At 54.5% G+C, this 262,648-nt stretch overlaps 75 protein-coding genes across 75 annotated transcripts; 39 read left to right on the top strand and 36 right to left on the bottom strand.

Moving 5' to 3' along the window:
• Nucleotides 1–8,893: 8,893 nt before the first annotated feature.
• TRIREDRAFT_69437 (uncharacterized protein) lies at nucleotides 8,894–11,008 on the top strand (the record flags this gene model as incomplete). The annotated part of the gene is made up of 4 exons (XM_006969007.1): nucleotides 8,894–9,274; nucleotides 9,368–10,045; nucleotides 10,118–10,657; nucleotides 10,727–11,008. Coding segments are annotated over 4 exons (1,881 nt in total), but the record flags the coding sequence as incomplete, so codon positions are not given.
• Nucleotides 11,009–13,808: 2,800 nt separating this feature from the next.
• Nucleotides 13,809–16,208, top strand: TRIREDRAFT_23295 (mitochondrial carrier protein; the record flags this gene model as incomplete). The annotated part of the gene is made up of 3 exons (XM_006968989.1): nucleotides 13,809–13,997; nucleotides 14,183–15,373; nucleotides 15,477–16,208. 3 exons carry the CDS (start codon nucleotides 13,809–13,811, stop codon nucleotides 16,206–16,208), a joined length of 2,112 nt encoding a protein of 703 aa, XP_006969051.1.
• An 821-nt stretch (nucleotides 16,209–17,029) lies between these two features.
• Nucleotides 17,030–17,731, bottom strand: TRIREDRAFT_81819 (uncharacterized protein; the record flags this gene model as incomplete). The annotated part of the gene is made up of 1 exon (XM_006969064.1): nucleotides 17,030–17,731. One exon carries the CDS (start codon nucleotides 17,729–17,731, stop codon nucleotides 17,030–17,032), a length of 702 nt encoding a protein of 233 aa, XP_006969126.1.
• A 3,522-nt stretch (nucleotides 17,732–21,253) lies between these two features.
• Nucleotides 21,254–22,230, top strand: TRIREDRAFT_111600 (uncharacterized protein; the record flags this gene model as incomplete). Its single annotated transcript, XM_006969008.1, has 2 exons — nucleotides 21,254–21,404; nucleotides 21,542–22,230. The coding sequence occupies 2 exons, from the start codon at nucleotides 21,254–21,256 to the stop codon at nucleotides 22,228–22,230; spliced, it is 840 nt and encodes a 279-aa protein (XP_006969070.1).
• A 249-nt stretch (nucleotides 22,231–22,479) lies between these two features.
• Nucleotides 22,480–25,439, bottom strand: TRIREDRAFT_81822 (uncharacterized protein; the record flags this gene model as incomplete). The annotated part of the gene is made up of 2 exons (XM_006969065.1): nucleotides 22,480–24,837; nucleotides 24,906–25,439. The coding sequence occupies 2 exons, from the start codon at nucleotides 25,437–25,439 to the stop codon at nucleotides 22,480–22,482; spliced, it is 2,892 nt and encodes a 963-aa protein (XP_006969127.1).
• A 921-nt stretch (nucleotides 25,440–26,360) lies between these two features.
• Nucleotides 26,361–28,757, top strand: TRIREDRAFT_81824 (methylenetetrahydrofolate reductase; the record flags this gene model as incomplete). The annotated part of the gene is made up of 1 exon (XM_006969009.1): nucleotides 26,361–28,757. One exon carries the CDS (start codon nucleotides 26,361–26,363, stop codon nucleotides 28,383–28,385), a length of 2,025 nt encoding a protein of 674 aa, XP_006969071.1. The 3' UTR covers nucleotides 28,386–28,757.
• A 697-nt stretch (nucleotides 28,758–29,454) lies between these two features.
• On the bottom strand, nucleotides 29,455–30,806 carry TRIREDRAFT_111604 (uncharacterized protein; the record flags this gene model as incomplete). The annotated part of the gene is made up of 3 exons (XM_006969066.1): nucleotides 29,455–30,170; nucleotides 30,326–30,499; nucleotides 30,701–30,806. The coding sequence occupies 3 exons, from the start codon at nucleotides 30,804–30,806 to the stop codon at nucleotides 29,455–29,457; spliced, it is 996 nt and encodes a 331-aa protein (XP_006969128.1).
• A 1,969-nt stretch (nucleotides 30,807–32,775) lies between these two features.
• TRIREDRAFT_23297 (uncharacterized protein) lies at nucleotides 32,776–34,027 on the bottom strand (the record flags this gene model as incomplete). The annotated part of the gene is made up of 3 exons (XM_006968990.1): nucleotides 33,623–34,027; nucleotides 33,313–33,525; nucleotides 32,776–33,250 (listed from the first exon to the last, which is right to left on the bottom strand). The coding sequence occupies exons 1-3, from the start codon at nucleotides 33,784–33,786 to the stop codon at nucleotides 32,776–32,778; spliced, it is 852 nt and encodes a 283-aa protein (XP_006969052.1). The 5' UTR covers nucleotides 33,787–34,027.
• A 3,634-nt stretch (nucleotides 34,028–37,661) lies between these two features.
• TRIREDRAFT_23298 (chorismate synthase) lies at nucleotides 37,662–39,286 on the bottom strand. The gene is made up of 3 exons (XM_006968991.1): nucleotides 39,158–39,286; nucleotides 38,894–39,079; nucleotides 37,662–38,804 (listed from the first exon to the last, which is right to left on the bottom strand). The coding sequence occupies exons 1-3, from the start codon at nucleotides 39,190–39,192 to the stop codon at nucleotides 37,802–37,804; spliced, it is 1,224 nt and encodes a 407-aa protein (XP_006969053.1). The 5' UTR covers nucleotides 39,193–39,286; the 3' UTR covers nucleotides 37,662–37,801.
• A 17,946-nt stretch (nucleotides 39,287–57,232) lies between these two features.
• TRIREDRAFT_123881 (N-terminal binuclear Zn cluster-containing/DNA binding domain-containing protein) lies at nucleotides 57,233–59,998 on the top strand (the record flags this gene model as incomplete). The annotated part of the gene is made up of 2 exons (XM_006969010.1): nucleotides 57,233–58,158; nucleotides 58,339–59,998. 2 exons carry the CDS (start codon nucleotides 57,233–57,235, stop codon nucleotides 59,996–59,998), a joined length of 2,586 nt encoding a protein of 861 aa, XP_006969072.1.
• A 985-nt stretch (nucleotides 59,999–60,983) lies between these two features.
• TRIREDRAFT_111610 (uncharacterized protein) lies at nucleotides 60,984–62,166 on the top strand (the record flags this gene model as incomplete). The annotated part of the gene is made up of 2 exons (XM_006969011.1): nucleotides 60,984–61,029; nucleotides 61,115–62,166. 2 exons carry the CDS (start codon nucleotides 60,984–60,986, stop codon nucleotides 62,164–62,166), a joined length of 1,098 nt encoding a protein of 365 aa, XP_006969073.1.
• A 374-nt stretch (nucleotides 62,167–62,540) lies between these two features.
• TRIREDRAFT_69211 (glycosyltransferase family 15) lies at nucleotides 62,541–63,936 on the bottom strand (the record flags this gene model as incomplete). Its single annotated transcript, XM_006969067.1, has 4 exons — nucleotides 62,541–62,697; nucleotides 62,765–63,383; nucleotides 63,455–63,715; nucleotides 63,789–63,936. 4 exons carry the CDS (start codon nucleotides 63,934–63,936, stop codon nucleotides 62,541–62,543), a joined length of 1,185 nt encoding a protein of 394 aa, XP_006969129.1.
• A 498-nt stretch (nucleotides 63,937–64,434) lies between these two features.
• Nucleotides 64,435–67,228, top strand: TRIREDRAFT_123882 (uncharacterized protein; the record flags this gene model as incomplete). Its single annotated transcript, XM_006969012.1, has 2 exons — nucleotides 64,435–64,566; nucleotides 64,661–67,228. The coding sequence occupies exons 1-2, from the start codon at nucleotides 64,495–64,497 to the stop codon at nucleotides 67,226–67,228; spliced, it is 2,640 nt and encodes an 879-aa protein (XP_006969074.1). The 5' UTR covers nucleotides 64,435–64,494.
• A 134-nt stretch (nucleotides 67,229–67,362) lies between these two features.
• Nucleotides 67,363–68,208, bottom strand: TRIREDRAFT_69416 (uncharacterized protein; the record flags this gene model as incomplete). The annotated part of the gene is made up of 1 exon (XM_006969068.1): nucleotides 67,363–68,208. The coding sequence occupies one exon, from the start codon at nucleotides 68,206–68,208 to the stop codon at nucleotides 67,363–67,365; it is 846 nt and encodes a 281-aa protein (XP_006969130.1).
• Nucleotides 68,209–68,788: 580 nt separating this feature from the next.
• TRIREDRAFT_69222 (uncharacterized protein) lies at nucleotides 68,789–70,822 on the bottom strand (the record flags this gene model as incomplete). The annotated part of the gene is made up of 1 exon (XM_006969069.1): nucleotides 68,789–70,822. The coding sequence occupies one exon, from the start codon at nucleotides 70,820–70,822 to the stop codon at nucleotides 68,789–68,791; it is 2,034 nt and encodes a 677-aa protein (XP_006969131.1).
• A 1,294-nt stretch (nucleotides 70,823–72,116) lies between these two features.
• Nucleotides 72,117–73,805, top strand: TRIREDRAFT_123884 (uncharacterized protein; the record flags this gene model as incomplete). The annotated part of the gene is made up of 2 exons (XM_006969013.1): nucleotides 72,117–72,557; nucleotides 72,619–73,805. The coding sequence occupies exons 1-2, from the start codon at nucleotides 72,314–72,316 to the stop codon at nucleotides 73,803–73,805; spliced, it is 1,431 nt and encodes a 476-aa protein (XP_006969075.1). The 5' UTR covers nucleotides 72,117–72,313.
• A 2,270-nt stretch (nucleotides 73,806–76,075) lies between these two features.
• TRIREDRAFT_81843 (uncharacterized protein) lies at nucleotides 76,076–78,316 on the top strand (the record flags this gene model as incomplete). Its single annotated transcript, XM_006969014.1, has 5 exons — nucleotides 76,076–76,621; nucleotides 76,689–76,873; nucleotides 76,948–77,026; nucleotides 77,085–77,758; nucleotides 77,836–78,316. 5 exons carry the CDS (start codon nucleotides 76,076–76,078, stop codon nucleotides 78,314–78,316), a joined length of 1,965 nt encoding a protein of 654 aa, XP_006969076.1.
• Nucleotides 78,317–78,998: 682 nt separating this feature from the next.
• TRIREDRAFT_41719 (uncharacterized protein) lies at nucleotides 78,999–79,874 on the bottom strand (the record flags this gene model as incomplete). Its single annotated transcript, XM_006969002.1, has 2 exons — nucleotides 78,999–79,568; nucleotides 79,722–79,874. Coding segments are annotated over 2 exons (723 nt in total), but the record flags the coding sequence as incomplete, so codon positions are not given.
• Nucleotides 79,875–81,809: 1,935 nt separating this feature from the next.
• On the top strand, nucleotides 81,810–82,583 carry TRIREDRAFT_31075 (uncharacterized protein; the record flags this gene model as incomplete). Its single annotated transcript, XM_006968995.1, has 1 exon — nucleotides 81,810–82,583. A coding segment is annotated over one exon (774 nt), but the record flags the coding sequence as incomplete, so codon positions are not given.
• A 1,189-nt stretch (nucleotides 82,584–83,772) lies between these two features.
• Nucleotides 83,773–85,766, top strand: TRIREDRAFT_123888 (uncharacterized protein). The gene is made up of 5 exons (XM_006969015.1): nucleotides 83,773–84,004; nucleotides 84,063–84,104; nucleotides 84,230–84,530; nucleotides 84,620–85,070; nucleotides 85,235–85,766. The coding sequence occupies exons 1-5, from the start codon at nucleotides 83,891–83,893 to the stop codon at nucleotides 85,692–85,694; spliced, it is 1,368 nt and encodes a 455-aa protein (XP_006969077.1). The 5' UTR covers nucleotides 83,773–83,890; the 3' UTR covers nucleotides 85,695–85,766.
• Nucleotides 85,767–85,863: 97 nt separating this feature from the next.
• TRIREDRAFT_5710 (uncharacterized protein) lies at nucleotides 85,864–88,824 on the bottom strand (the record flags this gene model as incomplete). The annotated part of the gene is made up of 3 exons (XM_006968985.1): nucleotides 85,864–88,468; nucleotides 88,532–88,644; nucleotides 88,807–88,824. 3 exons carry the CDS (start codon nucleotides 88,822–88,824, stop codon nucleotides 85,864–85,866), a joined length of 2,736 nt encoding a protein of 911 aa, XP_006969047.1.
• Nucleotides 88,825–89,473: 649 nt separating this feature from the next.
• Nucleotides 89,474–91,159, top strand: TRIREDRAFT_123890 (cell division control protein). Its single transcript, XM_006969016.1, has 4 exons — nucleotides 89,474–89,776; nucleotides 89,880–90,042; nucleotides 90,135–90,445; nucleotides 90,510–91,159. Exons 1-4 carry the CDS (start codon nucleotides 89,672–89,674, stop codon nucleotides 91,086–91,088), a joined length of 1,158 nt encoding a protein of 385 aa, XP_006969078.1. The 5' UTR covers nucleotides 89,474–89,671; the 3' UTR covers nucleotides 91,089–91,159.
• Nucleotides 91,160–91,976: 817 nt separating this feature from the next.
• On the bottom strand, nucleotides 91,977–93,797 carry TRIREDRAFT_81855 (uncharacterized protein; the record flags this gene model as incomplete). Its single annotated transcript, XM_006969070.1, has 4 exons — nucleotides 93,453–93,797; nucleotides 93,224–93,343; nucleotides 92,871–93,153; nucleotides 91,977–92,777 (listed from the first exon to the last, which is right to left on the bottom strand). The coding sequence occupies exons 1-4, from the start codon at nucleotides 93,644–93,646 to the stop codon at nucleotides 91,977–91,979; spliced, it is 1,398 nt and encodes a 465-aa protein (XP_006969132.1). The 5' UTR covers nucleotides 93,647–93,797.
• Nucleotides 93,798–96,032: 2,235 nt separating this feature from the next.
• Nucleotides 96,033–100,859, top strand: TRIREDRAFT_81859 (uncharacterized protein; the record flags this gene model as incomplete). The annotated part of the gene is made up of 11 exons (XM_006969017.1): nucleotides 96,033–96,069; nucleotides 96,749–96,908; nucleotides 96,995–97,142; nucleotides 97,214–97,673; nucleotides 97,739–98,681; nucleotides 98,747–99,396; nucleotides 99,504–99,610; nucleotides 99,679–100,108; nucleotides 100,177–100,491; nucleotides 100,555–100,684; nucleotides 100,750–100,859. The coding sequence occupies exons 1-11, from the start codon at nucleotides 96,067–96,069 to the stop codon at nucleotides 100,857–100,859; spliced, it is 3,456 nt and encodes a 1,151-aa protein (XP_006969079.1). The 5' UTR covers nucleotides 96,033–96,066.
• Nucleotides 100,860–101,461: 602 nt separating this feature from the next.
• On the bottom strand, nucleotides 101,462–103,188 carry TRIREDRAFT_69290 (asparaginase; the record flags this gene model as incomplete). The annotated part of the gene is made up of 2 exons (XM_006969071.1): nucleotides 101,462–102,843; nucleotides 103,005–103,188. 2 exons carry the CDS (start codon nucleotides 103,186–103,188, stop codon nucleotides 101,462–101,464), a joined length of 1,566 nt encoding a protein of 521 aa, XP_006969133.1.
• Nucleotides 103,189–104,957: 1,769 nt separating this feature from the next.
• On the top strand, nucleotides 104,958–107,268 carry TRIREDRAFT_81861 (kinase; the record flags this gene model as incomplete). Its single annotated transcript, XM_006969018.1, has 7 exons — nucleotides 104,958–105,417; nucleotides 105,495–105,576; nucleotides 105,634–105,736; nucleotides 105,842–106,238; nucleotides 106,327–106,518; nucleotides 106,593–106,955; nucleotides 107,109–107,268. The coding sequence occupies exons 1-7, from the start codon at nucleotides 105,272–105,274 to the stop codon at nucleotides 107,266–107,268; spliced, it is 1,443 nt and encodes a 480-aa protein (XP_006969080.1). The 5' UTR covers nucleotides 104,958–105,271.
• A 460-nt stretch (nucleotides 107,269–107,728) lies between these two features.
• Nucleotides 107,729–108,615, bottom strand: TRIREDRAFT_111632 (uncharacterized protein; the record flags this gene model as incomplete). Its single annotated transcript, XM_006969072.1, has 3 exons — nucleotides 107,729–108,070; nucleotides 108,119–108,271; nucleotides 108,400–108,615. The coding sequence occupies 3 exons, from the start codon at nucleotides 108,613–108,615 to the stop codon at nucleotides 107,729–107,731; spliced, it is 711 nt and encodes a 236-aa protein (XP_006969134.1).
• Nucleotides 108,616–110,832: 2,217 nt separating this feature from the next.
• TRIREDRAFT_52126 (uncharacterized protein) lies at nucleotides 110,833–112,840 on the top strand. Its single transcript, XM_006969019.1, has 3 exons — nucleotides 110,833–111,681; nucleotides 111,877–112,447; nucleotides 112,515–112,840. Exons 1-3 carry the CDS (start codon nucleotides 110,867–110,869, stop codon nucleotides 112,560–112,562), a joined length of 1,434 nt encoding a protein of 477 aa, XP_006969081.1. The 5' UTR covers nucleotides 110,833–110,866; the 3' UTR covers nucleotides 112,563–112,840.
• A 195-nt stretch (nucleotides 112,841–113,035) lies between these two features.
• Nucleotides 113,036–114,088, bottom strand: TRIREDRAFT_69257 (uncharacterized protein; the record flags this gene model as incomplete). The annotated part of the gene is made up of 1 exon (XM_006969073.1): nucleotides 113,036–114,088. One exon carries the CDS (start codon nucleotides 114,086–114,088, stop codon nucleotides 113,036–113,038), a length of 1,053 nt encoding a protein of 350 aa, XP_006969135.1.
• A 2,332-nt stretch (nucleotides 114,089–116,420) lies between these two features.
• TRIREDRAFT_81865 (uncharacterized protein) lies at nucleotides 116,421–118,588 on the bottom strand (the record flags this gene model as incomplete). The annotated part of the gene is made up of 3 exons (XM_006969074.1): nucleotides 116,421–117,209; nucleotides 117,288–118,058; nucleotides 118,442–118,588. The coding sequence occupies 3 exons, from the start codon at nucleotides 118,586–118,588 to the stop codon at nucleotides 116,421–116,423; spliced, it is 1,707 nt and encodes a 568-aa protein (XP_006969136.1).
• A 1,247-nt stretch (nucleotides 118,589–119,835) lies between these two features.
• calb (calcineurin, beta subunit) lies at nucleotides 119,836–121,100 on the top strand. The gene is made up of 5 exons (XM_006969020.1): nucleotides 119,836–119,995; nucleotides 120,072–120,124; nucleotides 120,296–120,369; nucleotides 120,517–120,851; nucleotides 120,959–121,100. Exons 1-5 carry the CDS (start codon nucleotides 119,944–119,946, stop codon nucleotides 120,967–120,969), a joined length of 525 nt encoding a protein of 174 aa, XP_006969082.1. The 5' UTR covers nucleotides 119,836–119,943; the 3' UTR covers nucleotides 120,970–121,100.
• A 2,898-nt stretch (nucleotides 121,101–123,998) lies between these two features.
• Nucleotides 123,999–125,284, bottom strand: TRIREDRAFT_111638 (uncharacterized protein; the record flags this gene model as incomplete). Its single annotated transcript, XM_006969075.1, has 5 exons — nucleotides 123,999–124,009; nucleotides 124,105–124,152; nucleotides 124,230–124,487; nucleotides 124,544–125,176; nucleotides 125,251–125,284. 5 exons carry the CDS (start codon nucleotides 125,282–125,284, stop codon nucleotides 123,999–124,001), a joined length of 984 nt encoding a protein of 327 aa, XP_006969137.1.
• A 6,850-nt stretch (nucleotides 125,285–132,134) lies between these two features.
• Nucleotides 132,135–133,307, bottom strand: TRIREDRAFT_123900 (uncharacterized protein; the record flags this gene model as incomplete). Its single annotated transcript, XM_006969076.1, has 2 exons — nucleotides 132,135–132,350; nucleotides 132,470–133,307. The coding sequence occupies 2 exons, from the start codon at nucleotides 133,305–133,307 to the stop codon at nucleotides 132,259–132,261; spliced, it is 930 nt and encodes a 309-aa protein (XP_006969138.1). The 3' UTR covers nucleotides 132,135–132,258.
• A 361-nt stretch (nucleotides 133,308–133,668) lies between these two features.
• TRIREDRAFT_123902 (uncharacterized protein) lies at nucleotides 133,669–135,296 on the top strand (the record flags this gene model as incomplete). Its single annotated transcript, XM_006969021.1, has 4 exons — nucleotides 133,669–133,707; nucleotides 133,782–133,968; nucleotides 134,217–134,265; nucleotides 134,330–135,296. The coding sequence occupies exons 1-4, from the start codon at nucleotides 133,678–133,680 to the stop codon at nucleotides 135,294–135,296; spliced, it is 1,233 nt and encodes a 410-aa protein (XP_006969083.1). The 5' UTR covers nucleotides 133,669–133,677.
• Nucleotides 135,297–135,694: 398 nt separating this feature from the next.
• TRIREDRAFT_41001 (uncharacterized protein) lies at nucleotides 135,695–136,357 on the bottom strand (the record flags this gene model as incomplete). The annotated part of the gene is made up of 1 exon (XM_006969001.1): nucleotides 135,695–136,357. A coding segment is annotated over one exon (663 nt), but the record flags the coding sequence as incomplete, so codon positions are not given.
• A 1,217-nt stretch (nucleotides 136,358–137,574) lies between these two features.
• On the top strand, nucleotides 137,575–138,594 carry TRIREDRAFT_111644 (uncharacterized protein; the record flags this gene model as incomplete). Its single annotated transcript, XM_006969022.1, has 2 exons — nucleotides 137,575–137,754; nucleotides 137,836–138,594. The coding sequence occupies 2 exons, from the start codon at nucleotides 137,575–137,577 to the stop codon at nucleotides 138,592–138,594; spliced, it is 939 nt and encodes a 312-aa protein (XP_006969084.1).
• Nucleotides 138,595–140,592: 1,998 nt separating this feature from the next.
• Nucleotides 140,593–141,202, top strand: TRIREDRAFT_111645 (uncharacterized protein; the record flags this gene model as incomplete). Its single annotated transcript, XM_006969023.1, has 2 exons — nucleotides 140,593–140,623; nucleotides 140,706–141,202. 2 exons carry the CDS (start codon nucleotides 140,593–140,595, stop codon nucleotides 141,200–141,202), a joined length of 528 nt encoding a protein of 175 aa, XP_006969085.1.
• Nucleotides 141,203–144,327: 3,125 nt separating this feature from the next.
• TRIREDRAFT_123903 (helix-turn-helix FIS-type domain-containing protein) lies at nucleotides 144,328–145,457 on the bottom strand. Its single transcript, XM_006969077.1, has 2 exons — nucleotides 144,607–145,457; nucleotides 144,328–144,537 (listed from the first exon to the last, which is right to left on the bottom strand). The coding sequence occupies exons 1-2, from the start codon at nucleotides 145,326–145,328 to the stop codon at nucleotides 144,432–144,434; spliced, it is 828 nt and encodes a 275-aa protein (XP_006969139.1). The 5' UTR covers nucleotides 145,329–145,457; the 3' UTR covers nucleotides 144,328–144,431.
• A 331-nt stretch (nucleotides 145,458–145,788) lies between these two features.
• On the top strand, nucleotides 145,789–146,805 carry TRIREDRAFT_69423 (uncharacterized protein; the record flags this gene model as incomplete). The annotated part of the gene is made up of 1 exon (XM_006969024.1): nucleotides 145,789–146,805. The coding sequence occupies one exon, from the start codon at nucleotides 145,789–145,791 to the stop codon at nucleotides 146,803–146,805; it is 1,017 nt and encodes a 338-aa protein (XP_006969086.1).
• A 271-nt stretch (nucleotides 146,806–147,076) lies between these two features.
• Nucleotides 147,077–147,618, bottom strand: spt4 (transcription-elongation factor; the record flags this gene model as incomplete). Its single annotated transcript, XM_006969078.2, has 3 exons — nucleotides 147,077–147,110; nucleotides 147,187–147,440; nucleotides 147,541–147,618. The coding sequence occupies 3 exons, from the start codon at nucleotides 147,616–147,618 to the stop codon at nucleotides 147,077–147,079; spliced, it is 366 nt and encodes a 121-aa protein (XP_006969140.1).
• A 529-nt stretch (nucleotides 147,619–148,147) lies between these two features.
• TRIREDRAFT_69288 (uncharacterized protein) lies at nucleotides 148,148–148,588 on the top strand (the record flags this gene model as incomplete). Its single annotated transcript, XM_006969025.1, has 1 exon — nucleotides 148,148–148,588. One exon carries the CDS (start codon nucleotides 148,148–148,150, stop codon nucleotides 148,586–148,588), a length of 441 nt encoding a protein of 146 aa, XP_006969087.1.
• Nucleotides 148,589–148,614: 26 nt separating this feature from the next.
• On the bottom strand, nucleotides 148,615–150,655 carry TRIREDRAFT_52144 (uncharacterized protein). The gene is made up of 7 exons (XM_006969079.1): nucleotides 150,521–150,655; nucleotides 150,365–150,445; nucleotides 149,853–150,288; nucleotides 149,532–149,775; nucleotides 149,107–149,468; nucleotides 148,899–149,023; nucleotides 148,615–148,794 (listed from the first exon to the last, which is right to left on the bottom strand). The coding sequence occupies exons 3-7, from the start codon at nucleotides 150,073–150,075 to the stop codon at nucleotides 148,789–148,791; spliced, it is 960 nt and encodes a 319-aa protein (XP_006969141.1). The 5' UTR covers nucleotides 150,076–150,288; nucleotides 150,365–150,445; nucleotides 150,521–150,655; the 3' UTR covers nucleotides 148,615–148,788.
• Nucleotides 150,656–151,594: 939 nt separating this feature from the next.
• On the top strand, nucleotides 151,595–152,932 carry TRIREDRAFT_69381 (uncharacterized protein; the record flags this gene model as incomplete). The annotated part of the gene is made up of 1 exon (XM_006969026.1): nucleotides 151,595–152,932. One exon carries the CDS (start codon nucleotides 151,595–151,597, stop codon nucleotides 152,930–152,932), a length of 1,338 nt encoding a protein of 445 aa, XP_006969088.1.
• Nucleotides 152,933–153,529: 597 nt separating this feature from the next.
• TRIREDRAFT_69179 (uncharacterized protein) lies at nucleotides 153,530–155,914 on the top strand (the record flags this gene model as incomplete). The annotated part of the gene is made up of 3 exons (XM_006969027.1): nucleotides 153,530–154,087; nucleotides 154,256–154,444; nucleotides 154,538–155,914. 3 exons carry the CDS (start codon nucleotides 153,530–153,532, stop codon nucleotides 155,912–155,914), a joined length of 2,124 nt encoding a protein of 707 aa, XP_006969089.1.
• A 6,571-nt stretch (nucleotides 155,915–162,485) lies between these two features.
• TRIREDRAFT_34221 (uncharacterized protein) lies at nucleotides 162,486–162,785 on the bottom strand (the record flags this gene model as incomplete). The annotated part of the gene is made up of 1 exon (XM_006968997.1): nucleotides 162,486–162,785. A coding segment is annotated over one exon (300 nt), but the record flags the coding sequence as incomplete, so codon positions are not given.
• A 4,232-nt stretch (nucleotides 162,786–167,017) lies between these two features.
• On the top strand, nucleotides 167,018–168,178 carry TRIREDRAFT_69425 (uncharacterized protein; the record flags this gene model as incomplete). Its single annotated transcript, XM_006969028.1, has 1 exon — nucleotides 167,018–168,178. The coding sequence occupies one exon, from the start codon at nucleotides 167,018–167,020 to the stop codon at nucleotides 168,176–168,178; it is 1,161 nt and encodes a 386-aa protein (XP_006969090.1).
• A 1,279-nt stretch (nucleotides 168,179–169,457) lies between these two features.
• Nucleotides 169,458–173,338, top strand: TRIREDRAFT_81882 (uncharacterized protein; the record flags this gene model as incomplete). The annotated part of the gene is made up of 6 exons (XM_006969029.1): nucleotides 169,458–170,310; nucleotides 170,392–170,645; nucleotides 170,707–170,769; nucleotides 170,864–171,376; nucleotides 171,453–171,990; nucleotides 172,054–173,338. 6 exons carry the CDS (start codon nucleotides 169,458–169,460, stop codon nucleotides 173,127–173,129), a joined length of 3,297 nt encoding a protein of 1,098 aa, XP_006969091.1. The 3' UTR covers nucleotides 173,130–173,338.
• Nucleotides 173,339–173,608: 270 nt separating this feature from the next.
• Nucleotides 173,609–174,693, top strand: TRIREDRAFT_81884 (translocon-associated protein, alpha subunit; the record flags this gene model as incomplete). Its single annotated transcript, XM_006969030.1, has 3 exons — nucleotides 173,609–173,795; nucleotides 173,901–174,358; nucleotides 174,423–174,693. Exons 1-3 carry the CDS (start codon nucleotides 173,733–173,735, stop codon nucleotides 174,691–174,693), a joined length of 792 nt encoding a protein of 263 aa, XP_006969092.1. The 5' UTR covers nucleotides 173,609–173,732.
• A 655-nt stretch (nucleotides 174,694–175,348) lies between these two features.
• TRIREDRAFT_81889 (uncharacterized protein) lies at nucleotides 175,349–179,717 on the bottom strand (the record flags this gene model as incomplete). The annotated part of the gene is made up of 2 exons (XM_006969080.1): nucleotides 176,468–179,717; nucleotides 175,349–176,388 (listed from the first exon to the last, which is right to left on the bottom strand). Exons 1-2 carry the CDS (start codon nucleotides 179,709–179,711, stop codon nucleotides 175,349–175,351), a joined length of 4,284 nt encoding a protein of 1,427 aa, XP_006969142.1. The 5' UTR covers nucleotides 179,712–179,717.
• A 506-nt stretch (nucleotides 179,718–180,223) lies between these two features.
• TRIREDRAFT_52156 (uncharacterized protein) lies at nucleotides 180,224–181,031 on the top strand (the record flags this gene model as incomplete). The annotated part of the gene is made up of 2 exons (XM_006969031.1): nucleotides 180,224–180,259; nucleotides 180,343–181,031. A coding segment is annotated over exon 2 (666 nt), but the record flags the coding sequence as incomplete, so codon positions are not given.
• A 2,983-nt stretch (nucleotides 181,032–184,014) lies between these two features.
• TRIREDRAFT_123911 (uncharacterized protein) lies at nucleotides 184,015–185,505 on the top strand (the record flags this gene model as incomplete). The annotated part of the gene is made up of 3 exons (XM_006969032.2): nucleotides 184,015–184,297; nucleotides 184,409–184,538; nucleotides 184,632–185,505. The coding sequence occupies 3 exons, from the start codon at nucleotides 184,015–184,017 to the stop codon at nucleotides 185,503–185,505; spliced, it is 1,287 nt and encodes a 428-aa protein (XP_006969094.1).
• A 5,163-nt stretch (nucleotides 185,506–190,668) lies between these two features.
• On the top strand, nucleotides 190,669–191,295 carry TRIREDRAFT_72524 (basic leucine zipper transcription factor domain-containing protein; the record flags this gene model as incomplete). Its single annotated transcript, XM_006969033.2, has 2 exons — nucleotides 190,669–190,852; nucleotides 190,922–191,295. 2 exons carry the CDS (start codon nucleotides 190,669–190,671, stop codon nucleotides 191,293–191,295), a joined length of 558 nt encoding a protein of 185 aa, XP_006969095.1.
• A 1,437-nt stretch (nucleotides 191,296–192,732) lies between these two features.
• On the top strand, nucleotides 192,733–193,757 carry TRIREDRAFT_111663 (uncharacterized protein; the record flags this gene model as incomplete). The annotated part of the gene is made up of 3 exons (XM_006969034.1): nucleotides 192,733–192,778; nucleotides 192,907–193,181; nucleotides 193,245–193,757. The coding sequence occupies 3 exons, from the start codon at nucleotides 192,733–192,735 to the stop codon at nucleotides 193,755–193,757; spliced, it is 834 nt and encodes a 277-aa protein (XP_006969096.1).
• Nucleotides 193,758–194,303: 546 nt separating this feature from the next.
• TRIREDRAFT_69287 (uncharacterized protein) lies at nucleotides 194,304–194,690 on the bottom strand (the record flags this gene model as incomplete). The annotated part of the gene is made up of 2 exons (XM_006969081.1): nucleotides 194,304–194,371; nucleotides 194,462–194,690. 2 exons carry the CDS (start codon nucleotides 194,688–194,690, stop codon nucleotides 194,304–194,306), a joined length of 297 nt encoding a protein of 98 aa, XP_006969143.1.
• A 2,455-nt stretch (nucleotides 194,691–197,145) lies between these two features.
• TRIREDRAFT_37060 (calcium permeable channel) lies at nucleotides 197,146–198,937 on the bottom strand (the record flags this gene model as incomplete). Its single annotated transcript, XM_006968999.1, has 2 exons — nucleotides 197,146–197,810; nucleotides 197,890–198,937. Coding segments are annotated over 2 exons (1,713 nt in total), but the record flags the coding sequence as incomplete, so codon positions are not given.
• Nucleotides 198,938–199,987: 1,050 nt separating this feature from the next.
• On the bottom strand, nucleotides 199,988–201,120 carry TRIREDRAFT_23316 (Ca2+ permeable channel). The gene is made up of 4 exons (XM_006968992.1): nucleotides 200,878–201,120; nucleotides 200,585–200,800; nucleotides 200,392–200,513; nucleotides 199,988–200,325 (listed from the first exon to the last, which is right to left on the bottom strand). Exons 1-4 carry the CDS (start codon nucleotides 200,929–200,931, stop codon nucleotides 200,208–200,210), a joined length of 510 nt encoding a protein of 169 aa, XP_006969054.1. The 5' UTR covers nucleotides 200,932–201,120; the 3' UTR covers nucleotides 199,988–200,207.
• A 2,010-nt stretch (nucleotides 201,121–203,130) lies between these two features.
• Nucleotides 203,131–205,611, top strand: TRIREDRAFT_69349 (uncharacterized protein; the record flags this gene model as incomplete). The annotated part of the gene is made up of 3 exons (XM_006969035.1): nucleotides 203,131–203,726; nucleotides 203,794–204,087; nucleotides 204,144–205,611. Coding segments are annotated over 3 exons (2,358 nt in total), but the record flags the coding sequence as incomplete, so codon positions are not given.
• A 1,847-nt stretch (nucleotides 205,612–207,458) lies between these two features.
• Nucleotides 207,459–209,591, top strand: TRIREDRAFT_81896 (aspartate kinase; the record flags this gene model as incomplete). Its single annotated transcript, XM_006969036.1, has 6 exons — nucleotides 207,459–207,548; nucleotides 207,648–207,667; nucleotides 207,781–207,861; nucleotides 207,935–208,259; nucleotides 208,377–209,304; nucleotides 209,396–209,591. The coding sequence occupies 6 exons, from the start codon at nucleotides 207,459–207,461 to the stop codon at nucleotides 209,491–209,493; spliced, it is 1,542 nt and encodes a 513-aa protein (XP_006969098.1). The 3' UTR covers nucleotides 209,494–209,591.
• Nucleotides 209,592–210,338: 747 nt separating this feature from the next.
• Nucleotides 210,339–213,194, top strand: TRIREDRAFT_69224 (F-box protein; the record flags this gene model as incomplete). Its single annotated transcript, XM_006969037.1, has 2 exons — nucleotides 210,339–210,438; nucleotides 210,532–213,194. The coding sequence occupies 2 exons, from the start codon at nucleotides 210,339–210,341 to the stop codon at nucleotides 213,192–213,194; spliced, it is 2,763 nt and encodes a 920-aa protein (XP_006969099.1).
• A 586-nt stretch (nucleotides 213,195–213,780) lies between these two features.
• Nucleotides 213,781–214,857, bottom strand: TRIREDRAFT_69217 (protease-like protein; the record flags this gene model as incomplete). Its single annotated transcript, XM_006969082.1, has 1 exon — nucleotides 213,781–214,857. A coding segment is annotated over one exon (1,077 nt), but the record flags the coding sequence as incomplete, so codon positions are not given.
• Nucleotides 214,858–215,606: 749 nt separating this feature from the next.
• On the bottom strand, nucleotides 215,607–217,694 carry TRIREDRAFT_111672 (uncharacterized protein; the record flags this gene model as incomplete). The annotated part of the gene is made up of 3 exons (XM_006969083.1): nucleotides 215,607–216,683; nucleotides 216,737–217,428; nucleotides 217,538–217,694. The coding sequence occupies 3 exons, from the start codon at nucleotides 217,692–217,694 to the stop codon at nucleotides 215,607–215,609; spliced, it is 1,926 nt and encodes a 641-aa protein (XP_006969145.1).
• A 2,069-nt stretch (nucleotides 217,695–219,763) lies between these two features.
• Nucleotides 219,764–221,215, bottom strand: TRIREDRAFT_123914 (uncharacterized protein). The gene is made up of 4 exons (XM_006969084.1): nucleotides 220,764–221,215; nucleotides 220,583–220,702; nucleotides 220,243–220,527; nucleotides 219,764–220,175 (listed from the first exon to the last, which is right to left on the bottom strand). Exons 1-4 carry the CDS (start codon nucleotides 221,122–221,124, stop codon nucleotides 219,850–219,852), a joined length of 1,092 nt encoding a protein of 363 aa, XP_006969146.1. The 5' UTR covers nucleotides 221,125–221,215; the 3' UTR covers nucleotides 219,764–219,849.
• A 717-nt stretch (nucleotides 221,216–221,932) lies between these two features.
• TRIREDRAFT_111674 (uncharacterized protein) lies at nucleotides 221,933–222,476 on the bottom strand (the record flags this gene model as incomplete). The annotated part of the gene is made up of 2 exons (XM_006969085.1): nucleotides 221,933–222,344; nucleotides 222,469–222,476. The coding sequence occupies 2 exons, from the start codon at nucleotides 222,474–222,476 to the stop codon at nucleotides 221,933–221,935; spliced, it is 420 nt and encodes a 139-aa protein (XP_006969147.1).
• A 1,915-nt stretch (nucleotides 222,477–224,391) lies between these two features.
• TRIREDRAFT_72526 (glycoside hydrolase family 67) lies at nucleotides 224,392–227,033 on the top strand. Its single transcript, XM_006969038.1, has one exon. It carries the CDS (start codon nucleotides 224,418–224,420, stop codon nucleotides 226,959–226,961), a length of 2,544 nt encoding a protein of 847 aa, XP_006969100.1. The 5' UTR covers nucleotides 224,392–224,417; the 3' UTR covers nucleotides 226,962–227,033.
• On the bottom strand, nucleotides 227,024–228,590 carry TRIREDRAFT_69426 (uncharacterized protein; the record flags this gene model as incomplete). The annotated part of the gene is made up of 5 exons (XM_006969086.1): nucleotides 227,024–227,347; nucleotides 227,415–227,484; nucleotides 227,606–228,126; nucleotides 228,217–228,401; nucleotides 228,461–228,590. 5 exons carry the CDS (start codon nucleotides 228,588–228,590, stop codon nucleotides 227,024–227,026), a joined length of 1,230 nt encoding a protein of 409 aa, XP_006969148.1.
• Nucleotides 228,591–229,439: 849 nt separating this feature from the next.
• TRIREDRAFT_69228 (adenosylmethionine-8-amino-7-oxononanoate aminotransferase-like protein) lies at nucleotides 229,440–231,125 on the top strand (the record flags this gene model as incomplete). The annotated part of the gene is made up of 5 exons (XM_006969039.1): nucleotides 229,440–229,770; nucleotides 229,840–230,186; nucleotides 230,259–230,512; nucleotides 230,566–230,764; nucleotides 230,847–231,125. 5 exons carry the CDS (start codon nucleotides 229,440–229,442, stop codon nucleotides 231,123–231,125), a joined length of 1,410 nt encoding a protein of 469 aa, XP_006969101.1.
• A 63-nt stretch (nucleotides 231,126–231,188) lies between these two features.
• Nucleotides 231,189–233,579, bottom strand: TRIREDRAFT_69187 (uncharacterized protein; the record flags this gene model as incomplete). Its single annotated transcript, XM_006969087.1, has 3 exons — nucleotides 231,189–231,305; nucleotides 231,372–231,713; nucleotides 231,906–233,579. 3 exons carry the CDS (start codon nucleotides 233,577–233,579, stop codon nucleotides 231,189–231,191), a joined length of 2,133 nt encoding a protein of 710 aa, XP_006969149.1.
• A 614-nt stretch (nucleotides 233,580–234,193) lies between these two features.
• Nucleotides 234,194–235,799, bottom strand: TRIREDRAFT_37921 (uncharacterized protein; the record flags this gene model as incomplete). Its single annotated transcript, XM_006969000.1, has 4 exons — nucleotides 234,194–234,633; nucleotides 234,714–235,061; nucleotides 235,133–235,475; nucleotides 235,548–235,799. Coding segments are annotated over 4 exons (1,383 nt in total), but the record flags the coding sequence as incomplete, so codon positions are not given.
• A 3,365-nt stretch (nucleotides 235,800–239,164) lies between these two features.
• TRIREDRAFT_111680 (uncharacterized protein) lies at nucleotides 239,165–240,375 on the top strand (the record flags this gene model as incomplete). The annotated part of the gene is made up of 2 exons (XM_006969040.1): nucleotides 239,165–240,155; nucleotides 240,344–240,375. The coding sequence occupies 2 exons, from the start codon at nucleotides 239,165–239,167 to the stop codon at nucleotides 240,373–240,375; spliced, it is 1,023 nt and encodes a 340-aa protein (XP_006969102.1).
• A 3,234-nt stretch (nucleotides 240,376–243,609) lies between these two features.
• TRIREDRAFT_111681 (uncharacterized protein) lies at nucleotides 243,610–247,817 on the bottom strand (the record flags this gene model as incomplete). Its single annotated transcript, XM_006969088.1, has 5 exons — nucleotides 243,610–243,644; nucleotides 243,956–243,996; nucleotides 244,351–244,938; nucleotides 244,994–245,756; nucleotides 246,638–247,817. The coding sequence occupies 5 exons, from the start codon at nucleotides 247,815–247,817 to the stop codon at nucleotides 243,610–243,612; spliced, it is 2,607 nt and encodes an 868-aa protein (XP_006969150.1).
• A 628-nt stretch (nucleotides 247,818–248,445) lies between these two features.
• TRIREDRAFT_111682 (uncharacterized protein) lies at nucleotides 248,446–249,705 on the bottom strand (the record flags this gene model as incomplete). Its single annotated transcript, XM_006969089.1, has 2 exons — nucleotides 248,446–249,242; nucleotides 249,300–249,705. 2 exons carry the CDS (start codon nucleotides 249,703–249,705, stop codon nucleotides 248,446–248,448), a joined length of 1,203 nt encoding a protein of 400 aa, XP_006969151.1.
• Nucleotides 249,706–251,973: 2,268 nt separating this feature from the next.
• On the top strand, nucleotides 251,974–253,017 carry TRIREDRAFT_69316 (uncharacterized protein; the record flags this gene model as incomplete). Its single annotated transcript, XM_006969041.1, has 1 exon — nucleotides 251,974–253,017. A coding segment is annotated over one exon (1,044 nt), but the record flags the coding sequence as incomplete, so codon positions are not given.
• A 147-nt stretch (nucleotides 253,018–253,164) lies between these two features.
• Nucleotides 253,165–254,349, top strand: TRIREDRAFT_69375 (uncharacterized protein; the record flags this gene model as incomplete). Its single annotated transcript, XM_006969042.1, has 1 exon — nucleotides 253,165–254,349. One exon carries the CDS (start codon nucleotides 253,165–253,167, stop codon nucleotides 254,347–254,349), a length of 1,185 nt encoding a protein of 394 aa, XP_006969104.1.
• Nucleotides 254,350–255,252: 903 nt separating this feature from the next.
• TRIREDRAFT_52165 (uncharacterized protein) lies at nucleotides 255,253–256,679 on the top strand. The gene is made up of 3 exons (XM_006969043.1): nucleotides 255,253–255,422; nucleotides 255,521–255,968; nucleotides 256,094–256,679. The coding sequence occupies exons 1-3, from the start codon at nucleotides 255,393–255,395 to the stop codon at nucleotides 256,414–256,416; spliced, it is 801 nt and encodes a 266-aa protein (XP_006969105.1). The 5' UTR covers nucleotides 255,253–255,392; the 3' UTR covers nucleotides 256,417–256,679.
• A 311-nt stretch (nucleotides 256,680–256,990) lies between these two features.
• On the bottom strand, nucleotides 256,991–259,333 carry TRIREDRAFT_69384 (uncharacterized protein; the record flags this gene model as incomplete). Its single annotated transcript, XM_006969090.1, has 2 exons — nucleotides 256,991–257,663; nucleotides 257,778–259,333. Coding segments are annotated over 2 exons (2,229 nt in total), but the record flags the coding sequence as incomplete, so codon positions are not given.
• Between the last annotated feature and the right edge of the window lie 3,315 nt (nucleotides 259,334–262,648).

Genomic DNA, 262,648 nt, shown 5'->3' on the forward strand with positions numbered 1-262,648 from the left:
AGAAGAGTTGGGCTGGGGACGTGGGTCGGACAGAAGCAGGCAGCTTCAGACAAGAGTATCGCTCGGCGTGAGGACGGGCAATTTCATCACCGGCCGATAGCCAGGACTCGAGAAAGGGCTCTTCCGCTTCTAGAGGATGATGACTGATGAGGCAATGTCCAAACTTGATCAACCATCCAGGTGATGCGGTAAGCGCCTGCTTCTTGGTCAGCTCCTGGCTGGCGCGGCGGCGGATTCGGCGGCGACGAAGAACTGGCGAGAGCGGCGGCGCTCAGGACAGGATCTGGGGAGGCGACGCAGCAAAGTTAGCCATGGGAGACTTCGCGAGAGATGGAACCAAGGCTTGCACACAAGAGCTGGGCGAGGATCGCGAAGCCGTCGGACGGGGGAAGACGGGTTGGAGGAAAGGGAAAAAAATGAGCTTCTGTGAACCCAGAGGCGCTGGCCACCGCAAAGGGACGGGTTGGGTGGGATGAGGTTGCGAATCCAAGGGACAGGGGCGTGCTGGAGGCCCGAATTCAGGGCAGAGGCGTGATCGCGCACGACGACAGAGTCGATGGGACTCACCAGATGGGATTCAGGAGTGGTTTGCAAAGCTGTTGCTGTGAGGCCAAGTTGGTAGAATGTGTGCATGGGGAAAAGAGGAGCTGCTAGGCGAGGTCGAACGATTTTGTCGCTGGCCGGCCTCTGGGCTCACTAACACGGCGAGTCGCTGGTCGCCCGGCTGCTGGCAGCGCCTTGCAGCGCCTCCAGCTGCGGTGCGGCGGCCTTTGGGGTGGGCGCTGAGGGCGCTGGAGGGCCGGGCGACGCAGGCCTGGAACAGCGCTGGAGCCGCTGGAGCACGTTGTGGTTAGCGGGCTGGTCATGGTGCGTCGACGCCCCCCCCCCCCCCCCCCCCCCCCCCGAAAGCGCCATGCATCATCGAGTCGCATCCATCGATCCAGCTTCCCGTCTGTCTCGTCGCCTTTGCGCCTGATCGGATCAAGAGCCTCGTCCATCTCGAGCATCTACGCTGATACGACTATCCGCCGTCGGACGACCCTCTCCAGATGGCCATCCCTTGAAACTGGGAAAAAGGCTGCTTTCCAGGCTACGGTGGCCGCTCTTTGCCGTGATCTACAGACTGGCGCAAACAAGCCGCGCCGGATGATGCAGAGCCAGCCCGCCCGCCCTCCATCCTGCGACTCGATCTTGCCCTCGCGTCGCGCACATTTCCATGCATATTGATACGTTTCTACTTGCTTGACTTACTTATCCGTGCGGCAGGTACCTAACCTTACCTAGGTAGATAGAGAGAGGGAGAGAGAGCTGAAGCGACAGGCCAATGTGTCCGTCGAAAAGAGGCAACCTCCTCCGCGGGTGCCTCAGGTATTGCCCAGTCTTCGTCGCTGTTGCATGCGCATACGTATGTACATCCATGGCCCTGCCCTACACATGTCTGCATGGCTAGGCCTAAAGGTACATACATGTACCTTGGTAGTCTTTAAGTACAATCGGCAATGGAATTGCTGCCACCTGCTTCGATGCGCCTCAGATGGAATTGGCTTTATAGATATCCATGAATCCATGGAATCGTCGATTTGGTACTACCTGTCAACTGTCAACTGTCTCCTGGCGATTGTATCGACGGCTGACGAAACAGCCAACATGAAGCGCCGGATCTCTCTCTCTCTCTCTCTCGACAACAAAGGCACACACAGAAAAGCTCCATCCACGGACGCAGCCACACAAACCCGCCAGCCAAGCCAACCGGCCTATAACACGACCGCATCTCCAAACCCTCGCATCCATCCTTCGTCAGGCACCACAGCAGATGCTTAGGGCAGCATACATTCACACACATACATACGCATGCCTGCACGTACATGTCGACCGTCACATCTCTGGTGGTCTGAGTCTGGCCAATTGCCTCCCTGGCTGCACAGTACGGCACAGCGCGAGCGCGCAGGCGGCAGGCTCGCCGAACTACTGTGCCGACCCTCGAATTCGCACACGGCCCAAGATTCGGGGACGCCAAAGGGACTCTTGCCTTGCCATGCCAATGCCAATGCCAATGCCAATGCCGTGAGAGGCAAAGAAAGAGAGAGAGAGACAGAGAGAGAGACAGAGAGGGTCGGAGTCAAAGGGGAGAACTGGGCGCTGAGGCGATGGCGACGCAGGGCCGGAAAGGGCATAGGGTGCCAGAGAGACCGCTCGTTTGGCCCGTTTGACCCGTCACCAACTCATCAACGTCCCTAGTCTGGTGACCCCGTCGGCCATTTTCGCGTAGTAGCATCATCTATTATTATGGAGTTGTTCGTTGTCAAGCTCAGCCAGACGGGGCCCACACGGACAGCGAAGGCGACGCCACCAGCCCCTCATGGCTGCTGCGATCCCACGATGTGGCCGGCAACTGACATGCAGAGTGTGTCGAGCTACAGTGCTGGTTGGCCCCCTCGGGAGAAGAAGAAGATGATGATGATGGTGCCGAGTATCAGTAGTGAAGACGGTACATGTTGGTGCTGCCCGTGTCAAGGAGGATCGTACATGCCGTGCTTTGGTGCTGTCTGTCCTGTCTCTTCAATGCTCTGCTCTGCTCAGCTCAGCTCAGCTCAGCTCTGTCGAGTTGTCACAAGTACCTACAGTACCGGATGATGGTTGACAGGCAATGTAAGGTAGGAGGCATATCAAGGTAGGTACTCGTACATACATACATGGGCATCACACGTCCCAGGTCGTTTCGCCATCACTGTCATGTCTCCTCTCCCTCCCCAATGGCTGAGATGTGACATGATGGCATGCGCAGTCCAAGTTCGAAGACCTGCAGGACGCTGGGCGTGCGTGTGCAGACGTGCGTCCATGCGGCCTGGCGTTGATTGATTGATTGACTGCGATTGATTGATCCGCCACCCTCTCCGCACCACTCGCTGGCACTGGCACTGGGCAGACAAGACAAACATCCATCCTCGTGCTTGTCCTGTACAGCAGAAATGGCCAGGGGGTCCCAGGCCAGGCTCCGCGAAAGCGCATTCCGACGACGCCCATGGGCTGGGGCATGGCCTGGGGACTTGATAGCAAGGGCGGCATCGTCCAGGATGCTCGCAGACAAAGAGCGACGAGATCGTCTCTTCTGCTGTTTCTTCGATAATACTCGGGGTGGGAAAAAGAGGAGCTAATGGCAATAAAGGAGTGTGAGAAACGAGCTGGGCTGGACCGTCACCTCCGGCCATGGGTGAGCGAGGCTGCTACTAGTCTCCAAGCATCCAAGTTCACCTACCTTGAGGTCCTCGAATCTACCGCCACCTGGGACATTATTCAGGTACTAATAAGGTAGGCTGGTGCGTAGGTAGTAGCAGCAACTTTGTCAACCAAGTCAACGAGCGAGCGAGCGCTGGGTGCTAAATTTACACTCCCAATACGATAGTACCTAGTATTCCCCGAGGGCTGCTGATGGCCAATGGCGCCGCCGCACCAGATGCCGGCCCAGAGGCGCCCGCTTTCCCTTGCTGCAGGGATCCTGAACAACAGGAAAAGCAAAAGTGTGGGCTCAGCAGGAGAAAGAAGAGGTGGGGATGCCAGTCTTTCTGTGAGGCGGTAGCGGCAAGGGCCGGGCAGAGCAGAAGAGAGGCCTGGTCGTGATAGGGCGATGGGGGTCCCGGGTTGGATGTAGGAAGTACAACTAGATGCTACTAAGGTATCATGCAGTAGGTAGGCCGGTTGACTCGAGCGAGCATGAGCAGAGGCCATTGAGACGACGGCTGTCGATTCAGACCTGCACCGCTACGGCATGACTGCCTGCGTGATGCATTGAATCTGTCCTGTACATGTACTCATGCCTCGAACTTACTCGTGCGACTACTTCATCTCCCTAGGCAAGAATAGGTTCGAGCCGTGCTGTTAGTGTGCTGCCGGGGTTCGGCACCGCTTGGATCCTTGAAAAGACAAAAGAGAACGAGCTTGAGATGAGGATGAATTCGAGAACAGGTGGTTCAGCCTGCGAGCTTGAGCCGTCGAGGCCATTGACCAGAGATTCAATCCATCCATCACCCCCGCGCGAGCTTGCTTGCTTCGTCTGATGCTCGTTGCAGAGAGGCATCTGTCGAGCCCAAGCAAGCGTGTCATCTGGAGGATTTCGCAAGTCGCTTCTCCTTTGCCATCATCTTCGTGATCCACCGCGAAACTCGATCAAGGCGAAGAGAAAGGTGTGCCTGACAGCCCCTCGTCACCAAGCCCAAGTCCTCTTTCCCTGTCGTCGCAAAGATCGACCTGAACTCTTCTCCCAAATTGGGGGAGAGGAGAGAGGGGAGGGGAAAAGGGCAACCCAGCGAGCAGCCGTCCAATGTTTGCTCCAGCTCCGTGGCCCGTCAATTGTCAGCCTCTGGTTGGATCGCTGGCTGCGCTGGGAGGGGAGAAAGGCGAAAGTCGCGGCCAGCGTTATGCGTGGCTTGGCTAACACCAGGCTACCTATGTATGTAGGTACTAATTGACCTTTTGTCCCCTTTCACATCTTTGACCTGCTCATTCTCCCTTTCATTTCTTTGCTTCTCTTGCGCGCTTTCCCCCCATTTCCCCTCTTCTTTCCGCCTTGGGTCCTTGGAGGTCATTTTATTTGGGGGTCATCTTATTTGGTGAGGGTGGTTCACCAAGGAAAGAGGGAGAGGAAAGGAAAATAATCCCAAAGATAGGACAAGAGGACGGCAAAGGGCAGGACCAGCTGCTTCGTGCAGATACAGACGTCCAATCCAATCGTCTCCCGTGGCACAGGCTGCTTGCCGCTAGGTCGCAGACCATGTCTTCGCCCATGGGTCCCCGGGTTTCAGTGTCCAGTCGGGGAGGATTCTGCAGGCTTCTCTGGCTTGCGAGGCGTCCACATACGTATCATCTTCCAAGGCTGCTTCGTGCTTGTGCGCGGAAACTCGTTGGGTTGGCATCGAGGGTCGGGCAGCACGCAGGCAGGCAGGCAGGCAGGCGGATGTCCGTGCTGGGACTGGCAGTCTTCTGCAACCGGCGTGCGTTCTCTTGTCCGACTCCTGGGTTGCTCCTTGGCCTTTGCTGCTTTTCCACAACAGCGCAACCAGGGGGAAGGCAGTGGTGAGATTGCTGAGTGTCTGACTGGTTGCCTATCTGTCACGCTGGCTGGTTCTGGTGATCGAGCGTCGTCTCGTCCCAAGATCCCTCATGAAGACTTTGATGCGAAGGCACTCACCAGGCGTTCCAAGGGTGCCAATCCGTACTGTGGACTCGACCACTGCTCCTCGGATAGGTCTAGGGTGAGCGTCGTCGCATCACGGCCGCACAGTACGAGCAGAGCCGCCGTTCCCCTCGCCGTCTTCCTCCTCTCGTCACCGCTTTGTCTCCTCCTCTCCCCGCGCAAGCGTGGATGCATGCGCTGAGAGGCTGGTGGATACACAGTTGGGCGGACAAGATGCGTGCCGAATCAGCGCCGCGACGGCTGGCTTCCCCCTCCCCAGGCATCGGACCAGCAATCGACGGGACAGCAAGCGGCTTGCTGGATCCCATTCTCCTCCTCCTCCTGTGTGTGTGCCTTGCGGCAGTGGCCAAAGTCTGTGATCGCCTGCATTTGTGCCCCAGACCGGATAATGCGTGCAGAGAAGCCTACCAATGAAAGCTCGCCCTGCGACTCAACGGCTGCGGTGTGTGGGCTCGTGTGTGCGTTGTTAGTATTCTGGCGGCCATGCGAGTGATGATGGGATGGCCCTTTTCTGCTTCGGCCCAACGAATGGCGCACTTCGTCGCCGCCATGCACTCACTCTCTCTTCGCAGCCAGCCTGTACGAGGACCCCTTCTCCTCCCTCGTCTTCCTTGAGTCTATCACTTGCACGTACATACCTACATGCCGATACGGAGACTGGTACGGATTCGGGTACGAAGGACACATGCGGTGTCGCACGAATGTTCCTGGGCTGGAGGCGTACCGACAGCTTCTGAGAGGCGCGCATCGCAGAGCCGTTGCGGTATCTACTACTATACCTTCTGTACAAGTGCACCATCGTTGAACTCAGCATTGTGGCGCCGGTGACACTAGCATAGCTTCGAAACAAGAAGGAAAAAGCAAACCATGCGCGGTCGGATCGGCGCGCGCATAGTAAAAGGCTGCGATCGCTGCTATGTACAGTACAGGGCTGGTCTGTTGAAGCGCTGGCTTTCCTGACCGAGCCCTGTCCGTCGCTGATGATGGATCGTCGAGTGGCTAATTTCAACGTACAAGTAGATTTGAAACTCGAGGTGACATGATGCCGTTGGTGGCCGTCAGGGCATGCGGGAATGGGAGATTGTTGGTCCCAGCAGTGTCCAAGGTACGGAGCACAGAGCAGCAGGCCTAGTTCACGGTGGCGAGATGGAACGGGTCAGATGTGATATCATGTCGTCAAGGTTCGCATGAGAAATGAACCCAACGCCGATTCGCATCGCAAGGGAGAACCAAAACTTGGAATGCAGCATCAATGACGAGAAGCACATGTCAACTTGTCGAAATGGGCGAGATCGAGGTTGTGGGTTGTGCGAGACCCTCTCTCAGGTCTTTGCGACTGACTGCCGAACAAAACATCTGAACATCGAAGCTGATGAATGCGCAGCGACAATGTCCAGACAAGTAAGTACTTGCGCCGGGCGCACCAGTTCAACAAAAGGCGACTCGACACCGCGCAGCAACAGGCCGCTCACACAGCAGTTGCGGCACATTAAGTTCAACGCGCGCAGAAGTCCGGAACGGAGGGAATCGTGGCTGAAGCGGGATGGCCAACGCAAAAAGCTGGGTCAGCTAGTGCAACCTTGCGCGAGAGAGGCTGGACGAAGAAGATAATAAATCGCATTCCGTCGTCTGCGATGAGGCCCGATATCCATCAGTTCCACGGCCCCTGCGATGCGATTGCTGCGGCAAAGGATCACCGTCGCCTCTCCCTTCGCTGCTGCGCTCCATCGCGTTCCGCCCGGATTCCCATGATTTCCCAGCCCCTCAGGCGCAGATTGCTCGCATGGGGAATTGCGACAGATTATCCATTATGGACGACGCGGCCTGGCCGGAAGGTCTATCGCCTGTTCCCAGTAGCTCAGTTAGCTTGCAACTTTAACAGCCGAGCTGACCATAAGAAGCACAGGGACACGGGGGCGTCGCAACGGAGACCGGCCAGCAGGAGGCGGCCGCTGTGCTTCGAGACATGTCTTTGATCGCGAGCCCAGCGCTGACGCGAGCGAGCGTCCCTCTCGTTCCTCATCGCCAGCATGCGCCTCCCTTGCCTGCGGCATGTTCAGGTCCTGTCTCAATTCCGTCTGGAGTGGAGAAGGTTGGAAGCTGGGAGCCGGAGCAAGGCAGCCGGTAAAGTGGCCGCGCCTCGTCACGTGAGGACGTGTTGGCCTGGCGCAATTTCCCCCGACAGCGCCAACGCGTCTAAGGCGCCTGGTTGCGCCGGCTGCAATCTCGCCGTTGGACCAAGATTTCGGTGAGCGAAAGCCCCGGCGACCATTGCTGTGCATTCTGCCTGCTCTCAACATGAAACAGACGCCCTCGCAGCCCATCGGCGCCGCAGCAGGTGCGCAAAAGTGAAACTCTGCGACTCTTTGCCATGTCAAGTGAGACGCGACAAGATCGCCCGGCATCCGCAAGCAGACTAGCGGCCCGGCGGAACGTTCCCCCAGCCTCGTTCGTGCTACGGGCAACGGCTCCCGCCAGCCAACGGCAACGAAGCCCCCCCGGAATATCGTCATCTCCGGGACGACAGGCCAGCTTGACGCGACCTGTTCGCAGGATGGCCCGTGCGCACATGCCGGCGCCCCTCCAAACCCGCGGCACCTTCGAGTCGAAGCTCTGCCACAGCTCCGGTACGTACCTTACCGACCGACTCAACTGCGCTAGGTACTAAAGTACCTAAAGCGTCTGCAGCGCTTGGAGATAAACAAATAAACATTGAAAATTACACACCACGAGCGCTGCCCGTCGATTAAAATTACGGCCGCCAGATCCAGATTCCAGGGCCTCCCCCCAACCTCCAAGCCGCGCCATTCCCACTGACGATCGCCTCTGTCTCCTCCCAAGCGGCGCATCGCCTGTTCGCTGCCTGCAGCCGCTCCCCGGACCTGGTACTTGTACTGGCGCATCGTCTCCGTCCTTGTCGCTACTACTATCGCCAATTTCCACCTTGCACCTTCTCTGCAGCTGAGGGGAATTTGACGGACCAGGGCCACACGACGGACGAGAGCAGCATCTTTTCCCAGCTCGGGCCTCTTTTCTCCTTCTCTTGCCAGAACGTCCGCATCGTCTTGTTTTCTTTTCTTTTTTCTTTCTTTTTTTTTCTTGTCGCCATCTGTACGAAATAACCATCAGCCTCGCCCCCTTTCTTTCTTCTTCTTTCTTCTCTTCTTTCTCAAACTCTGCACGCTGTATGATCGAAAGCCAAGGCTGCGTTCGGGGGTCCCTCGCTTTGGCGTGATTCAACGTCACCGTCTAATTTTGTCCTGGTAATCCCTGGACTCCGTCCTCTCCGAAGTGCGCCTCTCTGGGATCTCGGGCTCTTGAGGACACGCCGCCTCGCAGAACTCTGCTGTATGATATCTTGACGCGGATCCGTCACGACAAGGCTGCGGTGCCTCTCTGCGCCTGGACTCGCATAACGTTATTCGCGCATCCTACCAGATCAGTGTATATCATCTTTAAGGCCTAGGAAGCAAAGCTTAGACGGCCCATCTCCAACATGGACGCACGGGTATGTTGAAACAGAGCGAGATGGGCAAATAACCCCCCCCTTGTCTTCACACGCTTCTGCGCTCTCTTGATGCTGTGCTGTTGTTTGACGATGACACTGCCCCTCCCCTTTCTACCCTGACTACCTTGCCGCCGAGATATCTCATGACTTTGCTCTGCATGACCAGATAGACTGACTGCGTCTTCATCCTCTAGCCTTTTCGACCGCGCGGCAGCGAGAACATGCAGCCCCTTTCTCACCAGCGGCACAAGATGATGATGGCAACCGGCGGCGGCGCCCTGGCTGCTCCTACGGCTGGGCTCAAGGGCCCTGCCAAACGGGCTGCCTTTGGCGACGTGACGAACGTGTCCAAGGTGCTGGGAGCACGTGGCGACGAGGCCAGGGGCACCAAAAAGGCGGCCATCGTGTCTACGAATCTCGCCCCCGTATCCATCCTGAACAAGGAAAACGCAATGAAGCCCGGCAAAGTCGACCTGTCTCGGCCTGCACAGCGACCCACAGGCCTGACAGCAAACAAGCCCAAGGCGTCGACGACCGAAGCCCGTGCAGAGCCTCTGCAGAAGAAGCCCGCAAACGTTCCCGCGCAAGAGTCCGCTTATAAGCTCGACATTGATATCCTCCAGCTGCAAAACAGCGTCGCCACGAGCAATGCGCTGCCACAGCAGAAGAACAACTCGACGTCTCGCGCTGCCCCCGAGGCGCACTCCCTGCAACCTCGTCACCACAAAAGCCAGCCGCAGCTCAAGCAGCAACAGCCAACACTACGACGAACGCAGAGCAAGATGGAAAAGTTCGACGGCGCCTCCAATAAGCCGACGCTCGTTACGGCCGATGTCGAGCCTCTGGCGTTGCCGCCTCTTGTGGAGGATTTTTTAACCGGCGACGAATCGTATCTGGACTCGCTGGAGTCGCTCACCTTCCCGTCCGAGGAGCCCTCGTGTGCGGACGACGTGAATCACGGTGATGGCTATGCCGAGATTGTGCCCAGGCTTTCAAACGCCTCCGAGGAGCCCGCCGTCGCCGTCAACGTTGAGCCTTACAAGGAAAACGCCACACTCGCACTCTCCGAGGTCGAAGAATACTGGGAAGAAGAGGACGACGAGTATGACGACCAAGACCAGGGGTACACAACCGCCCACTCGACTCGTTCCCGCGACATGACACTGGCCAACGCCACGGCGATCATCGCCCCACGAGTGTCCAGCCGTGTGCAGCGTGAACTGGACGAGGCTAGAATCGAAGTGGAGCAGACCATCACCCCCGAGGAAATCGACGAGGAGATGTGGGATGTCAGCATGGTTGCCGAGTACGGCGAGGAGATTTTTGAGTATATGAGAGAATTGGAGGTGAGCAATCCTTGCAGTCCGCTGTGCTCCGAACTGCCCAGTAGTTGCTAACTTTTGTTCTCTCGCTCGCAGATTAAGATGCTACCTAACCCTTATTATATGGAGATGCAGTCCGAGATCCAGTGGTCCATGCGGACCGTCCTGATGGATTGGCTGGTGCAGGTGCACCACCGCTTCAACCTCTTGCCCGAGACCCTTTTCCTGACCGTCAACTACATTGATCGGTTCCTCTCTTGCAAGATTGTTTCCATTGGAAAGCTGCAGCTGGTGGGGGCTACGGCCATCTTGGTCGCGTCCAAGTATGAGGAAATCAACTGCCCCTCGCTGGACGAGATTGTCTACATGGTGGACGGCGGCTACACAACAGAGGATATCCTCAAGGCGGAGCGCTTCATGCTCAGCATGCTGGGGTTCGAGCTGGGATGGCCCGGCCCCATGAGTTTCTTGCGACGAGTCAGCAAGGCCGACGACTACGACCTCGACACTCGAACTTTGGCTAAATACTTTTTGGAACTCACCATTATGGATGAGCGCTTTGTGGCCTCGCCTCCGAGCTTCCTCGCGGCCGGCGCGCATTGCCTCTCCAGACTCATTCTGAACAAGGGCGAATGGGTGAGTCCTTAACATGTTCCCTTGACCTGATGTTGACCCATGTATGGATCGCTGACCAACATCTCATAGACCAAGCGGCACGTTCACTACTCGGGATACACATGGAGCCAGCTCAGATCGCTGGTGACCATGATGATTGAATGTTGCGAAAACCCGCACAAGCATCACGCCGCCGTTTTTGAAAAGTACCGAGAGAAGAGGTTCAAGGAGGTCTCAACTCAGGTCCAGCGTGCGCTCGACGCCGGCTTCACGCTCCCGCACCACACGATGCCCGTTCGTCGCCTACAGCCTCGCCTCCCGAGTGCCACCGAACTGCAATATGGCAGTCTTCTCATTCCCATAGAATCGTGAGAGTCGGCCATTCCAACAATTCGTTTACTATGATACCCGTTGTGGTACTGCCTTCTCGTGGCCCTTGCCTTGAGAGCTCTACGAGTGGCAATTACACGACACCAACACCCCCCCCCCCCCCCCCCCCCACGGAGAGACGCGAATGCTTAATGCTCCCTGTTCTCTTTCTTGGACCGGATCGTCTCTGCACTCGGTCCTGACGAATGCACTTTTCTTGTTCCCCTTCGGGGATTGCAGGCAATCTACGAAGCCCATGACGCCTAATTACATTCTCGACGAGGATCGTCTTTTCCCTTTTTTCCCCTTGTGGTTTTTTTGTTGTCTTTCCTCTTCTTGATTTGTATCGTGTTTTTACTGTCTGGCGTTGGCGGCTTTGCTCTGGAAATGGCGGTAATGGAACTGGACTCTGATATACCACGCAGGCGCTGGAGGGGGGAAGGGGAGCCGGGATCTGGGCTTGAGGCAACCAAAAGGGAGAGCAAACCGGGCGAAAGGGAAGGTCGGCATGGCGCACCAGGAAGGGCAATGTGCTTTTGCCATGGCAAGGGAAATGGTTCTGGACTTGATAATACCACACTGAAGAAAGCTGTATGGACTAATATCGCCCCGTTATTTATTTGGGCATTACCTTATGGATCCCCCCCTTTTTTTCCCTTTACTTGCTCTTCTCTATTTTGACTGCTTGACGAGTCGACGGAAGATGGCGGGCTGGTCATGCAGGCTGCGTCTGTAGCGCAAGCAGCGTGCTTCGTCTTCATCTTTCGTGCTTGAGGATGTCGTGTTGCTGACCGCCCATTTCACCGTTTATGCGAGCAGGGACTCTGGGGCTTCGGGACATGCCGGAGCCATTGACCAGGCTACGCTTCTCCATGGGCAAGTACTGACTCTTGTGATGATTGATGTTGAATGGCGAGTCGGAGGCTCAATAGCAGCAAGAATGCGGGCAAGTATAGAGACTACCTTAGGTACCTACATTAGCAAGGTACCTGAGATTTCCATCGGAAGAGTCTGAGGAAGCAGGTTGACTAATAGTAAGGCATTGCCTTCAACGTTGGGGTTTTCGTCTGAGGCGAGGTACGAGTACGAGTACCTTCCTAGACCCTGAGCTACCACGGCCCGAGTGGCGGCGGAGAAGCAAAAATTGCTCTTCTAGAAGACGGAGCTGCTGTTCCAGGCAAGGCAAGGCTGTCATTTTCGCCTCTTCCAACGGAGAGGTACCTGTACTTGCACTGTGCACAAGTTTGGATCTCTACACAGTGCACGGTTTGTCTGATGGTCCGTACTAAACCTTGCTGTATTACCTGATTCACCACGCTGGAAGCTGGACAGCAACTGAAGTCGACTGTCATTGAGTGGATTGAGGTCGCCTACCTACAATCCTAGGTGCTGTACGTAGGGGACAGGTAGGTAAGTAGGTAGTAGGTACTACTAATAGTAAGTTGGGACCTTGCTGGTGGGCTGGCCGAATCATCTCCGACTGGCTCCGACCCCAGATTTGCAGGCTGCTAGTGCGAATGGACCTGGGAGATTTGATGCAATATGGGACGCCGTTTAGGCGCTGCAATTGGACAATTACGGAGCATGTCCGGAGTAAAACACGTATGAAGGGACTGTAGATATCAGCTATTTCCCATATGATTTTGATGGTTCTTCCTCCTCGAATAGGAGAGCTATTCTGGGAGGCGGGATATGTTTTGGGTAGAGACACGACAGAGTCTTGGATGGAAAGGGCCGCGGGATCTGATGTCAGCCGTCCCGATATGCATGGACGGAGGCACGGAGGAGGAGATTTGCGATCGCGGCGTGATACATACCATGCAGAGCGCGGCTCGTCCGGCTTGCGAATAGTATGCGTTCTGTTGGTCTCGCTTGTTCTCGCAGCACTCGTGATAGCAATTGTTGAATGCTTTAATGCCTCAGAGCCATCACATGTGGGTGGTTTTCAAGGCTTCCATCCTTCTTGTGATAGGTACCAATCAGCTGCAAGATCCGAATACCTGGCAACGATCGGAGGTGCTGAGTCAAAAAGTACAGATACTCCGACCCTCCCACCGAGAGGTACACAATACCTGGCTGCCGCTTCTCTGATGCTCACGTGGCGTACAAACAAACCCGGCAACCCGTCGCCTCAGGGTCTTCTGACCGCTGTAAGATTGAGCAGCCTTCCAATCCCATGTACCGCTACAGGAGACAGTTTCGCGACGGTGCGCCAGGGGCACGACAGGATGGCGCACACAGTACCGGGAACTTGCACCAGCAAACGGGTGGCATTTCCGCCAAAAACCTTGCAGCCGCCCATCCAATTGATTCGACAAGGAGTGACTGTCAATATATTTTTTTTTTTTTTTAGCAGCAGCCAACTTTTTTTCTTCTCTCTCTCTTCCCTCTCCTTCTCCCAGTCTGGACAAGAATCCCTTCTCTTTCTCCTCTCCTTGTGACGTGCTAACGTCCTTTTTCCTTTTCGTTTTCCTTCTTCATTCATTTCCTACCTTATAGACCTAGACTTACAGATACTAGAGGGGATTCCGTGCTACTAGAGGGGCGTCTCCGGCATATTTTCTTGTCTTGCGTTTCCTCTTTTCTTTGGCGCCTTTTTCCTTTCTCCCCCCCCCTGCGAGGCCCCGATTTTCCCACGCAGCTCCACAGCCTCGCCGTTTCTTCCTCCACAGTCACAAAGAAGCCAACAACTTTTTGCTGCTCCTCTCTGTGTCTTTCCCCGCTGGCACTTCCTCCTCCTGCTGCTCTCCCCGAGATCAGAGAAGCGTCGGGCTTGTCCTCTTTGTTGTCTTCCCCCCTCAAGATGTCGGGCGTTTCAACCGTCAAGGAAGCTGTCAAGGAGAGCCTGGTGGGCGTCGAGGAGCCTGCGCAGCTCTCGGCGCAAACCAAGGCTCGCTTCAACAGCCATGCGATCAAGGACCCTCAGACGGGCGAGTTGTACCTGGGGCCTGACCAGTTCATCGACGCCATTGCGCCCAAGGACGAGGACTATGTGAGTCTGCCATTGAGTCTGAGACTCTTGTCTTTCATACCATTCTGCTCCTCTCCCCCCCTTTTTCCCCTCTTACTTTTTCAGAGACTCTACCTTCGGTCTTTCTTTTTCTGTCTCTTCTGAGATCGGAGTCATATCGGTGCAGTTGCGGGCCCAGTGACTAACCAGGTATCGCACATGAACAGCACAAGATCAAGCGGGAACAGTACTCCATCCTCTTTGGCGTCGCGGACAGCAAAGGCACCGGCCGAGTCTCGTTGACGGATTGGAGCGTTTTCGAGAACCTCCTCAACAAGCCCGATGCCGAGTACGAGATCGCCTTTCGCTTGTTCGACGTCGACCGCGACGGAATCGTCAAGTACGAAGACTTCAAGCGCCTCTACGAGCTCAACAAGGGCCCCGACAACATCCCCTTTGACTGGGACTGCGAATGGGCCAAGCTGTACACTGGCGGCAAGAAGAACCGACACCACCTCAACTATGCGCAGTTTTCGCAGATGCTGCGCGGCCTCCAGGGCGAGCGCATTCGACAAGCCTTCCAGCGCTTCGACAAGGATGGCGACGGTTACATCAACCCCGAGGACTTTGAGCGAATCATTCGCGAGACGTCGAGGCACAAGCTGTCTGACCATCTGCTCAACAACCTGCACACCTTGTGCAACATCTCGGCTAGCAGCAAGGTCTCGTACGCCAACGTGCGGGCCTTCCAGAACATGATTATGGAAATGGATCTGGTCGAGTTGATCTTGCGCCGCGCCGTTTCCAAGACCAAGGACGGCAAGATTACGAGGTCCGAGTTCATGAACGAGGCCGCCGGCATCACGCGCTTCTCGCTCTTCACCCCCATGGAGGCCGACATCCTCTTCCACTTTGCCAGCCTGGACGAGCCGTCCGGCCGCCTGGGTCTCCGCGACTTTGCCAAGGTCCTGGATCCTTCATGGCGCAACCCCATGTACGACGTCCTGGACACGGCCAGCCAGACGGTCGGAAAGGCCGCCTCCACGGGTGGCGCCGTCTTGCGACAAGCCGCCGAGTCGGCGTACAACTTTGGCCTGGGCAGTTTGGCCGGCGCCTTTGGTGCCTTTATGGTGTACCCCATTGACCTTGTCAAGACGCGCCTGCAGAACCAGCGCGGAGCGCAGCCCGGACAGCGCCTCTACAAGAACTCTATCGACTGCTTCCAGAAAGTAGTGCGCAACGAGGGCGTCCGCGGTCTGTACTCTGGCGTTCTGCCCCAGCTGGTGGGAGTCGCGCCGGAAAAGGCCATCAAGCTGACCGTCAACGATCTGGTGCGCGGCCGCTTGACTGACAAGCAAGGAAAGATTCCCCTGTGGGCCGAGATTGTCGCTGGTGGCACGGCCGGTGGTTGTCAAGTGGTAAGTTGTTACGCTTCTGTCCCCGATCCCTCTTCACTACCATCATATCATGATGCTCTGGGTAAAACATGTGCCTAACCAGAAGCTTTTTCGTTTCATATAGGTGTTCACCAACCCTCTTGAGATTGTCAAGATTCGTCTCCAGATCCAGGGCGAAGTCGCCAAGACTGTCGAGGGCACACCGAAGAGGTCCGCCATGTGGATCGTCCGCAACCTTGGTCTCGTGGGCCTGTACAAGGGCGCATCGGCCTGTCTGCTGCGAGACGTGCCCTTTTCGGCCATCTATTTCCCCACGTACAGCCATCTCAAGAAGGACTTCTTTGGCGAGTCGGCGACCAAGAAGCTCGGCGTCTTGCAGCTCCTGACTGCCGGTGCCATTGCCGGTATGCCTGCTGCCTACCTGACGACGCCGTGCGACGTCATCAAGACCCGTCTCCAGGTCGAAGCTCGTAAGGGTGAGGCGACCTACAACGGACTGCGACACTGCGCCAAGACCATCTGGAAGGAGGAGGGCTTCACGGCCTTCTTCAAGGGCGGCCCGGCTCGTATCTTCCGATCATCGCCCCAGTTCGGTTTCACTCTTGCCGCGTACGAGGTCCTTCAGACCCTGCTGCCCATGCCCGGATCGGGACACAAGGAGAAGGTGCACGTCGGCATGCCGGATGCTCTGACTTCCCTGACGCACAAGAAAGACTCGAGCCACTTTGCCCGCAGCCGCAACGCGCTCAAGATCATCCTCGACCTCGACGAGGACTTTGGCAAGATCAAGATGCCCAACGAGAAGGGATGGAAGTCGCTGCCTAGGATGATGGGCGGTGGTGGCCAAGCAGCATGATCAAAGAAGAGAAGGGTAAGAAAAAAGAGGACGCGACGGTGGAACGTCCGAATGGGGACAATGAAAGAGATCAGAAAAAAAGAAAACGAGAGACGTGCATCGTCGAATCCTACCGTGCGAGGGAAGCAATGTCAGGTTTCTCTCCGTTGATACGATGCATCAGAATAGGCGTTTTGGGTTGCTAGGTATCTTGCGAACACACAAAAAAGGGGGCGAGCTGTTTGTATACTTGCTTTCTATTGTGTTAATCCTTCTACCATTATCACTTTTTGTTTCTTTCTTCCTTCTATTAGCCCGAACCCAGACCCGTATACCTCAAACCGTTTGTTCCCCCAAAGGAAAAGAGAAGAATGACGAAAGATGAGGATATAGAAGAGAGAACTATGGAAAAGAAAAGAAAAGGATACACCTTGCGAAGAAGGCGGGCATGACGCTTGTTGTGTGACTTGTTTGGTTTCTGTCTTTGATATATCATTTCCTTTATTGTGTTCCCTTGTCGAATGTATGAGATGACCTTTAGATCTAGACGGACTAGACGGGTTGGCATAGTCAAGATTAAAGAAAAGGGGGGGAGAGGGCGTTTGAAGGGAAATGGTCCCCGCAATGCCTCGATTTCAATGTGGTGTGTTTTGACATTAGAATGGTGTAGAGATATATAGTCGTTGGCGCAACAACAACAACAACAAGAACGGTCTTTTGCTTGCCTCTGCTCCTGATTCTCAGCCCATGTCAGCCGCTTTTGAAGCCAGTGAAGTGATGGAACGGAACCGTGTAAAGATAAAAGTCGACATACCTTGGGCAAGCAGGCACATACGCTCTTCTCACTCCTGTTTCTCAACCTGAACCGCCGCCGACCTGACGAGATTCGTATGTCCCCTCCAGAGATGTGCCCACGGCGATTCGCACACGGGCTCAAAAGGCACAACCTCCGTCCCGACAGGACTCGTCATGGCGCCCACCAGCCAAGCAAGATAGTCCTCGAAGCCGGTGGTGCTGCCCCCGAACCTGACCCTCTTGACGCCGCGCACGGCCTCGAAGACGGCCAAATTGGCACAGTCGACGCCGAGGAACATGGCCTGGACGACATCGACCGAGAGCTCGTCCAGGCCCGAGAAGGCGTCCCTTGCCCTTTCGCGATCGAACGGCAGAGGCAAGTCGAGGCGGACCTGGATGTGGAACCTCCGGATGAGGGGCACGAGGGTTTTCGCCTCGCGGAGGGGAGGGTACCAGTTGCGTAGCCGGGGGAAGGCCGTCAGCAGGGACGGGTGGGCGACGAAGATGTTGGAGGAGTAGAGGAAGGGGGTGGCTTCCCAGTTGATTTGGCGGTTGGCGAGGAGGATTGCTGGGTGGACGTGGGAGGGCTCGCGGGGGGACGGCTGGGTGGCGGAGAGGGCGGCGGCGTGGGAAGAAGAGGGTGGTGGTGATGATTTTGAAGAGGTGGAGGAGGAGGAGGAGGAGGAGGTGGGAGGGATGGTGAGGAGGTGGGCGTAGATTTGGAAGCGGAGTTCCAGGGGGAGGGACATGAAGCCGACTTTTGGTGTTGTTGTTGATGTTGTTGTTGATGTCGGTGATGATGATGGTATTGGCTGTGTCGATGGCATTGTTGAGACGGCTTCGGGCGGATTGTGGTGGAGGGCTTCAAAGTAGGCGAGGTGGCTCATCGTGTAAGTCGGTGTAAGTGGACTTTGTTGGTGGTGATGCCGAGACTCTGTTGTGGTGACGAACGGGGTGTAGTCGAGATTTGTTTGGCACAAGATGTTGCTATCCACGTATGAGAGACAAAAAATGGATATATAACAACTGAATTGCTTCTGATATGGTCTGAAGATTTCAAGAATATACTACGAGGGAGAGAGAGGCGTAAGGGGGGGAGGAGGAGGGCAGACACAGCTTATATTTAAAGCAAAACCACTTCACCTAGGTCCTCTCACTTCTTAACTACCTCTCACCTCACCTCCCAGCAGATGATACCGAGCAAGCAGCGATAGAGTTTAGCCTTGCCGCACATCGGACTCCACTAGGAGAATAACATAATAATAAATCGAGTTTTAAATCCATGAGAGAATACGCTCAACCCTGTGGAGGCAAAATCCGGTAATAATTATGGAAAGAAAGCAGCAGAGCAACCAAAAGGGGATGCACACCCTCTTTTCCGGCTAAGTTGATGACGGCACTAGAGGAAGAGAGAGAGAGAGAGAGAGAGAGAAAGAGGGCTGGTCAGCCAATGGAAAAAGTTCCGAGGTAAATGCAAAAAAAAAGATACGACTGCTACCTTACGATTGAAAGAGGGAATAAATCCAAGGGTGTCTGTTACAATGATACACAATAAGGGGGGATGATTCAGGCCCAATGCATTCGGATTGGACAACAAGGGGCACGTCATTCGGTATTAGTACAAGAGGGCAAAGATAGTATCAAAAGCGCTGAATGGATTCATGGGTTCGGACCGGCCGTTTGTGGGCGGATTGCATGTTTTTTTTTTTTTTTTATGGGCATAGACGGAAGTGGCGTTGTTTTTTTTTGGTTTTTTGTTGGTGTTTTACGAGGCTGGCTGTCGGATGTTGTTTACATGTGCGTTAGCGGCATATGCGGGTGACTGACATGCTGCTGCTTGAGCCTGGCCCGATTCTGACGCTGGAGAAGTGGCTGATGGACGCTGTTTGATAGGTTCTGGAAGCGAAGACGGCAAGTTTGACGCTGTGATGATGGTGTTGATGGCCCGTCTGCTGCCGTTGGGGGGGTTTATCGAATGTGTTGAAGCTGATACTGCCTTAGAGTTTAGGACTTGCTGACTTGAGACGCAATCTAAGATCTGAGTCGAGCCCGTTAGTGGTGTTTTACTGCTGACTTGATACGGCGTCACTTGCTCACAAGCCGTATCAAGAGTCTGGTTTGTTTCACTTCTCTCGCTCTCATGTAAGCTCACGCTCTTTGATCCTTAGTGCCGTCACCCGGCACCAGACACCCGGGAGTGATAGAGAGAGAGCATCAGCAACGACATGAAGCAGCGAGTCCTGCCGTACTGGACGGCTTTATTTCGGTCGCATCTGCATTCTATATGTTGGCAGCTGCAAGACTGCGGTCAAATTGAATTGTGAGTTGCCCTGATGGAGAATTGCTGCGTCGTCATTCAAGTCTCAGGCAGCCACCAAAGCCACAGCAGATTCCCGAGGCATTGGATCCAAGACTTGCCAGAAGCAACAAGCAGTGCTAATACAACCAATACATAAGGTACTGCATGCAGCAGGCCTACCACCGGAATTGACAGCCGAGAAGCGAATGCCTGCCCATAGGTACTAGGTAGGTGAGGCGAGAGGCAGCTTCACGAACCCTCATTCGTTGGACATGTCCGAGGAAGCCCCATTGCCGCGTCCCTGGTACGGATAGAGCCTTGTTCGTTGGCTGATAGGGACGAATAATGGTCATGGCACAGAATACGTGTACCAGCATCGACGAAGCTGCCGGGATCGTTGACTCAGCTGTTCATTAGCGGTCCATCAAGCCACATCAAAAGTGGTGCAATCTGCTGCATCTGCCAGACTGTCCGTCGTCCGATCACGCCAAGCCTCACACCATTTATTCCCTTCCCCCCCCCCTGGTCGATGCTTGATAGCGAATATCTCGGGAGTGGTCAGTACATAACGACATAGTAGAACCGACCAGGGACGGTGGCAAGCGTGGATCGTCGGAATGGCAAACGCGCAATGTGCCATGCATGCATGACGTTTGAAGCTGCCGAGGATATTGAAAAAAGGGGTTTCGATATCTTTCTTCCCCAATCTGTTTTTTTTTTTTTTTTTTTTTTTTTTCTTTTCATCTCTGCCATGGCAACGCTGGTCCTGGTCGCATGGAGCGTGTGTCATACCAGGGCACAACGAAATCTCCTCGATCCGATTCCGAAAGACGGTGTCCGGCATTGTCGGGCGGACGATGGGAGCCGGCTTCGCATTGTATGAATGACTCGAAGGGGGTCTTGACACGGCGGCGATGGCAATTGCCGATGGCATGGCGATGATGGCAGCCGTTGCCGGCTTTGTCTGATGAGCCACGGCACGTCAGCTGGAGCTGAAGCTGTCGACACGGACTGCCGTGTAGGTACTGTAGACCCCCTGGCTTGCCTGGATCGTCTCTCAGGCGAGAATCTGGCGGCCGGGATTATGACGGTAATGTCTGCTCGTCTTCGGGAATATTGGGACAAGCCACGTCGGATCTCGTGTTGAAGCTGACAGTACATAGGTTACCTTATCTAGCCCTGTAGCCTCGAAACGCATGGCTTCGTCAAGATGACAGGACATCATGGACGGCGTCAGCAATACCTTGAAAGTGGGCAATAGTTGCTGATATCCGGCATCTTGGCCTCTTTCCTTACGTATTCACTGACTGAGGCATCGTAGAAGTGGCATCATTTGAATACTATCCTGAGTTGGTCCTCGAACCTCTTCAGATTCAGGAAGTGTAGGTTAGGCCATTCAGCTGCTGACGGTGACAGACTCCCTATCGATAGGTACCTCCTCCCCACTTGTTGGAGACTTTCCATCGCCCTAGCTTCATCTGCAAACAACAGGTACCCACTGCTATGAAACGGGTACCAGAACCTCGGGCACGCTCTTGGTCATTGAACCAGCAAATGATGCAATCGCGCCTGCCGGTCGCAACCGCATCGCATCGCAGCACACAAAGTACCTCCCCATACTGCGCAACCGCCATCGGTACCTGCTCCTGCGAAGGGACCCCCAAGTCCCTTGTCAATTCTTCCGCCCTCCCTTCACCTAAATCTCACGACAACCGACTTCAACTTCATCCCCCTTCAGCTCACCTTCTCTCTCCCCCACCAAGCCTCATCCGCGCTCGGCGACCCCGAGCTCCTCCCTCCGTTCCCGAGAAACCTTCGAGCGCCCAGGAGTTCGCCGCTCCCGGACCGTTCCGGACGTTTGTGCTGTGGCTTGCGCCCTTGGGACTCCGGGCCGCCCTTCCAAAGTCCCAACACCATCCAGCTTGACGAACCAAAACCCAAGCCCCGGGGGGGAGAGGGCCAGAGTAATACCATGGTCGCCTTCCTGCCTGTGCTGTCCGCCCTCTTCGGCTGGGTCTACACACTCGCCTGGAGCCTCTCCTTTTACCCCCAGCCGCTGCTCAACTGGCAGCGCCGGTCCACGTCCGGCACCACGGCCGACTTTCCCACCATCAACGTCGTCGGTACGCTTTTCCCCCCCATCTCCTCTGCGCCGCCTCATCGATCGCCATCTATCTATCGCCCAACATGTGAAAAGACATTGCAAATCAACAGTTTACGGACGTGTCGCGCTTACAATGTTGCTCTCCCGTTGAACCAGGGTTCGCCGCCTACTTCGTCTCCAACCTCGCCTTCTACTACTCCCCCGTCGTCCGCAGCCAGTACGCCGCCCGCCACAACGGCTTGACCCCGACCGTCGCCTTCAACGACATCACCTTTGCGCTGCACGCCCTCGTCCTCAGCCTCATCACCACGTCGCAGTACCTCCTCCGCCCCCTCTGGGGCTTCGAGCCCAGCCCCGGCACCCGCCCCAGCCGCTTCGTCACCGGCATCATCGCCGGCTCCGCCCTCGGCGTCCTCATCACGTGCCTCATCGTCGCGACGACAACGACGACGCCCTCTTCCTCCGTGGACCCGGCCACCGACTGGTGCGAGCTCGACATCGTCTACGCCGTCGGCTACGTCAAGCTCCTCGTCACGCTCGTCAAGTACTCGCCCCAGATCCTCGCAAACTTCCGCAACAAGAGCACCCGCGGCTGGAGCATCTGGCAGATCCTGCTCGACTTGATCGGCGGCCTCTTGAGCTTGGCGCAGCTCGGCATCGACAGCTACCTGCAGCACGACTGGAGCGGCGTGACGGGCAACCCTGTCAAGCTGGCGCTGGGCAACTGCAGCTTGGTCTTTGACACCATCTTCATTGTCCAGCACTACCTTCTCTACCGCGGCAAGGAGGACAGCGACGAGGAACAGAGGCTTCTGCCCGAAGAGGATAGAAGGCATCGCGATTAGATGTAGAGATTTTTGTTTTTTTTTTTTCGTAGCATTTTCCCCCATCTTTGATTACAAGCTAGACTGTGTCCTACCCAGCTTCTACGAGTTCTCACAAGCTGAGCGGCAGCTGAAGATTTACTCCACACCATCTCTGCAGTAGAAATCTACTAAGCCATGTCATGAACAACATTTGTTGTCTCTATTATCAGCAGCTACGGAAACTTGGGGGGGTATCCGTTCTATCATACACTTCTCAAAAGCGCTATTCTATATTACAAAGTTGATCACCTTTCCCCCGTCCACGGGGATCGTCCTCCTAGCCAGCCGCACATTGTACTTACCCTCGCCAAACCGGCTCTTCCCCTCCTCCGTCGCCAGGATCGCATCCACCATCCAGTCGCGCAGCGCGTCGCCCTGCAAGTCGCTCGGCGGGCGCGGGATCGTCACCGTAGCCCGCAGCTTGCCGTTGATCTGCACGGCGCACTTGATGTTTTCCGCCTGGAGCATCGGCAGGCTGCCGTCCTGCACGGGGAAGCTGGCCGACGTGAAGAGGGAGCCGCCGCGGGACGGGTGGAGGAGGCTCCAGCATTCCTCTGCGAACGCGGGCGTGATGGGCGCCATGAGGCGGATGATGACGTCGGCCGTCTGCCTCCTGATGCCCTGGTCTGCCTGCTTCTGCTGGACGAGCTCGTTGGTGAGCGTCATGAGGTCCGACACGACGACGTTGAGCGGGTAGATCTTTTCGTAGCCCCGCGTGACGGACTCGATCTTGTTCTGCGTCTCGCGCCAGAGCGCCATCTCGGATTCCCACTTGGCCAGCTTCGCCTTGTCGTCCGGCGACGGCTTTTGCGTTGCAAAGTATTCCTTGGCCGGCACCGACTCCTCTGGCGACTTGGCCAGCGCGGCCACTTGGTCGTGGAGCTTCTGCAGCCAGCGCGTCACGCCGGCAATCTTGTGCTCGTCCCAGTTGAGGACATCTGCCACGGGTGCCTGGAAGAGCATGTGCGCCCGTGTGGGATCGACGCCGTACTTGGACGTGAACTCGGTCGGGTCGACGCCGTTGTGTTTCGACTTTGACATTTTCTCAAACGCCACCGTCGCAGGGGCTCCTGTGGCCACGACTACGGGCTTCAAGGGGTCTGACAGGTCCACCTCGTGCGGCTTGAGGAACTTGCCCGTCTCGGGATCGATGTAAGTCTTGCCATGGACCATGCCTTGGGTGATTAGGCGCTTGAATGGCTCCGCAGATAGAGCGTCCTCCTCCGAGTACTGGGGAAGGAGAGGCGTGGTGGCCAGGAACTTGTAGATGAAGCGGGCGTACAGCAGGTGAAGGATGGCATGCTCCACGCCCCCAATGTAAATGTCCACGGGCAGAGACTTGGCCGCTTCGGCAGACAAGAGCTGATCCGGGTTGTGAGGGTCGGCGAACCGGGCGTAGTACCAGCTCGAGTCGACAAAGGTGTCCATGGTATCGGTGTCTCTGCGAGCGGGGCCATGGCACTTGGGACACTCGGTCTCGACAAACTCGGGGGACGACTCCAGCGCATTGCCCGCCTTGCCCTGAGCCCAGTGGTTGTCCACCTTGGGCAGCACAACGGGCAGTTGCTCGTCTGGCACAGGGACAGCACCGCAGGAATCGCAGTGTATGATGGGTATGGGGGTGCCCCAGTACCGCTGGCGGCTGATGAGCCAGTCTCTTAGCCGCCACTTGGTAACAGGCTTGGCGAGATTCGCCTCTTCAAGCATGCGGACCATCATATGACCCGCTTCCTTGGAGTGCTTGCCCTTGTAGATGCCGCTGTGCTCCGTCATGATGCCGTGCTCTACGTATGGCTCGTTCTCTAACACCGTAGTCGACTCGTCCTCGGACGCGCTCAGCACCATCCGAACAGGCGCATCAACATTGTGCTCTCGCCAAAAGGCATGATCTCGCGTGTCGTGGCCGGGCACACCCATGACGGCTCCTTCGCCGTAGTCGCCCAACACATACGGTGCCACATAGATGGGCAGCGATGCTTTGGTAGCATCCGGAGTGTGCTCGTGGAAAGCCAGAGGGTTTATGCCGCGGATGTAGGGCAGCATGTATCCAACCTTGGAGTCTTGAGGGAGGCCAGGGAGGGTGTCGAGGAATGCCTGCAGCTCCGAATCGCGTTGTGCCAGCTGAGCCACCACGGGATGGTCGGCAGCGAGGGCGAGATACTGTACGCCGAACAAGGTGTCGGGCCGTGTCGTAAACACTTCGAGGGCAGCTTCAACTTCGTGGCCAAAAGTGATGAGCGGGAACTTGATCAGAGCGCCCGTCGACTTTCCCAGCCAGTTTTTCTGCTGTGAGATGACATGCTCGGGCCAAGCGCCATCCTTGGCCAGGTCATCTAGCCCCTTGAGGAGATCCTCGCTGTACTCTGAAATGCGAAAGAACCATTGCTTCAATTTTCGTTTCTCAACCTTGGCGCCCGATCGCCATGAGAATCCGTGGGCATCCACCTGTTCGTTAGCCAGCACTGTCTTGTCCACCGGATCGTAGTTGACCTCGGCCTCTGCTTGATATGCAAGGCCGCGTTCGTGGAGCATCAAAAACAGCTTCTGTGTGTGCTTGTAGAACTCTGGGTCGCACGTCGTCAATTCCTAAGGATGGTCATCTCTTTTTAGCCCGGTTCGAGCTTCAACAGCTATATGAACAAAATTGAGCTTACCCGCGACCAGTCCCAGCTGCCATTCATCAAGCCAAGTTGACTCTTCATCTTGGTGATGTTGCTCTTTGTCCAGCCCTCGGGTGGCACGCCTCTCTCAAGGGCGGCATTCTCCGCCGGCAGGCCAAAGGCATCCCAGCCCATTGGCAGCATCACCTTGTTGCCCTTGAGAGTGTGGTACCGAGCAACGACATCGGCAATGGTGTAGACTCGCAGGTGGCCAAGGTGGAGGGTGCCGCTCGGGTAGGGAAACATGGGCAAGATGTAGCTGTGCTTCTGGCCATCTGCTGCTGTGGCAAGACGCTCGCCACTCGCAGGGTTCTGCTGCTTCTGGCTCTGGTTCTGTTCCCAGACCTGACGCCATTTCTTGTCCAGACCAACGAGGTCCACCGCGTACCATCTGCGGGCCAGATATCGCGGGTCGTGTCTCGTGAGGGCGGACGGCCGGTTTGTCGCCCCATTTGCGCCAGCTGCTATAGATCGGCGGCACGCGGCCACGCCGGCTCTTGCGAGGCCCGTACGGCTTCCTCGAAGCATGTGCATCATGGTGCAGTCATATTGCGGTGCTGAACAGCTCTGTGAACGGACTGTGTAATTGAGCAGAGGCAATGGTACGAGAGACAAGAGAGAGAGAGAGAGAGAGAGAGAGTGTGTGTGTGTGTCAATGGATGGTTCGATACTGATGGAGAGATCGCCGGACTTTTTTATTTTTCCCCACCGCTGCCGTTTGCTATCGGAGCTTCCCCCCCCCCAGTGCTGTACCAGTGCTGTGGGAAAGCCGGTTACAGCGGTCTCCGGTGCTGAGACACAGCAGCCGGACCCCTGCAGGCCAGCGGGTGTCGACCCGTGCGTCATAGTTGAGCGTTGCCCAGCGCGATAGCGATAACGAACCCTGAGGCGCCAGCGACAACGGACTTGACCAGACGTGACTGGGCAACCCCGCCATCGAGCCGCCTCTCAGTGCCGACAGCTGCCCCGCCAGCTTGCGACAGCGGCATCGCAAAACTTTCTGCTCCTGTTCATACTGTATTATTGTCACGCCGAATCGTCTCGCCAGCGAGTCAACCGACGCCAATCTCTGGGCTTCTGATACCTTTGCTTGCCATCATCTCAGAGCCTTGCAGGGCATCGAATTGCATTTCAATTGGCTGAATCAGCGACACTTCGCAGCTCTATCGGGGACTGCAAACGGGAATCGGCTGCTGCGATCCGACCGGCAAACAGACGTTAAGAAGAAGACTCTCACCAGGACCTCCCCATCGAGCCGTCATCGAACGTAGCATCGGTTAGAAATTCGGTCACGCGCTCGACAAGGACGACGACCATCGATCCAACTCCTCAATTCTCGAATCCCGAAGCTTTGTTGTTGTATAACCGTGTTCATATTCGCTCTCGAACCGACCTCAGGAGTTCCTCAGCAAAACGACATCGATCCAGGCCGACCACAACATCGCAAAGATGGACAGAATCACCGACAAGATTGCGGCGCTGCCGGCGGACGCAGAGTACTTTTCTCTAGAGTTCTTCCCTCCCAAGACGCAGATGGGCTTCTCCAACCTGCGTGTCCGTCTGCAGCGAATGGAGAGGGCTCTGCGGCCTCTGTTCGTCAACGTCACCTGGGGAGCCGGCGGCTCAACAGCGCAAAAGTCACTCGAGCTTGCCGAGCTGTGCCAGCGCGAGCTTGGCCTCACGACCTGCCTGCACCTGACATGCACCAACATGAGCCAGGCACTGATTGACCAGGCGCTGGACGACGCGAGAGCGCTGGGCATCCGCAACATTCTGGCCCTGAGGGGAGACCCGCCTCGCGCCGAGTACCGAGACGCCGACGAGCCGACTGAAGCCTCGGAGGAGTTTACATGGGCCATCGACCTCGTCAAGTATATCCGCAAGAAGTACGGCAGCTACTTTTGCATTGGAGTCGCCGCGTATCCCGAGGGCCACGGCGACGGCAGCCACCCCGAGGGCCAGAGCTTCGAACACGACCTGCCGTACCTTGTCGACAAAGTTCAGGCTGGAGCGGACTTTATCATGACGCAGCTCTTCTTCGATATCGAGGCCTACGAAAAGTTCGAAACGACACTGAGGAACCACCCTAGCGGCGCCTTCAAGACGATACCCATCCTGCCCGGCCTGATGCCGATCCAGAGCTATGCGATGATCAAGAGGACGACGAAGCTGAGCCATGCAAAGATGCCGGACGCCATCATGGACCGCCTCAACGCCGTCAAGGGGGACGATGAGAAGGTCAAGATGGTCGGAGTGGATATCCTCAGCGAGTTGGTGGAGCAGATTCGAGAGATCAAGAGCAGGACTCCCGGCCCCAAGGGCTTTCATTTCTACACGCTCAATCTGGAGAAATCCGTCTCCTTTATCCTCGAGAGGACCAAGCTGATCCCTGACATTCCCGACGAGGAGGAAGCCATCGCCGATGAATCCCCGGCGGTGGCGGCAGTGCAAAGGATGATACCAAAGATCAGCGTCAATGGCAACGTCCCCCCTCGCGCGCCTAGCCACACGCGTACGGCCAGGAGACAGTCTTCTGTCGGCTCCGACCCCCACAACCGAGTCATTGTCGGCAGAGCGGCCACGCACCCCGAATGGGAAGCCTCAAGCACAGAGGCGGGCATTCCCGCCGGAAGCGTCAACACTCGTGCCAACACACTGGCCATTTCCGAGGGCGAGGGCGCTCTTGGACGTGAGGCAACATGGGACGACTTCCCCAACGGCCGCTTTGGCGATGCCCGCTCGCCTGCGTACGGAGAGATTGACGGCTACGGCGTCAGTCTCCACATGTCCGTCACACAGGCCGTCCGTCTTTGGGGCTATCCCAAGGTGGCCAGCGACATCAACGACATCTTTGTGCGACACATTCGAGGCGAGATATCCGCCATCCCGTGGAGCGAAGAGGACCTGCTGCCCGAGTCCTCCATCATCAAGGACAAGCTTGAGGCTTTGAACAGAAAGGGCTGGTGGACCGTTGCCTCTCAGCCCGCCGTCAACGGCTTGCCCTCGTCAGACCCCACGTTCGGCTGGGGACCGGCTTCAGGATTCGTCTTCCAAAAGTCCTTTGTCGAGTTCTTCCTCCCGTCGGCGGACTGGAAGATTCTCTACGACAAGCTCACCTCTGCCGAGGTCGAGGAGGTGGTGTGCTTCTACGCCACCAACGCAAAGGGCGACTTCGTCTCCTCGGACTACACCGGCGGCTCGGCTCGAGCCGGTGGCAGCGAGAGCACAAACGCCGTGACGTGGGGAGTCTTCCCGGGCAAGGAGATTGTCACGCCGACCATTATCGAGGAGGTCAGTTTCCGCGCCTGGAGCGAGGAGGCGTTTGGCATCTGGGCCGAGTGGGCCAAGGTGTACGGACGGGGCTCGGACAGCCAGAAGCTGTTGGATGGAATCCGGGAGGACTACTGGCTCGTGAACATTATCCACCATGACTATGTGGATACGGATGCTCTGTGGAGGTTGTTGATCGAGTAAGGTGCAGATGAAGTTTGTTGGGGATGCTTTGAAGGAAGGTAAGGAGTAAGGCGTTGGCGGTTGCAAGAAGGGACGAATACCACGAAAAGCATTATACGGTGTTAAATCAGAGATGAGGTTGATAGGGGGTTGTAGATCCACTTGTTCATTGGAGGATATAAGGGACGAGATCTACAAAAGCATCATATCATACTCGTTTTGGACACACGGAACAAGAACAGACTAGGAGGAGATAGCCAAGACACGCGTGATTCAACATTACCGGGCATGTCTGCTCTTCAAGCTGGTGATTCTGGGATGGGTTTACAGACACACACAATACGGTTCACTGGGGCCCCTATTCATCCGATTTCATGATATATATTTCCGAACAGTTGGGCCTAGATTACTGCGCGTGAAGATCTGAAATAACCCCGATCCCCTTTCCTACCATTCCTCTCGTCACCCTTTCTTGAGACGTTCCCTCTCAGTAAAGTAAGCGAGCACTGCATGAGGAGAGAAAACTTGTTGTCTCTCAACTCCAAGCCATCTCACTAATTGCTCCTTCAGATACCGAGAGAAGTAAATGAAATGACGAAGCCCTGACCCTGCAATGAAAGCAAATGTAGGTACTTATAAAAGGGGCCAGATGTGTTGTTGAGAAAAGAGATACCAGTCATGAAGAAAGAAATAGGCAAAGGCGCAAGGGGGAATATAGGCCATGTGAATAAAGTCAATAAGGGGCAAGTCTTGGGTGGAATAGATAAACTTGAAATGAGAGATAAGGGAAAAAGAAAAGAAAAATAAAGAGTCAACAAGAGCAATGTTTCCATTTTCCTCCTCCAACGCCGTGCATGCGTGATAGATGGCCGATACCTGCCTGTCCTTGAATATCCACCAGATCCATGGTGAACATGGTTCACCTTATCAGTACTTTCATTTTTTTTTTTTTTTTTTCGTTTTCAACATGTCTTCTGTAGACGTCGTCGGACCATAAGGGGAATGCTCCCGACAAGTGAATCCGAGCAGTGCTCTTGGTAAGAGCAGAGCGTGGACGTAGGGAAATCTTCTTCCAAGACCACCCCCCCCCCTAAATCTCACCATCACCCAGATCGTCATAGACCGACCCGGAAAAGGGCTGCGAGCCAGAACCATAGTGAGAAATGGAATGGTAGCTAGCCACCGCCGGGGGTCCGGTATTCACGCCAATGATGGGCCTGGTGCCAAAGCGGTCGTAGGATGGCGGCTCGGGCGACGCGTCTCGCGGGGCGAAGGAGGCGCTGGTCGTGGTAGTAGTAGGCTGGCTGGCGGCGGCGGAAGAGGAAGAAGCCTCCATCTCGGGCTGAGAGTCGCTATTGTCGAGCAGCGCGGAGACTTCAGCGATCGTAGCGTTGGCCCTGGCGGCGGCTCGGCGAGAGGGAGTCCCGGTCCTCTGGCCCGGGAAGGCTCCAGCTCCCGTCCTGGGCTTCTTGGTCGGCGTGTCCTCGTGCTCGCTCCAGTTGTGGCCGTCGAGGACGTCGTCGTCGTCCTCCTCGTCCGACTCGGAGCGCTTGATCATGTCCGTCTTGCGGGCGCGCTTGCGGCCGGTGCCGGTGCCGCTGCGGCTGCCAGTGGAGCGGAAGGCGGTTGGCTTGGACGGGGTGGACATGACGCTGCTGCTGCCGCGGGCTGTGCCGAGGCTGAGGCAGTTGGCGACGTCGCCGCCCTCGCTCTCGACCTTGCGGAGCGTCTCGGCGTCTTTCTTGATGCCACGGAACTGGAATCCTATGCCGTCCGGCGTGGACTCTCCAAAGTATTTGGCAATATCTGTTGAGACATGGGTTAGCTCCATTCTCGGACGACCGCATGGTTTACGAGGTCTAAGGGGAACGGCAGCTGCTTGATGGGCATAGCGATGAGGAAGGGGAGGATGGGAGTTGAGGAAAGATCAAGGGGTAAAAGGCCCAATGTTCAAGGCATACTGTTCTTTTCCACAGCTTCTTGGGTGACTGGGAGGTCTCCATCCGGAATCATGTCCTTCATATCGAAGCCCTCTTTGCGACCCTCGCGAACGATGACGGCCTGCGCCCTCAGGCGACGGAATCGGTGGTTCAGAGCGTGCTCACTCATGTCGGATCCATAGCAGGCGGCAATTTCTGGGACGAAGAGTCAACCTTCGCCCCAATAAAATGACATGAGATGAGAAGGGCTTGAAGAGAGAGAGAGAGAGAGACCACGCGAGGAGGCTTCCCAGCAGATGGCAGAAATGCAACCATGAGATGGAGGCGGGTGAGTGAACATAAGGAGATGATCAAGAATGCCACGATAAAGAAACTAAAGTGAGAAACATTGCGTACCTTTGTAGTTCCATTTGACCTCGGGATGAGCAGCAACGATGGCGCGAACCATACGGGCTTGAGCCTCGTAGGTCTTGTAGTTTGCCTTGGTGCTTGCTGCAGGCATGGTGGTGGTGTTTCTTTGTTCTGACGAGGCCAAAGGTCAGTATCAGCAGCCAGGAGAGGCGATGTGTAATCAAGTCGACGGACTGCAAGTTGATGGAAAAGGATCGAGGTGATATTCGTTGACTGAATATCTCGTGAAGCGGACGAGGCTGCCCAAAGGAAATAATTCCAATGTTGAGAATGGACAGAAGCAGAGAAGGTAAAGGCAAAGGTCGAGTGCGCGGATATCTGCAAAGCTGAGAAACCTTTGCGCGGGCGGGTGTGTGAAAAGAAAAAGAAGAGTTTTGAGAAGAGGCAAGGCGGAAGAGCTGTTTAATCATGCAGAGCAGTCACCTGACTTGCGCCGGACTCTGAAAAGAGGGTGACGAGAGGGCAATGGGCGAGGTGACTTGCAGGTGAACCTGGTCGGGGGGGAGGGGATGTAGGAAGAGTGCTGCCAGCTGGCATGGACTGTCAAGCCAGAGGTGAGCTGATGAGGGCGCCGGCAGTGTGTGGGAAACTCAGCAGGACTGATGAGGCGCCAAGGGGAGTACGGCGAAGATGACGAAGAAGAAGAATGACGGGGTATAAGAGATCAACAGGTTAAGAGCTTGGCGAGGAGATGGAGGCGTAGATAACCTGAGACGTGATATCGAAGAGAGGCAGCGTATATGAGACGTTGCTCGAAAAGACGTACTGCTGTAGGTTTCTCAACACCCTCCAGTTGCTACAGCCTCTGACAATGATGGTCCGGTCTGTCCGGATGGGCCTCGGGCTATATGGTAGTATCGTGATAAGGACTGAATGGTTCCTGTATATGGCAGTCAGCGTCTGTACGCTCATGTAAAGGTAGCTGAGGAGGCGCCAGAGTAGGTAGAGGCACTACAATATAGACTCAACAAGTCAACTCGTGACCTTACACTTACTGGTACGCAAATAAGCAGAGGATCTCGTAAATGATTCTCTGAAAGCTCTCAGTAGATTGATGATGGCTTGTGCTGAAGAGGCCACTCGTGATGTATCTGTATGTAAGAGAGCAATCGACCTCTGGTGATCCTGACAGGCATCAGTCAGCATTATCCGCGTCAATGTGAGAGATACACAGCCCAAAGTAATGCTATACGAGAGGGATTATACCTAAGGTATGCAGCACCTACTTCTCCTTATACGATAGAGAAATGCCAGTGAAGCAGCGGGAAACAAGTGAATGGCGGCCGTTTGGGGTGTATCTTGACGATTCCCGCCCTTGTCTCTCTCACCGCGTTTGATTGAGCCCGTCCTCAGCAGCCCCAATTGCGAATCAGAAGAAACCAGACAAAACGTGTATAATTATGATCCTTGTACAATCATAAAGCCATCAACTCTTGCAGCTTCATAAAGCCAAGGTACCTCAATGGGCGCGCTTCGTATGTAAGGTATGTATACTGAATGTACCCTGGCCGTTGAATGAATGCGCCAGGTTTTCCCTTGCCAGAGGCGATGAGAAAGTCGGGGGGCTGGGAGTCTTCTCTTACATGTGGTGCAGAGCGCATAAGGCGCGACTTTGGGGCCGCCATCGCATTGACGGCTCTCAATCGTAGAGTCGCGATTGGGCGGCAAAAACAAGGCCGATTCAAATGATCTACTACCCTTGCCTTGATTCCCGTGATAGTCGGCATCAATGTGCCCATTGTGCGCATTGTGGCTCTCAACTCGAGTCCCTCCATCATGGTACCGCCTTATCATTTCTTAACGCAAATCAAGTAGCAATACCTACACCGCAGCGCTCACATACCTTACCAACGACCAGCGACTCTACATACAATACACCCAAACCCCCAAATCTCCAGTTGTTCAAAGCCAAGTCTATGCAGGAACAGGGCAAAGCAAGCAAAGTCATCAAACGACCCGTCTATCAGCGTGTATCAACCATGAAAGTCATTAACATTAGTCTAGTGTACCCAAGTTCGACTGCATCCAAAGCATCCCATCATCCATGCCAACCGGGGCCTTTATTTCCTCTCGTAGTCGCTAAACGGAGCTGACCGGCGCGTAGGCGTCATGCTCCGGCTCTGCGGCTGCGCTCCGGTTTCGTGGGCTGAAACGTCTTGCAGCGGATGTTCCTTGACGGTGTTTTCGCCCGAGCCAAACATCAGGTACTGAATCCCGAGGAAGCAGTCGCACACAGCCTGGAAGATGCCGCAGATCTTGAATGCCAGCGGGATCTCGCTCGTGGCCGTGAAGAACCAAAACAGCTTCATGGCGTCGCCTCCAAGCCAGCTTGCGAGGACGGACACCCGGAAGCCCTTGCAGGACCGGGACTGCAGATTGGCGAGAATCTGCGGGATCGGGAGCGTGGCTTCGACGCCTAGGCCAATGTATCCGACCAGCACGGAATATGTGGGATAGAAGCCAGGCGTTATGCTGGACATGACAATCTCGCCAGCGAGCAGGCCCAGGAAGAGGTAGAGGATGAATTGCCAGTACCTGATCGCGGCATTAGTTTTCCAACAACTGTTAGAGCTAGACCTTCCCATGGCGAGACTCACGGCTTGGGAGACCTCCACTGCCAGAAGTTGTACGGCCTTTGGGCGAAGAGACCTTCTGGAGCGGCAAACGGCAGTCCGGCCTCTCCCCCCTTGTTCGACGGAGACGGTCGGTGATCGAGAGCAATCTTGAGAAGGGCGATTTGCATCCCCACCATGATGAGGGATTGTAACAACAAGCTCGGATCGAATCGTGCGCCGGGCCAGTAGAAGATCCTAATTGTCCACTTCTGCGTCAGCCGTGTCCCGGATCTGCCGGCCAGCAGAGTCCATGGCCATCTGAAGCAAAAGCAAGCAAGAAGGCAAAAAATACCTGAAGAGAGATGCGATGAGCATGATCAAGGGTATGTCGAGAGAGAAGCCCGCGCTCGTCTTCTTGCGGTGCATCGAGACCGCCTGGTCGCCATAGGAGAGGATGGGCGAGAGTATGATGAAGATTGGCGTGAGGTAGCCCACGCAAGTCGCAAGGAAGCTCATTGCAGCGGATTCAGAGTCGTCGACTGCGATTGAACAGGATTTCGATAGGTTTTGTTTACGTCGTTGTGATCTCGGAGTAGAGCGGACTGGATATCCAAGAAGTAGGAGACGAGACGGCAAAAGCAGCAGCACAGGAGCAAGACGGATATAAAGGAATGATAGCCTGCGCTTCCTTTTGCGGCGGCGGAAGAGGAGAGGAAAGAGAATTAAAAATTGCCAAACATTAAAGATGCAGACATGCAGTTATTCATGTGCAAAGACGAAGCCGAGAGAGAGGCGGCTGAGGAGAATGAAAGCGGAAGCGGTAAAAGAACGAGAGCCAAAGTTTAAAATTGGTTGGAGATGGACTCGATGGATTCGGGGCGTCGTTCCAGGGGAACAGGGCCACAGATGACTGCATCGGATCGGCGCTAAGGAGGTACTTTGGATGTATGCTCGATATGGGTAGAGTGACCAGGTACTGCTTTATCGGCTTTGATTACCTAGCAGAGCCCTTGGGACTGATGTTCTGGGCTTCGACGCTGATTCGCCAGCCTTTTGCACAAGCTTTCTCTAGTAGATGTACTATCCCCGTAGCAGCAACACCGCTTCGATACATCCAGCCTTACAAGCACATATAGTAGTACCTCAAACCCTCTTATCCGCCGTTGTAGATACCTCCTTACCTCACTTACCTTAGTGACATCGCGGGTCAATGTAGGTACGCAAGGTACAACTCGGGACTTCTAATCTTCCCCTTCCGCTCCCCTCGATGCAATGTCTCAAGTCACGAGACACCGCCTTCCGTACTTGACTCTTGTCTTCATGTCTACGTCTACTGCACTTCGAGATGCCTCTCTCTTCCATTCACCTGCTTGCTCCCTTTCCCACAGAGCCAGAATCGCCCGACCAACTGCCAACGACCTGTGAATGATGTTCTTAACAAACCAGCCTCGTTCGATGTCGGTTCCGCGAGACGGATGACTCTCGAGCATGAATCCATCTTGCTACGTCTTGAGAGCAGACGATTGAGGGTTGAGCGAGCCATATCTGCCTTTCGCAGCACGACGTGCTGTCCTGGCTTTTGATGACTCGAAGTAGTATACTCACCCGCCCAGAACCAGCGCATCTCCATCCAACCAGCTCACTAATTCGCTATGTAGATATTCCCTAGCTGGAGACGCCAGAAGCGCCGGCGGTCAGTCATCACATGGCAAGCCTCCGGATCCTTGCTACCGTTCTCAATTGCGTTCAGCCGACCGTCTTCCACTACTCGAGACAAGGCAACAAGTCTGATGTAGCTGCCGAAGGAGAGTCATCCCGTCTCGTTATGTTATTGAACTTCCTCCCAATAGCCTGACAGCATGTCTGGAAATCGGCGATAAGTCATTCGTTTTCTGGCTTCTTCCGTCGAAGCTGGTACAGTTGGACAGTCACAGGATCGGTATCCGCAGCTGGGTATTGCTGCCCTCGAGCCCTCGAACGTCAACCTTCTCTTCTACGACCCCTGGGAGCCCAATAGTCACCCAGCATCTCGGTTTACAAATGCAACCCGGGCTTCATTGGATGAGCGGCTGTTATCCTGGCATCATGCTGCAAGTGGCCTCATCAACACTCATCCATATACCGCCAGCCATCGCCTCCCAAATAAACCTCTCAAATATCGAATGCCACTTGAGGCAGCCTGTATGACGTGGCTCGGTCCATCTCTCTACACCACGGCAGTACGGCCCCCATGTTGATTTTCGAAGGCCATTGAAGGGAGCATGCCACAAGAGGGTTGACGCGTCAGGCATGAGGATTATCACACGAATGCCCCTGAGTTTCTTGGCCTTCAGGTGGTGGTGGTCTGGTCTATGGAAAGAGGCGGCACTGAAAGGCCAGCGCAGAAGCATTAACCTTGCAACAATCAGATTGGAATGGCAGCGGCAGGATGATTCATCAGCCTTGAGAGACTGGTCGACACTGTTGTTCCCTTTACGTCAAAGGGGCGGAAGACTATCGGCTGAGAATGGCATAAGACTGAAGGCACCACAAGGCAAACGGGCATTTGGAAGCCAGTGCACACTCCTTAACTCTGGCGCTTGCCTTTCCTGCTAACTCAGCCTCGTCGCTATCAATTCGCAGGCAAAAGGAGACGATGGCAGCCCTGGTGAGACAGACCGCGAGGGCGAACGAGCTGAACATTGACCAGTCTGTTGAGACTGCCATTCCTTGACTCATCCTACTAATTTCAAGGCCAGAGGCGAGATTCAATGATCGTTTCCCAGGCTGTGGGCGTGATGATGAAATCAAAATGCCCATAAGAGCGTCGAAATTCGCCATACGTTTCCGGCTGATAACAAGCAGAGGCAGAGTTTCCCTCAGCGGAGTACGGGCGTCTCTACAGCAAGTCCCTGGACATCTCACTCAGACTCGGCTTTTCTCATTGCTCTCAGCGCACTCCAGTGTATTTGGCGCATATCCGACTTCGACGGATTGGGTCTCAACTGCGAAGCCCGGGCGTCATATGATGATACTTTGGCGGATTTCTGCATCCTGGTGGCGTGCTGAACAGAGGATATCCAGACCCCGGAGTACATTTACAAAGCCGCATCCTCGTCGTCATTGTCACAATACCACTCAGCTCTCTGCAAGAGGCTTCGCTAAGGAGCCGCTGATCAAATGGCGGACGATCTGTCGGTATGCATAAAATGCTCATGCCGGCTTCTGGTGTGAGCCGGCACTCGCTCAATGCACGAAATCTCTCCATATTGGTGCGACAACATCAGCTGGTCACAACACCCATCGAGTAGACGTCCTTCACGCTAGGATGAACGTTTTCCTCCCCCCCATCGAGGCCAGACACTAAGCAATCCTAGTTTTGAGCCCAGCAAATGAGCATACTGGGGCTCATTATGATCTGTCACCGGTTGAAGGCCATCCGACGCAGACTTTAGCAACTTGCAAGACATGAATTGGGAAAAGCCTCGACTTTCAAGGAATCGAAGAACTGTCGGATTTTCCGCCATTCAGAAGCCCAGGGCGCCTTGACAGGGATTCGAATCGCCACCACTCTAAACTTGGGTCTCGCCAGATCATGGGGCGGCTGGGACGTTCCGCGTTTTGTTCAGTAGTGCCACACCACGGCCTACCAACAATGAAGCATACCCCCGTTGTTGTTCACAAGGTGCCACACCTGGGGTCGAGTGGCTCAACCAATGGAGCCTGAAGGATTGCGCCGACATATGCGAGGAGCAACCCAGCCTGAACAAAAGATCCAGGCAGTTGAAGAAGCCCAATCACGAGGTGGTGGCAACGATACTTCAAGGAAGGGCTGAAGTCGAGCTGCGTCAATGACGTTGCACTGGTGTGTGCCGCAGCATGATATGCCCATGTTTTCACGCGACCAGCAGCCCTTCAATATCGGCACTGGGCTGTTTGTCTGTGGACCTGGACTTCAGCTACCTATCTGCCTTGGATGCTGTTTTGCCGAGGTCCGTCGCATAGAGCTGTGGAGGCTGTCGTCTACGTACAGCTACAGCACTTCGGATGCGGCCAACAGGCTTGATTCCAACACCGGACATGCGCGCCGACGCTTGATCTTTCACCATCTAGCACTGTCTGTTATGTCTTCCTCGCACGGCTGGACTCTCTCATCGTCGCTGACGGGGACGTCCGAAGGCCTCAAACATCTCCCGGCTCCCTGCCACCGGCGCAATGGTGTGCCACTCGCCGTCGAATGACTGCTCCTGGTCGTGCGCAGGGACTTGGTAGGTAGGGAGAGGAAGAACAGAACAGTACTATGGCAATCACCATCGCTATACCAAGTGTAGGCCCGTCCCTTCGGCTCGGGCCTGAAGGCATTTCTTTCGATTTCACATCAGGCAAGGACAGAACGTGGACAGACCCAAAGTCTAATGAATGATGTATTCTCCTAACGCTCTGGATATTTGCAAGCATTTTGATCCTGGCCGTTTCTATATACTGCTGGTGTTTTCCCCCTTCATGCCCACGCTCACTCGTAGTAGATTGAGCCCTCGGACTCCGAACTGTACTACCGTCGAGCTGCGGCGATCTTGATGCCCATCTGCCTCGCGTGCTGCGCCATAAGGGCGTCGGCAATAGTCAGAGCGGCCATGGCCTCGACGATGGGAACCGCGCGAGGTACAACATTAGGGTCGTGACGGCCCTTGGCGGCCAGGACGCCCTCGCCCGAAGCGTCGTAGCGAGCAGTCGTCTGGTCCTGGGAGATTGTGGCGGGGGGCTTGAACGCAATGCGGAAGAAGATGGGCATGCCGTTGGAGATGCCGCCCTGGATGCCGCCGGAGTGGTTCGTCTTGGTCTGCAGGCGGGAGGGAGGAATGCCAGCGCCAGCGCTCGGCGTCGCCTCGTCGGCGGCGGCGGCAGACACAAAGGGGTCGTTGTGGCGGGATCCGCGCATCTCAGCGCCGCGGAAGCCAGAGCCAATCTCAAAGCCCTTGGTAGCAGGGATAGACATCATGGCGTGGGCGAGGAGAGCCTCAAGCTTATCAAAGCAGGGCTCGCCGAGGCCGGAGGGGCAGCCGCGAATAATACAGGTCACGGTACCACCAATGGAGTCGTGTTGATCGCGGAGCTCGGCAATCTTGTCCTCCATACGCTTCGCAACGGCAGCATCAGGGCAGCGCACGGGAAGGAATTCGTCTACCTTTTCCCGAGTCAAAGAGTCAACAAGCTCGAGGAACTTGGGGTGGCTACTGAGGGAATCGACATCGTCGCCATCAGTTACAGGCCGGTCCTCAAAGAGCTTGATGTTGCCAACCGAGGAGACAAAGGCAACAATCTCGATGCCATAGGCCTCGCGCAGCCACTTTTCGGCAACAGCGCCGGCGGCGACGCGGGCAATGGTCTCGCGGGCGCTGCTCCGGCCGCCGCCGGAGGAGGCCTTGATGCCATACTTTTCAAGGTAAGTCCAGTCGGCGTGGGAGGGGCGCGGGTAGAGGTCGATGGTCTTGGAGCCGTAGTCGTGAGGACGCTGGTCCTCGTTGGGCACGGTCAGGAGTATGGGTGTGCCCAATCTGTGCAAGATCCCCTAAGGTATTAGCAGCCTGTGCAAACATCATGACTTTCCTGGCAAAGAGGGGGGGGGGGGGGGGGGTTGTCACACGTGCGCCCAAACTCGCATCCAGATCCTATCGTCACGCGGTCCTTCTCGTCGCGCGGGGTGGTGATGGCCGACTGGCCCGGGCGCCGGCGGTTGAGCTGCGGCTGGATGTCGGACTCGTCGAGGGCCAGGCCCGGCGGGCAGTTCTCGATGATGCAGGAGACGGTCCTGCCGTGAGACTCGCCGGCGCTGTGTGTGCGAGAGAGAGACGATGGAGGTCAGTTCTTTGCGTTCCTCGCAGTTTTGGTGGAGGGGGAGCACACTCACGTCGTCACGCGAAAGTAGTGGCCAAACGTCGACATGGTGTTTCTCTCACTCTCTCTCTGTAACTCTCTATCACACTCTGTCTTTTCTGTATGCCCACTGGGTGAATTGAATTGGTTTGAGGTAAGAGAAGAGGTCGGAATGGGTCAGAGTCAGAGCGAGACGTCGGAGTCGGAGGACTGTAGCGATGTCGCAAAGATACTTTTCTTTAGTGGTGACTAATCTCCAGTCTTGAACGCCGATAAGGCACATGCAAGTAATACAAGGTGGGGTGAGACTGCAGCCAATCAAGTCAGCAGTACACTCATCATAGTACATAGAAAATCGGCATGCGATCATAGTACTAGGTAGTACCGATCTTCTAGCAGGGTACGGAGTATAACAACGGGCGAAACTCACATTCTAACCCACACACTTCAGCATAAACGCATCACTACAGGGGCTTCGACTTGACAGTTCGCGCAAGAGGTGAGAATTGCCCATCTTCTTCGTTGGTCCATTCTTTGTTCTATCCAGATTCATTCATTGAGAGCATTCGTCTTCATCACCGTACCAGCAGGAGCACAGATGAGCTGGAATAATGCTTCTCGAAGAACGTCAAGAAAATACCTATCAGGCACGCGCTGTAGGTATAGACCAACCCGGCACTTGATGCCTTTTCACCATCTCGCTCAAATCCAAGGGCTATTTGGTGGAAAACTTCTTCTTCTCCATTGGGAGGAGCCACTTGAGGCTGCAGCATCCTTGTTCATAGCAGCCACTCACTCGTTCAATTCATTACCCCTTGAGCGCGTCGTTGCCGGCAGATTCGCCTGGCCTTCATGGTGATGCCATATAGATGACATGTTTCGCCCCAAACTCGCTCCCGTCAATACACATCGATCAGATGCTCACATCCCTCCAGCAGCGTTTGGCGCCACGGCGATCCTGGCAAGAACGAATCGAATCGTCCTGTTCTGTCCTCCCAAGCCGGTGGTGGCTGCGCAGGACATCAGGGATTGCCGTGCTCGCTTCACCTACACAACTTCTTTCTTCCTTTCTTTTTCTCCGGTGTGACACAGCTTTGAACAACTGGTAGATGACGAGGCTTTGCCTTGATGTGCGGAGTATCTTCCCGTCATATGCCTTGTTCCTCGGAGCCATTTAATGTAACGCCCCCCCCCCCCCTCATTTTGAAGTCCATACTCTTAACACCACCACATCACAGGTCCGAGACCTTCGACAGGGCAAAGCTCAGCTTTTTCTTTCAGCCAGGAGGGTGCAGCAGCTGGCACCCCGGTTTGCCCGAGTCCAATCTGTGCATCGTCAAGCAGAAAAACGCAAGGCTTCAAACAAAAGACAAAGATTGTCCCCGCCTTGATCTTCCGTAACCCCCCAGACCAGAGTTGTTGTAGTACACCCTCCCCAGCGCGTACCTACTACTAAGAAGCATGCACCGATCAGATCCTTCGCTCCACCAAGAAAGTGAGGGGGACATGAATCCTTTGAAAGAGGCCTCCTCTCTGTCTCGTCTTGGATTCATCAGGAGGGTAGCCACGTGCACGTAGTATGCCGGCTAGAAGGTTCCCCTGGAGGAATGGAAGGGCTTCTTCCTTGACGGCCACGCATGGAAGCCATGTGTGCCACCCCTGGCCGTTATGGTACTATAGTATTGTGACCGAGGGCTAGGCAGGATTCATGGCAGGATTCCCTAATGCCTCGGCCTTTGCTCGCAACAAGCCAACATCCTGCTTGTGCATAGCGGTTGAATGCAATGCCAGGTCAGCGAGCTGGTCCAGTTCCATGGAAACGTCTCGAGATGGATGAAACAAGTCCGAGGCCGGCTGTCAAACAGCATCGAAACGGATCAACATTCTCCTCGTCCTGAGTGATATTCCACGGGGCAGTTGTGTATTGAAGCCGTCGAGTGGTGCATCTTGTCTCCCCAGGAGCCTTTCGTTGAACGATTTGCACGACCATTTCTTCTCTCTGTCTCCGAGACGGCTGTCGTCGCGAAATAGTCCCCAACTCGGACCTCGTCTTGACCGCAAGCTTCATCTGCAGATATTCGTCAGACCACTTTCCTAAAATCCTCCGAAATACTTGATACAATCCATCTCGAACCAAAGAGCGGATGTCCGTGTATAGGGTAACCGCGCGGGAGAAGAACCCAAGCAAGCACACCAAAAACCAACAACAAAAATTACCGTCGGCTGATATAATAGTTGATCCATCGTTCGACAGTCGACGGATTGAACCTGAATCCAGCCTCCACCCTCCTCTACAGAAGCAAGCAGGGAACATGCTCCCATCAAGGTTCAGTAGGCTAGGTTAGGTCATTCGCCCTTTGCACTTTCAGGAAGAAGCGTTGACATCTCACTCCTGGTTCTTATACAGAAACCACACAAACACGATGTGCTTGCCCCAAGCAACCATGAAATGGCCAGGCAGTTCAACAATAATATGAGAAATGTCGGACCAAATGGCCCGCTCCGAATACCTAGAAAGCCCGACATACGTGATCCAAAAGGCCTGCATACAACAAGGAAGGGTCAAAGAGACTGGCAACGCGACCCAGGGGGGGACAGGCAAAGGAGCATGCCACGGTCAAACTGTTCCAAAGCACACAGCAGTGCTCAGCTACCTACTCACCTGAAACACCACCACGAATCACCAAGGCGAAGAGGCAAAGGCAAAGATACAGAACCACTCGTTGCTGCTCTCGACAGCAGTCAGATGTGGTTTTGGCACCCTCCTTCACGGACATACTCTCGGCTCCAAGTCCTGTCGTAGGAATCAGCCGACTGGAGCTGTCAGATCCTTCCGGCATCTGTACGAGTACAATTCTGTTGCCAACTTACAATCCTTCCCCCGTGGGCGCGGCGCACGTATTTACCGGGCCTGTCATTATTCTTGAGTGGCGGTAGCGAACGAATAGCCAGCCAAGCCAGGCCATAGGCAAAAAGAGTTCCTCTCCAGCAGCGATCCGCCCCAATCACGCAGAGTCACACCTACAGGCCAGGAGGCGGAGAAGGGTTAACAGCAGCAGCAGCAGCAGCAGCTTCGGCGAGCTTTCATCACCGCCTTGGGACATGCCCGACCAACCGGGTCCAATGACGATGTAAACACTGAGAGAGAATAGAAGAAAAAAAGCACCCGAGATGGGGAGAGACCCTTGGAACCGGGACAAGGGATGAGGGCAGCAGGGGAAAGAGACTAGTAGACGCATAGTATCGCGTTGAAGAAGGACGCAACAGGGCAGACGGCACGCAGGAGTGCAGAGTAAGCCCAAGACCCCGGAAGCTTTTCTGAGTCTTACATACATCGCCGTAGCATTTGTATGCGCAAGTTCCTCAATCCAGCAATGCGGCACTGGACGAGAACCCCACAGGCCCTGTCAACCTCTCATGCATCCTCGTTGCAACGCGAGTCTGAGTGAGATCTTGACCTTTTTGGCGCATGCCGGACGGGGTCAACAGAGGCTTGGCTTCAACTGCTCCCCTTGCTTGGGAGTCAGACCACCCTAGAGCCACGATTCCCCTGCTCAAGAATCCCGCTTTCAACTTTGTGTTGGATGAAGAGAAGGGAGGGCGAGCTGGCCTATTCTCATCATTCTCATCGTACATGTACTATGAGTAACATGTACGGAAACGTACTGTACAGCCTCTCCCTGCAGTGTTGTTCTGCAAGAAGCACTCAGAAGTCCAGAGCGCTGCATATGACCAGTTACATTGCCGGCAGACGAATCACAATGAAGATGCTTGACGATGCCCACACCTCTTCATGGCCATGCCGGTGCTGGCGGGATTCGGACCCCCAAAATCAAACAAAGATGAAAATAATCAAAGTGGAAAGGGGTGTGCCCGGAATCTCATTGCCACACCCTTCGAGAACGGTATCATCTGGAGCGCCGAGATTCGAGTGTGATGAGTAGGGGGAATCTCGAGTACGTACTTGTAACGAATTGATGAGTGTGCGTGTGATAAAAGGACTCGGGTATGTGATGAGATTGATTTGTGACGGGGCGAATGAGGAAAAAAAGGGGGGGGGAGGGAGGGCAGGAAGACCGCAGCTGATAGAGGACCAAGGAGGTCGTCGACTAAAGCCCCTCACGATATTTCTCACGCCCGAGCTTGGCAACAGAATAAGCAAAGCAAACTGCCCAACACCGATCAGCAGTGCCGTGGTTCGTACGAGATTTGCGAGGCGATGAGAACGGCAAAAGCAAGGTAGCAAGAACCGAGGACAAAAAAATGGACCATCAGCCCAGATTCACGGACCATCAGAGATGAGATTGGCTTCTGCCAGCGATCCCTGCTCTGCCATGTCATGAGGTTGCATCGGCGCACTCTTCTCAAACCGATGCGACGCCACAATTCTTCGGCTTTTCTCTCACTCTCCGGCTCGCCCTCCCCCCAGGAGCAAAAGCGAACGCGCGCTATCAGGGGGGGTAAGCCTGTCAGGATCTGACTACCACCCCATTCAGCCGCGGCGGGCCGTGGGCCACGATCACAGGCCACCACTGCCCGTCATTCGAGAAGCCCTTCCATTTCTTCGGGGGCACTCCCCAACTAGTGGACAAAAAAAAAAAAAGGAAAAAACCGAGAGTGAGAGACGTGCCGCACTGTCCCCGCGTCTCCGCATCCTGTGTGCTTTGTTGCTGTTGGATGCCCAGAGTTGGAATTGCTCCGTCTCGTCTTGCCCGCACGAGGACGAGCCCGGGTCCAGGTCAGCAAGCAGCTGGACCTTCGTATCGGATGAACCGAACAGAATCAAATCACACCTGACGGAATCTCAGACGAGCCAGCTTTCTTTTGCCCTCATCTCGCCCCAGGGCCCCTCTTGTTCCCCCCCGTACGAATATCTGTGGCGCGCACGCACAAGTACGAGGCCTGTTCTCGTTCGCTCGGCTCGGCGTCAGCCCCCCTCCAAGCCTAGTTCCGCGCATTGCTCTTAAATGGCTCTTCTTCTTCCCCCTCAAACCCCTTCCTTTCCCCCAAAGACCGTTTTCCGGGGCAGTTCTCAGGTGGGCCCCTTAAAAAAGGGCCTGTTTCGTTCTGGACACCGAAGGGGGAAATAGAAGGCTTCCGCTCACTAAACTGGAAAACAACACGCCCCCAGGCCAAAGAAGCGCCGTCAGGACGCCGAACCTCCATCTTGTCTTCTCGCCTTTTTCGATAGCAGCCCCCGAGGACATGACACTGGACAGAAGTGGTTGGCGGATTTGGGGGGGAGAGGACCCTTCGATCGCGCGCGGCTGAAGCGTTCGTGCCATCCAGCGGAACCGTTCGCTGCCGTTAGAGAAGCAGCCGGACAATGAAAGGCACGCGGCATTTTCCCCTCATCATTCGTTTCGTGTTGGTCTTGGGCGCACTAAACATGTCACGACCGTGTCCTCTTGGTGCCAATCTCGCCGCTGCCCCAGTTCCTAACGGCCAGCTGGTTGATGAAAGGCCAAGTCAGGAGAGGAGCAGGAGAACATCAACAACTTCCCTGCCTCCTTGCTTCTTGCTTTTCTCTGTCCCCCAGTCCCGCCTCGCTCTCTGTGCGCAAGCTTTGCCGTCTGCCGCAGGGTGCTCGGCAGATGAACTGCGTACCGGAGGCAGAGAGGCATCAGGCCGTGTAGGGCAAGTCGTAGTACGTGTACTGTTGGTTCTGCAGCGGCACTAGCCAGTGATGCTACCAGTAGCGGTACGGGTTGATACATAGCAGCAACCCTTGAGAAGGAAATAGGGAATTGGGCCGGCGACGATGTGACTCTGGAGGCCACACGATGCGCCGCCAATCTGCTGTAGCTCTTTGTCGAGGTGCCAAAAGGGTTGCCGCGGGCCGCCGCTTCGCTGCTGCTAGAACCCCTCTCCCCCCCCCTTTTGACTTCTTCCCGAAGACGAGGGGCTGAGCCACCAGGACCAAGTGCAGCAGGCGCTCTCTGCAGCGTGCCGGGATGCCACGAGGGATCCTCCTCGTTGCGCCAGGGCCAGCCCGCCATTCATACCAAATTCCGGCTGTTTACGTGATCCTGGTGACATGCACGTGGAAACGCCAGGGATGGTGGTATCAAAAACGGGCTTGGGGGGGGGCGCGCATTTTTTTCCTTTTTCTGGCCAAGTTTCCCGGCGCCATGTGTGGTGGGCGGAGAGGGGGGGAGGGGGGTTGGACTGTCGAAACAAGCAACGATTTGTTTCTGTATTTCGTACACAAGACGAAGTACAAAGGAAATTGGCGTTGCTGCAGCTGCGAATACTTTGTCCCGTCCGTCGGAAGGGGGTGGGAGCGACGAGCTGTACTGCACTTGTAGTACGAGTATTGCAGAATGTGTCCGGAGCATCACGCCGCCAAGGTCAAGGACGCACAGGACAGGCGGGAGGCTTGACGCGCGGGCTGTATTCCGTCTTGACCTGTCTTGGTGAGGGGCCGGGGCGTATTGTGCGTCGTGCCAACTCTCTCTCTCCCTACCCAGGCCTTGTCGTAATAGTCTTCCAACTGAGTTACTCCCTTCGTACTGAAAGTCGAACGCGGTGTTCTCACCAAGACACACTCAGGTCCGTCGTGTTGTCTTTCTGTTGATATACCGCAGAGCATGGCTCTCACGGCAGACGGCAGAGAAACAGAAGGCCCTGCGTCGTGCTGGGAAGGCTGTCGTGTGTCGCCGGCCCCGTCACGGCCTCAGCTGTTCCAAGGCAACGGCACTTGTGCTGCGAAGTGCCGAAGAAAATGCTTAATTCTAGACTGGGAGTTAGCGGCAGATGGTGTTAGCCGTATACTACTATTACTACTCGTACCTCGTTCTCGGAGCAGCAGTTTTCTCCTGAACCTGCTCCTCCGCCAAGGACACAAGCTTGACCCCGTAATGACTCAATAGCCCGGCCTTGTCCTCTGCGTGGTGTTGGTATTTGCCGCTCGTTCGTATAGACGCTTCTTTGTTTCAATCCGCAGGAGCTCCTGTAGTATCAGCTCCAAGCTGCCGGCTAGTGCGGCAAACTCGATGTTCCGTGACATTCTCGCATGATGACGGCAAGCTGTTTGCGAATTGACAACGCTCGCCCACATGATTAGCACCAGCTTGTGGTTTTCCCAATCTCCAGAGGCTGGCGGTCGTAGACAGACAAACAACGGCCAGATACGACGACACGAGCAGTCGAGCCACTCACGCTGCAGCCGCATGTGCTCAGCTGTCCGTCTGTCTCGGCTGTCGATTCATCGCTCCGGCCCCCCTCCCTCAAAACGACTGCAGGGTTGATTCCAGGCCGGCCTTGTGCCCACCGGTCACACAGTGAGACGGCACCAGCAGGGCGGTTCGGTCGGTCCAAGTATTACGTGACGACTTGGCTATCCGCAATCCTTTGGAGGCTGGGCGCGCACCCAGGCGCGGCCATGCATGTCGAGACCAAAGAGGAAATCCGTCAAGTGCAGTCTACACGCCCAATTCCGCGGGCTGCAAGGGCAGAATAGCCTTGCTTGTAGGGGCAGGCGCTACAAGTGCTCGTAGTCGTGCATGTCCACGCACGAGTCGGGAAGCGGGAAGCATTCAGCTGTCTAAACTGGAGCAGTGAGTGGTTGACGCTGGCATGAGGAGCCCGATCTTTCCTCGTTCTGCATACTACTAGAAGCAGCATCTAAAGCGCGATTTCGTCTGATACTAGTACTCAAATGTTAGGCCAGCATCGATAGCGCACAGAGCAACGGCCCGGAGTCTGCAAGGCCAATCTCTCTGAGACAAAAGCCTCTCGAGGCGCACCCTGGCGCGCTTGGCGTCTTGACTCTCCGGACGAGATCGGGTCGATAATAGCTTGGACAGCTGTCTTTTACTTACTGCCTGGTATTCAGCCAAACGCCCAGTCGCTCGCTAGGCTACCAAAGTCCGGGGCCCGTTGAGCATCTTCTGATAACTCACGCACGGTCCTGACATTGGCAATCAAGTTCAAGAGCCTGTGCGAGTAGAGGCTCAGGATCTGACAATCTCCCAGGCCGCTGAGGGACACCTCACAAGTAGACCAGTTAGTGACAGTCTCTGCCCCCCTTGGCTAAAGTGTGCGGAAGCAGAACTGGACTCCGCCCCGACTTCTGTTCACTTGCTGCAGGAATGGTGATCGATGTCTGCTTCGCCCCGGCTTTTGGCACTCTCGCACAGTTTCCATTTTCAGCGCGAATGTCCGGCAGTTAGCTATAGACTGGACCAGATATGCATCGTTTGACAAGCGACCTGTCTGCTGGTTACCGGGTCACAGGGTTCCCACTGATCCGGCATCCGAGCCGTGCAATATTGCATTGACCGCGGACCTCGACCACTAGAGAACGTCATGTTTCTCGATAATTTTCGAACGTTGGAATTGTAGTGTGTAGCATTGCACCTGCAGCGGCACTCAATCCGGCCGTTCAATGTTCAAAGCATGGTCCTGGTCCTGATGTATGCGACGTAGCCATAGCTTGGTCCTTGCTATTTATCCTGGGTTCGTTGGTACTATGGGTAATATGTAGGATCCAGTGAACGCGGTATAGCCCTTGTCACCGTGCAGATGGGACGAGCATTCCGAGAGCGCCAGACACATGGTTGACTTGAACCGAAGCTGTGAATCCGGCTCTTGCCCAGAAGCAATAATCATTCGAAAAGAAAGGGGGGCGCGGCCGCCGTCTCCTTGTATTCCGTACAGGCGGAGATGCAAGTCTGTCCGGCCATTTCCACTGCGCATACTTGTACTTGACAACAAGAAGTGCTCCGTACAGTGGTGCCCGGCAGCAGTTGGGTCCGGGGCATCGATTTTGCGCCGGGATACTGCCGGCAACAAAGCCGGCGAACTGCACCTGTTGTTCCGCTGTCTGTGGTGAGCTCTGGGAAACAGGGAACCAAAATTGTAGCACCGATAATCCCTCCTTGGGTGGGTTGCAGTGCTCCTATCAAGCAGAAGGCGGCGGATGACGCTCCTCCTAGCTAGGTAATGCCTCGCAATGGGAATAGTACTTTGTAGACGATTCCACGGTCCCGCATTGTGATGCGTGGGAAGTAGGTACGAAGTGCTGATACGAAGCACTGCTGTAGAAGTTGGCTGCGTGGAGGCTGCTATGAGTCGTAGTAGTAAGAAGTAAAGCATACTGCCGCACTGCTTGCCGTATGAGTGTTGACATTTTCGTCCCTTAAAGGCTGCTCTCAACTGGACCCTGCATATTTGTTTTGGTGATGGCTGAAGCTGAAGATGTTTCCAGAACACACCAAACCGTGTAGGTCCTATAGTAGCGGCATATTGGCCGTAGTCGAACCCGACCGTGTGCTCAATGACTCAATATCCTGCCGAATGCTGTTTTTGCATTACTCGATGATCAATCCGCCAGTCATAACCCCTCGTGTCATCATATCTCACCTGTGCCGGCATGTAGGTTGTTAGGGCCAAAGCACGGATGGGGGGTGGATGTCGGCAGATGATCTCTACGAATGGTGATTCGTGGTTGAAGCTCCCATTGTGTGCGCACGCAACCCCCGGACCCTGGCGTGGACACAGCCAGCGTTCTGCAGATAGTACTGCGTAATACCGTTCCAAGTTATTTGTCACCGGCTGTCCGTGATAAGCCCGGCTTAGCCAACATCTCATTGGGGTTCCTGATGGTGGATCAGTGCCGAGCTTTTCTGGACTTCGCTTGTCCGTCGGGACCGAAGGACGGCGTGGAGGATCGCCCAAAGGAGTATTATTGCCACACGACGGAGGGTAGCTTGCGAGAGCCGTTCCCACCCATGTCTTCGCCCAGTCGTGTGAAGTACTAGCACCCTTGGGACTGTACACTGTCCTGCATGGAAGGAACACACACCCGGGCGACTAGCGGCGGGAACAAGTATGGAAGATCGAAATGGAAGCCGAAGACACGTTACACCCAGAAGCCCTATGCACGGCGAAAAGGGATGTCCACGTACAGAGCACGGTCTGATCCGAAAGGTATGCAGCAGGCCAAATAACGGGTAGTAGGCCATGTTGCTTGCCAACAGCATTGGGTATGGTACTGTCGGATGGGTTTTCGCTTGCCTCGCCTTCTCCAACCCTTCTTATTCTTGCTTCAAGTTCAGATTTGGCGATTCAACAGAGAAGACGCTAGACAGCACCGGTGCGCAACGGTCGAGGGACACACTAAGAAGAAATAGATCGTTCCTCGCGCTTAAAGGGGCTCGTCAGCACTGAGACCAAATCGATAATACCTCGTAAGAACAAGAAGCAGGTAGACAAAGGATGGTGCTCCGTACTGTGCGGAATGAGGCTGTCATTGCAGTGTCAGATCTCTGCGTCGAGGCCCCATGCCGGCTTAGTCTTCACCGGCCTTAATCTGACAAACTGCACATCCGGCACAGGGCAAATCTGTTGGCCACACCGCAAACAATTTGACACAGCTCTCCGTCTGTTGTAGATCCGAATAGCGGTATTTCGAAGAGAGCCAGCACCCGTACAACCCTCGTACGTACGTGGTCCAGGTTCGCATGCCTTTGGGCGTGACGCACTGAGAGGAACTGAGTGTGTGCCGGGAGACTCTCGAGGCTTGAGAAGAGATAGATGATGCATTCGGTCGTTCGTACTCCTGGCAGCAAGGCAGTGCACAAAGTTGCAATCTCTCGCGCCATGGGTAGTGTTCGTGCTGCAGTACTACTACTACTAGGTATGTACCAATGTTAGCCTGGTACCGTGAATATGTACTGCATATGTATGTACTGACGCATCGAGGATTTGTAGATGTGACGACGCTGATCAAAGACTCGGCCGAGCTGGTTGGTTCTCACTAGACTTACCGGTGATTAGCGTTGCATGGCTGATCCGGAGATGGTGCTTGTTCAGGCAATGGGGAGCCGGGATTCCCATGCTAGAGCCGCGGACTTCGCGGGCAAACCGACCGGCGGAGTGGGCTCCGGGGTACAGAGGCTTGTTGAGTCAGGTTTATCAAAGCAGCTCCAGGTGCAGGTGTTCGTAACTGTGTGAGCATGCAAGGGCCTCTGGGGCCTGTACATACTCGTACTCCGCGCGTCCGGCGAGGTCCCCTTTCGGAGGCCCTGTGATGGCTAAAGGTGAATGACTGGATCACCCAACCAACGACTATTACCACTTGACCTGTATTCAGAGCCGGGAGGATTGCTTCCCACGTACAATAGACAACCATCTTGGACTCCTTTTGTCTTCGGCTGCTATCGCAATGTCGGGATCATTGCTCATGCATGATTCCGTTCTTTCAGAAGGAGATAAAGGCAGAAAAAGCACCAAGCTTACTTCGTACAGTATACTGTAAGCACCGAGCCATTTCCTACTAAAGCCTCGTGCCCCTTTGATAGTAGTAGAAGGAATCCATCGCTTCCATGCTGGGGTCGAAGTCCGTGCTTGTCGATGGCGTGGAGATCTAGCCCCAGACCTGAGGGGGCGATGTCCCTATCCACAGGGCTTGCTGTGGAGTCCAGTTGTCTGAGCTGGTCTTCGCCAATGCTCCTGATAATCCGCCTTGCGCTATTTTCCAAGGTTCTTTTTGCAACGTTTGGTGGTGTTTCCGGCGGCGATCTAACGATGACGAGCATAACGCGGCATCATCACCGCCGGTAGTTGGAAACGCCATGCGAGGACCTAGAAGTAAGTAATCCTTGTGAAATTGCCACCAGCAGCACCTGCTCTCACTATCACTGGGACACAGGGCAAGCGAACAAGGACCTGAAAGAGCGAATGCCGAGGCGAGTCTTCTATTAGCAGCCACAACTGCAGTGACTCGACTCAATGTGGTTGGTGTAGATGTCGTCGAACCTTCATGCCGGATACATCGTGCTCGGCGCCGATGGTCTGAATGATGCGATGTCTGATATTGGTCTCCTTGCCTCTGGACCATCGCGTGAAGCTGCGAAAGCCCTTGACTGTCCGGACCTCATACGTGGTACTTTAGCAACGTTCTAGGATAGCTTGGTTGGCAGCTCATGGGGAGTAACTGGTGGGGGAGAGTACGACCTTTGTGTAACCACTCCCACTCTGCGACAAAATAGCCAATAGAGTCGCCAACTCCCTGCTCCATACGCCGTGGTCGACCGCAGGATAGTCGACAAGAAAATCCGACGGTGGATCGGTCGCTGGTCGCCCCGACTCCGGTATTAGTGCTCGTTCGTTCTAGGGAATGCAAGGTGCCTGTTTACGGTCGTCCAGCTGCGACTCGCCAGCCATCGACAGCGCTCAGGGGAGGTAGTACTCTTGAGACTTTCTGCTTCAATGCCAGAGGAGATTGAGTATGTGCGTGTATGAAGAGTAGCGCCCTGCTCATGAAGGCATGTGCTCGGGGGCCAAGATTCTGTCAATGGAAGCCAGACATTGAAGCTACCAGAAACCTGGTATCGCACGTAATTTTCCCACCTCGTATCCCACACATGCGGCTGAGAGATGATAGTCGTACAACATGCGTATACATCCTACTCCGTACGTCCGTGTTGCGTTGGCAGTCCGGGTGTGGTACCTCATCTTGGCATACTACCTGCTTGGTAGCGGCACTCGTGCGAGGTAAAAGCAATCTCACATGCCACTTGCGTGACTGTAGCCTGTTAGAGGCGTGTTGTGGCCCAAAGCAAATGATATACAGGATGGATCATATCATGGAGGGTACTCCATGCGGCGGCGTGGAGGGGATAATTGAGCGCCTTCCAACTTATCAAATAAATTGCTGTCATTCAGGGGCTTTGCAGGCAACATAGGACTCTTGGTTGCCCGGGCGGATCAGGTGGTACCGATCGTTTCTGGTTGAAGCAATGATGTCCGGACAAAAGGTTGTTTGCTGTGTGCGTGCCAGATGAAGAGAACACTTTTTGTTCCATTGGCGCTGATGTACTAGGAATGGCGGCGAAGACGACAAGAGGAGACATAGAGCACTCCGCCAAGGCCGATTCTGTACAATGCCTGCAGATAGTAGATCGCCGACGATGCGTCAGAGGGTGACCGAGACACCAGCTCCATTGTTGAAACATGCCTCTTCGCAGGATGGTCAACCATTGTGCGGGTGCGATGCAAGGAAGCGCTATTAGCACATGTGCGTTATGCCGCCGTGCTCTCAGACAGTTCCCCTCCCCTTTTGTTCTGTCATCATATGATACACACATCATACGCAACACGTGCCGAACGAGCAAACCAACAGCACAACGGGCCGGGACAACTTCGATGCTGTACCTTGTATGCCAGGCTAGACTTGCAAAACCTGCTCCTGTATGTCAACAAGGACATTGCTTGTACTGCTCCGGATGAGTAGCATGGACCGAGGACAGTGGACGGAACTCCCTACATGGCCCGATGCAAGGGGCCAAATCTGGTATGGAGTGTTCCTAGAAAGGACTGTGGCAGCGAATTTGTCGCTCTCTGGCCAAACGACTTCTGGAAACATGGCCATACGAGTAAGTAATAATGCTGCATAGGCGTATGCCCTTGATGCCGTCGGACTGTCGTGATTTCTCAGGGAAAACGTTTTTTTTTTTTCCCCTTGTGTCGGGAGCGGCAAGCTGTGCACAGGCCATAGCGAATCTTTCGACTGCCGAACCAAGAAACCCGGCTTGCCACGCAGCCTAACCACACCTCTCTACCAGGTTGTTGCCAGGCAATCTCCTCCTCCTCATCATGCCCGTAGTGGCACCAAGTGCTTGTACTCGTCCTCGATACGTAATAGCAGTGGTGTCCCCATTGCTTCTATGGGTCCCCACCCACATGCCAAGGAAAGTAACAGCAACGAGGCAACCCTGGACGCCGTGTGCTCGGGAAAATTGTTGATTAATTAACCTTCTGTGGGATGAAGCAGGTGGGATTGTCAGCCGATCCCCTGCAACTATCGCGAAGCGCGGCCACATCTTGGAGTTGCTCTTGGTGTGCAAGTCGGAGGAAGTGGACAGATACAGGTAGAGCGGGCGTCGAGCTGGACGAGCCTGGACGAAGGCGAATGCAGGCAGAGCCAACTCACGCCATCAAGGGACATGAACGCACCGCTGGATGCCCAAGCGGTTGTATCGAGGGCCTTTGCACGTTTCTGGTGTGATTGCGCCGGCTGCTGATCAGCGAACGGCCAAAGCCTGCGCGAGCTTGGATCAATCATCCGCGGCCACCGATCGGGAAATCAGTTCAATATCTCACTTGAAATGTTTCGGATGCGCTGATCCATGACGCGCCGCTGTATGTGAGAATCTGCAGTCCACTCCCACCCACATGGTTACACCACTGCGACCACCGGTTCCAATAATAACCAACCCCAGAAGGTCGGAATGCTTGCCGAGCTCATCCTTTTTAGTGCGCCGAAGACCCTGTCGAGAGATCCCTGAACGCTTCCATCTGGCGACCCTTGTAATGTGACATCAGGTTGCCGGAGCGAGCAGCAGGGAGGGCTGGTACATGTACGGGCACGAGGCCCGCAAATCATGGTACTTTTGGTTGTCTCAGCCCGGCTCCTGCAAAATACTCCAGGCAGGAGAGAGCAGCAGCCAACAGTGTGGCCACCCGGTTCTGGCTTCGCCAACGACCAACATGCCTGGTTTTCGACCAACATGCCTATGGCAAATATGTTTAGGCAGATATCATGGACGAGCCAACAGTCAATCGCGCAGCACCAGATACTCTGTTTGCAACTGCGGCCGAAGGGAGGTGACAAGGAGTGGTGCCGCCCAGCAAGCAACAGCGTCGGGTCCTGCGATACAACAGAGGGTGGCGGTACATTTGGCGTAGGTGTGTGATGTGAATTTTCGTACATGTAATGAGCATGGCGCTGGCTGAGCACGTTAGCATGAGGAGAGTGCGGCAAGTAAATGAGCCATGGCATCACCTTACAGGTGCTGGCCGGCCTCTGAGGTGTCAGATTGGCTCCTCCTCTATGGGTGCTCTGTGCGGCCCTTGATGTCTGTACTCCCACTTCCGTGGCATGCGCGGAATTATTGCGTGCCGTGGCTCGGGCAGGACGACCTTCTGATGCCGCTGCACATGCCGGCGGCAACCCAACTCGCCGCCCGGTCCATTGTGTGGTGGACTGAGCCTCCTGGCCCATCGAATGCCTCGATCTGCCGGGCTGTAGCGAGGCATTGGCATTGGCATTGGCAGTGAAAGCCGGTCCAAGAGGGGCGTGGGCGTGGGCGTGGGCGTGGGCGTAGCTGCAGCACAGACCGGCAAAGCGTCTCAACGGCTGGCGATTTGTAATACGGTGGATTGATTGTACTGAGAAAAGGAGCCTGCCAGTGCCGCTGCGTCTGCGACGACTCGAGGTGACAGAATGGAACCAATTCCAGGATTGCTGGCCATGGTGAGCGGTTCAAGTACGAGATGTATCAGGGATGACAATACGCAAGTTGCAGCTGTGCCTTGGTGCTGATATGCAGCGATTTCAAATTATGGTAAGATCGGCTGTCAACCACGTTGATTTCCTTGTTTTTTTTTTGTTTTTTTTTTTGTTCCTCTCTTTTCGGCACTTGCCAGTTAATGCCTTCCACCATTCTGAACCTACTACTACTGCGGTACCGGTAAGGTACGGTAGGTAGCCCGAGGTAGGCAGGCGCCTTCCTTGTACTTGCTGAGTACTGTAGTGAGGTACCTACGTAGGCAGGTACGACGCAGCTGTATTGAAGTGCAGGCAGGTGCAATGCACGATATTCCGCTTCCAGCGTCAGGAAAGTCTCCGGCTGTAGTTGCTTGTGATACTCTTTTGCACTTTCCAGGAACCTGCAAGTGCCTTTCATGCTGTAGACCAGTGCCGTCGGTACTCCGAACGGCTTCGCTCCTTCCACTTGGACGGCGTGCCCCGCGACCCGATCATCTCCTGCCATTCGTGTTCTCTTGATCTCGGCCAGGAAAAAAAAAAAAAAAAAGAAAGAAAGCACGCACTGCATTGGACATACCTACCTATTCAGGCACCTACAGATAAGGTACCTACCAGTATAATCTCCAAACTTCAGATCCTCCCCTCAACCACCTGGCAATATGCTGTGGCATACCCAGACGCCCTTTTGCATCCCCCAGACGACGTCCATCTCCGCAATCCTCCGTCCATCTCCCGTCGCTGCTGGCGCTTCGCTGCCTCCCTGGTGCTCCGTCCCCTGCCGGAGTGACAGACACAGACAGGCAGACAGACAGACAGACAGACAGACGGTCAGTGAGAGGGTGTGGGCGGTGCGGCTGACTTGCGTCGCTTCATCCAGCTTGCTGTGCGCACGCCCTCCCGACTAGGGCAAAATGTGGTGTGGCCGCAATCTGTTTCCGTGCGTGTGCGTGTGTTCTGCTGCTTCTCTTCTGCGCAAACCACGCCGCGTCGTCATGGCCCCGGTCAGCCATCAGTCCCTCTAGCGCGCGACCAGGATACCCCATTGAGTATCAAGACCGCATCTTCCCTGACCCAAGCTGGTCTTGGCCCTCGTACGGACGCCAGCCACAATCGCCAAATCTCCTGGATGCGCAGAGGCAGAGGCGGTTTGGGGGAAATACCGACGCCAGACCGGCCAGACCCCTTGGCTACGCCGCATACGCTACAGCCGCGGAATCCTTCTTCCGGCAGTGCATCGCAGCTGTGGCAGCTATTGGACAGCATCGGCGAACAAGCAGCCTACCTATGCTGCGAGACGTCTCTGCTGGCATACTACTACTATGCCCATCAGTCAGGCCAGCCAGGCTTTTGGCAGCTGCACGAGGCTTATGGCCCGCTCGGACGATGCGAGGCAGCCAGGACCTTCGGCATTCCATGCTTCCGTCATGGGCCACCAGCACCTGAGCATATCACCATGGGCTCTGACCCCCAGCAGGACCCCCCCATGATAACATGACGACGACGGGTCCGTTAACTGCTAGCAGAGCCAACGGGGCGCCATAATCTCAGATTATACTACCTGTATCCTCGTACAGCATGCACCAAGCTCACCGGCGAGTATGGTATCGTACCAGCAGCACTCCCTCCTCCCTCCTGGACAAATCTGCATCCAAGGTCCCGGTCTATAGGGCCGCGGCAACAACACCAGAGTGGACCACCAAGCACGTGTGGCAAGGTGGGCTGGGACGCTCCATATCCACAAGTTCAGGTCCGGAGCGACGCTATCGAATGGTCCTTTTGGGGACTTCCTGGATCATGGACCACCCCCCCCTCCGGCCACTTTTGACTCGAGACTGATACCGACCAACGGCCTAGCTAGATGGTAGTTATTTGCCTTGTATCCACACAGCAGCACCCATAGGCGAGTGCTTGCCCAGGCTTTCTGTACAAGCACGAATTCCGTCCGTTACAGGGCCTCAGCCGCGTCCGGTTCATTGGGAACTGCCCTTGTTGGTCTCGTTTGCCTTTTGGGGTTGCTTCGGTGTATCTACTCTATTTCTGCCGTTCACTTGGCTGGACCCTGCTAGCTCCTCTCTGCAACCCTGTCCGCTTCTCGAGACTCTTTTCGTTTTGTGGGCAGTGGTGGCCTAGATCTCAAAAGCCACTGATACCCTCCTCGTAACCTCGTCGCCCGCATCTTCCCCATCTCCTCCCCCAGATTCTCAACACGTCGCCACTTGCCGCTGGGCCGTTGACTCGAGATCTTTCCTCAAGGTCTAGCAACCTGTCTACTCTTGTCTTATTCCTTCATGGTCCATTCGATATCGAGACTCTGGCTGGAAGAAGTGTCATAGAACACGCACTCACCTGATCACTTACAAGCGTCGCGCCCGGTTTCAACCTTGGATCACTGCACTCACTTGACCAGCAAATACTATTCTGGGCGATTCATACGTTGTTGCGCGTGTGGAAACTTTGCCCTCCATACCTGGCCTGTGGAGCAACCCGGTTGGACACCTGAAGGACGAGAGTATCTGTTTAGCCGCTCCTTTTTGTCGCTGGGCGCTTCTTCTTCCTGAAGGATCATCTCGTGCTTCCTTGGAGATGCAACTCTAACAGCTGCCGTTGCTCCAACAAATAGTGTCTATCTTCCTCTCAATGGGTGGACTACCAACTCTAGAATCTCTGCATCGCGCTCCCCCGCCAGACACTCCACCTGAGCTGATAAGCCCAAGTGCAACATCATTCTCTTCTAGGTCGTCGCCTCTAGAAGAGCAAGCTGCCTGGGGCCCTCGTGGTTCGGTTCTTCTTGCTGCTGCTTCCATGTCACGTTATGGCAAGGGCTCCGTCGACATGGCTGCAGAGGGTAATACGAATGATGGACGGAGTCGGCAGGAATCTGTTGGCACCTCGTCCACTGGACAACAGCTTCCATCGTTGAGTAGCCTCTTTGGCCCGCCATCAGCTATGAGACCTCTGAGCTCTCCACACACGGAGCGCAATGGAATATATCCTTCGCCCTCTCCCCTAGACAGGCCACGGCTATCGTCGAATGGAAACCTGTCGAACTCCTACTTCCCACAGACTATTTCACCTTCTCCGCTGCAACCGAGAAGTCTCTATGACACAGTCTACAACTACCACGATAGACAGTCCGCCCACGCCCCGACATCTTCCTTCACTGGGCCGCAGTCGCCCGAATACTCGAACCACGATCACAGGGGCTCAGATGCGCGTTACGAACCCGAAATGCCGCGCAAATGGTCCGCCTACCGCGAGGACAGCAGGCAAGATTATCAGGCGGCGGGATCTCGCGACTCATCTTATCCGCAAGGTCAAGATCAACTCAGGACTCATCTCTCTGGGCACAAAGATGCAACCCACGATTACTCCGAACGGCGACCCAGTCAAGTTCCCAGTTCGGACGGCAACCCGCCAGCAACTACAGCTACCACCATACCCTCTGATATCGCCGTTTCCAAAGATGGCCTGGGCCCAAAAATCTGGACAGGCACGCACTTCCTACCGAGATTTGTGCGAGCAGCAGAGGTACCGGGCGAAGGCATGTGCTATTTCTACGACGATGGAAGCCATTGCAAGACCGTCATTGACGGTGAGGCGGTAAACGCTCACTGGGGCGTGACGAAGGCGGGCAAGCCTCGCAAGCGGTTGGCTATTGCATGCGTGACTTGCAGGGAGAAGAAGATCAAGTGTGACCCGGACTACCCACGATGTGTCCAGTGCGAAAAGTTTGGTCGCATTTGCAAATTCAAGAATGCGTGAGTGCATGAACCATGCTTTTCTACATCAAGATGCCCTCGGAATCGTGCTCACAGTGATTCTAGGCCCAGAGGGGGCAATAACACTTCGCCCTCGACGTCGCCAGTCGAGCTCGACGATGGCCGACAACTCGAAGCAGCTGATCTACGGCATTCGATCAGTGATGTGAGCTCTCCCAGATCGCCGCGAGCAATGCAACCCTCATCTCCAGATCGCGGATACAGCAAGAGGCTCAAGCTGGGATCTGAGGCGTACGTTTCCAACGGCGAACCGCCTGCCTCGTTCAATCGCCGATTGGACTATCTCAAACCTCGAATGGCCGAACAGCCACCGCTACCACTTCTCCCCGAGCCATCTAGGATCCCGGACGATGTTCTTGGTCGTGCTTGGCGGACCGATCCCTTTGCCTCGAACCCTGACCTGATCACCAGTGCCCTGACCAGGTTTTTCGCCAATGTGGACAGCACTATGATTCTACAATTTCTCCCGGAGGAGGCCTTTCAGCGCTGGGTCGTGGCTTCTGTTGGACAAAAATCCCCTGAAGACTTGATGCTCCTCTATAGCACCCTTGCCGTTGGCTCTGCGCTCTGCGGCGATCCTAAGCATATTGCTTTCGAATATGCTCAGGTGGCTCACTACGCGCAAAGGATGACGGGAGTGCAGTGCTTACAGCTGGTGCAAAGCAGGATCCTCCTTGCCGTGTATTACATCTCGACCTGCCGTACACGAGAAGCCGATGAGCTGATATCTTCAGCAGCGGCTAGCGCTGCATGCCTGCAGCTGAGCTTAGAACTCGACCACTCCCGGGAATCGGCCATGACCATTTATCCTCTGGGACTCAATAGGATGGGCTATGCTGAAGCTCGCAGGAGGACTCTTTGGTCACTGTTCATGCTGGAAAGACTTGGCGGGCTTTTCCCGGAACGCCCAGTAATGACTCATGCAGAGGACATTTACATTCGACTTCCTGCCGACCTCAATAGCTTCGAGAAGCAAGCCGAGTCCCGCGCGCGAAGCTTTGACCCATATTGTGGCCGCGTCGTGTCGGATGAGCCATCGTCGGACGCCACTGTCACGGGCTACTATCTTGAAATGGTGCACATCTGGTCGGACTGCCAGGCCTCCATCTATAGAATGGCCCTCAGACGGACGCCCACCGAAGCCGAGACCACGAAGCTGCAGGATCTCATCAAGAGAGCCAAGAACTGGGCTGCTTCTCTACCCCCTCGCATGACGTTTAGTGGCACAAACATCGAAACGGCTGCTTTCTCGAGAAGCACGGGGTCTTTCCTCAGCATGCATTTTCTTTACCATCATACCATGATCGAGTTGAACCGACACCGCTACGGAGCCGGCCAGCTACCCCGGGATGTCCAGTTGGGGCATTCGGCCGAGTGCCGGGAGCACGCAAGCCGGGTTCTCGAGATGCTGAACAGTCTTGAGCGTATCTTGAGGGTCAGGTCTGCATTGCTGAGCATCCCTCCTCCAGCCATGGCTGTCGCCGTCACAGAAGCTGTCGATGTTCTGACTGCCAGTGGTCCGATGGCCGTTTTAGGCGAGATCATTGACCGAGTTCGAATCGCCCAGTCGGCAATTGACAAGATGAAGGACGTCTGGGAGGCATCCTCAAAGGACGGTCTTGCCATCCACCGGCGTTTACAAAAGTTGAACCGCATTCGTGAGCTAGGATCGCGGCCGCCCAGCCCTATTCAGGGCTATCGCTTGCTTCCCCTGTCAGACAACACAAAGGACAAGGAGCTCAGCCACTGGCAGATCTTTGATCCCCTTGAACAAACATTTCCCAGAGACATGGACGTGGTCTATGTCGGATGCGACTAGACGCTTGGAGCTTCGGCGTCTGTGTGCTGCCTCTACTGGATGACTTGTTCCTATTGTCGTGTATACATGTGTATACATGCACGTCTACTTTCTATATCTATCCGCTTTTTTCTGTATTCCTCTTCTCTTGTATTTCTTCTCTTTACTGTCTATGTTTTATTGGCCTGTTTGTTTTTACCCAAAATGAGCTTGCTTTTTTTTGGAAACGACTTTAACGTGTTATGCATGGTTTAGCGTTTAGATCGCTGCCCACTTGGGCCTGCTTGGAGGCATCGAGATCAAGGCGACTTGAATCGGATGACATGGGATGAGGAGTTTGGGCATTCGATGTGACAAGGAGGCCTTGGTCGCGAATCTGTATGTTGAATGGGAGGCTACTTACTCTGAATGGCATTTTACGTTTGATGCCGCATATCTGTATATCGCCTTTACCTCTTGCTGTTTATCAATTCTACGTGAGCGCCGACACCTGGTATGGACCTGCACAAAGAAGATCATGGGTTGCACCAAAGGTACCGTTGCATTCGAGGTACAACTGTTGTTTGAGTCTTGACCCCTAACCGAAGGAGTCGAGGCTTATCGCGCGATCGATCACGTGATATCTATCATCGCGATACATACTCATATCCTCGCAACGAAAGTCCTTGTAAACCAGTTGTTTAAGGGCTCGGACTGGAGAATTCCGTCGAGATTACGATTACAAGGAGTCTTTGCTCTGTTGAACACGTCTCTTTTGGCGTAATTATAGCCACAGCATCAGCGGCAAAATCAGACATCACAATTGTGAGGAGGGACCAGTGAAGAGAAGCCTCAAAAGGAGCCATGACAATGTCGTTCTAAGACAGCGCCGTCTTTACACATTTCACTATCAATCAACACACTGTCCATTCTGCGGCTCTGAATTTTCCAAGCAATTAGACTGTGGAGATTTCAAGAAGAAGACAAAGGGGAAAATATGATGCGATGAGCCGCGGTGCCTGAAACAATGGTTTTCCCAGATAAGCCCGTGGCGCATCTTCTCGGCTCAAATGGTTTGTCTTGACATTTCAGTCTCATCCTTTTGCGCCGCGCCCTCTTTCCGTGAACATTCAAGCTGACGAAGACAACTCTCATCAGGCCCCGTCCATGCTGTGACTTATTCAGCCTCCCCTGGAAACTACATCCTCACCGGGTCCGCAGACCGCTCCATCCGCCTGTACAACCCGTTCCCCAGCACGTCCGTGCCCGAGATCAGGCCCAGCAGCAGCGCGAAGCCGGCGATTCCCCAAGGCCGCCTGATCCAGACGTACGCCGCGCACGGCTACGAGGTGACGTGCCTGGCCGTGGCGTCGGACAACGAGAGCTTCGTGTCGGGCGGCGGCGACAGGGCCGTGTTCCTGTGGGACGTGAGCCGGGCGGTGACGACGCGGCGGTTCGGCGGCAGCGCGGCGCAGGGAGGCCACTCGGCGCGCGTCAACTGCGTGAGCTTCGCGGGCGACGGGGACTCGCTCGTGGCGAGCGGCGGGTTCGACACGACGGTGCGGCTGTGGGACGTGCGCAACGCGAGCGGCTTCCGGCCGGTGCAGGTGCTCGACGAGGCCAGGGACTCGGTGACGAGCCTCGTGGTCAGGGGCGCCGAGGTCGTCGCGGGGAGCGTCGACGGCCGGGTGCGCAGCTACGACGTCCGCATGGGCAGGTGCACGACGGACGTCATGGGCGCGAGCGTCGTCAGCCTGGACGTGACGAGGGACGGCAAGGCCATGCTCGTGGGCTCGCTCGATAGCAAGCTGCGGCTGATGGACCGCGACAACGGCACGTGCCTGAGGGCGTACTCGGATCCGCTGTGGAAGAGCGAGGAGCTGCGCGTGCAGTCGCTGCTGGGCGGCAGGGAAAAGTACGTCGTTGCGGGCGATGAGATGACGGGCGATCCGGCGGCGATGGCGGCGGACGGCAGCGGCTCGGGGAGGATCTGGGCGTGGGATCTGCTCTCGGGCAAGGTGGTCGCCAAGGTGACGGTGCCGTGGGGGCCGCCGGGCTACGAGGCGAGGAAGAAGACGGTGGGCAAGGACGGGAAGCCCAAGGTGCGGAACAATGTCATCAGCTGCATGGCGTGGCGGGAGGGAGGTTGGGGAGACCAGTTTTGCGTTGGGGGGACGTCCGGCGTGGTTACGGTGTTTGGGGCATTATGATCATGATGTTTAGAACGAATGACTACGGGGGGGTTATTGGGTTTCTGTCCATTTCAGAGGTTTTTGTTTTCTTTTGTTTGCCTTGAGCCGGTCTGCTATTCTGTGTATCATGATGGATCTATATCGTACAATATGGTATAGTGATGTAATAGTCATTCAGCCCTTATCAACCGGGGCGGATGGTTAATGTCCAAGTCTCGCACTACAGCAGCTCTCGCGGTGACGAGCAGTCTCAGAAACCTTACATTGTGATGTAATTCCTGACACAGCATGATGTAGACTGCGTCTCCCGAGAGCGTGTGGAGATGGATGACGGTACGTAAAAGGTAAGTGTTGAAGCCAGATTTTTCATTGTCTCAAGTCCAAACATTTGCTCAGCCCATGCCGGCATATTTAAACCAGTTGGGCCTGCAGTCTTCGCGGTGGAGGAACGGCTCGCCGTCCGTTAGTCGGCCAGTAACGCAGCCCTTGCACTTGGGCGAGTTGGGGCAGTTGAAGAAGGGAATGTGCTGGTAGCCAATATCACGAAACCTATTATTAAAGTCAGTAAGACGGGCCAAAGAGAGAGAGAGTGTGTGTGTGTGTGCGGCAAACGGACCAGTGGATTTTGCTCGAGTCCTCAAATAGACCCAGGGCAATGCTGTGGACGGGCGCGTCGCCCCAACGCTCATAGAAGAAGCCTCCCGCACGGTCGAGATGCTCGAAATAGTCCTCATACACCTTGCTCCTCCAAAACTCCATGTCGGCAACCTCAAAGTTGCTCCAGAAGTGGCACGTGGAGAAGCCCTGGGCCTCCCTGTTGTGCTGCGGCCGCCGAGCGTCGTCGATAACCCACTTGATGGCGCTGTGCTCGTGCAGGTAGTTGGGGTGGTCGGCGAGAAACTTGGCCGTCTGGGGCCACAGCGTGGGCAGCGTGTGCGGGTCGTCGTAGAGGTTGATGGTGAAGCCGTACGTCTTGTTGTTGTCCTGCATGTAGCGGAAGACGTCGTAGTCGACGTCGCAGAAGAAATGGACCTTGGGCTCGACGCGCCAGTAGTAGCGGACGTCCTTGAGGGCGGGATGCTTGTAGAACATGCCGCTGTTCCAGCGGCACATTTGGTGGTACGACATCATGTTGGCATACTGGACCCCGTTCTTCTTCAGCACGGCGGCCGACTCTTCGAAGATGGCCGGGTCGATCCATGACGGCGCGTCCCAGTGTTCCTTGGGGATGAGCTCTGCGGGTTGCTGCTGGTTAGCCTCCGGTCTTTGGCAATCACCTCGTGCTGTGGAGGAACAGACAACATACCGTAGTTGCAGGTCGCATTGGTCACGGCGCTGGTCTTCTTCTTGAACTCCTCCGAGAACGGCTTGTCGTTGAAAAAGGTCCACGGGTAGTTGAACTTGCTGTTCCACGTCCGCTCCAGATCTACCATGGACGCCACCATGTCGTCCACCTCTTCATTGCGGACGAGGGCCAGCAGGGTGGCGCTGGCTCGGTCGGTGTCTTTGGCGTCGGGCGCATATCGATCAGAGGTTCGTACGAGGATTCCCTCGGGCTCGCCCGTGGCTATCAAGAAGAAGACAAGATGGGTCAGCATGGGAGCAGGTAGAGGCAATCGCATCAGGCAGCCGGTACTTACGGTCCAGGTTGGGATCGCGCTCAAAGTTAATGTAGCGATCGCCCGGGCTGTTGTACGAAGACGACGGCCTGAGCAGCTGGTAGAGGAAGAAGCACCACAGGATGGCGGCCAGGCCTCCCAGGGCTCGAACCGGCCGGGCAATGGCCATGATGCCGGGCCGAGTGGCGTGAGCGGGGATGAAGGAGTGACGGAAGCCCAATAACGAGGCTGCGGGATCAACTGTCCATGAGCAGACGAGGCATCCAAATCGTCGGTGCTGGATGTCGCTATTCGTGCATCTCTGGCGGTTGGAGCAGAGTTGTGAAAGGGGCACTTTAGCCTTAGTGCCTTAGGTAGTGATGCTAAGGTACTTATTAGTAGGAGGTTGAGTCGCTCCCATTTATGCCGCCACATCACGCACTAGAGAGAAAAATGGCCTCCAGCTGCCGATAAGAGACCCGACCCAATTCCCGTCCAGGCGCTGGCTTCCCCCACAGACGCGCTACAGACGCGCTACAGGGGGGACTGGTTTAAGTGCCGTCAGTGTCTCGCTTCGGCACCTGCAGCAGTCAGTACAGCACCAGACCAGCCCGACATCAGCAGGCTTCGACCGAGTCAACATCAAACCTCGCGCCTCGTCAATTGTTGCTTCATGGCTCACGGCTGCGCACCACCTCACTCAGCTCCTGTTGGCTGCCATTGCCGCTAAAGATGCCAGCCGCTGGCCATGGCCTACGCCGCACAGCTTGGAGCCCTCACTGAGGAGCTCATCGAAGCCGTCACGGGCCTTTCTCGCAAGGTGGGGGAGAATGAAGAGGAAGAAGAAGAAGAAGAAGATGATGATACCCATGGCATGATCTCCAGGGCTGACCGCTTGAACCGCATTCTCGTAGACAAAATCGAGGCGTTACAGAGCCATCTACGACGCCACACTGCACAAGATCAAGTCGCAGGCCTATCTCCGCGTCAACCAGTTCGAGATCCAGCACACGCTCGACGGGCTTGAGGAGCGGTTCCGCGTCAACAACCGCGATGACCTCGCCGACGCTTTCCGCGACAGCCTAGACCGGCTGGAAGAGCACGAGTCCAAGTGGCACCCAGAGATACTGGCGCTGCTCCTGGGACTGTCCGACCAACCGACTTTCAAGACGAAGCTCAGCGACCTGGATGCTGTGCGACAGCGCGAAGAGCGGCAGGCCCAGGCCTTCAACTGGGATGACGTCGCACGAGAAGATGGTTGGGATGAGGACGAGCTCCTCTGGCAGACGATTGATTACAGCCGCGATTCAGACGACGACGACGATGACGACGACGACGATGGCGAAGCTGCCCAAGACGAGCTGGACGACGAAACGCTCCTTGACGTGCCGCTCATTTACGCTTACGACATTGATCATAGCCTGCACAAAGAGGGCAGGACTGCTACTGACTGCATCATCCAGCCCGAGGATACGGAACTGCTCAAGGAGCTTCAGTCGACGCAGCAATGGAGAACCGACGTACCCCAAAAGGATGACATAGGGACTGTCCAGAAAATTGCCATTTCGGAGACGCACATTGTCAGGGAAATCCTCTTCATGCTCCAGGGACTCAAAACGTCTCTTTTCAACGATACCACTGGCTTGCCGGAGCCAAACTACTACATGCAACACGTCAGTTGGGAGACGTACAAGGCTGTGATACACGGCATTGCAGAGTCTGGCTGGCGCATACTGCTGCTTCGGAGATTTGTGAGCCATCCGCAGGCCATTCCGCATCTCCAGGCCTTTCAAGACTGCATCGCAAAACGACTTCGGGACTTTGACATCAAGCTGTCGGAGATCGAAGCTCGCTTTGCTGCTCCTTCGGACGAGGTCATGTTCACGTTGCTGTCTGTTCAGGGGGAGATTGCCCCCTGGCTGCAGCCCCTGCTTGTGCTTTCCAACATCATTGCGCAGATCCAGGAGACGTCGAGCTCGGACACGTTCCGGTACCTTGAGCTCCTGTACGACGAGACGACGCTGGCGCAGCTCAGAGGCGAAATGTCCACGTATGAGTTTCTCGCCCGCATTTTTCTCGACTGCTTCCAGGTCTACATCCGGCCGATCCGTCACTGGATGGACGAAGGGCGCATCTCGTCGGAAAATGAAATCTTCTTCGTCCTCGAGAGCCCCAACAAAGTGCCCATGAGCAATATCTGGCAAGATCGGTTCAAGCTCCGCCAAACCGCAGAGGGGAGTCTGCATGCTCCCAAATTCCTCAAGCCCTCTGCGCAAAGGATATACAATGCCGGCAAAAACATTGTTGTGCTGCGACTCCTGGGCAAGTATGAGCTGGGCAGCTCGTCTCTCGTCGAGGAGCCATCCCTTGCTTTTGAGCACGTCTGCCCGCAAGGACTCGGCCTCGCCACGTTTCCAGACCTCTTCGGTGCGGCCTTTAATCGGTGGATCCAGAGCAAGTACCGCAAAACATCCACCACGCTGAAGGACGCTCTATTTGAATTGTGCGAGCTCTCGTCGTCATTGGATGCGCTGCAGGCGCTCTTTCTCATGTCGGACGGACACGCCGCCGCCTCATTCACGGATCAGCTGTTCGATAAGCTGGAAAATCTGAATCCGGTGTGGTATGATCGCTTTGCCCTTGTCGGGACTGCGCAGGATGCGTTTATGCAGCTGGTGGACGTGAGCCGTCTCTCTGTGAGTGTCCACGTCCAGGGCACGCGCATGACGGTGACGGACGCCCGAGGGTCGATACGGGCTGCTCTGCCGCATCTAAGGGTCGACTATCGACTTTCATGGCCGGTTCAAATTGTGGTCTCGGAAGAGAGCATGGAAAAGTATCGAGCCATATTCACTCTGCTTCTGCAGCTCCGACGAGCGATTCACGTCCTCCACAAGCCCAAGATCCTCGACAACTACATGACTGATACGGAAGTTTGGGACGAGCGGGCCCTGTTCTACACCGCTCGCGGAAAGCTGCTCTGGTTTTGCACCACGGTCCAGTCATACCTGGCGACGCTCGTCCTGGAGCCCAACGAACGGGCAATGCGGCGCGAGCTGATGATGGCTGAAGATGTCGACTCCATGATATCGGTGCACGCCGCCTATCTGGAGCAGATGATTGAGCAGGCTTGTCTGGGGAGCAAGATGGCGCCCATTCACGAGCGCATGCTCGACATGTTGGACCTGGCCATCCACCTCGAGCTGGCAAGAGAGGGGAAAGCCGCGTGGGACGGGACCGAGCCCTCTCACATGTTCAGGAAAGAGGATGAGAGCGACGAGGGAGAGGGGAGGGAGGAGGGGCTGACCAGTGAGGATTACATGGAGTGGCTGGAGGAGATTAACGCTGATTTCGAGGAGCATCTTGGCTTTGTGTGTTTGGAGCTGAAGAGCGCCGCGAGGGCGTCGAGTGATGCGCAGTCTGCCAAGTGGGATATTCTGGCAGACATGTTGCAAGCGGGCGATGTTAGAAATAGGGGCTGACAAGGTCTGATTGACGCGGGAGAAGATGATAATTGAGCAGAGATACCCTATTCCAAGACTATTTTCAGTGGCTCGCAATTAGAGAGAGGGGCTTTTCTTGGATCACGTAGGGTCTTTCATATACTACTTACCTTCTATGTAAAGCCCTTATTCAGCTGGTCCGCAATGAACTTCATGATGGGGAACATCTCCTCCCTGTCCCTCGGCATAGCCACCTCCCTCCTCCTCCACCTGACGACCCTCACATCTGCAAACTCGCGCTTTACGGCATCCGCCTCGTCGTCGTCCAACTGACACACGAGCACAGGCGTCTTGCTCTTGTCGCGGCTGCTCAGCGAGGGCACCATGGACTGCGGGAGGGGCCCGCCGATGGAGACGACGCCCTTGAACGACTTTCCGAGCTCCTTTTCCTTTTCCTTTTCCCTATTCTTTTGCCCATCAGTCCCGTCGGAGGAGGAGGAGGAGGAGGAGGATGAAATGTCAATGATGCGCTCTATGGTGCGGAGGCGAGAGGCAAGGCCCAGCGCAAGCGATCCTCCCTGTCCGAATCCAAACAGCAGAATGTCATTCATCTCCCAACCGCACTTGTCGAGCAGGACCTCCTTGACGAGCTTATTCATGATGAGGCCCGCTGCCTTGTCAAAGCCCGGATCGGGATGCAAGTCGCCCGTGTCTGAGTCGACGCTCAAGTCATCCCCCCAGTGAAAAGAAGAAGGAGAAGAAGAAGAAGAAGAAGAATGTCCTCCGGAATCAAGGATGCCGGCGGGAAGGCGCGCGGTGCCGCGGACGGAGATGGCGAGGACGCCCGGGAGGGACATGTTGCGCGCAAAGGCGGCAAAGGGGGCTTCGTTGTCGCCGAGGCCGTGGAGGAGGATGAGGATGGAGGTTGTTGCCTCGCGGGGGGAGGGGAAGTGCAGGGCGTGGGGGAGGAGGGTGGTTAGGGGGTGGAAGTCTGCTTCGGAGGGGATGCGGGGAGGCATTATGAGGCTTTTCTTTTCTCTCTTTCTTATATTTCCTCTTTGGAGAGATGGGGGAATGTTTGATTGGGGGTTTCGTGGTGTTGATGATGGTTGAGATGAGGATGGTTGAGGTGGGATGAGGAGCGGGAAGGGTGTGGCTGGGATCGTTTTGGCGTCGAGGTATCGTGGACGGTGAGATACTGTGGCTTATGCGAGTTGTCAATATCGGTAAATTATTTTTTTTTTGTGAGAAGTGGTTGTCTTCGATTGATGTCAAGTGAAGATGGTCGACTTGTTGATGCAATTCCGGAGCGGAGAGGACCTGGATAGCTCGGAACGGAGCAATAGTCCCGGCGCCGGAGGGATCCACTATATGAGAAACGAGGCTTCAAGCGCCGACCATTTCACATGTCAAGCGACAGGAGTTGAGCAAGCAAATTGATGCATGAGTCCTGAAAAGAACGAGGAGTTTCTATTGAGACCATTTATCCAGATTGATTCTACATGTACAACATCCAGTGCACGTAGCTACGTATGTATTTATATAATTGCAGACAAGTTTCAAGAGACGCATCAAAACGACCAAAAATAATCAGAAACATCATCGCCGAACCACTACATAATCTTCCACATCCCTCCTCCCCTTGACTCTCGACGGCCCGGGCTTCATCTTGGTCCACTCGCCGTCCGCCGACCAGATGCCCGCCTTGGTGTAGTCCCCGCTCGAGCTTCCCAGCATGTAGGCAAATCGAAAGTACTCGGGCAGCCCCAGGGTGGCGTTCCTGGACCAGACGAAGCTGTCCTGCCGGTCGATGATGTCGTCAAAGTACCCCCGGAAGCGCTCCACGTCGTTGACGAGGATGCTGATGCCGTCGTAGACGTTGCTCGACGGCTGGTTCCACGTAAAGGTAATGTTGGAGGAGCTGTGCGGGCCCTCCCCGAGGTGGATGACGGGCGGCGGGATGGTCGGGAGGAGCGTGCCCTTTTGCGCGTCGCCCTGGAGCGCGGCGGGCGTCTCCAGCACGGGGTCGAAGCCCCAGCGGGCGATGCCGTTGATGAACAGGCCGACCAGGAGGCCCTGGTAGAGCAGCGACGGTCGGGTCTGCAGGCTCGTGCCCGGCAGCAGCAGGAGCGCCAGGACGTAGTGGTGGATGCGCAGCTGGAGCCCCGGCAGCGTCAGGGAGATGACGATGCAGAAGATGAAGAGCGCGTACAGCTTGATGTACTTGATGAAGCGCCCCTCCTGCCTGAAGAAGAAGACCTGCGACAGGCAGATGAAGAACAAGATGATGACAATGGTGGCCAGGGCGGCCCTGGCGCCGGGCTGCTGATCGAGATCGTGCTTGTTGAGGCGCTGGATGGGGATAAAGTCCAGCGTGTAGTTGGTGAGGGCGCCGACCCAGCAGGCGCCCAGCCAGAGCACCGTCTTCTCGATCTGGGCCGTCAGGTGGTTGAGCGTGCGGCGGACGCCCATCTTGTCATACATGACCCAGGCGCAGAACATGGCCGGCACGAACTTGCCCAGGATGTTGGAGAAGAGGTCCGTGACGGTCGAGTGGCCCGGCTGGTCGAGCGACATGCCGACGGCCCAGAACATGCCGACAAAGGTCGGGAAGAAGAAGAGGGCGGGCGAGGCGGTGCAGAGCGACAGCACGCCGGTGAAGACGGTGGACAGGGCCAGGATGGACCACCGCTCGTCCTTGGCCCGGCACTTGATGTCGGGCACGAAGCGGAACGACAGCGGGAAGTACGAGTCGAAGCCGACGCTGGTGATGCCGTGCCGCTGGGAGGCGACAAACTCCTGCTGCTGCCCGACGAGCTCGACGACGCCGCAGCCGCCCTTTTCGTTGGGGAAGAGGCCCGCGTGGATGGCCGAGGCGCAGATGTACGAGTCGCCGCGGTACGTGGCCAGCTCGGGGTCGACGTCGCTCGAGGGGCCGCCGACGACGAGCGGCCGGTAGATGACCTCCTGGTCGCCCACGGCGCGCGGGTTCAGCACGTGGTAGCTCTCGCACGAGGCCGGGCACTGGAAGGCGAAGCCGCTGCCGTTGAAGGGCCTGCAGTCGTTGCCGTCGAGCCCGCAGCCGTTGCCGGCGCTCCAGTAGGTGTCGCCGCAGCTGATGGGCTGCGACTGGCCCCAGCCCTCGACGGTCGACTCGATCGTCTCCTGCCGCTTGACCAGCACAAAGGTGACGAGCCACAGCGAGAAGTAGAGGAACAGCGCCCAGGTGCGGTAGGCCTTGGGCAGGAAGCGGTCGACGAGCCGCAGCGGATACTCCTGGACGGCCGGGAACAGCGGCCTGATGCGGTACGGCTGCGGGTTGGGCGGTCCGTGAGACCATTTGGCAACGGCCAGCAGCACGCGGCGGACGGGATACGGGATCCTGCGCCAGCGCTTGGACGAGCGCTCGTCCTGGATGAAGCGCGGCGTGGGCGCGTTGCCGTCGCCGCTGCTGTTGTCGTCGACGACCTCGAGCGGCGCGGGTGCGGCGGCCGGCGTCGTCACTGCGGCCGGCGTCTCGAGCGGCGCATCGGGGTGGTCAATCTCGGTGACGGTGTTAGTCGTGGTGTCGACGATGCCATTGCCGGCTGCAGCGGCGCCGGCCGGGTCGTTTCGCTCGGCGTCGTCCTTCATGAGTGGCTCGCTTTCATCGTGGTATGGCTCGAAGGGTCTCACCATGGCTGGGTGAGGAGGAGGAAGGGAAAGAAAGAAAGAAAGAAAAAAAAGGAAGAAGAGAGAAAGAAAGAAAGAGAGATGAGGAAAGGGTCGATCTTTTTGTCCTCTTGGAATCAACGTCAATCATCCAACGCAAAACGCAACAGAGCCGGGGCTAGCTGTAACAGGTAGTAATATGTCTGCGCTGTATGTATGTATGTATGTAAGCTCTGCAGGCGGCTGCAACTCAATGGCTTAGGTTTCTTTTGTCAAACCCAATCCCTTCTTCTTACTCGTATTGTATCTAACCGCCAGCCACTGAAAACGGACCCCAAAGTTGGAAGCGCGGCCGCCTCAGCCTCTTAAATACGGGACTGGGGGACGAGGGTATCTGGGCATCTGGTGGGTCGGGGACAGGCCAAAGCTCCGGAAGCTCGGGAAGCGATTCAATGGAAAGATCTCCAAGGAGGGGGGGGATTGACGGAGTAAGCGGCACGCGGCCGGGCTTATGGGGTGTGATTGGGTGTCTTTGTCGCTTGATGCTTGCTTTGGGCTCGATCAACCGCTGCCCGAGGCTCTGAGAGGGGATTCACGAATTGTGCTCCGACGGCAGGATCGTGGATTGTGTGGTTGGAGAATGCCATTGAGCGGTGGGAGGGGAGAGTCAGGCACAAGGCACCGTGGCGAGGTTGAGGCTCTAGATTCGACGAGGAACGGCGCCTATTTTTCAGCCTCTTGAATACTCGTCCTACCAAGATTGTAGGACGGATGCGGTCGGACTAACTAGGTAGTAGTAGGTAGGGAGGAAGCTGATGGCACGACCTCCCGTTCAGCTCAGCTAAGGCGCCAAGGGAAAAAGAAAAGAGAGAAAAAAAAAGGAGCAAATACTGTCGGACAATTGCATCTCCATCGCTACGAGTATACGAAGCCTCTTTCGCTCATAGACCTTCATTCTTCATTTCGCTACCAAATCAAGTCCAGCCGGCACTTGGACGAGTGTTTCCTCACGTCTCTTGGCCAATCCAGCAAAGGGGTGTCATCATCATCAAAAGTCCGGCATTTAGACGTACTAACGGCTGCAAGAGGTCAAGCGCAAAGTTGCTACGTACTAAGGTAGTACACAGTAATTGTCGGGTCAACATCGGTAAGCGATAAGGCGCGTGGGCTCTTATCGGCCAGGCATCGCAAGAAGCGAAGCGTCGAATTGTGTGAATCACATGTACAAAGTACGAGGATGAGGGCCATCGTGAAAGATTCCATGTTGTGGCTCAATAGGTAATGGCCAGCAGCTCTCATTCAGCCAGTTGACATACGGGACTCTGGAGTTGAAGACTGGTTAATTTGTCCACAAAAGGTGTACTTTGTTTTCCCGCACACTTCTCTTCCCACTATAGACTCACTTGTGTTTCTTGTTCGTTCATCTCATTTTTCGGCAACCTCCTCACCCTAGAACAAAGCAGACACCTCAAAATGAGCGATTCAAATCTCGACAACACTCCCGAAATGTCTAACCGCAAGATATTCGAGCTCATTAGCTCTGCAGCCGTCGACGGCTCTGCAGCCCGACTGGGCAAACTCTCTCTCCCAGGCAAAAAGGTCATCGACACACCAAACTTCTTCGCAGTCACATCCCGCGGGGCGGTGCCTCATCTCACTCCTGATAATCTCACCAGACACACGTCTGTAAACGGATTGTACATGGCCCTTGAAGATTGTAGGTCACTGCGGAATATCTTGCCATTCTGGTGCTACTTAGAACTGACACTGCGTGATAGTCATTGAGAAGAAGGAGCCTCCCGTATACCAAACTCCTGGTAGTGAGACTTCACGCCGGCTACACAAATTCACAGCCCTGCCCTCAGAGAACATTTCCATACTTGGTCCGCGGCGATCTCCGGCCGTGACAACCCCTTATGGAAACACCCCCAAGGCAATGACCGTATTCACTTGCACCGGATTCCGCAGTGTAACGGTACCCGAATATGCATCCGCCGTCCAGTTGTTGCAACCCGACATTGTGCTCCCAATGGCCGAGCTGCCGCACACCAGCACAACGCCTTCGTCGAAAAAGCTGATTCGAATGGCGGAGCGGACCGAAGTGTGGCTGGATGAATTCTTGGACAGATTGAGTTCCTCCAAAGCCCCTGAAGCCCTGGAGAGCTCTGTCTTTGCCCCCGTGCTCCCAGTCGAGTATCCCATTCAGTGGGACTATCTCAGACACCTGTCCGAAGACGTACTCGATAAAATTGAGGGGCTGGCAGTCTACGGCACGAATCTGCTTCCCGAGCTCGTCAACTACCCTCCCCTGGCACCTCTCCCCAAACTATCCATGGACCCTCCCAAAACCCCCCACGATGTCCTGCGACAGATTTCCCTCGGCATCGACATTTGCACAGTTGGCTTTGCAAACAGCACCTCTGACGCCGGCGTTGCCATGACATTCTCCTTCCCACCCCCAAGCGTCGACGGAGTACAGCCCCTCGGGATCAACATGTGGTCCCCCGAGCACAACGTCGCCATGGTACCGCTTGTGGAAGGCTGTCCGTGCTACACCTGCACGAAGCACCACCAGGCGTACCTCCACCACCTGCTCAACGCAAAGGAGATGCTCGGCTGGAACCTGCTGCAGATCCACAACCACCACGTCATTGACCAGTTCTTCGCAGGCATCCGCGAGACGCTCGTCAAGGGCGGGCAGGCTGCCTTTGAAGAAGCGGCGCGCAGGTTTACTGCCGCGTATGAGCCTGTGCTGCCCGAGGGTACGGGTGCCAGGCCCAGGGCGAGGGGCTACCACTTCAAGAGCGAGGCCAGCGCGGACAGGATCAACAAGCCGGCTTGGGTGGATTTGGACAAGGAGGCGTCGGCGCAGATTGCAAGTCTTGCGCCTGAGCCTGATAGTCGGGATGAGGTGGTGGCGGTGGTTGATGTGGAGGCGGCTGCAGCAGCGCTGAGTATATCTTAGACTTGTGGACATATACTGCATAGAGATGATAATGAAGAAAGAGAATGATGAAAGAGGGCTATGTCCCCTACCGAGAGTTCACCGATCCCCTTCATGCTGCGGACTGTTTTCACAAAGGGTATTGCTCAATGGGCACATCATGTGAGGGCCAGTATAGCAATGTTGCCTTTGTCCAACCTGTGTGCCAAGCAAGGCTGTAAAGCCTCACTCAACTGGACATTGAGCTTGCTTCTACTAACTAGGTTTACGTGCATTGATCTGCTTTTCGTCTTTGCTGTTTCCATCTCATATAGGTATCAGTTAGACAGACAATTTGGTAGGCATAGGTACCTCGGTTGGATCAGCTATGAGTACCGCTGCCTTCATATAGGTACCTACACAGAGTCTGGATGTAAGGTATAATAACTAGGTACCTAAGCTTGATTCAAGGTTACACGTCGACGTCAATACAATCGACTAACGGCCCATGCTAAAGATCAAGGTGTGCGTGGGGTCCATCGTCGGTCAACGAATCGAGAAGAGGTTGGCCTCTGGTCTGCCAGAGAGTGTGGACTGATATGTCACTTCTGCCCGCTTGTTGACGCCTAATGGAGTTATCGCCTTGGGCGAGAGGTCGAGTACATGGACGGGATAATGGTGATAGAGTACAGTCCTGGAATGGAAAGATGCAGGCTGAAGAATTGTTGTTGTTGTTGCTGTTGCTGGAAGAGTATCAAAGGCCCTGCCGCAATTCAAGCCATCGTTTCCTGTGCAGCGCTCTGATTGAGGAGGACAGAGTAAAATATAGGCACGCAAAACTGCCTGGAAAAGGGACAAGCATGAATCTCATCGACTTGGCCCGTGGCTGCCGTCATATAATACCGGTCACTTAATAGGTACATTGGCGACCAGCAGCCATGGAGCTCCATCAAGTTCATAATGCGATGTTGTTACATGATAAATCCAAGGGCTAGAATACTGCCTACCTGGGTAGGTGGGTAGGTAGGTAGGTAAGGTAGGCAGGTAAGCACTCAGAAATAAGCATACGAATAAGAATAACAGAAATCCTCGTCTTGGAGCCTGGACCACAAACACAAGGTACCTAGGAGGCATGTACCAGCTTCATTGCTGATAGGTAGTGCGGTGACCTCAGGTGGTGCCTGCCAATCTGCGAAGTTGGCTGTTGAGAACTTTTGATCATCATGGATGGTCAAGCTCAACGGCAGCCACGACCCAGGCCAGTTGCAGGCTCTCGACGGCCAATGAAACGAGGGCACCGCGCCACGGGGACGAGTGCCAAGATGCAGATGTCAGAGCAAGTGCGAGCGAGGGTCGGAGCAGACGAAAGTCCACGTCCCCCGTAAAGGCGCTAGACTGGGTTTGACATAGCGAGTGACGACTAACAACTTTGATGGATGAGGTTATTCTGAGCTCATGCCTTTCTCTCCTACCTGGTAGTACTTGCAGCCTTGCTACAATGACGCCCTACCGCCTCTACCTACTAGGTAGGTAGTTAGTATTTAGTGCAAGATACCTACTACAGACTTCTCTGTGGATGGCGTCTGGAATCTTGTTTCTTCTTCAAGGTGAGCTGCCAAGGCGCAACAAGCCGTGCGGCTCTCGATTGTTGGCGATACTCCGACACGTGCCTGCGCTGCTGGACAAGAAGGAGGCTGCCTTCTGTGTCACCCCGGTGCTTGGCATCGCTATGAACTGATCCAATGAGTCTTCATGTTCATCGAGATTCAAGTATCATGCATGCCATCTTGGTTGGCAATCTAGGTACCTATAACCTGCAACCCTGCATCCTCCCATACGAAAACGAACAAAAGGAACAGCAAAACCAGGGTGATCAATCGAGTGCCTATTCTGCCGCAGTGCAGCTGCGACCTCGCCTCGTTGTCCCTCAGTACCTATCAACGCCTAGCCGTCTTGGACTCCCTAGGCGTAGCAGAGATGTCGATGCTCCCCAACGAGCTCGATGAGGTGCCTTGCATCCGCCCTCCATCTCCATCTTCATCTCCATCTTCTCTCCACATGCGTTCAACGTGGATAGCACAGCTGTAGAGCCAGGGAGGCTAGCGGAATCGGCCATCTGCTGCAACATCTTGCGTGGTATCGGCCTGGGCTCTAGCACGAGGAGACAAAGGCCCGGATCGTCCGCCGCAACCCGGAACCCACGCACTTACACTTAGGTACTTATATAAGGACCGTCGGCCTCATGTGCCTCGTCTTGCCTTCACTTCCCCTTCTTCAGCTGCCTCCAGTGTCTGTTGCCATCGTCAGCCACAATGATTGTCAAGTTCGGAGTCGTCAGCCTCCTGGCAACCTCGCTGTCTGCCGTCGTCTCGGCCCAGACCTTTCAACGACTGGGAACATGCCCAACGCTGGGATGTCTGCTGCCTCCCGATCAGAGCGACTTCCTGCCCGGCCAGCTGTTTGATCTACGTGTTGAAGTTCACGCTCCCGTCAATGGCTCCGAGGCTGCTCACAACGGCAAGCCCGACGACAAGTTCAAGGTCACCATTGCCAAAGACGGCGGGAAGGCCAAGGACTTTGCCCAGGCCTTTGGTGTCAAGGAACCTGCCGTTGAGAGGTGGACCTTCAGCTGGTACGAGGATCTCTTCGCCCAGGATGCCCACAGGCCTTCGGTTGTCAATGTCGCCTCCAAGGCCTACCGCAAGATTGCGCTGTACGAGCCGGGCACGTACACCGTCACCCTGAGCTACTACAATGGCGAGAAGACCACTGCTACGTGGGTTGTTCGTGACCTACATACTAAGAAGAGGGCCAAGAACGTCATCTTCTTCATTGGCGATGGCATGACCACCAACATGGTATGTCAGAATCGAGCCTGGACGTGAGCGCTGTCTTGTTTCCAAGGCTGACTTCGCATGACTCCAGATCACCGCTGCTCGGCTCCTTGGGCACCAGAGCATCAACGGAAAATACCAGACTCGTCTGCAGCTCGACGACTTCCCCGTTCTAGGCCACCAGATGACGCACTCCATTGACAGCTACATTACCGACTCTGCCAACTCGGCCTCTGCTCTGTATTCTGGCCACAAGAGCACCGTCAACGCCATGGGGTGGGTGCCGTGCTCCTGCGGGAGGCAGATACTCGGCTTTTGATGTAGTAGTGAAAGCTAACTTTTGACTTCAGTGTTCATGCCGATTCCTCTCCCGATGCTTTTGATGACCCCAAGGTTGAGACCATTGTCGAGATCTTCAAGCGTGTTCGTGTAAGTCTTTTGGCTCTTCCCTCGTGAGAAATCGAGGATGCTGATACCCCGTCGATAGAAAGGCGCTTGGGGCGCCGTTTCCACCGCCTTCCTGGCCGATGCGACGCCCATCGCTTTGACCGGGCACACTCGTCGCCGGAGCGAGTACGGCCCCCTGATCGACCAGGCCCTGCACGGCGTCACCAACTTCTCCTGGACCAACCACGGCGGCCCCGATGTCTTCTTTGGCGGTGGCGCAGAGCAGTTCCTCCCCGGTGCCGGCTCCTACCAGGGTAAGGATTACTATGCTGAGTTCGCCAAGAAGGGTTACTCTATCAGCCTGGACAAGCAGTCCCTCCTTAAGGCCGACAACAACAAAAAGGCCCTTGGAGTCTTCTGCCAGGGTGTCATGCCCGTCTGGCTGGACCGCAACATCTACAAGGACGTCCTCAAGAAGTTCAAGAACGATCCCAAGGGGACGACCGCCCCGGCCCTCGACCTGCCCGGCCTCAAGGACATGACACTCAAGGCCGTTGATGTCCTACACAAGCGTGGTAGTAATGACGGATTCTTCCTCATGTCCGAGGCTGCTTCCATTGACAAGGCCATGCACGTCCTCGACTACGACCGTGCTCTGGGCGATCTTTTGGAGCTCGACGACACTGTCCGCGCCACCGTTGCCAAATTGGAGAAGATGGGTATCCTACACGAAACCCTGGTTATTGTCTCTGCTGATCACGGCCACGGCTTCGAGTACGCTCTCCCCCCCGCCTCCCCTTTCCCTAGGCGCGTCTTTCGAGGCATGGTGACTTAACATTTACCACTCACAGCGTCTTTGGCTCTGCCGATACCGAGTACCTTGCCGCCCAGAAGGATGAGCGTGCCAAGCGCAACGCCATTGGCGTCTACGAAAAGTCCGGCCTCTCACAGTACACGAAGAAGGGCAAGGTCAGCTACGGCACCGGCGTCAACTTCCCCACCAACTGGGAGCCTCGTTACGCCATCGCCGGCGGAGTTGGTGCCGCGCCCGACCACCGCGAGAACTACAAGGTGCACAAGGACGCTCCTCGGCTGCCCGCCGTATCCATGGGCAGCGAGTACTTTGTCAACCCCGAGGACGGCGTCGACGGCATCGTCATCAACGGAACCATACCTACCACCGAGGCCCAGGGCGTCCACTCCCTGACCGACGTGCCCGTCTTTGCGTTGGGCCCCTGCCAGGAGACCTTTGGCGGCACCTACAGCAATGTTGACATCTTCTACAAAATTGCCAACTGCCTGGGTCTGGCACACGGCAAGGAGAGCCACTGAAGGGATGCTTGGTGTGGAGAGTTACATCCATGGGTCATGTATACATGGACTGCATGAAAGCTCGTTCTCACGCTGTATAACTGTTAGCTTTGATGGTAGGTTTAGGGAGCAGGTTCAGCCGTAATCTCGTAAATGTCATTGCTTAAACTGCGTCAGTGAAGCACCTATCTGACTTGGATCCCTGTCCGTCTGAACCGGTAGTACCTCTTTGTGTGTGCCATATACGGCCCTTTGTTAGAGCATCTCCCTCCTTTGGCAAGTGTTTGCCGTACATAGTTCTTCTGAAACTTGTTTGTGAAACCAAATTGCATCCCTGTGTTACCGATCGAATCAAATAAAAGTGAAAATAGCAAAGTTATTGTTGCGTCCGGCCAACGCCGGCATGATGGGGGCAGGGGAATTGATGAACATGATTGAAAACGGCTGGCTGAAAATAAATTTGGCAAAACCGAGAACGCAGATAGATACCTTGTTGGAGGTGGTGCCTCAAACCCTGAGATCTTCCTCTTTGAGGGGGAAGAAGAGCCGCTCACTGCTTGTAGAGGTGGGCGTAGTGCTCGAGCCAATGATCAGCCGGTGACTTCTAGGCGGGCCGGGTGTTGTTCATGATGTTGATGATGCCCTTGAGCTCGCGGGCGTTGAGCTGCTCCGGGAGGAGACCGTCCCTGTCCCGGTCCGCGGCCCTGCTAATGGCAGCGGTGTGGATCCAGACGTTCTTAGTGCCGTGGACGGAGAGCTGCGCGACGAGGGCGGCGGTGTTGCTCTTGCGGACGCCGCCGCCGGCGATGAGCTGCAGGCTGCCCGGGTGGGCGCGGTGGCAGATGGCGTCGAGCTTGTCGCGGTTCTGGTGGCAGCCGCCGTGGCCGCCGGAGGTGAGGACGCCGTCGAAGCCGCAGCGGACGAGGATGTCGATGCCCTTGGGCCAGCGCTCCGAGGCGGCGATGGGGTCGAAGGCGCGGTGGAAGACGCAGGGGAAGGGCTTGGCGGCGTCGATGAGGAGGCGGCAGCGCTCCTCGTCAATGGTGTACTTGAAGTCCGGGTACTTTTCGAGGGTCGAGGCCTTTGTCTGGCGGCGGAGGATGCCAAAGACGAAGCCGTCGCCGCGGATGGGGTTGAGGACGCGGAGGGCCTTGAAGTCGGCAATGGCCTGGAGCATGAGCTGGATCTCGTCGTCGGTGTAGATGAAGTCTTGGAGGGCGTCCTCTTCAGCTTCTTTCTGCTTCTGCTTTTCTTCCTCAGTCAGCAGCTTTTCCTGATCCTGAGCCTGAGCCTGAGCCGAAGCCTGAGCCTGTGCCTGCTCCTCTGGGCTCTTGGCCTGTTCCTCTTGGTCTAGCTTGAGCTGCGCAGCGTAGGCAGCAGTAGCAGTAGGGCGAGGGGCTCCGCGGGGGCGGATCATGATGCGGACGGCGATTTCAAGCTGCGAGACAATCGAGGTCAGCTCCTTGACCGGGGGCGTGAGGCCACCTTCTTCGTACGAGCCTGGGGCATTGAGTTCGATGCGTTTGGCGCCCAGAGCCTGGGCTTCGAGGCCGGCGGCGCCGCTGAAGACTGCGACCTCGCAGTTGAGCCTGGTGGACTGGCCGAGATCGCGGGGGGTCGGCATGTTGATGGATGATGAGGGGGGGAGAGTGACAAAGGAGGAATTTGTGTGACTTTTGGTAGATGGGTATAGTTTGGAAAAGGAATGGAAGATCTGCTGGACTGTGTTGAGGCTCAGCACTGAAGCTTTTGGTGCAGACGTGCCGAGGTCGGAAGGGTTGAGAAAGAAGGAGAGAAAAGAGACGGAACAAGTTTGCGAAGATGGGGAGAGACCCTTGCCTTATGTAGGTGCAGAAAAGGAAGGGTGACTAGAGGGTCATTATCATATCACTTCATCTTGAAGCTGTTCTGAGCGAAAAGTGAGTTGAATGTGAGTTGGGAAAGGTGAGATTGGAAGGAGAATCACTTGAAGGGAAGTTGAAGTGAGCTGCTTTGCGATTGTTGACGAGGGCAGCTTGAATGACAGGTAGAAATTCTGGTGGGGGGGTTTTTGGGTCGAGGCGGGGGAGGGGCACGCACGGCTTATCTGATAAGAAATTCTTTGTGACTGACGATGGGAGATGCAGATTGTGGAAGAAGTTGCCGATGGAATGGACGAGCAGGTGTCTGATGAGGACGTTGAAACGAGGAAGTGTGTGTTTTTGATGATGTATACCTTATTGTATTAGAGAGTATTGTGTGGAAGCCAAAATCTACCTATGCAAAAAGCCGTAGCAGTATTGTACATGCAGATACTCCGTACCAGTAGGCAGTCTTGATCAAGCTCATACCTACTTAAAGTGCAGTTCTCATGTAAAGCATCCAGTACGCCCATCTGATATATGAAAACCTGGCTCCTCCTCATCTCGACTCATTTCTTCAAAGCTTCAATCATCAAAGCATGAGCCCCCATAGCTAACCTAGGTATGAATAGCAAAAAGAGGCTTCGGGATGGCGTCCTCCCGTCTCGTCCCTCGGCCGTCTCTGGGGCAAGTCCAAGATTCTAGGCTCTTTGCCTCTCCTCTCCCCACTTTATGCGTCTTGGTTCAACTCGGTGGGGAAGCAGCGAGAACAGTTCCAGTCAATGTCTGATGCGATAAAGAAACAAAATTTCTGTCGGTGACCTGGCCTTTCCATACAAATTGCCTATGGTCTGCAGGTACCTACTGTTGCGCCTCTCTTGGATCTTTTCCTGTCACCTTCACGCCCCCGTGGATCCGAATTTTCAGTTCTAGCCCAGGCGACCTTCAGTGGATCCCCCGCTGCAAGAGCTTCGACTCCAGCGGACCCTCCGCCAAACTGCAGCGAGCTTAGCGGCCCCTGCTTTTGCCGTTTCAGGCGCTGATGTCCAGGGATCCAGCGATCTAGCGGCCAATTGCCTTGGGCGCCCATGCCCTGCTAGGCAAGGTACCGCTCTCCAGCAAAAGCCACGGCCCCCTCCACTCACACCTCACCAAATCTGCAAGCTCTTTTTGAACGTAGATTTTTTTTTTTTTTCCTCTCTCTTGATTGCTTCACTCCCCCATAGTACTATTAGCAAATCAGGGTCTCTCCGCCTTGCATTGACCTGTTTGATTTGCTTCTGCTGCTCCTCTACCGCCAGAGGCTGCGAGAAATTTTCTGGCCTAACCCCATCAGACGTCATTTGCCTGCCTGGGTTCCACTGCATACCTATAAAGCAGCGTCGAGCTCCCCTCCTCCTCTTACAGGAACATAGACAAGCCACATTTGCTAATAATCAAACGTCTCTTTTTCTACCTCTCCCACTTCTCACACACACACACTACAGCCACAATGTCTGCCGAAAACGCTGACGGCGCCGTCTTCTACGAGCAGCTCGAGAATCTCGAGGATGAGTTCGAGGAGGTTGAGCTCGAGCTCCGTAAGTTTTTTCCTCCCCTTCACCTTTTGCCGCACACGAGGTAAAAAAGAAGAAAGCAAGCAAGCAGACAGCTGACAATGATCCATCTGTACAGTCCGCCAACAGGACAAGCTCACCAAGGACCTGTACGCCAAGCGCGCCAAGGTCATTGCTCAGATCCCCAGCTTCTGGCCCCTCGTCTTTGAGCAGGCTCCTCCGGATATCGACGAGTACGTCCAGCCGACCGACTCTGCCGTGCTCCTGAGCTCGCTGGTCGACCTATCCGTCGAGCGCTTCGAGCTGCCTGACGGCGACCCCCGCAGCATCGCCATCAAGTTCGAGTTCAGCGAGAACGAGTACTTTGAGAACAAGGTGCTCGAGAAGAAGTTCTGGTGGCGCCGCAACAAGGACGGCTGGGCGGGCCTCGTCAGCGAGCCCGTCAAGATCAACTGGAAGCCCGGCAAGGACCTGACCAGCGGCCTGCTGGACCTCGTCTACCAGGTCTGGGAGGACGACAAGGCCGGCAAGGGCGACGACACCGAGGCCAAGAAGAAGCTCAGGGAGCAGATGGAGAGCACCGGCCTCGACGGCGTCAGCTTCTTCGCCTGGTTCGGCTTCCGCGGCCTCAGCATCTCCGAGGAGGAGAACCAGGCCGCCCTCAAGGAGGAGCAGGCCAAGCGCCAGGCCCGCAAGGAGGGCAAGCCCGTCGATGAGGACGAGGACGAGGACGATGAGGATGACGACGAGGACGAGTACGAGATGGAGATCTTCCCCACCGCCGACGACCTGGCCGTCTGCATCGCCGAGGACCTCTGGCCCGGCGCCATCAAGTACTTCTGTGAGTACATTCACGCCTCTGAGAACTCGTCGGAGGAGTCGGGGGATGAGGGCAACTAAGGAGAGCAGCAACGCTAAGACAACTATCTCTCACAGTGACGGCTCAGGAGATGGATGGCCAGAGCGACATTAGCTTTGAGTCTGACGAGGAGATGGACGAGGCCGAGGCTCCTCAGCCCTCCAAGAAGCGCAAGGCTTAAGCCTTTGTTGCGGATTCTCACGATTTTCTTTTTTTTTTGGATAACCTTTTCTTGTTGGATCTTCTACATTGCCCTCACTGGCCAACTGGACATGGGGCTCGAATTCAAAAAGAAGGATTTGGAGCTGATGACTATGATGATGATGACGGAAAACACAAAAGGGCTGTTGCAAAAGGAAGTGCTCTGTTGAGCTTGGTGATTTATGATTATATAGAACGACACTGGCAAAATTCATACCCCCATTTTCATCTTGGACACTTGAACTCTCCTAGCATTTCTGGACTATATGCTTGTATCGTATGAACATGTTTGCTCCTTGGCGCCCTTGTCAAGAGGATCTCTGGTCACTCAACTCATTGCATATTCTTGTTCATCGATTCATCTAGAGAGACTCCTTGGTTTGCCTGTTGAGAACGAGCACAACCATGACGGCTAGTCCCGTTTGGCATCGGACCAACGTTGGCTTCTTAAGACTGAAGTGCATGATGTAAATGTGACAGCAAAACACTGGTTTCTCCCCTCTTTTCCCATTTGTGTCTCCCCTCTTCTCCAATTTCTTTCTCGGCCTCGGACTTGTAAAAGACCGGCATCAAATTTCCCACCTCGCTCGCTTCTACTAGAAACAGCTTCAATCACCACTTGGAGCGACTGCCGAGCTGTGGAACAAACCCTCCCCCTCATTACATATCGAGAAGCCGAAGCCGAGCCAATGCGCATCTTGACCGAGACCCCAAGGATCGTCATCGGTTGTCCTTGGAAGTCCGCCTGCGTCTGCCTGTGGGCTGACGATACAAATTTGTCAGCCTTGGAAATGCCATCTCGGACAACCCAATTGTATTTGACGTGTTGTCTCTGGCTATTGCATGTCGTGTCATTGGATGGTTTTTGTCCTCGAGGCACGTGGGGTTTCTGATGCAATTGGTTTCACATGATTGCTACCTACTTACCTAGTAGGTAACGTAGGTAGGTAGATACCTATATAGCTCCCTCGAGGTGTCCCAGCTTGCCTCTATCCTGAAGTGGCATATCATGGCACTTGTCTCATCAACGCTGCTTTCGAAAACACGGCCAATTATTTCACGTCTGCAACTGATCAGACAAAGCACTATATTGAATTCAATTCCATCCAATACACTTCGAATCCGTGCTGCTTCAACCATGGCGACGCCCTGGCAAATTCGTGTACCGCCAGCTGATACGGGCATCCTGAAGTGGAAGCAGACGGACGAGGCTGCTGCCAAAGTCTCGGAGCTGCTGCAAAAGGATCTCGAGGCAAGTCTTCTTGCATCGACTTGTTTTTTGGTTCAGACATGTCTAACCTATATCACAGCGTCACCATGTGTTTTTCAACAAAGATGGATTTCACAACCATGTATGTCAAGCCACTGCATTCATAATATATATATCCTTTATTTTATTGGATATCAAGATGTCATTATCACAAAGTCTTGAAGCTCAGAGCATAGTGCTAAAGGAGACAACAACAACAACAAACAGATCGTCCACCACCTCCTCTCCCTCTACGCAACCGGCGCCTCCCCCAGCATCCTCGAAAAGGCCTACGCCGAAAACAACTCGTACCAAATCTCCGCCAAGCAGTTCGACCCCGACGTCGTCAAGGAGCTCAAGAGCGGGTGGTCAGAGGGCAGTCCGTATCTCGGCAAGGGGGAACACTATCCCGACTTTCTCAAGTTCTTCCAGGACGAAATCGAAGAGAAAGGGTGGGAGGCGGTGATTCAGGAGTATGTCTTCAAGGGGGATGAGAGGAGCGAGGCCATCTACGGACGGCTTTTTGCCGGTATGCTTCTCCCCACACAAAAGAACTGTTGCGAGGCATCGTCGCTGCCATCATGTTCCGTCCTGATGCTAATGCTTGTTTCCATCTAGGCTTCTTGCACCCCCTGATCCAGCTCATGTACGGCCTCGAATGGCAGCAACCAGCCATCATCGCCGAGGGCCTCGCCCAAGCCGCCGTCCACGAGAACCGCGTCGGCGGTTTCCTCACCAAAGTCGAACAAGCCGCCGCCTCCTCCTCCTCCTCCTCCTCTCAGCAGCCGTCATCCTCTCCCAACAAGACGCCTCTTCCCGAGATATTCGAAACCATCCGCCAGCACGGCGAAAAGCTCGCCACGAGCGCGCGCTTCGGCGACAGCAACAAAATCTACGACGGCGTCTTCGTGCGCGCCCCCGACGAGGCCCTCGAGCTCCTGAGGCAGGTGACGGTCAAGGAGGACGAGCTGGAGGAGAAGCTGGCCGAGATGGCGCATACCTGTGCGTATGTTGCTGCGGCAGCGGCCTTTCATCCGCCGCACGCGCCCAAGTTTGACTTTTTCCTGATGTGAGAGAAATCTCCCACCTCCCCCCCCCTTTGTTCTCATTCTCCTTTACCTGTGCCCACAATGCACATGTGAGAGCTGTTGGTTGGTGCACTTACAGAAGAGATAATCTAACATGTTATATATATATATATATATATATATATATATATATATATATATACAGCCACCATCTCAACTCGGTTCCCTTCTTCGTCACACTGCTCTCCCTCCCCTGGCTCACGCCCTCCCAGAAAGCGCGCGCGCTCGAATGGAAAATCCGCCTCGACATTGTCCAGTACGTGGCCCGCGGCTGTCCGCCCCTGCGCCTCGACTCCGTCAAGTCGTTTACCCCAAAGGACGCTGCATCTCAATCCTCCGTGACGAAGCCGGAGGACTTGCTTCCGCGGTTCCACAAGATTATGGACGATGGACATACAATCAAGGTCGTTCGCGCGCTCTTCATTGCGAGGGAGCTGTCGGGGCGGTTCAAGGACAGGCCGTGGATTCGGTTCGCGGATGAGGAGACGTGGTTGAATGTGCATCGGCTTTTGCTGGAGAGCAGGGAGGGGAGGTTTGGGGCGTCAATGTGGGTGAGGTCGGCTGGGTTTGATGAGGCGTGGGAGGACGTGCCCAAGGCAGAATAGGGGGCGGCGGGGCGGAAAAATATCCGTGGGAAGAGCTGTGTATGGGATGCTTGGGGTTGACCATGTTTTGATCATGTTCCATTTTTGTACATTATTTGCTCTAAATCTGATGTAAAACATACCCATTTAATGCCTATGTACTATCCAAAACACACACAAAATATCACATTTACTCCATGCCCATCCACTCATCTTCCCCATCGTCGTTGTCGTCGTCGTCAGACTCGCCGCCCGCCTCCGCCGTGCCATTCATGATAGCATCGACCGTCTTCTGCTGCGCGCTCGTCAGATACACGTCGCCATTCGCGCCGCCCTTGCCGTCGTCCTTCTTGTCCGCCTGCCCCAGCAGGTAATCCACCATGTACACGTTCTCGTCCGCCAGCCTCCGGATCTCGTCCTTCATCTTGGCGACGGCGCGCGACACCACGCGCAGCTCAACGTCCACCTTGCCGCGGTTGGCCGTCAGCCAGGCGCCGTGCTTGTCGACCAGCGCCTTGATCCACAGCAGGCAGAACTCGAGGTGCGGCGACTCCTCCGTCTGCGCGGCGACGAAGCGGAGCAGCCTCGGGACGTACACGATGGGGAGGTTCGCCACGACCAGGGGTATGTCGGCGGGCGGCACCGCCTGGAAGACCCTCTTGATGAGGCCGGCCTCGTTGAGACGGAAGGCCATGACGAGCGCCTTGAGGTAGTCCTTTTCCTTCTCCAGCACCGCCAGAGTCGACGCAGGCGTGATCTCAATGTTGAGATCAAAGGGGTCAAACTGCAGCGTGTGGTCCAGGCTGTAGATGAGCAGGCCTTCCGTCGAGGCGGCGCAAAAGGCCGTGCCGGCGGGCGAGAACGCGACGCCCGTGACCCGGACCTCGGGCCTGCGCTTCCTTGCTGATGGATCCCCGCCGCGCTTCGACCCCGGCAGGCTCTTGTCGATGCGGTCCTCGCGGTCCGAGGCCTCTCCCTGCATGTCGATGTCGTCCATGGGGCCCGCCTCGGTCAGGAGCTTGCTGTTGAGGAACTCTTGCGTTCCCGAGAGAGACAGATTTACGCTGACGGTGAACTTCTTGAGCAGAACCATGGTCGACACGGAATACAGGCAGATGTATTTGCTGTTGCCGCCGGCGAGCAGGCAGCTTCCGTCGGTGCTGTATCGGATCGTGCTGAAGTTCTTGTTGCCGCCAATGTTGGCCGCAGTCCGTCGATCGGATGCTTTCCGGCCACCGGATACGTCGCGACGTCCATCGAGGCCCGCCGTCTGCTCAGCCTCGGATACTGACCAAAAGGTCAATTGGCCATCAATCGTGGAGACGGCCAACTGGAGAGAATCCGGTCGGACGGCAATGTCGAGGATATCGGCCTGCAGCTGCAACGGCTCGCTCGTCTGCGTCCTGTTGAAGATGGACCATATCCGCGCCGTCCTGTCCCAGCTTCCGCTCACCAAGGAGTTGCCGTTCGGCGTAAATGCCAGCGAAGATACAGGGCCTTCATGGCCGGCTAGCCGATCAAGCAGCTGTCCGGTCTGCACCGACCAGATGTGAATGTCGAACGAATCCAGCGAACCGGCCGCTACCACTTCGCCGCTGGGATCGACAGCCATGCATGTGAAGGAAAGCCTTGTCGGGGCCGTAAAGGTTCGGAAGTTTCGATATCTGATGAGATCCCATGCTCTGACTGAACCGTCCAGACTTGATGTGAAGAGAACGTTTCCCTTCTTGGCAAACTCGGAAGCTGTGACGCCGCTGGTGTGCTCTGTGAATGTCACGATGCAGAAACCAGACTCAATGTCCCACACCTTGACCTTGCCATCGTCAGCCGTGGTGATGATTCGCTGGCCATCTGGTGAGTAGACGAGAGAGTTTATTGAGTCAAAGTGCCCCTGTTGTTTGAGAATGTACGACTCCGACTGCCACTCCCAAACCAGCAGCTGGCCCAGCTTCGAAGCGCCAAAGGCCAGCCACTCTCCGCTCTTGTTGATCGTCACAAAGTCGACGTCGCTCTGAGAGATGCTCAATTTATGAATGTTGTTGAAGTCGGGCATCTCGTAGAGGCTGAAGAGACCATTGGACATTCCGGCGACTAACAGATTTGTTTCCGCATGGAAGTAGGCACATCGTACATGTGCGCTACCTTGCATGAAGTAGTGTCGCTCCACGATCCGCCATCTCATATCCGAGTCGTCGTCGCTGTCGTCATCGTCTTCCATTTTATTCTCATCCTTTGTTGAGTTCAGAGGCTTGACGTATTTCCAGGCGAAAACCGCACCATCCTTGCTGACAGTGTAGATGGTCTCCTGATCACCGGAGAACCAAGCGCCGATGACGGTTTGCTTGTGGCCACCGAGGACGGTAGGAATAAAGCCTTCTTCGTATTCCACACTCCATATCCTTGCTGTCAAGTCCTTGGAAGCTGTCAAGAAAAACCGGGAGTCGCTGGACCACTCGATATGCTGGACCGAGTCGAAGTGGCCGGTCAGGGTTCGGCGCTTGACAAAGGGAGCGAATTCGAGTGCACCGTCGGCATTGGTATCGGGGGTCGAAGGCACGTTCCAGACTTCCACCTTGCGCCCCAATCCCACCACAAAGTATCTGCCTGAGGGCGAAAACGAGAGCGCTGTGACCTGCGACTTGAAGGAGAAGTGGTAGATGAATACGCGGCGGGGGACGTTGGTCAGGATCGCATGGCCGTCTTCGTCAACCGTGAGAAGGAGGTTGCCGCGGGGGGAGAGGCCTATTCGAACAATGTTCTTTCGATGTGCGAATGGGAGGGTGTGGGATTTGTTGCTGTTTTGCGTCGAGGTTAGCCGTCGGCCTCTGTCTGGTCGCATATGCGCCGGTATGACTTACTCGACCAGGTTGAAGACGGTCACGCGGTTGCCGACGGGCGAGAAGAGATGAGTGCCATCGGGACTGAAGGCCAAGTTGCCCTGGCAGTAGACTGTGCCCAGCAAGTTGGAGAACTAGGAGATCCATCAGTCAGTCGTTGATCCTACATATCCATCTGGACCATGTTGTTGCGTATCGTATCGTCGGCACTGTTGGTTGCATGTGCGCATCAATCGAGACAGAATTGGCTAGATAAAGCAACCGTGACGGCGCTCCAAAAGAAATCTTCGACATACCCTAAAGTCAGTCTTCATTGTCGACCAATTGCCATGACCCTATAGCTGAGGTACAATGAGGTGAAGCTCGAATACCATCTGCCGTCGTCGCAACAAAGAAAAAAAGCTGCGACTTTTCTTATCGATACGGGCCATTTTTTTCCTCTTCCATTTCTCTGCTGCCACCGCTTAAAGTTCGGCAGATTCTTTTTCCAGTTCCTCTTCGCCTAAGCTCGAAGAGGTAAGGACCACGCCGTAATACTGGGAGTGCACAGGCCACCTCATCTTAGGCTGGACACGTTAGGTAGCGGGTACCTTGACCCAGCCCGCAACGGCACATTCACAAGCGCAAACCCCAGGTACTGTCGACATCGTCGAGCTCCTTCATCACTCTTCCCGGTCCTTCACGTTCATGCTCCAACGCAACTGCAGTAAAGCAACACCAGACAGCAAACGGCAGGCACGCCCCGGGAAAAAAGGAGACCGACCGCCTCTGCTCCTGCTCTGGCTGCGTGCTCCCCTGGTCGCACCAGCCCGCTAAGCCCAATCCGCCAGCCCGCCTATCAGCGCGCAGCAGCCCCTGGCCAATTTGGCTCAGTGCAAAATTGGGGGAATACGACCGCCTCAACCCCTTCTATTTGATCCCGTCTATCCCCTTGTGTCCCCTGAACGGCTCGAGCTCAGCACGTTGGAACCTCCACTCTGCTCTGTCCAACCACCCGCCAACGGCCACCCGACAACATCTTTCCTCCTGTCTGCGCCCTCCTGCTCTCACCTCAGTAGCCATCAATCCTCTCGCAGCTGTCCTCGCCGCTCGTTTGCCTCTCTGACACCTTACCTCCAGCTCCCTCAAGACCTCACTCCGTAGCCCCTCCACGTGTGCAAGATGGCTCCCGCCGCTGCTGAGAGCGCCTCGCCGATTGGCATTGCCAATCTGCCCAACCAGCGACACAAGATTGTCGCCAAGCGTGGAGCGAGCTTCACCATCATGGTACGCGATTGTCCGTGGCGTTTGCAGTGCGCAAACGCGTCACTGCTGCGTGATCGTGCGAGCTTCTTGTCGGATACACTAACACGCATGGCTCTCCTTCCAGGTTGCTGGCGAGTCTGGTCTGGGCAAGACGACCTTCATCAACACTCTCTTCTCCACGACCATCAAGAACTACGCCGATCACAAGCGCAGGCACCAGAAGCAGGTCGACAAGACGGTCGAGATTGAGATCACCAAGGCCGAGCTCGAGGAGAAGTTCTTCAAGGGTAAGGGATAGCTGCCCACTGGAGGCGTGCCTTTTTTTTTTCCTTCTTTTCACCACAGGGTATGCTAAGATGATATCTTCTGCCGTTTCTAGTTCGATTGACCGTCATCGACACTCCCGGATTCGGTGACTATGTCAACAACCGCGACTCCTGGCAGCCCATCATCGAGTTCCTCGACGACCAGCACGAGTCTTACATGCTCCAGGAGCAGCAGCCGCGCCGCCAGGACAAGATCGATCTCCGTGTCCACGCCTGCCTGTACTTCATCCGCCCCACCGGCCACACCTTGAAGCCCCTGGATATCGAGGTCATGAAGCGTCTCTGCTCACGAGTCAACCTGATCCCCGTCATTGCCAAGGCTGATACTCTCAGCCCGGCCGATCTTGCCAAGTTCAAGCAGAGGGTATGGATAGAGCAACACCACGTCGCGTTCTGGAGGCACACCTTGCTAACACAAACACAAACAGATTGTCAGCGTCATCGAGGCCCAGAACATCAAGATCTACCAGCCCCCGATCGAGGAGGATGACGAGGCTGCCGCCCAGCACGCGCGTAGCCTTATGGCCGCTATGCCGTTTGCCGTCATCGGCTCCGAGAAGGATGTCAAGACCAGCGATGGCCGCATCGTCAAGGGCCGTCAGTACTCGTGGGGTGTGGCCGAGGTCGAGAACGAGGAGCACTGCGACTTCAAGAAGGTGCGATCCATCCTGATCCGCACCCACATGCTCGACCTCATCCACACGACCGAGGAGCAGCACTACGAAGCCTACCGCGCACAGCAGATGGAGACGCGCAAGTTTGGCGAGGCCCGGCCCCGGAAGCTCGACAACCCCAAGTTCAAGGAGGAGGAGGAGGCTCTGCGGAAGCGGTTCACTGAGCAGGTCAAGGTCGAGGAGCAGCGCTTCCGACAATGGGAACAGAAGCTCATTGCTGAGCGCGATCGTCTCAATAAGGATCTCGAGCAGACCCACGCCCAGATCAAGCAGCTGGAGAATGAGCTCGAGGCCATGCAGGGAGGCGCCGTCCGAAGCCACGGCCGCCGATAAGTTGTCTCTGATGGTGACTTTGGTTTGTCGCGCAATGCTGGCGTTGGAGTGTCATGATGTCGGGTTTCCTCGCTCCACCTCGCCCCGGCTACCGTTACGGTCCGCGAAGAGGTTGAACATGGAACTGCCGCATCACCCACGGCGCTTTATTTCATGCATATTCTAATCAGCTATTGCTACGGGAGGCGAAGATCTTTTGACGAGTTGTCGAGGAGAAGGCTTGCGTTTCAGTTTTTTTTTTTGTGTGTGTCTTGTTTCAGTTCTGGTGCCGGAACTGTTGCGATGGGGGGACTGATGCTTGACGGCGGAACAAAGCATCATGTCATGGCCATAGCCCAACACCAGCAAGTTACTGAGTAAAGGGCAAGTGCTGGAAGTTTTGATAATGTAGCCCTATTTTATTCCTCTTTTATTTGAGCACTCCCATTTCCAGTTAGGCACATTTTTCTAGTCCTATGTAATTGAGTCAGTTGAGATACCACTTTCACAAGGCGATGTAGTGGCGCGTTGAAGTTTGGTAGAGCCGCATCTCTTATTCATGATATTGCCGCTCCTGAGTGTTTGTTGGTAGGGTGGTGTTAATGGCGAGCTAAACAGGAGACGAAAAGCCAGTATAATCCCCAACCAGACTCCTAACCTAAACTCCGAGAAAAGCAGATCGGTATACTATACTGTGATACCTAGGTCGTGAAGAGAGAAAAGGCAAGAGTAAAAAAGAAAAAAAGGAAAAACAGAGAAAAAGTTAATGGATCCCTCCCGATCCATATCGCCTGCTTAGATGACACCCATTCCCTTCCCTCCCAGTTCCAAGAGAATATCCAACTCGAACCACTCAAGAGCGAAGAAGTCTGCTAGCACAGAAAGTGGGAAAAGGAAAGAAAAAAAAAATCAAACAGCGTCCATGCTAGCTCTTGTCGTGAGCTGCTCGTTTTTGTTGCCCAGCCTCGAAATCTGCAAGAAGGCGTCAACGCCGTAGCCCTCCAAGCTGTGCAGGTTGAGCGAGCCGGCCCAGTACTCGGCGTAGACGCGGCTCAGGGGAAGTCCCATGCCGAGGCGCAGGTTGGGAGGCCGGCTGGTGAGGGTGGAGAGGGAGCCGAGGTAGGTCGGGGCCTTGAGGTCGGCGCGGCCGAGCTCGTCGGTGACGTGGAGCTCCTGCATGGTGGCGGCCATCCGGGGCACCTGTCCGAGGTTCTCGAGGCGCTTCTGGCTGAGGGGCCCCTTGCTGAAGGACCAGAGGTAGGGCAGCTCGTCGCGGGGGATGCCGCCACCGCGGTCCGAGATGCGGATGATGACGTGCTCCTGGGCCTCGCAGATGGTGACCTCGATGGGCGGCGGCGGGGACGAGGCGTGGTCGGGCTGCTTCTGGTGGCGGTCGATGACGGCCTGGACCGAGTTGCGCAGGAGCTCGCCGACAATGTACTCGAGGTGGCTGAGGATGTAGGGGAAGCTGGCGTTGAGGTGGCCGTCGATGCGCACCTCGGGCACCTGCACGTCGGGCCCGTTGGTAGTGCGGGCGAGCTGCGTGACGGCCTTGGCGCAGCGGCTGATGACATCCTTGGCGGAGCACTTGATGAAGACCTCGCCAATGAAGTCGGACTCGGAAAGCGTCGCGCCGGGGGAGAAGTAGGGAGAGTTGAACGTCTCTGTAAGGGACAGGTGCTGCTCTGCGATGACTCGACGGGAGATGCGCTACGTGGATCCCTCGCCGTCAGCTTTTTCTGTTGTTTCTTTCCCCTTTTTTTTTTGAAGCGCTGACCAGGGAGGGGGACAACTGCGACTTACCGATCGGAGGATGACATTCATGAAGTGGTCCAGCTCCTTGGGATCCATCAGGCCGCCGCACTCGAGAATGCCCATGGCCAGCTTGGGGATGACGGTCAGGTGGCCCTTGAGATTCTGGCTGATGATTTCGCAGAACTTTTCATTGTCTTCGAGCGTTCGAATCTCCTTGACCTTGCGGAAAGTGTCAAAGGCGTTGTAGTAGAGCTTGTAGACTTCTTCAATGTGGCGATTTGTTACGACGACGTAGGGGAGCTTTTGCATGTCGCGGATGCGATGCGCAATTCTGCGGATGCGACAGCCTGGGTCAGCAAACTGGACGTAAAGTGGAATTGAGAGCGGCCTGCAATGTATACCTGACTGGGAGTTCGGTTCGAACATAGTTTGCAGAGCTGATGAGTCGCGACTCGGTGAGGGAGCGTCCAAAGACCATCAGCTGGCGCAAGCTGATGGGGCGGGCCTCTTTCGCAACCCATCTATCAGACAAGGCGACAACAGCATTAGCGCATGCGCTCGCATTATTACAGGAGCTTTTGAAAAGGAAATATTGTGATAATGACAGAGCAAGGCGATGTTTGGACGTACTCGTCAAGCACAGAAACCGGGCGCCACGTGCCGTTGGCTGCCTGGGCCGCCGTCCTCAGCTGCGTCCTGACGAGAGGAGAGGGCGCTGTAAAGGTCGCTCGCGGGATCGCATTGCCGAGGCCGCACGTCGCCAGGGCCGAGTAGTCGGACGGGCGACATCGTCTGCCGTGGCAGCGCAGCGCTACGGAGAACATGCCCACGGTTCCATGCAGCACAGGCGGGATCGAGCTGGGTAAGCGGACTGATGCTGGTGACGATGGCGTAGCGGCGGCTTCAAGTAATAGCGAGCGTTGTTGGCGTGCGAATCGCGAGCGGTGCGGCGTGTAGAGACGAAGCGCAGTATGAGCGGAAAGGGTGGTTGGATGAAGAGAGGAGAAGCTGAGGAGCGGGCGATTGGTCGTGAGGGGGAGGATTGATGCAGGTAATGTGTTCTGGTTGAATGCTCTCGTTGAGTCTAGCAGAGGCAGATGCAGTGGCTGTTAATATGTAAGAGACGCCTCTCCGAAGCATGTGCCGGTAGATCTGCTGCTCAAGGTTCTGGGCTGGCCAAGATGCCCCACAGGCTGCGGTATCGGCTCCGAATGGCAGCTGAGGGCGTGCTACTAATACCAGTAATACAGTGGCAGTAACCTGTATCTGGGCTACGGCAAGTTTGGCTTATGAAGGACACACTGGATTTTGCTACAATTTTTGCGTTCTCATGCGTATAATCTCATGCTATATAGGTATGTAGCTGGTTGGCGCATCCAAAGAGATGGAGGTTTGATGCCGTCACCTGCGTACTTAGTAGGTCCCTGGTAGGCACCTTGGTACTTGAGGTCCGGCAGGCCCAACAGCTCTCAAGCTTGCTAGCGCCTTAAGCCTCAAGGGCGAACAATGGCAGTAATATCGAGGCTGTAATACCGCGCACACAAGGTACAGTGAACAGTGCTCCAAAAAGCTTGGTAGGTACCTGTAATACGTCCATGCGATATCCCATTGAAAACACACGCCGCGCAACTCATCAAAGCAATCCAACGAGTCTCAATTAGAGCAAGACGTGTATTACCCAGGACAGTTGTACTAATGTACCTTTCAGAAGCAGAGGCGTTTGATGCAACAGCATATGTGACTCTGCGCATTGAGTCATTCCTGTCTTCTTTGGGCACTACATTATTACTCTGTGACTTACTAATGCCGTGCCTGAAGAGGCAGGGCTGATATTAGTCCGACGTTGTCGCCTTTCTGATCTTGCCTGCTGGCTTTGGCAGGTCCATTGTAGGGAAGCAGCCAAAACCTGTTAAAGGTGGTAATATCATCCCGTGCCTCGTCACAAGCAAAAGAGCAAAAGAGTGTTAAGGTTAATAAGCACAGAGGTGGGGTAAACAGTGGGGTGAGAGCACAAGACTCGGCAGAGGTCGATCGCTGTTAGAGCGGTACCTGCGCCGCGCTTGGTCAACAGCGCGGGGTGCCGACTGGCTGGCGGGGTCTGCGCAGGTCCTGGCTTATCGCAGCGCAGCTGAGCTCGGCCAGCCATGAATCATGGAAGGTTCCTCTCGAGCTTGTCGCAGGTGCAGGACAACTGGAGATGCATCAGATGAACCGTAGGGCTCGCATTGATCGGTGTAACGCTTTGGAGGACTTGAGGCATCTTTTCTGCTTCAAGACAAGCCCTGGGGCTTCACTAATTGAGTCTCCTCCACGTGTGCTAGCTTGCTTCGCTTGTTCTTCCAGATCGCCTTCAGAACGCTCGCGAGGTGAGGTACGAAGCTTCCCACTCTCCCATCAGCCTATCAGAGCCGAGCCGCCTCACCTCCGAGGCTTCAGTCAAGGCCACGCAGAAACACGCACCTCCACATTTAAAACTCGCCGCCACCAATCGCAGCGAGCATCTGCTAACGTAATGACGCCACTTCCAGGCTCTCCAACCCTTCCAGTCCTCTGGTTTGGAGCCATTGTCGTAGGTAAGGTAGCTTTTTCTCGCTGCTGCTCCACAGGATACCGCTGAGTGCCTGGACTTGCTCGCTGCAGCTCTGATCAAGGAAGAAGAGAAAGGAAGAAAGAAATAAAGGGTAAAGAGGGAGATGCTATAAATCAGTGTGCAACTCCAACTGCATAAAGTCTACCCTTATATAAGGTAGGAACCGTGGCTGTTGAAGCCTTTTGGCTGCTCAGCTTCTGTCCGCCTTGTCCCGCCACCGTGCAACCAGCTTTTCTGCCGGGTGGCCGATAGCGACCTTATCTGCCTCTCTCTCTCGCTCGCTCGCTCGCTCCCTAAGCCGCTGCAGTGCTTCGTACTATTTTTTTCTTGATACTTTTTTGCCCTTCTTCCTTCTTCTCCAGCTGTACCAACTTCGTACAAGCCATCCATCATTCTTTCCCTCCTCAACAGGCTTGTGCAAGTCACTCCTGCGACTTCCCCTCGAGTCTAGGCAGCTGCCGCCGCTTGCTCCTGCTGCCGTCGCTCCCGCTGCGACTTCCCTAACCCAACCCAAACCCGCCAGCACGGGCAAGTGCCACACGCGCGCCTTCTCATCGCAGCGCCCTGCACCCCGCCAGCGCTTTGCAACAGCACCGCGGGAGCTCCTGCCCGTTCCTGGCCTGCCTCTGGCCTCAGGCCGTTGTTATTGCAATCATGGTACGTCGCTTCGTCCTGCCCGTTTCTTCACCTCTGGCCCAGCCGAGTCGAGCCCAAGTTCCCTCTGCATCTTCATCTACATCTGCGTCCGCCTCTGCATCAGCCGGCCGGCAATTGGATTGCGTTGCACGAGTCCCGCCGTCATCAGCGTCATCGTCATCGATCATCATCATCTTTGCCGTATCTTCTGCATCTTCACCACAGCTTCACAGCTTCCCGGCTGCTGGCTTTGGTCTAGATCTGCTCTGGCTCTGGCTTCCTGCTTTGGCGCACCCTCTCACCTGTCCATCGTACACTTTCCCCTTCCTCTGCCCTCTTCCGCATCGTTCTGAGCCCGGGGAGAGCTCGTGCTGTCGGCCATCAAAGCCATTGCCGTGCATCATCACCTGCGCTTGAGCAGCAACGTCCTCTTTCATTGCCGTCGCTGCGTGGGCATCAGGTCGCAACCTGTCAAGGGCCGCAGCTCGTCGACATCTCCACGCTCTCCGATCGCTCCGAGGCGTCGTCGTCAGCATCCGGCTACGTCCATGCTCGACGATCTCGCCCTTCTGTTTTCCTTGGGCCCCTCACTTCCACTCCACCTCGGTTGACTTCGTCTACCATCATCATGCAGTCAGAGGACGAAGCCCACCAGCCTGGGCTGCCGTATCGACCCCGAGCTAATGTCACCCGCACGCAGAGCTACAACGTTCCTTCCCCCAACGAGATGGTGGTCGACACGGACGACTACGTCGGCGTCCCCAACGCCCCCGATAAAGAATCCGTGACCATGATCAGTCCAGAGGGCGGCCCCGAGCAGGAGGCGGATCAGCTACAAGATCTGCCTCTGGCTAACGATTGTGCGTAACCCCCGCCCGCCGAATGATAGATGGCAAATCCTCTAAGCAAGATCGATCCCGCTGATTTGACTCCTGGCATGTTGCAGACGACGCCATGAGGGAGGTTGTTCTCCCACCGTTGCTCGACGAACCCAAGATCCTCGAAGACTATCAGCATACATGGACGGTTGAGAACTGGCGAAGCCTTGGCAAACGAGAACATGGCCCCATATTCCACGCTGGTGGCTACCCATGGTTGGTTTCTCGCGGTTGATGGTTCCATGCCTTCATCTACGCTCTCGAGCTAACGCGATCATTACGTGCAGGCGCATCCTCCTGTTCCCTCACGGAAACAATACCGATCAGTGCTCCATTTACTTGGAGCACGGATTCGAGCCTGATCAGATTCCCGAGAATTGGAGCTGCTGCGTGCAGTTTGGCTTGGTACTTTGGAACCCTAATGACCCGAGCTTATACGTCAACCATGCCGCGCACCACCGCTTCACCAAGGAAGAAGGCGATTGGGGCTTTACCCGCTTCGTCGAGATCAGGAGGATGTTCAACGTTCCTTGGGAAGGAGACAGTCGCCCGCTGGTCGAGAACGACACCGCCAACATAACCGCCTATGTCCGTTTTGTCGAGGACGAGACTGGTGTGCTCTGGCACAATTTCACCAACTACGACTCCAAGAAGGAAACGGGCTATGTTGGTCTCAAGAACCAAGGTGCCACGTGCTACCTCAACTCACTTCTCCAGTCGCTATATTTCACAAACGCGTTCAGAAAAGTCAGTAGTCCCCTACCTGCAACTGTGTTGACCTCTATTGGACCTTGGTCACTGACCCCACCTAGGCCATCTACGAGATTCCAACCGAGAATGATGACACTATGCAAAACTCTGCCTACGCTCTACAGCGCCTTTTCTACCAGCTGCAGACGTCCGAGCAGGCTGTTGGCACGAATGAGCTGACAAAATCCTTTGGTTGGGAGACGAGACACATCTTCGAGCAGCAAGACGTGCAGGAGCTGTCACGAAAGCTCATGGAACGTATGGAGGAGAAAATGAAGGGCACAAAGGCTGAAAACGTGCTTCCAGAGCTCTTCAGTGGCAAGATCAAGACTTACATTTCTTGCATCAATGTGCCCTATGAGTCAAAGCGCATTGAGGATTTCTGGGACATTCAGCTCAATGTCAGCGGCAACAAGAACCTTTTGGAAAGTTTCCAAGACTATATCCAAGTCGAGAAGATGGACGGGGAAAACCAGTACTTCGCTGGCGACGAGTACAAGCTGCAAGACGCCAACAAGGGCGTTATTTTCTGCAGTTTTCCCGACGTCTTGAACCTCCAGCTCAAGCGTTTCGAGTATGACATCCAGAGAGACATGATGATGAAGATCAATGACCGCTACGAATTTCCCGAAGTCTTTGACGCCTCCCCTTACCTTATGGAAGAGGCCGACCGCTCAGAGCCTTGGATTTACCAGCTTCACGGAGTCCTTGTCCACAGTGGCGACCTCAACGCCGGACACTACTATGCGTTTATCAAACCAACAAAGGACGGCTGGTTTTACAAGTACGATGACGACAAGGTTACAAAGGCCACTCTCAGGGAGGTTTTGGAAGAGAATTTTGGCGGAGAATATCGACCTCCTCACGGCTACCCCAGGGCGCCTCTTCAAAAGAAGGCACCCATTATGCGCCAGAACAGTGCTTACATGCTGGTGTACATTCGTCAATCTCGCCTTGACAAAGTCCTTTGCCCTGTCACCAAAGAAGACACACCAGCACTCCTCCGTAAGTAGCGGTACTCCCTTTCTCTTAAACATTCCCAACGCAGCTGACAGAAGACATTCTTTTAGGGGAGCGTTTCGAAGAGGAAAATGCTCAAAGAGAGGCTCGTCGGCGCGAACAAAAGGAAGCGCATCTATACATGATGGCCAAGGTGATCACCAACGAAACGTTTGCCAAGTATGGAGGCACCGACCTTTGTGTCTTTGACGCCAACCCCGAAGTTGATCCCGCCGCCCCCAAGCTGTACCGCATTCGTCGAGCCACGCCCATGCAAGAGTTTGTAGCCCAGGTTGCTTCCGACATGGGCCAAGATCCTTCTCGCGTCAGGTTATGGCTGATGGTGAATCGCCAAAACAAGACCATTCGACCAGATCAACCAATCATGGACCTCAGGCCCACTGTCGAAGAGATCTTCTCTCGTTCCGCTGCGCACAGAGACACAAGCTTGCGCGTTTGGGCAGAGGTCGCCAACGAGGTTAATGAAAACGGCGAAGCGGTCTGGCCTTCATATCAAAGCCAGCCAAATGGCGTCGTCGTAAAGAACGACACTATTCTCCTGCTATTGAAGCATTTCGATGTGGAAAAGCAGACTTTGGAAGGCGTGGGCCATATTTACATTAGCAAGGAGAAGAAGGTTGACGATCTTGTTCCCATGATCCTCCAGAAGATGGGCTGGGGCGATAAGCTCTCTTCCGATGAGAAATTGCTGATGTGGGAGGTACGGAAAGACTCGAGACTCGCCGCGCCTTGGTTCAGAAAGAGCTAACACAATCCTCGTTTTAGGAAATTAAACCAACCATGATTGAGCCTCTGAAGGGAAAGCAGACTCTCAAGGCTGCCGAGCTTCAAGATGGTGACATCATTTGCTTTCAACGCACATCTGACAAGAAGGCGGAGAATGGGCGTGTTTCGGACAAGGCGTCTCAAGAAGCGTAAGTTAATCTAGCTATTCATGCGTGCAGGTAACACTTTGTTCAATGGTGACTAACATTGACTCCAGCAACAAATGGTCGGACCGTGTCGAGGATGCTCGTGAATACTACGACTTCCTGGAACATAAGCGAACCATCAAGTTTCACGCTCACCCTACCAGATCCGACCCCACGCAATACCCCCCATTCGAGCTTGTCCTCAACACAAAGATCACCTACGACGTCTTGGTTGAGCGCGTCGGAGCTCATCTTCAAGCCCCCTCAACACATATCCGGCTATGGACGGTCAATGCAACCACGAGTAACCCTAAGACCCCCGTAAGACGGGGCACAAATCCCACACTGCGACAGATTTTGAGTCCCATGGGCTCAAATACGCTGAACGCGACGCAGCGCAACGACGCCTTCTACTTTGAGGTGCTGGAGATGAGCTTGGCTGAACTTGATACCAAGAAGAACATCAAGGTCACATGGTTGAGCGAGGGCATCACAAAGGAGGTACGTGAGAGACAGTAACTGGCTCTTGAAGACAGACATCAGTCAAGCTAACCTTTGATGCGCTCTAGGAACAATTTGACCTGCTGGTATCGAAGACTGGAACCATTGAGGACTTGATACAAGCATTGGTCAAGAAGGCCAAGATTCCGGATGAGGCTGAAGGCGGACGGATACGGGTGTACGAAACGAGTTCTAACAGATTTTATCGGGAGCCAGCTCGCGATCAGCCTGTCATGAACCTCAACGAGTATACCCAGATCTTTGCCGAACGAATTCCAGAAGAGGAGAAGGCGGCCGATGAGAACAACTTCATCCACGTCTTCCACTTCCAGAATGAAGTCAACAGAGTTCACGGGGTTCCGTTCAAATTCCTTCTCCTGGAGGTGAGTGATTGCAAGGCATCAGTTGTCACGCCCTGTGTACATGTTCACTAACGCAATCACAAGGGCGAGAAATTTGCCGACACAAAGAAGAGGCTCGAGAAGAGGACAGGTATTAAGGGCAAGAGCTTTGAAAAGATCAAGTTTGCCATTGCAAGGAGGGCAAACTACTCGAAACCACAATATCTCAATGATGGTTAGTCCACGCTTATACGCCCCGTAAGCATGCCTTTGCACTAACCACGGACCACTTCGGTGTAGACGACGAGTTATGGAACATAGCCTCATCTGAAGACGACTATCTCGGTTTCGACCATCCAGATAGAACAAGATCGCTGAGAAACGGCGTTGGGGATCTTTTCCTTCGTTAGGCGACGGTACACGAGCTGAAATTGTGTCGGCGATACAACACGCAGCGATGTCGAAAGACTTGGTAACTGGCTCCGGGAGTCTTTGGTATATTTGCTTTATACCCATTCATCACGCCAAGGTGGACTGTGTCCTTGTCATGAGGCAGTGGGTGATTCTTGCTGCCTGTACTCTTTTGGCCCCCTTTTCTTTTCATGATGTCAAAGCATGCATGTGGCGACGCATGATATGCCGGCGAAGAGTGGATGAGATTTGTTTTGATACAATATCAATACAGTGAGCATGTTGGATTGCAGTAGTCTCCCCGCATTGGCTCTGATAGTTACATGTTTGTTTTCAAAGTCTGTATTCCAAATATTGTATTATGATCAAAGCAAATAATTCAAGTCTGTTGCTAACGCCTCGTGGTTGTATGGGTCGATGGGGTCGATGACTCAAGGCCTTTGCTTGACGACCTCTTTTTTTTTTGTCTCAATTGCCCTGTTCCTTTGCTTCGATTTCAGGACTCCAATTCTAACGAACCCAAGTCTACATAGCATCCCTGCTGGTATTTAAATCTCACATTGCATGCGCGGGTCAGTGTATGCCATCGCATCGCGTTGATTTATGCCGTCTCTTGGCGATACTTGGCCAAGGGCCCCCTCTCAATCTCCTCGACGGAGAGATGTGCGCCGGCCGTCTTGAGAAGCTGCGCGCAGTCATCCTTGCCGCTCAGGGTGGCGAGGAAGAGGGGCGAGTTGTCGGCCCTGTTGCGCTCGTGGACGCTGGCGCCGCGCTTGAGCAACTCGAGCATGATCTCGGTGTTGCCCGAGACGGCGGCGAGGTGGACGGCGGTGTTGCCGGCGTAGTCGGCCGTCTTGAGGAGCTGGCTGCCCTCGCCCTCGAGCAGCTGCTTGACGACGTCGATCTCGCCGTTCTGGATGGCGTAGCCGAGGGCGGCGAAGGCGGACTCGACGGGGGTGAGGCGGGCGGCGGCGTCGATGGGGGGCGTCGGGTGGGAGAAGCTGGGGTGGGCGATCTCGGTCATCTCGCCGCGCAGGGAGCGGGAGAAGCGGTCGGCAATGTCCTTTTGGGAGAGGCCCGGAAGGGCGAGAAGGTGGGAGAGCTTGGCGAGGGCGGCCTCGGCGGTGAGGTCGAGGCCGAAGATGACGCCCATGCGGCCGAGCTGGGTGCCCGGGGCGTAGACGGGGGAGACGAAGCCGTTGACGCACTGGCTAACGTTGACGACGATGATGCCGCGCTCGACGGCGGAGCGGATGACCTCTGTGAGGCGGCCGTCGACGCCGCCGGGGACGTTGCCCATGCCAAAGGTCTCGAGGATGAGGCCGCGGAGGTCGGGCAGGTGGAGGACGGCGTCGACCATCTCGGGCTTGATGCCGGGGAAGACGCGCAGGCAGGCGACGTGGGTGGTGTCGAGGTGCTTGAAGACGTGGAAGCCGGCGATGGTGGTGGGCCGCAGGACGAGGTGCCAGTTGACGTTGATGCCGAGGCCGTTGACCTTGGCCAGGGGCTCGCAGTTGGGGCTGGCGAAGGCGTCGAAGGAGGCGGCGGAGACCTTTGTGGTGCGGTTGCCGCGGTAGAGGGTGTCGCGGAAGAAGAGGCAGACCTCGGGGATGACAAAGGTGCCCGCGATGATGAGGGAGCCGAGCAGGTTGTCGACGGCGTCGGACTGCAGGGCGAAGATGGGGGCCTGGGAGCCGGTGAGGATGACGGGCTTGCCGAGGTTGGCGAGCATAAAGGACAGGGCCGAGGCCGTGTAGGCGAGGGAGTCGGTGCCGTGGAGGATGACGAAGCCGTCGAAGAGGTGGTAGTTGTCCTTGATGGCCGTGGCCATGTTGGCCCAGTCGGCGGCGGAGATGCTGCTCGAGTCGAGCAGGGGGGTGAATTCGAGGACGGAGTAGCGGACGTGTCGCTTGTAGGCGGTAGGGGGGGTCCTGAGGCTGTCGAGCTGGACCATCTCGCCGCTGCGGCAGGCTTGTAGTTTGACTGCGTTGAGGTGGTCAGCTTTGAGAGCTTATATATTCCATTGGATTCCTATGCAATGCTATTCATGCTAGTCGGTATGCTTGGATCGATATGAGAGAGATGAGAGTTCACACCCTCATCCGTCTCCTTGACTTATAATCCAACACAGTCTCACTCACCACTGGGCTCTGAAAAGTCATTGAACGTCGTTCGGGGCGCCATTGCGCTCTCGAGAAAGCCGTCGGTGGGCGCAAGGCCGTCAGGCCCTTCCTGCATGCATATCGTGCCTCCGGTGCCGATGATCAGGACCCGGGACTCGGGCAGGCCGGCGTTGAGGGGAGGCGAGTTCGTCATTGCAGGCGACATGTGCGGCGGTTGAAATCAGAACTCTGCTATGGAATTGCAAAAAGTGAATGGATTGACAGAAGAGGAGGAATGAATGAATGAATGAAGAAGACAATGAGGTGATTGTAGTTTTCGATTAATAAGAGAAAAAAAGGGTAGTGAGGTTGCACAGGAAGGAGGTTGTTTGAACGAGCTGCCAGTTCTTATCGACTTGAGGTTGAGGTACGGTGGAACGAAGTACTTATACCCCAGATAAGACGAAAAAGGTACGATATAGGGCGTTTCAACAGTCTCCAACCAGGGTTTTCAGGAGAGTAATGATTACGAGAAAACTCGTCATGCGGACAGAGAGGAAAGAGAAAAGGGACGGGAAAGAGAGAAGCCTTTTATTAGGAGTTTAGTCGAAAAGGGCGGACATGGCCATGCGCAGCCATTTGAGCCTGTGTGGAAAAAAGTCTATTAGAGGCGACGGAGTGGATACGAAGGGGTAATAGAATCTCGAAATCGGAGGTGTGAGAAGTGCTTTTTTTTGCTTGGGGGCTGCTGGCTGGCTGGGGTGCAAGTACTTTGTATGTATGGCGAGTTTGTGTTAACCCAGCGCATACGGAGAGGCTGTCATGGGATAGTGTAAGAGTGCTTGATGTTGGGGACATGGGTGAAGCTATTCAGGGTTGGACTGAGGTCGAACGATTGATGACATGTGAAATGAATGCCGTTCTACCAAGCGTAAAAGTCGGGTAGAGGTACTTCCGGGCTATGTAGTACATACCTGCTCCTACTGCTAACGCAGACGGGCCTCGTCACGCAGGAGCGGCTTCGGCTCCGTTCCGTAATCATTCCATTCCGTATTCGTTCCGTTAAGCTATTGGTACTACTACTACCTAGGTAGGTAGTCTTCCGCAGTTGATACTACTGTCCCCAATCGAGATCGGGGATGGTTCTTCGGACAAGGCGAGGTGAGGTAAGCGACAAACATGAAGTTGCCATCGCACAACATATTACAGTAAGGTAGCATCAGGAATTTCGGCAAGGATGCAGCAAGATGCATAGGTACATACATACATAAGGTAAGACCCAGTACGGTATGTATGTACATGCTGAGCAGCTGTTGGAGCTGCCTGTCCCGCAGGTCCTCCGAACAAAGGCCGCCTCCATACATACGCCAGCCCAGCATACCTACGTCACTTTACCTACCACAGTACATAAGCTGCTGCTAGTACAATAGTAGAACCCGGCAGACCAGAAAGTTGGCTACCGCAGATGGCAATGTTGGCACCAGGAAGACAAAAGACGATCGATTCGCAGATGCACCACTTTTTCTGAGATGGACAAGCATCATCATCAATCCTCTTTCGATTCACCCACCAGCCCAGATCTCTACTCCTCCCAATCCATGCGTAATCATGGCGTGGCTGTTCGTCTCGATATACGAATTGCTTGCATTGAACTTGCAAGTCAAACGGAAACAAAGGCCGTTCCCGCTGGCAAGGCCTCGCTGTCAACGCAGTACCGCCCAGGCACTGCATCGTCCCGCAGCCACATGCCGGCTGCCAATGTACAATCCAGGTACAGCTCCACCAACGGCCCTCTTCTCACATCAGATTGGGATAAGCGCAAACCCTCGCAACGCCATCTTTTGACTGTGTGCTCAGCGCCGACTCAAAGTCATCGATCGATTCGAACCCATCTTTTTCTTTTCCTTCTTTCTCCTTCTAATTGCGACTCGACTCCTCGGCTTCTCTTCGACCTCTCCCCTCCTCCCAGTCTGCTTGCTGCCATCTCCATCAGAGACAGCGAGAGCAATTATCAAACCCTTTATCGCGGATTTCCGTTACTCAGCTCTCGTCCTCGGCCAGCATCGTTCGTTCGCTATCTGCCTCTTCCTCGACAGCGCTCTTGCGGGGGGTTTCGCCAGACCCGGGAGGAGAACAATGCGCGCCCACCACACCACGCCTCTCTCATAAAACGCGCCTCGAACACGCAGAACCAGAGTCGCCTCGTCATTTGCCGCCCTCGTCAGCCATCGTCGACGCTTTCCCCCCCGTCTCGCTTGATCCCGCGACTTGAGACCGTCAAGACAGCTTCGACGCACCCGGCGCGCGTCATGGACCGGCCACCAGAAACGACTCCCGGCGGCACCTCGCCGCGAACCTTTGCCCTGAATCACGCCAGACCGAAGTCCAGCTTTCAGGGCTGCTCGCGCATCTCCGACTATGAGCTACAAGGCAAGCTGGGCGAGGGAACCTTTGGGTACGGCAGGCCCCTTTGTCTTTCACATTCAGCAATGTCCAGCAATGGAGAGGCTAACGCAAACGATGCTGCTGCAGTGAGGTCCATCGCGCTCGATCACGCAAGACGGGCGCCCTCGTCGCCCTCAAGAAGATTATAATGCATCACGAAAAGGACGGCGTAGGTGGCCGCATCACGAGACGAACCAGCGTTGCTCTCTAACTGACTTGCATTCAGTTTCCCATCACCGCCCTGCGAGAAATCAAGCTTCTCAAACTTCTGTCACATCCAAACATCTTGAGATTGGAAGACATGGCTGTGGAGCACCCCACAAGACAGAGTGAGTGTCTTTTTCTCAATCCTCATATGCTGCGCCTTTGTTTGCGTCTTTGTTCTTCCTCCCGCCGCCTAGCCCAGACGGTAGAGCTGACCGAGTCACGCGCAGCCGACAAACGCAAGAAACCCATCATGTACATGGTGACGCCATACATGGATCACGATCTTTCCGGCCTCCTCGATAATCCGTCCGTCCACTTCAAGGAGGCTCAGATCAAGTGCTACATGATCCAGCTTCTTCAGGGCCTGCGCTACTTGCATGAAAACCACGTCCTGCACCGAGACATGAAGGCCGCCAATCTTCTCATCAACAACAAGGGCATCCTCCAAATTGCTGATTTCGGCCTGGCCCGCCACTACGATGGGCCAACGCCTAGGGCCGGGCATCCTGTCGGAGAGGGCCGACGAGACTATACTGGGTTGGTGGTAACAAGGTGGTATCGTCCCCCCGAGCTTCTGCTGCAGCTCAGGCAATATACCACCGCCATCGACGTGTGGGGTGTTGGGTAAGACCATTTATCCTTTGGCATTGTTCCTACCTTATGCAGCAAGATCCGTCTTGTATCATTGAGCCACGACGCTGACACTCTAAAGCTGCGTCTTCGGAGAAATGCTGTTTGGCAAGCCCATCCTTGCGGGCGAGAGCGACGCTCATCAACTCGAGCTCATCTGGGATCTCATGGGATCGCCCACCGATGAGAACATGCCCGGATGGAAGAATCTGCCAGGGGGTGACCACCTGAATCCTCGACCACGACCGGGCAATCTCCAGAGCCGGTTCAGAGAGTATGCTGCCCCTCATCCACGCTCTGCCTCTTTAGCGAACTTCAAGCTAACACACACTGCTCCCCCATTTGCAGATACGGTACTGGGGCGATTTCTTTACTGAAAGACCTGCTGAAGCTGGATTGGAAGACGCGCATCAATGCCGTGGATGCATTGCAACATCCGTACTTCAAGAAGGAGCCCCTACCACTGGAGCCCCATCAGCTTCCGACCTATGAGGAGAGTCACGAGCTTGACCGGAGAAAGTTCCACGACCGCAAGGCCGCCCTGCCCCCTGCTCCCAAGGGAGGAACAGTTGGCCTGGGACCCGATGCAAACGGAGCAACCGCCGGCTTCAACAGCAGCGACGCCTACGGGAGTGGCCGGAACGGTGTCAACGGAGGCCGCTTCAGAGGCCCCGACGATAGGCGACCGGCGTGGCGAGAGCGCGGGCCTCCGTCGCGGCCTCCCCAGGACCGCCCGCCAAACTGGGACGACGCTGACCATCGAGATCGAGATCGACCGCCTCGCAGCCGCGGGCCGGGCCGTGGGCCAGATATTGACACGTACATACCGAGCTACGGCCGGGAGGAGGCCGGAGGACGGCGCAGGGACGACGACCGGCCCCGTGATGATCGACGACGCCCAACTAGCAAGGACAGCGGCCGACGATATGACAGAGACCGGCGAACCAGGAGTCGAAGCCGCTCGCCCATCCACGATAGGAATCGCGACCGAGATCGCACAGATCGAGACATGTACCGACGGTGAATTTCGCAAAAGGACCTCGCGTCATTAGATATACATACCATATATATGCCTCTACATATGTATGGTCAGGAGTGGCCGGCTATTGCTCAAGCCATTTTGCACTTTTTATGATATCCCATTGAATTAGCTTCTCTACAATTCTTCTTTTTCTCTTCCACTTGTTTATATATTACCGCGCCAGGGTGGACAGGGGGAGTAGAATGGCACTGGGGGCACAACAGCGTGGAGACTTGCAACAACTGAGTCTCAATTTCCCGCTATTGCCCGAACGGCTTGCTTGACATCTGCCCATAGTATGTGAGTGGGGGAGGGGTTAGCATTATAGAAGGCAGAGGATAATAGCATTGAGTCTATGAAGTCAACGAGACGCAGGAAACAACAACGCGCTTCAACAACCGGGCAACGCTTTATGAATGCACGACTAGCCTATTGTGAAAACCATGAAAGCAGAACAGGAAAATCATACATCAGAATCGTCCTCTTCTTCGAGAATTGTCTGCGACAGGAGCCCAGTTGCAGGACGGCGCCTGGAAGGGGAAGGGTCTGGCCAGTACCACTCCCCCTCATTGGAAGACGAGTCGTCCTTGACGAGGGTGTTGGGCGATGAGTAGTAGGACGACAGAGGATCTTTGCCTTGAGAGGGTGTGCGAGAACGACCACTGCTGCTCCTGCTGCTGCTGCTGCTCTTGCCGTTGCCGTTGCGGCTTGTATCTCCTTGCATGCCGAGATAGGATGTGATGACTGTGGAGGATGTGGCGAGGGTGAGGCCGGCGAAGGCTCCGACGAGGGCGGCGGTGGCGAGCTGTTGTTTTGTGAGGAGATGGGTGTTAGATTTTGTATGGTCACTTACATTGAGCGTTGAGCGTCGTTTTCTTGTTTTGTTGTTCTCTTTTGATGTGAAGATTGGGGAGGGGAGGAATGATGAGAAGGAGGAGGAGGATGGGGAGGAGGAAGGAAAAGACGTACGAATGTGTATAGCGGCTACATCGTAGTGTATAAGAGGCTTTCGTTAGCAAGGAGCTTCATTATCACTCTAACATGTGAAGGTGGTTTCAACAGCATGAAGCTCTCAAGTGACGACGGTGACATTCCATGAAGGATGATGGTTGAGGAAAAGAGTAAAACACACACCTGTAGAGCAGTTATGAAATCAACGATCCCGCGGAACCAGCCGGCCACATACGCGACGAGGTAGAAGACGGGGAAGAAGACGATGCGCAGGGCGCGCGCGAGGTACGACAGGGGCGTCCAGATGAGCAGGCGGAGGGGCAGCGTGAGGAGGCGGCCGAGGAGGGCGATGTAGTGGCTGATGAGGCGGAGGTAGTCGATGACGGTGGACGTGTCCATGGTTCTTTTCCTCTTTTGGGGGGGGATGTCCGAGGAGATAGAGAAAGTAGAAGGAGGAGCAAAGAGGAGGATGAGGAGGAGGAGGAGGGATTGTTTGGTATGAGGGGGGTGGTTGTGAGGTATGGAAGGGGGTTTGATGATGGGCTTGTGAGTGGTGAGCTGGTAAGGTACCTAGAGAGGTGTGGCTGGAGAAGTGTGGCGGGGCTTAACCTGGAGTTTGGACCTCGTCTTACAGGCAACGCCTCTTCTTTGAGGAAATACGGGTGCGAATAAGAATGGAAGGTGGGCTCTGTATTCTGGTTGATAAGTTGGTGAGTTGACTGGGAGCGTTTGAGTCGTTTGTTGGTTGGCTTGACTCGAAGTGATGCTTGTTTGGTAGACGATATGTAGATGGTGGCGCAAATCAGATACGGAGTTCACCACGCAATTGGTGTCAGGCCATATTATCCCGTAGAGTACATTTTCATCAGTAAGTCGTCGCCTGATAAGTCATATCTAGTTACCTTGGGCGTTCAAAGAGGGATTTACTTTGGCGCAAGAGAAATGCCAAAGTGTGGAAGCTTTGAGGCTTATTAGTACCTGAGTCGGGAGTTAGCACAGCCAGTTTGATGTTCTAGCTGGTTCGTAGGTAGCTCGAAGCTCCTGTGCTGAGCTTGCCCAATATTGCCTACACCTGCTGTCTTGATAACGCCGAACAGAAAACACAATGAACGGGATCAATGCAGCCAAGCGTGCGTAGGTAGATGCACGCCATATATTATTATTCATGACGAAACAGTCACTGACTTCTGCAGCATGACAGCGCCGGCAGATGCAAAAAAAGTGCTCGTTACTCGGCTCTTCCAAGCCCATGGTGTCGTCATTGCAAAAGGTCCGTCAATTGTCTTCCAGATGTGCCAGTTGCAGGGGCTGCTTGCGGCTTCCCACTGCAAAAAGTACAAGGGACCTCGTTCTGACGCCGTCGTCGCTCTCCGGCAAAAGTAGCCCGGTACATGACAGAGCTGCCCGTCCCCTAACTCGGGCGCTGGAATGCCCTGTAAGAAAGGCGCCAAGAGAGGAAAAAAGACGTCAGTCGGGTGCTCCTCAGCATAATAAGAAGGGCAGAATCCCCCACTCGTCGAACCACCCCCCCCTCTGAACGGGCCTCGATCCTACTGGCCAGCTTGCCTCCAACCCGCGATCGTGTCCTGCAGACGGGCGGCCACGAGACGACACGACATTTTCAAGGGACCAGCCAGGGAAAGGAAAAAAAGAAAAGTGACGAGGACGGGACAAGGCCGAAAAGAGGAGGGAACCCCCACGAGCAGCTTGTTCTGCAGACGCCCGAAAAGAGGAAGCCGAGCTCGAGGACTCTGATTGGGATTGATTGCTAGAACGCCTTGACAGTGCAAAATAACCTACCAAAGGCCCCCCCCCTCTCTCTCTCTGGCGCCTTGAGAATTCCTACTCGCGGCCCGGATCGGTTCAGCAGCTGGGTGGAATTGGCGGATTGCTGTCGGGTGCATGAACTGATTGACTGACTTGGCTGCGTCGTGGACCATCGACCGACCGAGTCCAAGGGTTCTGTCAGGTAATAGGTAATTCACAGCATCTGCCATCGTCTGTCTGCAAGCCGCCCTGCCGCCTGTCGGGGTTCCTCGCCACAGCCAAGCGACTGCACGGGACCGTCACCGGTCGACCAAGACCAAGCTCGGCCCCCAAGCATCCTTACTACTTACTACTACTCGTACTATCTATCATCCTTGGAGCCGATCTAGATCATCCATCTGTCACCTGTATTACTTACTACTTACTACTACTGCTTCCACTACTACCACCTTGCCCCATACTACTACTACTACTACTACTACTACTACTACTACTACTACTACTACCACCACCACCACCACCACTACTTGCGACTACATACCACCTCTCCCGCGCACAAGGCTCAGCACTCGGACAGACGCAGACACACCACGCATCGACGAGAGTCCAACCCCCACCGCCCGTCTGATCCTCTCCGCAGGGCCGCAGTCCAACCACGGCCTCGCAAGCATCGTCACGCGAGCCTCCCCCGCTGTGCCCCCAGCCCTGCTCGCCAGCGCCTCTGTGTGCAACGGCCAGCCGCCAACCGGCCGCCTCTGCAACCCCCCTCTGCTCCCGCTAGCAGCCCATCCTCTGCTGCCCCGGGGGACTCGTTGTCTTCTCTTCTCGCGCTCGCTTCCACACGTCCCTTGCCGCCCACCCCCCCTGGTCGGGTCCCAAAGCCATGGGTAACAACCATTCGGCGTCCAACAAGGCGGGCGGGCCCGGGTCGCCTCCCCAGCAGCAGCATCAGCAGCAGCAGCAGCAGTCAGACGCCGCCGCCGCCGCCGACTCTCCTCGCCAGCCTCAGCATCGCAGGGACGGCTCCCGCAACGTCATCCCCGTCCACGCTGCCCGCGCCGCCGCCGCCCCGGAACCGTCCTCGCTCCAGGCCCAGGGCTCCATCGCCGCCTCCGTGCCCAAGCCGAAGAACCTGCCTCCCACGGCCGTCTCCTCCCTCAGCGGCTCGCCGCACAGCAGCAACGTCTCCTCCGTCGCAAACGCCGCCGCCGCCGTCACCGCCGCCGTTGCCGCCGGGAGCGAAAGGCCGTCCGAGCCGCGGCCCATTGTGCGCGACGAGCCCTCCAAGCCCGTCGCCGTGCCCATCGACGGCTCTGTGGCGCGCCCTCACATCCCCGCCGTCCCGCCCTATCTCGAGTCCCAGTACTTTTCCAACAATAGCCTGACGGACATGTACATGATGCGCCCGCCTCGCCTGCCGCTTCCCATTGAGGAGGAGGTGCACACGCCTGGGTCGCCTATCCTTGGGCCCGACGAGACCTTTGCCGACCTCGACCTGGGCGAGTCGTCGGATGCCTTGACGAGGAAGAGCTCCGCGCTCAGCGCCGGCACGGCCGAGGACGAGGAGGGCGAAGAATTGCGCGTCGACAAGACCAGGCCGGTTGTGGCCACCAGGATTGAGTGGAGGGGCGGTGGTGAAAAGATCTGGGTGACGGGAACCATTTTCCACTGGAACCGCAAGCTACGGCTGCGCCCTGTGTAAGTGCCATGATGATTTCGGACATGCGTTATGCGCTGGCTACCCGCGTCTTGCCTGGAGCCTTGCAATGTGCCCTTGTCTTTTCAACCTTACATCTGCTGCCTAGCGGCACGTGCCTTTGACCTCGCAGCTTTTCTTTTCTTTTCTTTTCGTCTTAGTCCCGGTCATTGCTAACGCAATCATGCCTCTAATAGCGAGGGCCAGCCTGGTGTGTTTGCTGCCACGGTTCACGTTCTGCCGGGAACTCATCACATCCGCTTCTTGGTCGATGGGATTATGCAGACCTCGCCCGATCTCCCCACCACGGTCGACTTTGGAAACAATCTGGTCAACTACATCGAGGTCAGCCCCGAGGGCGCCTCGGCGGCCAAGGAAGGCGGAGCGGCCAAGGCTGCCGACGCCGAAAAGGACAAGGGCGAGTCCCGCGCCGACGCCCAGTCCAAGGAGGAGCCCAAGGTGGCCAGGGGCAAGCCCGTCTTGCCGGCGGAGGCCTACACCAGCGAGATCCCGCAGTACCTGCTCGATTTCGACCAGCCCGAGGAGTCGCCGGCCTACCGCAACGCCGTGTCTGCCATTGAGAAGCTGACGACGCCGCCGAGCCTGCCCGGGTTCCTGGGCAAGCCGATCCTCAACGCTGCTACCCTTATGAAGGACGACAATAGCGTCCTCAACATGCCTAACCATACTGTGCTGAATCACCTGGCGACCAGCAGTATCAAGAACAATGTATTGGCCGTGTCGGCAACGACTAGATATCACAACAAGGTGGGCCAGAACCCGGAGTCAAGAAGGTATACCCAGAATTATGCTAACACGTCGTTTTGTCCTATAGTATGTCACTACAATCATCTACAAGCCTACCTCTACAGATGAAGGTTAGATAAGCAATCTCGGAACGAGGACGAGACAAGGAACGATTATAGTCGTGAAGAGTCAAGGGCAGTTGACATGTACTATTCCTTTCTTTTTTTTTACAGTTTTCAGGTGCATCATTGGTTTCTGTGTTTCTTTCATTGCCCCGATATATGGCTATTTCTCCCAATGGACGGTGAAAGGCAAGACTGTGGATTCTTACATTAGTGGGCTGGTATGGTGAAGTAAGGGCTGGATGCGGTAGAGCTTCCAAGGGGTTCGCAATGAACTGGTCAGATTAGATACCTAGATGGGCAACAGGTATGGATGGGATGGAATGTTCAGCACAATATACAGTGCCATTTGCTCTCTAACAGAACCCACCAAATTTACAAATTTACCCTCTTTATCGTGATTTTTCATTGTACTTTTTTTTTCTCTCTCTTCTCGTCTATTCTTTGGTATGTTTCAGTTTACTCTTTTCACTCTTGAATGGCCCACCTAGTCTCTCCAGTTGACATACACATCGTCCGTTCTGAAGCGCTGCGTACACACGCTCTCCTCGAGCGGCGTGCGGAAGCCCGTCCTGTACGCCAGCAGCCCCGCGTGCGCAATCATGATGCCGTTGTCGATGCAGAACCTCTCGTCCATGGCAAAGACGCTGCCGCCGCGCTCCTTGGCCATGCTGGCAATCATGTCCTGCAGGCGCTCGTTGCAGCCGACGCCGCCGACGATGAGCACCTGGCTGCTGCCGACGTGGGCCATGGCGCGCTCCGTGATCTCGACGAGCATGGCGAAGATGGTCTCCTGCAGGGAGAAGCACAGGTCCTCGACGGTGAAGCCGGCGCCGTCGGGGCCGGGCCCCAGCTGCAGCAGCTGCGCGGCCAGGGCCTCGGCGCTGGCGAGGATGCCCGAGAAGGAGCAGTCCATGCCCTTGACGACGTAGGGCAGGTCGAGCAGGCGGGTGCCCTTCTTGGCCAGCTGCTCAATGTTGTAGCCGGGGGCCGGGTCGTTGCTGATGCTGAGGACGCGGGCGAAGCGGTCGAGGCAGTTGCCGACGGCGATGTCGAGCGTCTCGCCAAAGATGCGGTAGCGGCGCTCGGCGTAGGCAATCACCTGCGAGTTGCCGCCGCTGACGTAGAGCACGACGGGGTTGTCGGCGCCCGTCACCTCGCGGCCCATCTCGATGTGGCCGACGCAGTGGTTGACGCCGACGAGCGGCCGGTCCCAGAGCAGCGCGAGCGTCCGCGCGCCAATGGCCACGCTCGTCAGGGGCGCGCCCATCCCGGGGCCCTGGGTAAAGCAGATGCAGTCGACGTCGGCCGGGCGCACGCCTGCCTCGGCCAGCGCGCGGCGGGCCAGCGCGACGAACTCGGTGCGGTGGTGCAGCGCCGTGTCCTTGGGCAGGAAGCCCGTGCCCGGAGGCGAGATGAAGGTGTGGCGGAGGTTGGAGAGGATCGTCGTCGACGTGGGCGTGTGCCGGATGAGGCCGATGCCGAGCTTGTTGGCGGAGCCTTCGCATCCGAGGGCGATCCAGGAGGATTTGGAGGACATTGCTGCTGCTGCTGCTGCTGCTGCTGCTGCTGGGGGAGAGGATGCTGTTGTTGTTGTTGTGGTCGTCGTGGTTGTGGATGTTGTGGCTGTGATTGATGAGGGAGATGTCGAGGGCGGTAATGGCGAGGAGACGGCGGCGGCGGCGGCGGCGGCAACAGCAGCCATGCTGGGCAGTTTGGGACTGCTGTGTTGTGGAGTTTGATCTATATTAGACAAAGAGATGTGCAGAATCTCGAAGTAATGCGCTGCGGTTTGCGACAGGTGCGCGAATGCTCAATGTCTCGAGACTTGAGCTCTTCGTAGAGCGGCTCCTGGAGAAGAGGGTGAATTGTGTAAGTGCTACCCGCCGTATCGGCTCTGCAGCGTGCGTGCGCTGCGGTAGCAAGAGTAAGGCACTCTAGAGTAAAGACGACAATAAGAAGGCCGCAATGTATCCGTGGCGTGAAAACGAAGCAAGCTTAACAGGGGGATTTTGGCACAATATGTTGATGTCTGGTAGTCATCGCCAACGGAAAAATGGAGGGGTTCGTCGTCTGTCGTATCAAGGGCCCATGACGGAAAATAGCGGGGCGCTGCGGTCGCTCACTTGCAGCAGCAAGCAGCAGCAGCTGCAACCCTTTCGCTCCCTTCCCAATTTCTCGTACATGCCTGCCTACATCATCATTGTCCACGTGCAGCAGCATTGACGTTTCAGGCTTATGTAAGATGGTACTTCTTCCGTCACTCAACGCCGAAGCGTTGCCGTCCCTGTGACCTCTGCCTGACCATGAGCATCGCGAGTTCTCCTCCTTCTTGTCTTCAGTCTACCGTATCCGACTTCATCCAAGCCAAGTCCAATCGCCCAGCAAAAGTACCGCGACCCTTTGCTCCGGCCAACGTGTGGCCCTTATCCGAGGTACCTGGTACCACCCGCCAGTGGGAGAGAAAAAAAAAAAAAAAAAACCTCCAGCGTCCGGCCGGACCCTGTCAACCAAGTCGGCAAATCCCCTTTAGCGCTTCCCTCAACTGCTCACCTCGCACTAAAATCTGCCTTCCCTCGTCCCAAGGCCCAGGACCCTGTAGGCTTGCTTTGTACCTACCTACTACCTACATCACAGCATTCTTGTACCACCACCACAGGTCCCTCTCGTCTGCTCGTGCCGTGGCCTTGATACCTGCCTGTCTGGTATCGGTCCTTGTCCCCCCCGTTCCCTTGAGTGCCTGCTTGTGTGGGCGGGAAAATCCCCCCAAAGGGAACAAAATCCACTTGCGGCCGGTTCCCGCGGTCCACACTTCAACCACTCTCAACCTTTCTTTTCCCTCGACCTTTTTTTTCCCCATCATACACTCTAGCTTGGGAAAAAGCAGCAGAGAGAAAAAATTCCCAGGGCAGGGTCAAAATCCCTTCTCCGGTCCTGGAGCCGTGGCTCTGCTGAAGCGTTCGTCCTCCCAGCATGGCCTGACGGAAAGGGTCATTCCGTGTTTCCTGATGGCACCGGGTCTCTCGTGCCCGCGCGGCAAGGAAAATCCCCCTTTGACATAGCTGGGTGTGTTGTCCCGCGCCTTTGTCCTCTTTCCTCTTCCCCAAGATCTCACAGCTGACGCCAACCAGCCCTCGCAGCAGACAGAAGCTCCCAACCATGCGGGAGAGACCGGAGCTTCCAGTGGCCGGCCATTGCCAGCTTTCCAGCGGCATGGTGATCTGCTGCTGCCCACGTCCCATGGCGATACTCGACCGTACACCACCGTCGACGAAAGCTCAGGTTGCGCAGCCTGCTTCCCCTCACGTCATCCGCTCCGGTCGCCGCGAGGTGAGACCGGGCTGCGTCACGACACCCGCTTTGCGAAAGCGCTCGTATAATGAGACTGGCTAGGACTTCTTGTCTGTCTGGTCCACCGGACGCCGAACTTTTATACATGCCGTCACGCGAGTTGGATGCCGCAAGAGATCAAGATGCAAATTGCCGTCTGGCCAAGTACCACCAGCGCGGCGTCTTTCCGGTTTATATTGATTTCTTTCTTCTTTCTTTGTGTGTTGGTTTTTATTTTTCATTTGCTCCCATTGGGGGGCTTCTTCTTCTTCTAATCCTAAAGAACCGACCCCAACTCCCAACTCCTTGCAATGCCTTGACCAAGGGCTTAGGTACTATACACCGGTCGTTGTCATCTCCCTTGAAAAGATCCTTCCTTTTCCCAAACCTCCCCCCCTTGTCCGATCCGGTCCTGATAACCCCTCCGACACCAGCGTGATGGGAGGGGAAAAGAAGGGGAGAAAATTATATACACCTCCACACACCCATACTCATACAAGGATGCGGTACCGGATCCATTGGGGGGGAGGAGAGAGCGTTTCTTATGATGCCGCTTGCGCTTGTTGAGCTGCAGGAGGTTGCGGCGGCTGCGGTTGTTGCTGCAGTTGCGGTTGCGGTTGCGGCGGCGGCGGTAGGACTCTATTCCCGTTTGCTGCGCCGTTGACTGCTTCTGGAGGGACTGTCGGCCTCGCTCGGAATATGTATGGGCTAAGGGGAATCGTGGCTCGGAACTTGAGGGCTCTCGTGTCAAAGGGATCAACCTCATACACCGGTGGCTCATCATCTTCATCGTCAGAGTCATACTTCCACCGGTCCGAGTACTCGTACGAATCTGTCCGTCTAGGCGTCGAGAGGCCCCTCCTATCGATCCACAGCCGCTGGAGTCGGCCGATGCGACGACGAAACGCCGGTTGGGTGGTCTGCGATGAGTCGTCCATGTCCGCACCACGGAATTGGACTACGGGCAGCTCTGGCTTGTCCAGATCCATGGGCTCAGGTGCGTTATCGGCATCCATCGAGTCTGAAGACGTTGACGCCGGCGGCGTCATCAGATACTGCGTCTTGGCAGGTCTAAACTTGAGCTCCATCCCTAGGGGTTTCACCGGCGACAGCGGGTCTCGAGTGAGATCGATATGATTCTGGTTCCATCGCCGGTGGTTCTGCACCTTGGTCTCAATCTCATTACGAAGCTCGTTTTCTTTCTCCGCGAGCTGGTCGGAAAGCAGGACAAGGTCTTGCTCGTGTGAGCGCCCATCGGGCCGCACAGGCGCGCGCACCTGTGTTGGTGGCCGCGGGGCCCCGGGGGCTTCTGCAGGCTTGCGCTTTTGGGACTGCGTATTTCCAACCGGGTCAGTGCCAAGTGGCATAAGTCGTGTGCAGGGCCAAGCTGGCCTTTGTTTGCAACATACCTTTTGGTTGACGAGGTCTTCGTCGTCGCCCTTGATGCCCAGTTTGGTCTTGATCTGCTTTAGCCTGGCCCTTTCCTCGAAGATGGCCCGATCCATCTGCAACAGATCCCGCTTCATCATCTCTCGCTCGTATGCCATCAAGATGAGCTGGCGGCCATCCTCGAGCTCGCGACGGAAACGCTTGAGCGTCTCGGCGATCTTGGTATCCCGCGACCTCGTCTTCCTCGTCTGCCTCACCTCCCGCCGTCTGAAGCAGACATAGGGGTCGGTGTCGTCAGTCTCCTGGTGCGTCTCGAACTTGATGGTCGGGTGCAGCGGTTTGTTGCCGGCCTCCTGCCGCCTGGCCTTCCAGTACTCATATATCTGCTTGGCGTGCTGCAATATGGATGTAGAGCCAAGCTGATTGAGACCCGGCACCATCATATCATAGGCGACAATAGTGTTGTCGACTGATGCGAAGGGGGTCTGCTCTGCCGCGGTGTCCTCAAACACCTCCATGATGCGTTCGAAGTCATCCTCGCTAAGCGTCCCGGCCGCGGGAGGATTACTATTATATGACTTGAGAAACTCATTGTCCTCCGTTGTCATGTCATAATGACAGCTGATACACTCTTCCACCGTCTGAGAGAATCGGATATAGGAGGAAGGCTTGTGGAAGACTGCGGGATAGAGGCTATCATAGCTGATGTCGCTCTCTCGCGGTGGAGGCACAGGGATTTCTTGGTCATTGCTTGTGCCGGCCTCTTTCAAAATCGATTGAAGGTGGTATTCCTACAGAGACACAAAAAAGAAGACGCAAACAAGTCAGTATAGTTGCAGGGACCAGAAGAAAAGATGAAGAGAGAGGGATACGACGGTTGCAAAGAAAGAGAGAAGCCTGATCCAATGCAACCAGAAAGAAATGAATCTGGGAAGAAGCAGAAAAAAAAGGAAAGGAAAGGAAAGAAAAGTAAAAGAAAAGAAAGATCAAACAATGTCACAAAAAACAAGGCAGATGAATGCATGTGAGGTTGGATCAGGCCAGCATAGGTAGGTATGCACTGCTCCGTATATGCCATGAAGCTGATGGGGGAGCGGTCGAGGAGGGTCCACGTGACGAAGCACGTGATATCAGAAGTTGCGGTGGCGTGGATATGGTGGTGAAAAGGACTCACGTTTTCCTCGGTCTGGTCGACGCCGGTCGCGATTTGCGACTCGGTAAGCAGTGATTCATACTCGGAAGCATCGATCTGATCCTCTCTGAGCACGGGCAGAAGGGTTTTGACCGTCAACTTCTTGACTCGGACTTTGCGGGATGACATGTTGCCAGGGTGGTGAAGGACGGCAGAAAGCCAGCGGAAAATCCGCAAAAAAAAGAGCTCAAGTCATAAATCGAGACGTCCCGAATCGCCTGTCGATGAATGAAGGGCGGTTCCGGGGGTGTTGTTGGGGTTTTTTGATGGCTCGTTGCTCGCGTTCGATGAGGTGACGTTGAGATTTGTTTTGCCGCGCGAAGATTTTTCACTGGTGCAAAGCCTGGAAATGCGCGGCCCTTGTGTTGGATTCGGCCGCTGGGCAATGCACTGTTTTGGGGGGGCGCTTGGGGGGGCTTTCCAGCGAGTCGACGGGAACGGCGGCGTCAGGTCACGGTGCCATAGCATTTGGCGGACGCTGGTACTTTGCAGGCGCTCGGGCCACCCCCTCCTTTTGGGCGCTGTCGTGCTGTCTTCTCTCCCCTGAAGTTGTGGTTAGGGACAAAATAACAGGGCCCGCGTGGGCTGTTGCCGCCTCTGGTTGGCTGGGCGGCGGGCGGCAGAGGGAGCCCAAAGAACGCGCTCGGGTTCCGGAGTTGGGCCGAGAGTCGGCAAGGCGCGCGTTTCCTTAGGTAAGCTTGAGGACGTGCCTTACCTTGAACGGAAGTGTTGAATCGTGAAGTAATGTCAATATCAATGATGGGTTTCTGCTCTCATCACTGATTGACTTGTAGATGAATTTGATTGTCGTTGAGATGCAGTTTGACTAATCCTTCTGATGCTTTTTTTTTCTTCTTGTGCCACATACTGACATTTGGTCTGTGGAGTTGCTTGATTCACAATTGAATTAGGTAGGTAGGAAGCCATGATTGCAGTACGGAGTATACAGCAGTACATAGAATTTCAGCCTTTTGGCTCCAACTCAATCTTATCTGATTGAAATGATGCATCATCTGCCACAGTAGGTACGGAAAGCTACAGCGTGATGCATATGCACAATCTGCAAACTCGCCATCCCCATTGTTTTTCTCTCGACTAGCTGCCATTTATTTGTCTTGACTGGTTCATCAATCTTTGCATATGTACATGTACATGCACATGCCCGTATAGAATGTCAATTGCTTCACGACCACTTGCGCTCCCAATTTGATGGCCCGTGCACATGACCAGCTAGTACTCGTACCCCTCTAGGAGAGCCGCCGCCTTTTGTGCAGTTCCGCCTACAGTACTACTAACGAGTTGCATAACCCGTGGATGCCTCTTCTACTATTACAGTACAGGACCCCTACACACTTACAACCACAACCACAAACCACAAACCCACGCCGCTCCAACACCACGATACCCGCCCCGAAGCCTCGCTCCCCATCTTTCCTCCCTCCGCTCGAGACGAAATCCAGCGCAAGAGTCGCTGCGCCTTCAACATGGGCAACACCACCAGCACCGTGCTGGACAACATCGTCCAGGGCTCCAACTGTAGGCTGCCCGTCATTGCACCCCCCCTCCCCTTTCCCGGCTATGCAGCTGCTAATTAATTCCTGCTGTCGCATAGTTGACAGAGAAGAGGTCGACCGGTTAAGAAAACGATTTATGAAGCTCGACAAGGTACGCGATTGCAAAGCCGAGGAGGAACCAGCAAAGCGCATTTTTGGGCTCTTTTTACTTTTCCCGGTTGGGCTGCTGGCTGCCCGCGATATGGACGAATGACGAGGCTCTGCTGCTTGCAAAGGCAGAGAGGGAAACATATATGGCTAACTGCTCCTTGGACTACTGCAGGATAACTCTGGCACGATCGAGCGTGACGAATTCCTCAGCCTTCCTCAGATCTCCTCCAACCCGCTTGCGACACGGTTCGACTTCCCCTTTCCTTTCCCCCCTATTCACCACCCTCGTCCCCAGCGAAAGTCTTGATACACCGCTCGCGCTCGCCAAAAATCCCCCTTCATTCCTCAGCACACCGACTAACATATTGCCAATGACAAACTAAAACAAAACAGCATGATTGCCATTTTCGATGAGGACGGCGGCGGCGACGTCGACTTCCAAGAGTTCGTCTCGGGCCTGAGCGCCTTCAGCAGCAAGGGCAACAAGGAGCAGAAGCTGCAGTTCGCCTTCAAGGTGTACGACATTGACCGCGACGGCTACATCAGCAACGGCGAGCTCTTCATCGTCCTCAAGATGATGGTGGGCAGCAACCTCAAGGACCAGCAGCTGCAGCAGATTGTCGACAAGACCATCATGGAGGCGGACCTCGACAAGGACGGCAAGATTAGCTTTGAGGAGTTTACCAAGATGGTGGAGAATACCGACGTGAGCATGAGCATGACTCTTGGTGCGTTTTGTCCCCCCTCCCCCCTTTTTTTTTACTTTCTTCAATCGTTTCTTTACTTCTCTTTTTCTTGTTCTCTGATGTGCTAACTGAATGGCGGCGATATAAAGACCAGTTCTAGTCATCTACAGAGGAGCAGGAGGCAAGGGACGGCGTTGGTCTCGGGTAGGCCACCGCCACGACCGGCGGAGGTTTGTGGACAATGGGATACAGCAGTTATGATCATGAAATATCTACGCTCGCATTTCTTCTTCTTTTCTTGCTTCTCATCTCTTCACGTTATACTCGAGTTAGTTCCCTGATCTCACGTGAAGCACGTCTGCCAGCCCATCGAATACCAAACCTCTCTTTGCGAGTCTTGGACCTGCACGATTTCCCTCTCAGCCTGCCTCGCAATCTCAGCTCCGATGGCGCTACACAGCTCGTATGCAGTCATCGGGGGGGGGGGGGGGGGGGGGGTTTTCCCGTGTGCCCGCCATGCTCATTTCAGACAGTGTAACCACTACGATCCAGCCAAGCAATGCACGTCGCCGCACCCGCAGCAAACGCAGGAAAATCCCTGAGCAGCCAGAGTTCGATTCTTTGAATGCTTGTGGCTGGCTCGACAGGCCACACGGTGGGCTTGTCTCGGAGTAGGTAAAGGGGAGTTGATTCGATTTGGCAGAGCTGGAGCCTTGTGCTATCCTTCTTGACACTTGAGGAGTAGGGCTCGATCGGCCTGACTTGGGCGTGCTGAGGTTCACTTAGAATCATGTAAGGGCACGATACCACACAACTCGTGCCAGCTCGTATCTGTAATGATTGTACGGCAAACAGATAAGTCACCATAGGTACCTTTCTTCCCCATCATGCTCTACCTAAGTTACTACTCCTCGTTCTCCATGTACTCTCTCCCTCACGAGTCAACCTTTCTTCCCCCGGAATCCAAACACTTCAACACACCCTTTACTGCTACTACTAATTGTCTGCTAAGGCCTCATCATGCTACACACTGCCACGTACAAAAGTTCTACTAACGCACCATCACGTCATAACAAGCTGCACAGCACAGCTGGATCTGCATCCGGGGTATCGTCTCTCTTGTCCTACGATCGACACTAGGTACGAAGCCAAGACACGGCTCCTTTGCCCCGACGCCAATCTCGTCACGAATCTATCAGTCACTCACATGCAGTCCAGATACTATTACCAGACTGCATGCAGCAGATCCGGGGGTCGACCTATGTAGCAAACCTCCACAACATTAGCATGCCTCTAGGACGAGAAGAAGCCGGGCCTAGCTTTCCATACGACATTTCTATATCCATGGGCACTGAAGCCGAACAAAGGGCTCTTCTCTTGATCATACATATCCAACGAAGTAACCATCAAATAGCCACCCAAGGAGACCAGTTTTCGAGCTCTCCTGGTTCGAAGGAGAATGGTCCTTTCTTCTCCTCTCGGCAAGTGGCATGTGATGGCCACTACAGCTGCAGCCTTGGCAAGGACAAGCAATAAAAAAAAAAAAAAAAAAAAAAAAAAAAGCTGATGGCTGCATGTAACCCAGACTGAGACAACTATACGATGCCCACCTGCGGTGATGAGCAGTCACCCTCGAGCACCCCCATTCGCCCGTCGGTATTCGACTAGTAGCCAACCTTGGATGACCCATGACGCACTTCTGGTGCAATCACCTACTCACTACCTCTAATGGACTCTCAAACAAGTATAACCCGAGACCCAATGCTTGCCAAGGGCCTTCACGGGTGCAGCTGGAAGTCAATATTCAGGCATCCACACGGATACCGACGGCACCCCGGCTTCTATCCCCCGGTGGGAGCCTGCGCGGTGACAGCAAAGGGGAGTATTCAGAAGAAACGCCCTCTTACAGGTGTCACCCTGCCACTGGGCGGCCGCAGACTTGCTCCGACGTCAAATCTCAGCATCTAGATTGGCCGTACCATTGCCTCGACAGCCAGACACTCACAGTTCAGGTTCCACGCCGCAAGTGTTGCAAAGAAATCACATGCGGCTCGCAACTACAAGGCCTTGTGTCGCATTATCTGTGCCAAATTCGGCTCCCTCAGAGCCTACAATCCGGACTGTCTGCTATCTAGCTGTCGTTTTCCCATGCCACCCCCCCCAGCCGGTTCATACAGCCCTCGAGGGCTCAAACCTGCTACATTCTAATAAAGAAAAAGTGTCTAAAGCCACATGATACACATAGTGTACACGAAGAAATGGGGAAAGGAGATGATGAGAAAGAAAAGAGATACAGAGAAAAGCAAGCCAACTGGTGAAGGTTGTGCACAAGTTCCTCGTTGACGGTTGGGTCGAGGTGATGACTTATTAGAAACCGAGGACAGCTTGTGAATAAAGGAATGGAATGTGAAAGCAGAGGCAGAGAGGAAAGGAAAGGGCAGAAAACTGAAAGACAAAACACCTTTGCCTTGAGAGGTCGAAGCATTCAACGCCGCAAGGCCCCTTTGTCCGCTCCCGAGGCTGTCCTGCCCATGAAACCCACCAAAGATTCCCATCAATTCCCACCCGGTTGTACCAATTCGCCAGAAGGACTTTCGCCTTGTCAGCCGCTCGCCGGCCAATGCCAGGGCGGGGTGCCATGCCATGCCCGTGTTTGTCGCGTCGTCGTATTTGCTGCTGCCCCGTCGGTGTTTGTGTGTCCGTGGCGCAGGCGGGTTTGCCATTGGCCCCCCTTCCGCCGTCAGCCGGCTTCTTCAAGACACAGCCATGGGAGTATACAGACATATCACTTGATACGCTGGCTTCACCCTCCCCTTGCGTCTCGCAGACGCCCGACATAGGCATCCATCCCGCACTAGAAAGAAGAAAAGAAGAAGAAAAAAACAAAACCCATAATTCCATCCCGCCCATCCATCCAGCCATCCGTCCGTCCATCCGTCCTTCCGTCCAGTAACCCGTAAGACCCAGCAATAGGATTTCCTCCTTCCAAATTATTTCATGGGACCTAATCTTGCCGATAGTTGTATCCGCGCCATTGTAAAGGCCGTGCCGAGCATTCCCGTTGTGTATTGTACAATGACCCAAGCCTCCAATAGTGCGAGGGCAGCTTCGAAAGAAGATCTAGAAGATGGAGAGCAGGAAAGAACTTGTAGGAAAAGGTGCCTAGCCATCTTCCGTGCTGGCACTAGACTAGCCGGCATCTAGATCATTCACAGGCGTAAACATATTCCGCGTCGTCGTCATCGTCTTCGTAATGGCAAAGCAAGAGAAGATCAGCGAGACCCTCCGCTCGTACCGACGGCCGCTTCGAGGGAATCGTAGAGATCGAGGCATTCTTCGAGAACTAGGCGGCCAGTTAGAACAGCTTCTTTGCACTACCCAGAGGAAAGGAAAGGGGAGGGGAGGGCAGCCATGACATACTCGTCTCGATTCGATCCTCCCACACGCCATATTGATAGTCGACTAAGCCATGGCTCTCGATACCATCGCATAGCCGGATAAGCTCGTCGCCTAGCTTCTTGATCGTTTCCTGAGACATGACAACCTGGGATCTCGATGACTGCTGGCCAGACGACATGATTTCCTTCTGCCGGAAGCAGAGGGCTAACCAGGCGTGGTTAAAGTCGTTCCAGAGTTTGATCCTCTCGGCATGTAGGCTGGCATCATCTTGGCTGAGTCCTGTGTTGCGTGTAAGTACAGTGTCAAGCCGAGCAGGTTTCTTTGCCTCTCCATACCTAGCTCTACCACTTGCGTGAGCAACCAATTGGAGACGTGCAGTAGTGTTTCGGCAGCCCTTTCCAACGAGTTGGCTGAGATGTCCTGAAACACAGAGCCCAGTTGCCGTTGGTAGTTTTGCCACTTCTCCTGCAGCCCCGAGGAAGCATAGTCTTGCCCTTCCGCCATGGCAGAATCCGCTGCTCCCGAAGTCTGCTGCATGGCGCCTGCGGCAGGCATGCTTCCAGCGTAGCTCATGGGTTGGCTCTGCTGATATACCCCGGCCGATGCGCTGCTCCCCTGGCTCGGGTGTTGCATGCTCGCTGCTGCTGCTGCTGCTGCTGCACCCCCGGCTTCGGAGCTAAAGTATGTTGATGTGACATCCGGTGCCATCATCTGCATTGCTGCCTGCTGCCGTTGCCCAAAGTGTTGGGCCTCGTAGACTGGAGTTTGCGTGTTCGGCTGAGGCACGTTGTACATCATCATACCCGCGTTGTAGCCCCCGAAACTCTGGGTTTGGGGTCTCGAATCGGCGGCGTATTCCGACCCGTACGCCATTGCCGTCGATGGCATGTTTGTATGCGTCGAGAATGCAGCCGTGGGTTCCTGGTAGTACGTGCTGTAGGCCGGTGCGCCTCCCAAGCCTCTTGGTGCTGAGGAAGATGTGAGGGGGGGCGCTGCTCGATAGCGCTCAGAAGAACCGCCTACAGAACCTTGAGCTGAGTACCTGTGTGAAGGGGTGTGATGGCCAGGCGGGTCATTCTGCCTTCTATGCTGGTTGGGATTGTCCATGCCCCGATGGGCTCTGTCGTACGAAGTATTTCCTACTGAGTCCTATCGGCGCGCTGAGCAAGTGCTGTTGGAGACGAGTGTGCCGACAGGTCGAAAGGGACAGCTTCTAGGACGTACCGCTGGCCGGGTACAAACGAGTGACGGTGTTCAAGACGAGCTTGTGGTAGTATGAAAGAGCAGTGCGAATCGATGATTCTTGTTTGTCCGTGGACGACTATTGAGCGAGTGTGTGGTAGTGCGAACAGGATCTGTTCATGAGGCAAACATGGAGCTTATGAGTGGAAGCCGTTAAAACATTCGGCCCCAAACGACGAGAAGAAGCAGACAGTCTAGGAGGACACGCTGAGACGTCGAGGTCATATCCTGTTGGCAAGATCCAACCAGCCTCAAGAACCGACCGGTCTAGCAACAGAAAGGAATGTGTCTGAGATTTTTTTTTTCTCGGCTCGACGAGGTTTCGTATGTAACGGATACAAAGACGGTTACCCTCTGGGCAAATTCGCAAATTCTCAATGGCGGGCTTGGATTTGGCGGAGCCAACTGTCTATTGGTTCATCATGCCCCGAACGGCAGTACGTCAGGGACCGGGCACCAGAGAGGCGTAGGTTCCACCAGGTCGACCTAGTAGTATGTGTGTCCGGCTGCCTGTATAAAGAGCGTTAGGTAAAGCAACGGCACGTTGCTGGGAAGCGAAAGAGTTGGAGCCAGGTCGTGACAGTTCAAGGTGGGAGATCCGTGAGCGAGATTTGGGGGAGAGGGCCTATTATTCTCTTTGCAATATTAGATGCTTACCCTTTCCAAATCTGACAAGAGTGGGCTCGCTCACAAGAGAAAACGGCACCAGCAATCCAACGGGTTGGAGACAGGGAGGCCTAGACCAAATGAGAGATGGTGAGGGCAGAGACCTTTGCCAATCGGATGGTGTATGTGGGCGTGGGAAGTGCGACAAGAGTCGTAGGCACTGTAATGGCTGACGCCGCTGGTGAGGATGCAAACCCGGCTGGCATTTAAAACAGCAACAGCGGGGAATCGACCGAGAAACTAGTAGCAGGCCGTGTACTAGATCACTAAGTCGATGGAGCCTTGTTGGAGACTGACGGGTGACTGGCCTTGGAGGAAGCATCGGGTCTTATACCGAGGGGGGTACTCGTAAGATGGTTGACCAAGGCCGTCTACTCCGAGATCCACGCTAATGGAAGGAGGGGAGAGCGAGAGGGAGAAGAACAAGGTCGAAAGCAGAGTAATAGTGACCGCGAAAAAGGAGGCCAGAGTGCCCAGATCCGAGTACAGGTGTGTACTATTCGCTCCCCGAGGGAGCGCTATTACACCAGCCCGCGGATGGGCGAGTGTGGGAGGACGGGGCAGAGGAAGAAGAGCGACGTCAGCAGTATGCAGTCCCAGTGTGTCGTCTGCCTCGTAGGGGTCCATACAATGCGCGGCAACTCATAAACGCAGAGCAGGGCTGCTTGTCAATGGCGACTGACGACAGCCACATCGGCCAAGACATGCGCTTGGTATGACCCGGGGTGCTGGGCATAATGTCGTATTCTGGTACCTTGCGTTGGTCGGCCCTAGGAAAGACAACTTGGGGCGATACAGTCGGTAGGCTGCCACTAGTCTGCAAGGCTAGAGGGCAGTTTGTGATTGACGATTTGGATTGGGGATCTGCGAGTGGCCACCCCTGGTCATCCGGCACGACGGAAGAAAGGCTTCTTTGGAGGACAGGCCAGGGGTGCCCCCCTCAGACGGGGACGAAAGAGTGAAGGGCATCGGAGAGGCCACATCAGTGGCCCGCACGCAGCACTCTACCTGTGCCCTTGCGAAGCCGCAAGCCAACAGGTGTGTAGATGACGCGCGATTGGACGAAAGCCACAATGTAAAAGATCCAGACCTGGCCAGGATGGAAATCGAAAGGTGAGTTGACGTGCGCTCCGCCAGAGACCACATACACGAAACACGGTGGATTCCCATCTTCACTTGGTTAGTGGATGGGCTCGCCGATGGTTTGGGCTTGGCGGCATGAGTCGGCACTCCTGCTTTTCTCCGCTAAAAGAGAATCCTGTCAACGAGGCTCAGGCCCATCTTCTGGAACATGGAGCATCGCTTGTCGGTACGCAAGCCGGCTGCAAGGCATTGAAGAGCCGGTGCTCGACATGTGAATGAGTTTATCCTCTGGCCAGCTCACTCCGTAGGACGCCTAGGGATTGCCGGCGGATCTGACGAGCGTTGTGTTCCGTGCATGGAGTCTCGGTGGCCGGTCCGCCTATTCATCAGAAAAAAGAACGCGGATTAGAAGCAGGGCGCAGGATCGCAACGGCAAGCCACTGCATGACAACAACAGCCAGAACAACAGCAAGAAGCCCAGGGATTCTGCATGAATGAGGAGGGCGCCTGAGACGCTTCGCTGCCTGTCACCAGTCGAGTTAGGACCTGGATCAGTCACATCCTCAGGAGCTGAATAATGACGCATGACCGAAAGCGGACAGGGGGCTTGTTGAGACGGCATCCTCTCCAATAGAGCATGTGTATGTAGTATTGCTTTGCCTCTGCCGCGACTCTCGACTCTCCCAGCAGCCAGCAAGATCACGTCGTTGCTCAGGGCGCCAGGCCAGACCATGGCTAAAGATAATGGTATATGATAGCGCCTGGTGACTGGGTGTTTTGCCGGGATGAATTGGCCTAGTAACTGGGCAGCTAGCTCACTGCACGGGGATGACCGAAGTTTCATAGACCAAAGACGAATTGCTCTTCAGCTTGCGATTGCGGTCGCCCGTCAATCAGAAACAGCAGCAGTATGCCAGAGCTACCAAGCCCCAAGGGCTGGAAATATCCCGTCGCGCGGCCAGCCTAAAGGCCGTGTCTGACGAGGGGCGTCCCGACAACCCGGATCGTGCCTAACTGGGCGAGACAATCGACGCAATTGAGTTGAGTGTGTCGTTTTCCTCTTGGGGCATCCTCTGTGCTGACTTCTGCCTGCGTGTCTCGGTCAGAGTAGCACTGCCAATTCAAGGGCGCCGGATGCCAACGAGCAAATCACGGGACGCAACGCCCACCCTTCACATGTAGGGATCGCTCGTCCTACCCACAGCAAAGCAAAGCCATAGCTCAAGAATCTCTGATCCAAGGCATGCCGACCACTACTACTGCTAGTAGTAGTAGTGTAGCAATTTCATGGTTGTGTCGCTTGTTTAAAGCACGCCCCCACTGGAATCGACACACCTGTCGGACAAGGCATCTGCAGGGGCAATTGACAGATGGTAGCTGAACTGAGTTCTGAGGAGGAAAGCTGGGAGTCGAGGGAGGACAAGACAGATGGATTGGGAACGGAGGCGCAGAACAAGAGCCTGTGAGGATTTGGAATTCAGTTCGAGGGCGGAATCGAGATATTGGATCTCGTTTGTGCGTCGTATGACCCAGCCGGTATCACCAGCATCGCCCCAGCAGAGGCAGCCAACCTGGCCGGGTTGATGCCATCACAGAGATGAATCATGATGCAGGTACACCGATCCAGGTTGAAGACCGATTTGGGAGGCGCACGTGAGTGCTGCCGGCTGTTGCGAGGCAGGAGCGAGCTGTGATCAGAGACAAGGGAAGGCGTGGTCTTTGCACCTGCCCCTCGGTAGAGTAGAGAGATGAGGAAGGCGCTTCCAAAGCTGCGGCTAGGTAGGTATTGCGTCATTCTTCTTTCTTCTGTGCTTCTACCTAAGGTAGGTAGTATCTGTTTCTTCTTCTTCCTCTGTCTGCCAAAGTAAGAGAACTTCTTACTGTTTCTCTTCTCTTGCAACCTCGTCAAGCCCACCGACGCGACGCCCGTCCACTACATACCGATATTCAGGCACCGCGACACCGCCAGGAACAGGGGATGGCGGGATTGGGAGGACTTGACCGCGGAGTGGAGGCGCCGGGCGGGAAGGCCATGTGCAGCATGCGTCAAAGTCCACAGCCAAGGAACCTTCCAGTGGACAGGCCATGCTGCAACTCGCTGCAAGCAAATCCCCGGACGCGGCGACGGCAGCCAATCTGCGAGCCCGGACCTGGCAAATACAGGCAAAATGCTTCTCGCTAGGGCCGTGCTAACAGGCGAGCCAACGGCTCCGGTCCACAGCGACTCCATCGACAAGCAGCCATTCGGAGCCGCAAGAGCGGGTGTGGAGATGGGGGCTGGGCTTGTTTGTAGCGTGAGCAGCCAGGAACATATTTCGGACCATCGAAGCCTGGGAAACAGCATCAAGGAGCATTCTGGCGAGCTGCTGGCGGATCTAGCGAAGTAGAAAGGTACTGACGGATGGGCATCTAACAATGAGCAAGCGCAAGCCACCGAAGGATTTCGAAAACCGAGACAAAGACGGATTATTCCTGGAGCCCTGTGCTACGCATCGATCCCCAGATGACTTTCCACTAGTAGCTCGGTTTGAAGAGCCTTATGACAAGGCACGGCTAATGTATGAGTACGTTGTCATTCATGCGTGTCAGCAGCAGGTGCTTCGGTTAATAATAGGATCATGGTAGCAGTCTCTGTACGAAGCTCAAAGTACGAATCATTAGCGAGTCCCTCGTCATGCCCCCCCCCAAAAAAATCACCAATGGATGACATCGCGGCTGAGGGCGTGCGCTTTACAGGCATTAGCATGAGCCTCTTCTGGTCGAGAAAGTCGGCAGGGTGGTCCGATGTCTCACTGTCCAAAGGGCCTCTGCCTCCATGTAGCAGTTCACTCTAGGTACGCCTCCGTAGCATGTTGATGTTGCAATAGTTACAGTGACACTGCTCCCAGAAACCTCTCGGAGTATTGGTGCTGCTACGGAGTACCGGGATACAGAGAACCATTCAAGACGACTCGAAGTGATCGAGCATATTGAGGCGTACCAGATGTAGCAGATGTGGGTAGCACAGACTAATGATTTCGCCTGGCCTCACGATCGAACATCGTATTAAGGGTTGGTGCAGGGCAGGGCGAGTCTCGGTGCCTGGCAAGGAGGGAGATATGGGCAGCTGCATAGGCAAGAGTAGAGCAGGGCATTGGATGGATGAAGGTATTGGCAACATCCTACAAATGCTAACGCACAATTCTAGATACTCCTATTGCAGGCTTCTCCCGTCACCGCCACTGCGCCAAGTAACTGCCAGGCTGATGACCGACATTTCAGCTGCTTCTGTGCGGATACTACGATACGTAGTGCGAAGGTATGGTCCCTGGCTGTGTTTTACCCCAGCTGTCCTTTTTTTGCCGTGTCCCCTGCATCGAGAGTTTCGGGTTCTGATAAGCCCGGGGAGGCCTGTCATGCATACCCAAGGCATTCAGGGAGATGGAGACGGAATAAGCGCCCGTGTCTCGGGCACCAAGTTACTGATTGACTCCCGCTCGGCCATCGTACGATCTCATAGCACTCGCTGCTCGTCATAGCTGGCCTGGCTCAGCTGCCTGAAACTCGGTCAGGGCGCTATGAAGAGCTGACTTCGCTCGAAAGGCTGTATCAACCGCTACACATCCGAACTGCGAGCAGCAATCGCGTCAATTGCGGCATCCTTCACGGCCAATGTCTGTAATGGATGAAAAAGAAAGCCCTCCTGCGTCCCCCCTCTGTGACCAATGCCGTCTTCCATTGGCCGCCTAATAATCCTGCCGTACCCGCTCCCCCTGCTCCTTGTTGCCCTGGCCCCGGCCATCGACGAGCTCGGACAACAATCTACATGGCACAGAAAGAAGAGTGAGTGGCTTCGCGCGGCTGAGACTGCCTAATACCCTTGCTGACGGCGGGACCTGAGCCGACGTCATTGGTTTGTTGGCAGGGGAGGGAAAAGGGAACCTCAGGCATAGGACTTGGAACTTCAGAAACAGAAACAGGAGGCTTTGAGCTGAGTCTTCGTATGTCCGGTGTTGTGGCTTGCACTGGCTCTCGTGCCATACCATCTCTCGCCAAGGGGGTCCGGGTCGGGCGCAACTCAAACCGGATCCGATCCGGAAGACATCGGTTCGTCCTCCGTACTTGAGCATGCACCAATTGAACACTGAAAGCGCGCGGTGAAAGACTATGGCTGTTGGATTGGCTGTATCAACAAAGGCACGGCCGGCTCTGGACATTGCTGGACCCGGGACAAGCAACTTCCGACCTCGCGACCATGTAAGTGAGGACACGATGGCGTCGGGTCGTCGAAGTGTAGCTTGCGGCCCTGAAAAAAGGGGGAAAGGGGGCTGCATATTTTCGCACTTCAATGGGCAACTCGTGACCGGCGCCGGATGCTACATGTTGCAGCGGCATGTCGCAGGAACGGGCCGGTCAGCCTCGCAACCCTGGGCTTGCATGGTTCACCATGGGTGGCATAAGTGCTACTACTGCCACTGCCACTTCCACGGTAGCCCCAGGGAGGCGTGACGCACCGGGACTCAACTATGACAGCAATGCGTTGTCTCTCAGGCTGTCCATCACTGTCTCCTTAGAGGGCCCTCGGAAGTACAGTATCATTGGGTGTCGACCTGCTGAGCTGAGCCTCACCTGCTCGAGCAAGGGAGTCAGACAAGGGCCTACGATGACGTCCCTTAACCCTTTTCAACATCGTATGAAGCTGGGCGTTGACAATGCTGACAACATGTAAGTCAAAGGATTCTGCACAGCTGACTCCATTCTTACAAAGGCGTACGAGTGGCAAGCAGAGAGCCATGTGCCCACCTAGTAATTGCCCACAGCCTCGTAGAGACCACGAGGCTCGATTCGGTCATACTTCATTATAACATTTAATGCTTTCCAGCTTGGGCCCAACTCGGCTCAAACGGCCCCCAAAGCAGCAACGTCTGGGGTTCTATAAATACAATTTGCGTAAATGTACAATATCGCGCTCGGCATCCCAAATAAGCGCCCCCCGAGGCTTGGCCTCACGCAGGACATCTGCGTAATCTTGCCCGGTCGAGCTTCCAAATGCTGCAGAAAATCCAAGCCCATACAGCTTCTATCGCTTGACCCAAGCAGGCATCTTTCTGGCTTTGACATGTCCATGCTTCTTTCTTTCCACTGTCCTGGGATCGCGCGTAATGCAGCCAGCTAGATGCGGGAGACACAACGTTAGCAATCATCATAAAGATTTCAAGCGAGTGAGAAGAATAACAGAAGAAGATGGAGATAAACAAGCTGAGGAGCCCAAACAGTTAGATAGATCATACCTCTTCTTAGAGCCGTCTTCAATGCAGGCTCGTGAGCAACCAGCGCCTTTGCAACGGCCAAGGTGATAGCCTCAGCCTGTCCTGTCGTGCCGCCTCCCTCAACCAAGGCCCAGACATTGTACTTGTCCAGCCTCTGCGTAGCCGTAAGGGCCCAGACTGCGCTTTCACGGTCGTGCACCCGGCCAAAAGCCTCGCTCAGCGTCTTGCCGTTGACCAGGATCTCCCCAGTGCCCTCCACGACAAAGGCTCGGGCCGTTGATTCCTTTCTCTTGCCCACGCCGACGGCTCGTCCAAACTTGTCGATTGTGATCGGGTTTGGCATGTTCAAGAACGGGTTGATGTCTCTGGTGAACTCCGTCAGGGCCACCTTGACCTCCTGCGGCCGCAGACTGGGCTCAATGAGGTTGAGGCGCTTGGCGACCCGCATGACCTTTGCGTAATGTGACGCCTTGATGGGCTCTCCCATCTGTGCTCGCATCTCCTCCAACTTCGTCCATGGCATCTGCGGCGCCTCGCTGGGGGGAACCGTGGGGAGATGGTTGTACTTGGTGAGCAGCTTGGAGATGCCAATGTATAAGTCGTTGAACTGGGGCTCTCTCGAGAAGTAGGACGGCGTTGCCGGCACGACTCGGGCATGTGTGACGCCTTGGTACGGGATCGGGACAGACGCGGCGACTTCAACCTCGAGATTGGGAGGCGTTGTCTTTTGCGAGTCGCTGGTTATTGAGCGAATGGCGAGTGAGAAAGTCGACCGCGGGAGCACTGCCGTCCGCCATTGAGCTGCGGCAATCGAGCCTGCGCACTTTGCGTGCCGCAGGCCAGTTGCCATGGTCGCCATTGTTGCCGGGCGTCGGTCGAGGGCGGATTCGAGCAATGACGATTCGCTCTTGATACCACAGAATCTTTTTGCCCACGATAACCTCGCCTGCTTGAAGCCTGCGTGCGACATTCAACCGGCGCATCACGTGCAGATAAGTGCAGCTGATTACTGCCTTATCGGATGGAATTGAGCATCACACCAGCCACGTCACAGCCACAAGACCCCACTCCGATATCCTTGCTTCAGCTTGCTTCACCAGCCACCGCGGGGCACTGACTGCATCCCCTCATTAGAAAAAAAAAAATTCCTCTATCGCCCCGTTCTTCTTCTCTTCCCTTCTTCTCCCAAGCTCAAACAACTCTTGTCAAGCATCACGACATCAGTCAAAATGGCCTTCGGAACTCTCTTCACCACCAACGTTCGTCTCCCCTCCAAAGAATCTCTCTGCTCTGCTCAACTTTCCAACATGCTTACCTTTTTCGTGCCTTACAGGACCAGCCTCGTGCCGTCGCCACCAAGGCCGTCGCCAAGGCCAACGGCCTCGAGCTGAACGTCTCGCTCGTCGAGGCCGGCAAGCCCACCGCTGAGCACCTCAAGGCTCACCCTCTGGGCAAGTTCCCTGCCTTCCTTGGCGAGGACGGCTTTGCTCTGAGCGAGAGCATTGCTATTGCCATCTACGGTATGTATATCACTCTGCGAACCTTGGACGTCTTGTCTCTGGTCCCTCTTCCTTCGACCTGGCCCCTTGCAGCCTCACGCCAAAATGATGATTGTATTTTAAGTTATCCCTGTCTGAAAGAATTGTTATGAAAACTTTTCCTGTGTTGATAACGACAACTTCTGATCCTGCACTATCTCTCTCCTTCAACTCTCCACTTTCACTGTGTCACAAGGTGTGTGGTGCTCTTGGCTAACATTACGATAAAGTCACCTCCCAGAACGAGAAGACCACCCTTCTCGGCAAGACCAAGCAGGAGTAAGTCGCGCATATTTTTTTCTTCACCCAATTTAATCGAGCAAAATCGTCTAACAGACGACAGCTACGCTTCCATCCTGCGATGGATGTCCTTCTTCAACTCCGAGATCGCCCCCCAGGTCGGCACCTGGATCAAGCTCCTGACCGGCGCCCTTCCCTACAATAAGAAGGCTGTCGACGACATCGCCAAGGAGGTTGGCCGTGCCATCGACGCTGCTGAGGAGCACCTCACCCACCACACCTACCTGGTTGGTGAGCGCATCACCCTGGCTGATCTCTTCAGCGCTCCCCTCCTCAACCGCGGCTTCCAGAAGTTCTTCGACAAGCAGTGGCGCCAGCAGCACCCCGCTGTCACCCGCTGGTACGAGACCATCACCAACCAGCCCATCTACACTGCCGTCGCTGAGAAGGTTGCCTTCATCGACACCCCTGTCCTCACCAACACCCCCCCTAAGAAGGCTGAGCAGCCCAAGCCTGCCGCTGCCCCCAAGCCTGCTGCTGCTCCCAAGCCCGCCGCTGAGGAGGAGGAGCCTGCTGCCCCCAAGGCCAAGCACCCCCTCGAGGCCCTGCCCAAGGCCTCCATTCCCCTCGATGAGTGGAAGCGCCAGTACTCCAACAACGACACCCCCGTTGCCCTCAAGTGGTTCTGGGACAACATGAACTTTGAGGAGTACTCCCTGTGGAAGGTTGCCTACAAGTACAACGATGAGCTTACCATGACTTTCATGTCCAACAACCTCATCGGCGGCTTCAACAACCGTCTGGAGGCTTCTCGCAAGTACCTCTTCGGCTGCGCCTCCGTCTACGGTGTCAACAACGACTCCGTCATTGAGGGTGCCTTTGTCATCCGCGGCCAGGACTACCTGCCCGTCTTTGACGTCGCTCCCGACTACGAGAGCTACGAGTTCACCAAGCTCGACCCCAGCAAGCCTGAGGACCGTGCCTACGTCGAGGCTCAGTGGTCTTGGGACAAGCCCGTTGTCGTCAACGGCAAGGAGTACCCCCACGCCGACGGCAAGGTCTTCAAATAAAGAACCACAGTGGAAGAGGTTGACGAGTTACAATCATGAAGTGATGATGGGTTATGGGTAAATAAGGAAATGATGATACACACGCCTGAGCAGTCCTGTGCGAAAGGCTAGCGGGCTATGCACCGCGCCAAACCAACAATACAAAGTCGTAAAACATGTCTAGCTGCTCGTGCTCGTGCCTGTTCCTTGTGTATCGCGTGATGATGGAAAGAGCCAATATGTAAAGAGAAGTGAGAATGTGGGGGTATCTAGTAAAGGCACTATGGGAGTTGTATGCTCTAGGCATGCATCATAAAACGGTGCTTGTAGAGCACATGAATCTATGTAAACAGCGTAAGGAGTCTCAGAAACTGGACTTTGATCTCTCATCATGCCATGCCACCGTCTTTCTGCGATGGCGGCAGTCTATAGTTGGCGTCGATTCTAAAGGGATGACGCCGTATGTAGCTGCTGATATTGGCCTGGTAACAGAGCGTATTCAGGTAGTCGTGGACCTGGGGCAGCACGTCGGCAGGCTCGTTGGCGAGGCCCTCAAACTCGGGCAGCTGGAGAATGTTGTAGGGCTCGCTGCGGCCCTTCTCGGCCGAGTCGTCGACGAGCACCGTGTTGGTCTGGTCCCAGCGCTGGCCGTGGGCAGCGGCGGGATGCGAGGCGGCGACCTGGGGGTCGTTCCAGATGGTCGACAGGCGCTTGTAGCACTGGACGCGGGAGGAGTAGTCGGCGGGCGACAGGCCGAAGCGATCGCGGCCCCAGATGACGACGCACTTGCTCCGCTGCTCGGGGGAGAGCAGCTGCGAGACCATCTTGTCGACGTTTTCGGGGCGGGCCGAAGACCAGATGGCGACGTGGAAGGTGTCGACGCAGTAGTCGAGGAACTGGCGCGCGTGCGGCCGCTGGATGAAGTTGAAGGGGTTGCGCTTGTTGGGGCGGTAGAGCAGCGTCCCGTTGAGGTCCATGATGACGAGGATGCGGCGGGGCTGGCGGAGGGTGACGGGCTGGGAGAGGGAGGTCTTGATGTAGAGGGGCGTGGGTTCGGGGATGCCGCCGGATGCCGCGCTGGGGGCGACGCGCTCGTCTCGTGGGAGGGGTCTGAGAGCATTGAAGGGAGGTGGTGCGGTGAAGTTGTTCGGAATCATGTTGTTGAAGAAGTGGTTGTGGAAGGGGTTCATGTCGAAGCCGAAGTTGTGGGGGGCGTTGAGGTTGAGACCGAAATTATTGGGATGGTTGAAGTTGAGGCCGAAGTTGGCATTGGGATTCCTGAAGTCGCTAAAGCTGCAAACAAGAACCGGTCAGTGATGAAGCCTACAGAAGCGCATCAGGTCAATGTGACAGAAGGAATGGCTCATCATACCCAAACTGGCCAGGAGCAGGCGCAGGAGCAGAAGCCTGTGCATTTGCGGTGCGACTCGCAGCGGCAGCGGCAGCGGCAGCCTCAGACTCGGCCTGCACTCTCCTCGCTTTCGCCTTCTTGTTCTCCTTTTTGGCTTTTCGCGGCGGCGCGTATGGCGCTTTGGCCTTTGGCTGAGGGTTCTTAGCCGGTGCGCTGACGAGGCCGCCATCCGGGGTCGCTGCGATCGCATGCGGCGCCGCCAGATTGTTGAGCAGGGTCAGCCCCGGGATCTGAATGGTCTGAGGCGACATTGTGGCCTCCTGCTTGCTTTGCTCGCTCGTTAGGGGACAGTAGTCGGCCGTGGTCGCGCGGCGTAATGCGAGCGGCGGATCTGGACTCTCGCGGATCTTGAGCCAGGGCGCCCTGGAGGGAGGAGGAGGTTGTCGCGGGGGACTGCGGTGAGGAAGTCGTCGTCGGCCTTTGCTGGTATAAGAATACGTTCGGGGAGCGGTTGAAAGGGTGCGTATGAAACAGCCAGGCTGTGAGGCTATTCTGCGACGCCACATCAAGTGTTGATCCAAGTTTTGCAACTTGACATGCCGAGAGGTGGTGGGAGTTGCTCGGGGGACTGAGGTTTGTTTTGGTTGTTTCGTTTGTTCCAACTACCTAATGAGAGGCGATGGGGAATTTTGGTGTTGAATCGAAATTTGGGCGCTAAGTCCCATATCAATACCGGTTACTTGCATAGTATATGCATCAAGGCCAGGTAGCGAGCCAGGATCTATTATCGATAAGATATGCTCCAGAAAAATAATTTGTCTAGCACGAGATGCTGCAGCTTAGTAGCGTCTCGTTATTATGGCAGGATCCTCAAGTCGACTACCTTACCTTACTTGCTACTGGTTACTAGTACACTAACACAAACACCAATTCTGCATCCCATTGACAATGTCTTCCAAACGAAAACTCGGCGCTTTGGGGCTCGAACGCCGTGTCAAAGCTCGGCGCGAAGAGGACTGGGAGCCTGGATTGAGTGCCAGCGACGACTCCTCAGGCGAAGAGGTGTCAGAATCAGAAGTCGACAGCGGCGACGAGGACGAAGACTCTGCTTCAGGGTCTGGCTCAGAAGTATGCAGCTTTATGCAACACACAGGCAACAATACTCTTCGAGTTAGATCTACGTTTACTAATTCGAATGTCTTCCAACAGTCTGAAGAAGCCGAAGAAGATGAACCCAAGACAGACTTCTCATCCATTTCCTTTGGCGCCTTAGCCCGCGCAGCAGCCAGTCTACCACCGCCCGACAAGAAACGAAAAAAGGCCGCCGATGGGAGCAAGGACAAGGACGAAGCACAACCAGGAGCCCCATCATCAAGGGAGGCGCTGAGGCAAGAACGAGAGCAGAGGAAGAAGAGCCGGATCGACACATCATCAAAGCGAAGCTCCAAGCACGCGCCGCAGGAGATGACATCCAAGAAGCCCGTCAGCAGACGCCGCGAGATCCTGCCCGACCCGCGCCGCAAGGCCCGCGACCCGCGCTTCGACGTCCTGACGGGCCCGCTGGACGAGGCCAAATTCGCCAAGAACTACGCCTTCCTGGACGAGTATCGCGAAAAGGAGATGGCGGACCTGCGGGCGCAGATCAAGAAGACCAAGGACGAGTATGCCAAGGAGGAGCTCAAGCGGCAGCTGCTGTCAATGGAATCCAAGAAAAAGGCCCGCCAGAAGAAGGAGGAGGAAGCCAGGCTGCTGCAGGAGCATCGCAAGAAGGAGAAGGAGTTGGTGGCGCAGGGCAAGCAGCCTTTCTACCTGCGCAAGAGCGAGCAGAAGAAGCAGCTGCTGCTCAACAGGTATGCCAACATGAGCAAGGGGCAGGTCGACAGGGCCATTGAGCGGAAGCGCAAGAAGGTGGCGTCCAAGGAGAAGAAGGAGTTGGCTCACCTGGAGAGGGTGTCGAGGCGTCATTAGGGAATGCCCGCGGCTGTTCACTTACTACTTGCTACCACCTTGCTTTCCATGGCCGTCTTTGTATCGCACTGTACTCTTCATGCGTTATGACGGAGGTTCTGTAATAATTCACTTCTGTTTCCTTGGACCTAGCGGGCGTGGGAAGACACTACTGCAGAAAGCGAGGAGCTATAACCGGTTCTATTCACTTACCCTTCTCTCTGGGTCGTCTCTAGGTCTACGAGCGGCAACCAGATGATGGCTGCCAGTTGGTGGAAGCCATTGTCTCATGAAGTCAATACCAGAAAGCAAGTCTTCGTCGCCAAGATTTGAGCCCCAGCAACTTCATGGTATCGCAATCAAGCACAGGAGAGTTAAGTTTAGAGGCTTACACAAGACAAATCCCACTTGCAAGACCGCAGATCTTCCCTACCCTAACCCAAGTCTTTGCGTCACAGGCTGACTTGCCCCTAATGGAAAATCTAGAGATTGCTTCATACAGTATCAGAGGAGACTCTTGAGAGGTCATAAATCCCCGAAGCTAATCGCCCAGATGGTGTGAGGCAAGTTGCTGGTACTGCTACTGCAGCCCGTCGGCATACTGATGACTTGCATCTCATTGTTTCGATTGTCCCGTTAAGCGCGCGTGGGTTGGGTCAAAGGAATGTCATGACTTATCACCTCAAGGCCGACTTGTCAACTGCTCCATGTCTGTGATATCAAACGACGTCGTATGATCGCCAACCCTCAAAAAGCGGCCCTTCTTTGCTAAGGCGTTGAGGGCCAGAAACCAATGGGCAACAAGTAATCTTCGCTGCTGTATCACGATAAGCCTGAGGAGAAGTTGCAAAGCGAAAGGAAGCAGTTGCCACTTCGTCACAGTCGGGGATATGACGCTGCTCGTGCGAGTCGGATGCAACCCTAGCGGTCTCTATCGATCGATTGGCTCCAGCACGGTAGCTATGTGGATGGCCAGGTTTCGAACGCCAGTTTCATCATAGCGATCGGTCAACAGCCCAATCTCTGGAAGCTATTCGCATGGTGTATGCGACTTCTCGTCTTCTGGAAGAACCCTTCCTACTGCTGTCACAACACAGGCGTAGCCTCGTGTGGCCCTCACAGATAGGGTTGGTCGACTCTTTGCCTTGAAAGGGGGCAAATAGCAAGGTCCGCGCAACGTCATACACAGCCATGCGGGCATGACGTGAATGGCATTCTCTTTGCTCATCACACCCCCACAAGCTACATGTGCATGTCCTTTGTTGCTTATTGCACTGGGAATAGCCTCTTCTCTAGCTCTAGGTAAGTCGCCGTCTTTTTGGCAACAGTTCAACCTAAGGATGACACGGAATGATGCGGATGATGATGTTGTTGCTGACCATTTTGCCAGGCAACAAGGTCTGCACCCAGTCTTCCGGATGGGGCAATGCTGGCTTTCTTGCAGGACAGGGCCATGAGTGCCGGATTGTTCGTTGGGGGCCATGATCGTCTCCTCTTTAGGTGCCAGTTGAATTGCTGAATGACCCCTTGAAGACATATTGAATAGGTGCAGCAAGGTGAAGTGGGTGAGCCGCTCGCTCACCTGGCCAGCTTCTCCCCAAAACGCAGCAAGAACGTCTCGAGGAAAAAAGGGGTCCATGCTGTGGCGTGGAGTGGATCACCAGGTGTAGATGAATTAAACTGGCGGTTACGGCCACACAAGATCTGGGAGACGATACATGGAATTGCTGGATCGAGCCACGCTGGTTGGCCTGTAGAGACACCCTCGGTCCACAGAAACGTCGAAAACCTCGCGGATGGTGCCGTCCAACACGGCGAGCCTCACGAAGGCAACTCAAAATAAGGATTAACGATCTATTAGGCCAGGCTCCATCGAGAGCTTGGGGAAATGATGCGATGGTGGGCAAAAGCTTGGTTCGCTTGGCACAGGGAACCTTGTCGAAAAGCCAGGACGTCGATCTTGGGTCTGTGACGCAGGAACCTTGAAGCTTGCTCGAGGTGGACCCCAATGATTCAAACATGCATCCAAACGTCGTTGGGGAAGCCGGACGTATGTACTCCGTATGAAGCGTACCCTAGCAAGCGATGGGTTGTGTGTTATTGAACAAGCGCCTGGCAAGTTTACTAACAAGCCTTGATCAAGAGAGCCGAAAGGTTGACGATCATCAACACCAAGTGGAAGCTTTCACACGAGGTGGCAGCCCTCCAAGGAATGCCTCAAACGCACCGTTATGTCGTCGAAGGCCGTCCGTGTGGAGCTCGTGACGGAGGAGGCGAAAACGTCGCCCGGATCGAGCAGCGTTTTTACGTCTCAATCACCGTCACCGTTTTCCCCTGTGGGGCCGAAGGTGACATCACGCACCGCGGCTTCAGTCGAAAGTCCAGCCAGGTTTCTGCTGCTGATTCGGCGGCACGGGCCCCTACAGTACGGCCGCCATGGCAGACGAGGCCCTCGTCGTACTGTTGCCCTCCTTGTGCCGTTTGTGACTTCATTCAGACGGGACGGCGCAATGCCATGGGAGAGGGTGGAATCGAACCAAGAGCAGGCGGATCTGGGCTTCTGTCGCTGTGGTTCATGTTCCATGTGAAGACGGCAGTTGGAACTCTTCTTCGAAAAGAATCATGTTAAGGTAATCTCAAGTGGCGCCGCTTAGATCTCGATGCGTAAACTTTGTTGAGATCAAAGCCATAATAGACGGGTATTATGTGATTGTGCACTGAACATGTCCGTGTCTTCTGTTTGGCTAGTGGTGACGATGGCAGCGAGTTCCCCTAAAGTCTCATAGCATGTCGACTTGGGACTGGACCAAAAAGCAAGACGCAATTAATGAGCCAAGGAGTTGAAAGGCTGGTCTAATTCGTCCACATCTTCTCGTCTTCTGGAGATCTTTGGGCATGCACAGTACCACAGTACAACTTGCTGCATCTCGCGTCGAGCATCGGCCAACGGCCCAGTGTAAACGTCCGCAGGGCCCGGTTTTCCAACGTGACGGAAGCTCGAGAATGGAGATAGCAGAGCTGATGCTCAATACCCATGTCAATCATGTGCCGAGACAAGTCGCATGTCTGGTCGCAAACCTTGTCAACCTCTGTTGTGCCACAAAGCGAAGGCCTCGAACACTTCGAATCCCACCCACAGTGGCCTGTTCGAAAATGGCGAGATAGGTACGGGTTGTCGGCCCATTGATGGGTGCATCTTGTCGTGGATAAGAATGGTCCTGCTGGTGTGCCATTATTACCGCATTGCCTTCCATAGGATGATTGCAGCCTAGTTGCCAGCCGCCACGAGCAACAAAGCATCAGCGAAGTATTCATGCTCGTGGAACGAATGGCTGGGACGCGGCACCACGGTTGCACGTAAGGAGTGATCCGCGTAATCACCGTACGATGCCGAATGCGTAGACGGCCAAGACGGTATAGATCCTGCAGAGTGCCTATCCGTACCAGAAACGGCCTTCGCAGCGGGCAAAGCGAGGCATCATGACATGCGCGTGACGAGCATGAGGCACACGCTGGGTTGCTGCTGCTCATTTTCCAAGGCCTGCTGCAGAGACAGATCCTTGCGTACTGTCTTGTACGGTAGCCATGACCTGGGGCCACCGTTTTCGCCTGTCCGCCCCCAAAACTTGGAAGAAGCCTTGGGAAAGCGTTCTTACACATGTCCACCGTACAAGACAGTACGAGTACCTGTACGCAGTGGCATGCCAGACGACGATCGCCATCCCACCAAGGCGCTCCACTATGATTGTGGTGGCGTGGGCCTCAGCAGGACCCTGAGCGAAGCAGCAGCCCATCCGGTCCAAAACGGGTGTCGAGCTCATGCGGAGGAAGTGGATGAGCGGCGGTGGAGGCGTCTAGGACCGATGGGGATTGCGAGGCGATTATCAGCATCACTCGCGGTGGCCAAACAGCAGGCTTCGAGCAGGGAACAGGCCCTTGTCGACGTGCTACTGCAGCGCTTGTTAGCAGGTCGTACGCCATTTTCACCTGAGCTACCGCCGGTTGATTCGTCCAGATGCCGATCAGCTCGTTTGTATGTATGGAGAGCGGCCGTTTTGGCTTGCGGAGGGGGAGGGGCGTGGAAGGGGGTGAGGGCTTGTCCTGTGTGTGTGTGTGTGTGTTGCTTGTGCGTGTGTGAGGCAGACTATGGGGTCTAGGGCAGAGACGCAAAGAAAGGGGACAATACATAACACTGTACTGAATGTAGGTATGTACACAGCAGAGATGGTGGTTGTCGAGGACCCCTACTAGGTAGTCTTGCCCATGCAGCCCATTCTGATTACTGTATGTACAGCACAGTAGGGGTTCCAGCCGTTGTCTCTGGTCGGCGAGATGCATGTCGAGGTCGAATGAGGGGGAAGAATTGGGTGGAGGACCCCGGTGGTGAGATTTATAAAAAGACCCTGAGATCCGCGGCTGGGCCTCGTTCCTTCCTTTCTGGCTCGCCACGACGACATCTGTGCTTCTTTCCTGCCGCAGCCTTGTCCTTACTTGCTTCATCTCGCGTAATACGTCATCGACGCCCTACTCCAGCCTTGCCTACCACTATCTCGCCTTTTACTCCTGTCTATATCAACCTCTTCTTCTCTCCTCTCAGACAGCCCTACACGACAAACAATCTACAATCATAATACAGTGTCTTAACACATCAACCTCAACCACCACCTTAACTTCTCATCTATCATCAGCCTCTCCGATCTGAAGTCGCTCAGTCTCCAACTCACTCAACCTCAAACAACCTTAACACCCAAGCTTCATCACAACCTCAAATCATGATGCCGAGCTCACAAGACGCCTTCAATGTTTCCATCCCCCAGTCCCCTCCTCCTCCGCAGAGCATCTCCAGCTATTCCCGCTTCATCCACGACCACACGAAACGCCAAATGCAGGCCTTTGGCGGCCTGTCATCGTCAAGTTCCGGCTCCAGAAACCGATCATCGGTCGGCACATCCATGACCAACGGAACGGCTCCCACAATCTAGTTTCCCGCGTTTGATCTGCGGGTGTCCAAAAGCAAAATGAGGCGTCATGTCTAGCGGAGCTTTACTTTTTTCTGATTTCGAGCGTTTTCGATTCCCGCGCGCGTATCTCGCTTGACTCGCCATCATAGCAAAGTTTCAATCATGGTGCAGTTATTACCCCTGGGCATTGCCCACAGTGTGGTACTGCCCGGACAGCTCGGCAGCCGAACCATATCATGGCATAGGTAGTCCACGTCTTGGACTGCCAGTATAGACACAAACGTCTTCTTCGAACACGGATTTTGCAACGCAGCCGAAAATGCAATTTGTTGCGTCACTTCGATGACGAGCCTACTCGAGCCATTCGCTAATCGCCGCTCGCTTTAATTCTTTTACTCTTTTCTCTAACGAACATATATGATACACGCATGGCGTTAATCGGTTTATGGCATGGAAGAACCATCCGCGGTGGTCTGGGTATTGTTTGGGTTCTGGTATATACACGGTCACCGGAATGGCGAAAGGGGGGGTCAGGCTATATCAGGCTGTTGAAGCCACCTTCAATGGAGGATAATAGCAAGTTAACGAGGCAATATGGAACTGATGAGGTTTCAATCCAATGCAATCACTCGTTTGTATTCACTTTTACCACCTCTGATGCTCCTTCGTGTAGATGTGAGATGATCGAATGTGTTATGTGACAAGAAACGCTACGTAAAATTTTCATTATGCGACCCAGGTGTATCCTCCATTCGCGCCTTGTATAAGGCTTCTTTCCTTATTATGTACATCGCATAGAAAATTCAGGATGATCCCGAACCTATTCCATATCTCATAGTTCGGATTCCAAATCAACAACTGCTCCCGCCCTCGCCCTCGCCCTTCTCGCAATATTCGCTATACTAAAGAGGGCTTCTTCTTGATACCGAGCAAAGCAGCATGGTCTTTCTTCTTCTTCACAGCCCTCTTGAATGACGGCGGCGGTGGCGGCGGCGGCATGGAACTGGTCGCCGCGCTGGAATCCAAGGCAGCTGGAGCCTCCACGGCCTTATCACCACTCATCGGCCCAGACACTTCAGCAACTTCAACGACTTCCTCCACAACGCCAGGGTTCTCTGGGCCAAGAGTTTTCAGCCGATTAGCGGCTGCCGCAAATGCTCTCTTGGCAGCCTCAGCATCTTCTCTCTCTTGCCGCTCGCGCTCTTCATCTCCAGAACGAATGATGGTGTCTGCGAAATCCACACCTTCCTTTTCCGAACGATGTATCCGCGCATTTCTCTGTCGAATCTCGTCCAGCGCATCGGCTGCAGCCATTTCGCGTCGAGCATCGGCGTTCTTCGCCTCGAGGTCTTCCATGGCGTTCTTCTCTTCCTCGCCCGCGGCTTCGGCCTCTTCCCGCTCCAGCCTATCCAGCCTCTCCTCCAGCGTCTCTTCAGCCAGTTCCTTGTTTCGCCATGGTTCAAATGAGCGCATGGCGCCCTTGACCATTGCATAGTCTGTGTTTCGTGGATCGGTGCGAAAGGTGATTTCGGCGCTGCATCGCGTGCACTTGATGTGGAAGAAGAGGATCTGGATGCCCAAGTATTTCTCGTCCGGTCGGATCTCCTTGCGCGAGTTGAACTTGCGGCCCTTGTAGATGTATTCGCCGCAGCTCAGGCATTTCATGGAAAAGGGAGCCATGAGTCGGACGGTTTGGATTCTCGGCCCTGTGGGTTTGGGTCCCCGACGGCGGCTGATGTCGTTGGGATCGAAATCCGGGGGGTAGTATTTCTGCAGGACTTTTCGCTCAGACATTGTGAGATGCGGTCTTGGTTATCGCCGTGTGAGGGTGAAGTACGAAGCAGCAGTTGAAGAGTCAAGATGCCGGTCATGTAACTGCTAAGGTATGGAGAAAGAAAGTTGAAGTGGCGTTGATGCAGCAACAGTAATCATTGTCGGTGCCGAGCTAAGAGATCCTACGGTAAGGCTGAGGTAATGTCACCCCCTAGACCCATGTCAGCAGCAGCTAAGGTGGCGATAAGAGATAAGCTTTTGTCCCTGCAAGGCTGAGTCGCGCCTTAACTTGGGCTCTGACAATCAAACCTTCGATAGGTACTTACCTCACTCATCCATCGCACCCTCAATCAAAAGTTGCCGCTGCCATCAACCTGATAGCCCAATCTCATATTCCAATCTCTGGCTACACTAAAGCGCTCATTCTGAAACAAAAAATACCAGGACATTTGGCTTCACTTCTTTACGAAAACAACACAAAATGCCCAAAGCAGAGGTCGGCTCGACCAAACACTTGAGCAACAAGCTCAAGTCCAAAGGCCTCCAGCGCCTGCGGTGGTACTGCCAAGTCTGCGAAAAGCAATGCCGCGATGCCAACGGCTTCAAGATGCACACTCAGTCCGAGAGCCACGTGCGGCAGATGCTCGTCGTCGGCGAGGACCCCAAGAAGTTCATCAACCAGTACAGCGACGAGTTCCTCAAGGACTTTCTGCAGCTGCTGCGGACGGCGCACGGAGAAAAGCAGGTGCACCTGAACCAGTTCTACCAGGAATACATTGCCAACAAGGAACACATTCACATGAACGCGACAAAGTGGCCGTCATTGACCGAGTTTGCAAAGTATTTGGGGAGGGAAGGCATATGTCGGGTTGAGGAGACGGAAAAGGGACTGCACATCAGCTGGATCGACAACTCTCCCGACGCCCTCAGACGACAAGAGGCACTGAGGAGGAAAGAAGCACAAGACCAGGGCGACGAAGAAATCGAGCAGCGCATGATACGAGAGCAGATTAAGAGAGCTCAGCAGATGGCCGGCAAACGCGATGCAGAGGGTGAAGAGGAGGCGGAAGGCAGGGAGCTCAAGAGACAAGAGGGTGAAAAAATCAAATTGTCATTTGGTGCGAAGCCTAAGCCCAAGCCGGAAGACGAGCCTTTACCGAACGCCACGAAGGACAAGCCTGAAGAACCTAAAGGCGGCGAAAAGTCTGCGGAGACAAACACGGCCGCCCCCAAGGAGGAGCAACCGAAACCAGCTGCGACCAAGGGAGGCTTTGGCGGAGTGTCTTTGAAGCTCGGCGAAAAACCACAGACCAAGAACGTCTTTGCGCAGGCTAAGAAGAATGCGCTGGCTTCAGGATCGAAGAAGGGCTCCATACTGCAGCAGCCCAAGAAGATGAGTGAGGCCGAGAGGATCATGAAGGAAGAAATGGAGAGAAAGCGACCCAGCGGCTCTGTCGGATTCGGGATGCCCAGTGGTAAGAAGCAAAGGACAAATTAGGCACAGTGCTGGGCGCATTTACGATGGGTTGATATGGCGTTTTTCTTCTTTCTTTTGGAATTCTGATCTGGCCACGGCGCGTCGGTTACATATAGAATGGAGGTATTCGCAGCACGCTTGCATTTTCCACAGATACCATAATGTCTTGAATAATAATTCAAATGACTACCCAGTCTTTGAGGTCTAATAAATTCTCAATTCCCGAACCTATAACGCCGTATTCGCCCGTATTAAACGCTAAATGACATATCGTGCTATTTGCCCCTTTGTATTAGGCATCCGTCTCGGTCTGCGTGCCATCTCTCCTGCATTGTCAACACACGTTAGCGTCCCTCCTGTCGATGATACCCAAGTCGTGTGCATCGATTGCGTTGTACGTACGGGATATACTGTATCCGGTATTCATCCTCTAGCGAGGACCGGATCTCGTCGGGCAGCTGGCCAGAGACCTTGATCGCGTAGAGACCCGGCACGTAGCCGTCGAGGCGCTGCCATTTGGCCACCCACGACTTGGCCGGGTTGGCGAGCGAGATGAGGCCCTCGAAGACCTGGGAGGTGCAGCTCTCGATCTGGTCCTGCGAGCCGATGAGGTGCAGAAACTCTTCGCAGTTGGGGCATCCTTCGTCGCGGAAGCGCTGTTGGGGGGTTAAGAAGGGGGTTAGCGGAGTTGATTCGCGTTTCTACCGGTGGTAGGAGAGACAAGGAGAGGGAAGTCTCGGGGAGGCGGAGACGCACGCTGTATGTCATAACAATGGAGCAGACCATGCAGGCGCGCAGGTAGCGCTGCTGGCCGGGGGTGACGAAGTTGGACATGGTTGATGTGATGGAGTGCTTGAAAGAAGTGTGAGAGATGAGGATGGGGATTTGTCGGGGCGAGGTTGGCAAGGCTGAAGGAAGTGTTGAAGACGGAATAGAAGTCCATGGATTGGGTTGGCGGGAAAGGCGCTAATGCGGAATTGCTTCCGAGACGCATGGGAGGTACGTACCTTTCTGTGCTAACAACGGAGCTCGAATCTCTTTGAACAGTTACCAATCTTTGCTTGTCATGTCTTTTCTTGTAGATGGAAAGATAGCTCAATTTGGCTTTTCTATGTCGAAATCTAATTATGTTCTAATTTCTATTTCCACAGTATTGAACTCCGATCATCAGTAGGGATGGCTGTTGTGTGAGCCAAATGTACAGATCAGGGCCCAATAATACCCAGAATGACACTATGAACCGATGCATCTAAACGCAAATCATGCACCAAACGCAATCTGGATTTTCACCCATCAACAGCTGCCAACCCAAACAACCACTCTCACAACTTACACGCATTGCACGCAATATCATATACAAAAGATGTCTGAAGCAACAGCCCCAGCCTCGCAAAGATCAATTCTCGAAAAGTCAAGGCTCTCCAAAACGCACGAACTCCTCACGTGCACCATCAAGACACCGCCGTTCTCATACATCCATCTGGAGCTCTTGACGAACCCTCCTGAGGCGGCCGCCGCCGTCGAGCTCGACAACCTCCAAGTCAAGTCGTACTGCACGGCTGCTCTGCGCCAGTTTCTCGGGCTGACGGGCACCGCGATCCCGCTCGACGTGCTCAAGGTCGAGGCCTCGGAGTGCTGGATCCGGGTTCCTCGAGATGACCTGGGGGCCTTTGCCGCCGCGCTGACGGCCTGGAAGGGCTCCAGCGATGGAGGCGTCGACTTCCTCTTGCGGGTCAAGCAGTGCTCTGACTGGCTTGGCGCAATGGTTGGGAGCCATGGACAAGATGAGCTGTGGAACAATTGAGGCATTGGTGCTGCATAACCTGAAATACCTAATCTACAACGGGGTATATCTAAGTAGTGCCTCTAAATGGCCGTCTTTCTCAGGTCCTTCTCAGGTTCTTTCACTCTTTTCTCTAACTTGATACCCCTTTGGACAACTAGGTGCTAGAGAAACATTCTCAGGCTCTTCCAAGTCCTTACTCGCCTGTCCTCTGTTTGGCTTCAAGTCTTACATGAGAGACGACATCAGGGAGTTTTGAGCGTAAGCCTACGTATCACATCAGGACTCGTTCTAGCGGAAGCATGGGGAAGAGAGCATCAGGGAGGCTTACCATTGGCCGGATGTTCGGGTGCGGTACCGCGTCGAACTGCTCGAATCGCAGCTTATAATCAGGTCCGATGTTGATGTAAGCGCCCCTGTTCTCGGTTGAGTCGCAATATCTCGGGGCGGAGAAGACTAAAGAAGAGTGTCTTGGTTAGCTTTATTCTGTGGACATACAGACATGGGATGTATCATCTTCAAATAAACTTGATACGTACCTGTGATGCATTTGCCATCGTGCTGCACTTCGTAGCCGTCCATGCGCACCTCGTGACTTCGGATGACGGCCTCGAGGCCATTGTTCTCGCAGAAACGCTTGGTGACGTCGGGGCCGAACTGCATGCCGACGCCTCGCTTGCTGGGTCCTCGGCCGGGCTCGTCTTGAGGATCGGTCCACAGCATCTCCATCATCAGGCCCGCCTGACCGGGCTGGCGCTGTGCGTGTCGGTTCAGCTTGCGAATGTCGTCCAACGTGACCTTATCATCGGAGAATAAGCCGCCGTGGAGAACCAGGTACTTGGATCCGATCAGCGTCGCCAGGGGCAATGCGGAGAAGCTCTCGGAGAATAGCCTGAATATCCTGCGCAAGGTGTCAGTCAACCTCGAGACCCAGCAATACCCAGAATCAAAGTTCAAGAGTTACCTTTCGTTGTACTTGGCCTTGCATTCTCCCTCGAAGCCGTACACCTTGTTCATGTCGTCCGTCTCGTGGTTTCCTCTATTCAGGAAGAAACCCTTGGGTCGCAGCCACTTGTAGGCGTACAGCAGTAATGCGATCTCGGTAGACCAAGACCCTCTATCGACGAAATCGCCGTTGAACAAGTACCAATGCTTATCAGATGGGCTGCCATTGCGCCGGAACAGCTCCATGAGATCAAAGTACTGGCCTGGATATGGCATTAAACGGATTAGCCCCCTGGGAATAGCCAACCAGGATAACCTCGGCTCGATATGTTTTGCTTACCGTGAGTGTCACCGCAGACTGTAAGTTCGACTCCCTCAGGAACGTCCACCTCCACCATCGTGGGCTCCTCGTACACAATCTTCTTGACGGCAATGAGGATCTGATAGACGTATTTCTTGGCAATGAGCTTGCCGTTCTTGAATCGCTCAGTCATGTCGTCGATGAACTCCTGGGTCATCTCGTCGCCCAGCCGCACTCCGTCATAGCCCTCCTCAACGACCATGTGCTCCAGGTCGAGCCCTTCCGCAGCCGAAGGCTCATCGCCCACCTCGATGGCTGCGAAAAAGGCCAATTGGCGCACAATCTTTTTGCATTCCTCCAGCTTGAGTCGCGCATCCTTGTTGTTGGGGTCTAGCCGAACGCATTCTTTAAAGTCCTCGATGGCCTCCTTGGGTCTCAAGATCGCAGTGCGGGCGAGGCCTCGGCGGAAGTATGCCTATATAAGAAAACGTCCATCGATTAGCTTGCCGACCACTCACATGTCAAGCTATCCGGATGGCAGTCATGGTTACCTTGACCAGGTTCGGGTTGAGCTCGAGTGCCTTGTCAGCGTCGGCAATCGCATATCCGTATGCTTCTGTCTTGATGTACGCCTAGAGAGAGAACCAGTCAGCCACGATGCCGTCGACGGTACCGACAACAAGCCGGTGCAGATCGGATGTACAGACTTGGGCTCTGTTGGTGAAGAACGTGGGCTCGGTGGGATCGGCCTCGATGGCCTTGGTGTAGAAGTTGATTGCCGCAGGGTAATCTCCAGCTGCGAAAGCCTTGTTTCCTTGGTTCTTCAAGTCGACAGCCGTTTGCGACATCTTGAAGAAGGATAATCAGGACTGGAACACGCGGGGAGACGGGGAAGAGATCCGAGGATTCGAGATTTGGGGTATCGTGTGCGCCAAGCTCTCGCGGGGAAATTTCGCAGGATTCGGAGATAAAATGGTTCTCGGGCAGAGTTCTATACAAGAAAGACGCTCTCTTCGTCGAGGAAGCCAGGCAGCGTCGCAGGCGCAGGATCTGGAGGGAGAAGTGGAAGCAGTTGGACTTTTTGCAAGAGAGCCCAAAACCTTTGGTGGTGTTCCATGGGAATCGAGAATCGATAAAGAACTGGGGAAGCGAAGTGGATTCTCGATTGGGCCTAACATGGTCCCGAATGAGGAGAAGGGGCTGCAAGTGCCGTACATGAGGTGTACTGTAAGTGCAGCCTCCAAGGCCTCGATGCGCCCCTCGCCCCCTGTAGCCCTGCGCTGTTGCCGCTGCCATGTGCCCTGTGGGTACGCATCTCCAGCACTGTCGGGGGCGACGTTCGGCCGCTGTGCAGCCCTAGAGCCCGCCTGTGGCCTCTGTAACGGTCTGCCCGATCAAATGGGTGACCACCCAGGCGCCAGCTGATCGGATAGATGCATGACGTGCAAGTGCAAAGTGCGCGTGTACATGTGGTGGCGACTGTGGGGCAAGTAACAAGGGGTGTGCTGTAGTGACGGCAGTGGTCCAAAGTACCGCCAACCGCACGGTACTTGCCCCATAGCGGCTCTGCTCTTTGTTCAATGCGTTTCCAACGTCAAAGGCCGCCAACTTCGACTTCTGCATCAACACCACAATCTCTCACATCGTCACTCAAGGAACAAAACCACCACTGTTTCGACCCACGGCAAATGGGACGCTCATGACAAACGTTCGATTCACGACTTAGTTTAGACGCCACAGACTCACAAAGTGCATTGAGCTCAGCCTTGACGCGGCTGGCGATGGATTCCGCGGCCGGGTCCTCGAGCGCCCTGGTGCGCAAGAGGACCGACACTGACCTGATGCCACCTCCGCCTCCAGCAAAGAAGATCAAGAGACCGAAAAGGGTGCTGGAGGAGGATGCCTACACCGAGGCCCTCTCTCAGATTATTGCCAGAGACTTCTTTCCGGGCCTTTTGGAGACGCAGATTCAACAGGAGTACCTGGACGCGTTGGAGTCGAAGGATGCGGCCTGGATAACAAGCGCCGGTCGAAGGCTCCGAAGCGTCATGACACCTGGTCGCAAACCCGCCAGATCAGCCTCAACAGTCAACGCTACAAGCGGCAACCAGACACCTACTAGTTTCGTCGGGGATACACCAGCGTCGATGGCAACAAGCGTCGCGCAAGACAAGCCGAAGCTGGACCTCAACCTGAGCCTGTCGGCATTTCAGGCGACCTACACTAGCGAGGACAACGAGAGCTTCTATAAGCTGATTGACAGGCAGAACCAGAAGAGGGCTGATAAGTACGCTTGGCTCTGGCGCGGAAACAAGCTGCCCTCGAAGCAGATGATCAAGCAGAAAGAGGTCACCGACAGGCTGGAAAAGACTCGAAGCCTGGTTGATGACGGGTTCAAGAGAGATTTATTGGCCATTAAGGATGTTGAAGAGCGGCCGGCGCGGCCGGAAGCGTGGAACGCAGCCCCGAGGAATGGCTTAATGTTTACCCCGGACGGCCTCGAGGACGGCGTCAAGACGGTCGCCGAGAGCGCAGAGGAGCAGTCTCGAATGGCGCCACGTTCCATCAGCTACGAGAACACAAGGATGCCACAGCCTCACGTGCCGCAACGGCCGCCGTCGCCGACCATGTCGTCGGTGCGCGACGCCATTGCGGGAAAGCCGCGTCAGAACGATCTCGATTCCAGCATTGTTGGCGGCGGCGAAACTCCTCGGGTAAACGGTTACGCTTTTGTAGATGACGAAGACGGCGACGGTGCTGCAACCCAGCCCGCGCCTATCATCAATCTGGGACCTGGAGATGCAACGAATCCCTTCAAGATACAAGACCAGAGAAAGCGAGAGCTTCTTCATGAACGAATGGTGGAGCGCATCTCTAAGTCTAAGAGTGATTCTCAACGGAGGGGGTTCACAGGCAAGGCGACTGCGATGGAGACACCGCGATTCACCAGCGGCCCCAGAGTATCGGAAGGCTTGACACCAGCTGCGCAGCGACTATGGAGCAAGATGGCGACGCCTCTGAGGGGGAAAGCAGGCGAACCCTTTGGGCAAGCAACGCCAAGGAAGCCCAAAGGCTCGCTTCTGAAGAGTGTCAGCAGGAAGCCACCCAAAGCAGAGTGATGGTGTGTTGTCGACGTGGACATTTGCTTGTTGTCATGTTCCCTGCCTCAAAGAGCAGCACTCCTTGGGAGTTTGATTTTCTATTCCTATTTTTATCGTGTGATTTCATTTCGAGATTTGATTTGGAGGTTGGATTAGCATGGCGTTTCTGATAGGAAAAGCGGGATGGCAAGGATGTGTCTTTAGACCAGAAATACTCTTTGCTCACTAGAAGGTCGACAGTTGGCCATACAAGTTCACAGTTGGAATTATAATCACAATAGCACCAAGTTAACTTCATTTCCGTGTAATCAGTCAAGTCTCTTTGCATTTTCCGGAGCCTGTACAGTTAAGCACCTAGTTCTAGACATAAGGTATGTTGTATGAATCATAGACTCTGCCTCACTGTTGCTGCTTTGGTGACATGCAGCTTCGTCGCCCCGCTTAACTGCATAATTTGACGACATACATAGCTAAAACTTGGCGGCCTTTTCATGGGCTTCACTAACCATATCAAAAAGCCTCGATCGTCACTACTAGGAGCATACCCAGCCATTGCTTTCCCCAATTGCCTTCCTTCTCACGTCTCCCTCTTGTTTGCGGATTCGGCGAGTTCACATGGGGTTTGTGGACTTTGCGATTGACCTCGCAGCGGTTCTCAATGCCTCTCGGTCAGTCGCATCCAAGCATGTCGCTCTTCGGGGCCGGCAGCTAGACGTCTACAGCAAGACGTCGAGCGTGGGAGCTTTGTTGAGGAACAAGGCTGTCGGCAGTGCGGCGCAGGCGGGCGATTCAAGGCGGAATGAGTCTGCTCGTGGGAGTCAGGCGGTGGAGAGTGAGAGCGTGGACGGTGAGGGCGTTGGCAGGAAAGCGTCCGAGTCTGCGGCTTCATACTCGTCCACGCCAGTTTCAGAGGGGTTGAAAGTGGAAGATTTCAAGGTCCGTGAACAGCCGGCGTTCAAGACTTCCTTGTCAGGAGACGATGCTGTGCGACAGAGGATAGAGGAAGCGCCGAGGACATCTTCTGCGACTCATGATCAGGATCGAGACAAGCTCAACGAAGAGCTGGGCGTGCCTCAGGGAGCTGACATCAACGTCTTCCATATTGCGCGGGGCTCGCAGATCTTGGGATCACTACGCAGACAACCAGGGCCGGCGAGGAGCACAAGACAGGCTGTGGGAGGCGGGCCGGGAAAGGAGCACCCTTTGCGGTATTGGCCGCGTCCTCCTTCTCCTCCTCCAGTCGCGGCAGATACTGCTGAGACAACAACTTCCAGCCCTTTGAGTACTAGGCTCGAGTCTACAAGTGGCAGCGCTGATGTAGCGGAGCTTGGGTCTGTTCAGCGTCAGACCTCTGAGTCTGTTGGATCCTCCGTGTCAACGCCAGGCGAGGCGAAGGTGTCTGAATCCGAAGCTCGGCGGGATCCTCTACGGGATGCCACACTTCAGGCTACACCGGAAACTGTATCAGAGGCTGTACCCAAAGCCACATCGGAAGCTACACCAGAAAGCACAAAAGAGGCTGCAGCCCAGGTTGCGTCAGAGTCCGCAGCAGAGGCCACACCAGGAAAAGAGTCGCCGCTAGACACCGGCAAGGTGGATGCGGAAACAGTCGAAGCTGTCAAGGAGGCCTTCGTCCCCGAAACACCGCCCGCAAACGTGCCCAGCTATCAGCTGCGGGAATCCAAAGTGCCGGCTACCCGATTCAGCCGCATCCTCAACTACGGCGGCCTGGCTGCCGGCATGCTTGGCGGAGCCGTGACGGAGAGCGTCAGCAGAGCCTTTGGGGGCGGCGGCCAAGGATCCGTGTTGCTCAGTGGCGGCAATATGGAGAGACTGGTCGCCAAGCTGTCCCGGATGAGGGGTGCCGCTCTGAAGCTGGGGCAGATGATGAGCTTCCAGGACTCCAAGATGCTGCCAGCCCCTATCCAGGAGGTGCTGCAGCGGGTTCAGGACCGAGCGGACTACATGCCGGCGTGGCAGCGGGACCGGGTCCTGGCCAGCAACCTTGGCTCCGACTGGCGAGACCTGTTTAGCGAATTCGAAGAGAAGCCTATTGCCGCGGCGTCGATTGGCCAGGTGCACAAGGCCGTGCTCAAGTCGAACGGGAAGCGAGTGGCCGTCAAGATCCAGTTTCCTGGTGTGGCCGACTCCATCAACTCTGACCTGGACAACCTCGGCATCCTGCTGACGGCCACGAAGCTGCTCCCCAAGGGCCTCTACCTGAACAAGACGATTGACAACGCGAGACTGGAGCTGGGCTGGGAGTGCGACTACTTGCGCGAGGCAGAATGCGCGAAGCGCTTCAAGGAACTCCTCCGGGGCGAAGAGGACGTCTTCGAAGCCCCTGACGTGTACCCAGAGGCATCCGGCAAGCAAGTATTGACCATGGACTTTCTGGACGGCATCGGCGTAACCCGCGTCAAGTCGTTTACCCAGGAGCAGCGCGACTGGATCGGCACGCAGATCCTGCGGCTGTGCCTGCGGGAGATTACAGAGTTCAAATTCATGCAGACAGACCCCAACTGGACCAACTTCCTCTACAATGCCGCGACGAACAAGCTCGAGCTGCTCGACTTTGGCGCTTCGCGAGAGTACCCCGAGGAGTTCATCTCGCAGTACGTGCAGCTCCTCGAGGCCGCGTCCCGGTCCGACCGGGAAGGCGTCAAGAAGTTCTCCGAGGGCCTGGGCTACCTGACGGGCCACGAGAGCAGGACGATGCTGGACGCGCACGTCCAGTCGGTCCTGACACTGGCGGAGCCGTTCCTCGCGTCGGCGCCCGAGGTCTACGACTTCAAGGACCAGACCATCACGGAGCGGGTCAAGGCCCTCATCCCGGTGATGCTGCACGAGCGGCTGGCGCCGCCGCCCGAGGAGACGTACAGCCTGCACCGGAAGCTGAGCGGCGCGTTTCTGCTGTGCGCGAGGCTGGAGAGCAAGGTTCGGTGCCGCGAGCTGTTTGTCAACAGTGTGGCCAAGTCGGGATATGTTGGAAGTGTTTAGGGGGGGTTTTGTACAAGAGCTGTATGAGTGTGTACTTCTAGCGGACGTCATGTCAAGTGTAATTTTAGGGATAGATGAAAAAGTGAGCATATATAGATGTCTTTTTCGCTCTTGGAAAGGGGGGTTGCCCGAAGCTGGTGAGATCTCGATTATATCAGCTTTTACAAAGTTCGTCGTATGACGATGGCTGAGCTCGTAGATGCTTCCATTTGAGATCAGATGCGGCATATGCGATAGTTGTGCGTAAAGTGCTGACCTGGGCTAGGTGGTAATGGTTCGAGGTTGATATCGTACTCGTCATGTCTTGTCCTCTCGACTCAGCAGTCCCATCATCAAGCAGCGTAGTTCTATTGCGTGATATGTCTAAGGGAGTTTGGGATCACATACACATCCCGATTCAATGACTGGTGGCTGATGTTTTCCAAAACAGCTGCAGTTAAAACAACCTACCACCGTCCCAGTACTTGACGCATCGTTCTCAACCCTTGTCTGACAATGGGAGAAGCTATCCCGCACCCTATCATCCCAGCATAATGTAATTCATTATAGTTATTATTCTTGCTACTGCTATGACAAAAAAACAATGCTTTTACAGACCTTGATCCCTGTTACGATTGCTGTATCCTGTTAGCTTGAGTATAAACTTCCTTCATAACACCTTAGTAGTGTATATAGAAAACACTAGCAGCGTTTTATTTCCATCTTCATGTATGTAAGGTATGATATTAGCATGCAAGAAAGCTCAACTGAAGTGCTAAATAGACACTCACTATGTATATGAACAACAAAAATGCGGCCGAGTCTCAACATAGGCCAACAATTCTTGTTTTTTCCCTTTGAATATCTCGCGACAAAGACTCGAAGCGGACACAACGCGACAAGTACTTGGCAAGCTCTATGTTGGCTCATGATGGTGAAAGAGAATACTTGTACTGGGCCTGCGAATGTGCGAAATAGATGTTGATGAGAAAAAGAACCAGGGGGGAGGGGAGGGGTCGAAGGACGAGAGAGTGGCACCCGACCATCTAGAGTGTAGAACAGTAGTAGTAGGCGCCTATGTGGACAGTAGTTACAGCCAACAACAGCCAAAGTACCCAAAGCACAGCCAAGGTAAGGTAAAAATGCTACGGTGACGAGTGCGGTTTGTTGCGTCTTCGCAATATCTCGTGGCAAAAGACGAGGTTCTGGGCCCAGTGGCGTGGGCGAATCAACGACATCCAACCACCAAAGCTACTTTTCATTATCTGAGTCATAGATCGAGGGACAAGGGAGAAGAGAAGAAGAAGAAAAGAAGGTTAGGGAGAAAGAAAAAAAAGAAGAAAAAAAAGAAAAAATTGACGGCAAAGACACGTTCACTCGGTGCCCCGGATCGGCAAACAGGGGACAAATGTGCTGGTCTATATACCCGACTGTCTTGGCTCGGGTGCGTTATATCGATTGCCGGGACCAGCACCCGCTCCTCGGGTCCGAATTAGAGTTCAAAGTAAGGTCTGCGGCAAGCGGCGGGTATAAAGTGAGTATAAGTAGGCTGGTTTTTGTTGGTTGGGTCGGAGCTGGACTGGCTCGTGCTTTGTTGTTGTTGCTGTTTTGTGTTGTTGGTTTGTGAGCAAGCTGAACGACGGCATGGGTCTCCCAGGAACCAGCCTTTTGGCACCGGAATTATCTGAACGAATGGATGACGTTGGTTGGGGGCAAAATGGAAGAAGATCAAGGTAGAAGTGGGCTAAGCCCAAGGGAGTTTCGAAAGCGAAAGGGGAGAACCTGGCGAGGGGATCTGGAGGGTGTAGGAGGCCAAGGAGGCAGTCATGGTATGTGCTGCCATGAGTAGGTAATGTCATGACACACAAAGAGAGAAAGCACACACTGGTCTGTCTACCACCTGGCACCTATGGCCGGGGTTCTATGCCCTTGTTTCGTTTCTTTTACTCGCCTTGGTAGCAGAAACGATAAGAGGACACCCCTCTTTCTCCCCCCCCTCTCGGCTGCACCCCTTCCACCATTCTCTTTGGTTCGTGTTGTTGGGCTCATTGGCTTCTTTCTGGTCACCCATGGCTCCCTGTCTAGCTCTTGTTTAGGAATAATGCCCAGGCCGACGGCCAAGCTATTGGCGAGATCCGTTCCTCGCAACGGTGGCATGCCGGGGCAGCCCTTGAAAATGGAAGCAAGACCGATTAGTACATCCAGTACCTAAGTAGACAAGCATTAGGTGGAGAAGGCGAGAAATCAAAAGAATACCTACCTACAGTCTGGGAAGGACAGTATTCGCAGTCCCGGCAGTGGAGGGGGCAGAGCGAGGCCAGAGCTTGGGCGGTAAGACGCTTATATCAGGGGTAACCATGATAGCATCACCTGAGCCCTATTTCGTCATATTCCGAGTTACTATGATTGAATGTGCCACTTAGGTTGCCCCTGCTGGCGTCCGGAGTGTCAAGGTGCGAGAATGAGATGCCGGTGGGGAGAGGAGAGGAGAGGTGGACGTGACATGGGGCGGTTGAGGGCGAGGAGAGCCGGGAAGAGAGACAATCTCGGGGCCGAGGCACGAAACACACACACAAAGGGACGTATTTTCTCTTTCCAAGATGGTAATCAAGATAGGCAAGTAGTAAGTCAAAAGATCATAAACAAGGGGTCGAGTGAAGCAAGGGACGGTGTTTGATTCAGACGGGCCAGATCTCGTCCATTGTGTTTGAAGGAAAACGGTTAGTTTGATGGGCTCTTTGCGGGCACGATGGCGAGGGTGGGGGAGCATCATCCTATCCTTCCTTGCTGCCCATGTCCCTCCCACATCCCTGCCTTGTTTTTTTTTTTTTTCTCTTTCTCTTGCAATCTGTCCTGCATTGCAACGACCTTGCATGCTCTAGTCCAGGTGGGAAGGAACACCTACTCTAGGTAGATGCTAGTTGACTACTAGGTAGGCGCGACTCCTCCTCCTCCTGCTGCTGCTGCTCCTGCTCCTTCCCACCCGTTGTTGCAATTGTCATCATCCATCCCTCCCTGGTCCCGGGAAGCTCAGCACCCGCCCAGGCGGCGGCCAATCACGCGTCGTGCCCCGCCTTCGGCAGCGGATCTCGCCAAGGGCTGAGCAGCGCGAGGCTTCGGAAGGTGCGTCCGAAAATTTTCGGGATTTACTGCGCTGACGCCCCTCCCCCAAGGAGAGGAGGGGGGTGTGTGCATATAGCATTTCATGAAGATGGGGGCATGTTGACCTGTGTCTGCTGTGTCTTTGGCTTTTACCGTCCCTACATGTTGTCCATTGTCACCACGAAGAAGAAATGTTTTTTTTTTCGCATGATTGTATTGTCTTGAACTGAGTTTATTTTGGACTTGGCTTATTCAAAGAGATTATAGATAGTATGTCCTCCTAGGAGTACCTGTAAGATATTGGCGTCTACACTGCTGGCAAGACATGGGGAATGCTTTAGGATGCACATGGGTTGCCTCACACGTACATACAATCCCAAGACCTTTTGCAGGAGCAAAAAACCGTTGCGGCGAACCCAGCGCACCGGAGTAAAACCCCCCTCCCCAAAAAGGGCGCCTCATTACCGACCGCGGAACGTCCTGGACCCGAGCTGTTCTGTTCTGTCTAACCAACACAACCAGATGGCTGGGACCCCGTGGTGCCTGTTTCCGGTAAAGCTCAGGCTGGCGCAGCATGGAATGTTTAGGTGTAGCACATGTTCACACTCTCCACCAGGGAAAAAAGGAAAAGGAAACAAGGGAAAGAGAAAGCCATGTTTGTTGTCCAGTGTTTAGGTACAGACTGCTGTGGGCTCTTTTTGTTTGGTTGGTTTATACGAGCGCTGAGCACGCGAGAGGGATTCCGCAGGAATTCTTGCCCTGTTTCTCTTTCTTTCTTTCTTTTCTTTCAAGTTCGCCTCTTACTTCGAGCCTTTGCTTGTGGGTTGTCATTGTTGTCCCGGGGAATCAGAATGACGCACGCCCGAAGATGAAGAGTATGGAGTTCTGGATCTCTTGTTCTTGCTCTATCTTTCAGGTATTTCAAATTCCTTGCCTCTGTGTTCGACGTGCCTCGGCAAGTTTGCCCAGATCACGTCGTAGTCTCCGTCCCCCGCTCCCCCCCCCCCCCCCCCCCCTTTTTTTTTCCTATCCCACACCCCCCCTATTCTACTGCTCTTCAGCTGACTACTAGCACCTACTAAAACACGTATGCACGTACGTATCTATCTTACCCCAAACAAAGGCACATTCCTGTCCATCCAGAAACCTGGATTCCTCAAGATTTCCAGCTGCCATTGTACCTGCATGTCGAGGCTGTTGGTCCTCTCTCTCCCCCCCGACCCCCCAGCCAGCCCCCGATACCCCTCCCTCTCTCAACCCTCAAGATTCCCGCCATACCGGAACAAAGGAAGGGGGAGGGTTGAGGGGGAGGGCATGAAGGATGCGAAAAGAATAGGTAGGATGAAGAGGGAGCCGGAGAGAAATGAAGATTGCCGACGAACAGGGCGTATCACTTGCCTTACTGGTACACTAGCCGTTGCAAATCACTTGTCTCGGCAGGGGTCGACGGGCGAGAAAAGAGATGGTTGTTCGAACTGGAGTAAGAGACGATCTTCTGGTAGGGATGAGATGGTAGGAAGGGGGGGGGTCGAAGAGGGGGGAGGGGGCTCCCCATGCAAACAAACAGTCACGCTTGAGTTTCTAGGCTCCATCTCAACGTCAAGTGCCTACCAAGCCTACCTATCTAGTAGTAGTGATTTTTTTTTTCCCTTCCCTCTTGTCCAATTTTTTTAGAGGGGACCATTCCTCCCAGAATGGGTCAAACCACCCCAGTCGCTGGACTAGGGATCCGCCGGCCGTTAGAGGCGTTCCCGATGCTTCTCTTGGTGCCAGATCGCAGCGGAAAAGGGTCGTGGCTCGCGATCGGGGGACAAAAGAGAGGGGAGGGGGGGTTGAGTGTAGTGTAAGTCCGGAGTTGTCGAGTCAGTATCCTAGGACGCTTGGAGCTGGTCTGCCACAAAGCAATTGATTTCCAACGGTATTGGATGTTGGACTTTCTCAGTCGATTATATCATTGATTCTGACCAATCTGCCTTGATCCGGAGGGCTGGGTCGAAAACTTTGTTTGGTGTGGCGGCTTAGATAGAGTCCGAAATGAGGCGTCTTTCTTTTTCGGCTGATCCGCGCAATTCAGCACAGGAGAACCACAGCTGAATGGTGCCTGTTTTATGAGTTTGAGCTGGAGATGTGAGGGAAAAAATGGATCCAAAAAAAACTTGTCGATTGTCGACGTGACTGATGATTCTATTCTATTGATACACTTCGACAGGACCCTTCCCAGCTGATCTGCAGCCATTACGGGTCCTGTCGAGTAAGCCCTCGGTACCACCACACAGGAAATCTGTTTCTGTCCGAAACAAAGGAAAATAAATCAAATCAAGATAATACAAGTTCAATTCCCATGCAGTAAAAGAAATGAGAAGAGAAGAGAGATAGGGCAAGGCCGACTACCTTGCCAGAAGCTGGGGGAATTTATGCAATAAACACCGGAAAAGGTCCAAGTGATCCAATTTGCGAAAGAGAAAATGAAATTCCCTGCAGTGTCCTCGTCTTGTAGACATGCCATGATAATCCTGAGCGCCTACCATGATGCATCAAGTCCCTGATATACCAAATGTTCCCATGCAACACGCCCTGAGTTGTCCAACAAACCGATGCCTAACCAGGCTGTTAAACCATGTGACTGGCTATGAAATAAAGTAAGGTGGAGAAAATATGAATGGAGAAATCAAGAAAAAGAGAAGGACAGAATGAAAACTGGATATAGAATACATAAGGGTGAAAGAATGACATAATTAGGAGACTTGAAAAGGGGGAAGGGAGTATGCGAATAAGAAAGATTCGATATGGGCAGCCAGGGCATATTTGTCGAGCCCTATCCGAGGAGATTGGCGATATTCATCCTGGGATCGGCTCGAGCGGTGGCGACATCCAGTTCAAGAGATGGCTGCACCCCGTGCCTTGCCCAGTGAGGATCTATCCTGGGCAGTTCATTGCTCTGCATTCCCAGCCCCCTCGTTAACTCTCGCGAGGCCGGGCCAGACAGCGAGTATCTGGCGAGGTCCGAGCTAGAGTGCTGTGAAACTGTGTGCGTGAATGACGACGGCTCGGGGGAACGAGTTGAGGGACGCCACCCATCGTATCGCTGAACGTGTCCAATGCGGCTCTGCTCGAAAGAAGACGCTTCGTAGAGTGCATGTGGGTAAGGGGCAGCTGGCGAATGGGCCAGCGACCGATTCCATGCCGGAGGGGAACGGTGAGGCGCTGCGGCAGTCTCTGTAAAGTGTCTGCAGGGTGACGCCGAGGACAGCATGTAGTTGTAGTTGCCGCCGTCCGAGTCGGCCATGTCGGAAAATGTGGGTGATTCAAGAGCGTGAGAGCCGCGCGGCGACGGAGTCAGGGCAGAGATGACGGTCGAAGAAGTGACAGCAGTGGCAGGGGTGGTTGTCGTGGATGGAGAAGCAGCGGAAGCAGAAATGTCGGAGCGAATAGACTGCCTCGAGCCTCGTCTCCCGGCGTGCTGGTGATGGCGTCCCTCGGCTCGCTTGGTCTTGTTGACGAGCCCGTTGACGTAGTTCTTGATGGCATTGTCGCTACGTCCGGGCAGATGCTCGGCGATGCGCGCCCAGGCCGTGCCATATCTGCCGTACAGGTCCATGATGGCCCGGGCTTCGTCCTCGCTAATGGGGTCGTGCCGCAGCGACGGGTCGAGGTTCTGGTGGTATCTCTCGCGGCACTGCTTTGCGTTGCGCGAGCTCATGAAGGAGGCGATGCTGACCCAGTCCTGGGGGCCCATGAGCCGCACCAACGTTACCAGCCTCTGGCTCTCTTCGGGAGTCCAGGGACCCTTCTTGGGGGAGAGGACGCCGTTCCTCATGACCATTGTCCGGAGGTGATTTGGCGTCATGGTCATGAGCTTTTCGGTAGGGATGTAGTCGACCTCTCTGGGGACGAGGGGAGGAGCTACGGCCGCCATGGCTTGTCGAACTGGAGGGAGAGTTGAGAAGAAAACTGGATATAAGATGATAAGTGGTGTATTGTACAGGTCCAGTAGAAATGACACGAAATGGGGACAACGTTGAGATGTCTGGGAAAAGAACAATGATGTTCGTTCGATGCTTGATGGAGGATGATAACAAAGATAAATTCTGGGCAAGCGCGAGACAATTCGGTAAAAGCGAAGAGAAGAGCAGATTGGCCAAGAGAAACTAGAGATTCCACAACTGCCGGGTCCTTCAAGGGAGCAGATCTTTATAAAAAAAAAATCAGAAGAAGATCGAAAAGGCTAAACAAGCCGGGCAATTTCCTAGGGATCGGCCTCGTATATCTGTGCTAATGAGAAGCAAAAGAAACAAGAGGGAAGAATAGAGGCACAGATGCAGTGGAGGGGGCCAGGGGGAGGGGTGTGTGTAGCGAGCCGCAAGGCGCTGACAGGGGGGTGCTTAAATGGCGGGCTGGGTTCAGGTTGCTGTTGGAAGGAACACCTCAGATCTGCGCTTGTGATCGCGAGACTCGTGCCTGAGGTACCGCCATCGTGAAAAGGGTACGGTTAGAGTACCTGAGCCAGCCCTGACGTAATAAGCCAGGATACCGCCTCCTGCAGGCACATCGCCACGCATCAGAGAGGTACTGCTCAGCCGCGGCCGCGTTCAGCGTTCTGCGAGTGCCAGCGCTGGACGCCCAGGAGCCGGTACCGCAGCCGTACCGAGACACTCCAGGCCCTCGCACCCGATACGGCGCCGTTTGGTGCCTGTACCTGCTGCACTGACGATGTGGGGGGGAGAGGGTAGAGTTCCAGGCACCTGGTTGGCTGGCTGGGAAATCCCGAAATCTTTCGGACCTGAGAAGTGACCGATGCACCGCCAAGATCAGAAGTCGCATCCCAGAACTCAGACATGCCGGGGCCTGGGTTCGGGGACTCCACAGGCAAGCAACAGCCACCGCAAGGACAAATGAGTTCCGAAATACTACCTAATACAAAGCGCATGCCCTACAAGCAGAGACAACCTACTAAGTAGGTATATACGCGCCCAACAAGCAAAAGTAGTAGGTGCAATGCATGGGGGGTAAGAGGGGGGGATCGGCAAGGCATGTATAAGGCCAAGGCTTTAGACCAAATAGGGTGCAGTTTACGACAAGCCGATCGAATTCCAGGCATTCCATTCAGATGGCCCTCGCGCATATCGAGATATGGGTGATAATATCCGACGAAGATACCATGTGCTGGCTTGCAAGACGAGGAGCAAGACTCTATCTGTCCCGGCTGTCTATGGGCAATGCAGGCTGCAATACATAAAGCGGGAAACAGCGAGATACCAAAATCTAGCATTTGCAGGTTGAATGGGATTTATACAGGTCGAGTCTACTGTATAAGGTAAGATAGATACCTGCCGGGTGAGATCACAACACATATCTACATATGAATTCTCCCTTCAACGTAGGTACCTAGATCTATATGCACTCGAATCTACGTATGTATGTCTTATGACACTCAGCTCGCATGGAAAAAGCCAAGAGATTGTCAGAGGAAAGCAGGTAGAGATAAAGACCAACCTGTCGGCTCCCAGTGCCGCCAGCTCAGCCGCCCTTGTTTGCCCCCCCTTTGCCCACCCCGGGCAATTCGCCTATTTTCACAGCAAGGGAGAGTTTCTGTCGTCTGTGCGTGGGTGCAATGATCGCCGGACTGAACGAGATAGACTCCGAATACTCGGGATAACTAAGCCATATACAGAGTCAATACTACAGCAATAACAGCCCGCGGAACTGGGAGGGGGGAAATCACACAACGTGTTTATATTGCCACTCCTGCTCTTTCCTTTCCGCGCTCATCTCGAAGCCGCCATCGTGGGCAACCCATCACGCAGGGGAGGTGGGGGAGGCAAGGCAAGGAAGCGGAGGAAGACATGTGTCCACCGAAACTACACGAAGCCGCCTTTTCTGATGCGGTGAGAGACAAGATGCGGGTGGCGGTTGTAACTCTCATTCTCTAGGAGATCTCATTCTGATATAGTCCGCTTTTCTACAAACTCGATTGGGCAGGGAGAGAGTTCTTCCTGGGTTGGTATTCGAAGAATTGTGTAAGGGGCGCCGAACAGGTCATATACAATACAGTGACAAGCCGGTATATTTCAAGCTCACTCGTGATTAAACGCAGCAACGCCTCGTACACGCCGTAACTTGGACTCTCGTCTCCATATCCCGGAAGGCGGATGCTATTTTAGTTGCTTAGCCGTGTCTCAAGTGATCGGCCGTTGGCCAGTTCATCGGAAGCGAAGTTCCGCGTATGTCAACGACTTTGCCCTGCATAGAGGATGTACGCGTTGAGGGACGCTAGCGGAGAGCGAACGCATGCGCAACACGATTTTTAGTGTTTTTCATGAGACAAAGAGAGGCAACTTTGCTTGGAGGAGAGGGAACTCAGCCACAAGAGACCACCAAACATAGGATAGGTAATGCGGCTAAGGGGGCAACTACAACTCCCTCTTCGTCAGGTGGGCAAAGCATTTAAGAACAGCATCTACATACCTAGTGATCAGGTATATCTGAAATTACTGCTTCATTTCAGTGATGCCTCTCGTAAACAAGGTCTATCAATGTAAATGATGATTTCCTTTTCCTTTTTCTTGCGCCGTCCGCAAGGCGGCCACTCCCGGGTAAGCTGGCTCAAGTCAGTCACTCCCTGTGGGATCGCTCCGGAGCCGAAGCTCCTTGACAGACAATCCTAAAATTTAACAGAGGGTGATGTGATGGGGGGATTCAAGAGGAGTTTTCCAACTCCGCAAGCAGAGAAGGGAATGCTTTTGAAAGAAAAAGGGAGTAGAATAGATATATATATTATGAGGAGACTGGACATGGTCAAGTGCTTTCTAATGCTTAGGTGAGAAGAGAAAGAACATACATGTAGGCTATGATACTGTTGATGGAAATGGCTGGCTTCTCTACCTCCGCCAATATCTTACGACAATGCCCATCTGAGCAAAAATCGCTTCGAAATCGATAGTATAATCGTACATCAACGGTTGAGTAAGAAGGACATGGAAGCTTTAATTTGCAAACTCCGCCGGCGAGACGAGCGGGAAGCCGGCGCTAACGACGCTGATTGGCTGGGCGGGCTTGCGGGTATCCAAGAAGAGCTTGTGGTCACCGCGCGGCTGCTGGGGGTTGATTACAAGAAGAACGCGGTCTCTTTTGAGTTTGTGATGCTGCTTGAATAAATCCGAAGACAGTTGAAAGGCCTTTGAGCTTGAAGACTTGGTTTCAATATGAAAAAGGGCCTGGAATGCTGAGGAGATAGCTCAAGATGGTGCCTAGTACTATAGTATATGTGTCGTGCTCTTATTGATCTTATTAGAGAAAAAGAAGGCGAAGGATGAAACGCTGGCATGTCGGAAATGGCGCACTCCATAGTGAGGAAACAGCTGAGATGATCATTTGTCCCTGTCAAAATTCTGTATTGAAGCTTGGACTCTGCATCTCTCCGTTCGTCTGCCCCCTTCGTTGCTAATCAAGGTATCCGAGATTTCTAGGTTGCAGAGATCTGAGATTACATCATCGACGTGTGCAGGCTAGTGCCCTTGCTGGGACAGCAGATGTAGCGCGCGCGTCTGAGAAGGAACTGGCATTCAGATACTACTAGATACTACTCCCTTGTTCTGCTGCCTCTTGTCTGCTGCGGACATGCAGTGAAATTTCTATCAATCAGCCGGGCGGAGCCTCGCATCTGACGAGAATGCCGAACATCATATCTTATTAATCTGAGCGACGGTAGGTAGTAGCCGGCGGATCTGGCTGGGTCACCAAGCACGGCATCTCACATGTGCTCTGACAAAACATCCTGACCCTTGCGTGTCACTGCTTGGACAGCTTCGTTCCGGCCACCAGGGGTAGAGGGGCTGCGGAGTATCATGTACATGCATGCATCGGGCATGGTAGTACCTTATATATTCAGCCCGAGGTCCCCTTCTTTCGCAGCTGTGCTTCGTTTCCTGCGTTATATCACCACAGACACCATTCAAAGAACCCACCTGAAGCCGTCTCTGAACCCTCCGCTCTCAACGGAAGCAAGGCAACGATTCGTCCACGATGAAGACGATTGTTATCCTCGGTGTCGGCGTGGCTGCCGCGCCCCTCATCCGCCAGACCATGCGCAACGTCGTTCTCAAGGACAAGGAATACAACCTCATCGTCGTGGCCCCAACCACTCACTTCCACTGGCCCATTGCTATGCCCCGAGTCATTGTGCCCGGCCAGCTGTCCGAGGACAAGGCCATGATCGACCTCCGGCCCATCTTCAAGGAGTATCCCTCTGACCAGTTCGAGTTTGTCCTCGGCGCCGCCAGCGCCCTGGATCCAACCGGCAACACCGTCGCCGTCTCCCTCAACGATGGCGGCAGCCGGACCATCAACTATCACACGCTCGTCGTAGCCACGGGCACCTCGTCCAAGGACAACATGCCGTGGAAGGCCATGGCCACCACCGAGCAGACCAAGCAGCGCCTGCACGAGCTCCAGCAGCAGATCGAAAACGCGAGGACCATTGCCGTCGTCGGCGGCGGCCAGACCGGCTCCGAGACGGCGGGCGAGCTGGGCTTCGAGTACTCCAAGCAGGGCCGCAAGGAGGTCTACTTCATCTACAACGACAGGCTGCCCCTGGCGCCGCCCCTGATGGAGAGCGTCCGCAAGCAGACCAAGACGGAGCTGGAGAAGCTCAACGTCAAGCTGATCCCCAACACAAAGGTCACCGCCGTGGAGCACTCGGGCGGCGACACCATCCTGACACTGACGGATGCCGAGGGCAAGGTCACGACGCTCACGACGCAGGCCTACGTCCCCACCACCGGCGGCATTCCCAACAGCTCGTTTGTGCCGGCCAATCTGCTGGATAGCAACGGCTTCATCCTTCAGACTAAATCTCTCCAGGTCAAGGGCCACGACAACATCTTCGTCCTCGGCGACGTCGGCAGCCTGGAGGAATGCAAGGCCGGGGTCGCGGATGCCCAGGCCGTGCACCTCATCAAGGCGCTTCCCATCTACCTCAAGGGCGGCGTCATGCCCACGTACACGCCGAGCAACAAGGTCATGGTTGGCATCACGCTGGGCCGGAGCCGCGCCACTGGCCAGTTTGGCTCGTTCAAGCTCTTCAGCTTCCTTATCCACTACGCCAAGGGCCGATTCCTGGGTACCGACTACTGCCATTTGATTGCCGCTGGCAAGAAGACGCTGATGACGACGTACGAGAAGTAAGCGTTTGCAACACCATCGTGGGCAGATATGAGGAGTGCCATCCTAATGGGAGGGGGTTGTTGTTGTTGTTGTTGTTGTTGTTGTTGCGACGGTGGTATTCTGTGGTGATGGTGGTTTAGTAGAGAGACTTGTGGGTTAATTATTCCTGCTCTCTTTCATAGTCGGTGTCCTTTACTTCTCTTTTTTTTCTGATCAGATATCCCATTTTCCTTTTCCTATGCAATTCCCCATAAAGAGACATCCAGATGCTGGAACGATGCCGTGGGTGTATTCATTGCTCGCAATTCTTCGTGGAGGCCAAATGCTTGTCCTGGGTCGTTCTGAGTCGAACCGAAGCAGCAGCATCTGGGTGGAACATCTAGAGGGACTTGTTCAACCAGGTAGCATGCAGCAGGCGATATGGTTGCTTAATATAGAGAAGCTTGTGTCTGGTATTATTGATATTCATAATGGGAGCTGCCGTGACTCACGGCTGGGTGCCGTCACATGTAGCTCACGAACCTGCTCATGATGCAGTGAGCTGATACAGTTCGTTAGCAGCAAAGAGGCACGGCAGTTTCGGGTACTTTATGTCTCCCGGACTGCTGCTGCAGCGGTGAAGTATTGTCTACCTTGATATGCATTTTGTTGCAACCATCTCCGACTTGGTCCATTCTCATGAGTGTAGTTCCCGATGCGGCAAGAGCACTTGAGGTCGTCAACACCCCACTTGCAACTGAGCACTATCCAATCAAAGCTCGAACTGTCCGGTGCTCGATAAGGTAAGGTAAAAGCTACGTACCTAAGTACTTCTGCACTGTACAATTGGAGCATCAGAATGCGACCCCCAACGATCCGCAACTCCAGGCCCGCAGCCTCGTCTCTCTTTCACCAGCACTTTGCGTCACCAACAGCCACCGTGAAGCACAGGTGAGGAGAGGAGGGAGAGACGAGCAGGGAAAGAGCAGAGAAACCTACTCTTTTAGACTTGGACCATCCGCCTCTCACGAATTGACGGGCTCTATGGCTGAGGCGAGCTGGCCGTCCTACCCTTCAAGGGCATCCAGTCCGTGACAACGCTTCTGACTTCCGCCTCACAATCGGCCCAGTCTTCGACGTCCGAGGCCCCGAACAACCCCGTCCGACAGCGGCGCAGAAATAGCGACGTCACGCCAGCAGCATCACCATCTCCCCCACGACAACTGCGACAACGCATCCCAGCCCGCGACACTTCTACCGCGCTTTCGATACCACAACTCCTCTCTCCCACCCGCCACGAGGCGCGCCGCCTACCATGATCATGGACCCGCGCGACACGGCCAGAGAGGCTCTCCGCGACTCCGTAAAGTGCTGGTCCGACTTTGTTTCCAAATGCCTCACGAAGCGCCTCGACGCCGGCCCCTTTGAGGAATACGTCAAGCTCGTCTTCGCCAGGCATCCGCTGACCCCCGAGGTCATCGCCGACTTCCTGCTGCAGCCGCAAGCGTCCAATTGCGTCAGCCCCGACCCGCGGATCCCGCCGTACGTCTCCGTGCTCACCCAGCTGCGGTACATTGACGCCGTGTCCATCCTCCGGTCGCTGTACAGATACTCGTCGCTGCACGCGCAGACGCCGCTGCAAACACAAGGCCATGGCCAAGATCAACATCAAGACCAAGACCACCACCACCACCACCACCAACAACAACAACAACAGCCACCACAAGAACGAGAGCAACAGAAAGAAGGAGAACAGGAAGCAAAAGATGCACCGCCGAAAGAGCACGAACACGAGCACGAGCACGAAAAGACATTGCTAGGCGACGTCACGCGCGATCCCCAGCACGATACCCTACGGCCATCCCGAACTCGATGGAAAAGCTCGTCCTGGCTCGAAGAAGTCATGTTCTATCACGTCATACGGCTGGTAGTCGAAGGCACTGCCTCCAAGGATTCGCGCACGGCGCTCGAGCTTATCCACGTCACCTCCAAATGGATGTCTCTCTTTGCTGCTGCGTCCAATTCCATGGCTGCCGAAATGCTCAGTGGCACCCTGCAGGACCCCCAGATTCGCCACGATATGGAGGTCTCGAGGGCAGCTTTTGTGCCTCTACTGCTTCGGCTAGTCGATAACCCGGCTCTCGTCAAGATCATTAGCCACCCGTCCGCCAAAGGTATGCGTCCTGTGGTCACCATCTGTCCTATGACTAGTTTTACCCCCGTGCCCGTCATATATGCTTACCATTTGTCACCAGCGCTACGGAAAGAATTCTCAGACAGCCTTACATCTTTTGTGCATGTGTTTCAGCCTGTCCCGCCATTCGTGGAAAAACTCGAAATGTTCAGAACAGAGGTTCTAGCCCCCTTGGATCCGACGGAGAAGAATAACCAAGCTGCCAATGCCATGGATGAGCTTCTTGACTCTACCGTGGGTTTGGATAACCTCATGATTCCAGATATGCCAATAACAAACACAAGGGCGGGCTTATACGTCTACCTCGGCGCTTCTGTTCGTTGACGTCTTCAATGTCCCCCGTGGGAATTTCACTATTTGCTGACTGTTGTATCAGCTTGTTGGCCGACCACTTATAGACGACCATGCCTTTTTCTCATATTTGAATAATAGATACCAGGTTTGTCCCTCATGTAATTTACACCCGAGCGTCCTCGCTCGATAGTGTCAGGCTACCCTCCCTCTCGCAGTTCGGTTACTGACCTCTTGGCCAGGGAAACAACCAGCAGAGCGCGATTGATCTGATTTTAGCCTCTTTTGACTTGCTTGCAAACGCTGTTTTCAGGAACGAAGGCCCCAGAGACGCCCACCTGCTGCGGTCTTTTTTGACAAACAAGGTGCCCCTGATACTCGGTCAACTTTGCCCTCCCGGCTTTTCAACGCCGTCAGCCGAATTTTGTATCACTCAGGCTCTTTCTCAAGTCGATACAAGCGTTTTTCCTACCGCGTCACTCATGTTTGACGAATCGCGAAATAACAACCCCTATACAGAGAGTGTTCGGGAAGAGTTCTGCTCTGCCTGCGCTCTCCACGGGCTGATAGAGCGCGAACACGTAGAGCGGATTCTGGGAGAGAGTTCCATGTCGTATGAACCGTCCCAGGAGAAATACTCCAAGGAGAAGTTGGTTCAAAGCTGTCTATCTGACCCTGATAAGATCCAAGCGCTTGTTCGCGATATGGACAAGATGGACGGCAATGTCGGGGCAGTATGCCAGGCGCTTGTAGAGGTTTGCTTCCCCAACCCCTGCCCGCCATTTCGCTGTGTTTTGGGTAGGCCACGGCTGACGCTTGCGACGATACCAGTTATTACGGCAACTCTGTAACAGCAAGGATACAATGTCCCTAAAGATACTCTGTAGCCAGCTGGCCCAGAAGCCCCAGTCTCTGGACGTTCTCCTGTTGTTCGAAAAGCTACCGACCATCTTGGATCCCATATGCCAGCTTTTGGATGGCTGGCGATACGAGGAGGACCAGGGGGAGTACCAGCCTGTCTACGAGGAATTTGGCGCCATCTTGCTGCTGGTGCTGGCCTTTGCGTACCGATACAGCCTATTCCCGGCAGACATTGGCATTTTGGCGACAGACTCGAGCGTTGCCAAAATCATCGGCCGGGCTCACATCAGCCGTGGGCTGGACCGGCTATCGGAGCAGGAACACGGACACCTCGGTGGATGGATCCATGGCCTCTTCGACAGTGATGCGGGGGGACTGGGGGATGACTTGATGTCGTCTTGCCCGCCCGCAGAATTCTATCTCCTCATCGCGACGCTGTTTGAGAACATTGTGATTGCATATACGCAAGGCTCGCTAACCGACGACTCCCTTAAGTCGGGTGTTGAGTGTAAGTGACTGGTGCTTTTGCAGCTGTCCATTGCTCAGGGGGGGGATTACTGACTGCTCACAGACTTGGTTGACACGTTCCTGCTGCCCTCGCTTATACCCGCGATTCGGTTCTTGTCCGACTACCTTTGGGTCGAGCAGAAGGAGCAAAAATCCATTATCAAAATTCTGCAGCTAATCCTGTTGCCCACGTCCATATCTGGCGAGGCCAGTACCATGCTTGCCTCGGTCAAGGGGATAATCGCGAAGCCGCTGGAGCACTCCCTGCGAGCATATCAGCGACAGGACCCAAAGAATCAGGACATTGAGCCGCTGCTGAGGGCTCTGAAGGACAGCTTGCCGCATTCCAGGCGGACGGGAGCTGCCGAGCATCAAGAGCTGGAGATGTGGACGGCCAGCTCCAGCAGCGGTCTTGCCGGAGCGGCTAAGCATTTGATACAGAACCTGGTGCAATGGGGCATGCATCCACAGATGACGGCAATGCCAACCTCGTATACGCATCGGCAGATGATTGCAACGCTCAAGATAGTCGGCGCGAACAGGCTGCTGCGGGTCATGCTGGAGGAGATACGCCAGCAGACCCTGGCAGGCAGTGGGAGCATTGCCTATGACGTGGTGACGGCGCTGGTGTGTGCGCCGAACGTGAGCAATGAGCTGCCGCTGACGAGCGGCCTGTTGGACGAAACGGGGAGCCTGCCTCCGCCGCTGCAGCGGCGTCTCACTCTTCGAGAGGTTCTCAAGATGGAGGCGGAGAACTACAGGAGGCTGCACAAGAAGGACCCCGAACTGGCGGAGATCACGGTCCGGCTCTATAGGAGAGTCGAAGCGCAGTTGGTCCTGCCGCCGCCGCCGACGATGCTGCAGGCGGCTGACATGCAGCTGGACCTGGCCGGTGACGCGACGGGCTTGGGAGATGCCATGGCTGCGGCTGCCGGAGTCCAGGGTGATGGTACAATGGCAATTGACGGCGTGGGCAACCTGGACATGAGCATCGGTGGCGTCTCGGCCGATCTGGGCCTGGGAGCGTCTGGCAACAACGGCGGGCTGGACGCGTCGGCTGAGGCGGATTTGTTTGGCGGCCTGGACACCGATATGGACGTGTTTGACGGATGGAGCGGCATGGATCTCGGAGGGCCATGACAGAAGAGCAGTACTTGTTTGAATATGTGTACTGACGGAAAGGAGGAGGCAATCTGGTGGGATACTAGGCATCGGGTATCATGTGGTTGTGATGATGATGTCTCCCTCTGATGGAATAGCTTACAAAGAATTGATCAGCAGACGATGTCATGAAAGAGACGTGGTGGTCTCTACAGTTACTCGGTATGGCTCAGGCTCTGCCTGATCAGAATGTCCTGTCTCGTACCCTTCACAAAAAGCTGTGCAAGAGAAACTGAACTGAACCTCGTGTAAGTTGAAGCCATCACAGTGCCTATTCGGGCTAGCGTGTCGCATCGTTAGGGGCAGCTGCAGGCTGGTTACGTAAGGCGGAGCCTGCCACGAGCTGTGGCCACATTTCTGTTAGGTGGAATATCTGGGGCCATTTCAGTCACACTTACAGCTCCTCCGACTCTCTTCTCTCTCCATCCTCTTCATCTCTGTCCATCCTCATTCTCTTCTTCGTCCTCCTCCTCCTTGTTTCCTTTCTTCCCAATCTCTCGTGGTTCAATCAATTGGACCGGGTTGAGCTGGGTATCGTCTTCGTCTTTCTCCTCGTCTTCGCCTCCAGGTCCCGCCGTCATCATGCTGTTCAAGTCGTCTCTCGTGGCCTTTCTGGCCCTGCGCGTCTTTGGCGCCGTCGCTCAGGTTCGTTGATAAGATGATGAATGATGATGGTGGTGGCGGTATTATCGCTCGCAATGATGCGCCATCAGGTCAATTGAATGACACAGAAACTCATGCTTCGCGCAGTCTGACGCCGATTTCCTCGCCAACGATGCCAGCCAGCCCCCCGCCTCGCTCAACGCCGACATCAGGACCACGTTTCCCGACTCGGACATTCTAGGCGTCAAGCTGGTCAACGGCCGCCCGACGACGGCCCTGATCGAGGTGACCAACAAGGAGGACGCCGCCATCCAGGTCGTCTTCGCCAACGGCGCGCTGTGGACCACCAAGGACCTGCCCGAGGACGCCCCGGCCTACCAGGGCATCGTGCGCAACCTGACGGCCGTGCAGTACAGCCTCGAGATTGAGCCCGGCGAGACCAAGTCGATCCCGTACTCGTTCGCCCTCGACATGATGCCCCAGGACGTGCGCCTGCGCCTGCTGGCCGTCTTCACCAACGACAAGGGCGACATCTTCCAGGTGCCCGCCTACGACGGCGAGACATCCATTGTCGAGGCCCCCACCAGCTTCCTCGATCCTCAGATGTATGTGAACATGATACTAGCTGATTTTTATTATATATGGGCACTGACTCTTGCTCGACTCCAGCATCTTCCTCTACCTCGTTCTCACGGCCGTCTTCGGAGGCACCCTCTTCTTCGTCTACAAGACCTGGATCGAGGCGCTCTTCCCCCAGGCCAAGCGCCCTCGCACCGTCAAGAAGCCCGTCCAGAAGCCCATTGACCCCGCCGATGCCCTCTCCGGCTCCGAGTCCGCCGGCAAGTCGTACGACGAGAGCTGGATCCCTGACCACCACATCAACCGCCCCGTCGCCAAGCGCGTCAAGTCCAGCGCTAGCAAGAAGAAGGGCACTGAGTAAAGGAGGCCAAGAGAAACGGGAACAGGCAACAGAAGCTGGATTGAGCGGGAGACGTTATCCTTCTTCTTCTTCCCTTCCCTTTGTCCCTCATTTCTGGCCTAGCTTGGCTGCTCGGTTCTTCTGGGAGTCGTTTGGCTTTCAGCAGAGAGAGAGAGGCGAAGGGTTCCCCCCCTTGTTTTTTCTTCTAATTCTCAAACCGACCCATGCAATTTATGGAGGAGTGTGACGATACAGACGTGAAGCTCGTGGTCTTTTCCTTTCTTCCTATCTTCATACTTAAGTTTTCAATGGGAAAGGAAAATGCTGCTGAGCCTGGGCTGGAATGGGACTCGGGTTGGGTTTGGGATATACACCACCATTGTAAGAGAAGAAATCATGTACAATACGAAGGGAGTGAGCAACGATAATGAATTTCCATCTTTGAGCCTCGTTTTGCTCTAAACATCCTCGTGTATCGAGTTCTAGGCGCTTATAATATCGGTCAAGTCCGTTGTGCATGGTGTAAATCATGGGTATCTCAAACATCAGAGAACGCTTACACCACCACACTGTCCTGTGCCTCTCCAGAGTAGTCATTTCGGCACTTCTCCAGTGAACCGTCACCAAGAGACACAACCTTGTTCTTGACCGTCGTTCTACTCAGACGACACCCTCTTCAACCCTTATTGCCATTCACATGTCCAAATAGACACTCCCAAAGATCACTACGATCCACCATTTCGCCCGCAGACCGGTCCTTGCTCATGAGCTTCGACAAGGCCGCCTGCTCCAGCTCCAGCGTATTCGCCTCTTCGATACTCGCGTCTAGCAGCTCCGGCGTTGACGTCGACGCCTCGCCCTCGCCCTCGAGCCTGCCGCTGCCGCTGCCACCGCCGAGGTTCCTCCCCATGTGCTCCATGCGGCGCCGCACGGAGAGGTTGTAGATGGACTCCTCCACCGTGCCGGAGACAATGTACAGCCACACCGTCGTCTCGTGCTGCTGTCCGATGCGGTCGACGCGGGCAATGGCCTGCAGCTCGAGGGCCGTGTTGAGCAGCGGCTCGCACAAAAAGACGTGGCTCGCGTTGACGAGGTTGAGGCCGCTCGAGTGCGCTCTGGCGTGGAGGAGGAAGCACTCCACGGCCGGGTCGTCCTTGAAGCGGCCGATGCCGTCGGCGTCGTCGATGGAGGCGTGGCCGATGCGGAAGCGCGAGAAGGCGTTGCGCAGGATGTGGAGGAAGTCCTTGTACTGCGAGAAGACGATGGACTTTGCGCCGGGATCGGACTCCCTCAGCCATAGTAGGTGCCGCACCAGGGTGTCCACTTTGGTCGTGAATGAGGGCCCGTCCAGCTCAATGTTCTTCATCTGCTCGAGCTGCTCGGCGTCAAACTCGGAGTAGAGCATCATCTGCTTCGAAGAGCCTCGGCGTTCCGGCGAGCCGTCGCCGTCAGTGGCGCTCCCCTTTGGCTGCCGGCCGGATTCCTCGCCATGCACCTGAAGCTGTCGGGGTTTGATGATGATGTCGTGGAGGTTGTCTGCCTTGAGCGCCCTCTTGCAGACGGGGCAGTTGCGGTGGGATTTGAACCACATCATGATGCACTCCTTGCAGAATTGGTGGCCGCACACGGTCAGGACGCCCGTCGTGAAGGGCATCTGGCAGATGACGCACATGCGAGGCTCGTTGGATCTCGCACCAGTCTCCTTCAGGCTCATGACTGTTACATTTCCTGTCAGCTTTGGCTATCAAGGCCTCGAGGGCAGCTGCCCCTGAGAAAAGGGTCCCGCCCAACTTACGGTATCGATGCTTGGCTTCACCGTTTAACAACTTCTTGTGAAGGTCCTCAATGTTCTTCTTGGCCTTTTCAATGGCCTCTTCCGTCTTGGGTGCTTCCACGGGGAGCACGTCATCCGAGACGGCCTGCAGCTGCCGATAGAAATCCACCCGCGCATTCATGGCCCTTTTGAAGCTCTCTATTTCTGCTTCTAGAGCCACTGCCACCTTGTTCTGTTCCCCAAGCAGCGTTTGGGTCGACTTCATCAACTTGGAAGCAATCGTAGACTCCAGAACTTCTCTCTGGCTCCGGTTTGTGTCTCTGGTGAGCCGAGATACCAAGCTGCGCAGCTCACTGATGGCGCCGCGCATGGACATCTTGGCTCTCCTAGGCTTGACCTCAGCGCATTTGCGGACCAGCTCGATGAGCTTCTCCGGAGCAGGCCCATCTCCTTCTTTCGCTAGCCTCAAGGATGTCTCCAGCTCATGCGTCACCAAGCCATTCGTCTGGCCTGATATGGCAAATTGACGGTCAGCAATGATGACTCGAAGGACTTGGACGTACACCATTAGCTCATCCTGAACTTTCATGGAATCCACAAGTTCTTCTCCGGTAGTCTCTGTACTCTCCTCCTCATCAACAAGTGGCCGTAGAAGGAGCTGAACGACTTGTTCTCTCCATTCGTCAATCAGATTCGCCTGTTCGTTGAGCTCAGCGTAGAGGATCTCTAGGTCGTCGACGATGCTGCCCGTTTCGATGCCCTTCTCGTTATTCATGACGAGCTCTGGTATCTCGACAAATGATTGCTCTTCGGCCTTCAAAGCAAGCTTGTTGATCAGCCGCATGGCCTTGCGATGGCCTTGCTTGAGTATCTTCCTCCGGAGCATCTTGGCGTTCTCGTAGCCCTCGTCCTCGAGCTTTTTCAACCGCTCAAACTCTTCAGACTCAGGCGCAGTCATCTCTGGATTGTCCCGGATCTGGAAGTATGCGTTGGCGCAGAAGAAGACGGCCTTGTGATGAAGTTCAAGGCAGTTCCTCAGCCTGTTCTGCAGCTCGCCGAGTTGGCCTTTACTTCCAGCTTCTTCCTCCGCCTCTTCATCCAACTCACTGTCCGAATCCGACAGTTCCTGCACCTTTTCAGACATCTCACTCACGTCCTCGACCCCTCGCTTCTCGCGCAATGCATCTCGAAGTGCTGTTTGGGCATCTGCAACCAATTTGGCGGACTCGACCCGCACCTTCTCCCATATCTTGAGGGCTTCTTTGACTCGGGGGCTGTTTTCAAACAGCTGACCCAGGAACAGCTTGCTCGACAGATAGGCACGCTCATCAGTACGGATAGCGGCCTCGCCTTGCTCCAACATGGCGTTGAGCACCTCTTCCACCGTTCGCATCGGGCGTTCCTTGCTTCCCAGCACTCGACGTCCGTAGACACCCACCTCTGGATGAAGAGCAGTCTGTCTCAGTCTGTTGAGCCACAGCCTCATGACGTCTTCATATTCCTCTGGAGCCCAATCATCAGCTAGAGGGGCTCCTTCTACGCTGAGCTTGCAGGCCTCCGCCATCTCTTTGAACAGTGACTGGTAGTGCTGCTCCTCTACTGCGGTAAAGGGCATGCTTATCACAAACCGCCTCTGTGGAGGGAGGGATATCTCACTCCTCACCAATGCCTTGGTATGCCGAAGTGATATCGATCCAAACAGCTGCTGGAACAACGGCTTGTGGTGAGTGGTAAGTGCTTGCCACACCTGTGGAGCAGAGCAGTAGGGCTCATATCTCAGAAAGGAGAGCAGTCCAAGCAGGTCCTTGACATCGTCCTTGACGGGTGTTCCCGTGACGCCCCAAGCATTGACTCGAGGAATCACTCTCGCCAATGCAGCAGCCTGGCTGACGCCACTTTCGATCATCTGCGCCTCGTCAAGACACACCCTCCACCACAATATCTGGACCAGAGGAGAAAGGACTCGACGGTATGCCCTTTCAAATCTCCGAGACCGCTCAGGGGGGCTGATGGCAAAATGAAGCTCTGCAGATAAAACACTGTAGGTCGTCACTACCACATCGTAACCGGCCAACTCAGCCACGAGACGTGCCTCGTCCTCCTTGTCGATTCCTCGACATCCGGTATAGTGCTTGATACGTAGTCCAGGGGCATGACGTGACAATTCGGATATCCACTGCGGCTGCAGAGACTTTGGAGTTACGATGAGAGTTGCGCCGCTCGGAACCAGATTCTCTTGGCCTAGGAGGAGAGCTGGGGGATGACCTGCCTGACGTCGATGCAACAGGATGAGGCTGATCATTTCAAGAGTCTTTCCCAAGCCCATTTCCTCCGCCAAGATGCCGCCCTTGACAAGTCTACTGGCCTGGTGGTAGGGTGTAGGATCCCGAGTAACGGTCTGAAACACATCACTGAGATATATCCGGTTGTTATCGGCATCATTCACGGTACGGAAAGGATCCAAGTCCAGCGTCTGTTCCTTTTCCGACAAGGGCTGGACAGGTGTGTTTGGCGCAGTCCATTGGACGCCTTCTCGGCGCAACAGCCATTGTAGCGTCCGCTTTTGGTAGGGGAAAAGCGCAGCATTGAGTCCGGGAACATGGATAGAGTGCGCGACGGCATCATCCTTTTGCGGCACGTGCGCCGCGTTATAGAAATCCATTGGCGACCACGAGGCGGATTTGTTGAGCGTTGTGTCTACCGAGGGGAAGAAGGACTGAATGAGCTTCTCGCTGCATCGACGCTCGTCATTTCGTCTCAAAGGCGCATACGGAGATGGGGTATCATTCCAAAGAAGCCGGAAAGAGATTGTCATCGTTGCAACGCCTTGGTGCTGCTCAACCACGACATCGGCAGCTCTCCATATAGCGCCTGCGCCACTCCTCTTCAGGTTCAAGCTTTCAATGTTGAACATATCCCGAGCATCCCGATCCACGTCTCCAGGGCGTAGCAGTATATGCGCAACAAAGTGGCCGATACGACTGGTCGGCGACGTCATGATCGAGAGACGTTGGCCATCGAGACCGAATCTAAGCAGCGATTCCACCCCATGATGCACACTACGGTAGTCTTGGCTGGAGGTTTCTTCACATCGGCGGGAAAAGGCTAACTCGGCTTTGGCGACACAGATGCTGGAGTCTGATTCACAATCTACTTTGCGACGCTTCGACGAGGGCGGCTCGAAGTCACTGGGAGTGTCTTTGGTGTCGTCGGCAGGGCCTTGGACCGGCAGGGAATCGAAGAATTGGAGGAACGCAGCCGGCATGGCATCTGCATAATCAAGTTAAAACATTAGCTCTCTGATATTCCGCCAGTAATAAGGTGGCCGCTTCCGAACAGACGCACCATCGTGTCCAATGTCGAAGTTGAGCCACACCGAGGGCTTGCGCGGCAGCTTCTTGCGGGCCATTCTGGATAGTTGCAGCAAGCAGACGTGCTCACTACTGTTCTGGACGACTATGCTGGGCAGTATTCAGACTCGAGACAGCACCCATAGATGGCGGATGCGCTCGCCGCCATGATGCACCGCAGATGTTGAAGAAGGAAGAGATGATGCGACAGGTGCCTGGCAATGGGAAGGTGAGTTGAATGCGACGCCTTATCACTTAGATAATGCGGTCCGGCCAATGGGAGGACTGCGATAACGAGTTGGTGGTGGCAGCCCCGCTACTTTTTTCCATCCATCACTGCTTAGCTAATACCTTCAAAATCGAACGCATCAGACCAGGAACCTTCACATGCGACAGGATTCACCCAGCTGGATTCGAAAGCCGAGTTGCTGTGTTTAGGGCAGATCACGGTTGACCTACAAAGGTATGCTCTGCTCAAATTATCATGGAACTACTACCATTATATGTCAATTGCCAATGGCAGTGCCGCTAACGACTGGATGCCAGGGCTCCAGCAACGCAAGTCGACGATGAAGACGATACTATCACAGCCCTTGCGGTTCCTTCGCGGCACCAGCTTCTCAGGAGGCGCAAATCAGGCAAGGTGGCTGCACAAGACGAGGCCAGCTCCGACAATCCCGCAGCCGAGACCGTTCGTCCCCGACGTCCAGACCTTCCTCACCCTCATCGGCCGCGGCCTCAGCAAGCACGCCTCCAAGTTCCCGTCATGGGAGTCCCTCTTCTCCCTCACCTCGCCGCAACTCAAGGAGCTCGGGATCGAGCCGCCCCGTAGCCGCCGATACCTGCTGCAGTGGATGCAGCGATACCGAGAGGGCGCTCTGGGTCCCGGCGGAGACTTCAAGTATGTCACAGACGGCCAGGCTCTGCTGAAAGTCGCAACACCACCGGCGTCCGTCGTCAGCGATGCGAAATACGTCGTCAACGTGCCCATGGATCAAGAAGCGGTTTTGGAAAAGGACCAGGTCTTGCCCCGCCCAAATGGCTACACAGTCAGAGGACTCAAGTCAATAGCCGGCCCGTATGCGACGCCGCTGCCGCAGCAGGCTGGTGCAATCGTCAAGGTTACGGAGGGCATGTGGGAGCAACGTCAAGGCCGCAAGATTGATGGTGGTGAGAGAAGAAGGGCAGAGATTCGGTTCAAGAGACGGTCGGTGGAGCGGAGAGCTGAGCGCGAGGCTGAGGCATTGGCAGGCATGTAAATGGGAGGATGCTGGAGAGGTCGTCCACGTCTGGCACAACTGTATATTAGGTATGACTTCGATGTAGACCAAATGATCTGAGTCCCGACTGCTGGTCGGTTCAAGCCACATGGTCCTTGCTTTCCGCGATGCCTGTACGTCTACTGCCAGTGACGAAACTAAAGTGTCTTGCTTATCTACCTGCGCCGTTATTCGACGTGGTGATTCATCCTCTCTACCGAAGAATCAAGCTATCCCAAACAAGCCAGCATTTGGAGGCGGCCACGCCTCCCAGTGTCAAAGCCACGTCGAGCATGGGACATTACAGAGGAGAGGAAAGTAAATATCAAGGGCTTACCAGTTTGCAGCACAATGTCGAGAACCAAGGAGGTGACATTGAATCACTAGGTGTACAGCTTCTTAATGGCCAGAACCATGCCTCTCTGCACGATATGAGATGCCAGATGCTCACCGGGATCATCTGCCTGTATATTCGGCTGATGCTCATGTAGCTCGAAGCCGTAGATCTATATAGTGCGAACGCAACACTGTCAGGCTTGCCGACCAATATGAGACATCTCGATCCCACAGTGTTCTATATTGAGCCGCACCAGACTCGCCTCAGCGAGATATGCCGGGAAAACTACCTCTACGGCAATTGTCATACTCACCACGCCAGTGATATCCAGCGAGGAGGAACAAACAGCGGCCACCAACAAGGGTCGACGTACAGTAGCGCCTCCTACGGAATCGACTTGGATTTACCCTCTAGCAGAGCTCGGCCATATGAGCGGAGAGGGGTACCTTATCCGACCAGAACTCGTTATTATTTGTTCGAATGATGACGATCACAACGATGAAGATGATGATTCAGCTGATGGGAGAGCGGAGAAAGTCAAGAGTTTGCCCCTAGATCATAGCAACAGCAAGAGGGTTGACGGAAACCACACCAACTACCACAGGACTTCTAAACAATACGATGTCCAAGAGCGTAACAAAGTCAGTCGACACACCCTTACCAACAAGGGCAATACTTTCAGAGAACCACTTTCCAAGTACATTTTGCCGGTAGATATGAAGAAAGACATATGCAGCACTACGAGCCCAATCGTGAGGGCAATACCCATTTGCGGTCACGGCGGATACACAGAGTTTTTTTGAGTGGCACCGAGGAATCTGAAGCGAACAGTAGAGCTCCGTGCAAGCCAGAAGATAATTCACTTGCAGGAGAAGTGGATTCTAGCACCGGATATGCCCCGTGGTGACAATGAACACTATATCATGAGGGCGGTGGAGGCCATGATGAAGATGGCGACGGAGACTGTCGTGGAGGCTTTGTGTTTGATGGGGACGGTGACGAAGATGAGGATGATTGCGACGACGCAGACGACTACGAGGATGATGAACCCTGAAAGGAAATGATTCTTGGGTATCGAGATACTACTACCATATATGCAGAGCACAAGTTTCGTACTCGGTTCTATGGCGAATGGCAGCTGATCAATGGAGGATGTCAATTTAAGCATAATATAGGCGCGCAACTTACACCACTTTTCCTCCCCAGATCAGGTTTTCCAACGCAACACGACACCAGTGAAACCACATTGGGATGATACATCACAATCATCAGCATTCTGGCATCTCACCTCATCTCATCTCCATCGTCACTCTCACACCGACACACACACACAAAAAAAAAAAAAAAAAAAAAAAACAGGCATCAATCCGAACGAGACCAACGCCCAGCCCCGTTCCCGGCCAGAGGGTACGCTAACAAGGAGGTTATTTGCTTAGGCAGATTTCGTCGGAACCATTGAACACGAGACAAGAAAGCCCACACTCACTAAGGTATCAACTCCCTTGCATTGATCCCAGCCCATCTTCAGCCGCAAAGAAAAACAGTTGACACTTGACACTTGGCACCTGCAGTCCGCCGTCCAATAGTCGTATACTTGAACATAAGCAATGGGGCACTTTGCATGAGTGGCTTGACGCTTGTTTTTTCCTCTCTCTCCCTCTCTCTTCCTCTCTCTCTCTCCATCTTTCTCTCTCCAATCAACTGCCGCCGCCACGCAAAAGAACAAGCCCAGCTGGCTCGCCCCCCCTGTTCCCTAATACTAATACGTACAAGTACAACATCAGAGTCATTCTCTATCACAAGCCCCCGGCCGTCTTTACAAGTGCCGAGAGGGAGGCACTGCGAGGGAGGGACGGAGCCCCAGTGGCAGTCTACCGAAGCCGAGAACGCGGGTTGATGGATTAGCGGTAGCGTCAGCTAACGACTATTTGCACCGCTTTCGTCGTGGCTTGGTGCTACTAGTCGGTGATCTCGCTTGGGCATGGATATTCAGCCCTGCTGGGGGAGGCGGCTGTCTTGGCCATGACACTATCCGACAAGGGCCCAGTCCCGCCGTCTCTCTGTTCCAAGAGCTAGAAAGAAAGAAGAAGGGGTGAAAGAAAAAGAAGAGGCCACCATGATAATTGACGGCTACCGGGGCGTTGGTGGCCGCCAGCAGGAGACGCAGCAGAGCCCCAGGAGGGCACTATTTGATCAACAAAAAGGGGAGTAGTAGTAGAGCCATTGGGGCTGACGGGAAACGCCATGGGCCATGTCCCCAGGCTCGGCAAATGGAGCGAGGCCTTGCCCGCCACAATATGCACGGCGTGGGCATATGGGTTGTTGGCCAAGGCCTGGCGGCGTTGGCGCTGGGCTGATCCCACAGGGGGGAGGGGGGAGGAGGAAGAGGAGGAGGAGCTGGTGATGGATTGATGTTCTGGCCCGGCCCGGTGTGCCCCAGCCTCTCGGCTGACCCTTTCCCATACATGTATATGATCTGGGGTTGTCTCCGTTCACACGGATCGTTGGTTGTCCCCATCTTGTCTGTGTTGTTGTTGTTGCTTACTTGCTGTCTTTGTGTCCTTGAGAGTTTGTCTCACTGTCTGGCTGTCAACCCTCTTACCAACAGTGATTCCTCTCGATATGCTGTGGAAAAGACTTACCGCCATCTTCCTGCTGGCTGCCGGGCAGACGGCCTTTGCGCAAAGGTCCGACGATGAATCCATCTGCGACTACTACGCCGCCAAGCGATATGGAGAGAGCAACATCACGACGCAGCTGCTCCTGGTCCAGAGCATCGTCACTCTTGCATACGCCGGCGGCCACGACCTTCTCCCAGACGCAGATAACGGCACTACCGGCATCTTCAATGAGGGTCTATACAAGGGAGTTGATGTGTACCTCCGGCCGTGGTTCGATGGCTCAAGTAAGAAAGACTGTCGCGCGGGTTGAGAAAAGAGGAAAAGGGGGAGAAGGAGAAAGCCACTCTTACCCGATTGAACGCTTGTATTCTGACGTTTGGAGTTGCACCATTCAGAGGCGACGACGAACTTGAACAACCAGCCCGTGGGCATCGACTGGCTTGACGGAGGAGCTACTGGGCCATTGCTCTCGTTCTTGAACGGCTCAACGAGTACTGTCGACATAGACAAGTCGACGAACCAATAGTACGTGTGACCCCTATGCTGCTCCCCTAGGCCCCCTCCCCTTGTAAGCATCGTAGCCGTTGCTGACCTATCGTCATTCTGTCCGGATCAAAGTCGTCTCTTCACTCACTGGTTTACGGCATTCGGCTTCGTCTACGGCTGCAGCTCTGCACCCAAATTCCCACGCACGGGTGAGAGCAGGGGCGGCCCTCTTTCCCCGGCATACGTCCACAAGTTCATGAACTTGAACCAGACGCACATCGGATACTTCATCGAACAGCTCACGTTGGCGAGCATGGCCTATGGCTTCTCGTACGAGGACGCGCAGACGCTCTCAACGTTCATGAACGCCCGGTACAATGTGCGATGTGCGCCGGCTATCAATGGTCAGCTCTTCTCCATTTGCTTTGCAGATGAGTGCCCGCTTGCGCAGCCCAAGCCCGACTGCGACGCATACAAGGAGATTGGGCCGAGTGGGACGGGCAATGGCTCACAGTCGACAGCCACTACGGCAGGCCCAGGGTCAGCAACCAGCTCGGCGACGACGACGTCAAATTCTCCCGGCTCTACAACTACCGCAGCGGGAGACGCAGGGCCAAGCCAAGATTCTAAGCCTAGCACTGCCGCTCTCTCCGGCGGAGCCATCGCAGGAATCGCCATCGGCGGCGCGGCCGTTTTGCTTCTGGCCGTCGGGTTGCTGTTGTATTTCCGCCGTCGTTCCGCAAAGCCTCAGCTTGTGCCCGTTCCCGTACCTTCAAACGGTTACGGCTCTCCCGCCCACCCTACCTATTCGTACTATAGCTCAAATCCGCACATGAGCATGGCCTCGTCAGTTCCACCAGAGACGTATATGGGAGGGCACAACACCGTGCCTGGGTTCTGGGCACAGCCAAAGCCACAGGAGATGAGCCAAGGTGGCCATGAGCCTATGGCAGCTCCAAGGCCAGCGACAATGTCGCCACAGATAGCCGAGATGGAGAGCCCGTGATATTCGCAGTCCTGGCGTTCTGGACTCTGTTCTGACATTGTGTGGACAGCTGCGTTGTATATAACAGTTAGTACTAATACCAGGTATGATGATTGGGCTCGGGCAGGAGAAGCATACTTGGGAAGGTGATGATAGTTCTTGGTCGAATGAACGGCCAACATTTTCTTGGAGTTGGAGCTCTTTGTCATAAGACTTTGTTGACGCACCTTTCTCGTCTTTGATGCTTCTACGTGTAAGCGTTTGATAGTCCCTTTGGTTTCCCTTCGTTTCCTACCTCTTGTGGACCGTTCGTTTCCTTTGCCGAGTCATGCTCTTCAACATAACGCATAACGCGAACCCCAAACAATCGCCGGTCACCTAAAATAGCACAGAGGGAAATTAGACCGTGAGAACAGCCCTACTTGAGGACCATCATTCTTTGCTGCTTGGCATCCACTAACCATAGTCTTGCATCCCTCCTTGTAAGGTCTGTAGAATGACAAAGACACACGACGTCTAGTTGTCGCCCCGTCGAGGCAACCATTGCGAGAAATTTCGGCCGACGAGATTTACAATGATGCTAATAAAAGAAACACACAAGACGGAGAAGATGGAAGGATAGACAACAAGGGAAAATGAAGAGACTGGCGGGAAACGGCCGAGATGTGCGGCCGACGGACAAAAGGCAGCTTCTCAACTGGAGAGAATAGAAACCAAATTGTCAGCTGAAAGGTAGAGTCCATGAGTCGCATAACTTGCCGGTGGGAATGAGGCATAGCGTGGAGAGGTGGCTCGAAACAGAAGGCAGGCGAGAGAAGCGAAAGACGCTTATCTCTTGAAGACACAAGCGTGCAGACTCTGCAGCATCATGGCTTCTCTTTTGCCATGAATCGTGGAGCTGTTGCAGATGGTGGGGGCTTTGAAGGACGACGGCAACCATTAGTATGTACATACTACTATGTAGATCCGATGGAGGGACCCCTGCACGGTCCAAGAATAGAAAATTCTTCGAGATGAAGGCATCCTCGCCCTGAATACTCCTCGCGGGTTAGTGTAGATCGCCATGCTCTTTTCGACAGCGGCACCTCCTATTCTTGTATACTACTACCTGCCTGAGCCGTAGTGTTCTTGGCAGCCCTACGGAGCATGCAGAACGACATCCGCGTGGTAGTTGTGTGGAACAGAACATCAAGGCACATGGCAGGCAGGGGTCGTGAAGTTGCACGCGACTTATCGAAGCATGTGTTTGAAACATGCATTGTTGGTGTGTAAGTTGGCTCGCTGACGACCGTGCAGTCGTTGGCTCCAAAGCGACCTGACAAGCAAGCCTTCTTTGTCAGTGGCACCTTGACGGGATGCTTCATGTTAGTAGTGATAGCTGCGGCCCACGGGCCACGCTGCGACCAAAGAGATGTTTGGAGGGCGCTGTTGACGAAGTCGAGCGTCGGTAGCCCACATCGTCAACGACAGGTAGGGAAGAGCTGGAGAGCAGTGCGAGGACGAGGTCCTGCTCCAGTTAGTCACAACCCATCTCTGTGTCACCGTTCGCCTTCGATGGGAGGGCGTTCGCGATAGACTACGACAGACCGGTTGTTCCTCTTCCAGTAAAGAAGCGATTGCGTGGTCGATTGCAGGATCATCATGTTGTCTGTTAGAGCCGCCTGGGATATAGAATGGTGCCAGTCGGAAATCTTCTCAAGCACACACAGCGTGCTTTAGCGGCGAGACAAGAGATCTTGTTAGTCCGGCCTGCGCCCGGCGTCGCCGCCACATCTCAACGTCGAACGCCACGGCGGAAGCATCGTGATAAGGCCTAGCCCAGGAGCCCAGCCTGTGTAGAGCTGAAATTGGGGGGGAACGTCCAAAAAATTCGACGTGCAAAATAAGATTTCTGAAACAGTGATGCGTGGTACTATACCGGTGGGGAGAGGTGCATGGCTTTTTGCACGTAGCACCTCATCGTGTGCATGGCTCGAGACGAAGCAACCCTCCAGAAACCAGAGCTGAGAATTTGGTCCGACCAATGTGAACGAAGGTTGCTCCGTATTGGCGGAATTGGATGCACCCAAACTTGGTCATGAGCTGGGTGCCTGCGTCGACAACCACAAGACACTGTCGCGGCTGTGGAATTTCTAAGCGTGCTTATGAATCGAGGCTGAGAAACCGAGAGAATTGTCTGGTTGAGACGCAACATCGACAGCATTGGTCCTTTGCGCATTACCAAGCCAACTTCCTGTATAAGTCCATTAGTCATTGCGTGCGTGCGTGCCTCAATTCATGGGCACGACTGGCGAAGACAGCAAGCAGTCCCAGTTGTTGGCCGATCAGAATAGGTGCAAGATAGTGTGAGCTGCGCTGACGCAAAGGAGGATGGGATGCGACGCTTGGTTTCCCCGTCGTATATCTCGCTTTGATTCTTGGGAGTCGGCGACTGGGCTGGAGAGCTGGAGACCTTTTGCAACGCCATGCTGTCATTGGTGCCAGCCCTGCATGCGGCCCCCAAGAAATTAAACGTTGGCCGGCAAAGAGTCATACAGGCACTAGATGGACAGGGCTAGGGGTTAGACTGGCAGGTTGGGGGAGATGGCTGCAGGAGTTGATTGGGATGGGGTACTGTACCGCTGGTGCGAGTTGCGGATGTCGATTGCGCAGACTCGGCTCAGGGGAGAGCCCGCGTGTAGCGTGAGGTTGTTTGGGGGTGTCGATGCTGATGAATAGGTAGCCTATTTAGGTAGTGGATGATGATGACGGAGACGAAGTCGAGGTGAGGTTGAGAGGGCGAGAATTGAGGAAGCATTGCGAAGGTGTGTGCATTACGTACGCCATGCGTACCTGCCCTATGAATTCTGAGGCAGCAGCTGCAGGAAGGAACACCTGCCTGGACCTGTCAGAGCTTTGGAGGTGCCTGGGCCTGGGCCCGGACCTGTGCTTGTTGTGCCTGTACCTGTACCTGTACCTGTACCTGTACCTGTACCTGTACCTGTACCTGCGTTGACTGGTATAATTGCTCGGTGTAGCAGAAGCGACTGTTTAGCAGAAACTCGGGTTGGCTATAAATAGCCCGCTAGCGTCTCCTAGCACAACTGTCATTGGCTATAATTCCAACTCAAGTGTACCATAGTACATGACCTTGGAAGCAAAAGACAGCAGCATGTAGCTTCACTCTGATAAATCAACTACTGTGTATCCGGTAGCTCAGGATACCGTACTCATCTCTCCCTCTCTCTTCATTCTATAAATTTGCGAGTAATTATTTCAGGCGTCAATCTTGAGTTGCAGCTGAGGTCACGATGCGCCTGCCACGCATCAACAAAAGGGCGCTCTGGACAAGTCCAAGTGCTCCGTATTCGGTACGCCGTGCCTGACGCCGTTTCGTTTATACGGGGCCGAAGGGGGTCTCGGGACCCATCAGAAGAGCACCTGGAATGCCGTGGTTGGCTGGTATGGCAGGCTAAGCTTCATCTCTAACCTTGTTTGAGCTGATTAATCTTCAGCCCTAGGTGCCTCTAACACATGGGTAAGGTAGTACGTAGGTACATAGAGTACGAGGACATGCAAGCTCTGTGGAAGCGAAGTGAGAGAGCAGGTACCGAGTCGGTACGTGAGGAAATGACGCTTGTGGCTGGGCAATGAAGCCGAGCAGCAGCAGCTTTGAAGCCGAACATGTGCTTCGGCATCGTTACGCACACATCCTCTCTGCGGATCACGACTTTACATACCTAGGTATTGTCAGGTTGAAGTAGCGGTACTTTAGGCCTTCCATGGCACTCAATCCAGAAGAACCTGAACATCTAGGTATTATACCTGCCACGCATACCTGACGCTACCGTACCCGCAGTACTTGCAGAACAACAATCCCTGCTGACAATCGAATCCCCTCCCCTGCCCCAGAGCATCAACCTCCCACTGCCGCGTTCCAGATGGAAATCCTCCCACCACCTCCTGCAGGCACAAAGTTACAGGTACAGTGGTATAGTATGCTCAAGGACCAGGTACTCAACTTCACAAGACTCGTACGAGGGCCAGCGTCAGCCCCAGCTTTCCGCCAAGCTCACCATCTCTGTCAATCACACGCCAGCTCGGATGACCTCGCCTGTGCTGTGCTCCTTCACGGCATCCGCCTGCGAATCGTGGCTCTGGGCGTGAGGATGGTTATGCAAAGACCGCTAGTGCCGCTACGTCACCGTCTTGTCCATGCTATTCCGCTCTGTTCTGGTCCTTCATTCGCTTCCTGATTGATGCTCGCCGTCGTACTCCGTACGCCCTTTTTCTACCTCCCGACGCTTTGTGGCCTCCTCGCGTACCCCGTATCGGGACCAATCCACCCATCCATCTATCCTTTCATCCACCCATCTCTCTAGCATGCATACCTAATGCTTCGTATACCCCATGCTACTGACGATGACCAGCAGCCAGACCACCTCGATGCCCACGCACGCTGATTCCCTGCCGTGACCAGCCAGGACCCTGGAGTCCGCGGTGGGGCCCTGGGGAGCAGAGTACCGCAGATCCCTGGCCGTGAACCTGAATATGCCTCCAGCCTGGTCCTTGTCCCCCTGTCAACAGGCGGGTGTGCCCTTTTTAGCTCCTGCATCCACGGCTATCGCTGCTCGACGACCGACGGAGCTGGGGTCGGGGCAATTTGTGTGGGCATGCAAAGGATATACTAGTAGTACTTCCAGTAGGGGCTGCATTTGGGACAGGCACTCTGGTTTCTCTATCTGGCTTGGGGGGGCACTACCATGGTCTGGCTTCACGGTTTAGAGCCGCATTGCCTAGCCATGGCTGGCCTTGCTTTGTGTCTTGTCTGGTGAGCTTATAACGGCGGTCCGACTCCCCGTTGCCTATCGCTTGTAATGTTTTCAGACTATCACCATCCTAGACTCAACTGTTTCTTGCTACTAATTCTCTCACGAATACAACCAATTCTCATTTGCTCTTTGGGTATACAAGCATTAGACTTCCTGTTCATGCCAGGAATCCGTTCTCTCAGGTTATCATCTCTGTGACTCCTGCAGCGAGAAAATCCCGACTGAAGACGCTCTTCCCCGTTTGCGCCCACTCACATTATCCGATACACATAGAGCCATCAGTCAAGCCTGTCGTCTTTTATCTCAACTTGGCCGGAGATTACCAAGTAATCGACTTGATTTGCCGTCTTCAGCCTCGTTCCTCTTCTACACAATGTCTGCCACACAACGAGAAAAGAGTCTTTCACAAAGCCCAGAACCTTCGCCAAACAGGAGCAGCAACTGCTCTTCGCCACCAAAGAAGAGCAAGTCTAGCTCAAAACACGCAGAGTGGTCCGAAGTCACAGACCCCGAGGAGAGAAGGCGAATACAGAATCGGATTGCGCAACGCAAGTTTCGTACGTCCTCCCCCCCTAAACACTACCCAGCTTTTGTACAGATTCGGACTTTGCTGACCATTGAGACAGGGGGGAAAGTGAAAGAGCAAAAAGAGAGAGCGGAGCGCGAGGCAAAAGACAAGGAGCACGCCGGCAACAGCTACCGCATCCCCGAGCCAGATGACATCGACGCAGAGCCAGAGCTGTCAGGCTTGCCCTGGGGCAGCGTCAACCTGAGCCACATGGTGGCCCGAGGACACGAGGCGGAGAGTCGGAAGAGCAGTGGTCGGGGAACATACCTCGAGGACAGCTTTGCCTCACAGAACTATTCGCCGTCTTTCAGCCCTGGTGTGCGTCAGACGGCAAGCTATGGCAGCAGCGGAGTGAACGACTCGTATGGGGACGAGAATCAGTACGTTTATGATGCATCCGATTTTGGCCAAGCCTATCCCATGCTTTCATAAGCGCAGACAATGACTGGCCTGTGGCGTTTGTGCTCTATGCTTTTTTCTTACTTTCTTTCTTTTCTTGTCTATTGTTTGAGTTTTACAACACGGGAGTTTATGGCTGAGACGCAATGTATCTATACGAGCAGAGTTTCAAGGCGCGGCGCAGACACTGGTAAGGGTGAAGCCGTTGATGATAGACATTTTTCACCTCATGTATCAATGACGAACTTACAATAGAGAGCTGCTGTATTGGGTTATGATGGGACGCTTTCCTAGGCAACATGTAGCGAAATAGCGAATTGACACAATTGTATCAGCAACTCGAGCCCTTTTACATGAGATTCGGGTTCAGTTTGATTACATTCAGTGCCACGAGCCAAGTAGCTCATCGTAGTCCGGCATTGATCGTGATTGACAGCGACAGAGAGAGATGACATGTCCATCTTCTTTTGACTCTGGAGAGGTACAAAGCTATGGCAGTGGGCTGGCCGATCATCTTGCGACTTCGAGCCTCGTGTATGGTGAGTGCATGGAACGTCTGAGACATGATGCTGGAATATACTCGCTTATGATACCTCTATGCTTCTGAGCAACTTCAAAATGACGGCAATCGGTTACCGACTGCATGTATGACTTGATAGTCTCAATTCAAAAAAAAAACAAAAGAAAAAAAAGAAAGAAAGAAAGGCTCTTGCTTACCTCTCTCAGGTTCGGTGCAAGCCTAGTGTTTGCAACCTGTAAACAGAAACAGTTGCCATCACGAGAGAGGCATAGGTATGCAGGGGCAATTGTCAGCTTAGCCGCCTTCAGCAAACACCCAGCTGAGCGAGCATCATCAATCCGCATTCTGTCCCTCCTTTCCCTCGTCTTGGTATTTCACATGTTTAATGAAGAAAGAGTTCATGGTCCTACCTAAGGTACCTAAGGTACCTTTTGTTAGGTAAGTTAGGTAGGTAGTCCATGTTGTACGAAGCTTACCAATCCCCCCCCTTCTTAATAAGCCACCCCCAGAGGTCTCCGTTTGGGGCAGTTTGAGCCTTGTAAATGTGTACATACATACTCGTACAGTATCATCATGCGCTATCCGTTTGGCAGGTGCCACCGCCTCTCAGGTCCTTCTTCAACCCCACCTTCGTCCAGCTCGGCAATCTTTACCGTTATGCACCAGCGCGCCTGCCCTGTCAATCAGTGTGGGGAGCTCCGTCACCGCCTGGCAGAAAGCCCATAACTTTTTTTCTTGCTACCTACCTAGCCATTGTGAAGCAGCTCTTTCTCCAGCTCCAGATCATTCAGCGCCACAGACATCCAAAGTTTCCAAGAAAAAAAAAAGCTCCAAAGCTTCGACTTTTCACAACGCGAGATCTCAGTGGCACGCAGCTGAGCATCTTCGCGCACGGAGACAATCGTCTTGAGCCTGTCCTGTCTCTTGCGGCTTTCCAGACCACGTCCATCATGGCCTCCTCTGCTCAGGACGCTGCCTCCGCCCAGGCGAAGCAAGGTAAGATCTTCTTTCCTATCCTCCTCCTCCCTGCCCCACCGACTCAAGCATAGGCGTCATACTATTCTTTTCCCCCCTTGTGCGCAAGCTCTGTAAGGACTAGCTAGCTCACCATTCCAATCGTGCAGAACGCAAGCTCGCCAAGAAGGCCCGTAAAGCTGCCCGTGAAGCCAAAGAACCCGAGCTCAAGAAAGCTGCCAAAGTGTCTGAGAAGAGCACTGCTCAAGGCAAAGAGGAGAAGAACAAGAAAGATCGCGAGCTGAAGAAGCAGCTTCTGGAGCTGGAGAAGAAGCGTCACCATCATCTGGCAGAGTCGAAGAAGCTCGAGATCCAGGTGGAGCAACTGCTTAAGCAAGCCCATAATGCCGCCAAAGTGATTGAGTGGGTGAACAAGGTTCTCGATGTAAGGCATCCAGCTCCGAGGAAGATCTATTTCTGCAGCCAGAACTGACATGTGCTCTTCTAGGAGGCCTCTGATGACGGCGTCGGCGAGAAAATCACCAAAATTACGCCCGACGATGACGACGTTAGCGATGCGCACTCCTCGGGCAAGAAGACTGACGGCGAAAAGAAGAAAAAGAAGAAAGACAAGAAGAAGTCAAAGTCCAAGCCTGAGGAGGCCAGTGCCGTGGAGGGACAGGCGGCCGACGGCAAAAGGAAGCGGCAGGACGACAATGCCGAGCAGCCAGTCAGCAAGAAGAGCAAGAAGGCGAAGGAGAGCAAAGGAGGAGAGAAGCAGGCTCAAGCAGCAGCTGAAGAGGTGAAGATCGAAGGCCTTGAAGGCGGCAAGGCCCGTCAAGATAAGTTCCTGAGACTGCTCGGCGGCAAGAAAGCTGGTGTCAATGCTGCCAAGCCAGGCAGCATGGCGTCCAAGAACCCAAGCAACTCGGTCCGCGCCGAGGCCGCTATCCAGCAGCAGTTCGAGGCTGGCATGGCGCTGAAGGAGAGCGGCCAGAAGCGCCGCGGCTTGGGTGCTTAGGACTGTCGCCTCGTCTGAGAGATGAGGTGGCACAGATCCATTCACCTTGTACTATATCTGCAGGCCAGACTGTCGTTTGGAACTGCCTGTCATACTTGCATCTGTTCATATCGTCGACTTGGACGAATGAAGGCAACGAGGCGTTTGGTAGGGCTCACGCGAGATACCACATGGAATGATTAAGTTTTCTTCTTTTCTTGCTTTCACCTTGTGTCTCTTGTAGAAGTCCCAAATGATAAATGTACAATGCCAGTGCGCCGTAAATCCCATGATACGTCTGCTGTAGAGTCACGCCGGGAGATGACCCGGGCAGGGCACGCAAAGCGAAGCGCCAGTGTCGGCTCGTCGACGGTATCTCACTCTCAACAGTATCTTCGCCTTCTGCCCTTGACCATGTCAGAGCCGTCCGCCCTCCTTGTATGCGTTCGATATTCCTTCCTCGGTTGTTTCCTTCTCCCGTCGCCAAATGTGTTTTCTGGTTGGATCCCTGTCGTTCTGTCTGGTTTTCAAATCGACATGGAGTAGGTGGTGATATCGATTCGAATTTTAGACGCCGAAGAAGCGCGACAGGAGCTCAAAGACGAGCCCGCCAAAGACGACAAACGCAAGAACGGCTACAGCAAGTAAACAGTCAGCGCCAAGCACAATCTCAAGCATCACCGTCAGGCGACAATGACACGTATCATGTTTTGGTTGTTTCTTACCGAGCCAGAACAGGGAGATGGGCGACTTGGGCGTCTCCTTTGTGCGCTTCTTGAGCTGGTCCTCCGACTTGCCCATCTTGGCCTCCTGGTCCTTGGCGAACTTGGCGTTGCGCCGGCGCTGCTCGAGGGTTTGGGCCTGTTGGTTTGTTGGCGTGAGAGTTAGAGAGGGAGGTTTTGCGCGGGTGATTTCGCAGAGGATGGGGGAGGAGGGGGGTTGAGGCGTTACCATGGCGGATGTGAGAGGGATTGAAGTTGTTCTTTTTTCTATTCGGAAGAGAGTAGAGGAGTCCCTTTAGCAAGTGTAGATGCAGCTGGAGGGATTGCGCTGAGCGGCGTTGCGACGGGGGGCGTGATGCGACTTGTTAGAGGATCACTGGAAAGGCTCCTGAACTGCAGCCGGGATGTCGTGTCTGGTTCGGGATACGGGATTGAGGACAGATCTTTGGGATTTTTGGGAGGGGAGAAGAGAGAGATTTGGAAGAGTTGGGGGGGGGTTGGCTTTGGTCAAGGAGCGAACAGGGCGAGGTTTCGATGATATAGTGTTGCGAAAAGGAACGGACGAGACAATAATAAGGTGAGACGGGCAAGCTTCCCAGGGAAATGGCCAGCGAGGCTCGAATCCAGGGATCAACTTGTCCTGTCCTGACAAGGACATGTGTCGTCAAAGGTCACCTACCTAAACAAGGGTCAAGGGGGAGATGGAGGGCACTTATTAGCCGGCGCTAATCCATTCGCAGCAGGTTCCAGGTGGCCTACAGCGGTTACACAGCTGCGATATTAGCGGGACGAACCCCCCCAATCCCCCCTAGGCTGGTGTCGGGTGCTCTACTAGTAGTGGTTCTAGCGGGTTTGGCGGGGAGTGTCCAGTGGCAGGCAGTTCGCTGGAAGAAGCCGGATTTCCCATCCATCGATGTTCCAGCAGCAGTGAGGCGGGAATGCGGGGAGCGACATTTGGATTTGCGCAGGATGGGTATGTACCTGGCGTCTGCGCGGCCACATGGTGCGCCACGAGGTACCACCCTGCAGGGGTGTCTTCCATGACTTGGACCAAACGAACCATTTATCGATTTGTTTGACCCGATTCTGCAGCTGCCAAAACTCCAAAAGTTGAAGCGACCTCGGCCAGAGTCCAGACTCCCAAGCCTCGACAGGAACAGCGCCAAATGATTGCCGACGGCACAGCTCACACTCGTTGATACCGCCGACGAGAACTTGTCCACTTGTCCTTTTTCAGCGGACCGAAGAAGAAGAAAACATCGATCGATCGAACATACCTACCTCCAGGTTGCCGACAATGGGTCTGGCGCATGCGCTGGGCGTTTCGTTGCGCCGGCAGGGCTCCTGCTGCTGCTCGTCGGCTGCCGGAGTTGCGTTGCGCAGAGCAGCTGGGGGCGGTGGTGGTGGTGGTGGTTGTGTAGCGCCGGCGAGGCAGTTTGCGACGAAGCAGCAGCAGCAGCAGCAGCCGGCGTCGGGTTCAGCGGTAAGCCGGGGATCCTCTCTTTCTTCTCTGAGGGTTCAAGATTTATGCTAATGGGGTATGATTTGTTGGGTTGTGTGTGTGTGTGTAGGCCCAATTCTACAAGACGTTTACTCGGCCCATTGGCAAAGTCCTCGTTCTCGCTATCTTTACCTATCAGGTTGCTTATTGGACGTGGTTGAAGCTCGAGGCCGATGAGCATCGCGCGGAAACGGACGGTGAGTCTATTACTACTTCTTCTTCTTCTTTTCGAATGCAAAGCCCATGGATATATGGGGAATGGGGTTTTTCCCGGGAAAGAATCAGTGGAAGCGGAACTTGACGGGGGGAGGGGGGTTGAGGGCTTTCAGGGTTGTCTTGTGGTTGACATGTGCTGACGAGTGATTTGGTTGTGTGATAGCGACGATTGCGGAACTGGAGAAGACGGTCGATGAATATAAACGGGCAAAGGAGGGGACAGGCAAATCATGATGAGACACAAGAGACAGGAGAGAGAGAAGAGAAGGGAGAGAAAGAGAGAGAGAGAGAGAGATACCATGACAGCGTTGAAAAGAGGCGAACGAGCGTCAACAACGGTCGTCAACACGAACACAAGGAATCGATGGGCGCAGCGGCGGTTCATCCATCACATACTCATAGACACGATAACGACGCTGCACACTCGTGTATGCACCAATTCATCGAATACAACCAGACAATATCACAACTCTGCTTCACGTTAACGTCTGCGCGGCTCTTTAGCTCTCATGCATGCATGTTGCTTGCTTTCTATTCTGCTCTGACTCTCCCATCCACTCTTGGATGATGCATAAATCAAAATCTGTGGGCGTGACACAAAATCGCCCAGTCAATACCCATCAGGGCATCTCTATTCAAGAAACGCAAAATGCGCAGTCGACGTTTGCCCTCCACCTCTCGTCAAATACAAGTAACCTCAAGACATATCGCCCGAAAACAGAACGCCTTGCCCTCCCCCCCATCTTCCCTTACCAAGCAAGTAAGGGGTGGGGGGGAATCAGCCCTTCAAATCCCATAAACGCTAAGAACCGAAAACGCCGTGCATGCGGTATGACTTATACCCCCTTCTTTCTCTCTGTTTCTTCCCTATGTTGATCCTTCCTCTGATTCTTTGCTGTTCTCGTCTTCGTTATTCGTCCTTCGTCTCCTCTGGTACAGCAGGTGCCCATCAGAGCAAGACCATCGAGCCCAGCCCGAGGACACCAACCAGGAGCATCATGCTGGGCGCCGTCGCTCCCGATGCGCTGACCTGCGTTCTCGGTTCTCCCGGGTAGTTGCAAGACACCGCTCCGCCGTTGCGGTCCCGTAACGCATAGCTCACGTTAAAGCCGAGCTTTCCAGGCCGCGGGCACCCAAAGCCCATCGCCGCCGGGCATCCCTGGACGACACCGTAGCAGAGATCCGCGCAGGGCAAAATCTCCCTGTACGGTCCCGGCGCAATCACCTCGTCGATGAAGCTGGTGCGGGACGTGTTAAAGGCCGGCGTCTGCATGAGTTCATTCCTCAGCGCGTCCGGGAGGAAAGTGCCGTTGGGAAAGGCCTGGGCGGCGTTGCGCGGGATCGTGTAGTTGCTCTGCGTCGAAAAGTCCTCGCATCGGGGGATGGCGACGGCGCAGAGCCACTGCTTGTAAGCCGTCGTGCAGTTGTCGCAGTTGGCCGCCAGCGAGTACCGCTGCGTGGACGGCGCCTCGCACGGAATCTGCATCATGACCTTTTGAAAGTTGCTGTACATGGACTTGGCGTAGGCGTCGTAGATGTTGCCCAGCTCCGTGTTGTTGTACTTGTTGTTTCCCGGTGCCGCCCACTGCACGTCTTCGCAAAAGTCCAAATCTGTGATGAGATTGCAATTTGTTCCTATGACACAGCGTTAAATTAGCACCTACCATCGTCTGGTGTCGTCTCGCGCCGTCTCGCACATGCGGCGAATACATACCTGCCGAGGTCTGAAAGTCGGTGGGCGGAAAGACAATGCCTCCGCCCCCAATCACCCCTGTGCTTTGTCTCTTGGAGCTAGCTGTCGAGTTTCCGTGCTTGACCAAGATGCCGTAGTATGAGGTGCTCGAATTGAGCCCCTGGAAGTAAAACTGCTGCCGAGGCCACCCTCCCGGCCCCTTGTCCGTCATCTTGGTCCGAACCATTTCGTTGTTGTTCATTTGCCCGTTATCCAGCCTCTTAGATGCTATCTGAGCAACGTTGTTCATCCCACAGACTGAGCGCATCAGCCCGTCGAGAACCGGTGCCTTGGTGGCCTGGACGAACAAGTCGTACTGCGGATCGCCTTTGATAATGGATGAAATCTTGTTCCGGTCATTCGTCAAGCTCGCCGTCTGGAGCAAGGCAGATGTCGCATCGCTATCCATCCATAACAGCTGCCCGTTCTGCGAGCTGTACTGATAATAGTAGGCATCGGTCGATGCCGCAATCTCAAAGTTGTAGATGCCCTGGAACTTGTCCGTGACGTCGGGAGCTGCAACAGTGACATATACGTCTCCCGTGGCGTTCAGGCCGTACATGACGGCGCCTTGCTCAAAAGCCTTTGATTGCACTCCGGCCGCAGGCTTGGTCGGGTCTGGACACCCATCCTTGCTCGAGGTCGAGATGTAGATACGCAGCTGCGGAGGCGCTTCTGATGCTCCTTTTGAAGACACAATCTGCGGCTGGAGGCAGGTATTCGCTGACAGGTAGAGGGTCTTCGTTGGAGTGCCGCTGCTCTCGGACTTATCATTGCTTGGCTGCTTGGCATGGTCGGCCCTCGCCTCGACGTCTTCGTCCCTCTTCAGTTCCCGACTGGAAGTCGAGGACCCAGCGTTTTCACTGCCGCCGAAGATGACGCTCTTCTGCACGACATAGCAGGCAGAGGAGCCCGGCGCCAGATTCAAGGGTGTCGGGGCATTGTTCTGCAGGGGCTGCGCATCCAGGGGAGCCCGCCCGACGATGCCTCGGTCAAGCAAGGCAAACTCGGGCTCGTAGAGCGGGTGCGATCGGGCGACCAGCTGCGGAGGCGCAACCGGGCTCGTCCAGTCGAGCAAAGACGACGCCTCGCGCTCAATCTCGTGTGAGAGCGCCGCGGCCGGTGTGAGGAGGAGGATGGCGAGCATCAAGATAATAGGCACCCCTGCGAGAGAGGCTGCCAGCCGCGACTGCAACGGAGTCGGCGGCATCACATGCGCACGCCGTGCGGGCATTCGCTGTCGTTGGCTCGGGTTCGGGTCTGTCGTCGGCGGTTTGCGAGTGGCTGCGGCATGTTCTAGCTTTGGATCGTGGTGGCGCCGTGGCCCTGGACTGTCATGGCGGATTCTCGCGCGGTCGATGGGCTGGAGCGTAGGTATAGAATACAAAAGAGACAATGGATGCAGAGAGGAGGAGGACGAAGAGGAAGAAGAAGAGAGTTGGTAAGAAGCAAGCAATGCCTCGTGTTGTGGTTGCAGCCGTTGGGGATGGTTCGTCAGGGAAGACTACTAGTAAGGTAAGTACAGTAGAGAGTAGGCAATCAAGGCGTTTCACGATACGGTTATCTGGCGGGCCGCTATCGAGGGGCGCAGGGGTCGCTTTCAGGGAGAAGCCAGAGAGAGTGAGTGAAGGAGTGCGGAGGCGCAGCTGGGATCAGCACAGCCACGTAATGCGTAATCCGGGAGGCTCGATCTCGTGTCTCAGTGCTCCTCTTGTCTGTAGACCGCAAGGTATCGTGATGATTGGTGATGCAAGCACGCGATAAAAATCAACAGAATGACATCTGCCCTTTTCTGCTAGGAATTGGAGAGCAGCCAAGCGAAATCCAACACATGATTTTTACCAACAACTATCACAAAATAACTACAGCATTCAAGGTGATCCGTTTTGAAAGTGGTGGCGCGACGTCAATGCGATCCACACGTGCACTTGGTTGACGTAGTAGTAGTAGGAGCTTCAGGGCTCAGGAAGCAAAACCATCCATCTTTCCATTATCACTTGTGCATTCTGATTTCATGCCAATATCTCATTGCGCCCAACTTCCTCCCAGTCATGACATCTTCTAGACAAACGTACGTTATCCCAATCCTCGTTCCCATGCTGGCCTCCCTCCAATGGCCTCATTTCCTCTCCGAAAACCCAACATGTGCCGGCGATTCCGTGTAACCCCATTTTATTCCAACTATCAGTCTGATCCATGTTTGCTGCGTCTTCCGCGCAATGGTCTACAGCTCCTGGCCCGGGACTTGATAATCAAGCAGTTCAGCCTTTGCGACCAAGCAGCTGCTCGGCCCGCACCATTTACTGAGTCTTGTCAAAAGCATCAGTCTTGGAGCGGAGGCCAGCGGAGGTGCCGGGGCCCTGGAAGTATCGGCCGAGAGTGGGAGCAAGGAAGGATCGGAAAACGACCTCAGCGCCACTGCGCGAAAATGGATGGTTAGACGCATCTACTTAGGCAAGCTGTCCGTCAAAATTGAAAACTCACCGGAAAGTGGGAAGAGCCAGCCACAGCAGGAAGATGAACTTGAAGACAAAGTAGAAGGGGAACCAGTAGACAATGCTGAAGAAGCCCTCGACGACGGTGAAGAAGGCAAAAACAACCCAGTACTATGGAGGGAAAATTAGCCGTCACGATGTCTCTGATATGCGTAGCACGCAATTGGGGGGGAAATGCTCACCGTCAGCCACTGGGTGTCATCCTCCTTAGAGTGGGAAAACAGCGCGCCCAGAGAGTAATAGCCCGGAACGACGAAGCCCGCAAAGTTTGTGAGGAGCTGGCCACCAATGTTGAAAATGATGAGGAAGAAGTAGAGAGCGGCGAAGCCGATGACGGCATATGCCTTGGGGACGCCCAGCTGCTTCTCGAGGTTGTTCAGGGCGGGGTATTTGGAGAGCTGTGCGATTCCTCCGTCAGCACGCAGAGCTCGGTTTCAGAGGACGACTGCGCCCGTGGACACGCGATAAGACAAACCTCCTTGTCAAGGACGCTCAGATAATCCTGGGCCTTTGCCTGTGCGGACGCCATTTCGACCTAGAGTGAAGCTAGAATGCGTAGAGATTGCGCAGCTGTAGTAATTGTTGCGACGTGGGCGAAATTGTCCCCGTGAGTACAGAAAAGACACAAGAGCTCAACGAGAGGGCAGATTGCGGACGGATATGTACTGCAGAGTAGCGCTAAAGAGGTGTCGCAAAGATGAGCGAAGCTGTAGGAGGAGCAGGATTTTCCTGGTAATAAAAATCAGGGCTGATGGAGGAGTGGAAGCGGATGATGGTATCGAGAGATCGAGCCCAGCTTTAAGAAGCTCTGGCAAATAGCGTCAGCGGCTTGGGGCTTGTGGAAGTAACAGGTTGCACTTGGCGAGGGACTTGGCCCGTTATGACGCTGGGGCCGCAGCCGTGATAGCGCCCAGGTTGCGGTAGCCCGGCACGGTACTCGGATAGGTGGTAGGGCAGCAGTTGACAAGCAGGTACATGACGTCGGCGAGATACGCAGCCGGGTATACTGCGGCGTTTTTTGTCGTCCAGGCGGAGGGGGAAAGGCGACAGCTGGATACCTGTAATACGGGCTGGACGGGCATTCCCACCGACAGCGAGAGACCAATGGAAGACAGGCGAGCCAGCAGATAACGCGGCGAGATGGAGCTCAGCGGAGCTGTCTGCCGAGCAGCGCGTAGACCAATCGTAGCTGACGGGTATACACTACCTGGGACGGCTCAGCGGGAGAAGCGCTCGTCATACCGCGGCGTTGCCTCGAGGTTGCGTTTGCTGTACGTGCCGAGTACTCCGAGCTACCTCTGCCGGTCTACGTCTTGCGTCTTGCCATGGTTGGCTTGCAAGGCCTGATACCCTGGACATGGACCTTGGCAGCAGGCGCCAGTGGCTGTGGCTGTGAGGTGAAGAGCTGTAAGGGAACATTTGACAGGCGCTCGGGACAAATGCAAGCATGTGAATGTGTGCTGCCTTTCTACAAAGTTGTATTACCTTGGGTAGGTAGTACCGGTGTGCGAAAACCACACATTATAGATGCTTGGGAGGTTGAAACACATCACCTTTGATCAATTTTGCAGGGAATTGAAACGAATAGACTGAACCGGAGTGTACTTGTATATGAGGGTGAAAGGTCCCGGTACTGTACGTGGCGCTTTTCGAGTTATTGTGGGATGGACAGCTCAGTGCTTACAGACGGGAAATTCGTGAAGCTATCTCACAATGGAAGTGAGCAAAAGATGATATCGCCGTGAGATGGGACTCATATTGTTGAAACGGACGACTACCTGTATGACGTCCCTCTCATTGTCCGGAATTACTGCCGCCGCCTCCTTGAATTCCAGGGAGCATCAGGTGAGAAATACTAGTAGGTAATGAGCTCTACGAGATGAAGCCTCTCACCAACTTGTGCTACTCAATATCCCGATAGAATACCTCATGGGATCACACAGAGAATCATAGGCTTTCAAACATCATTGCTCCCAGTTGAGAACAAGACCAAACAAACACAGCAACACCACCACAGCCCTGCGCTGGGTATTGTTGTTCGTAGCTGTTGTTGCCCCGCCCCTCGACACTCGGCCGCCGCTGCCACTGGAATTCCGCCTAATTAGTGCGCGAGCCTGCTTACCTAATGTCGGCCAAAGTTTGTTATTCTTCTGCCCACCCACCTTACCTAATAGATAGCGCGCAGTGCCTTTTGGTTTGTTTGGCTTGGCCTTGCCTTGTTTGGATTCTTGCCCAGTTGGGGTCACCTGCGTCTGCCCGTCTGTACTTAGTCGGTACTCGCATTGTTATCCGCTCCTCTTCTCCTCGTTGGCCCTCGCAACAGAAAATCAAATCACAACAACAGCGCAGCAAAACGACGACCCGGCTTCAATCCGCCAGCCGCGCGCATCGTGAGCAATTGCCCGTGAAGCTCCTGTGCGAGTCGCCTGCATCGCTGCTTCCTCCAGATCGGCTCCACGTCTTTTTTTTCTAACCCTTGCTCGCGTCTGGGCGCGGCGAGATCCGGAGGGCGACCGCCTTTGACCTGCTCGTGTCTGCGTCTCACGGCCAATGTTTGTTGTCTAGCCAGCCGCCTTCTTGCTGTCAACCTCGCACCTCTTCTGACCTGAACGCCGACGGCGGCTGTAAAGATGGAGCAGGGTATGCCCCGATCAGCCTGTTTGCAATTGCCGCCGTGACTTGACTAACTGCTTCTCTCTCCTCTGCCGCAGACACTTCGGCGACACGCGCAGCGACCAAGTCCCGGAAGCGGCCAGTCTCCCGCGCTTCCACAACGTCGATTCACAGCGCGGGCACCCAGCCCAACCTGGACCAGGCCGCCTTCGCCGAGGCTTCGTCTCTGTATGGCGGCCAATGGATCCCGAGCGAGCACCACGGCCATAGCAAGGACATGAGCGGCGCGCCGCAGTTGTCCCCTGAAGACATGATCCTACAGGCGGCGACCCACATGCAGTCGGCGAACCAAGACTTCGCCATGGACGGATCCATGGGGCCTTCCATGGCCCATCACATGCAGTACCAGCAGCACCACCCGATGGCGAGGCATCCACTGCCCGCCGAGCAGTACGGCGGCGCCAATGCGAGCTTCACCGAGGGGGACAGCCAGCTGATGGATCGCGACGACAACGACGACGGCGACTCCATGACGGGAGCTACCGGCGCCGCCAAGGCAACCGCGAGATCTAGTGCAAACAACGAGTTGGAAATGCGGCACCTGTACAGCACCAATCGGCATCGCAGTCTGCAGGACGTGGCACGTGAATTGCATGGAAACGAGCGAGGGCCCAACTCGGAACGCACTCGCCAGGTCTTTGCTATGCTATGGTATGCGCTTTCTTGCCGCTCTGTATGTTGATGTTCCATGATTTACTCTGACACTCTTTGTTTTCAGGATCAATTCAGTCTGCTCCAAGGGCAAAGGCTCCGTTCCCCGAGGCCGGGTGTACGCCAACTATGCTTCACGATGCGCCACCGAGAGGATCACAGTCCTGAACCCGGCAAGCTTTGGAAAGCTGGTTAGGGTTCTATTTCCTGGCCTCAAGACACGCCGTCTTGGTGTTCGAGGCGAATCGAAGTACCACTACGTCAACTTCTCTCTCGCAGAGGACCAGCCCGAAGCGAAAGTGCCACAGCCGCAGCCTCCGCGAGCCCTCCCGGAAGCAACAAGCCTTCCCCACAGCCTCAGGTGAGTTCATCAGGTATAATTCGGGAGAGTTGCTTCTGTTACTGACCTCGTCTCAGCGCCCCGACCCAGCCTGAGAGCAACACTCACCGGGACACATTGCCCTCGTCTCAGACACCTCAGAGCAGCAGCTCGGCAGCCAAGGCATCAGGCAGATCCCACAGCCTCTATAACCATCCCGACCTCAGCAACATCGACAACCTCCACGCCACATCCAGCAAGACGCCGCTTCAGCTGGCGTTTCCGCCCCCTGACGAAACCGCCTTTGAACAATCCGAGCCGATTGCATTGCCTCCCATCGAGTCCTACCTACCCCACGGCACCGACCCTGATGCGGCCAAGTCGCTGTCTGCACTGTACCGATCCCACTGCACGTCGCTGGTAGAGTGCATTCGATACTGCCGTGAAAAGACCTTCTTCCACCTCTACACCTCTTTCCAGGGCACACTCACCATGCCCGTCCAGAAGCTGTTCGGAAATCCCGCCCTTGCCCCGTGGATCGAGGGATGCGACATCGCTCTTTATCAACGCATGATGCGCATCGTCTCTGGCTTGACACTCCAGGTTGTCCCTAAGCCGGTTCTCGACACGCTTCGCAACATTTCCGAGAGGCTGGTGCCGCATATTCGGGAGTCGTTCCAAGGCCAGCCGCAGCATGTCATCGCGGCCAAGGAGTCGCCCGCTGCCATCTTTGCAGCCCTGCTCGACCGTGCCCTGCGGGTCAACCTGACGGCACATGCTGCCGCCAACATGCTCTCGAACCCGGCCAATCGCGACCAGATGTACGTGGATTGGATAACCATGATTCGGGCGCGCAAGATTGCGGAGACCGTCCCGACCCGCGGCATGGACGACGTCGTCAACCTACTGGTGACGGAAATTAGAGATTTGCTGGACCCGGCAAATGTGCCCTGGGAGGTGGAATGCCTGACAATCTACGGAGACGTGGTCACCCGGAGCGGTCGCCAGTCAGATGGCGACAGCGGCGCCGACACATCAGGCCAGAACGTCTTGGACAGATGGGTCAACTTTCTCCAGAGCCTGCCCGGAAAGTTCCCCTACGCCTCGCATGCGGATATCGTGTGGTGCGTCGAAAGAGTCGGAACCGCCGTCATGCGGGACCTGACACTGGCCCAGGGCAAAAGCTTTGGCTCTTGGTGGGTTACCAAGACGTGGGTCGATGAAATGACTTGCTTCCTGGCCGAGCAAGGCGGGTTCATGAGAGAAGGTGCCAGAGCACCTCTGCCGGCTGCAGAGCGCCAGTCCCAGGCCCCTAGCAAAGCAACGAGCAGACAGGTCTCCCGGTACAGCAGCGCCAGCGATGATGTCAATGTATCGCACACGCAGCCGGGCCGGGCGCCGTTTCCACCGCCGAGCAGCACCAACCCGGCGCCGATGACTACCGATTCTCACGATGATAGCGGCATAGGAATCCGGACGCCCGAGGAAGATTTTCCTATGGACAAGTTTACTTTTGCCGGAACAGAAAGCCAGGGGATGGAGCTGACAGCAGGCGCAAGCATATGAAGACTGTCCGTTATCAGCTGCGAGGATGCGATAGATTCCGCCTTCGTCTGGGCATATGCCTAGAAGAGGAGAGAAGCGGAGAGCGATGGGTATGATTAAGCGATGGGCTGCTCTGGTCGGCGGTGAGATGGGATCGGCCCGGCCAAGGAGAACTTGCTGCTATAGGAGACGGATTAATCACTGTGATGATCGGACGATTGGACGACGACACGACATCTGGACTAGATGAAAACTCCCACATCCACCAATATCAAAGGTCTCTAACGGTGGGATAGGTGCTCTTTTCGTTTCTTTCTTTTCTTATCTTTTTTTTTCTCTTCTTGTTCCATATATAAGGCCTTGCGGTGGCTCTACGTTTCGCGGGTTGTATTCGTCTTTTAGTTTGCGTTTCCATCATCAACGGGAGGAGGAGGACCATGGTAAAGGGCGTGTTGGAATAGACGGGTGTTGGCAATCACTGGATAGGGTGCACGACGTATTCAGCATTTGTTTGTCCGGACGCAGAGGTTTCGGGCACCGTGCGATGGGTGCTTTTCTGGCCAAGCTTGTCCTCTTTCTTTTTCTGCTTCTTTCTCTCTGTCTTTTGATATCACGGTAGCTAGTGGCTGGCTTAGGTGGCAGAGGATGCTACATTCTGCGTGGAATCTTCAGAGCAGTAGCTCTTGAGCAAAAGAGAAAGATGTGTGAGAGGACGAGCAATATATTCTACTGATAAGGTAGAGAGATTAATCGAAGGACTGTATCGAACATTGGCTTTGATGATCAAGGGCCTCTGGTGATGAGATACGGTTCGCCAGGAGTGTATCCACTGCCCTTTCCTTGGAGTTCTCCAAATGAATTGGTTTGTAGAACCAACGGCTGCTGATTCTGGACCCTGGAGACGTCAAGAGCACCCATTAGGTCATTTCAACTGATTGGACAAGGAGAGGCTGTAGAGAGAAGCGCAGGGCTGTGCACCTTGGAGACATAGGACTTGTCTCTCAATGGTCAACCTCGACGGTTTACTCGACGATTTACTTCCTGCATTGAGCCTCATCAGATTGTATATGCTATTGTCGACCTACCCTAGGCCTCAACCCCCAAAGAGAAGGTTCCAGCAACAGACTTTTAGGCGGCCAGTACAGTACACATGCTACATTATAGCAAGTGATAGTACTATTAGATAAGAAAGAAAATAAAGTTGGAAAAAAAAAGAAGAAGAAATTGTAAAAAAAAAAAATGGGGAAGTGGCATTATTCGCCGCTGTTCGGCCTAATAAGAATCAGGCACGCCACGAGCCTCTACTCAGCCCGGGGGGGCCAATGAATCAGACTCTGAGCCATAATCGGCCCTCCACTTAAAGACTCTGACTCTTTTCTGCTTCGGTTCATCGGAGACTCACAGGCCAATGAATCGCCGGCTTTATACAAGTAGATATTCGTACGGGCCCCTACTTATTAGTAGGTGAGCCATCCTGTCCTGTTCGTCGCCTTGCCGATCGACGTTCAAGCCAACTGCAGCCTTGCTTTTTTCCTTCACTTGCCCTGTGAACCAATCCCGCCCTTGTTTCCATCAACCCTTCTTCTTCTCTCTCTTCTTTCTCACCATTCTTACTATTGTGTCTTTTCAACAGCAGGAATCCAAATCACGACCCAACTGGTCAAGACGGAGACAGCCTTGCGTACAAAGGACGGCAGCTGAGGCAATCGGACCAGGGTGAAACCGCTCAGCGGCTGGTGGAGCGCATCCATCGTCGGCCTTGAATTGCGTAGTCGGACTCCATCTGGAATTTAACTCGTCCCTCCCCCACGATTCCGAGATCGCTCTCTTACGCAGCAGAAAGTCATCCATCCTCACAGCACATCGCCATGGGCAGCTCAGCATGTGACAATTCGTCCGAGAAGGGATGGGTGGTGCAGAAGTTTGGTGGCACCAGTGTAGGCAAGTTTCCAGACAAGGTGAGTGCGATTGATCCCCCCGCCATTCATTCAATGAATTATCTCTCTCTCTTTCTTTTATGCGAGGAATTGAGTGCTGATGGCGCGGCATTGGGACAGATTGCTCGTGATATTGTCAGGTTAGTCGACTCTGTTGGGATCAACCCTCAGCCCATCTCAAAGAAACGAGGCGCAAATGAGTCATTATAAAAGCCATGCTTGAGCTGTCAACTCACCATACGTCTCCCTGCAGAGCCAGTTTGTCAAATAACCGAGTCGTTGTCGTCTGTTCTGCCCGCAGCACGGGCAAGAAAGCCGAGGGCACCACCAGTCGGTAAGCCTTATCCGCTCTCGAAAATTGCATCTCTCAACGGCGGGGATTCTCATCTGTTGTGCTCATCATCTAGGCTACTGGCTGTCTTCAACAAGTTGAAAAACATTGCCACCCCCATCAGCTCCGAGGAGAAGCAGCAGGAGCTGATTGAGCAGGCCGCGGGGCTCATTCGAGATGTCTGCAACGACCACGTCGCCGCCTCCGAGACGTTTGTCAAGGACCCGGAGTTGAGAGCGGCCCTCATTTCCAAGCTCAGGGCGGAATGCCAGGAGTTGATTGAGTACATCATGGCCACCAGGAGGTTCAACCTCGAGGTCAATTCAAGATCAAAGGACCGCGTCATTAGCTTTGGCGAGAAGCTCAGCTGCCTGTTCATGACCACGTTGCTGCAGGATTCTGTGCGTTTGCCCCCCTCCCCTTCCCGTCATGTGAGAACGGCCCGGAAGGGCAACAATCATGCACTGGAATAAATTGCTAACGCGCTGTCTCAATTCTCTTTCGTTGACCGTGTACAGGGCGTTGAAGCAGAATACGTTGACCTGTCCGACGTCTTGCACAGCGACACCCCTTCTCCGTCCCTGGATGCCGGCTTCTACAAGCTGGCAGTGAGCAGATTCGTCAAGAAGCTGGCCGCCTGCGAGAATCGGGTCCCCGTCGTCACGGGCTTCTTTGGAAACGTCCCAGGCAGCCTGATTGACGGAGACATTGGCCGTGGCTACACGGATCTCTGCGCGGCCTTGTGCGCGGTGGGACTGAGCGCAACGGAATTGCAGATCTGGAAAGAGGTCGATGGCATCTTCACGGCCGATCCGTCAAAGGTGCCCACGGCGCGGCTGCTGGGGTCCATTACACCCTCGGAGGCTGCCGAGCTGACGTTTTACGGCTCCGAGGTCATCCACCACCTCACCATGGACCAGGTCATCCGGGCTCACCCGCCCATCCCCATCCGCATCAAGAACGTCAAGAACCCGCGCGGAAACGGCACGCTGGTCATCCCGGACCCGATTCTGTCGCCGGGAGAGAAGCTTCACCGATCACGGTCCTCGCAAAGGGCCGCCAGAGACCCCAAGAACCCCAAGCGTCCCACCGCCGTCACGATCAAGGATCAGATCAGCGTCATCAACGTCCACTCCAACAAGAGATCCATCTCTCACGGATTCTTTGCGCGGGTCTTTTCGATTCTCGACAAGCAGTCCATCTCCGTCGACCTCATCTCCACGAGTGAGGTGCACGTCTCCCTGGCCATTCATGCCGACGGCATCCGGTCCGAGGCCTTTGAGACGGCCACGCGCAACCTGGAGGAGTGTGGCGATGTCAGCATCCTGACGGACATGGCCATTCTCAGCTTGGTTGGCGCAGACATGAAGAACATGGTGGGCGTTGCCGGACGCATGTTTTCGACGCTTGGAGAGCATAATATCAATCTTGAGATGATCTCCCAAGGTAAGTTGGAGAAATCAGGAGAGTAAACAGGGGGGTTTTATTTTTTTTGCTTCCACCAGGAGACTAATGCTTTGAACCTTCTGCTTTATAGGTGCGAGCGAGATCAACATCTCTTGTGTCATTGACGCCCGCGACGCCACGAGGGCTATGAACGTTTTGCATACCCATCTATTCACGTTTCTGGATTAGAGAAAAGGGAGATGGCCACCACAGCGAACATTTCGGCATCGGATTTCTGATATGTATGTTCATCATAGCATTAGGCATGCACTTCCATCCGCTGGTTACTGGAATGTTGAAATAGTGCAGAAAGGCTGCAGACATTTGCGTATATATACCATGCTACATATCTTGCCCTTTGACTCTTCTTATTGTCTACCTAACCTACTACCTCATAGGTGCTTTCTCAGGCCCCTGACGACAGATTATCCCTCGGTCTACTCTTCCCCGTCAAGGCATCTGATATCAAAGCTACCTATCAAGACTTATACGTAGAGTAAATGGCGGTTTAATCACTTATAGCAGTAGATTTGTCGACTCATTCTATTGGTTCCAACAATTTGAATGATTATGATTCATTGTACTCTATGCGGAGCGTTTCTCAGTGTGTTGCTATGACCGCGTGTAGAGAACTGATATTATAGAGGCTGGGCAGTTCGTGGACCACATGTTAGTAGCACATCATGTATCCTTCCTAGGCATCTTGGTGTTGAGGTACTTGCAGAAAAAGCTCGGTGAATCTCAGCCCGCCACTTCACCCCCACCTGCAATTGGATGGTTTAGCTCCCCCCAAGACGACGCACTGGCTTCGTACTACTCGTACCTACTTGGACCTCACCTTACAGCTACCGCTCCCTAAAGCCCCAGACAGCAGAATCCCTATCGCCTCCAAGCACGAGCATCACGACAATGCGCCTCGCCTCGCCTGAAGCCACATAGCCAAACAACACGCCGATGGTGTCGTGCGTAACGCGGACAGTTGCATGAACAGCCCAGGCACGCCTCATTGACGGGTGCACCGATAAACGCCAGCCATGTACCGGCCCGGCGGCTCTGGGCCTCGGGCTCGAGGCAGCATCTTGGGAGCCCTCAAGGCCTCCGAGATGCTGGATGCGCGGGCCAGGCTTCCAGCAGGTGAGTCCATTTTGGCCTGTTTGTATTGTCTGTCTGGTTGGGAGGGGGAGAAGGACTCGAATGGCAGCTGACAAAGGATGCGGTGTTTGGCAGAGATCATGGTGACGATCCTCAACTACCTGCCCGTGGCCGACCAGATGCGAGCTGCGCGTGTCTGCCGCCGATTCCAGGAGATGGTGTACGATGACACTCGCTGGGTGTCGCGGTTGAAGAGCATGGGATGCTGGGACGAGCGAGAGGCGAGGCAGAGGTTCGAGGAGTCGCTCCGGCGCAGGCGAGAAGCTGCTGCTGCTGCTGCGGCAGCGACGGCGGGCCAGTCTACCGATGGCACTGGCAGAACCCACGCAGTCTCATCGGCCACCATATTCGATGCTACAATCGAGCAGCAGCGCCGGCAGCGGCCCATGTCCGAGCTGAGGGATGGCTTCGAGACCATGGCGATTGGCACAAGCGATCCTGCCGAGGATCCTGCGGCGTATCTCGACGTGTTCAAGCGTGTCAGGAGCATCAGGGGCGGGGCGAGACAGGAATACGGCAAGATATACAAGGCGCTTGCGCCCTTCTACTTCGACCTGGTCAAGGCCAAGTCGCACACGGATCCAATTGTCTTTAAGGCCTTCATCGACCCCGAGCAGCAGGCGCAGATGCTGGCCAACCTGCACAGGTTCGCCGGCAGCGACTGGGCTGAAGGCTGGGCGGTCAGAGATGCGAAGCTGAATACGATGATGAACATCTTCGAGGCCGCTGTGCTGCGAGAGTTTGAGCAAGGCTACGAGTTCTGGGACGTGGATGGGCGGATGCGCCGATACGCCCACGTTTTGCACACGCTCAACGGGGCCAAAACTGGCATCGAGCTCTTTATACAGAAGCACCCTCTCTTCAACGATCGTGAGCTGATGCATAACCCCATGGACTGCCTCAACCAAGCCCCAACAGACGATGTGACGCTGGAGCCATCGCGGCGCTTCTTTGAGCATGTGCTCCTCAAGGTCAATGAGCAGGCCGGCATCTTGGAACGAATCTTCCCCAACCCAGCAATTGTCTTCTGGAGTCTCGCTGAAAAGGTAGCGGAGGATATCATTGCCGAGTACACGACTCCCATGTTCGACGAGGCCCACGAGCGCAGCATTCTCTCCTACCTCAAGGCTGTCTCCGGCATCTTTGAGCAGACACTGAGGTTCTTTGAATCGCTCACACCTCCAAAGGGGCCGAAGGAGGAAGATATTACGGAGCGTGCCAAGCAGCTGACGTTGAAAGTGTTTGAGCCTCACCTCGATCTGTACCTGCAGGAAGAGCTGGATTACTTCACCAAACAGGCAGAGATCGAGGTGTCCCAGTGGGAGAAGAAGCTTTCCGAACAAGACTCGTCCCTCGAGTCCTTTTACATGTCCAACATCAATCGTTCTGCCGAGAAGAATGACTTTCTCAGCTCTTTCAAGAAAGTCATCATGATGCCCGTCACGGTGCTCCCAAACTTCCCCATTGGTTCGCCGTTTGCAACCACGAAGGCGACAGCCACTCCCGCGGTGACTGCAAATGGTTCTGCGGTGTTGACGCCCCAGACTTCTCGACCGCAGACTCCCGGGCTGGGGGGTAACGAGATCCAGGGACGGGGCAGCAGTCCCATGCCTGGGGCTAAAGCTCCAACCGATGAGCTTGCGGCCAAGGCGGCCATCATTGCCTCGAAGCTGGAGGGCATCAAGTCTCTGTTCAGCATCGAGGTAGCCCTAGACTTGGTGCACAAGGCCAAGGGCAGCCTTGGGCGTGCCTCGGTGCTCATTCCCCTGGGCGGGCAGGTTGGTGGAGAAGCTCGAGAGCAATGCGCTAACATTTTCATTGCGCTCGTTCGTATCCTCGGACAGAGGCACGTGAAGCTGGGATTCGACATGGCCGTGGACCATCTGTCTCATTACAACCCGAGAGAAGTCAGCGACCACGACCAAAAGGGAGTGGCGCCGCTGGTCATGTTTATTGAACTCGTCAACGTTGGCGACCTGATATCTCAGATGATTGACGTCTTTTACGAGCAGCAGCTCGTAACGCCCAAGATTTCGGACAAGAACGACTTCCTGGACCCTGCTGGCCTGGCCAAGAAGAAGTTTGAGCAGATGCTGGACGAGAGTGTGGCGGCGGGCCTGAACAAGGGCATCGACGTGCTCATGGACGAGGTTGAGTATCTGCAGGGAACCCTGCAGCTGCCCACGGACTATAACCCTACCCCTCGCACCCCCGGAGATGATGCGAACAACCGACTATCGAAACGCGCAACGGTTGGGTCCATGGCGGAACTGGACATTGGGCCGACGCAGACGGCTCGCCGCATCGTGGAGCTTGTCAGATCTCACACCAACATGCTGGTGGGCACGACGGAGAAGTCGATGCTCGACGTCTTCAACGGCGAGGTCGGCCAGCGGCTCTTCACGGCGATATGCAAGCACCTCAAGCGGCAGCGCATCAGCACCGACGGCGCCGTCAAGCTCATTGCCGACATGAACCTGTACTCGGACTACGTGCGGTCGCTGCGGAACCAGGACGTGCTGCCGTACTTTGGGGCGCTGCGCGAGCTGAGCCAGATTTACCTCATCGACCCGGGCCACGCCAAGGAGATGGCGACGGTCATTGCGGACGGCGACCGCTTTGGCGGCGTGTTCCGTGCCGAGGAGGTGTACGAGTATGCGCAGCGGAGGGCGGACTGGTATCAGGTGAGGAGGAGCGTCGAGAGGGCCATGTACGGGATGGATTGCGTGGTCATGTGAAAGGGAGGGGGGCAGGGATGGGTTTGTCAAGACTGGATGACGGAATCCTCATGAATGAGTTGACGAATAATGTGAGCCACGATAAGAAATGAATATGTTGTTTACCACGATGGGAGGAACAAGAGGAGGATGGGGGTCGAGAGGGGTTTGCTGTTTTGGAAAGGGGCGAGTATTGGATCAGAAGCGTGTCTGGATGGCACAATGACGTGGATAGAGATTCTATTTATGTTATATATATATACACTGTCTTTGCATGTATGTACAGCGAGATGATGAAGATGCAAAAGCAAGCCGTGATATGCTGAGTATATACTACTTATGTATTTCGCCCTTGAATCAATGGGCCGTGGAGTTTGGTCTCAAAGTAAAAACTTGGCGGTAGATGTGGTAGAAATGTACAGTTCGCCCCGTTTAGGAAAAGCAATAGACGCCTCTTTTGTTTCCTTGATAAATTAAACAAGGAAAACAAAAGGAGGTAAAAAAGGAGGTAATAATCTTTGGTGGAAACAGGAGTGGGAAGAAGTAGAAAGACGATTGTGTGAGCAGCCAAGCAACAAGGAGCCTTCCGTGGAAAGATCAAGATGTTCTACCGCTGCCCAAAGTCCAGCTTGCGAGCCACCTTGGCGCCCCTGTCATCGTCGGCCACGACGCCGGGACGGCGCTTCAGGTCGCCGCCCATCTTGTCCTCGCCGGCGCCGGCGTCCTTGCGGGGCAGGTCGTCCTTGCGGGTGGGCTTGGGCTCGGAGTGCCACCAGCGGTGCTGCAGCATCTCGCGGGCGGTGATGCGCTTCTGCGGGTTGAGGGCGAGGGTGCGGATGAGCAGGTCGACGCCGTCGGTGCCGACGATGCCAAAGCGCATCTCGTACCAGTCCCTGCCGCGCGTGGGGTGCTGGCCGGGGACGGTGTACTCGGGCAGGCGGGTGACGCCGGGCCAGTTGTCCTCGGTCGGGGTGCCGATGGACTCGCAGATGAGCTTGATCTGGTCCAGCTCGTTGTTGCCGGGCATGTAGGGGGCGCGCAGGACGAGCTCGGCGAAGACGGTGCCGACGGACCAGATGTCGACGGCGCCCGAGTAGTAGCGGGCGCCGAAGAGGAGCTCGGGCGGGCGGTACCAGCGCGTGATGACGTTGGACGTCATGTGGCGATGGGGGTCGGCGAAGCTGCGGGCGAGGCCGAAGTCGGCCAGCTTGACCTCGCCGTCGGCGGCGATGAGCAGGTTGTTGGGCTTGATGTCGCGGTGCAGCACAAAGTTCTCGTGGCAGAACCAGACGGCGCGCGTCAGCATGCCCATCCAGGCCTTGATGTCGGCGGCGCCGTAGCGGACATTGTCCGTGTCGCGGATGAGCATCTCCAGGTCGCCCAGCGGCAGGTACTCGAGCACCAGGTTGAGGTTCTGGTCCTTGGAGGAGAAGACGGAGAGCAGCGAGATGATGTTGGGGTGCTGCAGCTCCTGCAGGTGCTTGAGCTCGCGCACCGCGTCCGGCGCCATGCCCTCGGTGTATTCCTTCTGCACCTTGATCTTCTTGATGGCGACGCGCGTCGACGGGCTGGAGCGCAGGTGGCCGAGGAAGACGACGGCGTAGGTTCCCTCGCCGAGCTTCTTGCCCTTGACGTACTTGCGCTTCTCCTCCTCGTTCATCTGCTCGGCGAGGTCCAGCGTCGGGGCCAGCGGTTGGTTTGTTGTTGTTGTTGTTGATGTTGGCGGCGCTGGTGCTGCTGAGGAGGCTGGCGCGAGGGCGGGTTTCGGGGTTCCATCGGTCGAGGTCTGGCCGGAGCCGGAAGCGAGGTTCTTGAGGGGCGAGGAGGCGGTTCGTAATGTCTGCGGATTGGGGAGCGTCTGGTTTGAAGGGGCGGAGGAGGAGGTGGTGGTCGTCACGACGGGGGAGAGCGCCATGGTGGGAGGCGGATCGTGTGTTGAGAGGAGGAAGATTTGCGGTGGCCGGTAGAAGATGAGATGAGGCGCGACGATGATTTGAGTGATGTGACGAGTTGGTCGTAGTGATTTATATGAAGAGGTAGGTATGGAGAGGTGAAGTAGTAGTAGTTGGAGAGGATGAAGCTGGAATACATGTGACGGGGAAGCTTATCGCGACTATCGTTAATCTTATCGGCAGCTACCTACCTTAAGCTTGGAGCAACTGCCGGGGTACTTTGCCTACAGCATCGTCAAGGCGAAGCACTTTGTACCTACTTTATATAACATCATCTACAGTATATTCTATCATAACCCGTCATTCATCGCCGCCTCAAGATATTCGGCTTCTCATTTGATGACTATCACCGTGGCCACTCTATTCTACATGCACAATCTGGTTGTTCTCTGATCATCATCGTACCTCGCCTGTTTTGACTTCTTCATCCTCGTCCCCTCGTGCTTCAAGCTGCTCGGAACTCGCCTCTCCAATAGCATACTCAAACAGTGACTTGCTTCAAGCCCTCGGAGCCCATGTCCATGACCACTTCCATGGGGCGAACAAGATCCCCGTGGAACCTGGAGGTAAGCAGAACCATCACACCTCGCTCGTGAACATAGTACTCGATGAAGCCTCTCATCGGATGGCGCTGCCAGCCATTGCCAGGCTCGTCCTGCGGAGCATTCCGCCGAAACTTGATCCTGACTCTGGTGGCTGACGAGTGAAAGCTACAAGCGGATTCGTTCCGCATATAGATCCAGGTCGGGGCGTCGAACGTCTTCGTGGGATCCACGTTGACGCGGCATTGTCCGACGGCTCTGCATCCGCCGTTCTCATAGTGCAGGAGGATGCCCCGGCAGACGCCATGCTCCGGGTCGAGGAAGGTCGTGGCCCTCGCGACGTGGCTCAACGGCGCTCGGGAATAGTATCCATGGCCGCCAAGGGGCGCGGTTGGCTTCTCGAGACCAAACGGCTTGGGGGGTTGCTGCGTCGGAGATGCGCAGTAGCTGCCAATCAGGGGGATTGTGAATCCTTCCTTCGGTTCGCCATACACAAGAGTCACCGGGCTGCCGTTTGCGCTCAGGCATTGATCCGAGTACAGATGCGGGAGGTTGTTCCTGTCGGCGTCGGTCTTGCCCACGATGCCGCCTTCTCTGAAGAAGCGATTCTGTCCGATGAAGACGTCCCCGGCCTTCTCCATCCGGACGAGGAGGTTGAACACGCCCTCGCGGAGGAAGCGAGTCCCCAACACGAGCATCCTGTCTGTGCTCGGAAGGGGAAGGTAAATCCACACGGCCTCCTCACGCATCGAGTGAGAAAACCGCTCGTACACGGAAAACGCACTGCACTTGGCCGAGTGGTGGATGTGGATATAGTACATGCTGTGCCTGAGGAAGAAGAAGGTGATGCCTTGAATCTTCTGCGTGTCCACGACTTGAAAGCGCCGCGAGTCGAACGGGCCGGGGACAAGGGCCCTGCAGAGCGACAGCTGAGGCGGAGCTGGAGTGTTCCATATGTAAGGGCGTGTGAGCTGGAACGGCGTGAGCCGGAGACGCAGCCGTCCGTTCTGGAGAACCTGTCAGCTGATTGCGCTGTAACATGCATCTTGATCGGGCAGAATCAAAATACCTGCAGCTGTGCTTCAATGCCACACAGTGATGAGCCGTCCTCGACGATAAAGGTGGAGTGGCTATGATACTCTGCTGTATAACGAGGCATGCAGCGGAGCCGTTCCACCTTGACGATGCCTTCTTGATCAACTGTGAGTCTGGTGATTGGGTAGGCTGCAGACACTGGAGCAGACTCCAACTCGCCGCCACGGTTCCAGGAGAGCACCTGATCCAACGGCACGACTTGCAACTCTGGAGAACTGGCCTCAAGCTGGGCCACCAGCCGGATTGCAGCCACGCATCTCCAGAATAAGGAGTTTTTGGAGCCCGCCCAAACGGCAAGCAGCAGCTCTTGAGGCAGTCGATGCAGGAAAGGGATCCCAATCAGTCGACCGGCCAGCTGCAGGCTTTGCGTATCTGCTGGGGCGTGCGATGCCTGCATCGGAAGGGTTCCGGGCCACGGACTCTTCCATGCTGCGCATATCCACAGGGCTTGCTGGGCACGCTTCTTGCGTATTGCCCTGAGCTCGCAGAACCTGAGGAACATCTTGTAGCATTCGCGGTGTAACGCCGTGTATTCGGATGCGGGCGTGCAAGAGCAGTCATTTGTTCGACAGATCAAGTAGTCTTCCGACTGGCGGTGGGCAGACCACATGAAGGGGAATAGAAATGGCCGGAGGTGGCCCTTGTATGTATCATCTTCTCCATAGACTGTACAGATTCTGTCAGCGAATGTATATGACGGGCAGCATAAGGCTTGGGTGTACAGAGCGTAGATAATGCCCTCTCCCCCCAAGTCTGGAGGCTGGTGGTGACATACGTATTACTGTTGGTTCCTTGTCGAGTAGTCTCTGTAGACAGAGACCGCATTGCGGGGATACCCTGACGTGCTCGACATACTTGGGCGCTTCAGAGACTCTTGTGAACATGTCCCTCCTCCTGTTTCGGCGTCGTAGACCCAATAGTTTACTGTCCATGATGGGTGGCGGAGTTGGAGGAGCCGCGAGACTAGATCGATCTAGTTCCTCGGGATAGAGATTGAATGTGTGCTATGTTCATATATTAGGCCACAATGAGCAAAGCAGGAAGAGATTGCTATGCTATAGCCTGGACTTTGGAAACGAGAGATGTTGAGAACGAAAGAAAAGAGAGGCTGGGACCTCAGCTGAAAGAGGCGGGGAAGATATAGTCGAGCACAACATGCAGGCGTGTATGCACGCTGCGAGCCTATCAGAGACGTCCTGTCTCAGAATCACGCCGGTAAGAGAAGAGATGCTCTGAAGTGCACTTGGTGTATAGGAGTACACGTGATGCTTTGCAAGACGTTTCCTATCATTCGTTCATAATGGTATCATGCATGAGTATGATTGGTAAACCCACCAAGTGATGCGTTGGCTTGATGTGTTTGATCGTCTCTTCACTACCGGCGTACAAGGAGGCTAGCATATAGGATGCCTACACGTATTGATCCTGTACATCACCCAGAACGAGCTGCATGCCGTGGGGGGCCAATCTGGCCCAGCTCTCCGAGCAATGCTGGTCATGTTATTGTCCGTCTCTTATCATCTGAGTGCATGTATGGATGGATGTTACGTGTGGGGGGTAGGCTGAACCTCCGCTCGATTGGGGGCCAAATCGGGACGTGAGGCAGCAGGGGGTCATATTATTGGGCATCCTCACATGTGACTGTAACTCTAGAGTCGACAGATCAAAGGAGAATGAGATGGCTCACATATGACTAAGTAACATTTACAACAGGCATCAATCTAGAGGCGTTTTGACTGTCGTCGTGTATCTGCTTTTCCCGCTTGCTTGACGGCTCTGCCATCTTCTTGTTCTCCTTCGTCTCCGTCTCTAGCTATTTCTGCTCCTGTTCATCTTTCTGCGCGTTGCGGAGTGACTGCTCCTGGAGAACGCGGCGGACGAGGCTACAGCCTTGCCACATCAAGTGCAAAATGTGGCTGCAGCGCTGGTTATTCCTGGGAACGCCCATGCTTCACAGCGTTGGTGTTTTCTCCTTTGACGAGGCGTATCATCTTCATCCTCATGTGTCCAGATGGTGAGACGAAGCGTTACAGTACACATTAGCTCTGCGGATACATGCTCCCATATCACCAGGCATTGCCAAATCAGAGATTTAACATGACATAGACCAAAAAAAACCTCCTATCAGACACCATTGAAAGTGCGTATACGTTACCTGACATCCGTACCATCTTTGCTGAACCTCCAGACACTCCGCCTCGAAGCGCGGAGATCCCGGAAGTCTAGCCCGGCCGGCCCGGCCCGGCCCGTTCCGTCCATACCAAGGGACTTCAGGTCTGACACCTTGAGACTTCTACGGGGTGCATGGCAGCCTGGAGCTCACTGGCACACTCTGGGAATATTTGCATCTCATGTATTTCATTGACAGCCATGTGTACGCTAGTCATGGTATCTGACCCGTTCTGATGTGTGACGAATAATGGCAGATTACATGCACGGCCAAGTACATATCGAGGTAGGTGCCTGGTGTTTCACTTGTCTTACAGTACCAGCATCTTCTTCGATGGAGCGGCATGCCGGAACCCTTGAAGAGGCGTTGTATTCTTCGAGTTCATGGAGCAACTCTGGCAATGGCATTCTCGTCGTGCGCAGAGCCATGGTCGACACCCAAGAAAACCGCACCAGGAGGTTGCTGACATAGTGGGAGTTGTTGTATTGTAGCTGTGGTTGCTGGGCATACAAATCTGTCTATAATCAATGCCTCCTTATCCTCCATGCTGAGTTGATAATCTACATGGCCTGACTCTGACGGCCTGCAATATATAAACGTTGTTCCGAGAGACCTAATTCCGTCAGACTAAGAACAAATCCTTGTAGGTTTTGGACAGCGGAATATGAAAGTAAACTCCACCTTCAAAGATTCCATTCTCTGGCTGGAAAATGTCATATGATTAACGGACAAAACATACAATAATAGCAGCAGACTTAAATGTCATAGATAATAATAAAGTATATGTATAACTGGATGAATGAGAGATGAAGAAACTAAGCTAGTTATAAGAGTGTGTGCGAGGATGAAGGCACCTGTCACGACTGATATGTGTCAAGGTGTAACACCACTATGTAACGGATTGTCACATGAAGGAATCAGGATGTCGGGATTGCCCCCATGTAATCAGGGACCTCGGACGGGTTGGACCACATGCTGGGCGGCTCCCATCCAGATACCCAATTGATGCCCCTCGCTGGCACCGCGATATTAGTGAGACCAAAGGCAGCAATGATCTTCTTGCCAGCGGCTGTCTTCTGGAGGTTGGCATACTCCTGCTGTGACGTCCGGCCGACGCCCGATCCCCAGAACAGACCGTCAAGCATGAAGGAAAAGGCATAAAACTTGCCACTGTCGGCATTCCACAGCGAAGACTTCGTGTTCCTTATGGCGTGCGACGCAGCAAATCCATGTATTCTAGGACCTACACAAGCAAAGACTTCATGTTAGCAGAAGCCCCTAAATAACTTGCAAGGAGGTTGGTGACTTACTCGAGACGGCGCCGCCAGACCACAACGCCTGCGACCAAAGGGCGCCGAGCCAACTCCTGCCGGCTACATCGATGGTCGTGCCACTAGCAAAGGCATTCGGTCCCTTGCTTGTCAAGCCCAATGGCAGATCCATGTTCTTCGTGCAGAGGACAAGGTTTTGACTCCAATTGTTATTGTTCTGGATGTCGTATGACGACTGGCCGTTTGTAGCGCATGGGCCGATGAACTTCTCTATCTGCCAAGTCTCGGTGCTGATTTCCATGCTGGCATGGCGGTAAGGGTCCGCTGAGGCCAAGTCAGTAATGCCGTCGATGGCTCTATCGGACCGTTGAACACTCACTGTAGATGAAAGTGCCGTTGTTGGTCTTGTGGAGATACGGGGCATCATCGCAGACGAGAAAGATGTACGGCTCCTCGTCCATGGGCTTCCCCCATTGGAAATGGACTCCCCAGACAGATTCTTTATGGTAACTTGTCAGTTGGTGATGATGGCCGCCTGCTGAACCAGCTGTATGACTTACTAACCACGTCCCAAACGCCCACTTCCCCAGTTTTGGTATCTGTGTTGTTGCCGTAGAGAGCGTCGTAGGTCGAATTCAGTCGGTACCTTTCCCAAGCAAGAACGTTGGCAGGGAGTGACTTCTGCGACTGGGTGGTAGGGTGGTACATGCGATACAAGATTGACATTGACGTGCTATCAAGGATGCCGAGAGCAGTGGTGAGGAGGCCACCAGGGCCAGCAGCGGCCGGGAAGCCATGGGACTTTGCCCAAGGGTCGCATGTTGCCGCATCAACCCACACCCCTGAGCTGCCGATGCGTTGAGCAACTGCTGCTTGAAAGCCTCCAAGGGCCGCCAGGAGGGCGATGGTCGGAGCTTTCATCGTCGTTGTCGTGGGGTAAAAGAACGTATTTGGTTATAGATAATGAGCGACTGTCATGAGTATGTAGTCAAGGGAAGTTGAAATAGAAAAAAGCAAAAAAAAAAAAAAAAGAACGTCGACCACTACGATATAGCAAGAAGAAAGGAAAGGAATACTACCGGGAAAAGAGGGCTTATAAGTATATACCTAAGGAACAAAGGACCTACATGCACGAGCAGTTACCCCTTTTATTTGCCTTTCGTGACAAACAGTTTGGCGTTGGTTCTGTGCCTCGTGATGACCAACCGTTGGGCGTTGGTCCAACCCTTGGTGGTATTCCCGGGTTCTGCGCCTTTGTATGGTAGGATTCTCTAATTTCACTGCATTCCAGGATTCGGCGCCTCTGTAGGATTTTAATGTTGCAATATGTATATCCGGCACACCCGCCAATCGACCGATACGTAAATCTCCCTTTCCAAATAGGCCGACATGTCCGACTTGTTCTGACTGGCCGACTTACCAACCAACCTGCCTACGGTATACAGCGCACGATTGCTCTATGGAAAGAGACGTTTCCCAGTGACAAACGTACGGCCTTTCACACGTTTAGTTAAACATCGGAAGCTCAATGAATGTACAGCATAGCGCGAGAGGTGTAGATGCTGGAACTATTCCTAGAATATCGTCTTCAAAGCCACTAAGACGACCACGAGGGTAGAGTTTTCGTTAGGTTTGGCCACAAGAACCTTCATTGATCGACTATGAAGAAAGGGGGTCCCGAGCCATTAAACCTTGAGTGCCACGCGAGGTGAACCCAACTGTTGGTCAGTTACGCTGTGGCCAATCGACAGCGACGTTGCGAGCGAGTGGCATGATGAGACTCTGGGCATGTCGTTGTGGTTGGATGTGCGACCCCTTTCTTTGATGTTGGGCCTGGGCTTGACATTGTGCCGCTGGTCCGTCTGGGCCAGTTCCGGGGCGGCGGCGGCGGCGAAGGTTCTTGGCTGCCGAGCAGCAAGGTCAAATAGTTCTGAATTGCCTGCCGGTGGCCACCACGAGCTTCAGATTGGACAGGCTGCCGAGCAAGAATGCTAGGAATGCGGTTACGCATCGTCGAGATGGCATCCAAGGGCTGGAAGCACTCGACGAAACGAGCCGACACTGCTTCTTCGATGGTCAGCATGGTGTCCTTGAAGGTGGTATCTACAGATTTGCTGGTAGAATACTGGCAAGATGCGCAACTGATGTGGTGAGATAGTTGTCAACAGTTGCTAACAAGGGACACGTGGACAGCCTGGCAATTCTTTGTCTACCTAGCCAAGATGGTAGCATCTTGGCAAACGTTCCTGATCCAACGAGTCTTACAGAGCCATTGTGACATGAAGCTGGGTCAGGGGCTCAGACCCTCATACACGCATGTCAAATCCTATCAACCGAACATCTGCAGCTCAGTGTAGACGAGAACGGACCAACAATGATGTATCACTTAGAGCGTGATAAACCGTGTGTGGTTCTTAGCTGTCAACCGGATGTACACCACCTCGATCTTCTACGGATAAGGTACGAGCCTAACTTGTATGGACCTGGTAACTAATCAATCGTACGTTGTGTCTGTCGTTCAACCTATGAAATAGCCTGACAAAAATTCTCTTATACAAGGCGTGATGGAGTCCAAGGCAATACGATTGACTGGGCTCTCTCGGGCAAAGAAAACATGAGCCTTCGATGGCGGGTAGTCGGAGTCTCAGCCAACCAAGGGGCTTTGAGTGATCGAGTAATATGCTCAATGTTTCGAGGAGAGTAAAAACTTACCCTGTGATATACCTCACACAGTCCCGCAGAGGTTTGCCTGTCTATGTAATGTGTATCAGGCAAGATCTTGTGAAGGAGCTCCGTGTAAGGTGGGAGAAGCCAAGAGTAGCTGTACTTTATAGATGCACGATGACGGATACATGGCGTCCCTTAAACAATCGAGGACATTTGATACAGAAACAGAAACAGGTTCTGGGCAACATCACGGCAGCTAAAGTGAATATCCAACACTCAAGCCCACCTATCTGCAATATTGGCGGTACCCGGGTTGAGATTCAAAGCTGAGGTTGCAGTCTCAGCTCTCGGAACTTGTGCCGGACATGTCTCATGAGATGGGAGGTTGCTATGCTACGAGCCTTGCAAGCTAGTCACTTCGATGAAACAAAATCGCGGGGAGGAAAAAGTAAGACAGCAGTGAGGTTTTGCTCTGCATGAAGCACGTATAGCTAAAACGGCCCGTTCCATACAGCATGCGACTTCGGGGAGCAGAGCTTGCTCCACCAGGTGAATGTCTTCATCACGTTGACATATTTAGCCTGAACCCTCAGTTGACGGATGCCGGCCCACTGGGCCTGGGGTAACAGAGCTGTTTGCGGGGATGAAGATCTTGATGAATATGGTGAATGAGGAATTTTTCCTATTGGAGGAAGCATTGTCGAATCCAAGGGTATGCGGGCTCGGGGAAGGGCATCTCTCCTTAGCTGTCAAGGCTCTAGATACTGTGATACTCGATGATATATAAGCCAAACCCAAGCAAAGATCCGCTGGTTGTCTGAACAAGCCGAATGCCAGGCCCTTTTTGCCGGAGCCCCTCATCGAAATCCGCTGTGCAAGCGGTTCATGGGTTCAACATTCGGAATAGCTTCTCCGCAAGTCTGTGGGGTAGCAGCAGCACTCCGGCAGATGCCACTGTGCCTGTGAATGTGGGGAGAGGCCAGAGTATGGGGAACCATGTGGGAGGCAGCACGGAGACACTCGAAGGTCATGCCTTGGAGTTGTGCGTACTTTGTTTTTGCATGCCTTGGTTCCATCATCGAAAGGAGAGCAGCGGTAGATAGAGCCTTAAGCATGGGTAAAACTCCTTCCGACAACTCTATAACAGACGTTAGGAAAACAACAAGTTCCCAGTTATTACCCAGAGCTTTCTTTACCCATCGGCACAACGTGCAACGGCCAAGAATCGCTGCCGATCTCCTCATCTCCAGCCCCTCAAAGTCTCCAAGCTGCATCCAGCATCTCCAGGCGGACCTTGCTTGCCCACACTTTAGGCTAAAGGCTTCTGCCCCTGGTCGGCAGTGGCAGAAGCAACCTGCTACTTGACGACATGAACCCGTTTGTACCGGCTCGGCCATGAGATGATGCAGTGTTCCAATGGCATAGTTGAGTCGAAGCGGTGTTTTCACCCCTTAATGATGTAACATGTATATAACGGATGACCATGCCCTCCTTGACTTCACTTCAACGGCTCTATTATCCTGCCTCGAGCCACAAGCAGCGCAGTCATGGTGATACGCAGTCTTCTTCTTCTGCTGCTGGCGGCCATTGTGCCCGTCTTTGCTGAAAGCGGCATCGACGCCTGGTTGCGATATGCTCGTCTTCCATCATCTGCGACAAGAGGGCATCTCACGTCCTTTCCGGACCGCATCGTCGTCCTCAACGCCTCCAAGAACGGGCCTCTGGCGAGCGCTTCGTCAGAGCTCCACAAGGGCATCAAGGGCATTCTGGGTCTAGATCTGGATGTAAGCTCCAGGGGAGGGAAGCATTGTTCGACCCAGAAGAGCATCGTCATTTCTACTCTAGACACGTACCAGTCTGCCTGTGGCAAGCTCTCTCCGAAACTGAACCTCAAGGAAGACGGATACTGGCTGAGCACCAAGGGCGGGTCGGTCCAGATCATTGGCCAGAACGAACGAGGCGCTCTCTACGGCGCCTTTCAATATCTGTCTTACCTCGGCCAGGGCGACTTTTCAGGAAAGGCGTTTGCGTCGAACCCAAGCGCGCCTGTTCGATGGTCCAACCAGTGGGACAACCTCAATGCGGCGACTGCGGCCCACGGAAGCATTGAAAGGGGCTATGGAGGGCCGTCCATCTTCTTCGAGAATGGACTCATCAAGGAGGACCTCTCGCGAGTTCCCCTCTATGGCCGTCTGCTGGCTTCGGTGGGCCTCAACGGCATCGTCATCAACAACGTTAATGCCGATGCCAATCTCCTCAACGAGACAAATCTCCAAGGCCTCAAGAGAATTGCCGATCTGTTCCGGCCGTGGGGCGTCAACGTCGGCATCTCGCTCAACTTTGCCTCGCCGCAGGTTCTCGGAGATCTGTCCACGTTTGATCCCCTTGACGACTCCGTTATCAAGTGGTGGACGGACAAGACGGATAGGATCTACCAGCTCGTGCCTGATCTCGCCGGCTACCTGGTCAAGGCCAATTCCGAGGGCCAGCCCGGGCCCCTGACGTACAACCGCACGCTGGCAGAGGGGGCCAACCTTTTTGCAAAGGCCGTGCAGCCTCACGGCGGCATAGTCGTCTTCCGGGCGTTTGTCTACGACCAGCTCAACGAGACGGACTGGAAGGCTGACCGAGCGAATGCCGCCGTCGACTTCTTCAAGAGTCTGGACGGCCAGTTTGACGACAACGTCCTCGTCCAGATCAAGTACGGCCCCATTGACTTCCAGGTCCGAGAGCCTGCGTCTCCCCTATTTGCCAACTTGCCCAAGACGGCCGTGTCCATCGAGCTGGAAGTCACACAGGAGTATCTCGGCCAGCAGTCGCACCTGGTCTATCTGCCGCCGCTGTGGCAGACGGTACTGGGCTTCGACATGCGCTACAACAACCGCCAGTCGTATGTTCGTGATATTATCTCCGGTGAGGTGTTTGGCCACAAGCTCGGCGGATACGCTGGAGTCATCAATGTCGGCATGGACGATACGTGGCTAGGCAGTCACCTCGCCATGTCCAACATGTTTGCGTATGGACGACTTGCCTGGAACCCCCGAGCAGACTCCCGAGACATTGTCGAGGAGTGGACGCGTCTGACGTTTGGACTGGATCGAGACGTCGTTTCGACCATTGCCGACATGTCTCTCAAGTCATGGCCTGCGTATGAAGGATACAGCGGCAACCTCGGCATCCAGACCCTGACCGACATCCTCTACACTCACTACGGTGCCAATCCCGCCTCTCAGGACAACAACGGCTGGGGCCAGTGGACTCGTGCCGACAGCAAGACCATTGGCATGGATCGCACTGTTTCGAACGGCACAGGCAATGCCGGGCAGTATCCCAAGGAAGTTGCCGCCAGGTTTGAGCATACTCAAACCACCCCTGACGACTTGATGCTGTGGTTCCATCACGTTCCGTATACCTTTAGGCTGCACTCTGGCAAGTCCGTCATCCAACATTTCTACGACGCTCACTATACCGGTGCTGCGACGGTGCAAAGGTTCCCGGCGGCGTGGAAGTCGCTCAAAAGCAAGATTGACACCGAGAGATACAACGCCGTGTTGTACAAGCTGCAGTACCAGACTGGCCACTCGCTCGTTTGGCGTGATGCCATTACCGAGTTTTATCGAAACCTGTCGAGCATTCCGGACCAGCTCAACCGCGTCCGGAACCATCCGCATCGGATCGAAGCCGAAGACATGGACCTCTCGGGCTTCACGGTCGTCAATGTCTCTCCTACCGAGTGCGCGTCCAAGTACAAGGCGATTGCGACCAACGGTACAGGCACGGCCACGACGAGGCTGAACGTCCCGAGCGGAAAGTATACGGTTGCTGTCAATTACTACGACGTGATCAATGGGACCGCCAGCTACGATGTGCTGCTGAATGGCAAGTCGCTCGGCAAGTGGAAGGGCGACTCGGAAACTCATCTTGGGCACGACTTCAGCACGTTTCTAGACTGCCATTCGGCGATCCGTATCACGTTTGAGGGGGTAAGGATCTCGAGAGGAGATAAGCTGACCATCAGGGGGACGGGCAATGCTCAGGAGCAGGCGGCGATAGACTATGTGTCTATCCTACCTCAGGGGGTGGTGGATTAGTTGTATATCGGAAAATTTGCTTTTGAACATGGAGGGCAAATCTTAAGAAATTGCAACTATAATTACTTTCTCAAGCCAACTCCGTATTTGTTGAGCAACTCTTGCACTCTGTCAACCGGCAGAGCGGTCGTAGTCCTACCCTTGAAGCCCACCAGAGTCTCTGCCTTGCACATGGCGTTCAAGATGGCTTCCTCCGTTGTCTCTGACACCGCGTAGAAGAGGGAGTCTATTGTTTCGTTCTTTAGAGTCTCGACGGGCTGAGTTTCCAGCGGTGGCAGATATGCAAAACCGTCGGACGAAGTCGCGAGTTGGTTTGGCGACGTCCCTGTCGATAGGGCAAGGAATATCTCTCCAGAAAAGTTTCGCCCTGCCGAGTGGCCTCCTACCTGCAAGACGGACGACAAAAGTGAGCAACACACGGAAGATTGTGGCAATGGAGCGTCTTCTTCTGACCTGAGTGATGCCCATGCCGGCGTGCTGTGCGAGACGTCGCAGTTGATGAGGCAATAAAGGGGCGTCCGTTCTGCAACACGAGGTCAACATTGTGGTAAGTTCACGTTAAGCAGAATGTAACAATACGTACATGATGATCACTATGATGCCTACACCAGCTGTCAGCCATATTTCATTGTAGCTTGTGCGACCGTCGGTTCAGGGGCAACCTACTGCCTTCAGCTGCCTTGCCGCCAATGGGCAAGCCTTTGTCTGCCCTTGCAGCCTCTCCCCTAGCCTCTGCTTCCTCCGCCATCAAAAGCTCGCCAACAGGCACGTTGCCAATCCTCAGATCAGGCTTCTGACCATGGTTTGCCTGCACCAAGACGCCAAGTGCGTAGTCACGATCCGCACCAGGGACAATGCGCGAGCTGGTGCCCGTTCCGCCCTTATATCCATGGCAGCGCATGGCCGTGCCGCCGCCGTAGTTGCCCTCCAGGACCTCTGTCTGCGTCTGGGCGGCTTCAATGGCGGCGTAGACGGAGGCTTTGTCTATTACGGAGGCGCTGATGTCGTTGAGGAGGCCGTCGTAGGTCTCTCCGACGACAGGGATGGAGAATCGGCGTAGGCTTTCAATGTCGTCTTCGCCGTTTTTGCGTGCCTGCTCCATTTGCCATAGGAAGAGGCCATCGTAGACTTTGCCCACGCTGAGCGTGTTTGTGATGGCGACTGGCTAAGGCGTTGTGACCTGTTAGTGAGACTGCTTGCACATGATGGATGGTATGAATGAATGTATTATGGTATGTATAGGTAGGGCGCTCACTGTGTTGATGTAGCCGTACTCAGCAAGGGCATGGCAACCTGTCAATTCGCCCATCCCGTTGAGATCGTGGGTTGCCGCATAGCAAGGCTTCAGTCGAGTGTCTTTTACACCGCGAGGCAAGATGACGGTCAACCCCGTGTGGATGTTGGCGCCTTCATGAACCGTAACCTGGCCAACTTGAACTCCTAGACGAGCAGATGAACATTTGCATGGATTTGAGAAGCATCGGAGGGACTGGAATTACCTGGTACGTCAAGAATGGAGTTTTGGGGTCCTGGTGTGAACCTGCCGGGGCTGTAGCCGAGATCACGGATTCGTGGTCGATTGCTGGCGGGCAAAGGTAATGATGGTATCGATGCTCGTATCTGCGTCATGACGAATCTCGCAGATGATTAACTCGTATTCACCTATGTATTAACTCCTCCTTGATATTGGTGGCTGACTCTGTTATCTTGAGTGGCTGACTGGAAGGGAGGTTGAGGGGGATTGCCAGCATATGTATCGCAGCTCCCGTGAACAAGAAACCCCTCAAGACAGGGCAAGTATTAAGATGAGTCCTTCAAGTAGCAGTAAATGATAAGTTTGAATCTTCTGGATGATGAACAACATAATTGACTCTTGTCCAGGAAAAGCAGGTTGCATCCGATCCATGCCCTAATCCCGCTCCATTTTAAGCTTATAAGATCCCGTCTCCTCCATAATGCTCTTCTCTACTAATGGCGTCGATTACATATTCTAGTCTCACCCACTCTCTTAGCTCGTCCCCTTTCTGTGACATATGTTCATCCTCTTTGACATCATGATGTATCGAGGTTGGTCAATTGGTCAATGCATAGATGAGAGCCTCTACCGCTGCAACGAGAACACAACTCGATTATCTGCTGCGAGGCATAAATGCTCAGATAGAGAGGAGGAGAGGAAAATGAGTCAATTGCCGGCTCGGCATTTGGTAGTCCGCCAATGAGGTGCTACGGCTGACTAGCAAGTTGATCTGAAGATATCGGTTTGCTTGTTTTGGTTAGAAGGGAGTTGCTGGGTCTGGTTGGCATCGCAATGCTAATACGAGCATCATGCGGGGGTTTGAGAGGCTGGGCCTTAGTGTTGTTCAACGATCATCTTGACTCTGTATGCTGAGGACGGTCCCTCAACTTACCAACCTTGTGTAAACCGTCTTCTTTTGTCTATTCTCCGATCTACTAAGCCTCTTACAGGGTCTCAGGATGATGAGGGAAACAAATAAAGACGTTGTTGACACAAGTTGCAGCGCCGTCCTCCATCGAGACTTGAAGCTCGCTCCATCCCGCGTGGTGTCATCTTCCGGGCTTTACATACAGTTCGACAATGGCAGAAGAATACTCGATGCCACTGGAGGAGCAGCAGTGTCCTGCATCGGCCATGGAGATGAGCGAGTGATTGAGGCCATTACAAGACAAGCCAAGGAGCTGGATTACTGCCACACCATGTTTTACTCGTGCCCCAGTGCGGAAGACTTGTGCCAGCAGCTGATTTCCAGCACGGGTGGCCAGATGGCAAGGGCATTCATTGTCTGTTCTGGTACGATCAGCACGCATGAGACTATATGTCGCTACTCAGACACAACCAAATAAACTAAGGGGAGAACAGGTTCGGAAGCAATGGAGGCAGCAATGAAGCTCTCTCGCCAGTATTTCCTGGAACTGCCCACTCCAGAGCCCAGCCGGACGCACTTTATAGCTCGCAGGGAGTCTTATCACGGAACAACTTTGGGTGCTCTGTCCGTGGGCGGCCACGTCGGTCGAAGGAAAGGTTATGAACCGATTTTGATGCAAAACGTCTCTCATGTCTCGCCATGCAACGCCTATAGATACAAGCTGGACGACGAAAGCATTGCGGAATACGTGGAAAGACTCGCAAAAGAGCTGGACGCCGAGTTTCAGCGCGTGGGAGCTCACAATGTCTGTGCTTTCATCGCGGAGACGGTTGTTGGCGCGGTTCGTGCCATCCCAGCCCTCCTTGCTCTACTCATGCCCCTGATACCTGAACGATTTGCTGATGCATGGCAGGCTCTTGGGTGTGTTCCCGCGGTTGAGGGATACTTCAAGGCCATGAAAGCCGTGTGCGATAAGTATGGAGCGCTCTTTGTGCTTGACGAGGTAATGTGCGGAATGGGCCGAACAGGCACGATGCACGCCTGGGAGCAAGAGGGAGTTGTTCCCGACATTCAGACCTTGGGCAAGGGCCTCGGAGGCGGATATGCGCCCATTGCCGGTGTTCTTGTTGGCTACCGCGTCATAAGAGCCTTGGAGGAGGGATCAGGGTAAGCTGTTGGTTGTTTAGACGCTGTTCAGATGCTGATGATGGGATTGATAGACGATTTTCCCACGGGCAAACGTATCAGGCACATCCCATCTCATGTGCCGCAGCGGCAGCGGTCCATCGAATTATACGAGAAGAAGGGCTCGTTGATAACGTGCTTCACATGGGCAGGTACCTTGAAAGCTTGCTCAAGCAGAAGCTTGGCCATCATCGTTACGTTGGTGACATTCGAGGCCGCGGGCTCTTCTGGGGTGTAAGTCATGGCTCGCATTCCGCGATATACCCCCCTCCGCATATTGAGGATCTTTGGTTCATAAGTACTGATACCTACATAGATCGAGTTTGTGAAAGACAAAGCCTCCAAGGCACCGTTTGATCGTGAGCTCGACATTGGCATGCTGGTTCACCAGAAGGGTCTGAGCTTGACGGAGGATGGTGGAATTATGTTGTACCCTGGGGCTGGATCGGTCGACGGCATACTTGGTGATCACATTCTGATCGCCCCCCCTTATACCGTGACGACGAGCCAGATCGATCTAATAGTCGACCTTACGGTCATGGCCATAGAAGCGGCATTTGGGGAACTGGCAGGGCGCCTCCCGAACAACTCATAGATTCATGTATCTGGCCTCTCTTTCACAGAAGTCTTCTACAGCCCAACAGTTGCGCATACGCACTTATACGAGGACGAAATCTTCCCAAGCACCATCATCACTCCACGCACTCTTCAACATCCTCCCAACTCCAATCCTCTCCACAACACTCTTTCCATCGAGCCAAGTGCTCGTTGACCCCTGTTCACATGCTCCCGCCCCCGATGCTGCCAGTAGAGCCCGATACTGCGCCAGTTCCTCGCCGACAATCCGCCGAATCATCATCACGTCGTAGACCTCAAACGGCTTCATCTGCCCAGCCGTCGTTGGTGCCACCTCCTGCCGACTGAACCCATAGCTCTCCGATAGAATGATGAACTCGTGATCCTGCGTCATCTTGGCAAGATACTGCACTGGCAGGAGAATGGTCCCCAGCCAGGGTCGATCCCCCGTCGACGGCGATGGCGGGGAGAGTCCAAATCGGCCTCGTTTTTCGATGGGAAAGTCGTCCTTGCTGAAGTCGGGGCTCAAGACAAGGTAGGTCAGTCGAAACTTTGCTTTGCGGGTGCGCAGACAGAGACAAGGCGGCTGCCCGCTTGTATTGACCGGCTCGAGCAATGCAGAAGATGGCATGCAAGGGACTGAATGATATTTGCGAGTATCTGTGCCAAAGACGTAGCAAACCCCGTCGTTGGGAGTCATGACCCTTGACCAACTATGGGAAGCTTCGACTTCTGTCGGAGGGGTCAAGTATTCGAGCCCTCTTGGTCCGACTTTGGCCAGCTTCGCAAAGGGTATCACCCTCTTTGCTCGGTCTTCTAACTCGGGCATGCTGTTGAAGACATTCCAGTCCTCGTAGCCCACTGGTCCTGTCCAGCCAGTCCACGACCAGCTGGGGAACAGCGGCAGGCCAGTGTTGGCATCTTTTGGAACGCGCTTCAGCTTGTCCCGCGGCTGCCAAAGAAGAGCCATATGGATGAGGACCTCTGGTAGTCCATGAAGAAAAGAGAGGCTGAACTCTCGCTGGAGGACTTCTAGGACGCCGCTGATGCCTGCGAGCCGGTCACTCGCATAGGACATGTTGCGTCCAGTGTACTCCCCAACGAGGCGAGAATATTCATGCAAGTACGGCGTATCCTTTACGTGGACGGTTGGAGCACCTCTCTCCCTGACGCTTCCAGGAGACATCCAGCTGCGATTCAGCGAGATATCAAGCATGGGCGCGCACCGCTTCAAGTGCGGCGTCTCTGCATGGTAATCCTCTCCCCAGACGGCTCTCGAGCACTGAAAGCTCACCGAGCCGTCTGGAAAGGAGTACACACACCGCTTTGATAAAAGCAGCTCCTGATATGTCCAGCCTCTGGTGCTCCACGTCGTTGCTGCTGCGCTTCGATGCGTGTCTGGATGGAGTGCCACAAGAGACAGATCGTCAGATACCTGCACTATATGCTGTTTCCGAGACCTTGTGCCTGCTTGAAGGCCAGGAATTCCCGCGTTGGCATGAGAGCCGGCTGCGGCAACTATGGTGAGGCTTGCACGGGTGTAGATGCTGTCCATCATGCGAAGCTGCTGCATCTTGTCGTCTCCGGAATCTTGGATAATGCATATCGAGTCGATCCAGATATACTCAAAGCCAAGCTCCTGCGCTAGAGTCATGGCATCGCGGATAGACGTGGGAAGAGACGCCACCGGCAAGCCTTGCTGCTGCATCAGGCCTCCTATATTGCTCTGTGATGTCTTGAACACCGGGGCAGTGCCCCATACGTAACTCAGTGCTACGTAGGGCGGCGGACAGGAGGTTTCGATCAACTTGCTATCACTCAGCGAGACCATTCGGATAAAAGGCACACCCAGTTCTAGAGTCTGCCATGGTGTCGAGTCCAAACATTCGTCGCCATGCCATTCTGCACAGTTGTTGATCCAGCGTTTGACCAGCTCCAAATCAAACCGAGCCTCATCAATTTTCCGCCCCAGAAACATTGTATTTTCTGCCCCATCATTCGCCAAGGGAACGAGATCGAATGGCTCAAAGAGACTCTCCCAGCCAACCATTTCCGGGGCGATCCTTAGACGCAGCGTTCCCATGTCACTGCTGCTGCCCTCAAGCACCCCGTCCCATATCCAGCAAGCAATAATTTCTGCATTCTGGCGTTCCAAGAGGGAGTTTGAGGGGTCTTCAAGAATGACATTTGCGATGAGGCTGCAAGCTCGGCACCAGTCCCGCCGAGACAGGACATAATCGAGGTTGCCAAAATGCCAATCGCGATGCGGAGTTGTCGAGGATGAGTTCATTGGTAGAGGCCCAAAGAAGTTCTTGTATAGACGAGCGATAGTGACAGCATGACGAGGGCAGAATGGCTGAGTGGCATCTTCATCGGGCAGCGGCGGATCAGAGGAGCTGGTGTAGCTCCATCGTGTCCGTTGAGTCGGATCACTGGAGAGGTCATCGACTGAGGGTTCTCCGAAGACGGGCATTTCCGTGTTCAAGAGGATGTCACTGTGATCTTGGGAAGTCGTCGATGTCCTTGTGATATCTGCCTAGATGGCTCTGTTGCCAAGGCAGCTCTTACACGCATTTGAATAACCCCTGCTTCTTTGCTGACGGGCTGGGTTACATCCATTAGATGTACTAAGTCACGCAAGTCCTGAGTACCTAGGACTTATGAAGAAATACCCCGCTCGATGCTTCATTTGACTGTTGTTTTTAATTTGCACATGTTATATGTGTGCCAATCGGCTATCAAACTCATAACTCATGAAATATGGATATACTATCAAACGCTCAGCAAATTGGCCACGATGCCACTGTTCATCATTCATCAGTCACTCAGTTCTTCCATCCGGCACCCAGTAACTAATACACCACGGAGTCGGCATCTGGAAGACTTGTCACGGCCTGCTTTGCGGCCTGCAGGACCACCTGGACGGCTTCTTCAGACCGGGGCGTGATGGACAGCCTGAACGGCTTGGGCTTCTTGACAATTCCGTCTATCGTGTTTGAACGTTAGCTTCTACACAAACACCCAAAGATACATGAAGCAAAAGACAGAAGATGAAGACTTACGAAGCCTGTCTTCCAAGCGCAGAGGCTCGTCAGGCAGAGGCGCAACATTGTACGCCCACAGAAGCCGAGAAACCTGCATGAAGATGGAGTTCTCGGCGACCTGGATGCCCTGGCACAGCCGTCGTCCCCAGCCGTAGTTGACGTGGTCACGCTTGCGGAAGTCGCTCTGCTTGGCGCTGGCATACGAGTCGAGGTCATCGCCGAGAAACCTCTCGGGCGCAAAGGCATCGGGGTTCTCGTAGACGTCGGGATCTCGTGACAGGCGGTAGACGTGAGGCATCACCAGGGTCTTTTGCGGCAGCGTGTATCCTCTGTAGACGACCTCCTCGGTGGAGGCATGAGGCACCCCGAGGATGAAGAGAGGAGTCCATCTATGAAGCTCCTTGATGAGGGCACGGATATAGGGCAGATTGGGGGCATCGTCCCAGTGCGGCAAGCGTGATGGTCCAACAACACGATCCAGCTCTGTGTAGATCCAAGAGATCGAGTCAGCCTTAGTTGAACACGGAAAGGCGTATAGTAATGCCCAGCAGCGGTCATCTCACCTTCTTGGGCCTTTCTCTGGGCCTCGGGATTCATTGCGAGGGCCTTGAAGATGGATTGCAGCATACTGCTGGTTGTTTCAGAGCCGGCAGCAATGACTCCCTTGAGAATGTCGAGCGTGAATTCATCACTAAGGCCGGTTTTCTCCTGGAGCTTCAGGACATCAACACCAAAGCAGTAGGACGCAGTTCCCGCCTCAATCTGCTCCTTGAGGACGTTCAGAAAACCATTGTGGAACTTTGACTCGCGAGCATGCATTGTGTCTGCAAACTTGAGCCAGGGCTGGAAGCACTCGGGCAGCCTCTGGAGAAAGGGGAGATAGTCAATGAGCAGGCTTCCCGGCAGAATGTCTGCGAATATCGTCATTAGCATACTCCTCTCACTGATTGGCATGTAGAGGATACCGGTTAAGGGAACTTACAGTTCGCCATAGTGTCCATGATGCTAAACAGTTCTTCAATCACAGGATAGTCGAGGCGACCAATGCGTACGCCGTACACGGCACTGAAAATGACACTCATTGAATATCGCTCCGTGATGACCTGGAACTTCTCCGGAGCGTTGTACAGATCTCGCATCAGCATCCTGGACTCGTAGTCTTGGTACTTTCTGACTGATTGGGACTGCTTGGGGCCGAGCAGGTCGTTGTAGATTCGCCTCACGATCCGATACTCGTCACCGAGCGGCTTGATGGGCAACAAACAAGGCCAAACGCGCTCAACAAAGTTGCTTGGCCTTGGTCTGTCGGAGAAGATGGAACCTCGCTGATGGGATAATCTGTCTTAGAGACTCTGGCAAACCGGATGGAAGAATATCAGACAAAGTCAGAGGCATACCTTGTCCATCAGTTCTTTGGCATCTTCAAGCTTGTCCACGATCAGAAACGGCTTCGAAAAGAGCCAGATCATGACCTTGTCGCCGAAGCTCTTGGCCAACCGAGCAAGTGTTGCCTCTGTGTCGTAGACGATCCCCTTGAAGACAAACATGTTGCCGATAATGGGCCATGGCTTGGGTCCCGGTGGATATTTCCTGGCCTTGCCTCCGCGAAGGAAGCGATTCAACAATGCCGTCGTGATGCATAATAACAACCCCAGTATTGAGGCCCGGGAGATGGCCCCCTGGGGTAGTATGATGGGAGAATCCATGGCGGATCAAGTTGTCCGCAGGCGTAATGCAGATCTGAACAAGAGCAAAGCTGCAGCACTTGGACTCCCACGGCACAATCCATCGTGCAGGGAGCTTCTCAATATATAGCCAAGGTAGGAGATGGACGAAGCACCCCGCTCATATCCATGCATACCGAGGAGCTTCACGGCAGCAGAAGATAAGCGCCGTCACCAAGTTGCGAATATCCGGACAGAGGCCTTCAATATTACAAGCTATCCTCCGTCGTCTCAACTTTGTGTGATCCGTGTGCCGCATTCGTCAATGCTGCAGTCGATGGGTAGTATTAGCCATCTGTCCGGATGAGGCAAACTGCATCGATCCCCCCTGTACGTGCCAATCAGCACCTGTATAAAGGTCACAGCGGGATCCTGCGCGATGCGCAAGCGAGCACATACGCTCAGTTGGTGAGGGTTTCGTTGTCAGTTGAGAGGATCCTTGCAGGATGCTTGCCGGATGGATGAAACGTCAGTGTGCAAGGGAAAACAAGAAAACAAGCAGAATGCCTTGCTCGACAGGATTCGTACACAAACATACGCATAACGCATACACATGTCGTGACTCTTTGTGCGTCGCTCAGGCGTTGCGCTTCTCATCTTGATGCCGAGGACGCTCCTTTGACGACTTCGTGAGAACACAGGTCAGCGTTCTTGTTCACCCTTACGGAACGAGACACTCCCCAGTGAATCTGCAGACTCTACGACGTCTCTGAGGTATCTTCGCTTGTGGATTCGGGATGACATCGTACATCGGCTGCTACTGTACGGTCACAATGTCGTAGTCGAGGCGGGAGGACGAGTGCTCTGGCGGTTGTACGCAAGTCAGTGCATGCCGAGCCATCAAGGGAGCAATACGACAGCAATACATACTAGCAGGATCTGGTAAGTATACGTCGTTGTGATACTCGATTCAGCATATGCCGCAGTTACAGGATGAACCGAGCATGCATGGTCCACCCCCGGGCAACATTCACAGATTCAACCGTGGCCTCTCTCTGGCCCTTGCGTAGAACCCAGTCGATCCAGGACGCATAGTATCCGTGATAGTACTATCCATTTTAGCAGGTCGGCTACTACTGTAGTCGCATCACTTGGACCCGGCAGTGGTTTGTAGATCAGATGAAAGATTGTAGCACATCGTGTTAGTTCCCGGCAGAAATGAACCAGCGCCAACCAGGCGTGTTACCCCTGGCTGGAGGTCATATTCATCGGGTGACCGAGAACAAGTCCCAAGCCGTACTCAAGACAAGCGTCTCCAGGCCATTTTTTTTTCTTGCTTCTTTGCCCTGTTCATATTGCTGCTGTTCTGCTCTCAGTCTCTTCCTGTTTGTGAGCAATTTATCTGTGCCGTCTTGTCCTGTCAGCCGTAACCCAAAGACCGACATGGGCCCCCCTGTTGTCCCCCAGGCAAGGTGATACTAATCGCATCTCCACCTCTACCAATGGCCTACATGAAGCTCGGCGGCTGCACGGGCCTGCAAATCGCGGCTTGACACGTTGGCACGGGGGGGCTGCTGCTGCTGAAGCTGAATGCTCTGTTACCAAGCATGAGCACATGAGCATTAGAGGAGACGTTTGCGTATTTGCCACATACAGTACAGGCGGCAATTCCTCAGCAGGGCCTAGATCTGAGCCCGGTGAGAGCTATTGCGTGTACCTATAGCGATCTTCTCTCTGTCTGTGATCTAGTCGTTGCCTTAGCCTCCGAAAACTGCGTATTTTACCCGCCTGGTGAGCAGCAACGGCGGCTATTGTTCTGTCAGTCCTGTGAACAAGCGCTTACAGTGCTGATAGTCGTATAGAGTGTGACAATACGCATATCTAAAAATGACATACTCTCTCGCGCAAACGCGAGAGGACTTGTGACCTCTGATTCAAGCCTCAAGATAGGCCGAGGATCTATACTCTATCTACATGTATCGCGGAACCCTGCCTCCAATGAACAAGAAGGGTGCGCACTGCAGAAGCACGGACTCGATGAATGGATGCGAGCGGCAACAGGCGCGGCACGGCAGCATTGCGTCCGTTGTGGGCGGCCGGCGATGCATCGGTGGGATTCGGGCGGAGTCGACTGCTCCTTGGGGGGATGGTACAGATATCTCCCTCTACTGTAGAGCCTGAGGGTTGCTGCGTAGCCGAGGGATGTTCTTGTCGGATCCTCAGAGGAGTATGAATGCAACCTCTCACTTGCTCCATTCTTGTACAAGAACGTGTATTAGCTTATCAAGACCACATTCTACTCAGGCTCAAAAGATGTGCCGAATCAATGATGAATACTAGCAAGTACTGCTATGCCGTGAACAATGTCCTGGGGCCCTCCAGCCCAGCTTCTCTCCCAGCAGTAGTGCTTACGGTCAAGCCTCTGATACTACTCTACTGTATCCCCTCAACACGGGCAAGACGGGCCAGACCCGAAGATCGGTCAAGCCTGGTCATCACTCGCTGATCCCCCGCAGGGATTGCGTTGATAGGAGCTTGATTCGGACTTGTATGCATAGGACGCCTCAGCAGCTGCCCCATTAGGATGTCAAGATCCGTGTGTCCGTCGGTGTTCAATTCTGCAATTCGTAGAGATATTAGTCTTAGATCCCATAGGCCATCGATACACTGAGGATCTCACTCTATACAGTGTACGAAGATCTAATCTGATCTGGAGAATCTGGGACTTTCCGGGTAAGATTCGTACAAGTACGGGCATCAGGACCACGCCATTCTCTTCCACTACTTCACGGGACATAGGTCAGGGCAAGATCCGACGTCTCTACCAGGATGAAGCCCAAATTCTTCATATCTTCTTGCCATAGGCTTCTCCACCAAGGTCCTGGGCACTTGAGCTGAAATAGATGCCCAGGTGAGGCTGAGAGCGAGGGGGTGCCTGATTGATGGGCTATTTTGAGCTTGAGCAATGCTGTGTAGGAGTTAAGGTGGTAACCAGCCGACGATGTTGTTGGCTCTCTAACTGGTCTGCAGCCTAGACCAGCCTTTCATTTGCTGGCATGGCATTCAGCCTCAGCAGGACTGTTCCAAACAGTGGCTTATTCCAGCAGCGACCATTGGTTCGCCCAAGCCAATAGATGCAGCCTGAGAAACTTGATGCCCAACATGTTGAGCCCAGCTAAACTCTTGGGCGTCTTTCTCATTTCCAAGCATATGGGAGACTTCATGCATCTCTTCCTGGCTGAAGCCGTCAAGAGGTTTTCGAGTTTCATCCCACGAAATGACGAGTAGCCCCATCCCGTTGCTGAACCTCAAAGTCTCCAACAAAGTCCATCAAGAAGACATAGGACATCATGTCGAACCCTGAAGACTACGCCGTCGGCTGGATCTGCGCCATCAGCACGGAATATGTGGCTGCGCTGAGCCTCCTCGATGAGAAACACGATACGCCGAGCAGCGTCGCCGTACACGACAACAACGACTATACCCTGGGCAGAATCGGCAAGCACAATGTTGTTATTGCTGTTCTTCCTGACGGGGAATATGGAATAGCCTCTGCCGCCAGCGTTGCCCGAGACATGCTGCATAGCTTTCCAAACGTCCGAATTGGGCTCATGGTTGGCATCGGTGGAGGCGCCCCGAGTCCAAGCCATGACATCCGCCTGGGTGATGTTGTTGTCAGTGCTCCCCGTGATGGCATGGGCGGCGTCTTCCAGTACGACTTTGGCAAGACGATTCAGAACCAGACCTTTCAGACAACTGGGTTCCTAAACCAGCCGCCGATGGTTCTGCGAACAGCAATGGCCGGGCTGAGGTCACAGTACGAAAGCGAGGGGCATCAACTCCATGCCACAATCCGCGACGCACTCGATAAAAAGCCACGGCTTCGAATGAAGTATTCTCGACCAGATCAAACCAGTGACAGACTGTATCAGAGCAGCATTGTCCACCCTATCAATTTGAAGGGCACTTGCGACATTGTCTGTGGCGACGAAGTCATCAAGCTGGTATCACGTCCTGTCCGGGAGGAAGACGAAGACAACCCTGCCATTCACTATGGCCTCATTGCGTCCGCAAATCAACTGATGAAAGACGCCGTTATGCGTGACACGCTGGCTGCCGAGATGAACGTCTTATGCTTCGAAATGGAGGCAGCTGGACTCATGAACCAATTTCCGTGTCTGGTCATTCGAGGGATATGTGACTATTCGGATTCGCACAAGAACAAGGAGTGGCAAGGATACGCCGCAATGACAGCAGCGGCTTATGCAAAGGATCTTCTCTGTCGCATTCCGCCGAACAAGGTCGAGGCTGAACAGAAGATCAAAGATGCCTTGTCCCACGGTCAGTTATCCATCCATTGCCCAGATTAGTACATGTAGCCTATCTTTGTGTATAGCTGCTTATATAGCATTAGTTGTCAGTAATATTGACTATATAAAGAGCGAATGGGACAGAAAAGAAGACCTCGAGATCCTGGAGTGGATCACCCCCATCAACTACGGTCCCCAGCACAGCGATTTCTTGAATAGGAGACAGCCTGGGACTGGCCAATGGCTTCTAGACTCGGCAGAATACAAATCTTGGTTGACCGAGAAAAACAAGACACTGTTCTGTCCCGGAATCCCTGGATCTGGCAAAACAATTCTCACTGCGATAGTAGTGGAAGATCTGAGAACTCGCACCTGCAACGAGGCAGATGTCGGGCTTGCTTATATATACTGCAACTTCAGGCGGCAGCACGAACAGGGCATCGATGACCTAATTGCATGCTTGGTGAAGCAGCTGAGCCGGAAGAGGCCTTGTTTACCCGATGTCATCAGAAAATTACATGAAAGGCACAAGCGAGAGAAGACTAGGCCGTCACTTTACGAGCTGGTGGAAGCCTTGCGATCGGTAGCCGCCACGTACTCGAGGATTGTGATCGTGCTTGACGCGCTGGACGAGTGCATAGCAACCGATCGCTCGCGTTTGAGGCTGTTGTCATACATCTCCAGTCTCCGCACCGATACTGCGGTCGGTCTCTTTGCAACTTCGCGGCACATTCCAGCCATCGAGAGGGAACTTGAAGGAAGCCTCAGGAAAGAAGTCCTAGCGAGCGAGGGGGATATGCGCCAATACATCGAGGCTCATATGATATATCTGCCCGAGTTCATGTTTAGCATGGACCAGCTCAAGGAAGATATCCGTACGCAGACTGTTCAGGCAGCTCAGGGGATGTACGTGCTCTACTGCTGGTTCTTCAACATCTACACGCAGGCTTCAGCTTGCTAATCGATGAACAGGTTCCTCCTCTTACATCTCGACCTCGATTCTCTTAAAGGAACAACTTCAGTTGCAGAGGTAAAATCTGCCCTCGAGAGGTTCAGCAACCGAAAGCATGGAGAAAGGGGACAGGATGGGCTCCAGACCGCCTTGGAGCAAGCATATGATGAAGCCATGGACAGGATAGACCGTCAGAGTCCTGACCAGCAACGCCTTGCTAGAAATGCCCTGGAATGGATCACTTGTGCCAAACGGCCACTTAGCCCACTGGAACTCCAACATGCTCTTGCAGTCAATCCCGGAGGTACTGCTTTTGATCCAGAGAATCTCCGCGAAGTTGACTCTATAATCTCTCTCTGCGCTGGTTTGGTCACGATTGACGAAGAAAGCAACGTCGTTCGACTGGTCCACTACACAACCCAGAAGTTTTTCGATCGAAGGCAAAGCCAGTTGTTCCCCGGTGCCGAAACGAAGCTTGCGGTTTTTTGTTGCCAGTATCTCTCCAATATCGCCCAGAGTGGTAATGACTACCCTTACAACAGTTACAGCGAAACTCTCCAATTAAATCCACTCTATTTCTACGCAGGCGAGAACTGGGGGCATCACGCCCGTTTGATGCCGGAGATTCCTCGTAGTATTCAAGACTTTATGACGTGCCAAACGACGATTCAAGCAGCTGAACGAGCGCTCAACCTCCTCAGACATCCATTAATCACGAACCTCCTCAGATATCCATTAACAACGAACCACCTCAGATTCTCATTGAGATCGAGATCCGACATATTTCCATTGAGATGGAACGGCCTTCACTTGGCAGCTTTCTTTGGCATTTGTCAAGCTCTTGACTTCCTTTCCAATAATCAGCATGACCTCGACTTACCAGATACGGCGAACAACACGCCTCTTATATATGCTGTTCAGAGTCAGCATCAAGAGATGGCCCGGCTTCTACTTCAGAAGGGTGTCACAGTTAACACCCTCCCTTCCTTTGGCGGGCCTGCACTGGACCATGCCATTGCGAACCATGATGAATCAATGGTTTCCCTTCTTCTTGAGAATGGGGCTGATGTTAATCAAGAGATTTATGGGACTCTTCCTCTATTGAGAGCTATTAGGCTTTCAAATGCATCACACTTGAGTGATGGTATAACTCGACTACTAATTGAGAAGGGCGCCAAGATCACATTCTCCAAAGAAGACAGACCTCTGTATGAGGCTGCTGTATGCGGGCATGAAAGTCTCCTTGAACTTCTGTGGAAAGAAGATGACATTTCTACCCGATTACTGGATCTTGTCGAGCACCTTGATGAAGAGTCTGCTTTTGGTAAACTTGGCTTTTTCGGCTCCCAGTTCTACGAAGGACAGGCACGAGTCGTGAATGTGCTTCTTGGAAGGTTTCTGACAGAATCTGAGCCAATTCTTCGCCAAAGGCTTCTATTCCTTGCGGCGAGACATGGCTGCATGGACTCCCTCCAGCTTCTGCTTCAGCAGGGCGTTGCAGTCCAGTCAAGGGGCTGGCAAAGCAGAACGACACTCTCATACGCTGCCCTTGGGGGAAATGCAGCCCCTGTTCGGTTCCTGCTCGAAGAGGGTTCTGAGATCGATGCGAAAGATGTGTTTGGCCGGACTCCGTTGTCACTTGCTGCAGGTTCATCCGAGGATTGCAGGGCCGCCATCGAGATACTCCTTGACGAAGGCGCTGAGATTGAGACAAGAGACGACTCTGGGTCGACTCCATTACTGCGAGCATGTGCTGCCCGCAAGTATAAACATCAGTATGGCACCATCAAGATGCTTCTGGACAGGGGTGCCGCAGTTGAAGCGAAAGACCAGACTGGATCTACTCCATTAATGCAAGCATGCGAAGGGGACAGGACCTCTGATGATCGCTATGAGCTGATTGAGTTGCTTCTTGACAGAGGGGCTGCGACTGAAGCGAGAGACAAAAATGGCCGGACAGCTTTGATGAAAGCCGCTCATGTGTCATATGCGAGGCTGCTTCTTGACAAAGGCGCTCTTATTGAAGCGACAGACGATTTGGGGACGACAGCATTGATGCACGCTGCTTGGAGATTGAGGCTGGATGTTGCCAAAGAGCTTCTAAGCAGAGGCGCTGCGGTTCATGCAAGGAGCAAAAACGGGATGACGGCAATTTCATCCGTTAAACCAGCGTTGTCCTGTCGAACAATGAGTCCACTGAATGCATTTTCGATCTTCAAAAGTCTCATCGACAACGGCGCATGTGTTGACGAGAGAGATATCTATGGGAGCACTGTGCTAATGGGAGTCGCCCGGAAAGGGAGTGCATCAAGCATCCGCTTCCTGCTTGACCAAGGAGCTGATATTAAAGCGAGAGATCAATCTGGACTAACAGCCCTGATGCATGCTGCTCAAGTGGGAAACGATTATACCGTCGGGGAATTGCTGGATAGTGGTGCCGCTATTGAGGCAAGAGATGGCTGGGGACAAACGCCTCTAATGCACGCCATTGGGAGTTTGGAATGCATGCGAAAGCTCCTTAATAGAGGCGCCGCTATTGAGGCAAGAGATGGCCAGGGGCGAACGCCCCTATCAAGTGCCAGTTACAGAGGGTATTTGGATTGCATGAAAATGCTCCTTGATAGAGGTGCTAAGCTCGACGCAAGAGACAATGATGGCAAGACGGCGCTGATTTATGCCGTCAATGGCTGGCGGGAACCTTCAGCTGCTGTTGCAACACTGCTCGAAAGGGGCGCTGCGCTCAAGGCAAGGGATAATCAAGGGAGGACGGCACTTTCATATGCCATCATGCGGAGGGAGAAGCGCCTCATTGTTCAATTGTTGCGGGCAAATCGGAAAGGTCGCGTCTGATCCTGCTGGAAAGAGGCGCGCCAACATACGAAGCATCTCGGTTTTAGGGGGGGCACAAGGGTCAATCCGGCTATAAAGCGTAAGAAGGTTCGTTGTTGTCTGGGGAGTATGCAAAGACGGATCTCTTAATGAATACGTTTCGGCAATATGCATTATCTATTGGAGCTTCATTCCGGGAAGATGTTCTAGTAGAGACAACTAACCAAGGTCGATAAGGAAAGAGAGTCATTCCTTTGACCTTTGCAGAACCTCTGTCACAATGCCTAGATAATCTTGAGATCTATAAGGCACAAACATGTCTTTGACTCCCAATCCCCCCTTTCGTTTCGCTCTCAGTCCCATATCTTTCATCAACAAGTCGACGAAATGCTGAATTCCGCTACCCGCGCTTGGTTCCTGAGACAGATTCTTCCGAAGCGCGTACGCATTGACCTTTGCAACTTCATAGTCAATGTCTTCTTTGCTCTTTGGAACGCCCAGATCAACGAGGTTCTCGAGCCAGCAAATTGCCCACAGAGCAGAGACTTCGCTGAGAATGTGGGTTTGGATGCTAATCAGGTATCCCAGAAACACGAGAGAGCGATCATTTGCTGCGGCCAGAGACGAAGGCAGCATGTACCGATATAGGCGATATGGCGTCAGGGGGTCCGTGGTCCGGGGTCCAGGCGAATCCTTGAGGATCGGAAGAAGCGACAGAATCTTTTGATCAGCTCTCTCATGAAGCTTTTTCCAATATTGGGCAGATTGCTCGTCTTCGAGCGCCGTAGGTTTCCGCAAGCCCAAGGAGAGCCCCTGAGCAGGGTCAAAGAGCACGTCTTCAGAAGTCCATCCCGTGCCAAACACCAAGGCCTGGCAAGGGATGCTTTCACCGTTGGATAGGCACACAGTCTGGCCTTGAGCCGAGGTAATGCGTGCTCGATGAACCGTGATGAGGCCATCCGACTTGCTCAGCTCTGGGATGAACTTGGGACAGCTGTGCAACGCAGCTCCTCCAACCGCCGAAAACAAAGCACTGCAGAATGTCAATTATAGAAACGATACGAGTCTCTACAGGCAACTTGACTTACCTATTACCTTCTGGCAGCAGCTTCTCCCTGTTCTCAGCCGTCATGCCCGCATAAACCCCTCCTGTCCTCATCTTCTTGGCCGCAAACGACCAAAACTTGCCAATGAGCCACGTCCCCAGCCTATTCTTGCCGCTGTAGAAGAATCGCCCAAAGAACGTGTCGACGCTGAAGATGCTGACGGAAAAGATGTCCTTCCATCGCCCTACAAACTGACCAACGTGGAATCCCCCTTTCAGCCGCGCATTAAACAGCATGTTGGGGCCGTTGCCCTTGTCGCTGATGATCCAGTGGACTTTCTTGCCTGCTTCTATGCAGAGATTGACGGCGTCGATGGCTGACTTTCCGCCTCCGTAAATGGCAACAGTCTCGACATCTTTTCCGAGCAGGGCTTCATGCTTTTGCCCAATGTCTTTGGTGTGCATCACCAGTCCGTTGAACTCTGATGTCTCGACGTCGGGGTATTTCGGAGTGTTGAAGTTCCCCGTGGCCACAATCAGCTTGTCGCAGTCAAACGTCTCGGAACCTATCTTCCCATCATCACTTGTAGTCTGCGCTTCAACAGTCCATCCCTTTTGCGACGGCGAACGGCGAATGTGCGTGACTCGACACGAAAACTTGCACCGCTCCAGGAGATGAAACCTTCGGGCGTACTCGTGCAAGTACTCGTACACCTTAATGCCGGGCAACTCGTCCCAGACCTTGAGCCCAACGACTTTGGACATGGGCAGGTCGCTAAAGTCGAAGAGTCCCACGGGGCCATCCGCTATGAAGCCTGGATAGCATCTTGCCTTGGACCATACACCACCCACTGTAGCTTCTGCATCGAGAATCGTCAATGATATAGAGGGATTTACTTGAAGGTATCTGTATGCCGTTAGCAGGGACGAGTAACTCCTCATCATCATCACAGCTTCCGTACGTTTTCGCTGCGGCCAGACCAGCCCAACCTGTCTCCGAGTTAGTGATGATCTATATTACAAGATTGACAAGAATTGACGTCGGGCTCTACAACCTGCTCCGATGATTATCACCCTTGTCGGCTGATTAACGTTTCCGTCCATGGCCCGGTTTGAGCTGAGCTGTCGGCTTCAAGTCGTTGAGGGCGCCTCGGGCAGCTGTGAAGGGATGGGATAGCTGCTACAGTTGCGAATGATTTTGAATATGTATTTCAAGAATGGCGACAGTCATAGTAACGCCAAAAAAAAAAGGATCAGACGACACTAACCCTGGTGATGCCCAACGATGGCCATGGAGATGACATGGTAAGACACACGTAAGCATCGATCCGGGCCATCTTTATATCGAGTGCTTGCTGACAGGTTCCTCAATCTTACAGTCAAAAGCAATGTGTCTTCACTTCTTACTCACATGCAATGGTCAATAAACAGCCTCAGTCAGATCCAGATAAAGAAATGGCCGAGACGGTAACATCATCCAGGCCGGCTAATACATGTACCTAACGTTCACACTGCCCAGGCATCCCCCATACAAGCTCAGTAGCCACACAATCATTGTCAATCCATTTTGCCATCTAGATGCTCTTCATAGCGAAATTGTCGCCCAGCGTGAAATCGGCAGGTATCGGGCCAGCTTCGTCGACCACGATCCAGTAGCCCGACCGTGGCTGAAAGGTGTCATACGGACCTCCCTCGATGCTCGCACTTGGCTTCACGCCCACCAATCCCGCCACGGCTGTTGTCTCGTAGCGGATGCCAGTCAATGCATCCAGAAACGTTATCGGCACTTCAGTCGCGGCTCGTGGGACGTCCTTGGGGCTGATGATGGGAAACGCAACATCGTCAATGACGAATCGCTTCCTATCGATGTGTTGTTGTCCATAACTGGTGCTTGCTGCTTCGTCAACCTGGCGTATCGTCCTGCCCTCCTCGTCCCACCGGCAAAAGGCCGTGATCCAACCCGAAAGCGTCTCGACCGTGAGAGAGCCGTCTCTGCCGGCCTGGTGGACGGCTCTCATCCAGAAGTCCTTGGTGGCCTGTCGATCTGGCTGATCAAACGTCTCAACCATCTTCCCTACCACCTTGGTGAGAAGCTTGCTCCAATCGGCAAGCTCTCCGCCGTAGGTCCTGAGTCTTTCCACCTTTGCGTGAAGCTTGACCCAGTCTGCTCGTTCGCCAAGCAGCGTGACGCTGGGGAAACCGCATCCGCCCATTGCGATGAATTCAAAGTATCTCTTTGTAGTCGCCATCATGGCTACAGTGGTTGTGGTGATGTCCTCGTCCGTCGTGGTCGAAAAGTCCGGCAGTATCCAAGACGTGAGCTCGGGATCGACAACGTTGTCTTGAATCAAGCTCTTGAACGTCTTGGCAATTACGCCGAAGTCGACAGACAACGGACTGGGCGAGCCTGTCCTGACAACCAGCTTCCTCCGGCCCTCGTGGGCGACGAAGAATTTCCTCATTTCTTCAGCGTGGCCGTTGACGTAGAAGCTGAACTGGACCACGATGGCAAGCCACACATCATCAGGGCGCAGCACGAGATGGAGATCCTGCTGGAAAGCACGGATGATGCCATCGACGAATCCGTTCTTGTACGATACCAGAGACACGCCTTGTTCGTCCACATCATGGAAAGAGTGTGTCAGCACGTCGCGAGGCTGCAGTCCGGCTGGTCTGTCTCGGTACACGGAGTGCATGCAGCTGGTCTCTCTGATTCCACCAGTCCAAGCCTTGGAGGCATGCTGAAGCAGCTGAGCAGAAGAGGTCGATATCAGATCTCTGTTGATGCCGACGACTTCTGGAGTCGGCCTGGTCACAACATGTGCACCGTACTGACTCCATGTCTTCTGGCCCTCGGCAGTTGCCATGGTGTTTTTTTTTTTTGGTCAAAGAATGAATAGGAGAGGGCTGGAGCAGATCGACGAAGATGCCGATAGCAGGTAGAGGTGGATGATGTGCAAAGTCAAAGAAAGAAGCTGGAGTTGGGTGGAAAGGTGAATGAATGGTCAAGGCCAGCATGGTCCGAGGAGGCGGTATTTATAATTTTCTGCTTGGTAGGAAACGCGCCGACCATTGCTCAAGTAATACAGCTCTACGTGATGCTTCCAGTCGGTGTAGCCTCTTCTGAGACATACGGGGGCAGCTTTTCATGGCTTCATAGCCACTCGTATCTCTTAGTCAACGACCCGACATCGCACCAACAGGTTCAATACGTGTCGTTGTCGCGGCAACTCGCGGTCCTTTTCCGTCACTGAGGCGGTCACAGCATTCATACGGGTGCCTAAAGCATCTAGACTCTTTCTTCTACTCATGCTCAGGATAAGAGGTGGTGAGGGGTAGACGAAGGGAAGGCAAACCAGCAAACCACATGACCATCTTTGCGGCGTCGAAGAGCGATAGTACATCTCAGAGTTACACAACCATCTCTGCCAACCATGTTGTAGTCCGTTATCATACCCAACGTTGTGCAACAATCGGTATCTACGTTCTCGTACTTCATACTTCATACACTAAGCCAAGGGTTGGATCGATGCTCCCAGCGCAAAGCGAGTCCCAGCCTTGCGTATACTCTTCCATCCCTTTGCCCCAGCGCAGCTTGAACCCCTGGACAGCTCCTCTCTCCTTGAACCGGCTCCATTCTTGTTGGAAACGCTCAAAATATGCCGCCATCCCATCAGTTTCCAGGGCAGAGTCTCGCAGACCAGAGGCATTACACATGACGACGCCGCTGCCTGGCACTTTCGTTAGAGCGCCCAATTTGGATCCTCCCCCTTGCGGATCGCCGCCAACAATAAGCACAACGACGCTCTTAGAGACACGCGTGAGAACAGCATGCAAATCCTCATCAACCGTGCCTCTACCAGCAAAATTAATGAGCAGCACCTTGGTGTTGGCATCAATCCCAAGCCTGGCCGCAATGGTCGCATCCGTGGCACTGGAAGCCTCTGCATACAGCATCACGTCGTCAAACAGACCAGTACCTTCGGTGAAGCTCCGCGATGCAACCGATCCAACTGCCACGAGCTTGCGAGGCTGTTGGTCAACGGGCCTTGACTGACGCAGCTGATATGCGAAGGATAGTGCCGTCTTTCCCGATGCCCCGAGCATCACCACCACGGCATTTGCAAGGTCAGCATCGTCTGAGCTCCAGGGAAGCGGGAGGCCCAGAGGATGCGTCAACTTTGTCGAGTCCCAAGCAAAGGCATATCGGTTCAGTAAGTAACTCGTCTCGAAGAATGGCAGCAGGGCCGAGTCCAATCCGCGAGAGGACTTGTCTGCCATCAGGTCTGTGTCTGGAGGATACGGTAGGTATCGGTTGTAAATCCTCATCTGCTTGGCTCTCCGCTCACTGATCTCCAGGACATGGCCGGTATCATCATCCACCGCTACCTGGAGTATCTCGGGATAGTCTCCAATGGGGAGGTAGCCATACAGCTTGGTTCCGATTGGCACCTTGTCGTTTTGACTCTCAATCACTTCACAGTAGCCCCATGCCGAAACGCGGCCGTATTTGGAGGTGTCATTGTAGGGCGCAGGAAGAGACGGAGGCACGGCCCAGACATCCCACCAGCCAAGTAGATGACCAAGTCGAGCATATGTAAAGTTGTTGGTGGTGATGGAGATGATGCGGCTGCGGATGCGAATGTCACCAGCCGTCAGCTGAGGCAGAGGGTAGGCGTCATGGAGAGTGATCAGATGTTGCTTCGTATAGTCTGCCTTTTCCAACATCTGGATCTGAGGGGCTGGAAGGGCCATGCTGAGCGTGAGAAGCTGTGGTAAGGATATGGAGTTGTATTGTGTGCTGAGCAGCGGGAGAAGAGAATGCATGTAAGCAGAGTGAGGGGAGACTGGACTTATAAAGGAGCACATGATGTCCGCTTACAGGATGCACATCGTCGGGCCGCAGCGGATCGACGGGCCATGGGTGAGATCTTCGGCGTGACTCAAAGAAGAAACGTCAAGTAAGCGGAAGATGTCAAGCGGTTTGTTGAAGCATGTACTGAGGACAAAACAAACATGAGCATACAGAAAAACCAACCATGTGCATACAAATGCGCCGTTTACCACCAAAAGCGCCACCCTTTATTGTGCTCGTATTAAGTCCATGTGTGCACATGATTTACTCTGCTCTCCTGATTCTTTCATGAACCGCTTGATGTAATGGATCCCGAATGGCCATTAGCCGATCATGCAGACTTGGAAAATACCGTGTTAGTGAGGGCATGACTACCTACACCTTGGTTGATACCTCTCGACGTATGATGGATCAATAACAGCAAAGGGGCTCATTCAAAGCACAGGCCGACACAAGTCAGACGCCCAAGATCTTGTGCTTGCTCATTTCATACATTCACTCTAAGAGTGTCAACATAAATCTATTCATATAAGCGAGCAGCTCAGGGCAAGGAACTCAACTGAACTGAACCCATAAAGTCCCCTCTTGACCAGCCAATCTTTCTACAACCCGCGTCACGTCACGTCCGAACCAAATTCGCTCTTATATATATCCGTCTATCTCATATATAACATGGCGCCTTCATTGCCTCTCAAAGCCCCCACGACCACTCTATCAACCAACCAGCTCCTCCGCTTGTACTGCCGCGAGAGGCTCTTTGTGCACCCCGTGGAGTGGACTCTTCGCCATCTCGAGCTCCTGGAGTGCTCATTCGAGGAGGCAACACTGGAGCCTGCACTTGGGTCTCTACAAGGTATGGCGTCGTCTCTAAGAGAGAAGCTGGAAGAGAATGTAAACGCCCGTTTCGTGAGGCAGCTGGCCTCCCGCCGCGGTCGAGGTGCTCCGGATTTCGAATGGCGCGAGGCCCAGCTGGGACGAATTATCACGTCTGATGAGCGCTTCTCCATCCATTACAGGTGCGGACCACACACTTTCTCATCCTCTTGGTGTTTCGATGTTGATTGCTCAAGTCAGGGGAGGTATATACTTGCGCTTTGATAACCGTGCCTGCAACCTCCCTTGCGTTCTGGTCGGTGACTATACTGCCCGGCGGAATAACGTGCCTTTCGCGGCATGCATCGATCGGTTTGATATCGAGCTTCAACGCCACGACAGGGTGAAAACGTACAGAGGCGTCCGCCAGAGTGAAGCCACGAATTCTTTGCGCAGCCTCCTGTTGAGAAGGCTGACACCAAGCAATTACTGCCATGATCCTTATATTCTAGCACTCTTGATAGCGCTGGCACAAGGACAGCGAGCGGCTCGCGAGAGCTACAGTAGTCCTGAAGGAGGCTTTCAAGTATGACTTTCTTCTCCTTGCCAGTGATTGCTCATATACATATCGGTCACGAACATGCAAGCTAACAAAACCAACAAGCCCCAGGTCTTGATGACAAGTTACAAGGAGAAGCACGTTCATCTCTTTGCTGCCGACATATCGTCTGCTTTCCTAGACAGGCTTCGACTTCCTTCGTTGACTCCTCAGTCGCAAGAGCCAGTGCATATACAACATGTACTGGTTCCTCTGAAGCCATACGCAACTTTTCGCCGCCGCTTATCACAGTTACTACATACCTCACAGACGCTCTAAGCATACGAGGTGAGTGAAACCCAGGTATAGTTGTGAATGTGCACATGGTTGGCCTACTTGGCTGCAACATGAGGTGTGTTGTTCTTCCACAGCCTGCACGGTTAATACCATGCGCATACTATACACACATCCCCCGGCCAATCCTTTCACCCTTCTGAGAATAGATTGGGAACTCCAACCATCAGGGCGGGGTTGTCGCGTCATCCATGTGATTGGGTCATATTCTTTTAGGATTCAACTCCCCGCGCGGTGTTGAGGTAAGATTCTGTCCGTCTACCCGAGAATTATCTCATGAATGTTTGCAGGTATCTTGGCCGTTATCATCAAGTTCACATGTTACCAGAACCGCGATGGGTTGGAGAACCCAGCAGCTGAGTTGACGGCCTCAAACCATTAAGCAAACCTATCAAAGGCAACAACAACAACTGATCAAATACCCGATGCCCAAGAAGCAAGGAAACAGAGTCAAATCTTCATCATGTCATCACGGCCATCGTGTCGCGAAGACTTTGAAGTCGCCATCATCTGCGCATTGCCGCTCGAGTACGACGCCGTTGCTCTCCTCTTCGACGAGTTCTGGGATGAAGACGGCGATCCATACATGAGGGCAGCCGGAGACCCCAACGTCTACACAACCGGTCGCATAGGCAAACACGATGTCGTGCTGGCTCTATTGACTCACATGGGCAAGGTCAATGCCGCCTCTGCGGCCACTCACATGCGGACAAGCTATCGAGGCCTGCGACTCGTACTTCTTGCAGGAATATGCGGCGGCGTGCCCTATAATGGGCGAGAAGAGATACTCCTAGGCGACGTTGTGATTAGCAAGACTCTTGTGCAGTACGACTTTGGCAGGAGATATCCCGATGAGTTTCTGCGCAAAGACACCGTCCAGGATAATCTGAGGAGACATGACAGAAATGTCGGCAGCCTTTTGGCCATGTTTGACACAGCCAGCGGCCGAGAGAAGCTCCGAGACAAGACTTGTCAGTTTTTGGAGCAGCTCCAGGAAAGGGCCTCGAGGCATCAAGCCAAGTATGACTATCCCGGGACATCTGAAGATAAGCTATTCGAATCGAGCTATCGCCACAAGCACCGCGACTCATCAGCAACTTGCATCTGCAGCGTGTGCCATGGGAGAAAAGACCCAGTATGCAATGAGGCCCTTGGCTTGTCGTGTGATGAGCTGGGCTGTGATGAAGAGTACCTAGTTCCGAGGCAGCGACTCCAGGAGCAAAGCGAGCAAGACAAATCGACGCGGCCTGCCGTCCATATTGGCGCAGTTGCGTCGGGCGACACAGTGATGAAGTCTGGAGAAGACCGAGATAAGATCGCCCGGGAAGAGAAAATTATCGCATTTGAGATGGAAGGGGCCGGCGTGTGGGAGGAAATCCCCTGCATCGTGGTCAAGGGCGTGTGCGACTACGCCGATTGCCACAAGAACAAGAAGTGGCAGGATTATGCGGCAGCAACGGCGGCAGCTGCTTCAAAGGCGATGCTCGAACGATATATCCAGACGGATCGAATAGAGCGGTCCATCATCCAAGCGGAGAGAGACAATGTGTTTCGGCAACCAATCCAAGAACCACCAAAGAGCCATTTCCTGGTCCCCTTTGGACGGAATCAGGATTTTGTTGGGAGACAAAGCATTCTGTCGGAGCTCCTAGACATGATTCGACCCAGCGCAAACAAGGATGACTGCCAGAGAACCGCTCTCGAAGGACTTGGTGGAGTGGGCAAGACGCAGCTTGCGATAGAGGCTTCGTATCTCATTCGTGATGAGCATCCCGACTGCTCCGTCTTCTGGGTACCGGCCCTGGACGCGGCCAGTTTCGAGTCTGCTTATCGCAACATTGGCAAGCATCTCAAGGTTAAAAACATCGATAGCGGTGGCAGCGTTGATGTGAAGCAGCTCGTCAAAGCAGCTTTGAGTGATGAGAGCAGTGGTAACTGGCTCCTGGTTGTCGACAACGCGGACGATGTCTCGCTACTCTTTGGCACTTCTGGACTCTCGGCCCATCTGCCATTCAGTCGAAGAGGTTCGATTCTGTTCACGACGAGGAATCACGAGGCAGCTGTGAGGCTCGACATTCCGTCAAGGAACACGATCCACATTGTCGAAATGGGACAAGACGAAGCCTTGAGCCTGCTGCAGCATGGCCTGACAGACAGCCAGACGAGCAACGTAGAAGCCACGAGCAAGTTGCTTGATTTCCTTGCAAACTTACCGCTAGCCATTCGACAGGCTTCGGCGTTCATGGCAGCCAAATCCATCTCCACGGCCGAGTATCTCGAGCTCTGCGAATCGGACTATGAGGATCTGATTGACCTCCTCAGTCGAGACTTTGAGGATCGGCACCGATACAGGGAGATTCAAAACCCCGTAGCCACGACGTGGCTCATCTCCTTCAATCAGATATTGCAGCACAACCCGCTGGCGGCAGAATACCTGAAATTCATGAGCATGCTGGCGGAAAAGGATATCCGAAAGCGTCTTCTGCCCCGAGCCAAACCCATTGACGCCATTGAAGCAATCGGCACGCTCAAGGCATACGCATTCATTTCACAGCGAGAAGGAAGTGACTCTTTTGACATGCACCGCCTTGTGCGGCTAGCCATGCGCAACTGGTTGGACAAGGAAGGACAGCTGATGCAGTGCATGAGATTCACCGTCCATCGGCTCAATCAACGGATTCCGCTCCCAAGCAATCCCGGCACCGACGTCTTTAGCAACTTTTTGACGCACGCCCAGGCTTTTGTGCAGCTTATGGATGAGTTTTCGTGCGAGATAGACGAAGCCGACGTTTTGAAGAAGCTGGTGGATTTTATCTATGGTAGAGCAGGCCTGGAATGAGAGGTTTGATGTTGAGCCTCAACCTTCTACCACATGGTAGTGGTTTGTGGCCAACCACCAGTTTCTCTTCAGATACTACGTTGAAAGTCAATGGTTTCGACAAGACGCCAGCATTTGTTCACAATCAAAGAACTCCTAATACCTCTTTCCTTTTCTCCTCCTCCTCACCACAAAGCCACAGACACGCGTCCAAAGTCCGCTTCATCCACACCACACACAGCCTTGCGCCATCTGACTGGCAACCAAGCCACCACAAGAACGAAGTCATCATGACTAATTATCCTTCAAGAACAACCCGAACAAAAAAGAAGGAAAAAAGGGAAAAAAAAAAAGAAAAGCCAATCAATCTCCAACCAATCACAGCCATCTCCGGCCTCCGGATCGGTAAACCCCGCCTACCCAATCAAGCCAAGCGTCCGCTCCAAAGACCCGTCAAACCCGCCACTAGCGACCCCCCCGTCGCTGCCGTCATACATCTACGTCATCGATGGCCAAACTGCGTCAAGGGTCGCGTGTGCCAAGAAATCAATCACTATGCCATTGCGTGTTTTGCGCTTCCAATTTCTGTGGTGCTCCGGTACAGACGGACGAGGGTTTTGCCATGATTCCCATGCCAGGTAGCATGATGGAACCCGACTTCAATAAGTACCTTAGAGAAATAAGTGAATACCTGCAGAAGCTCGCGGAATAAGCAGGACTGGCACTACAAACCGCATGTACACACCCGAACCGGGCGAAAGCAGTGGTCCGCTCTCCGTTGCTTGTTTTCCATGGCTGTGTAATACTTGTAGCTCGCTCTCCTGATTATCACGACTTTTCTTCTCTTCTTATTTTTTTTGTCTCCAGCTCTCTCTCGTTCACTTTCCCCTTGGCAGCGCTTATTCACTTTCCGTCGACCCCCAGTAATAGTTGATATACATTACATTTCACCACCCGCTGTAGGCTTTCATCCTCCACCAGGTAGTATCCGAATACAAGTCGACAGACCAGCCCCAGCCAGCCACAAACACCAACAACAACACAACAACTCCAGCCAAACCGCCATGGCTGCCAGAGGCTTAATATCGTACTGGGTAAGGCAAATCCCCCCCAAATAAACAACACATCCCTCTCCACCAAAACAAGAAAAAAAGCCACGTTCCTAACCCTTTCTCTTCTCTTCCCCCCCCAGATCCTCCCCGTCATCTCCAGCCTCGTCTGGTGCGGCATGCTCCTCGGCCTGCTCCTCTACTGGGTCGTCGACACAAACACCACGCACTACTCGTGGATGGGCAGCAACGACCAGATCGCCTTCATCAGCGACATTGGCGCCAGCAAGCTCAAGCCCCTCTTCATCGCCGGCTCCGCCGTCACCACCGTCTTCCTCGACCTGGCCTTTGCCTCCGAGCGCTGGCTGCGGCACAACGGCCGCCTCGTGCCCAACACCACCGTCAAGGAAAAAGTCCTCGCCATCATCAGCATCGTCTTCGCCGTCATCGGCACCGCCGGCCTCATCCTCCTCTCCATCTTCGACACGCACCACCACCACAAGGCGCACGACATCTTTCTCCTGCTCTTCATTGCCGGGTACCTCTTGTCCGCCGTCTTCATCTGCTGGGAGTACTACGATCTGGGTATTTGTAAGTTCTTTTTCCCCATCAAGAGAAGAAAACAACACCAAGAATAAGAAAGAAAAAGAAGAAGAAAAGAAGAAGAAAAAAAAAGCCTGTACAAAAAAGACTCACACGTGTTATCTTCCCAACAGACAACCGCCAGCACCGCATCCTCCGCATCTCCTTCTGGATAAAGACCACCTTCGTCATCGTCGAGTTCGTCCTCGCAATCGTCTTCGTCGGCACCAACTGGAGCAACAACGACAACGTCGCCGCCGTCTTCGAATGGATCATTGCCTTCATCTTCACCTTTTACATCCTCTCCTTCGTCGTCGACCTCCTGCCCGCCATCCGCACCAAGCCCGTCACGGCGCGCTTCACAAAGGCTCACGAGATGGAGTCGGCGAATCGTAGCCAGGACGGCGGCAGCAACGACTACAACCGAGACGATTACAACCGATATGCCTTTCAATGAATGAGCTGCATAGCTGAGCTGGGCCCAAATGGCCTTTTGGGCACTTGGGCCTTTTCCAGTGCTTTGGTTTGTTTTCCCGCATAAACATGTACGAGTAGTTTGGGGGGTTTTAGGAAAATGGAGTCAAGAGGCATGTAAAAGGGCGTTCAACAGGTTCAAATTTCATCACGGATGGTTGTTTTCTCACGGATTAGATGTACAACGATTAACAAGTAATGTATGTTTTATGATTACCTATGCACTCTTACAAAATCATCTCTGACAAGCAAGATTAACCACACATGCCCAGTGAGCTTGTTGATGCCATTGAGCTTAAGAAGAGAACACTGTAGCCCTCATAGAATGATTCCCAGCCCAATATATACTCATCAAAAATATTTCAGTTACTCATGACTATTACAACTATTGGTCACATGAAAATGCAGCGCTAAGTAGTGGTATAAATGAACAGCAAATAGAAGGAACTGAAACCCCAGAAATGTGTCATGCCAAACGCCGTCATCGTGTATCCGGCAGACGAATAAGCAAGCCTCATCAATGCCGAAGCATGAAACTACCCAATGCAATGAGAAACTCATTGATCCATCATTTCTTTGAATCGAGAGTCCCGCATGGGGCTGTTTCCTTGTCGGGGAGGCTGGTCCATAATGGCCCGAGGCGTCTCGAAGCTCTCGATATCACTGCTTCTGCCGCTTCCCGAGCTGACCGGGCTCACGCCGCGAGAGTCTCTGTTCTGGAGCTGGGGATGAGCATCGGCAGTCTCTTCGACACCCCTCCCGGCAAGCGAAACCTCCCGCATGCTGGACGAGCGGTTCTCCAGGCTGCCTGTGCTGCCACCTGGGCCAGAGTCCCTCAGCGCGGCGCCGCCGACGAAGCCCTTCTTCTTCTCGTCTGGCTCGCTGAGGGACTTGCCCCGCGAGAATCGATTCTTGATCCAGCCCTTGACTCGGGCCGTCGGGGACGTGGGTCCTTCTGATGACTTCTTAGGTGAGCTGTCGACGAGATCTGCGCCAGTCTCCTGCTGCGCGGGCGGGGTGGTCACTTCTGGCACGCTGGAATTTCGCCTGCTCTGCGGATCTGCCTCTCGCGCTTCCGTCTCTCCCCGCATACCTGAGTCGAGGGCACCCGAGACCGCCTCCGGCTCCGTCCTGGACTTGCGCCGTTCCTCCTTGGCCAGCTTCTTTTGTTCGGCTTTGGCCATCTTCTCCTCTTCTCTCTTCTGCTTCTCTTCTTGCTTCTCTTGCTGTCTTCTGGCCTTTTCCTGTTGCTTATCCTCCTCTGTTGACGAGACAGCTGTCAGGCATAGTTCTCCATAACACAACAACAGGATTGTGAGACAAGGGTGACGTTATCTTTCCAACATACCTTTGACCCTCTTCTGAAGATCTTTCAGCTCGCGCTCACGGGCCTTTTCTCTTTCAGCCTCGGCCTTGTTTGCTGCTTCCTCCATTCGAGCCGACGCCACACGCTCCCGCTCGGCCTCGGCCTTTTCGTGTATATTGTCCAGTACGGGCCGCACTCTCCTGGCGGCAATGGCATCGATTTCATCCGCGTCCATGAATACTCCGCCTCCGATGTCCACCCTGCCCTCGCCTTCTGTTCGTGTGTCGTGTCGAAGCTGGGCGGCTTGCTGGGCCCTAAACTGCCAGTCACCCAAAACCGTCGGGTTCATCTTGCCAGTCTCGAAATAGACTTTTTCGTCCATTCCCTGGAGGCTTGCCTTGACGTTGCGCTGCGCAGCCGTGTAGAGAGCTTCCCGGTCTCTTTGGCGCTTCTCTTCGTCCACTTGCTCGAGCCTAGAGGAGAAGAGGGTCATTTGTTGGCGTATCAAGTCGGAGCGGGCACGGCCTTCCATGTCGCTGTCACTGGCGGATCGACGGCGCAGCTTGTTGGCAATAGTAAACCGGCGGCGCAGTGGCTTATCCGCGCCGTAGTACTCGTGGTATCGCCGGTTTCTGTCGTGTTCATCTTGAAGCTTGGCAAGCCGTGCCTGTGCTTGCCTATACGCCGCTTCCTGTAAGTCGACATAGCCATTCGCTGAGGTCTCTCCAGTCCCGGCCTCTAGGCCGTCGCCCTCGTGCCGGCTCTGCTGCTGCCGGTACATCTTCTTTGCCATCTCGACCGCTGATTGGTGGATTCTTTCGTTGTCCGTCTGTTCGTCGACTTCGGGCTTCACAGGGGGGTGTGAGGTGAACATGTTGCGGGTCATGGTGGTGACTGGAATCGCGCCGGTGTCCTCGACTGCTGGCGGCGGCTTGTTCATGGCAGCCCGGTGAGCTATGGATGCTCCATTCAGGGCACTCACGGAAGCCCTAGTCGCTTCTGGATAAGACGGTTCCTGGGGTTGGGAGTATGACCGGAGCCTCGAGCGGGGTGTGCCGAGCTTCGAGGGAGCCATGGCTCCCTTGGCGGCCACCAAAGATTTCTCTCTAGGAGAGCCGGGCGGTGAGCTGGCCGCTTTGGCCGATTGGACTCGGCTCGCTTGGAACGCCTGTGTGGCGGCAGAGCTTCCGTGAGATGTGGTCAGCGTGGCCGGCTCCGGCTCCGGTTCTGGCCGCCTCGCGTTTGCGCTGAAAGCCTGCGTTGCGGCAGAACTGCCCCATGAGTCGTACAAAGGCTTCTTGACGCTCGACTGCCTGTATGCGGTGCTGGCAGAGCCGACAGCCAGCACGGCCGCCTTGGTGCCCGTTCCGTCCATGGTGGGCTCCCACATCGGTGACATCTTGTAGTCTTTAGCCAGAACTGCGGCGGCCGATGCCGACGACGCCTTGTCCGGCTTCCACGTCTCGACTGGCTTGTGGGTGAACCAGCCAAGAGATGCTGCCGCGCTGGCTGCTGCGCCGCCTGGGCTCAGACCGGTAGACGGGAAGCTTGGGAGGCTGCGAGGATCGGCGTACTTGAGCCTACCGGCGGTCGATACTGCGATACGAAGTCAGCAGGCAGGGCCGGGAGCAGAAAGTGAAGGACGAAATGACGGCAAACATTAAATCTCAATGTCCCGCGCCGCTTAGACACGGGAGACCAACGGCTAACACGAAAAGCAAATCCTGCGGTGGGATAGAGCAAGCATACGAAGCACGTAACGGAGCTTGCCAACATATGGGTGCAGTGTATAGAAGAAGGACAAAAAGGATGAAACAAAAAGCGGGATGCAAGAAGGGGAGGAAACGGGATGGTGCTTCATTTGCTCCTTTGCTCTTCTTTGGATCCATCTCTTCCCCCCCTTCCTCTCACCAGCACAGGGTCAAGACATACATGGACTGTGGGATCCCGGCTCATGAGAGCGCGAGGGCGACTTTGCCACTGCCACGGATGGCGATGGCCGCGCTTCTTCCCCAGCTTCTGCAGCTGTTTGCATCATCCAGGCCCCGTCGGGGTGGGGTGACTCCAGATCAGATACGAGGCCAGTCGAGGGAAAAGGCGGTTAGTGAGCCGCCGCCAATCCGAAAGAAGGATGTCGCAGTGCTGGTCAAGTGACGCTGCACTGACAAGGACGGGCGCGATACGACGCGAGTACGAGAGAGTACGAGGACGCAGGAGAATTGCTGCTGGATTATACGGAACTGTTGGTAAGTTGTGTGCCAAAGAACGTATGGAGCGCAATGGACGGCCGAGCGTCGTCGGTGGTGTAGGTACGTGAGAAGAGGTTTGTTGCCGCGCTTAGAGCTTATGGAGTTAGATCGTCGTCGTCGTCGTTGTGGTGTCGGAAGAGTCTTTGTTCGGCAGCTGTTTTGAGTGGCTGTGTGGTTTCTTCCTTTTATATGACCCTGTTGTACATACAGGTGCGGCGAGGTGAGGCGAGGCAAAAGCGAGAGGCCAGGCCAGGCTAGGTAGGATCGATCAGGTCAGGTCAGGTCAGGTCAAGTCAGGTCGGGTGGTATCTGATTGTCTCGGATCAGCCAGTGTCAGCAAGTTTCATCGCTTGACGGCGTCGTTTCGCGAGGCGGATTGGCGGGTTGTACGGATGGCAGCGTCCTGCAGCGCCTTGCAGCGCCTTGCAGCAGCAGCAGCAGCCACAGAGAGAGACGCCGAGTGACTGTACAAACGGCAGTAGCAGCGACGACGACGAAATGATCCAACAATTCAACTATACCTTGAGATGCCAATGCCAGTGTGGTCGATGCCTGGAGAAGGCAGATGAGGTTCTACAGCAGAAGCATGTCTGGAGAATCTGACTAAAGCTGAGAGAAGGAGCGGAATAGATGGGCTTAAGTAGGTACAGTACAGAAGCAAAGCGCCGGCAAGGTGGAAGGCACCACCCGCGGCCGGCAGTATTCATTCCATCATCGAAATAGAATGATGATGGATTCTTTTTTCGCACTTGGCGGTACTTGGCCGCTGTACCTTTTCCTCCTCCTTTGCTCTTCTACAACTGTACCTCTACAGCCAGCTGGGGCCAGATCCAAGATATGTACCGACTGACTTACAGTAGCTGAACGACGGGAGCTTCTAAGAGTACCTACGGTGCTACTAGTATGTACTAATCGCTTTTTCGTTGGCAGGGATAGTACCGAGTGTACCAAGGCAATAGGTAGTAATAGACTTGACAAGGCCAGACAAGACAAGACAAGACAAGACACATGCCAGAAACAACAAACAGCGACGCCTCCCCCATGTTCCAGCGTCGGGCCTGACGTCATGGGGCTCGAGCTAGGTGCTGGTGCATGACGCTATTCCAGCTCCCAACGCTGTTTTTTGCAGGCATTTCCAAGCTGCCCATCGCCAGTTGATTCTCACCGAGCCCCGACCAGCGTCTTGTCCGCTAGATCCCGGCTAGTCCGCAGCTTCTGGCGCAGGCGAATGCTTAAAATCTGTCTCTCCTAGGATTTCTCGCTGCATCATTCAGGCCGATTCTGTGTAAACATACGTACAGTTACTCCGTAGTATCCTTACTACCTACCTACCTAGTACACGATCAAGATCCCTTCCCATCCCTGCCGAAAGCTCGTGTCGATCGGCACCCCTTGCCCTGTTGCGGAACACAGCTGAGGCGGGTAGCTACATTAGCATTTGTCCAAGACAATTCTGGTCTTGTCCTTCTCGATGATGGATACCAAACATGGTTCTCCTTAACTTATACTAAGTCAGTTTGTGAGGTATCCACGTGTAATCTGTTGACAGCCTGTTCCAAGTCTTCCATGCTAAAAGACCTTCCAAGTTACGGTACTTTGGAACTGCCATGTACATAGCAGTGCCTCCTAGGCAGGGTATGTGTTGGATCATACTCACCTTGGATTCATTGTGGCTTATACTCTGCCAAGCGAGCCATCTGACGAGCCCAGACTAAGATGAAAGGGCTTGCTTGCTCTGCCATCACCACAGCGGAAGCCAGGAGGAGCCATTCCTGAGCTCGACACCAACAGCCGGCTGACATGGGGTGATGGGAAAGTTCCATAATGTCTCCAGTCTTCCGATCAAGTCCACCTCACCTCGGCTTTTTCATTGCTTTGCTGCCTTGTCGTTAGTCTTACGGTTGAGACCGCCTCACTTCAGCTCTCGTACTAATACTTGGTCCTACTCCTTGTTTTTTCCTCCGCGAGCAGTTAAACCACCAAAACCTCCAGTTTGCGGTCAATTATCTTAGGTATTGAAAGCATATGTACCTGTGATATGTACAAGACGCTGTACACCAAATAAACCCCCTCGATGGCCTCGATTCCATCGGCTTCATGGGGGGGCTGAGCACAGTGACGTAACGCGGCACCCTCACGTTTAGCCCATGTGCGACTCCAGATCCGTCAGACTGGATGCGCGCATGTATTCTAAAGTACGAGCATTTGCTCCGTAAGCCACCAGACGACTTGATGGCGTACGTAGTATTTCGCTGGCGCAGCCACTTTTGTAGTCTTCAATTCATCCACCAAAACCTAGGTATATTCCGTATTAGGCATCTGTTGCTCCGATAGCATAGCATGCGAGAGCCTCTAGAGTCTCATTGATACTGAGTAAATGGAACAAATAGCATTCATATTGAACTAGTTCGCTCATGTCTTTTACAAAATAGAATCTGGAAGTTCGGACACATTCCTGTATAAGCAGTGGTGGCTGTAGTGGTGATGATCAAGGCGTTGTTCGTAGTGATAAATTCCGCCCTGGCAGATTGATCACCATGCGATTATATCCAACAAGGAAGAAAAAGCCCTTCCCCCCCCAACCCTCCAAAAACCGACAGAACTTCGATACACCTCCATGATATTTTTGGATTTCGTAGCCTTCTTCGTTCCAAGGCGAA

This window comes from Trichoderma reesei (assembly GCF_000167675.1).
Source record: "Trichoderma reesei QM6a unplaced genomic scaffold TRIREscaffold_28, whole genome shotgun sequence".
Taxonomy (NCBI): Eukaryota; Fungi; Ascomycota; class Sordariomycetes; order Hypocreales; family Hypocreaceae; genus Trichoderma; species Trichoderma reesei.

Excerpts from the sequence above, each read along its gene's own strand:
- TRIREDRAFT_52144 (XM_006969079.1), bottom strand. The coding sequence starts at position 150,075 with ATGGTCGTTGAGGAGGGCTATGACGGAGTGCGGCTGGGCGACGAGATG. Across the intron at positions 149,469-149,531 it reads AAGGCCAAGTACAACGAAAG|GATATTCAGGCTATTCTCCG; the intron begins GTAACTCTTGAA and ends CACCTTGCGCAG. Across the intron at positions 149,024-149,106 it reads CGATGGCAAATGCATCACAG|TCTTCTCCGCCCCGAGATAT; the intron begins GTACGTATCAAG and ends ACTCTTCTTTAG.
- TRIREDRAFT_123914 (XM_006969084.1), bottom strand. The coding sequence starts at position 221,124 with ATGAAAGCTCCGACCATCGCCCTCCTGGCGGCCCTTGGAGGCTTTCAA. Across the intron at positions 220,528-220,582 it reads CAACGGCACTTTCATCTACA|CGGACCCTTACCGCCATGCC; the intron begins GTGAGTGTTCAA and ends ACTTGGCCTCAG. Across the intron at positions 220,176-220,242 it reads GTCTGGCGGCGCCGTCTCGA|GTCCTAGAATACATGGATTT; the intron begins GTAAGTCACCAA and ends TTGCTTGTGTAG.
- TRIREDRAFT_52165 (XM_006969043.1), top strand. The coding sequence starts at position 255,393 with ATGGCTGCCAGAGGCTTAATATCGTACTGG. Across the intron at positions 255,423-255,520 it reads GAGGCTTAATATCGTACTGG|ATCCTCCCCGTCATCTCCAG; the intron begins GTAAGGCAAATC and ends TTCCCCCCCCAG. Across the intron at positions 255,969-256,093 it reads GTACTACGATCTGGGTATTT|ACAACCGCCAGCACCGCATC; the intron begins GTAAGTTCTTTT and ends TCTTCCCAACAG.
- TRIREDRAFT_52126 (XM_006969019.1), top strand. The coding sequence starts at position 110,867 with ATGGGTAACAACCATTCGGCGTCCAACAAGGCGGGCGGGCCCGGGTCG. Across the intron at positions 111,682-111,876 it reads AAGCTACGGCTGCGCCCTGT|CGAGGGCCAGCCTGGTGTGT; the intron begins GTAAGTGCCATG and ends TGCCTCTAATAG. Across the intron at positions 112,448-112,514 it reads CGACTAGATATCACAACAAG|TATGTCACTACAATCATCTA; the intron begins GTGGGCCAGAAC and ends TTTGTCCTATAG.
- TRIREDRAFT_123890 (XM_006969016.1), top strand. The coding sequence starts at position 89,672 with ATGGCTCCCGCCGCTGCTGAGAGCGCCTCGCCGATTGGCATTGCCAAT. Across the intron at positions 89,777-89,879 it reads GAGCGAGCTTCACCATCATG|GTTGCTGGCGAGTCTGGTCT; the intron begins GTACGCGATTGT and ends CTCTCCTTCCAG. Across the intron at positions 90,446-90,509 it reads TTGCCAAGTTCAAGCAGAGG|ATTGTCAGCGTCATCGAGGC; the intron begins GTATGGATAGAG and ends AAACACAAACAG.
- calb (XM_006969020.1), top strand. The coding sequence starts at position 119,944 with ATGGGCAACACCACCAGCACCGTGCTGGACAACATCGTCCAGGGCTCC. Across the intron at positions 119,996-120,071 it reads CATCGTCCAGGGCTCCAACT|TTGACAGAGAAGAGGTCGAC; the intron begins GTAGGCTGCCCG and ends GCTGTCGCATAG. Across the intron at positions 120,125-120,295 it reads GATTTATGAAGCTCGACAAG|GATAACTCTGGCACGATCGA; the intron begins GTACGCGATTGC and ends GGACTACTGCAG.
- TRIREDRAFT_72526 (XM_006969038.1), top strand. The coding sequence starts at position 224,418 with ATGGTGATACGCAGTCTTCTTCTTCTGCTGCTGGCGGCCATTGTGCCC.
- TRIREDRAFT_23316 (XM_006968992.1), bottom strand. The coding sequence starts at position 200,931 with ATGGCGTCCGCACAGGCAAAGGCCCAGGATTATCTGAGCGTCCTTGAC. Across the intron at positions 200,801-200,877 it reads TGAGCGTCCTTGACAAGGAG|CTCTCCAAATACCCCGCCCT; the intron begins GTTTGTCTTATC and ends GGAATCGCACAG. Across the intron at positions 200,514-200,584 it reads ATGACACCCAGTGGCTGACG|TACTGGGTTGTTTTTGCCTT; the intron begins GTGAGCATTTCC and ends TTCCCTCCATAG.
- TRIREDRAFT_123888 (XM_006969015.1), top strand. The coding sequence starts at position 83,891 with ATGGCGACGCCCTGGCAAATTCGTGTACCGCCAGCTGATACGGGCATC. Across the intron at positions 84,005-84,062 it reads TGCTGCAAAAGGATCTCGAG|CGTCACCATGTGTTTTTCAA; the intron begins GCAAGTCTTCTT and ends CCTATATCACAG. Across the intron at positions 84,105-84,229 it reads AAGATGGATTTCACAACCAT|ATCGTCCACCACCTCCTCTC; the intron begins GTATGTCAAGCC and ends AACAACAAACAG.
- TRIREDRAFT_123903 (XM_006969077.1), bottom strand. The coding sequence starts at position 145,328 with ATGTCTGAGCGAAAAGTCCTGCAGAAATACTACCCCCCGGATTTCGAT. Across the intron at positions 144,538-144,606 it reads GTCGTTGAAGTTGCTGAAGT|TTCCATGCCGCCGCCGCCAC; the intron begins GTCTGGGCCGAT and ends CGCGGCGACCAG.
- TRIREDRAFT_23298 (XM_006968991.1), bottom strand. The coding sequence starts at position 39,192 with ATGTCGACGTTTGGCCACTACTTTCGCGTGACGAC. Across the intron at positions 39,080-39,157 it reads CACTACTTTCGCGTGACGAC|CGCCGGCGAGTCTCACGGCA; the intron begins GTGAGTGTGCTC and ends TCGCACACACAG. Across the intron at positions 38,805-38,893 it reads GGATGCGAGTTTGGGCGCAC|ATTGGGCACACCCATACTCC; the intron begins GTGTGACAACCC and ends GATCTTGCACAG.